We start from the raw sequence: 285,676 nt of genomic DNA, 5'->3' as shown, positions 1-285,676 counted from the left end.
AAAGTACTTCATTTAAGTGTTTTTTTTAACTTTAACCATGTATTATTAAATGCTTTATAGTGATTATCTTATTAAATAACTATATCTTATTCTTGATGATATTCTTCAAGACATTAGAATATGCACCAGTCTTTAAATTATTTTCAGACTTTTGATCTAGATAATTTTAATTGCTCTAATAAGGGTTGGGAAAATTCGTATCCTCACTTGTGCACTGTGAGTTACCTTATTTTGCTTTCTTAATCCATTCTCTTGTGATTCTGTATTATTTTAGTTTAACTTATTTTTAGGACATTATTATATTAATCAAATTCCTTATTTTAAAGTTTAATTAAAAAACGATTGTACGTTTAGAATACTATTAAATTGGTTTACAGAGATCCCTTAAAATAATACTCTTGTTTAAAGATAAAATCAATTAGATTGAAAAGTAATAAACATTAATGTATTTAATAAAATCATGTTCAATAAATTAAACGTCATTTTGTGGAAGAATATGTACAACTAAGCATATACATTTGTGTCTTTGTTTAGAGAATGGGGCATTAAAAAAACAGCTTTTTATATCGGTTAAAAAAAGTTTTTTATGTCAGTTTAGCATTCGATATACATATAGGCGATATAAAAAATTTTGAACTTTTTGCATTAATTATTTATAATAATTGATATAGAAAATATTCTTCTTATTCATGTTTGTCTTCTTAATGACGTCAATATTTATCTTCTTTGACAGTTTCAACGCATTATTAATATATTTTTTCACATATTTAAAATACTGTTTAAATTAAAATCTACAAAACATCAATGTTTATCGTGATTGTCGTGTTCATCGTTATCGTCATTGTTCATATCTGTTTAAATATATAATATAAAGAATATGCAATGTTCATCAAATTGTTTAACAAAAAAAAAATACAAAAAATGAAGCAAGATAAAATCATTAATGTACCTAAAAAATCATTATCATATATAGAAAATTTATACATGGTTCCTAACTAACTGAAATTTCAAAAACTTTAAAAATTAATCTATATTTAAAAATTTTAAATTTGAATTAATTCTATATTACTTTCTAGAAACAACAATTGTATAATATACTTTCTACATCAGTTATTTATTAAACTGGTGTAAGAAGTTCTATATTTTTTAAAAGTTTAAAAGACTATAACTTTTAATACAAAACTTTGATTTTTATAAATTATATATATCTATATATATATTTGAGAAATAATAAAATAAAAAAAGTAAAAAATTAGAAAAAAGAAAAAAAATGTTAAAAATTTGGAGCACTAGTGATCTAAATCCCCTTCTAGAGTTAGACAGATATTCAAAAATTATATAAAATAGATATATATTTATATAAATTAGAATCTTATGCTATAAGTTATGTCTATTCAAAGTTTATAGCTATAAACGTAAAAATTGAATTATAATACTTTCTACATCTGTTATAAAATTAATCGATGGAGAAAAATTTATATAAATTTTAAAAATATTATATAATTTAAAAATTTCATTATATAGTTTATCTACATCAGATATTTTAAAATTGATGTGAACAGAAATCTACATCAATTTTTTTAAATTAATATAAAAAAATTTATATAAATTTTAAAAAATGACGGTTCATCTCTTTCTATACATTCCGTAGAGAATCGATGTAATAATTTTTTATAGAAAGTATTTTTTTGTATTAGTGAAAAAATTAAAAGTGGGTGATGTACAAGACACAGACACGTGGACAGATGAAGATAATTTTTACTTTGCTATGATTCAATTATTAGTGTGGAACGAAAAGCAAATTATTGTTTGCCCCACTCCAAGCATCTTCGTCTTTGATGATTTACAAGTATCGATGGATTTTATTGCAAGAAGAGAAGGATTAGAATCTACCGTAACTGCACTCTGCTATGGTGCCCTAGCTAGGGTCTACATCAATCGCGTACTCGAAAGAGTAACCCCTTTCTTTTTTTAATGAAAAAAGCGTCAATTTCAACCAAAAAGAGAAAAAAAATATTAATGTTGCTTTTATTTGTCTTTTTTTTTTTAAATCACCTTTTTTTTTCTTACCTTTATTTATTCTTTCTATTTCCTTTCTGTGGTACCGCTCACCTTTATTTATAGTTATTAATAATATTTCTCTACCATAATTCACTTTTCTTAAAGTGAAACAAAAAATGATAATGTCGGACTGAATGTAATTATATGAAAAAAATAAACAATTATACCTGATTTTATATTTTTATTACTTCTACTTGTAATAAATTCTGAAAAGAAACTATTTTTAAAAGAACAGTATTGTAAAAAGCATTTTACAATCATGAGATATGTAGGAAGAGAGGAGAAATGATTGTTGGTAAGATAAATGATATGATAAAAAAAATATAGACAAAAATAATATTATGAAAAATTACTGTAGAAAAATATTATATAAATAATAATATCAGTTAATTTCAAATTCTCATTTTATATGAACAATTTCAACTTAAGCATACTTAGACATACAAAAGACATGGATACAAATACTAGTTTATTTTATGTCTCACAATAAGTATCAGGGAAGAATATATTTCATTAACATGCCTCCATAGAAAATATTTTACAACCCAAAAATAAATTAAAAATTTTACTGCATTTGGTTTGGTTTTTAGATTATGATTGGTTTAGGAAAAAATGCAAAGAGAAAAATGATGAGAAAATAATTTTTAAGCGAATATTTATACCCTTAAAAGGCCTGAATTGTTGGAAATAAAAAGAATAAGAAATGGTTTCCTTTAATTTATATAGGTCATAATTTTTTTTTAATTGTTAAAAGTGAAAATATTAAAAAAAGGAAAAAATAATGACAATGATCCCTGCGAAACGTGACAAAAATACTTTTCCTCATTTCCTCACTTTTTTCCATTTCTACTTCTCCTATCTAACTAAAGTGTCTCCGGTGATTCCCACATCGGTGAACTTTTTAGAAACTTGTGAAAGTAAGAATTTCCTAATATATATATATATACATAGTTTTTAGAAATAATAATTAAAAATAATATTTAATATTATAAATCTAAAATTAGAGTATAAAAAGAACTCTAACTTATTATATTTCTAAAAAAATTATTAATCTGATTCATATATAATCAAGTTTTTAAAAGATTTTTCTGCAAAGTACTTTTAAAAATAATATTTAATAAAATAAACATTTCATTAATTTCATAAGTTGAGAACAAAAATTGAAAACTTAAAAGGAGAGTTGAGGTCTAGCCTCAAAAAAAAGGTTTTGGAGGATTTTTCTTAATTCATCTTCAGTTCATTGGAAAATAGTTAGGAAATTATCTTCTCTCTCTTTTATTATTGTTTCTTATTCTTCTGTCGTATGTTTCGATCTAAATCTTAGCTTCATAGCCCTAGATTGGATTGTGATGTAATTGAAGTTTACTCTTTATTCAAGCTTTTATATTGTGAAATAGTTATTAAGTCTTTATCTGATAGTTTTCCCTCTTTGAAAATTTAATATATATTTCAAAAAATATTGATATCAATATTTTCAACAATTTTAATTATTTCTCACCTCAAATGTAATACTGACTCAATTTTAACCAAATATTTGTATCGAGAAGAAGAATTGTGCCTAGAGATTAAAGACTATTAGTGTATGAAAGGGAATTTTGATTTCCTTAGCTTTGTCTTTAATTATCTCTATTATGGATTTGTTCATGAATTTTGGTTTGGTTTTGTATATTTCTATGAACAAGTGTAATAAAATCTATTGATAGGGTGGGTCTTATTGTTATTTTTTTATAAGTCAAAAATATTTTTTTAAGGAAATAATTATGTTTGATTTGGAATCATTCACATTATAGTGTGATTGATATTTTTAACATTTTTTTTATACACAAAATTTAAAGTTGAGCTCTTATTTAAAAAGAATTAAACATGTATTATTTAACTAACTTGGTTGATGAGTAGATCTTGTTATTTGATTAAGGGCATTTTCTACTTTTTAAATTATTTGTGTTTATTTTTTAAAAAATTATCTTATTTTATTGCACTTATTCAGATTAAGACTTAATCAAACTTAGTAATAATTATTTAATAAATGACTAAACTATCATTCTTCTTTTTTAATTGATTATTAAACTGATAAACATCTTGGCTCTTTACATTTTTGTCAACTACTATCTTGCATGTCCTTAAGAATATTTGCTATTTAACTCCATTGATTGCCAATAAACCTAGAATATGTCTAATGCATTTTATTCACAGCACCCGTTAAACCTCGTTGTTATTCACCTTCTGGAGGTACAAGTTGTCGGTGGTGCTGTCGTAGTGAGCAATAAGTAAACTTTGAGTTTGATTGTTATATATATATATATATATATATATATATATAACAAAGTAGGTAGAATAGAACAAGATGACGGTGAAACGTGGTGTATAGATATTTTTGCAATCCATGGAGTAGATATTTGCATATTTGTACATGATTGAAATCAAAATTTTGTGAACAAGAGAATGGGAGTGAAATGGGTTGGATTCCAAATGACCAATTTGTTTTGTTAGGAAAATAAAGAAATCTAGTTTGGTTTCAAAAGATAATTTTTTGAAAATAGTTTTTAATAGCATTTGAGCTATTAAAATTAGATTTTAATAATGTAAATCTATTTTGGTAATATATCACTTTGGTTGATTTGAATATTTTGTCCTCTTTATACAGCAGTGACTGCATGTTCCATCGTATGATGCAATTGTTCTAATATATATATATATACATATAATTATTATTTTAACTATATCTTTTCAAGTTATATTCACGTTGAGTGAGTTTTTATATATAAAAGGAGTTAAATGAGAACGAAAATAACTCTTTAAAATATTTATATTTAAAATAAATAATTAACTTTAATATATAAAAATAGATTATGTTTATATTATATTTATTTATCTTTTTCAGTTATATGAATCGCTGGTGTATTGTTTATTTTCATTTTAAATTATTGATATATATTATTTCTGTGTTTTTTTCTCTTTTTTTTTTTAATCTTCTTTTCACTTTTATTTTTTTTCTTCTTTTTTAACCTTACACACGAAAAATAACGGTGTCACCACTTAAAGAGAAAAACAGTGTTGCCACCAATAATAATGCTTTTGAACCCTTTTACTATCATCAACAACATTTCCTCTTCGTTAAGTAAAAAACTTGTTATCAATTTTTTTTTTAACTCGCCCTTGTTATTTGCCTAACCTCTTTTAGAAAGCTTTTTGAGTAATGTTTCTCAATTACTCCAATTCTTTTCAAGTAATAACTAACCAAATTCACTTGTATATCAATATTTCCTCACTTTCAACGTTGTCAACAAAGTTAAGAAGATATTTGATTTGAAATTGTCAATAAAGTGTCAATGATGTTGTTCTCTTTTTTAAGTAGTATTGATATTTAGAGTTTGGAAAAGAAAAAAAAAAAAAGGATGAAAATGAAAATGTAAAAGAGAATGTAAGTTCAGATATGTAAAGAAGAAGATAAACAATACACACGTAAAAAAAAACTTACAACTAAATATGGAAAAAAATTATAACAAAACTTGGGGTACAAATAATACAATTTTTGGCACAATCCGAAGAACCAAGCAAGTAAAAATGGTCCAAATAGTCTCATTGCACTTCCATGAACAATCCTACAAAGACAGGATTGAGATTTTTTTATAATTGAAATGTCATAAAGGACAAATCAATATTTGTGATACATAAACCAGAAGTCATAATGAGGAAGAAAAAGATATTATAATGTAAGTCAATTATTCCTTGCATAGGTGTTGCTGCATTAAATGCCATGGTTTGTTCCATCACAAACTACAATCATGACAAATAGCTGTTCTTATTTGATTTGCCTTGGTTTCTTTTTGAACTTTCTCCCAACAAGATGAAAGACTTGTTTCTCGTAAATACCCGATTGTTTGAACGAGTTTGCTTGCACTGTCCCAATTTTTAAAATTTTATACTGGAGTTATAAAGTAAATAAAAAGCCTTAACTGTTAATCCAATTTTAAATATATATAATAACTAAAACATTGTAATGGACTCATGTATCACTTAAATGTTAAAATGCTTACATTATTAATGCTAAAACTTTTACCCATTCAACTAATTGAATAACGCTTTAGATATAACTTTTAAAGCAAATATACTAAAAGTCATCAATTTCAAATATATGACAATTGATGATTAATTGATAAGTGCATTTAAATTAAACTTAATATGATTTATGGAAAGAAAATAGTTCCTACAATAAGAATCATATTCGCCCTCAGAAAGCAGTGAAAACAGTTATATATAAGCAGAAGAAGAAGCCCCATGTCAGGCACTCCAGAACACACCAGTTGAAGATATAAGATGACATTCTGCATCTTCAAACAACTTCTTCTGTCAGCATTAATTCTCTGCACTTTCTTACAGCAACCCACCAATGCCCTTAGAAAGGCAAGAAAGCTTTGCTTCTTCACTCCCGTCTCTTCCAAGTTCTAACTTTCAGAGTTTCCAAATTTATATTTTGTTTGTTTATGTACCATGAAACATTTCACCAATTCCTTGATTTGATCCTCTATTTCAGACCTATGTTGTGTACTTGGGAGGACATTCTCATGGGACACACCCTTTGCCTAGTGATCTTGAAACTGCCACAAATTCCCATTATGACTTACTGGGTTCAGTCTTAGGAAGGTATAGCAACTACAAAATTATATATGTTAAATATTATTGGGATGTGTTAACTAAATGTGTATATAATGTTTGATTAATAGTCATGAGAAGGCTAAGGAAGCAATTATGTACTCATATAATAAGCACATAAATGGCTTTGCTGCCTTACTTGAAGAGGAAGAAGCATCAGAGATAGCAAGTGAGCAAAGATTATTACCATGCCCATGATTTTCTACTCATATTGAACCATAAATTGATACAATATATTATGTGTTTTCATTTGTACAGAAAACCCGAATGTAATTTCTGTTTTCTTGAGCAAAGAGTATAAATTGCACACTACCAGATCATGGGATTTTCTTGGACTGGAAAAAAACGGAAGAATTCCAGCAAATTCTGCTTGGAGGAAGGCAAAATATGGTGAAAATATAATCATCGCTAATATTGATACAGGTATGCTAATGCTTGGTTAATGCTTCGTAATCATGTATCTATGAATGAGGACTTCCTAATCACTCAGAGCCAGAGGCATGAAATAAACACGTAGGACGCAAATGAAATGCGCTCGATGGATTTATGGAAAGAGAAATTAATTTTCTAAAATAAATGTATTTAATGTTTGAAAGATAAAAACGAAAAAATTATAAGACAAAGTAAATGACAATGATTGAATGAAAATATTTTAAAAAGGGTGTTCCAAGATATCGTAAAAAACATTACATAAAATATATAACTCATAAAAAAAACTTTATTTAACTATTATCGATTAAATTTTAATAAAGAAACCACTACTTATTTCGAGACTTTTCTCTTTTGATTCAACATCAATCTTTTCATTACTTTCATTTTGAGTCACCAAAATGGCCTATTTAATGGGATGGTTGGAATATACATGCAAAAAAATATGAGAATTTGAGCATTATAATTGAAATTTTGAATAAAATTAAATTTTTTTTACCTAACTTATTTAAGTCTAAATACATGCAACTCGGGATGAACTAGACTGCGGGCTGCCTACATTTTTATTTATTTATATAATTAAATATTTTTTTAGGTAATATTCATTTTAATTTTATTATTTATAAAATTAAAATTATTAATTTATTTTACATTAGAATTTGTTAATATAATTAATACTTTATTCTAAATTATAATAATAAAGACGATGATGAAAAAGAGGCCATTACAATTAAAAATAAAAATCCTTCTTAATGATATGTAAATAATTAAGAGATTATGTAGAATATTGTAAATACTTGAGACTTTTAAAATATTTATTTTAATCTTGTTAAATGAAATGTTTTGATTCTTTCTTTTTTTTTTTTGTTCCAAATTTAGTTGATAAATATTGATGTTTTAAATTTTAATATTTTAAAAAAATATTTTTAATGTAATATTTTATCTTTAATATATGTTAAAATAAACATTTTTGAAAAAAAAATCTTAAAGTAGGTCACTTAGATGAGTTTATTACCAGCAAAGAAATAGGTTTGAACGAATTATTTTGTATTTTTTAAGCTTAACTTGCATTAGTTAACCATCGCTCAGCTCCACTTTCATTTCAATTGGACACGACGACATAATAATTTCTTTACACATTTTTTCAAATAACTTTGGAGATAATTATTGTTTTATTTTTTAATGTATTTTTAAGATATATAAATATAGAAAAAAAAACTAAAAAAGTACATTAATATTATATATATGGTGTTAACTTTTAATTGTTTAAATAATATATTTGTTTTCCTTGAAGACTAGACAATGCCAAGGAAAACTGTCATTTAGAACACTATAATTAATAAATTTTACTTAGATTATTAATATAAAAATTTACACTATTAAATAACTAAAATATTTCATAAATAGAATTTTTAAATAATTGTTATAAATATTAAAAAAATTAATTATTCGATAATTTATAATTAAATAATTTCACACTTTTAATATATTTCAATTAGATTCATAAATTAAAAATTAAAATTCCATCCTATTACATATTTTGTTGTTGTATATATATAATTATATCGATAATTGTTAAGCTTCTTCTTGAACAGGCGTTTGGCCGGAACACCCGAGTTTCAACGACAAAGGATACGGACCAGTCCCCTCCAAGTGGCAGGGGAAAGGTGTTTGCGAGATTGACCAATTTAGCGCTGCAAAGAAACATTTTTGTAACCGGTATTCTTCTTCTTTACTTCAATTCGTAAACTCAGTTAAGCTATTTCTACTTATAACAAATTTCACTGCTTTTAAACGACATTATGCTAATGATGATTGGTTATTTGTTCAAGGAAGCTGATTGGAGCAAGAATCTTCGGCAAAAATCATGAGGCCGAAGTTAGCAAGCTTAAGGCAACGGAGCGCACAGCACGTGACGTTGTGGGTCACGGAACCCACACTTTGTCAACGGCTGGTGGGAATTTCGCTCCTGGTGCAGACGTGTTTGGCAACGGTAACGGCACTGCTAAGGGAGGATCTCCGAGGGCTCGTGTTGTAGCCTACAAGGTGTGTTGGCATAAGATGGATGCAGGTGGTTGCCAAGAAGCAGACATTCTAGAAGCGTTCGATTATGCTATTAATGATGGTGTCGATGTCATCTCTGCCTCTGTTGGTGCTTCCACTCCCTATGTTGAAGCTTTGTTCACTGATGGCATTTCCATTGGGGCCTTCCATGCTATTGCTCGAAACATTGTTGTTGTTTGCTCTGGTGGCAACGAAGGACCTTCCCCAAGAAGTGTCACAAACGTTGCTCCCTGGATTTTCACTGTCGCTGCTAGTACCATGGACAGAGATTTTCTCAGCAACATTTCTCTTGGTAACAAGCAATACCTTAAGGTATCATCTTTCTATTTTTTTTACTTGAAAATAATTATTTCGGATCTCATTTTAATCAGAGTTCATATGTTACTCTTGTGATTTTAAAAAGTGTTTCAATTCATGTTGAAATAATTATAAATCTATATTTACTTTTATATTAACCTAATTGGACTGTATATCAGGGTGCCAGTCTTAATAGAGGCTTGCCATCATCATCACGGAAGTTCTATCCTATGATTACTTCTGTGAACGCTAGACTTCCTAATGCGTCAATTAATGATGCGTAAGCAAAAATTTGATTTTCCAAGCTTGATTCAAATGTTTATACAGTATCTATTAAATATGTGCTTCTTGTCTCATTATATATGTGTGTGTAATTACTACAGTCGTCTTTGCAAGCCTGGAACTCTTGATCCTACTAAAGTAAGGGGAAAAATACTAGTTTGCCGTCGAAGTGATAAAATAACATCAGTTAGTGAAGGACAACAAGGTGCTCTTGCTGGCGCAGTGGCAGTGTTTGTGGAAAATGACAAGCAAAGTGGAAATACCCTTTTAGCTGAGCCTCATATTTTACCCGCTGCAAGTATCAGTGGGACTGGTTATGAAGATCAAGGAGGTTCCCACGGAAACTCCAGCAAGTAATCTTCATATATTATCTTAATTAATTATACCCTTTAAATGTCACATTTAATTAATACTAGTAGCAAGTGAAATATTTATAATTATAATGCATGCAGGCAGATTGTGGCTTATTTGACTTCTGCAAAAACATACATTGGAGTAAAACCCGCTCCAATTATAGCTGGATTCTCGTCTAGGGGACCTAGTGCCGTGCAACCATTGATATTAAAGGTCTATATTTTGTTATACCTACATGCATGACTATATGAATTGTCCTTACAAGTAATTACTAGACTAGAATTGAATTAATATGTCGTTAATTAAGGTACTTTGTTTGTTTTTTCAGCCTGACATAACTGCTCCTGGTGTGAACGTAATTGCTGCTTATACACAAGCCGCGGGTCCATCTAATCTAGCATCGGATAAACGTAGGATTCTTTTCAATGTGCAACAAGGAACATCTATGGCATGCCCACATGTTGCTGGCATTGCTGGGCTTATCAAAACACTTCATCCTAATTGGAGCCCCGCAGCTATCAAATCAGCCATTATGACTACTGGTACATTACATTATGAAAATAATACCTCATATATTCATAATAAGAATACTATAAATAAACGTCACTTGAAAAATTAAATATAAATTCATGTATGTAAAATATAAAATGTTATATTTAGGAAAAGCATTAATTTGTGACTTGTTTAACAACTATGCTCTTGATTTCAGCTACAACATTAGATAACACGAATCGACCAATTCAGGATGCATTTGATAAGGTAGCAACTCCATTCGAATATGGTGCTGGACATATTCAGCCTAACCTTGCAATTGACCCTGGGCTTGTTTATGATTTAAGCACAAACGATTACTCGAACTTCTTATGTGCTTCTGGTTACGACCAAGCTTTACTCAAGTTGTTTGCTAATTTGAAATTATCTTACACTTGTCCTAAGTCTTTCAAAATTGAGGATTTTAATTATCCTTCAATTACTGTGCATCATCCCGGGTCAAACATTGTAAATGTTACTCGAACAGTTACAAATGTTGGGCCTCCAAGCACTTACGTTGTGAATACTCACGGCCCAAAGGGAATTAAGGTTGTTGTTCTCCCAAGTTCGTTGAGTTTTAAGAGAAGTGGAGAGAAGAAGAGGTTTCAAGTTATTCTCCAAGCAACGAGTGTGACTACTCGTGGTTTTCCTCTGTTTGGGAACTTTTCTTGGACAGATGGCAAGCACAGAGTAACCAGTCCTATTGTAGTGCTGTAACCTTAGAAATTACTCTGAACGCTGTTATCATTTGAGTGTGTTTGCATTTGCTGGTTTTTTGGATGTAATATTAACGTGTTACTTACTCTTCTGGTGTTGAACTGTCACAAAAATAAGATATATTTGAGGTGTTGAGGCATTGAACTTTGCTAGGTTGGAGGTATGTTTGTAATAATAAGTTCATTCAGCATCACATGGTGAACTTGTATCTTTGGAAGTCCAATTACAATATATGGTTGAGACCCATTTTTAAGTTTCTTGGAAATTATACGGGTGTTTAAATTAAAAAAAAAAAGTTTAAAGAGAATAATAAATTTTTTTGTATTAAGTCAAACCAAATCAATGAAGTAAAAATTTAAAAATTAAGAAAAAAATATAAAAATAAATTATTAAAATCAAGATGATTGATTTATAATGACATGACTTGTTAAAAATTAAAAACCAAATTTAAATTAAGATTAATTAGGATTATAATTATCTTAGTTTTTCCAAAAGATGAATGTATCTTTAATTTGATATAGTGTGTCAAGATTTTAAATTAAATTAAATTGAAATTGAAATTGAAATTGAAATTGAAATTGAAATTAAATTAAAAAATAATATTTGAAAGAAATAAAAATTAATATTAAAAATAGTTCTAAATGCAGAATAAATGTAATGAAAATGGAAATAGCTTCTAAACTCATTCTTTTTAAAAAATAAATAAATAAAGACTCAAATTTATATTATAAACAGATTAATTTCATGATGTGATCTATTATTATTCATTCATTCAGCCTTGCGTACCATCGATTCCATTTCTTTCTATTTTATCTCAGGTTTGATATGGATTTGAAATGAGTATAGGGATAATAAACATTTGGATTATAATTATGGAAAAAGGTATTATATAAAAAATAAAATATTTGAATTTTAAAAATTAAAATTAAGGAATTATGAAGAAGCTTCCTCTCTTGAGTACAGTAGAGTTTACAATGGAATGAGGGAAAAGAAAGAATGTAGAAAATGTGAATGGTCGTTGGGAAAACATTATGAAAGTCAAGGTTTACATGCTAAGCCTCACAGGTACATCAAATAAAACACATTTTTATAAATGCAACGAGTACAAACATACCTAGTGAGGTACAACATTCACTTTACAATTCTTAGTAATTCAATTACAATGATTCATACTCCCCTTATTCCAATGCACCTCAATAATTTATACATAAATGAACTTAAATTGTCTTAGAAGATGGTAGATTCAACACAAGATAAAACCAAATTCAATTATTTAGGAATTGACCAATTGTGATCATGGGAAAAGGATCAACTACAGGCGATTTTGGCATCACAAATTCCCTATACACCTGTTCCATGGTAGGACGAGAATGTGGAGTTTCACTCAAACAAGCAAATGCTATTTTTGCGACTAAAATCACATCTTGAACAATTCTATTCACTGGGTCACGAAGTCGTTCATCCAACATGTCCTTCAATAACAAATTAGATGCTGATGGCGTTGTAGACGATGAAAACAACAAAGAAATGAGATCTCGTGGGTGCTTTCCCATGATTATTTCCAAAGAAACCACACCAAAGCTAAACACATCACATTTCTCATTCGTTTTCATAGTATAAGCAAGCTCTACAATAAATTAAAACATGAAAATCACATTACTCATCTAGTAGCAAAGTTTCTTGTATCAAGAGTAAGATTTCTTAAGAGCAAAAAGAAGTGCCTAACCTGGAGCAGCATACCCATATGTGCCTGCAAAAGAGGTTAAATTGTGTGAATCAGTATTGAGAATCTTAGCAGTTCCAAAGTCAGAGATGCGAGCTTCATATTCCAAGTCTATAAGAACATTCTTGCTTGATATGTCACGATGAACTATAGGAGGAGAGCAACCGTGATGCATATGATATAGAGCACTTGCAACACCTTTAACTACGTTCACCCTCTTATTCCAATCAAACAATTTTGCTTGTGCATCATCATTTAGTACTTTCTCCAAGCTTCCCCCTTCAAGAAACTCATAAACTAGAAAAGAGAAGCGAGGATGTGAACAAAATCCTTTTAACTTGACAATGTTACGATGTCTGATATCTGTCAAGGCTCTAACCTCACTTGTAAAAGCTTTTAAATTGAGCATTTCTGTATCAACCTCAGCATGAAGTTTTTTCACAGCAACAACCTGACCAGAGGGTAAGGTAGCCTTGTAAACTGCTCCAGACCCTCCTTCTCCAATGAGATATTTATCATCAAACTCCTCTGTGGCTTCAATGATATTTTCATACACTATTTTTCCATCATAACCCCATATGGAAAAATAATCTTGAGTTTTTTGTTCTCTTGTGACCTCCTTTTCTGATTTTCTTTCTCCTTGACAATAAATACATAAAGAAACTCCAACCACAACCAGTACTAGAAATAGAGCACTCAATGTCAAGGATAGTGCCAATATCTTGACACTTCTCTTTTTTCCATGATGTTGGTGACTCAACTCTTTGCAAGGCTCCAAGCACTTGGCATTACCACACAAGCCTTTATTGTTTTTCAATGCTTCAAATGGAGCATTAAGAAAGGCTGGAATATCAGGAATTGGACCCTCTAATTGGTTGTCAGATACATCAACAGTTGTCAAGCTCAAGATATTCTTAAAGTTAGATGGAATGGTGCCAGAGAGATGATTATGGGAGAGGTTCAAGTTTTCCAATCTTTGCAACATTCCAAGTGATTCTGGTATTGTCCCATTTAACAAATTGCCACTAAAATCAAGAATTTGAAGAGACCGCAATTTGTTTAATTCAGAGGGAATGGCATCTGAGAATCTATTATTGCTCAAGTTTAAGTTCCACAATTTGACCAAGTCTCCGAGCTGGCTTGGAATTGGGCCAACTAAATTGTTTGCTGCAAGCTCCAGACGCTCAAGGCCTAGCAAAGATCCAATTTCTTTGGGAATGTACCCAGAAAGTTCATTGTCACTTAAGAGAAGTACATACAATGTCAAGTTACCAAGTTCTTTTGGAATTTTTCCATTTAGATTATTTGAAGAGAGTTGAAGTCGTTGTAATTTGGGTGCTTGCCCTAGCTCTGGGGGTATGCCACCGGATAAATTGTTGTTGGACATTGTAAGGCTTGTGAGACTATGGCACTTCGCCCAATTTGGTGAAAGGTGGCCACAAAAATTATTGCTGCTTAGATCAATGGAATCCAAATGTGGATATACACCCAACTCATCTAATATATTTCCACTCAATTGGTTTTTTGCTAGGTTGAGTCTAAGAAGGGAGGAACAATTCTTTAAGCTTGTTGGAATTGGACCAGTGAAATGGTTATTATTAGCAGAAAAATGTGTAAGTGACCCACCAAGGCAAATGTGCTGTGGCAAATGGCCAGTAAAATCATTGGAACCCAGTTGTAAGCTTACGAGTTCAGTATGGTTATTCATTGCTGGTGGTATAGTACCATTAAGGTTGTTGTCAAGAAGAATTAGGTGGGTGAGCTTTGCCAAATTTCCAAGGGTGGAAGGAATAGGTCCAGAAAGATGGTTTGATCCAAGGTTAAGCTGTTGTAGATTGACCAAGTTTCCTAAGGAAACAGGAATTGATCCGGAAAGTTGGTTCATATGTAGGGCCAATTTGGTGAGTTTTGTTAAGTTTCCAAGGGTGGAAGGAATGGATCCATTAAGTTTATTAGCAAAAAGTATAAGTGATCTCAAATTGGACAGGTCTCCTATGGAAGATGGGATTGGCCCGGACAAATCATTGAGTAACAATTTAAGTACTGTGAGAGAATGGAGTCTTCCAAACTCCTCAGGAATAGGACCAGAGAGAGGGTTGTTAAGTAGGATAAGTACTTCTAAATTTCTCAAGTTCCCAATTGAAGGAATAGCACCAGTGAGATTGTTACTTGATAAATCAAGTTCAACAAGATTTGTGAGCATTCCAATTGTTGTAGGAATGGAGCCAGAAAGTAGATAGTTTACACTCAAATTCAGATGTTTCAAGTTACTCAACTTCCCAATCTCTTGAGGAATATAACCTCTAAGTTGGTTGTCAGATAAATCTAGATATGACAATCTAGATATGACAAGTTGGTCAATTTCGCTATGGAACCAGGAATTGATCCATTTAGCTTACAACTGGCAATGTGAAGGTGGCTTAGACTTCTAAGCGAACCTATTGCTAGGGGAATGGAACCACTGAAATCATTATAACCCATTTTCAATTGAGAAATTCTTGACGAGTGACCAATTTTTGGGGGAATAGGTCCATGGAAAAAGTTGTGACTTACATCCAAGTTAAGCAGCTTAGGAAAGGATGATAAGTTGAGATTGTGAAGAGTACCTTTTAAACCAAAATTTGTAACATTTATAGTGGTCACAGACTGGGACTCATCACAAGCGATTCCTTTCCATGTGCATGGAGTGGTACCTGTTATCCAAGAAGACAAAGAAGTGGCACTTTTGTTTCCAAGATTGGCTTTCCAATCTAAAAGAGCACCTGCTTCGCTGTTGTGAACTTGTGCAGTAGTGACACTTAAGGTAAAGGAAGCAACTGTGAAAATGCCGGCTAATGAGGGGTAAGACAACCTTGAGAAAACACATGACAAAGTGAGAATCAACCCAAATGATTGGAAATGAGAGCACTCCATTGTGATGGTGCAGAGTGTTTGTTTAGACAAGATGGCAAGTGATAATGCCAAGTTATCATTTATCATAACTACTAATTAAGTTATTTCTTCTGGCTTTAATTCAATTTTGTCAGGGAGTAACAAGGTAACCTCTTTCGTCATCATCTTTAATACTGCTGCAATTACAGTTATCCTCCATCCTTATGACCTTATCCATAGCAAGGCCTTTTTCTCGGTTTGAAACAATCCATGTGTGGTTCATATCTTCATTTTCCATAAAAATCAAATTAATCAGAAAAGGCTTTCTTTTGAGTATCTTCAAAATCATCAAAATTTTATTTTCTTTTTTACATTATGATTCTCTTTTAAAAAATTCAACCGACATACTAAATATTACAAAAAGTGATATCTTATGAGGAAATACTAGAACAGGCAACCTCTCAATCCTATCGTATGACTAATCTGTCTTCATCTCTCTATAGTTCCTAGGGTATAGTTGCGTTGTTGATGGTATTGTTTCCCATTTGGGCTACGTATTATGCCTATTAAAATTAAATATAAGTAACTATTTGTCGATATCCCATCGGCTGTTGAGAAAAAACAGTAAGTACACAAAAGTTATATGGAACATGGAAGAAACAAAATAGCAAGCTGTGTGACGTTACATAAGCAGAGGTAGTGTTTCTTTTATCCACCCCTCCAAAAAACTAGCTAAAGGAATACAATGGCGTCTTCCATCTTCAAGATCTATTTGTTGTCCTTAATTTTCTACACTTCCTTGCTGCAACCACTCATGCCCTTAGAAAGGCAAGTTTATTTTCATTTATTTCTCACCCATCCTATACAATTTCTTTTGCTAGTTTGGACATGTTATATAAGTGGTTGCTGAATCATTTTCATTATTAAAATGTTGAGCATTTTCAATATAACATTTTGGTGGCCAAGTTACAACATTTAACAAGTTGTTTGGTTTTGATCATGATCTTTTTAGTCCTACATTGTATACTTGGGAGGACATTCTCACGGACCAGACCCTTCTCCTAGTGATTTGGTAACAGCCACTAATTCCCATTATGATTTGCTCGCTTCTGTCTTGGGAAGGTATAGCAGCTATAATATATAAACTTCCCTCAAATATTCTGGGATTGGGATTCGTAGATATATTTTAATTTGTTCTTTGACAGTTACGAGAAGGCTGAGGAAGCAATTGTTTATTCGTACAATAAGCACATAAATGGTTTTGCAGCGATGCTCGAAGAGGAAGAAGCGTCAGAGATAGCGAGTGAGAAAATGATCAGTGTGAGTTTGTGTCATTTTGAAGGCACAAATTAATAGTGTTTGTTTCTTTTTATCTGCGCAGAAAAGAGAAATGCAGTTTCAGTTTTCTTGAGCGAAGAACATAAATTGCACACAACCAGATCGTGGGAATTTCTTGGACTGGAAAAAGATGGAATAATTCCACCAGACTCTGCTTGGAAGAAGGCAAGATTTGGTGAAAATACAATCATCGCTAATATCGATTCAGGTATGCTTCATTTTATAATCGTTGAGAAGGAAAGTGGAACCAAAGAAATAAAGGAAAAAACAGATTTTATAAAAAAAAAAATACAATAAAATAATGTATTGAATAAATAGATAAAAAGAAAAAAATAAATTTATTTATTTATTTATTATGATGAGTAATAAATAAATAAATAAATAAATAATATTATTTGTATATTAATTATAAATAATTTTAATTTTAAAATTAAAATCTTTTTATCATATCATTTTCTATTAATATAATTTATATTCTTTGAAGAATATTAATAACATATATTATAGTACATATTTATTAAATTTTATTAAATTTAAGAGTAAAACTTGCATAGTTTTTATATTTTTTAATAAATTTTAATTAATAATTAATAGAATGTTAAAAAAATGTGTTGTTAGTATTTTTCTAAAATTTTAGTACTTTGTTTAAAAGATGATATAAAATAAGAAGAAGAAAATAAAAAAATAAAAAAATATTATTCAAAAATTTTAAAATATGAGAAAAATGCACTTATTTATTTATATAAATAAAAAAATTGTTGTTATTATTACTATTAAATTAATATAAAAATTATAACTTTAATATAATACTTTTTAAACCTTTTTTAATTTTTAAATATTTTATATTATTTAAAAAATACAATAAAATAAAAAGAGAAAATTTTCACGTCCCATCTTCTTTTTTCATGTCTTTGGTGGTGTCACATTATTTTATTTTGAAGTCTTGTTCTTCTTTTCTTTTTATCTCCTTCTTTGATTAAAAGAGAAAGCGGTTAAACAAAAGAAAAAGTATACTTTTATTTTTAAAATTGCTCTTCTTAATAGCTTATTTCTCTCACAATCATCACGGTCAAATAGTTCAAAAGGTGTAATCCCATAAAATAATTTTTTATCTTCTTTATATTTATATTCATCTAAATAATTGAAATATGATAAACTTTATTCAATTTTCCATGATTTTTCTTTTTTCTTTTTTATTTCAATAACTCTATTTGTTTTGGAGGAAAGCGGATTAAAAAAAATAGCAACGTATTTTTGTATACATTATTTTTAACACCTTTTTTTTTATTAATAAATAGAAAGATATAATTTACGTTAATTGAATACGTGAAAATCTTAGCATGTAGTTTGCCTTTTATCTTGCCTAATATGACATGACATGTTTTCGATTGATCTGATGAGTGGCCCCTAACCCCTTCTCAATAATGTATTGTGTGACATTTCTGATTTATAAATATAATTTTGAATAAGCTTTGAGCATTTGACCCCACTATATATCATTGTTATATTTATTAAGCATTCCTTTATCATTAACAGTGGCATTTCCTTATCAATAATGCTTTATCTTTTATTGATTAACGATATACACAAGTAAATAATTTAATTAACTAAATATTCAAAAAAATACTTTATCTAAACTTTCTTTAAAGTAAATTTATAAAAAAATAAGTTTTTAATAAAACATTTTAATGAAATTTTCTTTGAAAATTATTAAAAATCGTAATAATCATTTTCTTAAAGTAAATCTTGCACATTATGCGGAATTAAAGTTCCTCACTCTGAATCAAGTAATCGTCAATGCTATAATTAATGCTTACATTTCAGTTAAAAAAAACTTTATTTCACTGATATAATATGCAGTGCTAAAAATTTGACAAAATACAAAAATATAAAGGATTAATCAACAATTATGGGATTGTTTGTTGTTCGATTTAATCTTAATCAACGTGCCTTGTAATTTTTCATACCTTATCACTTAATTTAATTATGCATTATCGGATACCTAAGTAAAACCTTTTCTTTATGAAGTTATATGCACTTTCCCTATGTACTGGGAAATGAATCAACTCGGTTCTACCATCAGCAAAAAGAAATCGAATACCTACTCGGCATACTAGGCCAGTACCCCTAGTCAGGATTAAAAGGTAAATAATTCAAATTAAAGATAATCAAAAATACTATGGGTCTCAAATATAAAAATTGACTCAGGCCCATTAGCCCAAAAGAATGTCTATAAAAAGAAGATAAGAAATACAGGTTAGTGGTTGACTTCAGATCATTAAATAACATTTATTGTTCAGAACCGAATCCTGACTTTATCATCGGAGTACCTTTTGCAGGTATTCTCCCTATCATCAAATCAGCAGCAGGACGCCTGATCGGAGATTAGAAGACAGCTAAGGGAGGAACATTTTGGCGCCCATCGTGGGGCGCGATTAACTTCGTCACTCAGGATTAAGCATGGTAATGACGAGAAGCCAGCAGGAAGGGACCTTTAGGCAACAAATAGAGGGCGTCACGCCAGAGGAACTAGTACCAGAAGTAGTGATACAGGGAGGAACGGAAGAAAGCATCCTAGCTGTACTGAGGCAGCTAAGGGCAGAAATGGAGGAGATGAAGAAGGATCGCGAAAGGGATGTACTGGAACTCTCAGCCCTACGAAGGGAAAATACCGGCCTAAGGGAGGAAATAAGGACACACGTCCCCTCCCTTACTACCCCCGTCGTCCAAGATCAAGGAGAATCATCAACGCTGCAAGAAAAATCAAGACAGGTATATCAATCGGTAACCGAAAATGACCGAGATGAACTTATGAACCGGAGCCCATTCGTTCACTGCATTCTAGAAGCCAAGCTGCCCGACAATTGGAGAGGGTTGGTAATAGACAAATACGATGGCACATCCGACCCCGGAGAACATGTGGACATATTTACAACGCAGGTCGATATGTACACAGAAAGCGACGCCTTATGGTGCAGAATCTTTCCTACTTCGCTCCGAGGACCTGCACTTAGTTGGTTCACCCGACTCTCCCCCCTCTCCGTCGACTCGTCCGCAACTCTCACAAGACGTTTCAACCTGCAGTTCGCCACAAGCCGGCCCCATCCACTAACATCCTTGGCCATAGTCAATATTCGCCAAGAGAAAGGTGAATCACTTAGAGCGTTCATGGAACGCTTCGGCAAAGTGACTCTTTCAATCCATAATTTAGAACCAGCAGTGGCTATGCACCATCTAACAACAGCGTTGAAACCGGGACCCTTCGTTAATAGCCTCTGCAAAAAACCCCCAGTCGACCTAGACGAGTTAAGGAGCCGGGCTGCGAAATATATGCAAATGGAAGAACTATCCGAATACCGGAGTCAGGTACGGATGGAATAAGGACCTAACTCCAAAAATGAAGAAAGAAGGGAGATCTTTAAAACAAGGCGGGGGAACGACAGAGGAAAGGAACTCGAACGACCACCTCGAGGACCGAAGTATCCCTCTTACACGACTCTCAACTCTAATCAGTCCAGAATACTTGACCAAGCGTTGGCCACAGAGATATTGAGAATGCCTAGACGTGCTAACACCCCTCCTCGGGCGGATAAAAGCAAGTCTTGCCGGTATCATCAGAACAGGGGTCACACTACCGAGGAGTGTGCGGCGTTAAGAGACAAAATTGAAGAATTGATCAAAGATGGACACCTGAAAAATTTTGTACAGACAGATCCCGCAAGGCAATACAACAAAGGAAGAAACAGCCACCCCGATTCACCAAAGAGATCCGATGCCAAAAAATTTGAACGGCCCAGGAGCAAGTCCAGGGAGCCCCCACCAAGAAGATATGAACAAGATAAATATCCGAAGAGGGTCATTAACACCATAGCCGGAGGGTTCGCTGGTGGAGGATCTACCCATTCGGCTAGGAAGAGGCATCTTCGGAATGTCCGTTCTGTGAATAATGTTTCATTGGGCAGCAAGATCCGAATCCCGCCTATTATGTTCACTGACGACGACTTTCAAGGAGTCGACCCAGTACAGGATGATCTCATGGTAATTAGTGTAGACATTCTTAACTGCACTGTCCGAAAAACGCTAATAGACCAAGGGAGCTCGGCTGATATCCTATACTGGAATACATTCAAGCAATTAGGCATCTCAGAACAAGAACTCAAGGAATATCAGGAGCCGTTGGTCGGTTTTTCCGGGGAACGAGTAGAGACCAAGGGGTGTATCGACTTGTATACGACATTTGGATCAGAGCACGAGGGCAAACGCATAAGAGTCACTTATCTTGTAGTACATGCGAACACATCTTATAATATACTACTCGGTAGACCGTCCCTGAACAAATTGAAGGCCATAGTTTCCACTCCGCACTTGGCCATGAAATTTCCGTCTGAAAGAGGCCGAATTGTTACCGTCCATGCCGATCAAAAAACAGCTAGGGAATGTTACTTCGCAAGTTTACGTCTTAAACCCTTTCAGGGGAATACCCGGGATGTCAATATTGTATCCCCTCGGTTGGAAGAAGAGTTGGATGTTGAACTCGATCCTAGAGTGGATGAGGAATACCGAGTCGAGCCCAATGAAAACAAACAATCTTTCCAACTAGGAACAAGGCCAGAACAAATTGCGTATTTGGGGATCGGTTTGAACGAGCAAGAGAAAGCCGTTCTCCAAAAGATGCTGGTAGATAATGCCGACTTGTTTGCCTGGACAGCCTCGGATATGCCTGGCATTGATCCAGCATTCCTATGCCACCACTTATCGGTCTATAAAGGGGCCAAACCGGTAGCTCAAAAAAGGAGAAAAATTGGTGGTGATAGAGCAAAGGCGGTAAGAGAAGAAACCAACAAACTAATACAGGCCGGTTTCATCCGAGAGGTCAGGTATTCAACATGGTTAGCCAACATTGTCATGGTCAAAAAAGCCAATGGCAAGTGGCGAATGTGCACGGACTTCACGGACCTCAATAAAGCATGCCCAAAAGACGCATACCCCCTACCAAACATTGACACCTTGGTTGATGGTGCTGCCGGTCACAAAATACTGAGCTTTTTAGATGCTTATTCTGGGTACAATCAAATACGAATGTACCCCCCGATGAGGAAAAAACAGCATTCATCACAAATTCTGCAAATTATTGTTATCGGGTGATGCCGTTCGGGTTGAAGAACGCAGGAGCAACCTACCAGCGACTTATGAACAAAATTTTTGAAAAACAAGTGGGTAAATGCATGGAAGTGTATGTAGACGACATGGTAATTAAATCCCTTGCATTAAAGCAACATCTTGACCACTTAAAGGAGGTATTCAGAGAAGCCAGAAAACATGGTATGAGGTTCAATCCTGAAAAATGTACATTTGGTGTAGCTGGCGGTAAATTCCTGGGCTTCATGTTGTCCGAAAGGGGAATTGAGGCAAATCCCGACAAATGTAAAGCCATCATCGACATGGCCAGCCCTCGCAATATCAAGGACGTGCAACGACTGACCGGGCGGATTGCAGCCCTGGCTAGATTCTTGCCAATAATGGCAGAAAGGTCTCGGCCTTTCATTGAATTGTTGAAGAAATCGTAAAAATTTGCATGGACCAATGAATGTGAGGACGCCTTTGTACAGTACAAGCATATGCTGGCCACACCACCTGCGTTGATTAAACCAATTTCGAATCTGGAAATGATTGTTTATTTGTCCGTGTCCGATCACGCCGTCAGTTCGGTCTTACTTCAAGAAACACCCGAACCGAACCCCGTATATTTCGTTAGCAGGACACTTCAGGGTCCTGAATCTCGGTACCAGTTAGTGGAGAAAGTGGTACTTGCCTTAGTCCACACAGCTCGTAGGTTAAGGTACTACTTCCAGAGCCATCAAATGATAGTCCGTACAGATTGTCCGATGGCCAAAATTTTGAGAAAACCAGAATTGGCTGGTCGGTTGGTGACATGGACAATTGAATTATCCCAATATGACATCCATTTCGAGAACCGACGCCCCCTTAAAGCCCAGCTATTAGCCGACTTCATCAACGAGTTTACGACACAACATAATACCATTTCAGACATGTGGAACCTACACGTTGATGGATCATCAAATCAATCAGGCAGTGGAGCGGGGGTCATTCTTGAAGGACCAAATGCGTTCGCCATTGAACAGTCTATCCGGTTCGGATTTAAGGCATCCAACAATCAAGCCGAATATGAAGCTTTACTCGCCGGTCTCAGACTAGCAAGGGAAATGGGGGTTAAACGCATTACTGCTTGGAGTGATTCAAAAGTTGTAACCGAACAAGTAAATGATACCTATCAGATCAGGGACTCGGTCATGCTTAAATATTACCAGGAGGTTAAGAAAATAAAAACCGAGTTTGAGGAGGTATGCATTCGGTACACACCTCGAAATATGAACGCACGAGCCGACAGGCTAGCTAGGCTGGCTAGCCAACGGAAACCAGGGCAGCTGCAGAGCATGGTTCACCAACAAATCCCCCAACCTAGTATTACCAAGCGAGAATGCATGGACATAGAAAATTCATCCCATAATTGGATGACCCCCCTGGTCCAATACCTCACTGATGGCAGTCTCCCACAGGACGCAGCAGCAGCTAGGAAAATTAAAGCACATGCAGCCAAATACCTTCTTCTCGGTAAAGAATTGTATCGAAGAGGAATTTCCACCCCCATGCTTAAATGCCTAGAAGACGATCAAGCTAAGTACGTGATGAGAGAAATCCATGAAGGTATTTGTGGAACCCATTCGGGCGGACGAACTATGGCAGCCAAAGTGCTCAGGGCCGGATACTACTGGCCAACAATAACTCAAGACTGTCAATTGTTTGTAAAAAGATGCATTCCTTGTCAACAACACGGCCCTCACCTGCGCCAACACGCCGATACCCTTCGGCACATTATCGCTCCTTGGCCCTTCGCTATTTGGGGAATGGACCTCCTCGGCCCATTCCCCTTGGCAAAAGGGCAATGTAAATTCCTTCTCGTCGCCGTGGACTACTTTACCAAATGGATTGAGGCCGAACCCCTAGCATCAATCACGGCCCATAACGTGCAAAAATTCACTTGGAAAAACATCATAACACGGTTCGGTCTCCCTCATGCACTGATTACAGATAATGGGCTTCAGTTTGCAAATCGAAGATTCAACGAGTTCTTGGCTGGCCTGCATATCAAACATAGAGTTACATCTGTTGAACATCCGCAGACGAATGGCCAAGCCGAGGCTGCCAACAAAGTGATCTTGCATGAATTAAAAAGGAGGTTAGGTTCGGCAAAGGGAGAATGGGCAGAGAAGCTACCTGAGATTTTATGGGCCTATCGGTGCACGCCGCAGACCACAACAAAAGAAACCCCCTTTAGGCTTACATATGGTACTGATGCCATGGTACCGGTAGAAATTGGAGAGCCGTCATTCAGGAGAGAGAATTTCAAGGAATCGGCCAATGAAGAGGCTCTGGCCGTTAACCTGGACTTGATAGATGAGGTCCGTGACCACGCTGCCATCATGACTGAGGCTAGTAAAAGAATGATGGCTAGAAAATTCAACTCCAAAATAAGTCCACGACAATTCTACAAAAACGACCTAGTATGGCGAGTAACTGGGGACGCGCGCAAGGATCGACAAGAAGGGAAGTTGGCAGCCAACTGGGAAGGCCCTTTTCGAGTAGCAGCAAGATTAAATAATGGAGCATACAAATTGGAAACCCTGGCAGGAAAATTAATACCAAGAACCTAGAATGTCACTCATTTAAAGCATTATTATAGCTAAAACCTTGTAATACGTGCACAGGTGTACTCTTTTCCTATCCCAGGTTTTATCCTCTTAAAAAAAGTGAAAAGAGGTTTTCCTGAGAAGGTTTTTAACGAGGCACCTAATCAATAAAATTTCTCTTTCTTCACCTATACGGTTTTTTGCGCATTATATATTTTTCAAACACCATTCCCTCCCAAGTTTTCACTTGGCCAAGGTTGAATGGTTTCCCTCCTGAGTACCCCACTCGGTCAAGGATGCAGCAATTATATTCCCCTGCCGAGTACCCTCACTCGGTCAAGGATGAGATAACACCATTCCCTCCCAAGTTTTCACTTGGCCAAGGTTGAATGGTTTCCCTCCCGAGTACCCCACTCGGTCAAGGATGCAGCAATTATATTCCCCTGCCGAGTACCCTCACTCGGTCAAGGATGAGATAACACCATTCCCTCCCAAGTTTTCACTTGGCCAAGGTTGAATGGTTTCCCTCCCGAGTACCCCACTCGGTCAAGGATGCAGCAATTATATTCCCCTGCCGAGTACCCCCATTCGGTCAAGTGTGAATTATTTTTCTTTCAAGCATCTCTACTAAAGGTCAACATATCTCAATCCCGAATACTCTCTCGCTCGTCAAAATTAACAAATTAGGAGGAGTTCTTAGTTACCATTTGGTTAAAGCTAAATTTTTAAAAAACGAGATTATCTCCTCGTCCCCTATTCGGCTAAAAATGAGTATATTAAGGGTAAATCGTATGCAAGTTATTTGGCTAAGTATGATAATATTAAGCATATCGTAAATGTTGTTAGGACAAGTTGCGTGACAAAATACAAAGCATGAGAAAAAATGATAAATTCTATTTCAAACAAAAAACAGGTTACAAAATGTAGGCACTAATGGCCCATGAATACAAAGGGAGAGTAATTTAACTCTCTATTCTCTCTACCGCCTCGGGAGCGGCCACCTCAGGGTTGGCGGTAACCTCAGGGAGACGTCTCGGCACTTCGACGTCGGGTTCTACATCATCCTCAACCTCGGTGTAAGGAATGAACCTCCCGCCGAAAAAGTCCTTTGTAATGTCAAAATGAAAGCCTACCGGTACTTGGCAGAACCCATGACACTGTCGAATAGCGTGGTTAAAACCGGCTTCATGCTCGTAAGATACTTGCTGAGAACACTTCTCAGCAAAGTTTCTCATCTCAGTTTCAGCCTTTTGCCTCTCCAGCGCCAGGGCTTCTTCCATCTCGGCAGATTTGGCCCGTAAAGCCTCTTCCATTTGACAAGACTTTGCCTTTAACACCTTCATCTCCTCCCCCCGGACCCTCGCCACCTCCTCGGCCGCATGTACTCGGTCCTCCATTATTTGAAAGTGCTCTTTGTATTGATTAACCTGACCCTGTAGGGATTGAACGGTCTCGTCCAGGCTAGCTTGAATCTCTCTACTCTCGGCCAAAGCCTCTTCAGAAACCGAATGGGCGGCCTTCAACTTCTTAACTTCGAGAATGAGATCCACAACTAGCCTTCGGAGCATTGCGGTGGACCGTACATGAAGTTCTGCGTAGTAGCGCCACAAAGACTCATAGTCCAAACCGCCGACCAGTTCCTTCCCTGCATCAGATAACAGGTTTGGAGCAGCAAGCCGACCAGCGTGTGTCCCACTTGCCAAGAACCCCTCGGCCAGCATGTCCAAGGGAACTACGGGAGAACTGCTTCCCTCCCCAGCAGCTACCACTCGGGTCTGACTCCGAGCCCCTTGAACGCCGCTAGGCTCACCCGAGTGGGCGTGTCGCCTCTTCCTCTCCCTTTCGGGCTCCTTGCTTTTGCCCTTTTCCTTGCGTTTCTTGGAAGGGCCTTCGGCTGGAACAAAATCTTGGGGAGGAGGGCGAGGTTCCGTCATCTCGGGAAGTTGGTCGATTTGAGGAAGACGGTGCTCCTCAACGGGCGTCCCTTCGGGCATTCTCTGTTTCAAAGTACGCCGGAAGGTCGGCACATCCACACCTCTTTGAGCCATTAAACCTGCATTAACAATAGCAAGTCAAATCAATATAGCTCAATTCCAAATACAAGTCAGAAACGAAATAACACATACCCTCCATATCCCACCGAGGACGCGGAGACTTGAGAACGAGGACTACATGTCGGGCAGGAATGTCCCGGGGAAGGGACTTCAAGAATTGCAAATCCGACAGCTCCCTAGCCGATAACATATCCTCAGGGTATGTGTCGTATCGGCGCGGCACCCGAGTCCAGTGAAAAGGAAATAGGGGATTGCCCTCGCTATCAAAAAAATAATTTTTACCTACAGGGTTCACGGTTACCTTGAAGAAACCGGTTTTGAAACCCTTAAAAGACGACGCGTATGGCTTAAAGAGGGGCAACTCGGGTTGCCTTATTAGAGAAACCCACCTCGCCAGGTCGGATGGACGCGTACAAAAAAAATGAAGAAAAAGACCTACACTAGGCTCTATATAATGGAATTTACAAAGTATTCTAAAGGCTTGAATTGCCGCCCACCCGTTCGGATGTAGTTGTGTTGGCGCTACATTCAATACCCTCAAAACCCCCATTTGGAAATCGTCAAAAGGGAGCCTGATACCTAATTCCCTAAACATGTATTCATACATAAAGAAGGTGTCGGCCATTCCGACACCTCCCAAGAAAACAAAGTCTGGGTTCTCGCCCTCGTCCCCCTGACAGGGATCAAGGTGTATAGGATACGGGTCACAAGCCTCCCATAAAGAAATATCACAATTATTTACAAAAAATTGAAGACTTTTATTTCTTTTGAAACTAGAAAAGTAGGCGGCCACTTCACCGTGTACCCACTCATAACCAGGCACCGTGCAGGGAGGAAACACCTGCCTTTCCCGAGGAGGACTAGTGCTTGGAAGAGGTTCAGAAGCGTCAGTATCACTGGACGATGAGGTCTCGGCTTCGCTACTGCCTTCGCCGACTTGTGCCTCTTCAGCCCTCCGGTTTGAAATAGACGAAACCTCGCCACTCCCCTCGGTTCCATTCATAATATCAACCTCAATGGTACCCGGCCCCGAGACATCCGACAAGGAATCCTCCCACTCAATACGATCAGCCATGATAGAAAAGAAGTTAAGAAAAAAATGAAACGCACCTTGCTAGTAGTCGGTAGAGAAGAAAAGCCTAGGATCTCTGAACACTAGTCGGTTTGGAGCAAAGATATGCAGGGTTCGGCACAGAGCAAAAGAGTAAGAAAGGGATGAGGGACCACCACATATTTATAAGGGACTGATGTCGGGCAAACGAAAAGACGCCCTTTCGTTTTAAACCATCAGATCCCTTCCAGATCAACGGAGGAGATGGAGCACCCCTTCGTTTCACATCCCCTCTGACAAATCCTCAAAACCAACATTCTAGAATATTCCTCAGCAAATTTATAATCTCGGCCTATATCGTATTGTTACTAAACCGACTACTCCTCAGTGTAAATTAATAAATCAAACGTTACCATCAATTGAGACCGGACACCCCCACGATGACCCCCTCAGTACAATAAAAAGCACTCCAACCGGATACCTATATTACCATCTCCATTTTTTAAAGCCCTTGCTTCGCAACTCGTCGGGCTTGAGGGGCTAGTGTACTGGGAAAGGAATCAACTCGGTTCCACCATCAGCAAAAAGAAACCGAATACCTACTCGGCATACTAGGCCGGTACCCCTAGTCAGGATTAAAAGGTAAATAATCCAAATTAAAGATAATCAAAAATACTATGGGCCTCAAATATAAAAATTGACTCAGGCCCATTAGCCCAAAAGAATGTCTATAAAAAGAAGATAAGAAATACAGGTTAGTGGTTGACTTCAGATCATTAAATAACATTTATTGTTCAGAACCGAATCCTGACTTTATCATCGGAGTACCTTTTGCAGGTATTCTCCCTATCATCAAATCAGCAGCAGGACGCCTGATCGGAGATTAGAAGACAGCTAAGGGAGGAACACCTTTCAACATCACCAAAAGCAAGAACTCAAAGTAAGGAGCCAATCATTCAAAAATTAGAATACAACTTAGTCTATACAGCTGAGAATTAATTAAAATACTCTTTTAATTTGAATTAAATTTAAATTTTTTAAAATTTTATAAATATAATTAATAGATAGATTTAGAAACAAATTAAGAATGTATAGAAACAATTTAATGACAAAAATTATAACTAATAACATCAAAATAAACCTAAATTTATAATTTTTAAAAATGATTTTAAATACATTATCATTCATTTATTGGTGTCACTTCGGCATCTTATTGCAAAGCTCTTCAAACTTTTAAAAAGCTTTTACTATTTTGACTAAATAAAAGTTACCAGTGCAACTTTTAAGAAAGTAAAGTCATAATTAAAACATAGATTTATTATAATTTTTGTTATTGTTATTATTATTATTGTTTATAAAATATTTTTGTTATATATATGTGTGTATGTTTTATTAAATAAAAATATATGAAAAGTAATATTGATTGCTGATGGAATAATGAATCAGGAAGCTAATTGGAGCAAGATTCTTCAGCAAAAACTACGAGGCAGAAAATGGGAAACTTGAGGCATTGTTTCGGTCTGCACGTGACTTTGAAGGGCATGGTACCCACACGCTGTCAACAGCTGGTGGAAATTTTGCTTTTGGTGCAAATGTGTTTGGTAATGGGAATGGCACTGCAAAGGGTGGATCCCCAAGAGCAAGAGTCGCAGCCTACAAAACGTGTTGGTCTAAAAATGATGTGCCTCAATGCCATGATGCAGACATAATACAAGCATTTGATCATGCCATACACGACGCTGTTGATGTTATCTCTATCTCTGCGGGTAAGTATCCCTCTGCTGAAGCCTTATTCACTGATGGGATTTCCATAGGGGCATTCCATGCTGTTGCCAGAAACATACTCGTTGTTTGCTCTGCTGACAATGACGGTCCAACACCTTCGAGTGTCGCAAATGTTGCACCCTGGTCCTTCACTGTGGCTGCTGGTACAATCGACAGAGATTTTCTCAGCAACATTTCCGTTGGTAACAAACATTACCTTCAGGTAACGCCATGTTTCTCTTAATAGTCCACAGAAAATATATTGATGTCATGATAACTATAATATAAATGGTGCAAATTATCTTAAGAATTGATACCGATGTTAATAAAACCAATTGGATTGCGTGTATGTTCATCAGGGAGCCAGTCTAAATAGAGGCTTGCCATCAGGGAATTTTTATCCGTTGATTCACGCAATCGATGCTAGACTCCCTAATGCCACAATTCAAGATGCGTTAGCACAAATTTCCCAAAATACTTGCTACAGACATTTACGTTGTTAGAATATTACTAATTGCTTCTTGCATTGTGTTTCATATATATATATATATATATATACTTCAGTCGTCTTTGCAAGGCTAGAACACTTGATCCTAAAAAAGTAAGGGGAAAAATAGTAATATGCGTTCGACGTGAGAAAATAACATCAATTGCTGAGGGCCAAGAAGCTGCTCTTGCCGGCGCAGTGGGAGTGGCTGTGGTGAATGATGAGAAAAGTGGAAAAACGCTCTTGGCTGAGCCTCATCCTTTAACTGCTGTAAACGTGGATCCGAGAGCTGCTAGTCAAGCGTTCAATTATCAAAGTTCCAATAAAAACAATAGCAGGTAATTAATCATATACCATTAATCCGTTCAAATGTAATCCTAAAAATGCTCTCAACAAATGATGAAATTAATTAATAAATATACAATGCAGGGAACTTGCAGCTCACGTTACATCAGCACAAACATATTTAGGAGTAAAGCCAGCTCCAATAATGGCTGGATTCTCATCCAGGGGTCCAAGTGCGGTGCAACCATTGATACTCAAGGTCCATATTTTGTGTTCCACATTTGGGTTTAATGATTCTTTAATTGATTTTGTTGGTTATTTTATATTTCAGCCTGATATAACTGGTCCTGGTGTGAACATACTAGCGGGGTATTCACCAGCTACAGGGCCCTCTAACATAGCATCAGATAAGAGGCGTGTTCTTTTCAATATACAACAGGGAACATCTATGTCCTGCCCTCACGTTGCTGGAGTTGCCGCTCTTCTTAAAACACTTCATCCTAATTGGACCCCTGCAGCTATCAAATCAGCCATTATGACTACTGGTACGTTCCCAACACTATATACTAAACAATTATTACCCTTCTTTTCATCACACACACACACACATATCAAAAGCCTTGTTCAAAAACTTGAATCAAGATAATATGTATAAGACAAATTTTATGTAAATTTCACTCTTAATCAATAATGTGTTAGAATGCATAATAAAAAAATAGATTATCTATTTTTTTTTAAGAAAATGCTAGCATTTATTACTCAAAAAAAGATGAGGAGAAAAAAAATATATAAAATAAGATGAGTATGTAACAGAAAAATATAAAAATAAATGTACCAAAAATTAAAAATAATGTAACTCTTTTCAAAAGTATTTTGTCCTATAGACAACGACACGTAGGTATAGTTTGATTTGTAAATATAATGTTTATACTCTTATCTTATTCATAAGTTCAAAATACGAAAAAGTAACAGCATATTTCATTACTGTTTTAAGAACAGTAAACAGAAAATTATTTTAAAACAGTAATCAAACATCCTCTAAATGATTTAAAAACCAAAATTTTAAAAGATGGAAGATAAACAGGATTAAATTATATATTTACTCTAAACATTATTATGTTCTTTGTGCAGCAACAACATTAGATAACACAAACCGACCAATTCGGGACACATTTGATAAAGTGGCAACTCCATTTGAATATGGGTCTGGACATATTCGACCTAACCATGCAATGGACCCTGGTCTTGTTTATGATCTAAGCACCAGCGATTACTTGATTGTGCTTCTGGTTACACCCAAAATTTATTGAAGTTCTTTAATAATGACCGCACTTACAATTGTCCAAAGTCTTTCAACATTGAAAATCTTAATTATCCATCAATCACAGTAGCTTATGGTGGAATACACACTATAAAGGTTACTCGTACACTTACAAATGTTGGGCCTCCTAGCACTTATGTTGTGAGCACTCACAAACTAGAAGGATTTAAGGTCCTCGTTCGACCAAGTTCGTTGACTTTTAAGAGAATTGCAGAAAAGAAGAAATTTAGTGTTATTCTGAAGGCAAGGGGTGTACCTCGTCATGGTTTTCCAATATTTGGGAACTAGTCTTGGACCGATGGCAAGCACAGAGTAACCAGTCCTATTGTAGTTCTGAAACCTTAATTGGTGATTACTCTTGAGGAATATTGTGTTATCATTACCAATTATGTTTGTGTTTACTATTTTTATTATGTATTAATTATGAGTGCTTTTTACTCTTTGAATGTCCCTAATGAATTTGTTTCAGTGGATCAATGTTTGTGATAAGGCACACTTGGAATTATGTATCGAGTTCTTTAGCCATTGGGAAGGGAATAAAAAACACAATCAATTGAACAATGCTCCTAATCCTAATTCCCAGCTCCTTATTTAGTTTTGTGCTGCTTTTAGAATGTTATCTTGCAAGCCTATTTTTTAAATTTTGTTTTGAACACGCCAAAATGAAAATGGTAACTTATTTTTGTTTTTGCTCCTTTTTACTGTAATTTTTATAAATTTAATTAGAATGCATTGATAGTATAAAAGTGATCCAATCATGTATTGTTATATCAACAGAAGTTATTAATTTTTCGTAACAACAAATTTATAAGTCATCTATTATATATTTTAATTAGTTAACATTGTAAAACTTTTTATATTGATATATCAAAATTAAATTCAATTTTATAACAAATGTGGTCCCCAAACTTTCAAAAGATCGTTTTCTATTTAAATAGTTGAAGTGCAATAGATATTCCAGTATTTTAATTAGCTGGTGGTTCATGTTGCAACGAACTAGCTAAATACTAATTTTGATGAAGCTCGGGAACTAAGTACTCCACCTCCATCAAGCCAACAAAGTTCTCTGAGGAAAGCTCTTTGCCTTTGGTCGTTTGGCAATTGGATATATAAATGCTGGATATTTTACAAATGGAACAAATGTTTTTGAGGAATTTTGGGATATCATACCAGTCAAATGTCACTATCCTGTTATCTTCTCCATCCCACTCAAGATCAACTTTAAGTGACTAAGGCATTAACTCTTGGATGGGGTCATGGAGTATTCAACTGCTTCTTGATCACCACCCACAGCAAGTGGACACTGAATCTGACCCTTACCTTCGATTTTATTCATAAGAAATAAATATTAATATTTTTTTATTTTAAATATAAAAATCAAAGGCTCAATTTTTGTACGTTTGTTTATACTATTGTTTATTGTGTTTTAATGAAGTACTCCTTTTTTATCCATAAAAGTGGATACTATATAACACATTTAACCATTTAACATTATAAATATTTCTAAAATGAAATACAAATTTATGATATAAAACTAATTTTTATTAATTTTAATGAATTACATACATGTGATGGGCCAAAGTTTCCACTCTAGTAGGTGTGCCAAAACTTTAGCCCATTGCTCTGAAGCTCTTGTTAAGACATGTAATGATGGTCTTTGGTATGGGGAGTCAGTCTACGTGGGACTCCCTACAAAATCTTGTCATGTACTAGCTTTTTGTATCCAATTAATTTTAACTTCAAAATTAGAGATAAAAATTAGTACAAAATCAAAGCTCAAGATGTCAATTAACAAAATATAAACTTGAAGGAAATTCAGTACTATTTTCACTCTTGGATTCTATACTTGTCATGACGATCCCACGCATTCTAAACCTCAGAAATCAATTGCACTGCATGCACTTATAATCCACGGTTCTTAAAAGTTGAAGTTTTGTCTTTCTTTTTTATGCTCAACAAGTAGGGTCTATATATATATATATATATATATATATATATATATATACGTATGTATGTAACTTCACCCGTTCATTTTAAAGCCAAACTCATTATTAGAGAAAACATTTGCCCATTGGAAAAACAACTTCACCATAAGCAATTCTTACATATGAAAAATAGACAGCTCTCCCAAGACATTATAGTGAACAAACGATCGAACTATTAACATAAGATTGCACATTTCATTCGAGGTGTTGTAACCAACCAAACTCCTGAAGAGCATGGCAGATTTTTCAAACAAATTCTACTGGGGATATGTCTCACAATTCCCATAATGTATATCCATAGGTTAAATACATCAGATTAACTAATCTACTTATGTATCAAATTTTCACACTATGTTAACAGGGCTCCACCAGTTTGGTGCAACATGGCATCGATCTCATCCCCATCCTCCATTTCTAGCTGAAAGATATATACATAAAACAAGTGGGATTACGATACATGATTACATATACTTTTCAGTATCAAGAAACAGGCAAGGCAAGGGGCAAACCTCATCAGGAGTTTGTTCTGCTCGAAGACGGCGACCATCAAATAAGAAGGCAATTGAATTCAAGTCCACAGATTGTCGATCACAATATGCATTCATCAGCTTCTTCAGTTGAGTGTTTCTTTTGATCCTAAAGAATACTTCATTTCCATCCTACAATCAAATAAGAATCAGTCTTAGACCACTTGGTCATTGGGATACAGTGATACTTAAAAATACAAGTAATCACATACATATGGAAATATAAAGTAGAACGGATCAAATGTCCATCATATTACATGCAAAACATCCCCTCAAAGAAATATAATACGTACGCCAAACACTTAGGTCCTAATTCATTTAACTTACAGTAATTTACATATGTAATAAAAAATGAAAAGGCAAAATACAATACATAGCGTCGAATTTATAAGGTAAAGCCGTAACAAGGTTAGCTTGAAGGAACTTGTAACTCTGAGAATCGGGAAATGTTCTCTTATGGCTTGAGTACAATACATAGCTTGAATGGCTTTAAGCACACAATAAGACGACGATTTGACAAAAAAATATGGAGAGAAAAAAAAAAGTACCAAGTGATATAACAGTTAAATTCAATAACACATGCATTTTTGGGGGATTGGGGTTTAGTGATGACAGCGAAAAACGGTAGGGGACAATAACCTAAAGCAGAAAAAGTTCAATGAATAAAAAATAAAAGACTTCAAATGTAAAACCATGTAGAATAAAGTTGAGGAGAAAGCCTCCCCATAGACATACATCTCACATATCATTCAACATTTCAACCAGATCAGAAACATAAAAAACACTCAAAACAATCATTTTAGAGGGAAAATATCCCCATAAATATAAACGGCAAAACTTTATCTTGCGAAGATAAATAGCCTTGAGTGAGGAAGAGATACCCTATAGAATCCAAGAGCTACTTATCTAGTTGTCCTAGACTCCAAAGGAATAATATCAATGCTTATTTCCAAACAAAATATCTAGGATTGATGTGCGCGAAATTAGAACGCGGAAGGGATAAATGAACTCGAGCAGACACAAAAATGGAAACTTTCAAACGTTAAAAGGAATACCCAGAAATCACAATTTCACAAAAGAACAGAAAATTGTTTCAAAATATAAACTTTTTCCTTTTCTTCTCTACGTATAGAGTACGAAATCGACCCGAGAAATTTGTGAAAACAAACAAACCTGGCCTTTGACCTTCAGACTGATGTGCGCGGCCGTTGATTGATCATTGGGCTTCTTGTCTTCCTCAGCATGGGAGTTGGGCGTAGCCCCAGACATAGTCCTTCGTCTCTGTGTTTCTCTCTGCAAATTAGGGTTTATTTTAATTTGATTTTGACTTTCATCTTTTTCTCTCAGTCAATTTGTATCGTGATTCTGCTGAATTAACGGGCCAAATTGGCATACTGGGCAGCAGCACGGCCCAGTTATTAGCAATGATGGGCTGTCTAAATGGATAATAACTTTTGGTTCAAACACGTGTGGCTGAATCATTTGCGATAAAATCATTTTCCCTTTCTCTAAAGTAAGCGAATAAGAGAATATTAGCTTATAGTATAGCAAAAAAAAATTAGATTTAGTTGAAAAATAATTTTCATATATGATTTGCAGTTAAATAATTAACAGTTAAGAATATGATATAATATAAATACATTTATAATCAGCTTTGAAGTTATTGAGTTCTCAACTATTAATTTTATAATTAACAGTTATGAATATATTTTATCTTTTAAATTTTACTTATTTTTAACCATAGAAGAGTTAAATCTAAAGATTTTATGACGTTCTTGTCTTTGTTGTGTGCCTATATAACATACAATATTTATTAAAACTAAAACTGTATTGAATAGCAGTTGATTCTCTCTTATTCAAATTAACAGCTGGGCTAAAATTGAAATAATCGGTGAACAACTCATAAGAGTGATGCCTATTTTCTTGTTGTTAATCAAGGTTAATTGATTTAAATGATACATAATTTCTCTTATTAAAGTTTTGTTGGTATTTTTGGATTGTCCATATTCCATGCACTTCACAAGGAAAATAAGTGGTGAAGAAGTTTGGGCATTGGTCCCCAAGGACAATGTGCAAGTATTCTAGTATTCGACCCTCCTTCATAATGGCTTGATTTGTTTAATAAGATCGGTGCAAAGGGTTCACACCACATCTATAGGACACTGTTCGAGAGAAGAATTGCCATGCATATCCAAGACGTAAATTTTGATGTGATCATCTTTCAGACAACTTAAGTAAATTAATATGATTTTGTTTTTATCGTTCTTTCATGATAGCAGCTCCAAAACACTATACCCTATGAGGTTTTGAAGTTAATACATTAATGAACAAAAACGTCATGCTCAATTTTTATTCTTATTCTTAAATTGCCCTTATTTTTTTCCGGTGCACACTGGTTTGGCTGTTTCTTTATTAAAAGAAATCACGACAGGGAAAATCTTGATAAAAATACAAGGACATATAACTTTTTTTGTTTTAACGTGAAGTTTTTAATATTATTTTAAATGAAAATGCAAATTACTATACATGTGTGTGAGAGATTCGCCATCTGCATCAAATTTTTTATAATTTGAACGTGTATAAATATATTTGTTGTAGTCCTGTGATGGTCTAAACTCCATAAGTACGCATAATTATTTGATGAAAAATGAATTTAACAATAAAATTAGAGAGCTAGAGATCACGAAAATAATGGTGGGACCAAGGGAACCGAAGAAGGATTCGTCAAGTTATTGTTAAACTCCATTATAGTTGAATGTATCTGCTAGGAAGAGGAGGATGGCATGGATGATACAGAAGGTGGTCCTATAATTACTCGTCCTTTAGTTACTGTCACTTACACCAACTGGATGTGGGACCCATTTACCAATCTTACCCTTCCCAACACCACCACCTCGTTCCCCTCAAACCACAACGCATCCTTCATAAATACATAGTAAAAACAATCCCACCACTCTTTCCCACACGCTCTTCCATCCTCTGTTTCCACCCACAGAAGCAGAGCATGCACCGCTTCACCCTCCCCGCCATTTTCCTCTCTCTCACCCTCAGCACCCTCACAGGTAATGCTCACCTCTACCACCTCCTCTTTCTTCTCTCTCTTTTTATTGTTTTGTTTGCGTAATGCTAAGCATTAACCAAGTTGTATTCTGCATTGTTTTGTTTCAGATGGTGGCTCCATTGGAGTTAACTACGGTCGCGTAGCCAACAACCTACCCTCTGCAGTGAAGGTCGTTCACCTCCTCAAATCTCAGGGCATTAACCGGGTCAAAGTCTACGACACCGACCCGGCAGTGCTCCGGGCACTATCCGGATCCGGTATCAAAGTCACGGTCGATCTACCCAACCAGCAACTCTTCGCAGCCGCCAAAGCACCTTCCTTTGCACTCTCATGGGTTGAAAGAAACGTCGCCGCTTACCACCCGCACACCCAAATCGAAGCCATTGCCGTCGGCAACGAGGTCTTCGCCGATTCACATAACTCCACCAAGTTCCTCGTACCCGCCATGAAAAACATCCACCAAGCACTCCTTAAACACAACCTCGACTCCGACATCAAGGTTTCCTCCCCCATTGCCCTTGCCGCTCTCGGAAACTCTTACCCTTCTTCCGCCGGGTCATTCCGACCCGAACTCGTTGAACCCGTTTTTAAACCCATGCTGGATTTTCTCCGCCAAACCGGGTCCTACCTCATGGTAAACGTGTACCCTTTCTTCGCTTACGAGTCCAACGCTGACGTCATCTCTTTGGACTACGCGCTCTTTCGCGACAACCCGGGTGTCGTGGATCCGGGTAACGGGTTAAGGTATTATAACCTTTTTGACGCCCAAATCGACGCCGTTTTCGCCGCGCTAAATGCTTTGAAATACGACGACGTTAGCATCGTTGTTACGGAAACAGGATGGCCGTCTAAGGGAGATAATAATGAAGTGGGTGCGAGCGTAGAGAATGCCGCTGCCTACAACGGCAATCTCGTCCGTAAGATCTTGACGGGTGGTGGGACCCCCCTCAGGCCCAAAGCTGCTCTCACCGTCTATTTGTTCGCGCTTTTTAATGAGAACCAGAAGCCGGGGCCCACTTCCGAGAGGAACTTCGGGCTTTTTTACCCTGACGAGAGAAAAGTTTACGATATTCCGTTAACGGCAGAGGAGCTCAAGGATTATCACGACCGTCCGTCGCCGGTTAGCGGCGGTGGCCAGCGGCAGAACACTCCGGCGCCCGCTCCCGTCGTTGGGGGCGGCGGTGTTTCGAAGAGTACCACTGGGAACACGTGGTGCGTTGCGAACCCGTATGCGGATAAAGTGAAGCTGCAAGCGGCTCTAGATTTTGCTTGTGGCGAGGGAGGTGCTGATTGCCGTCCGATTCAACCTGGCGCCACGTGTTACAATCCTAACACGGTTGAGGCGCACGCTTCGTTTGCGTTCAACAGTTATTATCAGAAGAAGGCACGCGCGGGTGGTAGCTGCTATTTCGGGGGTACGTCGTACGTGGTCACGCAGGCGCCGAGTGAGTATTCTATAACTACCCTTTTTTCTCGGTTTATTTTTACTAGATTCTGATTGGGCGTAGTTTAGAGCTGGGCTGCTAACGTGAGCGGGGTGAGTGATGGTGCGCGACAGGTCAGTGGATGTAAAAGAGGCACGTGATAGGGTTGGCACCGGGGAATCTTTTATGATAACGACGTGGCGTAGCTTTATTGGGTAGAGTGTACCGCGGGGCCCATTTAATTAGGGTTCCACAGTGTTTACCTTGACCTTTTATTACTACTACTACTACTACTTTGGGTGAACCCCAGTCCATAGGACAAGACAAGGGTACTAGTGGACACTAATTAGATGAAAATTAGTACCCTGTAAAGACGGTCAATAGTCAAATATGGGGTTGTGTGGACACATTGGATTCTACTCGTGCCTTTGAAAAATGTTTTAGTTTGTAGGGTCCTTTATTTTTCTTCTATTTTTTAATGGTGGGATTTTATCTGTTTGAAATTAAAATTTGCATCTGTGAAGGAGTTTATTTTTGTGCAGGGTATGGTAGCTGCGAATTTCCTACTGGATACTGAAAGCTAAGAGGATTGACATATAATGGCATGAGGATATGCATGTGGGTGATTTTGCTTTGTGTAAAGTATGAGAAGGTGGTGGTGGAGCAGTGTTTCAACTAGAAAAGTGGCCAATTTACTTACTCGTTAGTTATTAGTTTAAAGATTTTTTGGGGGTTCTGGATTGTGTTAGTTAAATAATATTTGACTAGTCATCCAGTTGGTGGGAACTGGTAATGGGGTAGTTAAATTAACCTTGAAGAATTGTATCTAAGTTTTCACCTTGCACTTCATCACTCCAGTACTGGTCATTCATCTCTAGTTTATGGAAATATATTTTACTTCCATTGGGTTACGCTTTTTTATATTTTTTTTCACAAGGTTTATATGAAAATTATTAACTTCATCATCGATAATCGCGGCTCTCGAGGAAGAAAATTTAATTGCAATAACACTATCATGTCTTAAGATTTCTTTCTTTTTAATCCCCTCCTTAACTTAAAATGTAACTCAACCGCACTTATGAAGACTATTTTCAGTTTGGGTATCTTTTAATTACTTGCAACTTCAATGTGTTGTATCCACTGATCATTACAGAGCAGTTTCTCAACCATTCAGTAAATTTAGTTCTATGTTATATCGTCCTTCTCTACCTTGAGTTGCATGTAAGTTTAATCTTTCAATTTTTTAAAATTGAATGTTTAATTTTTTGTTGATTTTCTTTTTCAGGAAATTTTTAGTTTTACGTTTTAAAATGAATGTTCTAATTTTTATTTAAAATATTGATGGATTAAATTAATTAAATTTTTATTTAAAATTTGTTAACTACACCATCAAATTTCATTCAAAAGAAAAGTAGACGTAAAAGAATATTAAATACATAAGTAAAAGAGTTTAATAAAAAAAAATCACCATAGAAAAATAAATTAAATTAATTTTTAAAATGTTAGAAATTTTTAAAATTTTAAAAAGATAAATAAATAAAAAAATAGAATAAAGGCTCAACTTTGCTGGGGCGGGGAAATGGTCTGAGTGGGGCTAAGATTGACATCCGTTAGGTGTGGATACACTTTGCAGCCTTTCTCGTCAAAATAAGAGTGAGTAGTGTTTCTGTAAACTAAAAACCGAGTGGTGATCACATGCATTGTCGCTGAAATTTAAGATTCAAAGATGATTTCTACGACGAATATAACACATTCAGATAAAACAAGGGCTTGGTGCTTTTTGCTCTTTCTGTGACTTTGTTCCCATTTTATTCTTGTATTTGGGCTGTTTATGGTTGCCAAGAGGCACAAACTAGAACACCCACATCCCATTTTGTTAAACATGTACAAATGAGAGAAAAATAACATAAATAAATCGCGTACAAACTATATAACAAATCAGAACAATGATATTTAATCGTGAAATAAGATAACACGTTTAAATAATCTCATTTCTTCTTTGTCTATAGCCCGCTCATTTTAGTAATTTTGTTTATCTCTTCCCATTATATTACTCATTTTGTCATACACATTTCTCCATTTTCTTCCATAAAAAAAGGGTACAATATTATTGTACCCGTATAATTCTTATTGAATAATCTGGTTACAGTAAGAACGGCGAGGCAAAAAGTGTGAATGGGAACAAGGGCTCTTAAACTCGCTTAAAAGCCGCAGAAAAAGAAAAGGCTAACTCTCAGCAGATAAGGTAACAGTGAAAGGTGACGCCGAATAATTCCTGCTTGCAGTTTTAATGATTTGGAGAGTTCATTTTCAACTAATGCTGCTAAAAGTTAATATGGATCTCGATTGAATCAATTTCCTTTTTCCTTTATAAAAATGAACATATAAAAAGGCTCATAAGAAAATAAGCATATAGAATATCCTAACCACACTTCATTCGGGAAAATTGTTTTATTAACATTTAAATGGGCACTTCAATATTTTAGACAGTTTAAATTTAATATCCTCTTATTAATTTATGATGAATTAGCACTTGACATATGGAAGAATTTAGTCTGAAAAAAATTTAAAACCCATGATTTAGACAAAGAATTATCCTTGGAAAATTTTGGCCAAACTATAGTTTTAGAATTATCAACCAAAATACTATAGTTATAATAGTCCTGCCAACTAATGTTAAATTAATAATATTAAACTAGTTTATTATACTCTTAAGAAACAATTTTTTTTATTAAGTGAAGGAAGATGAAAACTGAATTCGCATCTTGGGGTGCTACAGTAGCTAATGGCAACAAATTTCAAAGACAAAGACGTCCAAAAGATGGCTATAAATTATACATGACATTCTCCGCATGATACTAGCAATTTGACAACCTAAAAGTGCACCTTCTTTAATTATGTATAATTATATATACACTTTTCCCTTATCCCTGGCCGGGCCCAGAGTGTTGAACACCCATGTGACTAAAGGTTCTTACAGTTATCTTATGACGTTATATACCTTGATATATATGCAAGCAACTGTGTTAGTAATGTTTAAAAGTAGTAACTTTTTATTACAATTTTGTATTTACTATTTAGTGGGAACTGTTACATATTAGGTACATCTTCAGTCTTCACATTCTGGTTTGTAAAAAAGTCTTCATTGGATGATTATCTATGGTTTATTTTTTTATTTATTTGAACAACACTATGCGCAATAAAAATTTATATATAATATTTTTAATTAAAAATTACCCAATTCAATACAATTTAACATATATATTATCCGGTACCATACATAGATGACGTAATCCATTGACAGAATCTTTTATAGTTCTCAAATGCCAGTATCATTTAAAACAAACCATGTAACTCGGCCAACTAGAAAAAGGAGGGCTTTTATCATGTTACTTGATGCCTTTTCTATTTATTGAGTTAAGTTTTTAGTTGGAAAATGATATAAAAAACAAGTTTTTTTCATCCACATGCTACGTGGTTCGCTAGATTTAACAACAATATGATTCACTTAAAACATAAAGGTAATTAGAATGTAACAAAAGGATGAAAAGGCACGTTTCATAGAAAGGGTACAATTGTGGGTGATGCACCACCTGATGTGTCGGGCTATCTTGAAGCTTCAAGCACGAGCTCTGTTGCAGAAGTCAGATTCTCTATTGAACTGCGACCCTAAAATTGTCATTTATCACTTAGTCACATGCTCTATGGTTCTTGGCAGTTATTCCAAACATTCATTTATGGGCATTGTCTTGTGCCACGGTTGCTTGCTGCTGCGAGTCTAATTAGAGTACGTATCGGTGAACATTATCATATTGGGAATTATGCAATGATATCCAGGCTTGCATGATCTTTTTGACAGCAACAACAGATCTTAGATCCCATCTTGTGGTTTCAGATTCTGTCATGTCCTAGTGAGAGATGATTTGGCCATTTATAATTAAAATGTGCAGTTTTTGGATAACATGCGTTTTTGTAACATGATGAGGCCTTTGGGTTTCACTAATTTGGGTTTTAGAGGTTAAGTCCATTATCACTATCATCAGGTCAACCAGAACGGTCAAAATCATGGGTTTGGATCCATAGGATTCATTTCCTCCTAAAGCGGTCTTTTTATCAAATTGGGAATTTTGAACCAAAACAAAATGACAGGTTTGGGATTTCAGCGAAATTATGAACAGTTTAATTGGCTTGTCAAAATTACCAATCAAACTCCAATGGAACGCTTCCACTGTTGACTTTATATTTTCCATATTTTGTCATATAGTTTTTATAACCAAAAAAAAAAATGTAAAATACTGAAAAGTATTGATTAGAAAGAACCAATAATAAGACATCATTAGAAAGAGAAAGAAAATATTGAAAGCCACTAGGACCCGCCCCCAGCCACAGCTCCCTCCCAAGTCCTGCAGAAACAACGCATTCGCTAACGTGTCTCTGTTACACACGTACATGTAATATGCATTATTTAGTGTGTTTGAAAACATGTTAAAAAATAAACATGGAACAACGTAAAACTTAACATTAGTAGCATTAAAGTAAACACGAACCAATGATCAATGACACACCAAACGTGAAATAAAACATGCATTTAGTGGACGTTGTTTAACAAAATTAGTTTGATGGAAGCTTTGATTACATGGTATATTCACAAATGCCAAAGGGTTATGTTGATCGTCGGCAACATTTTTTGGCAAATTTAAGCTAAAGTCACGGTAATATCGAATCGTGATATTTGATCATGGATAAGTAAAATAAGTTATACCTGATTGATAGTACATAATACCGAGTGTTTTGCTCACAGTATAATAAGCAGTGCTTTCTTTGAAAGGTTTTATATAACAAAATAAGCAACATTAACTACAGAATCCGAATGAAACAAAAGTATAAACATGTGGTGTGGGGATATTAGTTACCAAGGGTAGTGTCACTGTAGTTCTGTCCTTTGAAGAAGATGTGTATTTGAAGAAGGTTCTTCCAGCTCCAGCACATGACTGCATCTCTCATCGTCTTCCGTTTCTGTTAATCTTGATATGTGAAGATCATATGAGTGGTTGTGCCAATTTTCAATATCTTCCTTACATATCACACGACACCCACATTTCTTTATTGTAGCCTTGCATGATTCAGAAAGATTTTCCACGTAAAATATCAATTGAAGGTTGTTTTGCTCGCCACTTAGATAATGTTGAATATATACATGATCACCACTCAAGAATATAATATGGATGTAAGGATCATTGAATTCATAAACCAAATGCCCATATTTGGATGCTATAGGAAATTTAGGATCAGGTTCTCTATCAGGAGCTTTGCAGACCCAATAATAAATGCACATTTCCTTATTATGTGTGGAAATTGGCGTCACATAAGATGGAGATGACACCACATTTAAAGGTTCTAATGCTAGGCATACCGCAATGCCCCACCATTCACTTGCCTGATAGTGATTTGGTACATCCACTGTAATTGATGTAAACGAATCAATTGAAAACCACTCTTGATTGTTAAACCATGATGGAATTTCATTCCCTGGTATGACGAACCAAGGATCTGGACCTTCAATCTGTTGCAAGGAAATTTAACCAGTTATTACAAATAAAACAGAACCATTGGAGAGAGAGGGAAAGAGGATGGAGTGTACAACAAACATACCGGATCCATATTTGAATGCGACTCAAATATCTTCCATAGCATTTGTTCATCCAAATTTAAGGGTTTCATTTTAGGGCAATTATTTGTAAATAAGGCTTGTATATTTGGTGGAAGCATAGGCAACGACTCAAGTCTAAGGCAATTAGTGAAGGACAAAGTCTCCAACATAGAAAGATTAGTAATGCACTGAGCAGGTGGGTTAACAAAATAGTTCCCACTTAAATCTAAGCCTTGCAACAATGGTAAAGAACCAAGATCATGAACAATTGAGTTATCAGTAAGGTTGCAGTAACTTAAATCCAAGAATGTTAAGGCAAAAAATCTGGAGAGAGGTGGCAATATCAACTCCGTTGTTTCTTGTTGCCTCTTAAACTTTGTGATCCATAGAAGTAAATTCCCTGAGTTGGGTGCTACTTTCCTTCCACCAAAGGAGAGCTCTTTAAGATTTTCTAAACGAACTTTGGATAAAGTGATTTGTCTTACAGCTGTGCCACTCACATCAAGCTCCTCCAAAGACTCATTTTCATTCATTCCATCAGGAAGCCTAGAAAATTTTGAACAGCCAGATATATAGAGTTTTCTAAGAGATTTCAGATTGCAAATGGAATTTGGTAGGCAAAGAAGATTTTTGCAATTCTCCAAATTAAGCAGCGATAAGCATTTCATGTTCTTTCCAAACTCTGGGAGCTTTTTGACCTTTGAGCACCCTGAAAGACTTAATTCCTCCAAAGAATCCATTTCAAATCTTCTTGGAAAGGTTTGAAGATTTATGCAGCCTTTCAAGTACAACACAACAAGCTTCTTGTGCTGTCCAACAGATTGATGAACCTCAATAAGGTTTATACAGCCTATAAGAAGCAATCTTTCAAGACATGGAGCCCCAGAAACTATTGGAGAGTGAATAAGATCTTTAGAAAAGCTTAGATCAATGAACTTCAGCTTTGCAAAAAACTGACCAATCAGAACAAAAAACATTTACTTTTGAAGATTTTAAATAACTATTAAATCAAATACACATGATCATAATTGAGCTACGTACTTGATTTTCATTCCAAATCTTTCTTATTTTGCTGTTATACAATTTCAACTCTACAAGTTCATCTAGCTGCAATCCAAGGGGCAGAGCTTCCAAAGAATACTCCGTCCACAGAAGATATTTCAATGACCTGCTAAGACATTTTAGGCCACGAGGAAGTCGTATATGAAAATTTATGATAAGTAATTTAAGATTATAAATCCTTGAGAATGCTTCGGGATCCCAAATTGCTTCGTACGGACTCTTGTGTGAGTTCAATACTACACCTTCAATCGATTCATTTGCCTAACAAAGAATAGTGCAGATAAAATTAAGACGTGATATGAAACTAAGATATAATGAACTTAACATTAGAGTAAAAAAAATCTTACCTTATTGTATTTTAATACATGATTAATGTCTTCTAGAGACCACAGTCTACTACGTTTGCTGGCATCTATGTGACATTCTTCTAAAACGATTTCCCTTCCCATTTCTTGAAGCAAATCATGCATCCCCAAACGAAATCCATCATGATTTAGCAATGCCTTTTCGATTAGAAGTTCAATTCCAATTGGTGGATACCGGTCACAAATTTCTAGCGCTTGTGTCGCAAGCTCTTTTACCCAGTCTTTGAAGAAACATGCCATATCAAGAAATAAAGCCTTGTAACGTATTGGCAACCCATTGTAGCTTATTCTAAGTGATTTCATCACAATGTGATTGGCTGGGACTTCATTTATCATACCCACAACTTCTTTCCATTGGGATTCACTTCTTCCACAAAGAAATGAACCCAACAAATTCAAGGCCAAAGGAAGGCCTCCAGCATAGTTAACAACAGCTTTTGACAACTCCAAATAATGCTCTCGAGGTTGATCTCTTTTGAAGGCTTTCTGACTCAAGAGTTGAAGGGATTCTTCTGAATTTAAGAAGTCAATTTCATAACTTTCAACTATTCCATGTGATATTAATACATCTTTTTCTCTTGTTGTTACTATAACTCTGCTCCCAGGGCCAAACCACTTATGCCTCTCAGCTAAATTCTCTAGTTGGCTTATGTCATTAGCATCATCAACCACAAGGAGAACTTTCCTTTTGAATAAAAGGTTTCTGATTGTGTTTTTACCTTCGTCCAAATCTTTAATTTCTAAGCCTTTTATTTCCAAATGAGAAAGAATTTTTCTTTGTAAGCGAAGCATACCATCTGTTTCTCCAGAAATCTCTCTGACATTGTCAAGAAAGCAACTAATCTCAAATTGACTCTGGATTTTCTTAAAGACAACTCTTGCTAATGTTGTCTTTCCAATGCCACCAATCCCCCATATTCCGATAAAGAGAACATCCTCCAATTTTGTCCTTAAAAGTGAATCCAATTTTCTAACTCTTGAGTCAATGCCAACTAGCCCATCATTGAAAGATGGCATTTTAGGACGTAGTTTTGTCCATACCGATTCAACAATATTTTCAATGAGCTCTGTTTGATTCCTATGGATTGGTAAAGTATAATCATGTTATAATTTAGGTATCAATAGAAATTTAAAAGAAACATATTACCAGGTGTCATATGTTTGTTTCACTAAAAACAATATATACACTGATTGGATTATAAGAATCTTACCAACAAAAGTCACCTTCGTGTAGATTCTTTTTTGGAGCACAAGCCTATGAACTTGGTATCAGATTATGCAACCATTTCGATTACGGGTTTCATAAATATCTTTGATTTTTTGGAGCAGCTGTTCATCAACTTATATAATTGAGCCTAGTACCACAAGATTTATAGAAGTTCGAGGGAGTTTTATCTACAAAATATATCAATGTGATTGCGATCGTAATCACCCAATGAATAGAGTGTAGCTTAACCGCATAAGGCTGTTGGTCTTAATTAAGGATAATGGTTTACTACTTTTCATCATGCAAAAGTTGGCTTGTGTTTGGGATGAGGCTTTATAAGTTTGTCTATGCAAAATTGTCTTTTCCTTTGGAAATTGGATTTTCAACTTTGTTGGTGAAAAAGTGGTAATATTATGAGTAGCTTATTATGCGAATTTGCAAGAGATGTAAAGATAGCAGGAAGGCAGTTAGAAAACAGTGGCGATTGCTAGTGTCTCAAAATATTATCTTGTTTTATTTTGTAGTTATATACTCTTTCTCATCGTTAACATAAGTCATAGTTCAACCTCCCTCATTAACTTTTGTTGTGTGTTGTTGAAAAAGGTGAAGAAAGGGTTATTTGTTGTGGTTTTTTTTTTTTTTTTTCTAAGCTTGAGTAGCTAAGGGCGATGAATATTCATAGATTTACTTAACAAAATTTTAAAATACAAAATCTGATTCAAAATTTCCCTAATAGTTGAAAAACCTACAAAATAATTTGACCTAAATTTTTAGTATCATTCCTGGAACAAAAATTATAATTCTTATTAATAAATTAATAACTTAACAGTATCAATATTTATTTAAAATTTCTCATTTTTTGTACTATATCATATCACGTGCTATGTCTATTGCTTTTCTCTCCACTCATTTTACTATATATTTTTTTTTCCAAAAAATATCAATGCAGCAAAACTCACCGATTCTTGAATTTCCTCTCAGAAATGTTGGCAACTTCCTTCAAGGCATCTCTCCATTTTTGCACCTTTCCCTTGTCTTTCTCGTATCTTATTTCATGTTTCTTGAAAGCCTCAGCAAAACTCCTTGTCTGGTGCATAACGTCATAGGGAGTGACATCATAGAAGACTGGAAAAACCTCGCTGTTCAACACTCTTTTTGATTCAATAATTGTTTGGAGCTCATCCAAACACCAAGAAGAAGAAGCATAGTTCTTGGAGAGAATAACAATGGCACCGAGTGACTCCTCGATTGCTCTAAGGAGTTCTTGAGAAATCACATCACCTTTCTCAAGCTGCTTATCGTCTCTAAAAGTTATGATTCCCTTTCTCACCAACGCAGCATATAAATGATCTATGAAATCTAAACGTGTGTCTGCTCCTCTAAAACTCAAGAAAATATGGTATGTCCATCGCCATGGTGCATTACAAGAGTTTGAGGAAGATTCTCCACGTGACATTGAAGCTATGGAGATGACTATAGTTTGATTAATTGTTGTGCAATCATCAAAGTGAAACAACTGAAATATATGTAAAAGAAGACGCCTGCATATGCTTCTTTTGGGAATACATCATACACCAGGCTTTATTCTTCAAATTATTGTATAATTATGTAAGATGCAATTGGACTTTGCTCGTAAAAACACTAGCAAGTTACAGATAATTGATAAGTAACTGAGTAAGGTTTTTTAAATCGATGGTTAGGTCATGATAGGAACAAGTAGCGTAACTCAACCCGTTGATAAGGGTTGAATATTGATGGATGCTTGATATTCTGTATCTGACTTTCTTTTGAATATATGCTGATGTAAGTATAAATGAACAAAGATAAGAATTATAAAAAGTAATTTTTAACTTGTGCTAGTGACATATCAATTGTTTTATTGCATGCATTCTTTATATTTAAAAACTACGCAAAAAAGGGAAACGTATACTAAATTATATTAAATGCAACGACCGACCAAAGAGGTGATTGAAAACGGGAATGGGTAAACAGTGGTTATGCAAGCAAGTTATCAGCTGAAAATTATATTATTTTGAAAGTGACTCTCGAAGCCGGCTTCATTGAAAGTTTCCATGACTTTGACATAAAAAATTACATACCCTTTTGTGTGTGTGTGTGTCTATTTTATATTTTTTCGTTTAGAATGAATTAGAAAAGGAAAAAAATAAGATGAATGAAAGTAAGAGAGAAGTAAAATATTTGTATTGTTTGTTCGAATAAAAATAAAAAAATATGTGAAACTCAGCTTATATAATCTTTCCTTCAAAATAGAGAGAAAGTGAAGAGGGAGAGAAGGAGGGAGCGTGTGGGAACTCGGGGATGGGTGGATTTTTTTTTCTAAATATTTATATTAATTGATATTTTATCTAATACAAAAATTTTAAAATAATTTTTATTAAGAAATATACTATAGCAAAAAAATACAATTTATTTCTTTGTTTTTATTCTTTTTTTTTTCTTATTTAAACAATATTTTATTTTTTATCCATTTAAAAAATACACCTTTTTTACTTTATTTATATTCCATTTCTCTCTTCTTTATTTTTTTTCCTTTCTATTTTTTACTCTCTATTTCACTCTCAATCCAAATAAAACGAAAAGGTATACATAGTCCCAAAAGTCGAACATTATTGCAAAGCATATAAAAAGTGTAAAGCAGTTAATAAAATATGGAAAACATGGTTATTCAGGAAAGTTTTCTCCTAGAAAATATTTTGATTAGTATGTATTAACCGTGTAGGTACGTGTGAAATGCATTGACCGTACGATAAATGAATATCGTGAGGCTTTATTTTTTATTTTTGTCTTCGATGTTTTTAGATTCTGAAAATCTTTTTCGTTGCCTTAAGTGTATGTGTTTGGGCGGATGCTTATAAAATTATTTTTTTAAAAGTGAGTTTACAGTCATCCTTATTTATATTCATTTTTTAAAAGTAATTTTACAACAAAATTTAATATAAATTTTTTAATTTAACACAATTTACTTGTTAATCCAAATATAAGCTTATTTAAATTAAATGCAGCCAAATAACCAAAAGGAAAAAAGTCCTACAAAATTAGGTTACAATAAAATAAATATGATTCTGTAATCTTTCTACGTAAATACAAATACACACTTAATCTATCTTAATCATTTTTCTTGAGTGGTTAGGCATTATTCTTCTGCCTTTATTCCTTGTTTTTTTCGAGGGGAGTGAAGGGGGAACGCACAGTGAAGTATCATATAGGAAGCATTGATACAACTTGTTTGTATGTGGCATCATCATCTAATCGAGAGGGAATGGCCATGACAGGCACCCAAGCTTGTCGAAAACATAAAGGTAGTTTGGGCCAGTAAGTAATTTAGGCTCTTTGAGAGCACTTAAGATTATTTCCCAGCTTCAATTTAACATTTCTAGAAATCAATAATTAGATCGAATAAATATTTTTCCTTACTGTTTTGTTTTTTATGATTCTCTTAAATTTAAATAACATCTTTATATATTTATCTTGCTGAACGTGTAATGTGTTATTTTTTAACTGGAAGCACAGGGAAGGCGATATGAAATAAGGATAGGTAATTTGATTGTATAGAAAACAAGTAAATTTTTATGTGTTTTGTCAATTATTAAGGGAATTTTTCTTTTATAAAGTTATACCTGCAGGGGATAACTGATGCAAAACTGACACAATGTTACATATATAAAATAAACTTACCTCAACTTATCTTCTGAATAATTAATTGTTTTGTGACAAATAATGAAAACTGAACCAAAGACTTGGTGACTGGCAACTAGCAAGTGGTAAGTACAAATGGCTGCAACCAAAAAGAAAAAGTTGGCTGTTTCACTTTCAATTCATTTGTTATGTTAGTCTTGAAAACTTGCACCAATCTTCAGCATCTTCCTTAAATATAACACGACAGCCATACTTCCTTATTGTTGGCTTCCACGTCTTAGAAAGATTCTCCACATAAAATGTCAGTTGAAGTTGGCATTTCTCTTCACAGCATTCAGAAACTAGGTGGCCAAATTTTGGTTCTGGGGGGATACACAAGTCAACAGGTTCACCATCAGGAGCTTTACAGATCCAATAATAAATGCATGTTTCCTCGTTGCCCATGGAAGATGGCCTCACATGTGATGGAGAAGATAGCTGCAGATTTAAAGATTCTAATGCTATGCATATTATAATTCCCCACCATTCACTATAACGACAAGAGTTAGGTACATCCACTACCATTGATGCAACTGAATCAGAACCCAACTTGTTATATGGGTGATGTGATGGATCAATTGGAAAATGTTGTTCATTCCATTTTGGAATTTCTTTCCCTGGAATGATGAACCAAATATGTGGCCTATCTTCCATTTGGGAAACCAAAACTTTATGGAAATAATTAGGGGGTGTAGTAGGGGGCTTAGGATAGAGAGAATGAGGTGTGTATAAAAAATATACATGATTGGTATGTGACTCAAAGATCTTCCATAGCATATATGCATCTGAATTCAAGGGTTTCATTTGGGTACTATTAGCCGTGCATAAGCATTGAACATTTGGTGGAAGCATAGGCAAAGACTCAAGCATTGGGCAATCAGTTAAGGTCAAACTTTGCAGCATAGAAAGATTACTAATGCAATGAGCAGGTGGACTAACAAAATTGTTCCCACTTAGATCTAAGCCCAACAAAGATGATAAGGATCCAAGATCATCTGGAATTGATTCATCATTAAGGTTACAATAACTTAAATCCAAGAACTTCAAGCTGGAAAAATGAGAAAGTGGAGGCAAGATCAACTGCTTCAAAACTGTTTGCTTCCAAAAATTCAAGATCCGTTGACACAAGTTCCGTGATGAATTGGATGGCAGATCTTTCCTTCCACCAAATAAGAGCTCCTTGAGATTTTCGAGACAAACTTTGGATGAAGTAATTTCTCTTATAGCAGTGCCACGGACATCAAGTTCCTCCAAAGACTCATTTTCATTCATATTGCTGGGAAGAGTAGAAAATTTTGAGCAACCACAAATACTGAGTTTTCTAAGAGATTTCAGATTGCAAATAGAATTTGGTAGGCAAATAAGATTTTTGCAACTCTCCAAATTAAGCAATGATAAACATTTCATATCCTTTCCAAAGTCTGGGAGCTTTTTAACTTTTGAGCATCCACAAAGAATCAACTCCTCCAAAGAGTCCATTTCAAATTTTCTTGGAAGGTTTTGAAGATTTATGCATTCTTTCAAGTTCAATAGAACAAGCTTCTTGTGCTGTCCAACAGATTGGTGAACCTCAAAAAGGTTTATGCAATCTTCAAGAAGCAAAATTTCAAGACATGGAACCCCAGAAACGATAGGAGTTTGAATTAGATATTCGGAATGGCTCAAATCAATGAGCTTCAACATTGCAAAAAACTGACCAATCAAAACAAAACTTCAATGAAATAGTATTAAATTAAATGCACAAGATATTAGCTGAGTTACTTACTTGATTTTCACCCCAGATCTTTTTTATTTTGCTGCAAAGCATTCTCAACTCTACAAGTTCATCTAGCTGCACACCAAGCGGAAAAGCTTCCAAAGGATACTTCGTCCACTGAAGAAATTTCAATGAACTGCAAAGACATTTGAGGCCACGTGGAAGTTGTATATTATGACAATTAATGATAAGGAATTTAAGATTATGCATCTTGGAGAAGGCTGTGGGATCCCAGTTTGCTTCATATGGCTGAGTGGATGGCTTCAAAACTATACCTTCAATCAATTCATTTTCCTGGAAAACATAAAATGTTAAGACATGATTACCACTATTGTGGTTAATTTAGACTGAAGGGAGGTTCTTCGCGATTCAACTACAAATTCATTGACCAGTTGCATAAAATAAAATAAACTAAAATCTTACCTTATTTCTTTTCAGTACTTGATCAACGTCTTCAGGTGACCACAATCTACTGCGCTTGCTAGCATCTATTAGACTTTCTTGTTTTTCAACAACAATTTTTCTTCCCATTTCTTGAAGCAAATCATGCATCTCCAAACGTAATCCATCATAAGTTAATAGTGATTTATCAATTAGAACTTCAATTCCAACTGATGGATTACGGCCACAAATTGTTAGAATTTGTCTCACATGCTCTTTTACCCACCCTTTGAAGAAACATGCCATATCAAGAAATAAATTCTGATAACTTGGTGGCAACCCATCATAACTTATTTTAAGGTTCTTCATCACAACATCTTTCTTTGAATATTCTTTCATATCCAAGAATTCTTTCCATTGAGATTCATTTCTCCCACACAAGGATGACCCCAACATCTCAAGGGCCAAAGGAAGGCCACCAGCTTGTTGGACAGCAACTTTTGACAACTGCAATCGATGCTCTTGTGGTTCATCTACTTTAAATGCTTTCTTGTAGAAGAGTTGAAGGGATTCATCAGAATTTAATAGTTCAATTTTATAACTTTTAGTTGTTCCATATGATCTTAGTACTTCCATGTCTCTTGTTGTTATTACAATTCTACTCCCAGGGCCAAACCACTTCTGTTCATTAGCCAGATTCTCTAGTTGTCTTATGTTGTCAACATCATCAAGGACTAGGAGAACTTTCTTGTTGTGCAAGAGCTGGTGTATTGTGCTCTTTCCTTCATCCAAATTTTCGATTTTCAAGCTTTCTATTTTAATGTGAGAAAGAAGTGCTCTTTGTAAGCTAAGCATACCCTCACTCTCCTTGGAAATTTCACCAACATTTTCAAGGAAGCAACTAATATCAAATTGGTCACATATTTTCTTAAATACAGTTCTTGCTAGAGTTGTCTTTCCAATGCCACCCATGCCCCATATTCCTATAATACGAACCTCGTCTTTCAATTCTATTCTTAAAAGTGAATCCATTTTTTCAACTCTTGAATCAATTCCAACTAGCCCGTCATCGTAAGATGGCATTTTAGAACGTAGCTTTGTCCATACCGATTCAATAATATCGTCAATGAGCTCTTCTTTTTTCCTATTAATAGAAAAAGTAAATATAATAAAACAAAAAGCTTACCACTTGTTTGCATAATTTTAGTTCACAAAAATCGGAATACATACGTTTAATAGTTGTTAGTTAAATTTAAGCCCTAATTTTCATACAAATAACCGAGATAAGTTAGTAGAAGTATCTTAACTGGTTTTAAACCAAGAAGTAACTAATATTTAACCTATGAAGTACTATGATTTCAAAATCGGCAGGTCCCAATGTTTTTTATATATGAACTCATATATCAAAGTCTCTGATCAATACCTCCATACTTTTCATTGCACAATCCAATTAAAATTAGTATGATATTAAATTTGAAACTATTTCAACAACAATATTTATAAATCATCTTCAACTCTTCGTGTAGCTTATCATAGTTCAAAAAATAGTTAGCTTATCCTTCCATTTCCCGACTCTTTTATAAAAAGTAGTATTTATAAACTTTTTTAATTTATACAATAAGAAAGAAATAAAAAGAAAGAGAGATAAATGTATGAAATAAATAAATACTATAATGAAAAGAGATATAAAAAAATATTACTGTATAAAGTGCTGTATAATATTGACTCTACTTAATTTTAAATTCATTGTTCAAAACTGAAATAATGAGAATTGATATAGTCAAATTACCATAAGTAAGACATATTCTTAGACTCCCAGCCAGAAAAACCAGCAACTTCTTTCAAGGATTCCCTCCATTTTTGCACTTTCTCTTTGTCCTCCTCACATTCAATCGCATGTTCTTCCAAAGCCTTAGCGAAACTATTTTTCTGGTATCTAACATCAGAAGGATTTACATCATAGAAGACAGGAAGAATTTCTGTCCCCAACACCCTCTTTGATTCAAGAATCTTTTGTAGTTCCTCCAAACACCAAGTGGAAGAAGCATAGTTCTCGGAGAGAAGCACAATGGCAACAAGGGACTCTTCAATTGTTTTATGGAGTTTTTCCAAAATCACATCTCCTTTCTCAAGTTGTTTGTCTTTGTCATATCTGAAAGTTATGATTCCCTTTCGCTGCAACGAAGCCTGCAAGTTGTGAGTAAAATCAAGATGTGTACCTTCTCCTCTAAAACTCAAGAAAACATGGTACTTCCATCGCAATGGTGCATTGGAATAGGAATTTGAGGAAGATTCTCCACATAACATTTTTTAAGCTTTGACATGCACTCACAAATCACAACCTACGTTTATAACAGTTTGCTAACAAGTTTTAGCATAACGAAGTTGCATGCATCTCTTTGGTTGATGTTCATAAGATGTTATTAAGGTTCACGGCGTTGTTGGAATTCTATAGCTCCGCAACGTGGACTTGGTCTTTCAGGAAAACAGACACTAGCAAGTTTCAAACAATTTTCTATCGGTTGGTTAGGTGATCGATAGACACAATTAACTTAATTAACTCAGACCAATATTGATAAAGGGATACATTATTTGAACCATTATTTTAAATATCTGCCCCCTATTTTTATATTGTATTAGATCGATTAGTATTTTATTTTTCTTCATATGTCACGTATCTATCTTTAAAAAAAAATAGGGACAGTCAATGGTGTCTCTCTTGAGTAGCCGGTAGGATGTTTGAAAAACATTTTTGGTTGATAAATGTTCATGGAAGACTCATTCTCTATCAGAGTTTATTGTTAAAATATTTAATACTATTGTTATTTATAGTTTTTAACTATATATACTTGTGACGTGTCTATTTGTGATGTAAGCACATAGATGATGTGCACTATATTTTAGTAAAATGGAGAATATATTGGTAAATAAAGGATATATGTAAGGGAGTTATCAACTGAAAATTCCATTAGTTTGGAATGAATTGAAGACAACCTCTTTTCCTATAAAAAAAATTAGCCTTCCTTGGAAAATTGGCGATTGAAATTGAAATTTATAAGTGGTATAATTTTATATATATATATATATATATATATATATATATATATATTACTGAACTATATTTATTACAAAGTTAAAAATATTAAATTTTGATCTTTATAATAATTTAAAAACCATATCATAAGATATAATTAAGTAATAATATAAGAAATTTATATTAACAATAACTTAAATCAAACTCTTATGATAATTATTGTGTCTATCTTCATTCGAGGTTGTATACACTTCCAAGTGGTGTGAAACACTCGTTTTTCATTATGAACCCCGTCTGTGACTGTCTCGCCCTACATGTACAATGGACTCAAAGGGAAAGAATGTTAAAACAAGCAGCCATAATTTTCGAAATCAAGTATACCATATTTTACCATATGATAAACGCCCTTTCGTTATTAACAGCAGTTTTGAAGCAAAACCTTAGATCACACAAAATCCATTTCCGTTAATGGACAATCCAAACAGATAATATTGAAACAGAGATCGCAATGAGCATTCATCAAACAAAAGAATACAAGCAGCCTGATAGCGATATATCGGAGCAAAGCGCCAAGTTAGTTCTCCAAGTTATATCGGTTAAATATTTTATCCTGAGATTTTAAAAACACCTTTTTAATCTTAATTTTGTAAAAAGTTGTTTATTTTGGTCCTTTTCAATATATAAATTGACAATAACAAAAGAAAAAAAACTAAAATGAATATATTAAGTCAAAATCTAACAGAGGGTTTTTAATCTCAGGTATTCAAATGTCAGATTCTTGCAATCTCGAAGACTAATTTAGCATTTTACCCATTCTATAGATTTGCAGCAAACAAATATTTAGATTATTTATTCACAGTAATCCACCAGCACAATGCACCCTCCGCACACCAGAAGAGTCAAAATTCACACCAGAGAATTGCAAAATTCATTTTCCATTCACCTGAACAGTCATGGGATGTATATATATATATATAGAACTTGTCTCTTTTTTTTACTGTAGTTTTTTTTTTTTTTTTTGCTGATAGAGGGCTCACATACACGAGTAAGCTTGATCAGAAAATCTACGATCTGTTTTGAAACATCATCGGATACAACATAATCGCCAAATTACAAAGTCTGAAAGATACATTGATCAAGATCATAAACCATTGGCAAGAAAAACAATATAAGATTTACAAATATGAAGTATCTGGGTGGAATATTATCAACTCCATGACAGTCTAATTGCGAAGCATCAGAAAAACAAGCTACCCCAAGCTGCTATAAATGCAAATCCACCAAATGGAGCCAAGGTTGAATATTTTCTGTCTTCAAGAAGTGCAACAGTGTAACACCTAAAAATTCAACATTTCCTCCGATATCATATGAATACAATTTAACGATCATTCTAATCTCTTACCAATATTTCCTAACAAAAGCCAGAGCATTCAGCAACACAATATTGTTATAGACTAGTCTAATATATTGGAGAAAGGGTATATTCCAGTGAATTGCTGAATCATCTCATGCATGACACTTAAAATTTGACATAAAACATGAAAAAACCTCAGAATATCATGTTTATGGTTTCCTACAAAAATTCAAGGCATAAACTTTTCTTCTGCTCAAGAATGAGCCAGTTAAAAGCCATCCAACCTGCTTTACCATCAAGCATTCAAGTAACAATGCATGAAAATTAACTGCTTCAAACAATGGGAGTAAATTCTAAAATATTGCCCTCCTTTGTGGAGCAAAGAAGGAGAAACGATTCCATTTTTGGTCTCCAAAATGTTATAGGTAATTCAATTATCTCCCAAGAAGATGTGGAAGATGAGATTACAGATCAATTTACGAGTATTTTCCAAACTTCACTATATAACGAATCCATCAATGTTTGTCACACTGATGTGGGTATTTGTAGGGATGACTGAAAATCACAAATAGTTTGAACTCAAAATAAGGACTTACGTTCCAGAGAAAGCCAAGATGCCAGTTGTTAGAAGGCCACCAAACTGGGAAAAGCAAAACGATGAGTGAAAAAAGTAATTGATTTGATAAATTGTTAGTAAATAGATATCTTACAAGATTGGGGTGTCTAGTAATTGGAGCGGCAAGCAAGGCAGCGGTGTGAACCAAATGGTAAAGCGACGCCGTTTGCCAAACATCTTTGTAAGAAGGGTTTTGGGGTTTGAAGACGTGGGCACCGTAGGTTCCCAATCCAAGTGCTGCCACTCCTGAAATTAAGTTTCAGTTAATACAATTATTAAAATTATTGTTACTAAGGAAAAGGATTTTGATTTATGATGAAATCAAAGAGTGAAGATCGTACCTGAAATCGCAGCCACTTTGTGCCATAGTTGAGGATCCATTTCACTTTCTCTCTCGGCTTTGTCCCCAAGCAACCAACCCACCCTCTCTAGTCACCTATTACTAATCTTTGTATATAAAATATAAATTCCCACATGACACCAAACTAAAATAAAATTGATGAAAACTGTATACAATGAACCCAAACTGATTTCCGTTCTCTGTTTTATTTTTTTTGTAATTATTTTTGGCCAATAACGTCAAATTACATTCATTCGTGCCGATTTAGTCCAAAAACTTTTCCTACTCATCACCATTGCTCATATATATAATACACTTTTAGTTATTCAACTTTAGAAATAAAATAAAATTCATGTTACAGTACTTTTAGGATTTTTTTGCTTTACAAGATTATATATATATATATATTACATTTTATATTATCTTCTCTGTCAAATAAATTTTTAAAATTTTAACTTTGTTTAAATAAACTCTCAAATCGATCATCAAAATTATACGAATCAAACATTTTAATTCTTGTTTATTTTATTTTATATTATCATTTAATATCAAAAGATACATTTAATAAATATAATTTTACAAATTCAATTATTAAGAAAATATATAAAATCTTAAGAATTAAAACTCTCAACTCATATTATCTCAAAAACTAATCAAGAAGTTCACTTTGCTCAGATTATATGCTACAGAAAAAATCCACTTCTAAATAGTAAACTCTTTAACATCTTAATTAACTCCAGATATATGGCTTGACCATAATTTGACTCCCAAATTATTAATTGTGATCAATTTTTTTTTTATTTTATGTTAAAAATATTTTTTCCTCCAAATTCCAGTAACTTAATTCCCAAATTAATTCCTTTCATATTACCTTTTTTACATAAAAAAATTTCTTTCTGCTGCATTTCATCTCTGGACCAATCACTGGTAAAAGTAATATACGAAGCCATTGCTAATTAAATAGTCATATAAGTTTGGCACAGATCACCAATTAATAAAATCCTAAGAATCCTATGATATGGCCAAATACAACAAGTGTACAAAGCAAAATGAAACTAAAAAACATTACGCCCTCGAAAGTTTGAAGGAGGAGAAAGAAACTAAAGACCAAATAAGAAAGAGAAGGACGATAGAGACCATGAACAGAACACTAATGTTTAATGAGCAGAGTGGCTTGTGGATGTTTTCTTAAAATCAATCTTGTCAACCTTAACCTCTCCATCAATAAGTTCGTATACATAAACCACAACACGCAGACCATCGATGTCCATAAGGACAAAACTTGGGTTCACATCATAAGTGATGCTGCTGTAGGCACCTGTGGCAGAACCCGGATTTATAACCACACCACCCTCGTGTTTGTAAGCTGTAAATTGATGGGTGTGCCCCGTGACAAGGATGTCTACATCAAGCTGCCTCTGTAGCATTGCCAGTGAGTCTAGGTCTCCCCATGGAATAACCTTCACAATTATTAAAAACTCTTATCACATACCAATACATATAGCACAGTTTTTAGTTTCTACTAAACAGAAACAGTCAGTTTCCTAAAAATCCAATCACTGGAGGAACATGATTGAGTGGATAAGGTAGCAGCTAGAACAATAAAATAAACCAGATGTAAACTGCACATGTTAAACACCACCAAGCAAAATGGGAAAGAGACAATAAATGAACCAACAAAACGGCAATATAAAGCAGCAGAATGACATAAATAACTCAGCTCAGACTTAAGCTGTAGCAAGGTAATCTACAGGAATGACATACTACTCCAACCCACACTTTTTATAGATGTATAGATCATAGACCTTCGATCATGAAACCTAAAGTGCAGCACCCACCAACTGCGGAAAAAATCCTAAACTGTTGATATTTACATGTGAAATGGGGCAAATGGGTTATTCTAAAGTGAACCCACTACATTTGTGAGCATTGTTACAGCTAGTCCTAGATTTTGATCTGTTATGGTAGGTTTTCCAGTTTGACCCCAATAGTGTTAAATATTACATTTAAATATAATGTTATTTTCTTCCTCCATACCCCATGTGCCCAGCTGGTACCCACTTGGCACTGTATTGTGTTACCGTGGAGGCATGGCTGAAGTTTGGAGGCAGCGCCCTGCTGGAGATGGGTGGCTTTGCAGCAGTAGACATGGAAGAGAATAGCTGAGTGATCAACTGGGCTAGGTGATTTCCGTGTCTAAGTGGGCAACTTCCAGGGCAGAGAAATCAATTTGATTTCTCAAGTGTTGGTCGTTTCCTTAGTTTTTTCAAACAAAGAATATTGTTGTTTCTATGTTGCAATTTTTCTTGATCTCTTAAGTTTCATTGAATTTATTTTCTGTCTAACGAATTTGGAAGCTTGAAATCCTTCTCTACAAACTGGTTGTGGGGGAATGCAGGAAAGTAATTAACTTTGTGTGGGGCCAGTATAGTGTCAATGGTGGCTGCCATTTGCCATGCAGGGCTGTTGGATTGCAGGCTTGTAACAGAAAATTTTGATGGGATATACTATATATAAACTAACCCTTGGGTTATAAATTATAATTGAACATTGTGAAAACATTACAATTCATCCCAAATTAATTCAACCCCATTGATCTTCACCATTCATTTTGCTACTAATATATCATGTGTAATTTCCCCATGCTCCCAATTTTCTTAGGTCATCCATTTAAGAAAAAATGGGACAAATAATATCAAAGTGTCAAAACCAGACCTGATGACCATTACCATTCATCCCAAATTAATTCCACCTCATTGATCTTCACCATTGCTACTAATATATCATGTGTAATTTCCCCATGCTCACAATTTTCTTAGGTCATCCATTTAAGAAAAAATGGGACAAATAATATCAAAGTGTCAAAACCAGACCTGATGACCATGGCATAGTCCCAGCTTAAATTGGCCAATGGTCAGTGTTTTGGTCTCTGGATATCTTGTCTCTTCATCATACTCACCACGAGCTATATGCAAGTCCGGACAAAGAGTCTTTAAGTAGTCATGAATTTCCTGTACATAAATGGCATAAAATTAGCTTATACATTGAGCCATTAAAAACTCATCTAATCCATATCATCCAAATTAATGTGAATAAAATAGCATATAAAAAAACAGAACCATAACCAACGTACTGAATTAATTTTAGTAGATGCCGATAGATAATTGATGCCACACAAAGGGGGTAAATAATACATGAACATAAGTTGTGTTACAAGAAAGAGACAGTACGCATGCTACTGATGCTAGAACAGTGAAACAATATAAATCATGTATTCAACCCCTTTGTTGTCGTCAATAACACAGTATCACTGACCTTAAGGGACTTGGTAACCGGTTTTATACGCATAAAAAAATATTTTTGGTTACGGTTAAAAACAACTACCAAGATTTTGAGGGGAAAAAATATTTCATTTTCCAAAAGATAAAAGGCAATATTAAAAAAAAATTTGGACCTTCACACCCTTGTCTCTTGTTCTTTATAATATAGAAGTTGAGAACTATAAAGTAAAGGCAATTGATCAATTACATTCCAACACAACACAACAACAGTCGAAACTGGATGAGTAATAGTTGTTTGAATGAACATACTTTAATACACAAATTTCCAGTACAAATGATGTGCTGAATTTTGCCAGGAACAAGCATGGATTTGAACTTAGCAGGAAGATCAGGCGCCCTGTGGGGTATGTGCAAATCCCCCAGGGCCAAGACCAGCACCATCCTCAACAATCAAAAACCAAAAATTGACAAAGAGAACCTGCAGAAACAAGGAATTGTCCACGAAGAATCTCCACAATTAGATTTATGAAGAATCTCCACGATCCAAGCTAAAAAAAAATTAATATTAATTAAAGAGTAGAAACATAAGTAATGAGCTGAGATACGGTATCTTAAGCTGAGTATTTAGAACGAAAATTTGATCGGAGGCAGACGCATCAGAATCAGATTCCTAACCAATCCATTTCTGAAACCCGCGCATTGAAAAACATGGGGCAATTAACAATTCGAACCTCAAAACACGAAATTAATAAAATTAAAAAAAAATGTATATATATAGGAGCGAATTTCTCGGAAGATCTGAAGCATTGTTTGTAATTGATAAAAAAAGAAGAGGAAAGAGAGAGAGAGAGAGAGAACCTTGGGGTAAAGGAGTATCGTAACGAGACGCCACCGTGGAGAATGGTGAACGGTGAGATAGAGGGAAAATGAAGACTGCGACTCCGCCCAAGTTGGCTGCTACAATCAAAACGCCCACCCAATGTCCAAACCCCCAATACCGTACCTCCACCAAAATGCATCAATTCCCAAGTTCATTGCATTTATGATTATTAGTATTAATAAATATAATAACAGCGTGTAAAAAAATTACAGTGTCACATAACATATCAGCAAAAATTGTTAATTTTTACAATAATTAATATAAAAATTATATTTACGGTATATTTTAATTAATTAATAATATATAAATTTTTATTAACAATATACTAAAATTAAATAATATTACTATTTAATTTGATATATTAGACACTCAAGTGAATACCTTCTTGGCCTTTTGACCAAGATCATGGTTGGTTAAGGCCATGTTATTTTTCAGTCACAAAAAAATGTAGAAGGAACATTTTATTATTATTATTTTAAAATAATTGTCTGGACTACCCTTTAAATGCCAAGTAGATCACTTTGGAAATTATCATTAAAATAAATTTTTTTTAATATTTGCTAAATCTTTGTAAATAAAAATTTGTTTTTTCAGTAAATATTCACAATTGCCCCTTAAAAAAAGGGAAACACATTGATCCTAAAAAGAAAAATCAACCATTTAGTCACTTAAAATTACAAATATAAAAACTTAAATTCTTTTGAGTGAATATTTTCGGCGACTAATTTGGATTATTAGTAATTTTATCGAATATAAGTTAGTATACGATTCATTTTTGCATAACTAATCATATGCTAAAAATAGAAGAAAAATGATTGAAAAACTAAATTGTTTCAAATTTGTAACTTTGAGAGATAATTGGGTGATTCTTTTTTTTCAAAAGTGAATTGAGTAATTTTTGTCATAGACCAAATTAGGACATTATTTTTATTTTTTCTTATTAATTTTACGTGTAAGCGGTATTTAGTTGCTTGAGTTAAAATTAAAAGTTCTTGATTGGCAAGTATGTCCTTAAGAAATCAGTCACTTGGATCAATTTGTTCCCATTAAAGTGCAACATAGCAAACTGAAAATAATTTGGAATGGAGCAAAGGTAGGAATAAAATTATAAAATTCTTCCACTGAACTTTATGTTTTATATAATTCGTTACATTTACTAGCGCAAGATTCGTTACAAAGAAGGAGTAATCCAGTTATAACAACGGTACGGTAATACAAGATAAAGCTAGAAGTAACTACAAGCCCATTAGACACCTATGAGGCCATCACTACAAGCCCAATTCTTTGATTAGGTCCATGACTACAAGCCCACTTGAGTGCGCCAAGTTTTGATGAAAAGTTGGATGATGGGAAGTTTTATTTATTTACATGATTATCCCTTACGGCTTTTGATAAATACAGTTTATAAAATGTTCCCATTAAAATTTTCCTATTCAAAATAATTTTTTAAAGTTAACATATAATTAAATTCCTAAAAATTATCATTCGAGTTGCTTTTATATTTAAAAGCACCTGCGTCTACAAATTAGTCCAAGTGTTATCCTGCCAACTTGTCAACATATAAATTTTAGAAACCAAAATGAACTTGAGTTGTCACTTTTAGAAATAAAATTATATTTTTTAATCATGTTTTTGAAGTTTTAAACAAGAACAATAGTTACCCAACAGTTTTCTTTGGTGAACACAGGTCAAAGGCTTTGTATTAGTTTTGAAATTTATTTTGGCTGCAGCGCTTTTTTCATTATTGCCCCTCAATTTTGTTCTTTCAAACATTGAAACACATTATTTTCTTAACATTGATGATTGATATTAAAAATGAAGATAAAAATAAAAAAGAAGAAAGAATGAGAAAAAAAATGAAAAAGACTAAAGTCACTCAAAATTTAAAAAAGACGATAAATATAACTTGTATTGACAGAAAATAATTTGTTTAAAATAATTTTACAAGTCAGAATATTTAAATGGATAAAAAAATTAGAGAATAAAAATATTAATTTTACTAAATAAAATATATTAAAAAACTTAAAAGTGTTATTTTATAAAGCATTTGGTAAAAGAAAAAAAAAAAAGAAAAAAAAAAAAAAGGTATGAGCTTCCCATGAACCTATGGCATGGCAGCCTCATAACCTCTACTTCTCCGAAGGTCTGGCGTAAGATAATTTTGAAATTATGATCTTGAAAAGAGACTTAATTTGACTAATGAGCAAAAAGTTTTAACTTAATTCTGCAAAAAAAATATAAGTTTCTCATTAAAAGGTTATTTTGACTGACCGTATTGCTACTTTACTTAAAAACTTGAAATAATATTTTCTACTATTCTTCGATTGATAATTATAATTATTTAATATTTTAAAAATTAAAAAATATTTATATATTTTAAAAATAAATTACTAAATTTTATTATTTATTATACCTATTTAATATAATATTAACAGTAATTATTATTCCAGATTTTTTACCAAAAACATTTTAAAATTTATTATTTAGTTTTTAAAAAAAATACTTTTATATATTGTTTCTATATTAATTTTTGTTTATTTTATTTAATAATTAATAGATATTTATTTTATTTGTAAAAAATAAAAAAAGTTATAATATTAGAAATATTAAATAAAAAAGTTGTAATATTTAAAAATGAAAATAAATAAAATAAAACATACAAGACAAAATAAATGAAACTATAAATAAATTGTATGAAAATAAAAAAAAAACAGCAAATGCTAATGAGTAGACACCAGTGAATGAATTAAAAATAAAAAACAAAGATTATTTTGAATTCTTCTATGATTATCCTTAAGACACTGATTCAAAACCCATAAAAATTACAACCGCAAGACTGATAATTTTAGAAAATGAAGGATTAAACAAAAAATACATAATATTTTAAAGACAGCACTCGTGAATGTAGCATATGGTTGTTTTAATAAAGAGATTGAGCAACTATTGTCAATGTTGGAACTCAACATAAGCTATTAATTTAAACAATTTACAACACAGGTTTGTTGGTCAAGCGGTCAAAAGAAGAGTAGTCCTTTCAATCAATAATGTTAAATTGACTTCTTAACTAAAATACACTTTTAATCCATTTTAGACTCTCTAAATTCAATTCAGACGGCTAACCTCAAACCCTAAAATGTAAACATTGTTACAATATTTCATAATTTAATTTTAAATATTAAATAAAATTAACTATTTTTAATTAACCTAATTAAATTATCTCTTTGACCACTCCTCCTTCGTTCCTTCCCCTTCACTTCCTATCTCCCTACCGTAACACACCATCCTTCTTCGTTATTCTCTTTGTCACTGTTTCCTTTCCCATCTTTGCTTCCAATCTTGGAAAATGTTCAAATGCATATTATTAAGTAACACTTCATCTCCATTTTTCACATGTGCAATTATCATTTTATAGTTGAAACTTTTTTTTTTTCAATACAGAGGCATACGAGCCATATGACCTACTATTTCGTTGCTTTGATAGTTTCATTTGATAGGATTTTAAAAGCATTTATAAATGATTTATATTTTTTAAGACGTAACTAGATTTATTTTTTCAAGTTTGCAAAAAAAAAAGTTCCTTTTTTCTATTCTTTCAAGAATTTAATGAAACATGATTATTTTTCTGTGATGATTTTTCTGAACCTCACTCTGACTTCTAGTTCAATAGAGCAACTGAGAATGGATGCTGAGTCGTGTGCATTTTTTCTGAACCTCACCCTAACTTCTCCTGAGCTTTGCTGAAATCAAAGTTTTGGAATTGTAAACAAAAAAAGCAAACTAGGAAATGTTTCATTCAACCTTTCAGTTTGGTATTACTTTGAATTCAGACACGGGAAATCGTAGTGAAAATGTAATACCAATAAATTTCAACCTTAAATGATCTTAACACTAACCTGATCATTTTTTATTTAATTAGAAGTATTCTATTAAAGAAGATGAACAAGGAAGAAAATTCAAATTTATATTATACTATTGGCCTATCATTCAATTTTTGTTGAATAATTATAGCTTGACACTTATATTTTAGGTATAAAATTAAGTGAACAATTAAAAGAAAAAAACTACCTGATGATATAATAAAAACAAATAAATATAAGAATCAATATTTCTTTATAAAACAACGAAATGTTATAATGTAGAGGTTAGTAAGCTCAGACCTCAAAATATAGACAAGAATAAAATTTCATTAAATAACACAAGGTGTAATAAAACAAAGTTATAAGATAATTAATGTGACAGAACAAAAGGAATATTGTATAAAATGTTATTGACTTTGATTTTCTACGAGAAATATTTATTAGTACTTTTGTCATGATTATAAAAAATAAAAACCTATTATAAATATATTAGTTAATTTTTATATTACTTATGGTAAGATTTAATTTAATGAGATATTCATTCATTATTTATATAAATATTAATTTGTTTAAAATATAAATTATCAATTTAACAATTTAACACTACAAATATTTAAAGAATATAATATAAATCTATGACATATAATTATATTTGATTAGTTTTAATAAATGAATTATTTATCGTTTATAAAAAAGAAAGTAGAGGTAGTGTATAGAACTGTTATATGAATAATGTAATTCAATTGCTAAACTAAAGTTTGCCGCCAATGAAATAAATCACATGGGAAAACTCAAACGGGAAAAGGCTAGGAAGGTTGGGGCAACCTCCAGATAATTCCAATCCACGTCCAACTTGACAATTCAATGACATCAAATTGAGTACGCTTAGCCTTTTAACTATTCCAACACTGTTTATAATATTTATCACTTGTCTACGTTGTATCGTTGTATTGTCCTCTCCCTACACTTTGATTTTCTATAAATACCTACTACCTAGCTTCCCATTTGCATACACAAACAAAGTAAGATTACTTAAGAGAGACAAGAGAAAGAAAAAGTGCGAGATGGAGAACTTCCCCGTTATCAACTTGGAGAATATCAATGTTATTGGTGGGGAGAGGAAAGCTATCCTACATCAAATTGATAATGCTTGCAAGAACTGGGGGTTTTTCGAGGTACCCCGCCCACGAACCTATTTTAATTCACCAAAATTATCTTTTAAGTTATGCACTTTAATTATGTTCATTATGTTGCTTTTGTTACTGTAGTTGGTGAATCATGGAATACCCCTTGAACTTTTGGACACTGTGGAAAGGTTAACAAAGGAGCATTATAGGAAATGCATGGAGCAGAGGTTCAAGGAGGTAGTGGCAAGCAAGGGGTTAGAGGGTGTTCAACCTGAACAAGTAAAGGACATGGATTGGGAGACCACATTTTTCTTGCGCCACCTCCCAAACTCCAACATCTCTGAAATCCCTGATCTCAGCCAAGAGTACAGGTAAGACACAAATTATAAACACAGATATAATTGTGACACATGATATTGTGTACACATGGACCTAGGAGTCTGAACTGAATGAGGTAAAAATGATGCAGGGATGCAATGAAGGAATTTGCGAAGAAGTTAGAGAAACTTGCGGAGGAGTTGCTAGACCTGTTGTGCGAAAATCTTGGGTTAGAGAAAGGGTACCTAAAGAAGGCATTTTATGGATCCAAGGGTCCAAATTTTGGGACAAAGGTGGCAAACTACCCTGAGTGTCCGAAGCCAGAGCTGGTTAAGGGTCTTCGTGCCCATACGGATGCGGGTGGTATTATCCTTCTCTTGCAAGATGATAAGGTCAGTGGCCTTCAGCTTCTCAAGGATGGCCAATGGGTCGATGTCCCTCCAATGCGCCACTCCATTGTTGTTAACCTTGGTGACCAGATTGAGGTATCTTTTCTAATTATATTATATATAAGTTCTTCACTAATGTCCTCAAGTGTTGTTATAATTATTTGGTTCTTAATATCCATCACTTTGTTAAAACAACGCAGGTAATCACGAATGGAAAATACAAGAGTGTGGAGCATCGTGTGATAGCTCAAACTAATGGGACAAGAATGTCTGTAGCATCATTCTATAACCCTGCCAATGATGCTGTTATCTACCCTGCATCATCATTGTTGGAGACAAAAGCAGAGGAAACCGATGAAGTGTACCCAAAATTTGTGTTTGAGGATTACATGAAGCTCTATGCTACGCTCAAGTTCCAGCCTAAGGAGCCTAGATTTCAAGCCATGAAGGCCGTGAACTCATTCTAATTTACTTCCTACTCCAACAACTTAATTGGAGCTATACCTATACGATATATCACTATATGAAATCTTGTTAACATGGGAAGATTGGTTTTCTAATTATTCAATTGCTTTGTACTGCATTAATTCGATTGCTTTCATTAAATAAAGGACGGAATTGTTTTAATAATATTCTTTATTTTTGTTCCATCTCTCATATATTCTGGGTTTAGTAGATTTTCTGTAATTCTTATATCTATTCCATTTTTTTGCAAAATAAAAACTGAGATTGCAAGTTACCGTGACCAAAGACGGTTTGTAGCGATGGTCTAACGAACTAATGGAATGCATAAGAATTTTTATCCCAAGAATATGCAGATTAGTGCATAAACACAAACATAACAGCACTGAAAAGGGCAAAGACAGTTAGGACAGTTATAATTAGAAAATTGGAAAAAATAAAAAGGTTCTGTCAAAGCTTAAAAAATAAATAATACATCAATCCAACAACATCTACCACACGGATAAAAGTAGAGTTAAAAAAGACAAGGTAAAAGCTGCTACAAACCGTTGCCTTTATCCCTTGAGCGTGGCACCTCACGAAAAGTAGCCATTAGAAGATGCAAGTATAATACGAACTGTGCCACGGAATAGAGAATCACAGGCAAGCTAGTGGCTGCATAAATGGGCAATAGGAGCGATTTTAACTTGTGATTAAGCATGAAATTATGGCCAGTGCAGAAAGAACAATCAATGCAATAATGAATACGAACACAGAACTAATTGCATTGAATACGAACACAGAACTAAGTCCAAGAAGAAGTTTGAGTGGCAAATCTCTGCTAAAATGATTGGCTGGTTACGTGGAGTGCAGGTTGGTCTTCAGATGTGGGTAAACCTTCTTGGTTGTTGCCACCAGGGATAGTGCTGGCCGTAGCGAAGGAAGCACCAGCAACAAGTGCAGCCACAGCAGAACACGATTGAGACTTTCACCAGTATGCACTATCTTTTGTCAATTACTTTCTGTTTGGTTCCCTTCTTTGTCTCATTTTTAATTCAAGTTAATTTCCTTTTCACTGTCCCTCTCTCATTCATTTTCTTCTTCTTCTTCGAATAACCATTTAAATCCGTCGCCAGTTTCAATGTCCGGTGCCAGTTCTTTTTCTAATAACAAACATAATAATGTCTTAACAAATAACTTTTCTATTTGAAAAATAAAACTTTTTCACAAAACTCATCCTTTTCAAATACAGTAAAAGAAAATTTCAAGCTCTGTTATTACATTAAAAAGTTCAGATTCCTAACTGTGAAATCAACTGAAAATTACTACTTTTTACTTTAGTTATTTATTTTTAAAAAATAATATAAGAACTAAATTCAATCATTTATTTAAAAGTAGTATATTTTTATTAAAAACTATTTATTATATTAAAAATGTTATAACAGGTGCGTTGTTTAAATCTAGTTTCAAGTACCTAAAATCAAAATTAAAAATTAATGTTAACAAACGCAATGCACAATACAATTTGTTTCTCTATCTTTGAATAAAAATGAGAGATAATATATACTTGAGTTTTTCTGTTAAGAAAAAACACACGTTAAATTTATTAAATATTATAACAATATATATTAAATATTTTTTATAATTTTAAGATAATAAAAAAATTTATTTTTAATAAAAAATATTTTTTAAAATTCTTATATTATAATAAAAAAAAGTGTTTGTTAGTGTCCTCATAAATTTTTAAAAATATCTTATACCTTTTTAAAACTGATGATTGTAATTATTTTAACATTTTAAAAATTAAAAAAATATTTATGCTTTTTTGATAAACAATTAACTCTAATATCTATTATAAATATTTAATATAAAATTAATAATAATAATATTTTTACACATAAAAAAATATATAATATATTAACACGCATACCTGCCAGTCTTTAAAAAAAATAATTTAAATATGCTTTTTTAACGACGAGACGAGGGTACCCCCATCGGGTTCCCGTGTAAGCAGGTAAGGTCTTTCCAACAGTGCGGTGAAGAGTTGACGACTCCATGGGTGCTTCTTCTTCATCTCGTTAACTCTTAAAAGAAGTAGATACATTCAAACAAGAACAATCCCTTTGCAAACAGTTTGTGTAGCGTAACAATTGCATTCAGAAGCTCTTCAACAACACCTTCTTCATCCACATGCAAGGCAGTGCCCATGGAATCGTCCATCATTCAAGTGTGAGTCTCTGGGAATGTATAATACATCTTCACAACCTCTAGCTCTGCCGGTATGTCCATCTCCACACATCTTTCACTCCCAGTTGAAGAATTCGGTTGCGGGTTTGGTTCACTGTTAATGTGTTAGCAGCTATAACAGTTAGATTAATTAATCTTATACTTTTTATGGTAAATATTTAAATTTAATATTTTATGTTAACATCAATCGTTAAAATTAAAGGTAAGAAATTAATAATAGTAAAAAATTATTAAAAAATAAAGTATATATGATATTTTCTGTATAATTTTAATATAATAAATATGAAACATTTTATAAATTTTATTTATTTATAAATACTTAAACCTAACCTTATTAAAACTATATATAATAAAATTATTTTACTTTACAATTCTTTATACACGTTAGATTTTATCAATCAAATTATTTAATGAAATTTTTTTAAAATAAATTAAGTCTAATATAACATAAAAAATTAATTAATGATTTATGGATCAATTTTATTATTATTATTATTGATACCTTTTCTATTTCTAATTTGTTGACGAGGATAGTTTGGTCCAACCGTCTGGTGTTATTTCCTTGTCACCTGATTTATTTCCTCACGTGTCAATAGTGTTAGTACACTGTCCGCATACCCGTGGCAGCCTTCGATTCTTTACGTTAAATGAACATATTCAATTTACGAACTTGGACGTTTTAAAGGCACATAAAAAGAATTTTATACAACTTGGTAGTATGATTCAAATATAAATAAACCTGATCAAAATTATAAAAAATTAATTAATTTTTATTCTTTGAATGGAAATTATTTTATCTTTTTTAATTTCTTTTAAATATAACAAATAATTTAATTTTAATTTTTGTAAATGTTACTTTATTATTTTTATTTTTATGAATATTTATTTAAAAATTTATCTAAACACAATCTTAATTTTTATGCTGAAAAAAAAGTACGATGAAGAGACTCTAATGAGCACGTTTTTCTTTGATTGGTGGCTACGAGAATAAAAACAAAACTAAATTTGTATCAATAATTTTTTTAGGAAAAAAAGAAATTGTTCAGTAATCATGTTCAATTAATGGCGCCCAATTTCTATAAAAGTTAGAAACAATGACTATTGTTATGCTTATAAATTGTAACCTATAAATGTTAACAAATTTTACAGGTATAGGTAAACTTTTGTGGGTATTAAAAATACATGTTTGTTTTACATGGCAAGAATACTCAGTAATTTGAAGTTAATGATCACGAAATATATTTAAATTTAAAGAATTTAATATTAATATTTATTTATAGTTGTGACTGTCACTAATCTAAGAGAATACGTGTGATGGTTGTTTAATTCGGTTTTTTATTTTTATATGATATTTAAAAATAATTAATATATATTAAAATATAGAATTTTCAAAAAAATTAATTATATAAAAATTCATAAAATATCATTAATATTTATTCATTTGTTCTCGTATAAAAAAAGTCACATAAAATAACAAATTATACGAAATTTTACACCCATTAACTCTCCCAGCTCACCTCATTTTAATCCGTCCCAATTGTTTCGTTAATTTAAATTATTTTAATATCTTTTATGAGTTTTTGTTTTAATTTTTTAAAATTATTTGTAGGTTTGATTTATTTCTAAAGGCCTGATAATTAGCTAATAAGAGAAGTCAATGTGACCTAGTTTTTAATAGGCTCTCGAGAGAGAAAGGTAAATTGTCCGGTTTTGTCGGCGCTACCAATTATACCTTGCTAAATCTATCACTACTCTAGTTTATAAACAAGCTTTCATAAAAGATCAACTTCTACGCATAAATGAATATTAATTTTTAAACAAAATTATTTTTAGGAGTTCTATTTAAGGGTTATTCCTTTTAATCATGTTAAGTAATATTTTCTACGTATATTAATTTGAGTTTTGAAAATTTTCATAATTTATTTATTTAATATACATAACATTTATTATTAATAATTTAAATATTTACTTTTAAAATTTATTAATTTATTAATACTCATGCAGTTAACAGAAAAATTACAGATTTTGTTAATAATCATTACAAAAATACTGCTAAATTCTGAAACTTCATTTGCTTGTGCCACCTTCTAGGAAATTAAATGGTGAAACACCATAGAACAAATAAAGGGAAAATACATGGAAGGCTAAGTTGGCCTCCAGATAAGTCCAAAGCTACCAAAGTAGACAATTCAACTACGCAAAATGATTGCGCCATGGATGGGCCTACGGAAGCATGCATTTCACGATTCATGAGGCACACACTACAATTTCACTTGTCGTCTTCTCCTCACTGTACTCTTTGCATTCCTATAAATGCCACACCCCTACCATCCCAATATGCATACACAAACACACTAAGATTTCTCAGAGAAGTAAAAGAGAGGAAAAAGCGTGAGAGATGGAGAACTTTCCCGTTATCAACTTGGAGAATATCAATGGAATTGGTGAGGAGAGGAAGTCTATCCTAGAGCAAATTGATGATGCTTGCAAGAACTGGGGGTTTTTCCAGGTACCCCCACCAACCTGCTCACGAAAATTCTCTTTTTAAGTTGTGCCTTTTAGCCATATTAACTATGTTTGTTTTCATAATTTTAGTTGGTGAATCATGGAATACCCCTTGAACTTTTGGACACTGTGGAAAGGTTAACAAAGGAGCATTATAGGAAATGCATGGAGCAGAGGTTCAAGGAGGTAGTGGCAAGCAAGGGGTTAGAGGGTGTTCAACCTGAACAAGTAAAGGACATGGATTGGGAGACCACATTTTTCTTGCGCCACCTCCCAAACTCCAACATCTCTGAAATCCCTGATCTCAGCCAAGAGTACAGGTAAGACACAAATTATAAACACAGATATAATTGTGACACATGATATTGTGTACACATGGACCTAGGAGTCTGAACTGAATGAGGTAAAAATGATGCAGGGATGCAATGAAGGAATTTGCGAAGAAGTTAGAGAAACTTGCGGAGGAGTTGCTAGACCTGTTGTGCGAAAATCTTGGGTTAGAGAAAGGGTACCTAAAGAAGGCATTTTATGGATCCAAGGGTCCAAATTTTGGGACAAAGGTGGCAAACTACCCTGAGTGTCCGAAGCCAGAGCTGGTTAAGGGTCTTCGTGCCCATACGGATGCGGGTGGTATTATCCTTCTCTTGCAAGATGATAAGGTCAGTGGCCTTCAGCTTCTCAAGGATGGCCAATGGGTCGATGTCCCTCCAATGCGCCACTCCATTGTTGTTAACCTTGGTGACCAGATTGAGGTATCTTTTCTTATTATATTATATATAAGTTCTTCACTAATGTCCTCAAGTGTTGTTATAATTATCTGGTTCTTAATATCTATCAAACAACACAGGTAATCACGAATGGAAAATACAAGAGTGTGGAGCATCGTGTGATAACTCAAACTAATGGAACAAGAATGTCCGTAGCATCATTCTATAACCCTGCCAATGATGCTGTTATCTACCCTGCATCATCATTGTTGGAGACAAAAGCAGAGGATACCGACCAAGTGTACCCAAAATTTGTGTTTGAGGATTACATGAAGCTCTATGCTACGCTCAAGTTCCAGCCTAAGGAGCCTAGATTTCAAGCCATGAAAGTGGTGAACTCATTCTAATTTACTTCCTACTCCAACAACTTGATAGGATCTATACCTAAATAAAAAACAGCAAGATGAAATTTTATCGATAGGGAAAATTGAATAGAAGATATAGGAACGAGACCAGCAAACATTGGTTTTCTAATTATTCCATTGCTTCTTATAGTGGGTAATTTGATTACTTTCATTTCCTAAATGACAAATTACCAAATCCTATGCATTTTTTTCCTTCTCGCTTTATTTTGTTGGATCTAGTAGATTTCTAGTATTTTTATTTATTTATTTCATCTTTTGGTAGAATAAAATCCTCGATTATAAGTTGTCTCTACTATGACCATTGATCAAAGACAGTTTGTAGCCATGGTCTAACGAAAGAATGCAATTTAATGTGAACGTGACACAGAAATTACTACAGCATAGAATTTACTATAAGTTGAAATATTCAAAATTATTCGCGGCGTTACGCCGAGAATGTGCTCAAACAGTTCTCCACCAACACAAAGTTTACAGCACAACCAACACAAAATTTCTACAATTCAAAAGCATTAATTTCAAACCTCATAATGCAAAAAAAGCAACACCGTATTTGTTTGATTTTCACCCCAAGAACATGCTCACACCTCTTCTCAAACACAAACGTAACACAAAAAAGAAAAGTCAAAAATAAAAAAAGATTAACGCATGAATCCAACACCAGACCAAGCTAAGTGCTGCTCCAACAATGATATGGCAGAATCTCCTATAAATTGTCACCTTTATCGCTCGCCAGTGGCACCTTAACTAAAATTGCTGTTAGAAGATCAAAGTATAGTGGAAACTGTGCCACGGCATAGAAAGTCACAGGCAAACTAGTAGCTGCATAAACGGGGTACAACACCATCTTGTACTTGTGACTAAGCAGAAAAAAATGACCAGTGCAAAAAGAAACAAACATTGCAGCAATGGATACAAAGAGAGAACTTAAGCCAAGAAGAAGTTTCAGTGGCAAGTCTTTGCGAAAATCTTTGGCTTCTTTTCGAGAAGTGAGTATCGAAAGGAACATTATGAGACCAGTGACAGAGAACCATAGTCCAACTAATGAAGCAATAGCGAATACATCAAATGCCGGCTTTCCTTCTAAATTAGGCTTACCCTCGTCGTTGGTGCCACCAGGGATAGCACTTGCTGTAGCAAAGGAAACACCAGCAACAAGTGCAGCTACAACAGAACATGATTCAGATGTCTCCTTCAGCCATTCACTACTTTCCCTTACAAGATCTTTATGCGAGTCCTTGAAAATTTCCCCAGCGGTTTTCCCATCTCTGTCACTTCTAAAATAGAAGTGTTGTGGTACGAGGCTTTTGATATACTGCTCCAAGGTTAAATAATAAAAAGGATCAACATTTATATAAGTTGTGTTATGAAAGTACGTAGTTACTTGTTTCTGAAGAATATATATATATAGATGATAGTTTTGTTTTCTTAATGAAATTTTGGGTGAGAAGTTCTTCCTATTTTAATGTTTGGCCATACTTTCATCTACCCTTCTAACAAGGAATCAAAACACCGGTTTCAATTTCATATCACTTTAATATATAAAACACTTCTACATGAAAAAATAAATTATCAATGAATCTTGTCATGATTTTCAACGCAACCCCTTCATTATTTATAACAAAAAAATGTTAACTTTGGTCTCTAGAGTTGAGATGAAAATTAAAAGTACTAAATTATTATTGAAAAAGGGTTTATATTTTTAATAAAAATTACTATTTTTATATGTTTAAACTCTTTTATAAAAATTGAAATTAAAAAAATATTTTTTAATAAAACAATATTAATTTTTTGGGCATTGGTGGGAATTAAAAAAAGAAAAAAGAAAAATATTATAAAAAATTCATAATTTTTAAAAACTTAAAAATATAAACTTAGCAAATTTTGGAAAATTAAAAAAAAAAACTTTTATTTCTTACATTTCAAACAAGAATTACTATTATGTAATTTATTTTTCTTTCTAAAATTAACTTCAAACAAAATCTGAACTCATTTATGTGAGCAGTAATTGGCAAGCAAAGAGCCTTATTATATATATAGGTTTGGGTATATACCTGAAACCACTTTATGTCCCACATCATTTGTAAGGCAGATCCAGCTATCTGCCATGGCTTATCACCACCTGGAGCGTATGCTGCCAAGTGCAACATGGTGTTCTCGTTTTCATCTACTGCCAAAAGTAAGTTATTCCAAACTTCTCGTTTTGACTCCATTCTCATTTTCAAACTCTGAACAACAAGGGGTTGCCTGTTCACCACTGCCACAAGCAACACATTTTCTTTCTTTGAGTTTGTGTTATGGATGACACTTGGTATTCGAGATAGAATCTCATTCACCATTTCAACTATTCCATTTCTTGCTGCAACCAAAAATGGTGTCTCCTTTTTGTCTATTTTCTTCTCATTTTCAAGCTCCATTTCCTTCTTTGTGTCACTTCCACTTGAAGTTTCTGTTTTTCCACCACTCGCTTGTTGTGGTGTTTCTTCATCTTCTTCCAACCATTCCAAGCTGCTAATTTCTCCTGCCAGCGCCAAGTTAACCATCAAAAGCTAATTAAATGTTTTTCCTCTTCTTCTTCTTATATATTGAATACGGATTTGTCTAAATTAACAAATGGAATAAATTATTCCATCTTAGTTGTACTAATAATATTTTATTTATAAAAGGTTAAATAAAAAATTGATATATTTTTTAATATAACATCTTAATTATATCTGTCTACTTAAGATAAAATTCTTATGACTTCAACAATTGAATACTTGAAAGTACATAACCCAAGAAAATATAAGGATTAAGTTTTGCACTCAAAATTGAGGTTATATAAAAGAAGTAAGAAATTTCAAGAACTGAGGGAGAAGTTATATGTTATACATACATACCTTGCTTATATTGGCTATAAACATTATACATATCTGCTTCAACTTTGATATCAGTGGGTACACCTCCACCCCCAGTGTATGCTGCATAAGGTCTTTTCATTAGTGCCTTCAAGAGTTGACCACTCCATTGATGCCTCTTTTTTATCTTCTTTACATCCTTTAACTCTTAAAATGTTGGTGCATTGAAATCGGAGCAAAAATGTTAAACCATCTTATGGAATATCAACAATAAACAAGTAGGCTAGCAATAGATCAAGAAATATGAACACATACCCACTCCTGACAGTCCAAGAATATGCACGTATGCACTCTTGACAAATTGTTGAAAAGTTTCATAGTTTGGTGGCAAAAACCCAACCTCATGAGGAGTTCCGAATCCTATTGTACAGTTCGTCTGTTTATTGTTTGGTGGGTCTTCTGTGTCATGCTTATTCTTTTTCGTAGGTATTTTGCCTGACAAAAAAGAAAGATGGGTACGAAAGATATTTTGCTAAACTAGTCTCCCAATACAACAAAAAAAATGTTCCAACCAACATGTATTACTCTAATTGTTGTCCTCTCTGATATCTTCCCAGAACAATTCGAAATGTATGAAGAATCATAAGAACAAAATACAAACCGAAGAGGATTAGAGTACACACATATTGCAGCTTTTAAGGCCCCCAAGTTTTGTTCAACACTTTTATTATTATTTTTTGCATTTTTAAAAACTTTTTAACAAGATGATCAACCTTCTTTGTCGTTTTTCTTACATATAATTGATCTTCTGCGTGAAGGAAGAAGCATGCATGAGTTAAACGGAACCAAATGACCTGTTTTTATTTCATATGTGCTTACTTCCAATTAAAAAGTGACACATGCTAAAAACAAAATACTAATAAGCAGAAAATGTTACTAGTATGCATGCATTTTATAAGATTATATGCTTACATAATATGAGAAAACTTAGTTTTACACAATTATAAGTCCAAAATATTTTTTAAATCCAGAAACGTACATTTCATATATCTTCTGGGCACCCTTTCCTCTCCCCGTAAAATATTTTATACAAAAAAAGGTTATATATACTGGAGTATATATATACTTTCACAATATGCGGTTACTTAACTTTTAAGGTATCTAAAAACCTTTAAAGGTTAGTATATTTTATAAGATCAGATTCCTTCTTTATGCTCAAGTTAAATTCTTGCCCCTTTTGGAGAACCAATATCCGTATGATGTTGTATCTGTTGAGACATGCAATAAAATATGTTTGAGTAAATATTAAGTACTAATAAAGACGGGTTATCGTAAGAACCCGTTCACATACCAATTAATAGAGAACCAACATTGAACGCTTCAGAGAAGAAGTCATATAGTGTGGCGTAGTTCTTTGGATATTTATCTTTATCAGAATTCGGACGCTTCTCCATCTTTCCCAAATTCGACTTCATTGCTTTTTCAGGATCCAGTGGTTCTGTAAGTATACCTTTTGACAAAAGAAGGAAAAGCACATAGTAGATGGAATTTTTACATGCTGTCACTGTACTTCATGCGGAAAAGTACACTATTCATTTCAATTTTTACATATTGAAAAAGTATGAAATGAATTTAGTTAATTGTCTTGATAAAAAATTTATAGAGAAATTAATAAAATTTCCTGTAATTACTTAAAATTTCAAAATTTTAAAAATTTAATTTTTTTAATCAAACTTAATTACATATTTCATTCATATAGTCAACCCAATTTAGTGCAATAAAATTTAGTTGTTACTATTCTTCTACTTAAAATTAAAAGTTTTTTTTTAAAAGGGTATATATGAATAGTTAAAATTATATTTTGTTTTCACTATTCATAATAAGATTTAAAGATTTATTCTTCGCTCTCTAGTAACAAATATCCTCTTATTTAATATGCCTCCTGTCTAAATATCCTATTCTAACCAAATTAATATATTAAAAAACACGCCCAAGTTAAATCCGAGACTAAAATATATATACCTAGCTGATTTTACAGTATATATGACTTACAGTGGTACAGGATTCGCTTCCACCATGAAAGGTGGCTTGCACTTTTGAAAGCCGATGGCCTAGTGGCTAGGATTTTGAGAGGAGTGAATCCGTCTTTATTCATATGTGTGCTTAGGAAATCATAATAATGCACTATTGTCACTGCTAAATCTGCGCCATATGTAGCAAGAAATTAAGAAATCAGTAAAGCGTACTGTTATTTAACAACAAAAATAAAACACAAAATATCTTCTTTGTCTAATATATACTGTGTGTTAAGTTTAGCTTAAATTATAAAAATAAACGTTTGTTTTAAAAACTGATGAAAAAACTATTACAATTCAATCCAATTAAACGAACAAATCGTTAAAATCTTGAAATTACAATTATTAATGGTTTTCATTCTTGAATTAAAAAAATTATATTTACTGAAATTGATAATCGTATTTAAAATTTATTAAAATAAATCATTTTTTAATAAATTTTATGATTAAATTTATAACATAAATTATATATCATATAAAAATAACTCATTGATAATATGTTTATAGTTTCACATTTCCTTTAATGTTATTATTATAACTTTTATCTTAAATTCACATTTACAAATCTTTTAACATGAATTTAAACATACATCAAAACAAACAGTTAATTAAGTTATATAACCAAATACACCTTAAATCATGAAACTTACCAAAAAAATTGAAGTTAAGATGAATGTGTAGCAGGAAAGAAAGTAACATACCGAAATATTCTCTCCTAATAGCACAGTGAAGAATGGTGTCACCATTGTCACGCACAAGATCAGCCAAAGGAGCACTGTTTCTGGAAATGTGAGAGAGATAAGCAAAGGCTTGTTTCTGCCAGTTAATAGCAGCTTGGAACAGTGGTGTCTCTCCATGTTTGTTCTTCCTACTCGCCAAATATATCCTCTCATTATTTTCCCCTATAATGTATCTACATATTTTAGCAAAGCCCCTTGATGCTGCCACGTGTAGAGGGGTATCCCCTCGCTCGTTCACCGTTTCCAGAGCCTTAATCTTTGCACTTCGTTGACCCTCTTGCCTCGTTATCTCTTGTGACACAACGTTAACGTGATGAGTTATGATTGCGTTGATAAGATCCCTAACAACGCTTTCTTCGTCCAAATCAACGGCCACGTGTAGTGCTGTGCCCACTGATTCGTTGATCATTGCGGTGTGAGCATCGTGGAATTCATAGTACATTTCAACGACCTTGTACCATTTACCTTCTAATGTGTATTCAGCTAGATAGTCATTGACTTCATCTGATGTAATGTAGGGCAATTCTTCGTCTCTATCACTGGGCATCATTTTCAAAGTGGAATAATTTCAATTTGAAATGAGATAATTACTATGAGGGGATGTAAAATGTTATATATACTACATATTAGTTGCATGCATTTTATTCTTATATATTATAAAGAATTTGTTACTTCAATTTCACATGTTATTATCACTTTATCTATGTGACACGGGAAGAATAAATTGAGAGTAATAGTAATGATATATACCTTGTTACCGATGATGTTGATAGAAAGATTACACGTTACTTTGCTTGTTTCAATTCGCCAGCTATCATGTCGCGTAAAACATTCCCCGTTATCTTTTTCCTTTTCTTTGAACTGTTGATTCGTAGTTGTCATGACCTTTTGTTTATCCCTTTCGGTTTTCACTGCAACTGTTCAAAACTGGGAGAAAGAGATAAAGATGGAATATGTTTTCATTGCAGTGTAGGGGACGACATTCCTTGGTGTTAACGTGTTTTTAGACTTTGGATTAGGCTAATTAATTGGTTTGTTAGAAATTAAGCTACCAGCGTTGCATGAACTGTGAGGAATTAAACATGTTATAAGTTCAACGACGACAATTTGTTAAAGCAATAATCTTTCTTCCTTTCTTTTTTTTTCTCTTTTTATTTTATTGATGTTGAAGAAATCCAAAGAAAAGCTGCATAGACTCTAAATGAAGGAAAGAATTAGTTCGTATTTCGTTTTATTTTATGCTAAGGACATAAAATCTTCGGTTTTATAAAACTTGAAAAAATAATTATTTTTCTAAAATTTATCTAAGACAGACATGCGCTGATTGATAATTGCTCCATATTCAGAAATAATTATAGTCATGCGACAAGACACAGATTTTCGACCTTGAATTATTGCACTGTAAAAATTAATATCGGATTTTTAATTTAATTATGTGCATCTTAATTAATATGTATGCTGTTTCTTTTTACTGAACTCTACGACAAGAGATATAGTAAAGTAAATTTTATTTGACTGATACAAGTGGTTTCGAAAAAAAAAAAAAAAAATATATATATATATATATATATATATTTGTATTTTATAACTTTCATCTAATTTATCTGCTGATTTTACTTAAATATGTCCTAATTTTATGAAATTACAAAATATGCTTGTTAACCTAACTAGTGCTGACACTGCCTTTTATAATTCAATATCACTAAAAGGTGAAAGAGAGTATTTTAATATTTTCCTATCATGATTTTACTTGGAATAAACTTCTTAATAAGTATTTATAAAAATTTAAAAAATTAAGTAATAAAATAAATTATACTTCTTTTATAAGTTAAAATCAACTCACACTTTTATATTAGTTTATAAAAAGCTCACTCATTTAACTTCTCTAAAATTTAATAAAATAAGTTATTTTTAATTTATAAAAAATATTTTTTAATCATTTTTCTCCTTTTATAAATTTTTTTCTAAAAAAATATTAAAATTGGAGTCATGTATGAAAGAAGATGAGTTTTAGTGGATAATAGAAAATAAAAAGAAATATTGAATAGCAATCAACCAAATATTTGGCTTGTCTTATTTATGTTCGTATCGAAATAATTATCATGATTTTAAAAAATATCAGCCTTACGTAAATGGAGCGCTAGAAAAAACAAAAGATTAGAAGATAATGGAAAAAATGAATAGTCATTCATGCACCTTTCCTTCTGAGGCAAAAGAAACAAAAACATAAGCCATTCCCGTGAATATTCAATTTATAGTATTCATGTGTTTCACAACTGAAAATCACACCCCAAACTTAATTACGCAATTTCATTTTCATTTAAATCGATAAAAATGCACTGCCTAGCATCTAGTTAGTTAAACCTTAAAGGCCACGAGTGTCACGTTTCTTGAATATGCTGACAATTGATTCACAAAACAAACATTTGGTTTCAAATAAATCATAATTTTATTCCTTAAATGTTTATTAATAATTAAAATTATTCTTATTTATTTCCTAAAGTAACAAATTTCGCTCCAAAAATATTATTATAATAATATTATAAAATACTTTTTTAAATTTTTAACATAGATATTTAATCTACTACGTATCCTTGAAGCCAATAATCACAATTAATAAAGTTTTTTATTTGCATAGTTATCCATAGTCTAACATATTCCAATCAAATGCTTAATATGATGTAAAACAAAGTTTCTACAACCGGATCTCGTGTCATTATCATCTCCCTAACATTTAACTATAAAATATAATTTTAATTATATTTAATATTAAAAATAAATATTATGCATATCGCACGAGTAATTAAACCAGTTACTTATCCTATATTATAAAATAAACTTTAAATGTTAGTGATTTAAAGGAGAGAGATAAAGTAATATTTATAAATAAAAAGAAGGAATAACCCCCCCCCCCCCCAAATACGTTTCTTGTAATATTTTTCCTTTCATGATATCATTAACCATTTTTTAATAATTTTAAATGTATTTACATAATCATTCTCCAAGCTTTTACATAAGTAATTAGATTTAATTTTAGTAAATAAAGATAGCGAATTTTTGATTTGGAAAGAATAAACTTAACGAAGGAAATAAATGCCATTCTATAAACTGAATGAGTGTATGATAGAAAAATAAAATATATTCAATTCATTTGACATTTCAAATTTTACCTTTCTATGATGATTAATAACTCTTTAATATGAGAAAGGAACATAATCATATTTTCTTCTTTCTTTCAAATTTTCCTGCCTAACAAACATAAAAATAATATTATCATATTTCATGTAATATAAGATGGAACGGAGTTGACATTTCACATGCGAATTTGGATAGTTCTTTCTAATAGTGATTGTTCTTTTAATTTGAATATTTTAAAATAAATATTTAATTCTTTATGTATTTTTATCGTATAATAAATGTTTTTAATTAATACTTTTAAATTTTTTGACTTCTTATTATACTTCTTTGGCCGTATCATAAAAAAACTGAAAAAATAAACGTAATTAACAAATAGATCAAAGTTTAACAATTGGACAGTAATTAAAGATGATATAGTTAATCAAACAATATTATCATAGCTAGGGAATGAATCTGCCACTCTATTACACGCCAATGAAACATAATCATTTGCTTTTCCACCAGGAAAAATTATATAAAAAATTATTTAGTGAGTTTATAATTATGAATAATACTGAACAAGTGACAAAGTTGTGCACGTTTTCTCATGGATTTAATTAACGTAGAAGCATAAAACGGAGTAAAACAACTTAATCAAGGAAGTTGGAGAATAAATATTTAATATTCGTTCAAACGCGTATATTAATTTAGACCAGTATGGGGGTTATGTATATATTAAGAAAAAAAATGTAGAGTTGATTTAAATATTTAAAATTCTATTTTTTTAAATTAATATTTATTATATTTAAAATATAATAAATATAACAAATACTTATTCATTTAATAAACATTATAAATTTTTTTAAAATTTGATGTTAACAAAATCAAACCTAGGCAGCAATGTCGAAGACATTAAGAAAGAAAAAGAGAAATCTTAATGGCGGTGCATTTTGCATTTTGAAGCTTTTAATAATTTTATACCTAACAGCTATTAATTTACAAACTTCAATAATTCCATTTTTTGTTTAATTAATTGTATATTAGATCATCACAATCAAAACACAGAAAAGCAATAATTACTAAAAGAATGGAATTAATGAAGTTAACGCAAAAGTCTAAAAGATCAAGTCGATTGACAAAAGCTACAACTTTTTATGAACCCATGGCTGCAAAGTGGTGTTTCATGCTGATAACATGATTTCCATTTTAGAAAAGCATGTCTAGTTGGAGTTCAGTTTCAAATTCTAATCGATTTTGAATGATATTATTTTTTAAGGAATGTATTTGAAAAAATAATAATAATTTGTATTGGAGAATGGTGTTTTAAAAGTAAAAAGATACAAATTAATTTTATTTTATTGATTGAAGTGATGAAGTTGGATAACTCTCATGTTATAAATAGTATAATAATATTATATATTAAAATATTTTTCAAATTTTTAATTGAAAGATAAAAATTATTATAATATTATTAAATCATAATTTGAATTTTTTAAACATCGTATCAACAAAATTAATGCATCTTGATTTAAATAACATATTTTATATATTTTTTATTAAACTTGAAGGACTTGTTTTCAAAAAATTATTTAATATAATTAACATATATTATTAAGAGTAAAAATATACCATTCTATTTAATTGTTTTACTGATAAATTTTACTTAAATTTAAAAAATCATTCAATGAACAACTAATTAATAAGCTATAATTTATGAGTTACATATTTAGAATTAAAACTTTTCTTCTACAAAAGTAAATTTCCTTCTGAAATAATTCTATCTACTACAAAAATATTGGTGTTACGAGAAGACTATAATATATTTATTGCTGATTTCAATCAAAATATTTAATAAATTCAATCAATGAAAAACATGGAATGAAGTAAAATATAAAATTAATAAAAAAATTTGAGTAACTATATTTAATAATTTGTTTGTTTTACAGTTCCGGATTCTTAAAACTCTGTCATCAACATTTATGAGATAATAGAACGTCGTTTCTTTAAAAATAAACAAAAAAAAAAATTGCTTTCTAGCAACGGAGATGACACGCAAAAACAATAATATACTTTAAATGTATATGTTTTAATTTTATATATTTCTTGACTTTTAAAAGGTTAAAATTTTAGATGATTATTTTTCAAAATTAAGAGAAATTATAATATGAAATTATACGTAAAAAAGTATTATTTTATTTTTATATTATAAAAAAACATTTTATTTTATGAGAATTTTATATTCTCATTCTTCTCATCAAAATATTTTTATTTAAAAATATATTTGAAAATATTGAATTTTCTTATATTTTTAAAATATTCATATGAAAATTTAATATTTTATTTAAAATTTTTAAAATCTTAAAAAAAATGATTCTATCAAACATCCCCATAACTAATACATAAATTTGGTGGACGAGAGCTATTAAAATTTAAAAAGTGACTCGATAAAGAGTTATTGAAAATACGTGTAAAAATTTCAGAGGTAGAATTTCCTATCAGAGTGTTGTTTAAGTTTGATTAACTGGTGCGACCCAGTCCAGAGAGTTTTTTTCTTATAATTAAATTTAATTATTATTAAAAAAATAAAAAATGTTAGCATCACTTTTTATATTAATTTTAAGAATTTAAAAATAATAATTGTTTATTAAAAATATATTATACCCTTACTAAAGTAAATACTTTTTAATAATACATGTTTGATAATTTTAATATTGAAAAATGATTTAAAAATTAATGTTAATAAAATGGATAAAAATAGATGTTGTTCTCTTCTCTTATCTTGGATTCTTGGGCAAGCCTCACATTGGGGCTACAGCGATGTGTGGAGCAATGTCAAAAAGACAGATCCCACTCTATGGGAATTGATCATATCCCTTCCATGTCTGACCAAATTTATTTACAAGCTTTTTTATTTCTCCTGCTGTATATTATATATTAACGCTTTTTTTCTTTAAAAAATTTAAAGAAATTTGAATTTTTATAATTAAAATCGTATTTTACCAGATTTATGAATCTAATAATTTACATGAATAGAACAGAATATATATATATGAGATTGCTTGAATAAATATATAAGTATATAATTGGATTAATTGCAAGTGTGTTCTATGTGTTTGATAAAAATAATAAACAATAAATAAGTAAGTTAAAAAATAATTATCTAATTAATTAAAATAAGTGTTTTAGTTAAAAAAAATGTTTGAGAAAACTATTTAAAAGTGAAAGGTTAGAAATTAGTAAGCTAACTAATTAAATTTAGATAATTATTAATATTGATTATTAATTATGTGTTAAGTTAGAACAACCATTTATCAATTGATACATGTTTTTAATATTTCTTAAGATTGAGTTGTAGTAATTAATAGTATTAAAAAATTATTTAAAAATAAAAATTTTATTATATTTTTATAACTTTGACGTAGTCAATATTTTTTAATAAAAAATTATTACTTTTAAATGATTAAATTTAGTATTAAAGATTGAGATTAATATAATTTTTAATTAAAAGTATTTTGATAAAGTTAAATGTTCAAGTAAGTGATAATCATAAAATAACATATAAGAACACAATTAATTGCTTGACTAGAACTTGAAATCTAGTAATTATATATTGTTAATTAATATAAATTCTATATTTTAATTTATTTTAGAAAGTAGGATGATAATTTTTAATTTATTTATAAATATTTGAATTAACTTAAATAAGATAATACAAAAAAAAATTATACTATACATAAAAATAAATTTTTATAATTTTATTGACTTATTTAAAAAAAACTGTCGATCTATTATTTTCAGTAGAAATACTCTAACTATTATTATAACTAGTCTCTCATGCACCATTTAAATATTACATCACATGACTATATTTATATATTTACATTGAAAAAAAACAACTGAAGCCTCTATAAAAGCTGAAACATCCAACGGGCGAGAGGTTGTCAGTTGGGAAAGAATGCTACTAGCAAATAAGACCTAGATCCTCTCCAGGAGTTGTTCAACTTCAGTACAGAGATTTTTGTGGTCATAAAAATTTTAATATTTTATTGTTAGTTAATTTTATATTTCACAGTAGGCAATCTTTTTCTGGAGAGAAAGCATCATGGCTGGCTGCAGAAGATCCACACTGTAAGCTTCAAACAATCGGAAAAGCTCACCTCCCAAAAAAAGAAAAATGACAACCAAAGATACTCTCCACATTAGTGTTAAGTGTAATGTTGGTATGTTTCTAATCATGATTTTATTTTATCTTTTTCATATTTTTTATATTCATTTTCTATTTTTGTATTTTCAAATTGAATAATTTTATATGTGAGAATAGAGTTTCAAGAGTAAAAAAATGAAAATTTTCTTTTATTTTGAATGAAATTTGATGTTGTAGTTGGTGATTTTTCAGTAAAAGATAATTTAACTGATTAAATTTGTAAAGAATTCAAGTAAAAAATGAGAATTTGAAGCTCTTAAATAGAAGAAAATCAATGAGATGCAAGCTACATACTGTTCTATCTCCACATCCATTTTAACTTAATAGAAAACCGTAGGAGGAAATAAATGAAGTTACTTAAAGAGTTCTATGCAAATTTAATAAGATGTTACCAATGACTAAAATTATGGATAGGAATGACACGGAAGCTCTTAACAAGGACCACATTTTATTTTCAAATGTATCGCAAAGACCGAATTTGCTTAATTGTGTAAAATGGATGCAAAATATTTTATTTTTTGTAATTATCCTTTAACTTAGAAATTTCTAATGTAGATGAAATACTAATCGAAGTAAGCAAGCTGACACCTTTAGTAAGTATTCCATTTCACACCTATTTTTGGGAGATGAAACAATTCTTTAGTTGGAAGGAAACATACAAGTAATTAAATGCAGAGGACCAGAAATCCACGTGTCCAAACTTATTTTAAAGTGAGAATGCTATGATTTGGGAAGTGCAGTGGCTATGCTCCTTCCTAGAAACCACCTTCATACCCAAAAATAAAAATCGAGAGAAAAGTAAAATTTGAGAATTGATAGACAGTGGAAGCAGCTTTGTATGGTTCTGGTCAAATTTTCAAGAGGAGAAATCAGACATCAAGTGGGTCCAACCTTCGTCAAAGTGGCAAGGCAATTCAACTACGGAACCAGAAGAAAACGTTTGATGTGTGATTTTGCACTAAAGGCTAAAGCCAAGGTAAAAACAAGCTGCACTAAAAAAACTTACAATACATATGTGCAATTATTAAGCGATATTTTTTTGGGTCCTAATGTAAAGGTCTATAAATACCACCCTAGCAAACTCAAATATGCATAGAGCAAAAGAGAAATAGGCAGATAGGAAGAGAGTGGGTTTTGAGTCATTTAAACTTTAAAAGATGACAAACTTCCCAGTGATCAACTTGGAGAAGCTCAATGGTGAGGGGAGAAAAGACACCATGGAGAAAATAAAGGATGCTTGTGAGAACTGGGGATTCCTTGAGGTACCTCAAGAACCCAACAAAACTTTTCTTATCTCATTCATTTCTACATTGCCCTCCAAATATATGTTCTTGTTAGTTCTTGTGACTCTCTTGGTACTTAATATTTCTTCTTATTGTTTGTTTGTTTTCAAAACTCTTCAGCTGATTAATCATGGCTTACCCCATGACCTAATGGATACCGTGGAGAGATTGACCAAAGAGCATTACAAGATATGCATGGAACAGAGATTTAAAGAACTAGTGGCAAGCAAAGGCCTCGAGGCTGTTCAAAATGAGGTCAAAGATATGGACTGGGAGAGCACCTTCCACTTGCGCCACCTCCCGGAATCAAACATCTCAGAGATCCCTGATCTCACTGATGAGTACAGGTTACACAAAACAAACATCTATGACATTACACATTTGCATGACATATAATGTTTTACAAATGCAAGTTAGCCCAAAATCACAAATAATTGACACAAGTTGCACCGTGGTTTTGACTTTACAAGCAAAAGTCCCATGAACATGTGAGCACAGGTCCCAAACATTTTGTTTCATTAATGTACCTACATATCACCACATAATGACTTCAACAAATATATATGCAAGAAGGACCTGTGTATTTCAGAAGCAAAACTACAGCTGTATATAATAATATATTTCTTCCCCTCGATTCTAACATAATTGAGGCAATGGTGCAGGAAGGTGATGAAGGAATTTGCTTTGAGGATCGAGAAGCTATCAGAGGAGCTGTTGGACTTGTTATGTGAGAATCTTGGCCTAGAGAAAGGATACCTCAAGAAGGCCTTCTATGGATCAAGAGGACCAACTTTTGGCACCAAGGTTGCCAACTACCCTCCATGCCCCAATCCAGAGCTGGTGAAGGGTCTTCGTCCCCACACCGATGCAGGCGGGATCATCCTTCTCTTCCAGGATGACAAGGTCAGTGGCCTACAGCTGCTCAAAGATGGTCAGTGGGTGGATGTGCCCCCTATGCGCCACTCAATTGTTGTCAACATTGGTGACCAACTTGAGGTAAATTTATTTTTACTACAAATATATTAGCCTCATAGACATTTCCACAAACATGTTAGATGTAATAAAATGACCCTTATGGTTAAAAAACAGGTTATCACCAATGGTAAGTACAAGAGTGTGGAGCATCGTGTGATAGCACAAACTGATGGGACCAGAATGTCCATAGCCTCATTCTACAACCCTGGCAGTGATGCTGTCATCTACCCTGCTCCAGAATTGTTGGAGACAGAGGCAGAGGAGAAAAGCCAACTGTACCCAAAATTTGTGTTTGAAGACTACATGCAGCTCTATGCTAGGTTGAAGTTTCAAGCTAAGGAACCAAGATTTGAGGCCATGAAAGCGTCAAATGTTAACATGGGCCCAATTGCAACTGTTTAAACATGTTTTACTATAGCTAGAATGATGTTTGCATTGGGAGAAGTAAAGAAATCAGCGTATGCACGTTCATCAAATGAATATAATAATAACTATTATGTCATATTATATGTGCTATGATCAAATAGTCAACAAAAATGTTATATTATTAAAAATATATTTACTTAAATAGCAGAATATGCATTCCCTCTTGGCTATAGCCTATATGTAATCATTTCAGTTTCCATTTTTCGGCTTCATATGAGTTCCAAATTGCCCACTTGTGTTTTGGACCACCGATGATAGTGTCCTCCTGATATTGAATGCACGACAATGTTAAGGCCACCATTATTCTACGGGAAGACTAACTCTGTCAACACGCTTCAAAATATATGTAGGCCCGCCCAAGGATGTGACATTCAATTCTGAGCAAGTTCATTTAGGATCGATTAGTGAAATTTAAATAAAAACTCTACTCCTAACTTAGTCTACTTTTTGTGCTTTTGTTTTTAAATTTTTAGATTTCAGTAATAAATCCTAAAATTAAATAACAAAAAATTATTTTTTATTTTTGATTTAAACTTGTTTAGTAATAAAGTGATAATATTGACAAGAAAACAGAGAGAGAAAAATACTGAGTAACACTGGCGATAATAAAAAGTAGCGATGTATTAAGCACAAAAAGAATAGCAATTATATTTGTAAAAACAACACCAATTTAATAATTTTAGACAAAACCACATTAGTCACAGTAGTAGTAGAGGGCGATTGTTATAGTTGTCATCAAAACTATTATAATAATAATAATAATTTTATTATGATTACAATAGTAAGAATAATTATAATGATAAAAGGATTGTCATAATAAAATTATTAGCTTCTAACAATGATAATTAATTAGTGACAGTGAGGATAACAATCATGGTAATAATAATAGTTATGTGCCTTTTAATAGAAATAAGAGTTGCATGATTTGTTTAAGCAACTAAAAACTCACCACAACTATTAATTTAATTTAAAAAAATGAAATAAATTTATTTAAAAATATATTTTAACAAAGAATATTTAATTTGAAAGTTTATATTTAAAAACTATAAATTAAAAACTCACAGCTACTCCCCACTTGATCCTGGTATGGTTGTGACGTAGCTATCTAATAATCTTCTAAGGGCTCTCCACCACTTCCTCTACGTACTCCTTTGTTTTATTAAATTCAAATACCCTCTTCAAAAAGTATAATTTTTTATTGTGTTATTGAGCTTTGCACTCTGCATGGAAAAATATAAAAAATATTATCCTTTTAACAGTCATTTCCGAGCAATTGTATTTAACATGCTTTAGATATCTACAAACTCCCAACATTCTCCATTATATATATTCACCTAATCATGAGATATACAAAGACTACCGATTTAAATGAGATTGAATTTAAATCTAATGGTGTTTGTCTGTATTTATTTACTATAGTTTAAGAAAATATTTGATGTGTAATATTTATGTATTAAATAATTACATTCAAAATTAAAGTATAATTATTCATTCTTAAAAATGAACTTAAAAAAAATCAAATTTTATAAAAATGTTTTGGCCATGATAACGAGTGACACCATTTGTACTATTATAGTTTTGCTTTGAAAAATTCCAAATAGCGTAACTGGAGAGCTAAAGAAGAGAGCAGAACCACAAATATAACATCACATCCACATCAAGAAGAAAATTCATCAAATTTGATTCCACAAATATAACATCATGATAATTCCTTACACGTGATTTCTTAAAGACATTGGAGGTTGTCATCCACGTAAGTATTCAACTTTGGAAAGTGAAGAAATTAATGAGAAGCCACCTTTTATAGTATACTTTTAAAAGCCGAAAGCTAGGATTTTGTGGAAAGATGCAGTGGCTTAGTAACAATCCAGTTATTTGCTTGCTTATAATCATAACATTGGCCATGAATTGTTTCAACCAAGACAGACAGAGGAGGAACTCACATACGTGTAAACATGAATATGTAAAATTATGGGTCTCTCTGTGTGATTTCAAAATAATATATTTGATTTAGATTATATAAAAATCACTTTTTATAATAAAATTATAAAAAAATATAATTTTTTATGTAATATTATCTAGTTTTAATTATAAATTTTAAAATGTTGCTTATCTTAAACAATTTTTTTATTTTGTAAAAAAAACAATTACAAATTCTAAACTAATTTTATAGTAAATACTAAATAAGATTAAATAATAGTTTTGAATGATTTTTACATAATTAAAAAAATCTATTTATAGTTTTAAAAAATTCATACTTTTTTATTAAAATGAATTCTACATAAATTTAAACTCAATCAAACACTTCTAATCTCTGTTTTTGAAATGTGCTTCTTTGCTAGTGTGAAGTATCTAAGTGGGAATTTCTCAAAGAAAGAAAAAGTATCCAAGTGCCAAAGCAACCTTTCCGCCGTCTAAAGAGGTGCAGGTTGCCAAAAGGATACCTTCTTTGAATAAGTACACTCTATTATATGAAATTTTTTATGTTATGGAAATATATTAAAATGAGCTTTGAACCCATTTCATTTTTTTAATGGCTTCAATTTTTACAGTTAATTTCAGTTGTTAGACTATCTTTAAGTGCCATATATGTTAATTTCATAAAAAAAAATGATATTAATATTTTCATAATTATTTGTGAACCTTGATTGAATTCATTAAACTTAACCATAAAGCCATAATGTCTGATTGATTAACCTGTGAGTGTTTTATATGTCACGAACGATTCATTAAACTTAAAACACTATTTCTCCATCGTGTAAACGTAATCATAGATGGTTTTTTGGGCCACATAGGCTTCCTAGACATTTACCCAAATACTGTTTGTTGGATCCATTAATGGTGCTTTCTGTACGCAATTCTTTATTTTGTCAGATTTTGGTAGTCGATTTGGACCACTTCTCTTTAGTCAATCAATTTTACATATTAAAAAATATATATATGAATCACTTATTTGTTTGGTAAAGTTATAATTAGGGACCCGATAATATTATTTTTAATTTGAATCTAAAGTATTATCTATTATTGTATTGTTTGACATCATAATACTTACATGTATTTTAATAGTAAAAATACGTGTATATTTTAAAAATATAATATGCATTAAGATAATTATGTGATGAAATATTAAATAATTTTAAAATTATATAATTTTTATACTTAATATATTTTATTAAAACTTTTAATATAATTATAGAAGTGATAAAATATAATATTTATTAAAAAGAAACTAAATATTTTAAAATTTAACATTTAGTGTACTTAATCGTGTGCGTGTGTGGTGAATTTATAATATTTTTCAACTATAATTTAAAAGATCTCTATATATTTTTTAATTCTATTTATTTTACAGTTAATTTTAATTTTTAAATAACATTTTTTCTTAGTTTGTTTGATTGAAAAAAGTATTAGATTAGTATCTATTAAATAAGACAATGAGCACTCAAATTAATACCAAGGTAGCAAAAAAAAATTCTTAAACACAAATATGAAAATGGGATCCCTTATCCATTTCTATATCCTACTCAGACCTTATCCATGTTGATCTCTATGAATTATGATTGCTCCCTGCTAGTGAACTCAATTAAACTACTAACTACCAGTCTGACATCGCTGGCCACCACCATATGATTCATTCATTCATGAAGAATTTCATACTATATTGTTCCTTTTATTACAACATGAAAAGATGATTATATATCAAAATTATCCTGTGAATGTACTGGAGGATGTTCAGACTAATTTGGTTAAGGACATCCTTAATTGGAGAGAGCATTTAATAGTCAAATAAAAGGTGGGTTTCTGGATTTAGAAGCTAAAAGTCAAGCTTCTGAGAAAATCCTAAGTCATGTAGCAAAAGAAAGCAATCAATTGCAAGATTAAAACTCAAACTATAAATGAAAAATCCAGTAGATTATCCATGATGAATTTGCCGCACCAAGTGTGATATGATTAATGTCGGTAAAAAGTTTGTTAATTTCGTATTTATGATAAATGGGCAAGAATTAATGAGAACAAAACCCTAAGTTTTGGACATAAAAACGATGCATGTCGATCAGTAGTAGAATATCAAAGTCTTCAGTCAATATTACAAACCTCATTATCTTTTTCTTCGTATGTTCAACTTACTTATGATCGATTCTCTCTATTTTTACATCAAGTCTAATCACGATTTTCTTAATTATTTGCTCTCACTCTCTTGGTTTCTTCCTACATTTAAAATGTCCCCCAATTAATCATAAGAAAGCAGTGAAATGACAATAAATTTTAATTAAAATTCAGAGAAACAAATGATTAGTTGAACTAATTAAGGAACCCATGAAATTTCATTCATTATTGCTTAATATAGTCCACAAATGTGGCCATATAAATCAACTCCTTTTGCAATTGCTTCTCCTGTTTCTCTTCACTGTCCTTTTCCACTTTGTACGGTTACATTAACCACTATAAGGACATTGTCATCTTCCAACTTAAGTTTTGCCTCAACAATGACCTCTTTACACTTCGCCATTGCTTTGCCATCATCAATCAAAAATATATGTAGAGATATTTACATTGACTTTCATTGATAATATCATTAATTACGTTTATGTTACTCTCAGTTGAAAAAATGTATCACCTCTCTTAAACATTCCTCCATTCCAAAACTATACACTTTTTAAACTTTTTCCATTGTTTCAAAACTACTATTATCGTTTCAGAAATGCAATTATTTTTAATTCAATTATTTTAAACCCACTTAGAATTTTCCAGTGAAATTAATTATTTTAAATTTTATATTAAATACACTAAAAATTGGCAATAAATTAATTTAAAACACCATGTCAATTTATATAAAAATTAAGAAAGTTAACTATAAAGAAAAAAATATTATCAATGATTATATGTAAATTTTGATTTTATTAATAAACGAAAACCAAAAACAAAACAAAACCACTTGAGAAAAGCAAAGAAACAAGTGTTAGTCCAGTAGAAGACGGAAACAAGTCCAGCCCAAATTACAAAGCAAAAGATTAAAACCCATTGACATTTAGACTTAAAACCTTCAAGTTGAAATGATATATGTTATAACAATGCAAAATGGTTGTGTCATTATCGTTTCGAGTAGTAAGTAGAGTTTAACTTTCTATTGACCTTTAATGGAATTATCTTTGACAAGAAAAAATCCTTCAAAACATAATTCTCTGTTGGGAACAAAAATCAAAAGAGTGTTGCAGAAAAATTTTCTGCAGTTGGCTCTAAAGATGGCATGACGACTTAACTCTTGGCTATGGAGTGGGAGCAACTACTGTTTTGTGCAACAATCACATACGCCACGCCATTGTTCAAACTTTTTACTGTTCTGCACAGTGCTTCATTCAGTGCCATACAATGTACACACCACACTTTTGTTGCGCAATAAGGTGAGGTGCAAATTGCAATGGTACTACTAATTATTTAATTTCCTCCATGTTTCGGAAAGATCATTATAGTGTTATTGTCGGCATTGCAACAGTTAATTAAGTAAATTAATTGTTAATATTATTATCATCGTGATTACCATCATAATCAAACTAGCTCAAATGACAAAATGATAAATGATTTATGTAGTTTGAATTTCAAAGTCCGAATTAAATTTAAAATTATAAAGTTAAAACTAATAACTACTCCAAATAAACCTTTAGATTCTTTTCGTATTATTCTCCAATTATTTGAAATTTTATTTCAATAACTTATCTCAACATTTGATATCAAACTTTATTATACTAAAGTGAAATTCTAATTTTTATTAGAGAATAATATTAAAATCAAGCAAAATACAGCACCTAAATTTATCTTAAATTTATAGGCTTTAAAAGAATTAAAATATTTAACATATTTTCAAACATAGTTTATTAGGCCTTTCTAACAAAATTGGGATGGAAATAGGTTATATTAAATTATGTTTTATCTTAAATAAACTTATCCTATTTTTCAATAACTCATATAAACCTTATCTTAAAGTCTGACATTAATTTTAATAAGTTTGAACGAACAGGAATTTTAAAAAAAACTTACTTTATAGTAAAATCTTTTAAATAAGTTAAAAATATATATTTAAATAGATTAATACAAAAATTATTTTATTATTATGTTTTATTAATTTTAACCTTTAAGATTAAGTTTAAGCATTTAAAATTAATAAATTTTTATTTAAAAAATATATTTATAATAAAGTTATAAAAGTATGGTAAACAATTTTTAATAAAAAATTCCTATTTTTACCTTCTTAAAATCATCCATAAAAAATTGAAATTATATAATTAATTAATTATTATTATTATTATTTATTATTTAAAGTCACAAGTTAGGCATAATAGAATTTTATTTAAAAAAAATCTTCTCTATTTCCTTAATAAATAAGGTTGATGAAAATTAAGTCATAAACTTTTGTAGACATTTAACCTATTCTCATCTCTAAATACTAATGAAAAAGACAAAAATGAAGGAATTAGAAGTCAATAATAAAGAAATAAAAAAAATAGGAATGAAAAAAATGTAAGTTTGGCCCATTTAACAAGTGACTAAAGTATGAATTAATAAAACTGTGAGAATTTTCTTTTAACCATTCATATCTAATGTATAATACAAGGGAACTAATCTTATCCCTTAATTTTCAAACTTTTTCAACGCCAAATTTAGGGCATAGAATGCTTATCACTTATATATATTACCTTACACTTATACCTATTAATATTATTTTTGTTTATCATTAAGATGTGATCGTAAAAATAATATAATAAAGAGAATGATAAACTATAGATTTTTATTTTGTTAACCGTTCATTTCAATATGACATGCATAAAAGTCATGCCTTACGTATTTAAACTGGAGAATGTTTTGTCTAGTGAACATGAAAATAGGATAATATATATTTAAAAAAAATATTTTTAATATTCCTATATGAGAAAATATAAATATAAATAATTATACACAATATCGCACTTACTAATTTTCTATCTTCAAATAATGTAACTAACTGAGATTTTCATTACACATGTCGACTGTGCTAAACATCAAAGACGATTTTTAGGAACCACAAACTACAGAAGCAAGAACAGGAAAAATCCAAGGTAGGCACTTCTTGAACCTAATTCCTGCAAAAAAAAAATGCTAATCGACCGACCAATACATTTGCCATTAAGAACATGCCTGAAATCTACATCCAACTGACCTAAACTTTAAGCCCCGGGTAGTGCCATAATGCTTGATTCACACCACTTCTATTGTAATTCTACAGATCTTCAATAATCCATCAACATTCGCCATTGCAAGCACCTCTTAGTTTTAGTCCAATCTGAAAATAAATTATGTACCAAAATAATCACTTCATTTGTCAAATATAAAATTACCATAAAGAACTTTAGAAAAAGAAACGATAAAGCAAAAAAACAAAAGGAAAAAAAAAAAACAGTATTGTTTTAAACTAAATCTGATAATTCTAATTATGCTTTAGCATTCTTATATTGTGTTGTGTTGTTCAAATATAGTGATGTTCAGATAATTCACTTAGCGTTTCTACATTTAAGAAAAGCTTGAAAAAGGCGAAAGAATAGAGGAGATGACGAACTGAGACTAAACAAAAAGAGAATCCACATATATGGAGTAAAATAGATGAAAAAGAAAGTTTGATTTTCTCAGAGTTGAATTTCAATAAAGTGTCAATGTAAAGCCGTCAGTATTTTTCTGAATCATATATTGACATTATACTTCGTAAACTTAATTATACTAATAATATTTCAACTTCGATAAATAATAATAGCGTAATTGATATATCGTTTGATTTAAGTGTAAAATTCTTTACCTTGGAATTACATAAATTTTCCTTTCTTCGACTACCATGTTTGATACCAAGAATTTTCTTATTATTTTCACTATGGATAGACCGTAGGATATCACAACTCAAATACCGAATAATGGTTTAAATTTCAATTATAGGAATAACTCATTATTCTAATAATAGCATGATTATGACTAACTTATAACTAAAAAAAATAGAATTGTAATTATTAATAAAAAAAAACTAGTTAAACATGATAAAGTTGTTAAATTCCAATTCAATGATTTTCTCATGCAACTCGTCGTGAAAACGGAGCCCAAAATGTTCTTCGGTATTGTTACAACTTTGTTTTTGTTAACCAATTGGAGTCTAAAAATAGATATATAGAATATATTTGTTTATAAAATAATGTTAAGTATATGCATGCAAATAATTATGGCCATATGCCGTGGCAAACACTTTTCTACTTCTAAATACATTTTGACAACAAAATTCTATTTCTAGCTAAATCACTTTCTTAGAAAACGTTTTATTCAAAATGTTTTTTTAATCAAGAAAAAAAAAATAACATGACGAGAGTCTAACAGAACTAGTAGCAGAACTTACGGGTTATTTACGAAGTTGATCAAACAAGCACATTTAATAAAAGGTAGTGTGAAACGGGAGAAGAAGATAATTGTAAAGATTAAACAGAGTAATACAAGATGAATGGATATATACAAATTACGGGCTGTAATATCACTTCACCAAACATTAATATGTGTGACATCCACTTTAACTTCTATTTCAAGAGAAAACAACGTTGATCTTGATAAGTTTAGAAATTATTCACTTCCTTTCATCTATTTCCATTTCAATACGTTGATGATAAATTTTCTCATCTTAAAATTCTTCATGATATTCTCATGCCAAAATTGCGTATCTATCTCTCATTATCATTGCCATTTCAAACCGTGTCTCCCTTCTTCCTTACACTTTATTTTGTGAATAAAAAGATATTGCAAGAGATTAAGAACAATTCTTCTTACATTTAAGTGTTGCTTGCTCCTTAGCTTTTAAAAATGATGCATAAAAATTCCACTTACAAGTATATTATATGATTTTCGGGTAGACTCAAAATAAAGGAAAGCAATATGAATTTAGAAAATAAAAATTATAAGTTTCTCTGCTCTACTACCCACCAAGATTTTGGGGTAGACAAACAAGGTTCTTTTCTTGCTTTCTTGAATTTCTCAGAGCCTCGAGAATAAATCAAGATATATCTACACTCATTGTTGATGAATGGGGAGCAGCAAAGAAAACATAAAACAAAGAAAGAAAATAGAACAAAAGGCCAAATAGGGAGAGAAGGGTTTTAACACATACAGATACAGGCAATGCTCTACTACTTCTGGATTTTCTTATCTTATTTTAAAAATGGGAGAAGAAGAATTATTCCTTTGCTGCTTAAATGCATTGAAGGAGTTCATCACCTTTTCCTATTTATTCAAAGGAAGAACAAGGGATTCACTTTCACAAACTAAAGAAAGGAATCCCAACTCACCATAACTTGGTCTGTTACCTCTTCAAACAAGAAAATGATATGGGCAAATGCTTCAGGCTGGAAATATCAAACAACTCTACAAACCTCTGATCTGAAACTCTTGTTTTCGCAGCCGCAAAGCGCTGGTACTCGTCAAAGACAGATGACAAGCACCATTTTTGCAATTTTCTATAGCATCCTACTAAACATCCTGTTCGATGCTGCACACACAAAAACAAAAGAAGAAACTACATACTTCAACAAACAAAATCTCTTATCAGGTAGATATTACAAAAATTTCAAGCAAAAATCTCACCTTTCCTCGCTTACAGTGAATTATGACTGGGTGGTTCCTGACATCTGCATATCAATCATAAAAAGTTATTGCTGGCAAAACAAGTTATTGAAATTTTAGTTAAGAATAAATGAAAAGAGCTGCATCATACCAAGGACAACTTTCAGAGCTTCACGGATTGTGTCCTCTGGGATGTTCACAAAAGGTTCCTGGATGCACACGCTTCATAAGGTTAAATATGATTTCAGATTATCAAAAACTCGCTATGTCAACATAAAATAAAAAGTCTTCATTTTTTATCAACTAAACTTGTTGGCGAGAAAGGAAGGGGGCAGCAGAGGTTGTGGCTAACACAATTTGAAGATGATGTTTGGAAATTTTATCAACTATATTGATTGACGGAACGACTTATGGGATCTAAAAGAAGATATAATTAGGTTGTTAATATCCAGACCTTGATCTTACACAGTATACATGAGATTCTCATTCATCTGACCATCAAGTTTTCCATTGATGGAAACAGATGCGGAATAAACATGAAAATTAACACACAAGAAGGGTCTTCAAATCAAAAAAGAGGTTCCAAAAAATAAAAGATAGGCAAAAAGGCATGACAACAATTCCAAAATTAAGGAAAGAAAGGCTAGATAGATATCATAATCAAGGATGGCTTCAATAATACTACTGTTTATTCTTGTTTTCCTTGACACATAGATTGGTCCATAATTAAATACGCAGAATAATGTCGACAATTCAACAATATTATGAACACACAGTATTCTCTACATTAATTCAACATACCATATGCCCTAATCCACCAATAACACATAAATTCCATATCTAAATGGACTAATGAAATATTCTCTATACTTTGACGATTTGTTCTTCCTTGACTTGTCTTTCATAGGGTTGATCATGATTTTGGTGCTACTTCTGTACAATTGATTCCTTTCGCCTTTCTTTTTACCTTGTACTTGCATTATCAAATGGCAAATTCGTGCTCTTCTTGAACAGAATCGATTTTTGAGATTTCCATAATGGTCCCATTATACAGACAGCAAGTATAATCTATAATCTCTAACCATTAATTATTCTCAAAAAACAAATGATTGTGATAATTTTAGATAACCATGGAAAAGACACACCAGCTCGGATCCCATCATCAACCGTGATTTCCACATTCTAAAGTTGGTATGCTATACTTCCACTGTGCACATACGGATGAAGATTGAAGAGGACTCTCTTACAGAGAAATATGCTCAAGAAATAAAACAATGGATCTAATCGGGATAAATCACGAGACCAAAAATGACACGACAATATAATAATGGTACCCAAAAAGCTGTGATAGTAAAATATAGCAAGCAAGCAAAAGTTTCCAATCAAAGATTTTTTTAAAGCACTCTATAAAGTTAGGACATTTTAAAAAGTTATACTAGAAAAATGAAGCAAGAATAGAAGGAGGAGGAGGAGCAAGAAGAATAGTGAGTAAACAAGTTGCTGAAAAAATAATGACAAAACCAGCTTTACGTCCCTTTTTTTTTCTTCCTTCAAAGCCCTTTCATAGCAACCCATTTGATTAAACAGTACTTCAAGCCAAAGCATTCATATAATGGTCCCAGTTCACCAGGTCACTAATTATCCACACCTACCTCTAGAAAATAAAAACACAGAATATAGTATGGGATGAGAAAGACAGGTCAATTGGATTGGGTATCCATTGATCTTTGTGCAAGCCAATCATTTTTTTTTGGCTGTGAACATAGTGCAAATTATCAAGACAAAGAACAACCACAATCAAGCTGAACTTAAAACAATCAGACCCAACATAGACCAACCCAAAATGAAAAAAAAAAAAAAAAAGAAGGCAAATGAACTCACAATAAAAAAACCAACAAAAAAAGGGGTTGAAGACATAGAAAGATTAGACACCTTGTGACCCTCAATCCCAAAGTGATAAAGCTTGATCCCATTTGACTTGAGGAACTCCATGTTGGCCTCTGGATATGGCTCAGGACACAAATATCTATCAAAAGAACCAATCAAAGAAACAATCAGCAACAGCATGCAAGGAAGAGACTTTACTCACAATTCAGCAATTAGGTACTTGAAACCAAGCACAAAAACATCAATAAACACCGACACAAACACACATGTGCACAAAAAGCAAAGAGATGATTGATGAGTATATTATATACGTACATAATGGAACGGAGGCCAAGGGTTTGAAGGAAGGAGAAGTTAGCAGGTTCAGGGAAGCCAGAGCGGAAAATGCCATTATCAACCATAGCAAAATTGAGGGGTGGAATATAGAGATCCTCGCCGTCGACCTTGTCACCGGCACCGTCGCCGGCGGCGGCGTGAGAGAGGTTGTGATCGGTGATACTGAGTTGGATTTTCCGGCACATCTGGGTGTCTTGGCGCTTGTGGTGATGGGTGTGTTGGAGTTCTGCTGCCACTTGCATATCAAAGTTTGAAACTTTTTTTTTTTTTTTTGCTTTGTTTTGTTTTGAAGAGGAGAGAGAGAGAGAAAGAGGAATAGGAGGTGAGGGAAGGTTTTGAGTGTGTGTGAGTTTATATAATAAATAATAATAATAATAATAATAATAATAATAAATATAAAGAAAGGGTTGGGACTTGGGATCAAAGAGGATATTCCTTAGGGTGGCATTGAACTTTGAAGGCCGAAACTGAATAGCTTTTTTGAGTGGTGAATGGAAAATTGCTTAATGGTTATTTGGCTCCGAGAGAGAGAGAGAGAGAGATATAGTAGAATGAAGAGGTGAAATGAAAGAGGGAGCTGTTACCTATATATACACATTTGGTACGCAGTGTCTCAGCAGTTGCTACCAATTATATATTATTATGTCAGCACAGCACACACTGCTTTCTTTTTTCTTTTGTAAATAGGTAAAAGGAAGGAACCCCTTCAAACAGGAGCTCAGTTACATTTTGCAAATCTATATGCTTCTTTCATTCAATAAGATTGTTAATAATGTATATTTATTTATAATTAAAGTGTATTCTAGTTCATGAAATAATATGAATTTTTCATTTTGTGAATTCTAATTAATTAATAATAATAAATAGTGTATTAGAATACATTGTTAGCATTTTCTATTAACCAATATGTGATTTTGATCTATCAATAATGTTCTGTTTGGATTTAACCCGTCAACCTTTTAACGTTTACCAACGAGCTCTTTAGGTTATTTAATTTCTGCAATTAAGTTTTTCTTTTTATTCTTTTACTTAAATTTTTATTTTTTTCTCAATTTTTTCCTAAACATGTTAAATTATTCTTATTTTCTTCAAATTTTATTATTTTAAATATTATATTATTTTAAAAATTTTCACTTTAAAATCTTAATCTTAATCTTACATTTTGCAATTTTTTTCAAAACTTTTAAATATTTCTTTAATATTTGATCTATCAAAGAATTTAAATCATTTAAATAGGAATTTAATTTTGATAAACTGTCGGTGCAAAAATAATTATACAATCGTTTGTGATTAATGATAATATAAAATATCGTATATTATTAATGTATTTTTATTAAATTTATTGAATAAAAAATACTATGAAAGAAAAAGTGATGAAATGACTTAATTGTAATTATCAAAAAGTTCATGAAATATATTTAAACAAAATTTTATTAAAAGATTAAGATTGAATATTAATCATAATGAAATTATTAAATTTATTATTATTTTTATTTCACAAGTTAATTTTTAGGCGTAAAAAAATACTAACATGAAACACATATTTTTTCTTATAAAGTATTTATCATACATACAACCAATCATTAAATTTTGATCAATATGCTTGATAATTTTTAGCCTTATAAAGAGATATAAATATTTATTATTGTATTATGTGTGAGAAATCAATATTTATTATTGAAAATATATAAAAAAATTTATAAATGAAATTATCCAAGGCCCAACAAAAGTAAAAAATATGACGCATTCACCTGAAATTGTCGTAGTAGAACAGAATACTATTCATAATACGCGTGAACAAAATAATTTTTAACGTGTAAAATTTAAAAGTACTCTACAAATGAAATTAACTAAAAAATTAAAATGTCAAATATATAACCTCATCGTTGCTTGAAATTGTTTGAGTGAAAGAGAATGCTATTCTTACACGTTTTGATAGTTCTAGACAAATTATTTACGTTATAATGATATATTGGAGAGTGAAATTAATTTTGACTCAAGCACTTTTTGTTGTTTCCCGCAAGAACTGTTGTGCATATTAAACAAAATTTTAAGTATTTAAAACGAGTTTAAGTTCGATATATTGTTGATGTAAAAGTTTTTATATTATTAATAATCAGAATATATCTTTAATATAACTTTTAAATTGAATGAAAATATCACATGGATGATTTCGATCACTGTGGCGATCAAAGCTAGAACTGAGCCCAACAGGAAAAGAACATACACAAGAAGAATTATCGAGGAAAGCGTAACGGCACTAATCTTGAGAAAGCTTTTATTCCATTTCAATTAGTATTATTAATTTAATTGGTCGATGATTATAAACAAATGATAGTTTCAATGTACATATTTTATGATCATTTGTAGACTCACCAAGTAATTAAGAGAATAGTAGTTACATCTGAAAGTTCCTCACAATGTTGATGCATTACCATTCATTTTGTGAAGGATTTAAGTTGATTTGTGGGTACCATGCCAGACAAACAATACGTGGAAATATATTTAATTGGTGAATGAGAATGACATATTACCTATTAACCTTTTCACCATGTCCTATTGTTGACACTGATGCTTCTCGTGCTCCCTTAGTTGGCTCTCCTAAGCTCTTACGTTGTCTAGAATTCCTATAATTTGACTACTCATCTCATCATTCTCTTTTAAAAAAGTTATATAATCTAATTTTAGTATCATTATGGTAAGATGGGAAAATGGTTTAACTTCTCCCATTTTAGTTCCTATCTCTTAAGCTCATCAAAAATTAATTATCTCAACTTGTTCCGTTTTATTTTGAGGTTGGTGGGTTGATTTTGTTTTTTTTTTAAAAAAAATTAACACCATGGGTCAACTCATCCCACCTATGTTTACTATGTTTAAAACTATGAATCAAGTGAGTTGATGAATCTAAAATTTTATTTCAGTTTGTCAAATTTAATAGGTTAAATGAACTTGACAAGTTAAATCCTTTCTCATCTCTCGTTTTTTGTGATGAAAAATATTTTACAAGTAAACTGGTAAATAAAATTAACTTTTAGATTGAGAATTCAGTTCTTTCTCAGCACATGCATGTTCAAGACATTATACAATTAGGAGTAATTTTAAATAACTTCGTATTAATTTAAAAATATATTTTTACTAGTTCAAAATTAAATTTTAACATATTTTTATTTTTACTAGTTTAAAATTAATTTTATCTAATTTGAAAATGAACAAACATTAACGGTTAATTAAGAGTATCACATAACTAAAATAGGTTTGGTATAGAATTACAACATATCAGGCTCAAATTTTAATTTGCTAATCTAGTGCTTGATTGATTTTCAATTAGAAATGGCAAAATTGATTCTACAGAAATCGTACTTACCGTTAATTTTAGTTTTTAAAACTCGCACTAAACTAACGTAAAAAGCAAACAGGAGTTTAGAGAAAAATTGCAATTGACTTACTTAATGGAGTATATCACACGACAATGCCAGGAGTACAATTATTAATTACGGCCCCAAACGTTAAACCGTATTAATATCTTCAATTAGTGGTATCAGCACGATTAAGATACTTGAAAATAGGAAAAGTTTAGACTTATCACTTTTGAAATATCCAATCCAATGTTTTATACTTTTTGAAACTGTACAAAACTTAGTTGTATAGTAGAGAAATTGGACTGTCGTACAAAACATATTATAAATTTTATTTAATTTATAAAATTATTTATCTTTTCTTTTTGTAACTCTAATTGTTATTGTTTACGGTTTTGAAAAATTTCTTGGCATTTTATTTTAACTTTGATATCAGTGATAAATAAATAAAGTTATTTTAGCCTTGATATTAATGTTAATGAACTAAAATGAAACATAAATTATGTTTCTATTCTGCTTGCTCGAATCTAAACTTTGATATATGCAAAACGAGTTTAAGTTTTATTGAAGTTCAGAGTGTTGTTGAGTTCATTGCATCTAAGATAATAAGATAGTAGTATATATTTTAGTGGTCCCTTTGGTAGGTTGGAGAATGATTCATTTATAAATAGCCTTTGATCCTGAATCTTATTTGAACAGTTTTATGTTTTGAAGATATTAAATGTATTTATTTTGTTATTTAAAATTAACAAAAGGGTGTTATAAAAAATATAATAATAGTGATTTGACTGTATGCATTTAGAATTAGCATTATGGAATAGATTAATGATTAAAGGTTTGGAAAGATTAAAGGGGGGAAATAGAACATTCGAAGGAATATGCTGGTACTCAGAATCCTTTTTGTACTTTGGCAATTGGAAAACGAAATAAATAAATGGAATAACAATAACAATTATGATGGTCACTTGTGCGAGGGCTCTGCGCCACATACATACTTGCTTTTACTCCTTTTACTTTATTTTGTTTTCTTTCTCATTTTGCCATCTCACGCCAGAAAGTGCAGCCAAAAGTGTACCAAAAAGATTCTCTTCTTTCCTTTACTAAGGACTCCAATTTTGTGCTTTGTTTTGTTAACAGTTGACTATAAAAATAACAAATTTTTAAAATACTCTGTTTAATTAATCCATGGCCAGATTACATTCACATTCAAACCCTCAGAATTCATATATTTATACAATAAATTATGATAATTTATATAATCCAAAATAATGTATAACATTATACTGTAACATCAATTTTAAAAGATGTGTACGATAAAAAGAAAGTGTATTAAATGAAATTTTATTAAATTTTAAGAGGTGCCAAGGTAATTTATTTTTATTAGATTTATTATGACTCAAATTTGAAATCACAAATTAAACTTCAATAAGTTCTACAATTAATTTACGCGGTCAATATTATTTGTTTAAGCAATTTCTCACCCTAACCTCTCACTTAAAAGAAAGAAAATTAAAAAGTTAATTTAAACCTTAAATTTGATATTATCAATTAATATAGTTCAATTAATTATTCATTAAATGAATCAAATTGTTTTACTAAATTAAATTTTTAGAATTTTTTTAATTAATTTCTTCAGAACAGAAATTAATGCTGGAACCTGACGTGAAATAAGGAGGGTTAATAATACTGTGGAATATAATTTTAACATATTTAATTTTTTTTTTCTATTTTTCATCTTTAGGGTTTTTTTACCTATTGTATTGATGTCATTTTTCTTTTTAATCAGCTAGTTTTGAATTTTAACTCTGCAGTATACCAACATTAATGGTTTTATTAGAATGAAAAAATCTAACAGGACCAACATTATATTACATTGTACAACGTTCATTTGGGAAAGTAATTAATTATCAATCTGGCAAAAGATGGTGCTTGTAGGTGCGAGATGAACTGTGTTGTTGAGCTTTTACATACTCCATCTCAAGAAATGTTAGAAAGAATTTATTATAAAGTATAATTTATAATATTTATAGACTATGTTTAAATTTTTCATAAATATATTATAATAAGTTGTTTTTGAATCATCTTAATAAATTATATCATTATAAATATATTTTTTTTTTTTTGCATTCATTATGCATTGTTGGAGTATTTAAATTAATTTTTTTTAAATTAGAATATTTTCATTTGGTTTCTTATTTTCAATTCTTTTACATGATTATTTTTTCATTTAGTTCATGTAGATAAAATATATTATTTTATGCAGTCCCTCATTTTAAGGGAGCTGTGTGAAAAAACTTATGATATATAAGAGGATTAAATAAAATATTTGTAATATTTTAAAAATAAAAAAATATACAAAAAAAATTGATAAAAAAACATATCATGAAAATTTTATGTAAAAAATTGCAATGAAGAATAAAATAAAAAGCAAGCTTTTGAGAAATGAAAAACTGAATCAAAGATAAAATATGTCAATGTCATTGATCAAAATGCTAGCAAAAGAATGGCTGTGTTTTTAAATTCGATATTGACCAAGTGCTTGGTGGTAAGCTATCATATATACTCAATTTCAACGGCTGGTAACCAACAAAGTTAAAGTCTTACACGATTGAAATGGCATTTTAATTATACCCTAACTTTTTTCACACATTTTACAAATAGAATCTTATATTTTAAGTGCGTGTGTTAGAGAGAGAGAGGGAGAAAGAGATGATCACCTAAAAAGTTTCGAGGGTATAATTAATCAAGCTATATTTCTATCCCTTTATATTTGTTATATTTATTTGGAATCTAGTTAATGGGTCTGTATATTATTGCTGCACCAATAATAATAATATTAATCTTTTATTGCCCCCATTATTATTTAATAGAAAAACTTTTATCATATAGGTTGGGCTTTATTATGTTTTCTTTAGGCCTATTGTTAGGATCAAAATCGCTTGCATCAAAAGCTCACATGCTACACCACTGCGCACTAGCTCGTCATACACATGGAATAAAGTTCACAAAAGCGATTAAAGGGTTTTTTTTTCTTTGAAAAAAGAAGACAGAAACGCAGGTTGAGGGTTTGTGAAAAATTATTGTTTTTTTTTTTATTATTGTCTTTTCCCAAAATACTCATAACAAGAAAAGTGGAGTGTGTTTTTCTCCTTTGATTTATTTTCCTCCAGCTGACACAGTAACTAGTCATATTCTTTTGTCCTTGATATCTTTTGTCCCCTATGCTATTTTGATTCGATTTACACAGTAATAGCCACATGGGAAGAATGAATTAGTCACCAACAACATAGAGTAAAAAAACCATTTATTGAAGAATATTAATTTGGCTTTGGCATTTATTTAAACTCTGAGATTGATTATGGTCACTTCTAATTATTAAAGTTCTCACATGATATTTTGAATTTGTTTATCTTTTAATTATTACTTTGTTTAAGGAAATAAAGTGCTCTCAAAACTAAAATACAAGAAAGTAAAATTAATAAGCATGCATAATGGTAAGTAATACTTATATTTTATATTTTGTCAAATTCAAAGAAAATTATTCAACATGATTGCAAACCGATTCGTAATACGACTGCTAAGATTTTTATTTGAAAAGTTATGTAAAAAAACTATTTAAAAAAAAACATTGAACTAATATGTACTTGAATAGATACATATAAATTCAAATGAGAAGATAAAGTATCTTGAATTGACTCAATCATGCAAAAAAAAAGTCGATGAAGTATGACATTGAAAATTACATTTGTTTATGATAAAAGAAACATACACGATGGATGATAAGTCTTCCAATCCCAGCCATACCCTATTTAGAAGTTCAGGCAAAGTGAAAACTATCTGTGTGCATAATTTTCATCGTCCACCAACGTTGTTACACGGAAAAGGATAAAGATTGTTTGACGTGTGCAAATATTATAAATACATATGGAATCGTACGAATGGTTTTCAATGCGTGCAAACAACATCTAGAAGCAAAACTTAATTCATGAGTCAGACATTGTCGAAAACGAGGTTCCCATAATCACAAGTATTCATGTTCCTGCGTAAAACCCTTAATCCAAAGGTTCAAATTCAACTTTATTTTTGCAATTTTTCAATAAAATAAACAAATTACAAGAGTTGCGTTTCTTTAATAATTCTACCAACTCAATTTAAATTAGTCAAAATTTAATATAATTTTTAATTTGTTAAAATTTTAACCGATATTTATTTATTTCCTGTGTTCTTAGGGCTTATATAGTTGCTGGTCCCCTCCTTTTATGGTGCCGCACTGAGCAAATTGCCTGGCTCGTAAAAGTTGGGCGGTTTCCATCTCATTCATTATATGTAGCCATTAGCCAATCAATTAAACTTTGTAAGTGTAGGGAATCCTATTTGCATATTATTATTATTATTATTATTATTATTATTATTATTATTATCAACCTATAAACCAATTTGCTCAAGCAACGGTTTAGAATTAACTTTATGGAATATGACTTGCAGATATAATGGTCCCCTTCAACGGTGTATGTTGATGTGAAAGTCTTAATCATTGCTTATTAGGAGGACGTTACTTTAAAATCTCCAGAGTTACTTTCAAGCATTATCCAAATAAATTAATAATCACTTGTCTAATGTATATTAAAAAGAATACATGTTCAAAATATTAAATATATTATATTAAATATTTTAAATTACTAAAAAAGATATATACAACATGTTTTTATAAATTTAAGATAATTAATATTTTCATTTTTAACTTTATAACTTATACTCTTAAAATATATATATATTTAAAAAAATTGACACGTTCAAGTAAATTAAGGTAAAGTTAAAGGGTCTTTAATTGACTCAAAGCATACCAAACCTCTCCATAATAAGCACCATTGATGTCAGAACCACTAGGGTAACAGAAAGACATGTAACGTTTCGCTTGATAACCAATGAAAGTGCCTTCAATTAAATTACTTTTCTAACACAAATTTGTTCCCATCTTAAAATGGACAATTCTAAACATAAAATGTTGTTATCTTTGTCTTTTTCGTCTTAAAAAGTTTAAATTAAAAAAGACTACCAACCTTAGTGATAATTTATACTATATGGTAAGATCGTATAAATATAAATGAACTCTCTTGAAATCAAACCAAAGTCATCAAAATTATTAATTTTGATTTTAATTTGAAAAGCATTTTAACAATTTACGATGCTTATTGCACTCAGTCGCTTGTCTCGATTTGTGCACCTAAGTAAACAAATTATAGAGATAAATGTTAATCATTAATTCATATTCAACCCTAAAAGTTGTATAATGAATCATATGTACACGTGGTAGGCACTAGACAACAATTTTCAATGCAAACACAAGCTAGCAGAACTAACACTCAAATTCCAACCAAGTTTAGATGACATTTGCAACCTAACAATGACAATTATCTAGTGTTTGTGGATAATATATTGCTTCAAAACATGAGGCAACTAGTATTTTCTTGAACAGACAAGTCGCTATCTTGTTAAAAGTAGACTAGGTATTACATAATTTTGGACCAACCAATTTGTTTGAATTTTTCTTTGAATAAGAAAAAGAAAAATAAATAAAAAGTCAGTATTTTTCAATGTTACATACAACAAATTAATCTCAAGCATGCTTAATCATGACATTATCAATCTTTTTCAAACTAGAAAATCAAAAGTAAAAGATTTGATGCCAATTAATAATGTAGGTTAAGAGTTAGAAAAACTATGACGCAAAGTTTACAATATATTAAATTCTATAAAATCAAACTGTCAATTTGCATATTACATATCTGATTCTTCTTAAATAATTTTTATATTATAAAAATTATAATTAAAAATTATTTTTACTATATGGTAAATATTATTGACTTAAATAAGATAAAAAAATATTTATGATTTCAAAAAAAGAAGATTATATAAGATCGATTAAATAGAATTTTATGGAGTTGAGGTGCATTGTGTACGGAAACCAATAATATGACTGTGAAATATGAATATGCTACAGTTGACCCGCGTGTAGACGCAAAAGTACTTCTCCTTATCCAAATGCCTCAATAATAGAGAAAAAGTTGCACTAGATATTCAATTATTGTATCATTTTTTGGGTTTTTTACATAAATAAAATAAAAAAATTATTATTTTTAAAATATTTTAAAAAAATTACGTAAATGTTCTAAAAGTAAGTCAATTTAAATCGATTTTTGAAAAAAATTAAATTGACTTTCATTCTGCTTTTAAAATTTTTTAACATAAAAGTCGATTTAAATTAATTTTTATTTTATTTTTAATTTTTTATATAAAAATTAATTTAATTCAACTTTTATTATGGTTTCAAATTTTGTTTACACAGGAGTCAATTTAAATTAACTTTCACTCACACATAAATATATTTTAGAAATAAATTAATTATAATTAACTTTATAATGCATAATTAAAGTTGATTAGAAAGAAGTTTATTATAAATAAATAAAAATTTATCATTTGATGATGAGAAAAATTTGAATTAAGTATAGAAATTAGAATGAGATGATAACATTTATTAGTAATCACTTTACACTTCTGTTCTTAAACTGTACAACAAATTTTGATATAATGACACAATGTCCTGCACATAATATGCTGAAAGGATGTGACTAATTCCTTATAACTTTTAGAGCTAATTTGATTGTATGATAATTATACGAGACGTTCAATAAACAATCCCTTAGTTTCTGCTAGAGCACTTACCTTATTCTAACGGATGAGTTGTTCCCTCTCCTGGTTAACTACCCTTTCCTTTTAATTGATAACTTTCGCTAGAGCACTTGCCTTCGTGATGAATCCCTCGAGCTTTTACTATCTTTTTCTTTATTATTGCTAGCTGTCAACTATATAATTTCCTATCTTGCTATTGTCAAGCTCCAGTCCAATCTCTATCATGCAATCCTTATAACTTTTAGAGCTTTTAGAGCTGATAGTGGTAGTTAACCAGAGAGGGAACAACTCATCCATCAGAATAAGCCAAGTGCTCTAGCAGAAGCTAAGGGATTGTTTATTGAACGTCTCATATAGTTATCGTGTAATCAAATTAGCTCACAAGGAATGAGTGACATCCCTTCAGCATATCATGCATATTATGTGTAGCATATTGTGTCATTGTATTAAAATTTATTATAAGGTTTAAGAACAGAAGTGTAAAGCGATTGCTAATAAATGTTATCATCTCACTCTAATTTTCACACTTAATTTCAAAAAAAAATTATCTTTAAATGATAATTTTTTATTTATTTATAGTAGACTTATTTCTAATCAACTTTAATTATGTATTATAAAATTAATTATAATCGACTTATTTCTAAAACATATTCATGTATGAGTGAAAATTAATTTAAATTGATTCATTTGTAAACAAAATTTGAAATTAAAATAAAAGTTAAATTAAATTAATTTTTATATAAAAATTTAAAAATAAATTAAAAGTCAATTTAAATCAACTTCTGTTTAAAAAAATGTTAAAAGCATAATGAAAGTTAATTTAAATCGACTTTTGTATAAAATTTTTAAATAAAAATTAATTTAAATCAACTTCTGTTATATGTATTTTTAAGATATATATGTAATTTTTTTAAAAATATTTAAAGAATAATAAAAAAAATTTATTTGTGTAAAAAAGTCCATTTCTTGCATGTTATGGAACACAGATGCAAAATTATTTTTCTTTCGTTGAAACTGGAAAAATGTTTTGCAAAATATCATAAGCAAGCCGGCTAGTTTGACCTTGTTATGGACGAGCGTGCATTTGGTTTCTTTTGGCAGAAAACGTACTAAGAAAGGCATTGCATATGACTTGAGTTTTAAGTATATATATATATATATATTCCATGTCAAAAATCCAAATTTTCATATACAATTGTTGAAATTTAAGGATTTATGACTGACAGGTACAGTTGCTTAGTCATTCAATTAATACTACAGGTTCCATCTTCCCAATAAAGAGAAATGTCTGTTTGGTATAGTTAGAAGTGAAAAATAACAAGTTAAACAAGAAAAAAATAAAATAAAAGTTTTTTTAAAATCTGTTTATAGTTCTTGGTGGAGGAAGTTTGAAAGGGAAATTGATTAAGATAAGTCCCTTTTGGTCTCTAAATTTGATGTTTATTTTTCTAATTAAAAATGTATCAAGTACAATTGGTACATTTTATCTGTTTGTTGTGACTCATTAATATCGAATGTAATATTTATTTCTTTTCTTGCAATCATTTAACAAGAAGACAATTATTTTTATAAAAAAAATTAAATTTAAATATGAAAAATTAGTTATAATATTTTATTTATTTATGAGTTATATAATTAACATATATTGATTAAAATTATAACATATAATTTTTTTATTTAAAAATATAACACATTTGAATTAAAAATATAAAAAAGTGTATACGTATTTTAACAAATAATATTTTTTTTGCAACATATGTGTTGTAAGCAACAACTATAATTTATTAAATTTAAATAATTTTATTTTTATAATTTATTTATATTTTAAAATATTTGAAAATTATAAAAAATATTAAAATGCTGTTGTTTATTTTTTATTATTTTTTAATTTATTATATAATTTTTAATTTACTTATTAAATAAATTTTCTAATAAATAATTATAATTTTTTTATTATATACATGTGTTTGTTGTTATTATAAAGTTTTGCTGTAACTATTTATTTTTTATTTAAATAATTTTTTATAATTTACTTACATTATAAATATTTAATTTGGTAAAGTTATTTTTAAATAAATTATTATTTTTAATAAAATACTTTTGTGCAATGCATAAATTAAATATATATATATATATATATATATATGCTTTATCTTAATTTTTAATTTATTATTTTATGTGTCAAATAATATTATGCACTAATGTTTAGTTGTTAAAATTTATTTATCAATAAATAAATTATTAATTTTTATGAACACACTGTGATAGAAGAAGGAAAACTACGCTTAAAGGCCTCCGAAAATGTTTGGCGGCCCATAAAACGAATGTGCGAAGAGCCCACGTTTTAGGAATGGCAGACTAGGCCGAATTTTTTGGACGTTTGGTTTTTAACTGTGAAGAGGGATTTGGGATTAAACTGATGCTTTTGAGGTGAACTGAATTAATTATTTTTCTTTAATATTTAAAAATAAAAATACTTAAAATACTTAATTTCAAATATAGTGTGGATTAAAATATAGCTTATAAAATTAAATTATCTAAAGTAAAGTGTATCGTTAGAAAAGAGAACTCTCCCAATTAAACAGAGGGATTTATCCTTGATCCCAAGCGTGCTGTAGCTTATAATATATATACATGCGTACTAATTGATCTATGTCAGACAATAATATACTAAAAATAAAAGATTAGTTGAAGATTAAATTAATTAATTTGAAGCTAATCAAAGGATGTGGATTATGTATGCAGGAAATGTTGATGATTAAGGGAAAGATTAGTTAAAATAGATTCTTGGGTGATGTTATGAGGTGCACCAATTAGGGAACCAAGGGTTGCAGTTTGCGTGTAAACATGCAAAGATGATTTTGAGAAGCTAAAGTGTCTCTATAATTCGTACGCTTCTGACTTGGTACATATAAATTGACGCAGTTATGCAGTAAAATGCCGCATAGTTTGACCTCGTTGAGAAGAGAATCACATGCATTGTTGCCTTTTATTTTCTTCCATAGATCTCTTGTCCCTTGATGGCTTCATTGGGTCCAAATGCCCTTCATATTCTTATTCTTACTACTACCTTCCACTCCATGTGATACCAAAAACTTAGTATAGTCTCCCTATTTTTCTCTCAGAGTAATTTGATGCCACCGCTCTATGCATGTGAGCACATTTTCCTATTTTTCACTGCCTCTTTTCTTTCACAATTCTTTTTTTTAATTTTGAAGACTATTTTTTAGATGTATATATAAAAATACAAAAATAATTATATTAAAAATTTCTTTAAATATATTCTTTTCAGAGCAATTATGGGTTCGATGGTGATGGTGGCAGGATTATTGGTTGAAGTCTCGGCAAGCCAGCAGCACGCAGTGGACCGAACAAGTAACCAATTGAGTTCTAGTATTGAGACTTCACAGTGTAAGCATTTCAACATTTAAAAATTACTATAATATATTTTGTATTATTGTATATTTTATACATGTTTCTTAAAAATTAAAAGTATGTTTAAGTGTACCAAGGGCTTGAGTAAACTTCTAAAAAAAAATGTAAACTATTTTTAACTTATAAAAAAATATTAATTTTTAAAAACTTCTTTATAAAGCCAAAATCATTTTCATTCAGGGAGATTCAACATCACATGGTATATTGACCTAAAAAAACTCCACATCTTATACTTTGGGAAGTGGGGCTCTGATGAAACAGACTTGGTAGGTAACTGCTGATGATATAGTGACACAGGAACATTCATGATTGTTCTAATTGAAAAATTTGGAGAATAATTTTGATGAAATAAAAATCCGAGGATCCAATTAACCAAAATTTAATTTCAATACAGTAGAAGGATAATACAAGCGTGAAGATTGTGTTGGAGTGCGGGTGGCAAAATTTCAACTTTCACCTGCTAATAAGGCTTTATTCATCAAAAGAGTTCAAGTGCCTACTATTTGACCCAAAACAATAGACAAGACGAAATGTTTCATTAGATAAAAAGACTAAATAACTTAATATAACACTACATTGTCAACTAAAACCTTTACATAAGGTATATGAATCTGTTTTCTTAAATTATCTTCATCTAAATCCATTATTAACAAAATAGGAGCTCCAAACCCAATCTTCAATTTCTCATAGCATGTTCAAAAGACATTTAGTTTTAACATTAAATAAAGTATGATTTGAGCTGTCTTAATTCATTCTCATGTTTAACTATTTGGTAATAAACATGTATTCACCTTAATTATTGTTGCGTATAAGATTATAACATAGAAATCATGCAAATTAAATTTTTATATCAAACCTAATTTCAACATAAATTTAATTAATTAACAAATTAGTCCAAATTAAAATTGAAATGATTTGGTTACTATTATTATTATTGTTATATAAAGAAAGACTCATGATAAACTTTACAAGAAACTAGAAAGGAATAAAAAAGGGGACAAAATGTATTATAAAAGATTAAAACATATATTCATATCTGATTTTGAATAGAATGAGAAGGGTGATACGAAGAACTAATTGAGGGTTGACCTAACATCACGTTAAAATTTCATGATGACTTCACGAGGTTGTGGAATCAGGCAGTAAAAGGTGGTCAGTTGGAGCACTCAACTTGGGAATTATAATCTTTCTCACCCCACACTGCCTCAGACAGACACCACACTCCACAAATCCAAAATTGCTCAGTGTTTCAGTAGTACAGCCTTGGTAAACATTTGCTGGTCCCCCAGCCCAAACATATATAATACACTGCTTTTTATTACCTATTCCAAAAAACATTAATTAGGAGAAAATGATAAATATACATGAAATGTAAGATTTTTGTTAATTTCAATGCATAGGATTAAATATAAACTTTTAAAAAAATATTTTTGTTATGTTAAAGTTATTATAAAATTATAACAAATAATTTTCAATAAAATATACCTATTATTTGCTGCTTAAACCCAATTCTGAAAAATGAGCTTAACATTATTCATATATGTAGCACAGATGAACATATATACTACCACCTACATATTAAGTAGGTTTACTTTGCCAGTTTAATAACTCTATTTAACACTTTTACCTAGACCTGCATTTAGTTCCATTTTGGACATGTCTTTGTTATTAGTTGTGTTCAGAAATATTAGCACTTTATTAGTTACAATGTCAAGGGGACATTTAATGAGAAACCCCATCTGAGATTGACCTTTCACTGCATTGCAGACCTCAATTATGAGACTGCAATGTAGAGTTATTACATAAGACGTGAGAATTAGGGCTTTGGGCTTTGCTTTATGTGAATTTGGAAATTGCAGGCAAAGGGACAAAAGCAACATTCAGTAAAGTAGAACTGGTGGGGAAGATCCGTTTGTAGCTAAGTTCATAGGGTTTTGTTTATGTTCTTTCTCTGTCAATCAGAATGGTAGGGAAGCAAAATCAGAACAAGTATATATAAGTTATGGATTTTCCAGTGCTGCAATCTGCAATGTACATGGCAACCCTTTTATTTGGAATGCCCAATTACATTACCTGTTACCCGTTGATAGTAGAAGAAAAAATATACCGTCTGACCCCATTCAATTTCAAAGGATTGAGATTAGTTAGTATATGTTTGGGTGAGCATTTGAAATCTTGAATTTGAATGAATTTAATTTTGTAGAATTTTGTTTAAATATGAATTTAGAGTGACATTATGTTTAAAAATAAGTTTATAGTAAAATTTAATATAATTTTTTTAACTTACTGCGAAAACATGTACTAAAAACTATAAGTTCTTGTACCAAAAATAAAAAGAAAATTTAAGGTAAGGTTAAAATAGGTGAAAATAAAAGCCTGTGATGTCCCAGCAGGGGAAAAAAATCAGCATGGTAGAACATCCCATAAAAAGTGAATGTTTTTTGGATTGATCATCAGAGGTTTGATGAATCAGGAGTGGTTAAAAACCTTGCAGAGGAGTAAATTCAATGGTCAAAAGTCAAAACTATCAGCAAACGGTCTAACATTTAAATAGCTTAAATAATTACCGTTTCTGTCACCAGCTAACAGTCTTGCAGTAGTATGGGTATGAATTCCATTTTGAATATTTGGGCTATTAAATTGTTCATATTATACGTTACCCTACATAATAAGTTAACCTATATTTGGCATTAAAGACACAGAAACCCACATTTGGGTATGTCTAACATGATTTTGAGGGAAAAAATATACTGGGTTGTTTTCAACAAAAATCAAGTTTGCTTCTAAAAAAAAATAATACAACTATTGTTTTAGATTAATAATTTTATATTAAGATTTATCATAAATATAATTTTGAGATAATGCTTTTTCAAATATAAATTACTTTGATTATCAACAAACACTTAAATCAATTGACAGAAACTTAACTAAGAGTATTGAATCGAATCCGTGAAAATTTAGCTATTTTGTATCATTATGTTTTATAAATTAAAGAAAAATGGGAAGTAAAAAGGAAAGAAGTGAGGTGATCAACTAGGTAATATGATGGAGAGAGGCAAAAACTATAAAAGTATTATAAAAATTTGTTATGAAAATATTTTAACTCTAAAAATTCATAGAAATCACTTTGTAACTTACGGTGGTCCTATCTAAGTTTACTTGAATTAGTCACCCACTGTCCTAGATAAATAAATAAAAAATATTAATTATTTTTTAAGTATGTTTTTTGTATGTACATTTTTGTAAATATTTGATTTTAATAATGTTATTGTATTTTACATTGTATTTTCTAAATTTATTATTTTTAATTCTTGATAATGGTTAAATGAGATGACATAATCTACTAAAAGGCTATTTCATGTTAATTTTTCGTGAAATCATGCTACAATGAAAGAGACCAAACAAAATTATTGCAAAAACATATGAACCAAAATTTTAAAAAATAGAGTAATTAAAACAAAAAAATATAAATATAAAAATAAAAATAAAAAATATATTTAAGCCTAAAATACTTTACTCCAAACCCATTCTTCTGAAAATTACTTTTGAAAAATCAAGATCAACCAAAATCAAATTTACAAATACTCATACAAATATATAAATTACTATTTATTTTATTTGTGGTAAAGTAATATTAGTAGTTTGATGCATCATGTAAGCAATATATATACAGATATCTAGCATGATACTATGTTTAGGGTTTAGGGTTTATCTAAAATTATAGATTTCCTTCCTTCTTATGTTTGTCTCCGAACCTATCTACTTCATATTTAATCAAATAAAACAAATTCATATGATACATTCTATAATACTATCTTTTCTTTTTCTTTTTTAGATCATCTGATCGCACGGACTTTTTCTTCTTTTTCCATCTCTCTTTGTTGAATATTTTTTGTTTTATAATTTATTTGTATTCATACAATTTCTCTTTAGTAATTGACCATCAACTCTATACAGTGGAAATGGAAGACAGTAGCATTCACACCTTCCACAATCATGCGCGAATATCAGAAGCTGCAAAAAATTATCATCATGATCAAATAGGTGAAACTTGGAAATAATAAGATTCATAAATAACTGAGCACCTTCCACCAGCTTAAAACTAAACCGATGCCTGCAGTTAACTAATGACTGCAAAGAAATGTATAATAATATTTGGATTCACGTTTAGATAAACAAGATCTACAAATAATACTATATATTGATTATATGTGTTTAAATGCATAAACATTTAGTATACATGTATATGCATACATATTTAATCAAAGGATAGGAATATACCCAAAGATCAAAGTCGTAGCAGCTGCTAGCTAGCTAAGAAGCAAAGCGGAATATGGTACAAGGCAGCGAACCTGATAGTACAAATTAATGACCCAAAGAAACAATTCACGGTTCAAAATGAAACCAAAATATTTTGCAGTTTTGTATCAAGAGAATGTCAGCAGAACCTGACATCATAATTTAAGAGGGAAGAGGGTCCAAGCAGGAACAGTGGGTTCATTTTTTTGAATCCCAAGAAAACAAACTCTCATTATCCTTCCTGTCTCACCCTACCTAGAAAGGGACACATCAACCCTAATTTTACGTGCAGGTAATCATCATTTATATTCACTGCCTCTGTGCTTCATGTCTTTTATTGCATTTTTATTTACATTATTTCCTTCCCTCTCATTTTTTTCATTTCTCGTGGTCGATGCTGACACTGGTGAGGTTTTCATTATATATAGCTCCCTTCCCTCCCACATCTCATGCCACTATTCAAGCTGAGTTGAAATCCGAAACGTCCCTCAGCTCAACTTCCTCAACCATTCTTAGGGTTTTCACCATGTCCTTTTGGCTGCAGGAAAGGACCTCAATACTCTTTGTCATGGCCCCTCAAGATGAAGGTTACAAAATTCAAAAACAAATGAAAGTGTGGTAGATGATATGGCGGTATCTCTCCTGAGCTTATTCTTCTTAGGTTTTTATTTTATTTTTTAAAACTTTATGAATAATGTTCAAGTTTTCTTGACCTTGCAAGTCCAAAAATTTAATAATTTAGGTCAAGATTACTTGTAATTGTTTATAAAGATATAATATTTAATAATTTTATTAGAGTTTTTAGAAATTTAAATATTTTAAGCTATCCCTCCCAGTTGAGCTTCATAATTTATTTATCTTGTGCATGTAAATGTCTTTTAGACAATAAATGTATTTTCTGTTTTAGATCTTGAATCAGTGAAGTTATGTATCTTGTATTAACTTTGACTTATGATCTCCTAATCCGTTATCTTATTTAAGTTTTTCCTCAATTCTATTGGAGAATGTAATGTACGCCAGAAGAGGAATATATTACCACCGTTCATTTAAGTTTTTCCTCAATTCTACTGGGGAATGTAATGTACGCCGGAAGAGGAATATATTACCACCGTTCATCGAACTACCCGATCGGTTCTTGTTAACAGCTACCAATCGTGGGAAAGGAGATTTTGATTAAAATGAAATAAAAAAAATAGCAAAAGAAGGATAATTTCTTCTATTAAAAAAATATTACCTTTTTTTTTCCAAAAAAATATAGTAGCTAAAGGAGAAATTAATAGTCAATCAATTTACAGTTTAATAGTCGCGGGCCTAATTTTAAACCTCTGGTGATACCGATTATTATCTTATATATATAATAAATATATTTTTACAATTTTACTCGCTTACTTTTAGAAAAAAGTCATTCTATAAGAAACTTATTCAAGAATAATAAGTCCAAAATTTTAGCATATGCAAATTGTAAATCAGACAATTACACAGACTTATTCAAAAAAAGCGTGCCCAAGGATAAGAATAGTGAATGTCACACTTAATTTCACTTAACAATTATATATTAATTTCGTTCTTCGAAATCATTTATATTATATGTAAGTTTTAAGTAAAGATTACTAGTGTTAATATAACTAAGAACTAGCTTATTTTTGTTGAATCAGAGATCGATTGTGAAAGAGCCCTTGCAGATCTCAGGTGTCTAGGAATTAGTTGAACAATATCCTTCTAAGAAGAATAAAAATAAAATAAATAGTCCTTGGAGGGAATTGTATAAATGTAAATGATCTCTCCAATTACTTGGTAATGAGCAACGAATCCGTGTAAAATATGAAATCACGACAGTGGTATTTGAACTCATCCATGTAAGATATGAATTTACTGGACCAACATTCGTTGGCTCAGGATAATGTGTGAATGGAAGGAAAATAAAACATCATGAAATAATTAAGAGCCAATCAAATTTATGGAATCATGCAGCAGCGAAAGCATTTTCGAATTGTTGGTCCAGCCAGCCAAACCAAATCCTTTAAATTTTGAACTTCTATGTGATATAAAGACACAAACTCGGTTACTTGAGACAAACAACGCATAATATCGGCCTAAGATAAACCCTAGTGCTTCTATGTTAAAAGCTTCTTTGAGCTTATAAATTGTGACCCAAGAACAAAACTGGTTTATAAATTAAAACTACTTTAAACATTAATAAACTATAATTATTGTTGACTTTAAATTAAACCAATCATAAATATATCTTCAATCAAGAAGGGCCTTGTCAATTCATTTTTTATCTTTTTTTTTTTTGGGTCAATTTATGGCTTATTTTGAACCCCATAAATGGAGTATACAGAATTTTAAATAATGAATAAAAATCAATATAAAAAATTAATAAGACTTTTCTTATAAATTTAAAATGATTCATCTCCTCAAATTATAGAAAAGTTAAAAAAAAAAAAGCTTCTTAAAATTTCTTAAAAAATAAAAAAGCATAAGTTATTTATCCCTCATGAGAAAAATTTTATTATTTTATACTAATTTTTTTTTTATTTACTAACTTTTTTGAAGAGTGTACTTAAACAGAACAAAAGAGTATTTTATACATCATTCTTACTGTAGTCATCATTTCGTACGTGGCCGCTTAGCTACTGACTAGGGCAGATATGATAAGAGAATGTCAAAAGATGGATACCTTCGTGTAACAAATCTGCAGATATAAATGGTGTATGTGTGCTTGTCCTCTACGCATTTGCGTATTTAATTCCAAAAAATGCTTCTTATCCTCATGGGAGAAACATCACTTCACAACTCACATTTGGGAGTATAAATGACAAAATCATTATATAAATAAAATAAAAACTAATATAAAGACCATAATCAGATAATGAAAACTAAGCAATGTAAAATATGAATCGATATGTATCAGCAACTGGAGTATTTATTTCCTTCCAATTAAAGCACTATAATGTGATGGCAATCAAGAAGCAAAAACATCCAACGTGATGAATTACCAAAACAACCAATAATCAAAATTTCACAGAAAAAGAAATCCTTAATAAATAATCAAGTCCAATCACGCACCTATTCCCAACCAGAAGCACAAGGATAAGAAATGGCAACCGAAGGTTGAAATAAAGGAATAACAAGACATGTGACACAACGTGGGCAAATTTTGAAATGTTAACTTGATTAACCTCATACATTGAGTGCTCTCGACGGACATCAACTTTAATGTCATAACCAATTAAGGACTTCAACTTTAAAATTTATTGATTAAGAACCTTATGTTTACTTCGATAATCAATTATGGACCTGAACTTTAACACACGAAAAATAATAATATTTCTAAATTAAAAGAAAATGGTCATATACAGCCTGCATTTTGCTAATGTTATTATTATCACATGCCAACTCTGAAATTTTTGTCTTCGGAGCATTTATTTATTAATACAAATTTTTAATAAATTTGAGGTCCTTAATTGGTAAAAATTAAAGTTCAGTCCCTTAATTGGTTTATCAATAAAAGTTAAGTCCTCAACTAGTCAACTAATATTTTTTTTAAGATCCCTAAAACCTGCCTATACACTTGAAAACTGTACAATTAATAAATACAATCATAGCATGGAAAAAGATAATACCATCAACATTCTATAATTTTTCCTCATGTTCAAGCTGCAAGAACCAGCACTTTGATGGTGCCTTGACTATTTGCAGTTAGTATAGTGGGCCGATCACTCTTCCAGCATACAGCGCTGATGAAGTAAGATCCAGCCTCATCCTCGGCTTCATCCATGTCAGGGGACCCAAATCTATGACACGTCAAAGGCTTTGAGATTTCCTGAAAAGGGTGATTGAATATTCAGTTATACAAAAGGCAAATGGTGAGAAACTGTCGCATAATTAAACACCACAAACCTTGTGGTAGACAAATACTTCATTTGTTTCACTGCCACATGCAATGTATTCGCTGCTTACTGTAAGCCCAACAAAATTTTTCTCATTTGCATGGCCTCTGAAAGTTCGAACCTATACACATGAATGAAAAGAAACAAATATACATAAATATTACATAATACATATTTTATTTTGGAAACTACAAAAATATCCAATTTAAGTATTTTAAAAGGTTTTAGACAGCCTTAGTCCATTTTACATGCTTCAAAAATTTTAACAGTTTCATCCAAAAAATTGAATTCAAAACACAAATACTTATTTGGGGAGATGAGAAAATATAGAATTGGTAATATTTAGATTTTCAGCACAGAAGGCACTAACTTCTAGCAGGCAGACTGGTTAGAGTAAAATTGAGCAACAAAAGTTGACACGAGTTCACAAATTAAATGTAGAATGAAGGATAAATTTGACAATAATCAATCAAAAGCAATAAACCATTTTGCTTAGATTACTCACTGGTAAGTTTTCCTTCACATCCCATAATCGCAGTGTACTGTCCGTTGATGCAGATGCAAGTTCATCATTAGACAAAAATTTTACATATGAAACAGCCTTCCTGTGCCCACTGAAAACATGGACTGGACGGCTAGTATTTCTCAAATCATAATAATGGATGTGATGGTCTGCAGACCCAACCTGCAAAAATATGAAAAAAATATACCAGGTTAGATATATCAAAATTAAAACAGAGGCAGTCACTACTACAGAAAATGATAAAGATAATCACTGTTGATAGATTTGTATACAAGCAAACACCAGTCTAATGTTCCTAAAAGTGAAATTCCGAAATGCACCATTCAGAATACATACATGGCAGACAAGAAACTCAATGGCGGATATCACCACTCATATTAAGTACAATCAACACAAACTATTACAAAAGAACTGTTTCCTGAGAAAATATTATAATTACATAATATAAAGTATGTGCTTTAAAATGCCAAGAAATGTCACAAGTTGGCAGCTGAATAATAAAGATAATATATGGATGTGATCAAATCTAAAGTGAACAAAATCCATATATTCTCTTCTAGGTTCTAACTGAATGAAAGGTACATACTGCAATATAATTGCCAGATCCAGGATTATACTTGACACAACATATGTTTGCTTTCATGTCTATATTTAGGACACTGGCCTCCTGATTCGTGCACCAAACTTTGACCTGCTCAAAGAAAAGACAGATATTAAAGTCAGCTTAATCAACTTTCAATCATACAATTGATAGTAATTTAAAAGAATAGTAAAGATTACTATTTGATTAATTATCCACCATGCAATTTTCATGTGACAGGAAATGTAACATTATCTTTATTATACATAAATATGAATTAATAAAATAATGTATCTGATCAGATCCAGACAAATGAAAAAGTGAATATAAATGGTGTAAACTTAGAAGAAATGAGAAGACAAGGAAAATGATGCCAAGCAGTGGAGAAAGTTAACAGCAAGGGCATTGCATAAATAGTAGAAGAGTAAAAGAAGAATTCAGTTGGATTGTAAGACTTGAGGAACTGAGCAAGTGGCTCAGTTGTAAAAAGGAAAAGCCCTTCATAGAAGGGAAAAACCCTAGCAAGAAGAATTATTCCTAATAAACCATTATAGAAATGTTCTCTCTCTTTCTCTCTTTTCTATCTCTTGGTTCTCTTTCAAAGATCTTAGAACTTCGCCTTGGATCTGTAACAAGTTTGGTCCAACCTCCCAGATTTCACATTGGGGACAACATGGACCTGGGGATAGATGTGGTGGGGAAAAAAATTGGCAGATTTCTGGAGGAAGAGAACCAGCAAAGGTGAAGTACAATTACACTTTTTGGATTCAGATTCTAATGTAGCAGAGATTTGGAAGAATGTGGATGGTATATACTGAATTTGGCAATTATTGGATAAGTGGATCAAGAAAAGAGGCATCAGCCTTGATGTAAAATCAATGAAACGCTCACCCCAAAATGCCAAATTTGTGGCTGAATAAGGACAAATTTGATGCACAACAAAACATCAATTCAGAGCCCTACATTGATGAATCCAAGTCATAGATGAGTAAGACTGAATTTTCCAAAATTTGATGCTGCGATTTGAGGGATTGGATTGCCAATGTGGGGAAATTTTTAAATCTGCCAGCATCTGATCATGATATAAACAGAGATTTTAACTTGATTGAGTTAGCCAAAGTGCATATGATTTAAGAGGTGCATGCATGAAAACCTTGTGAAACATTAAGGTTAACTGGAAATCTCTATGTCCACTGCCAATCAGGGAAAATCTGTTCAAATCATAGGTGACCCAAGTGTGAGTGAGTCTAACCAAGGCAAAGGTATCTCATCTCATAAAGTTCTATAGACGGTTCCTCTTCAGTACTATTTGTTTTCTCAAAATTTGATGCTCAAACCAAACATTAGAAGCTCTTAACACAAACTAAAATGGACATTCAGACCATATCATCACCACAAGGTCACAATTACAGAAGCTGCTCAAATCCAAGACAATGATCACAGAAGAAGTTACATGCAAGGACATGGCCAATATTAGATCTCAGTTTTCCAATCTAATTGTGAGGACAAGGTTGAAGATGTATTGATGGCACCAGCAGTAAGAATGAAAAGAAAACATAGATGGTGTACACTCAGAAGAAGAGGAAGCATGGCAAATGAAGCAAAACAGAGGCAGAAAGATGATAAAACAGTTAGTGATTTTTACTTGTAAATAGCCACAAGCATTTTACAGAACAACTGCACAAAGACAAGCCGGTGAGAAGATCAGAAAACAATTACCACGCCAAAAAATTTTAGTTTGAATAATCAAAATGCAAAATATTAACATCAATAACTATGATTAAGATTATAAAACAAAAGATGTTTACCAAATAAGTCAGAAACATGTCACACATGGTTTTCATTGCAAAAATATCAGAAATTACAGACCATTCCAGGAAAACTGGCATGAAAATTTCCAAATAAATGTTCTGGAGTACCTTACAGTCATCACTACCAGATACAAGCATAGAGGGATCTGTTCTTGAAAAATCAACACTCCATGCACGCTTTTCATGCTCTTCATATTCCATTAAACTCTGCCGAAGAGAAAAAAATGATAGTCATGATTAACATAATCTGAAGAACATTTAAGCAAGCATATAACAATCAAAACAATATTAGTCAATTAAGATACCCAAACAGATGATATAAGAACAAACTGACAATTTGAATTCAACATACCTTCCGAGTGGTCACATCCCAAACAGTCACAATTCCATCATAATCACTACTAGCTATTTGGTTCTTAGCATATTTATTCCAACTCAAACAACTAAGTTTTGAACGTGTAGACATCTCAACTACAGGACAATGAGCATCTGTAGGTTCATTCACAACCTGAAAAGCAATAGCATAGAGAATGGTTATTTTTTTGTATTCATAATCTATTAGTTTAGGCAACATTTCAAGGGAAAACCCTCTAATTTTAACAGCAAATCCTCCAGCAACTGTGCCTTACAACTGTTGTTAAAAATTACAACCCCTAAAGCACTATATTATATATAGTTCTCTGGAGCGGATCTTAAATATTTGTTTTGGAATAGCCATAAAACACAATCAAATGAGCAGGATAAAATTGATGGTAAAAGTAGAAGTTAAAGAAGGTCATCCATCTTACAGCAGAAAAGTCAAAAACTTTGATGCGCCGGGAAACACCAGCAGTAGCAAACAAATCATCATCACGGTCAAACTCTATGCTGCAATATACATGATATACATGGTAAATCCATGCATTCAGAAAATATAGTATCTACAGAAAATTTAAGTGCTAAAATAAAAATATAAAGGTGATAGGACCACTCATTTCATTCATACAATTTAATCTGTATAACTCCTCCATATTAAAACAATATGAGCAAGAGAAAGTATATCAGCTATTCAGATTATAACATAAAAACCTACTTTATATTTCCACATAATCTATCACCAAAATATGAACATATGAAGAGGGAGTTTAATACCAGCAGGGGCAAGTAATTCCATACTCTGCATGGGGAAGAAAACCAAAACAATCCAATCCCAGTGCACCCAAAAAAAAATGTATAACTACTGTTGGCGGGGAAAAAGTTGTGTTATAGTTATAGCATAGATTATCATTCAAATTGAACCAAAAGATGAAATTTCAGTAAAAAAGGGAAGAAAATAAATTGATTCAAATGTTTGATATTAATGTACTTTGAACATTGACCAGTATAGACATGGCACAAGAATTTTTGAAGTCAGGAATGTCTTAAAAGGCAAAAAACTAAAAACTGTCAGCCTGGCTTAATTCTTTTTTCATTTAGATCATGAAGTTAAGAGCAAGAAAGTATCCTACAAACAAAGAGGTGCCTACAAAAAACGAGGCCATTTTCAAATTAGTTGGTAAAGAACAAAAATCCAGGGAAAGAAAAGGAAAACTGGAAGCTCATCCACCAAGCAGCCTCCTACAGTAATTCTAACATGTTCAATAAACCTATTACATATTTCTGTAAATATATGATAGTGTATGAACTCAATAATAACCCGAAAAGGGTTTACTGAATAAAAGATCGGTGATGAAGAAGAACATTGTCTTGAAATTAAATCAATAATTGCGGCAGTGATGATGGAGAACCTTAACTATTCAAGTTAATCACAGCCTTATGTATAAAATATATGCTAAAATCCCTTTGCATCCAAACCTTATCAATACATATTCAACAAAAGAAAATAAAGAAAACATTTCATCCCAACAATTAGAATAAAAATGGTCTTCAATTCTGATTATATACATTATTGTAATATTATGAAGAAAGCACAGATTACAGACTAAATTAAAAAAAGCAACCATCATTGACCCATAGTATGGCTTTATCATGAGCATACCAACCATAATGCAATATCTGACAACAGGTCAGAACAAAATCATTGACTAGTTGATTTGTTTAAGGTCATGGCTACAAAGATTAAACAATAAAAAGCAATAGATGAATATTGAGGTTGTTCGATTTCAGGGGAAAAAAAAATTCATTTTATGTTTTCACTTTTTATTATAAAAATGCCACCTCATTTTCATTTTGTTTCCCATTTTCAAATATTTGTATGGGAAATAGTGAAAACAATAAAATGTTATTTTCACTGTTCTTACATAAATATTTAAAAGTAGGAAACAAAATAAAAACAAGTTGACATTTTTGCAATTAAAAGTAAAAACAAAAAATAAAAACATACAACATTTTTTTCAAACGAAACAGTTCCCAAATGTTCTATCAGCAATTTCAACAAATAACTTACCTTGACACTATGTTGGCAGAATGAAATATATCGCCATGCCTTAGTTCTGCAATAACTCTCAATCGACTGTTTCAAATGAAGCAAAAAGGTTAGACATAACAGAGTATTGCTAACTCAAAACAATAGTAATTGACATTAATACCAGCATCTCTGTTAAGAACTCCAATGGAAATGGAGAAAAGAAAAGAAAGAATAATTTATTGACTAAAATTGAACAGAACAGGGAGAGCTCGCTCGATTCATACAATGGACCACTTGCTCGGTTCATACAAAATACAATTTCCTGAACACCTCCTTTCTACCTTATTTTCCCCTATTCATCTAATTGAACCTATCTAACTGTTCCTAAATAATTTGACTACACCCTTCATTCTTCCAGGAAACTACCCTTTAGCCCTTGTGTTCTAAAAATATTTGAATGGATATTTGACATAACAGAAAAGGACAGGCAACCACCTATAGCGTGTGAAAGTTGTCAAGACTGACTGAAAATCTTCAAGACCAGCACTATAACCTTCTCGAGTTATGAGATTTATATCTCTTTCTTGTTGGCTATGGGGCTTATCTGCTGAATGCCGTCGCTTTTGCAGGTAACATTCTTGTAGGTCATTAAACTGAAGTGAAGAAAGCCAATCAAATGGGGTTCAGATAGAAAAAGTTAAAACCACGTTTATAGATACAAATTCATAAGTTACAAAATGATGATAAAGAATACATTAAAGAAACATTAAAAACAGAACCCAGTTGTAATAAAAGTCTTGCTTTTCATAAGCAAAATGGTGTCTGCTACTCTGTTAAGTTAGGTTTTATTTAAGGCATTTTTGTTTCATGGTTATTTAGTAGTTAAAATTAGAGTGGCAGAAACTAAGCCTACAGGGGTTTTGAACTAGAGACAACAGCCTTAATATATTTAATATACTAGTTATGTAAATGTAATGGTTGACTTTAGGTCAATGAGAATTCATAACACTTTTTGTTTGTTTAAATGTAAGGTCTGTTCACTGCTCACTTGCCAGCTCCATTTTAAAGCATTACTCCTAGATCTTTGACTTTTGTCATCTAATTGTCTTTTCTGATTATCTCTAAACTTCAAAGTATCATGACTATCATCTAAATCTGTTTCCAAGCTGGACTCTACTCCAACTTATACAACTTAAAATTACTTATTTTCATATTTTTCATTGCTACTATTCAAACGATAAAGTTGACATCCAAAGGCATAGTTCATAAGAGCCCAGCATTTGTAATTGCTTACCTTCCTTTTGTATACAAGCCATCCCTAGTCAATACCTTACCCATACAGCTTTGAAATTTGGAAAAACCAAGATCTTCTACCTTTTCTCATGTCCACTAAACTCATTTTAGCCTTCACACATCCTAAATTTGTTGCTGTCTTTCTAAGTTCTGTAAAACCAAACAGTTTGCGAGTTAAGTCTTCTAGGTCTCTCCTAAGATGCACTATAGCCACATCAATCCTGAAGCTAGTGGCAACATAAAATGACCACGAAAAAAGTGTCTTAGCTCTATTAACCAATAATATTTTAGATAGCATTAAGTGAACATTTGAATGGGATTTGTTTACGAAATAGCCCAGAATACTTCTGATGTTATATAGGATTCTTCAAAAAATATAAATAAATTTCAATTTTTAGATAAATTCACAAGTTAAATTTAAAATTTTTCCAAAATTACTATAGTTTTTCCTGTCATGAAAGAGAAGGCTTTTCCAAACAGAAATTAAAATTACAAAAATCAATTCATGTAGAAATAAACTATAAATATAAAATTGCAAGCACAGAAAATTAAACCAAGAAAACCTGTGTATGCACTCTCTTCTTTCTAACTAGAGCAAGACCCGATTGATTTATATATTGTGAATCTGATCCACTAATGGCATCCTTTCTCTGGACACCATGCCCATGAGGGCTGATTTGGGACTTTCCATCATTTTTCTTAGCATGGCTCCCTGAAGATAACCCTCCTCGAAGATTTAGAGGACTAGATAGAAGCCCACTGCTGTTCTTGTCCATTGATGAATGCCATGATTTTCTTCCACCAGAATCATCAAGCATCCGCAATTTTACAGAGTACCTATCACGTGCACGATACAAGTCCATTCTATGTTTCTCTACAGCACTAATGTCTTCTTTTATGAACTGGAGATCAGTTTGCACCTACAAATAAAAGTATGAAACACCAATTGGTTGCAATAAGTAGAAAAATTATGCAATAAGGAAATAAGTACTAAAATCTAAAATAAAGATCAACTAATGCAAACAGAAGAAAGAAAAACAAGGAAACATTAGCTACTAATCAATAATTTAAGGGAGAGAAAAAGAGAGATTGCAGCTAGCATACCTCCTTCAACTCGTCAACTTTTTGCTTGCGTAAGCAATGCAAGAAGTCTAACAATATTTGCATGTTTCGCTCAGCTTCTTCTTGTTCCATTTTTCTTTTCTTCTCCGCAAGAAGTGACAAAAGCGTGTCTAGCTCCTTAATTGTCACCTCACAACCCTGGTCCAAGATTGAAAACCATAAGAAAAGAAAAAGGAATCACAGACTAAATAAGGCAGCAACCAGACCCACAAATTCAAGTGAGACTGAAATATGTAACAATAAAGTGATATTCAGCATAGTAAGTTGTATGAATCCCACAAGAACTAATATACAAGTCAATGCACGAACTAATTACAGCGCTTTCATAAAATATATTAGACAATAAAATGACAATAGTTAAAAACTAATATTTTGGTCCTTGATCTCGTGGCATATACAATAAATATGCAAGAACCATAATATAACATAATGAATGTTAAAAAACCAGCTCCAATTGTCCTCCAATACTCTTCCATCTGTTACTATGTTATTTGACGCTCAAAAAAAGAAATTTATAAACACGCTGTAAACTTTCTCGCAGAATTATATTCATGACGTAATAGAACATAAAAAGCAAGATAAACAACCTATAATTGCAACAAAGACCTCTAACTGTAGCACAATTAGCAAGGTTAGCAATGGATAAATGATAGTCAAGAAAAAGAGCGAGAGCACAACCAACCTTTTGCAATGCCTGCCGGAAATGTTCCATAGGGGAAGCGGTTTTTGATATTTGACGCACTGAAGTCTTCTTTAGTAGCTACAAATGTGGTACAGAAACCGTATAACAATAAGCTGCATTTCGAAGTAGATCGATTCAAGATGAAAATCATGCTCCAATCACACACACGAAAAACTACGACGTTTAAGTCAGCAACATTGCGAGCAGCAACTAGGAATGCAAAAAGAAAGACCTAGAGACTCTAAACAGCATTCGCTAGTCGCATTCCACGAAAACTAAACTCAACAACGCAGAGATTGTTCTCTTAAACGCAATTTCAAAAAAATCGCAAGCGAAAACTAAATTCAAGTATTGCTAACTAGGTATAGCAAGGTGAGAACGAACCTTATCGAGCAATATGTTAGGGAACAAGTTGCTGGTGGTGAGGTAATGGCTGCAGCAAGGGCAATCGCTCTTGTTCCGGAGGTGAGTGGTGATGCACATGTAGCAGAAGCTGTGGCCGCAAGCTGTGAGAAACGCGTCCTTGATGATCTGCATGCAAATCGGACAGAGGAAGTCCTTATCCGGCTCGGACATGGCGGCCGGAAACGTGTCGGCAGAAGTAGTGGCGGCGGTGTCAGTGCCTCCAGCCGTGGTTTTGGAAGGTTCGGGTTTAACGGCGGGGACGAGAGGCCCCGCTGAGAGCTCTTCCATGAGGTTGGTTCGTTTCGGTGTTTTTCTTTCGTTTGGCGTTTGGGATTTGGGAGAGAGAGAGTGTGGGTGTGGTGGCTTCGTTTTGCGATTTGAGGGAGAGAGGGAGAGAGTGGGGCCCACAACTGTAGCGTTGTGAGGGTGAGAGAAGTCCACGTGATGGATACGCTCGCAGCATGATGCTACAAGCCACGTCACACAACGCCAACCTCTTGTGTTAATGTAAAATTATTTATTTTTTAAACAATTGAATATACATATATAACTATTGATTGAAAATACTGATATATAGAGGTTTATGCACGCATATTTATGCTTGTTTATTTTTTATTACGAATAAATTATTTTTTTAATTATTAGCATGAATAGATTATATAATTTTTATTTCTTAAGCATTCTTGAATTATAAATAGGCTTAACCTACCTTTTATTTTCATATTTTAATATATGTGAAATTTTGATCATTGAATTTAAAATTTTTTTTCAAATTAAAACTTCAGATAAAAAATTTATACTATAATAATAATAATTATTATTATTATTATATTAAAAGCATATCATATTATTCATGTATATAACTTAATGCATGGAAAGAATTAAAATTCCCAACTATATACACACGTTTTTTTTTAATAAAAAAGGCAAAAAGTTCAACAAAGGAAACTTAATTTTTATCAAAAGAACTTACGTTAATATCATTATGTAAAGCATCTAGGATAAAAAGAAAAAACTCTCAAAAAATATGCAAACTCTCTATCCTACTTAAACTATGTTTAGCAAGAGCATATTTTTCATTCTTTAAAATATGATTGAACTTTAGTTTTCCTATAATTAAGCAAAGACAATAGTCATGGTTATTTATTGATAAGACTTATAAATCAGTGGCTTTCTTGCGATCAGCCTCAATAGCCACTTGTTTATAATCTAAACTATCTCATCTTATATTATGTTTCTCTAGACAAACATTTAAAAAGTAGAAAAAAATTTAGATGTGTATTTAGTGAAAAAGAAGATAAATATAATAAAATAGTTTTATTTTTTAAAATTATTTATATGTTTATGTTATTTTTAGATAAATTTTATTATGAGATATTTAATTTAAATAATTAAAAAGTCATAAAAACGAGAATGACACATAAAATAAAATTAAGAGACTATAAAAACAACTAAATAATATAAATACGAGTTATATTATAATTTATTTTGATATAAAAAAATTATTTAAAAAATTATGTTCTGGTAATTCTTGATAACATTCACAAAATGATATATATATTTTTTAAATTATATGTCAATCTTAGACTTTATTTTTATTTTTTCAAATTTATAAAATAGAGGGCACTATTTCTAAGATATTTAAAATTAGCTTCCAATAATAATACAAAGAAAGAGAAAATATTATAAGCTTATTCATAATTCTTCACCGTCATTAAAAACATTGTTTATATACAGTAAAACATATTTATCTTTGTTTATTTCTAAAAATAGATATTGTACCCCATTTGGTTTTTTTTTTTTAAATGGGACATAATTTTTAGAATGAAAGTATAATTTAAGTATTTTTAAAGTGAAATTAAAGTAATTTATTTTGTATAAGCATTTTTTGTGAGAAAAAAATAATATAAGACTTTATTAATATTACATGAAAACATTTTCTTAATAAAAGTAAAAATTGTGATTTATGACTTTATACGTTAACCCCTGCAACTAAATTCCATTCCGTCTGTGTAATCTACCTTTTCAAAATTAATACATAAAGGGTGACAAGGAAATGTCATACTCGCCTTAAAATAAATATCTTTCTATCATTTCGGAGTGGGTAGGATGATATGATATTTTGGGGTGGTTTGTTTGAGTCATTAATAAGCCTAATCCAAAGGGCATACCATCGTCCTTGATTCGTGATACTAACAAAAATGGCGCATTTTCTAGTAATTCTTTTTACATTCTGCGATTATATGAATTTAGACTAAAAAATTTAAACCTTAAATTTGATATTTTATCAAATAAATTCAAACTAATCAAGTTAAATAAACTCTATTGACTCTATTTATAATTTATATATAAAAGTAACTTTATTAATAATATATATATATATATATATATATTACTATTTGGTAATATTTGACAATTTTTATTTATATTATTAATATTTTTAAATATAATAAAAATTTGTTTGTGTTATCAACAGTGAAAACTTTGATTTATTAAATAAAAAAATATAAACAAAAGTCTTTCTTAAAATTAAAAGTGAATAAAAATTTTATAAACATTAAAATCATGTACTTTCATTAAATATAAATATTAAAATTATATAAAATTTATAAATATTTTTAGAAAACACTAGTTTATTTAAATTTAACACTTTAATATTTCATATTAATTTTTTTCAAAAAAAATTTATTGTTTACGGTGATTTTATCTACTTTGAATCAAAGTAGTTGAAACTAAAAATAATAATTTCATTTTATAACCCTTTATTAAATTAAAATATTTAAAATTAGAAAACAAATTTTTTAATTATATTATTTTGTTATATATTATTTAATACAGTAAATATTAGATGAATAAAATTAGTATTTAGTAAATATTATATTAATTGTATAAGTAATTAAGTTTCTTTTAACATAGTTTTAATATACTACAGTAATAATTATATAATAATTAATCAATATGAATTTTATGTACACTCTTTTTAAATATTTATCATATTTATATATCTACATTTGAACTTAACTGATTAAGATAATACAATCCTATTAGTTAATTCATGCGAATAATAAATATGTATTAATTTCTTAAAAATAAGATAATTTTAAAAAAAAAATCACATCTATTGGTTGCACCACGTACGATTTTAGAAAAAAAAGTATTTTTATTTTTGAGAAATTAATATAAATATCTAATATTAAATGTACATAAAAATTTAATCTTATTTGTTATTTCTAAAATAAAATAAAGTAAATGCCTGCCATTAAATTATGCAAAATAGATTTTTATTCTTAAAATAAAGAATCAGAATTGTTATAGAAAGATGAATTTAAAATAATAGAATAATTTTTTAGAAATCACATTATATTAATTTTTTCTAAATTTGGTTGTATAAATACTATTTGTTTTTACAATCAACAAATATAATTAATATTTTGTTATTATTAGAAGAATTAAAGAAATATTCATAGATAAATATTTTTATAGGAATTAATATAATTAACATTAATATATTAAAATATTCTTAAAATAAAGATTCAAATTATATATATATATTATGGTGTATTAAAAGTATGCAAAAGAAAATTTGATTGTCACGTAAGTTTTGTATTGATTGAATAGACAATTTATTTTTTCTACAAATTTTATCTCTCTATTTTTTTAAAATATATTATAGTAAAGTAATATTATTAACCTATATATATATATATCCTGAATAGTATAACAAATTTTTGTTAAAGAAAGTTAAATTTCTCGCATAATCAGTATGATATTTACTTAATATTAAATTTATCCAATTAATTTATGTTTTATAAAATAATATATAACTGAAATAATATAAAAACTATTTTAAATTATAAAATATTTCTGTAATATTTAATTTTTCAATACTTATTTTTATAACAAAGTAGAGAGCAAAAGTAATGTGAGACATTAAAGTGTTATTATTATTCTTAGCTATGCATTTATTATATGCATTTACATATATATATATATATATATATATATATATATATATAGGTAAAAAATATTATACTGATTATATAATTAGGTTCATAATATTTAATAATAAGTTTTTCTTTTAATTATTGACGGATTATGATTTATTTTACTGTTGAGGATTATGCGTTGTGATTAAATTACTCTAGATTAACCTGATGTAACTGATAATTATTATCATTTTACGTTCAAGCATCTAGATTATTTATTTATCTTAATTTTAATTTAATAATATTTAGTTATAATTCATCAATGAATCACATAATTTTGTGGTTGATCATAGAAATTATCGAATTAAATTGTTTATTTCATTCATTAATTGACGTAGAATTGTCCTATTTGTCTATACTTCACCAACTTCAACCAACTCAATAATGTGCAATGAGACAATTTTATAACCAACAAATACTCATACCAGTTAATGCAATCACATCTCAGCACTTTACTACTTTAGTACAACATGCTACTTTTGTGTAACATGATAATGAGAGTCATTTTACTCTCATTTAATATCATCAACCAAACCTCGATCACTATCAACATATTTACTCTTTAGATTATCTCAAACTTTATTTATTAAAAACAAATGAAAAAAAAAATTAAATGCTTCGTAGAAACTCTAAAACGTATCTTATAAAAAGGATTATAGCGAGTATAATAAATCAAAAAAGTTAATTAATTAGAGAAAAATTAAAATTAGAATTAATTATAAAAACTATTATATTAATTCATTTTCTTAAATTGTGTAAAATACTTTAAGAAACAAATAAAAAAGAAAGTATGAAGTATTTTTCAGTGGAGCGTAATCCTAACGAAGCAAAGGCAAAAAGGCAATATTCATATAATTTTGCCGAAACTTGAAACATTATTTAATGGCAAAAGTGAAATGTTTTTAGAAGAAAATATAACTAATAAACCTTATCTTGTGATTTCTAACGTAGTTGACCTTTTTTTTTTGGGAAAACTTTTCATTTTTGTTTTTATAATTAATGCTATTAATTAAAATACTCATGACAACACCCTCATTAATTTCTTTGGCCAGGGTGATACTGCCCATAATGTAACTCAATATTGCCGCATTAAATTTCCATATTACCTTAAGGAGTGTGGATAAGGAAAGACCCTGCCAACTTTTTTCTATCCAAAATAGATTAAACCACGAAGTTCACTGCTCACCCTCTTTATCATATCATATTCATAACAAAAGTAAATAAATTTAAATCATATAAAAAAATTATGATCTCTCCATATAAAAACTTGCACTGGATTATGATAGATATGATATTATGATGCATTGTGACTCAAATTAAAGAAATACACGTGTGGCTAGTGCAAACACGTGTTTCACTGGCTTGCATGAAAGCTAAGGCAATGTTCTTCTGTTTATAAATTACCTGATTCCCTTGTGATGGATCATATTTGATGATTGGAAGAGAGCTAGCTGCAACCATGAAATGCCTCTCTGTAATCTCTTTTTATTTCCTTCTCTGCTTTTATGTAATTCAAAGGTATGTCAGCATCATCTTGTCTTGCCTTGGTTTCGATATCATTCATTTGATTGAGTTTTAGTTACATGTTTTCTTGAAGACACAGTAAACCAAAAAGTGCATAAATCATTTGTAGTTTTCCTCTGTCTTCTAAAGATGGGTTGGTTGTAGCCTTCAGCAAAGATTTATCGAAAAGAATAAGCTTTATTTAACTGATTTTTTTTTTATACTAGTTATTCTTTTACGCGCTCTTCTTAACTATGTATTTAAAAACATGTTAAAAATTACGTAAACATAAATGAAACTCAAAATTTATAATTAATAATTTTAAAATAAACATTGAATTCAAACACGTTATAATTATTTTATCTTACCTAAAGATAGGAAAGGAAAGTTGGGCTTCTATCTGAGAAAATATTTTTATTAATAATTATCAAGATATTTTCTTTTTTATTTTAAAAAATTTAAATTTGTACAAAAAATGATAAAAAAAACATTTTCTCAAACTAAGCAAATATTTCTCTCGTTAGCTTCTTTTTTTCTTCATTTATTGTCTGTTTGGCAGTATCTTTTTATTACAATTAAAACTTCTATCTTCAATTTCATCATTATATAAAAGAAGTTTTGAATTTATATCATAATTATGTTACATAAAATATTTTCAATTTAATCTTCGTCGTGTATTGTTGTTGTAACACAATTTATTATGGCTATAACACAATACGGTGTACCAATGATGAAATGAGTGCCATCTCACATGGTATAATAACAACAAATGATGGGATGAAATTGAAGATATTTATACACAGACTTAAAAACTATTTTCGACCTCACTTTGTACACTACCATCCTATTCTGTTGTTTAGTCATTACTCATTAATTATCATGCACAGATACGGGTACGAGTAGAAGGTACAATACCATACAATGTCTAAATATGGTAAAATCTAAAATATTAGGATACGGGTTCAATAACATATATTAAGTAAAATATACCTATATTTATTAATGTCATAATAAATATTTTATGATAATATAGAACAAATCTTAATCAAATAAAAAATTTACAAATAAAAAAATTCTAAAAAATAAAAACATATTCTATAAAAATCTATAAAATATTACAAATATCACACTAATAGTTAAATAATACAATTATCATAAATAATTGTTCCTAACTCAATTTGTCTTTTGTTAAATTAAAAAATAAAATTAAAATGTTTACTTAAAATATATAAATAAAATAAAAAAGAAATTGATTAAATTATTTTTTATTAATAATGTTTTTGAGTCGCCTTAAAATACCTTTTCGCAAAAGTCAAAACCTACAGGTAAGTGCGGTATGTAAGTGCGTCAAACGCATATCGGTATTGGATATGAATAGTGATGATTTTTCAAGTATAGGCACATCATAGCTCATTAATCACGTTTGAAATCAGACAAATACATAAAATATTGACCTACGACAACGCTAAATCTTAGCCTTTGTTGAAGCACAGAGGTTGACTTCGGAAAATCCTTTTTAAAAATTTACAAGTATATATGCAAGCAAATGATTAATTTTTGACTTGATGATTGTTGATGTTATATAGGGTGTCATCTGAAAATGCTCTCACCCCTCCAAGAGGTTGGAACTCCTATGATAGCTTCAGCTGGATAATTTCTGAAGAAGAATACTTAGAGAATGCAAATATAATTTCTCAGCGGTTACTTGTTCATGGATATGAGGTATTGTACTGCAGGCACAACTACTTTTGAATATGTAGTAAATGTATGGATATAAAATATTTCCTTTCAAACCATGCAGTATGCTGTTGTGGATTACCTCTGGTATAGGAGTCTCAAGGGTACAAATAATTCTTTTGGTTTTGATATGATTGATGAATGGGGGAGGATGCTCCCTGATCCTGAAAGGTGGCCTTCTTCAAGAGGAGGGAAAGGGTTCATTGAAGTAGCTAATAAAGTGCATAGCATGGGTTTAAAGTTTGGGATTCATCTTATGGCTGGAATCAGTACACAAGCATTCAATAACAACACACCAATACTAGATACAACAACGGTACTGCTCCTTACTCCTACAACAGAGTTTAGTAAAATCTTGTCATATTCAAAATTGGCATTTAATTATAAGGTAGCTGAATTTAAATTTGATCCTCTATAAACACAAAATTAACATAACAAGCATGTTTGTTGTACATTGCAAGGGTGTTTTCTAATTGAAGTAAAAAAAAAACTATAAATAGTTTGGATTTTTTTTTTTTAAAAAGGAGGAAATTTTCAAGATATATTTAAAAGATTAATTTCAAAATGTTAGTTAAAATTTGACAAAGAAAATTAAATTTTAATATAATAGAAAAATATTAAAGCAATTAAAACTAATACAAAAAATAAATCTTAACATAAAAAGAGAATTAAAAAGTAATTAATAATTTAAAACATTTAAAAATATAAGGGTCAAATAATGATAAAATTATATATCACCAAAAGAAAGAAAATGTAATAAGAGACATCATCACATTAAAGATTGAAGACTATTATAGAATAAAAGTTTATTATATATAAATAAGAAGCAATGAAATGCATATATTTCTGAGGAAATAAAGTCTAAATTTTCCTTGCATTACTTATGCGATATTGATGTAGTAGGTACCCATCAAATTTTATTGAACTTATTTTTCTCTCTTGCATCTTGCTAGGGACAAGCATACATGGAATCTGGTCGAGTGTGGCACGCAAAAGATATAGGCATCCAATCAAGGGCTTGTAAATGGATGACTGATGGTTTCATGGGTATAAATGCAACAACAGGAGCTGGAAAAGCCTTTTTAAGATCGATTTATGAGCTATATGCTTCATGGGGAATTGATTTTGGTACTTAAACTACTAAAATAAAAATATATTCTATCTCTATGACAAAATATGCAATACATATCATGTCCTAGATTACACATAAGACATCAATCATGATGTTTCTCAAAAAACAGTTATACACGTATTTTCCTTGCAATTTTGATTTATATGGATTTTTTGCTTAAATTTCTTGCAGTAAAACTTGACTGTGTGTTTGGTGATGACTTGGATTTGAATGAAATAATATCTGTATCAAAGGTAATATGCAATTTCTTAACCCTTTTTGTCCTCTTAATTTTAAAGCCAAGACATGGAAATTTTTGTTAATTGAGATGCCATCTACACAGATTCTCAATGACTTTAATCACTCCATTGTATTCTCTCTATCTCCTGGGGTCAGTGCAACGCCACAAATGGCTGAGGCAGTGAGTTCACTAGTTAACATGTACCGTGTAACAGGAGATGATTGGGATGAATGGTCAGCAGTTTTGGCTCATTTTAATGTATCAAGGTGATTAATTAAATTATTATGATGTTTGCATTGAGTTCTAAATATGTGGATTGTTATTCCATCTCTGCTCTACTACTCTACCATTGTCTATATATTTGATTCACTTAATTTATCTTTTAGAGACTTTGCTGATTCTAACTTGATCGGAGTAGAAGGTTTAAAGGGAAAATGCTGGCCTGATTTGGACATGCTACCATTTGGATGGCTAACTGACGCAGGTTATAAGGCTAAATGCCCTTGAATTATGAATTACTACTTTTCTTTAATTTATTGAGATCAACTAGTTAAGGCATTCCAAACAGTAAATATCCCAAGGCATAGTAGTTTTCGATGAAAATATTGTATTTTACTACCAAGTACGTACCAATGGGATCGGTTCTGTTTGTAAGGTTCAAAACACTTTGTTGCTTCTAATGTTCAGATTTATGTTTGATTTATATTGCCCTAGCCTTGGAATGGAGCAGCCTCCATTTCCCCTATTTTTCTCACCAAAAAAAGGAAAAAGGTTTTCTGCTTTTCTGAATCATTAGAAAAATGAAATTTGGTTTTCAGTTTCATCCCATGTCACAGTCACACATAAATGTAATGAACTGTTTGAATTAGAGATGTTTAAGAAAATAGATGATAAAACTACCTTATAAGTTTTTTAATTCCCTCTTTTTCTCAATAGCTGTCAATGAAGGACCACACAGGTTTTCTAATCTTAATCAAGATGAGCAAAGAACTCAGGTATATATGCACAAGCGCACAACACAACTAGATTATATTATTAAAGAGACGACATGCATGTAAATTAATAGAATCTAAGTGAACATATTCTTATTTCACAGATGACTTTGTGGTGTATGGCAAAGTCTCCTATTATGTATGGAGGGGATCTACGGAAGATTGATGCATGGACCTATGATCTTATCACAAATCCTGCCTTGTTGGAGATCAACGCTTTTAGCTCAAATAATTTTGAGGCATGTGAAACTTCTCTTCTGATATTTTATTTTGTTAATCATATGTTTATTTAAACCTCGCCTATGGATCCATAGTTGGTCTTAAACTTAAAGTAAAGAAAATAGTTGTGTTAAACTTTTGGTAGGTAACGTAAAATTTGTTGAAACATTTACATTGTCACAACAATATTTTTTAAAATTAAACTTTTTATCAAGTTAAATAAAATTGTGAGTATTGACCTCACCTAATGGGATAAAACTGCATTATTAATATTGTTGTAATCATATGTTTATTAAAATTTAGATTGATATTATTATTTTTCTTTTTAATAGTTTCCTTATATCGCAATATCAAACGGTGCTGAGATTGAAGGGCAAAATTTCACAAAAGTACCGTTTACTCGTTTCCTAGTCACTGGATGCACTGATCCAAAAGCAAGTGGGTGGTATAGTGAAAAATATAACCAAGGTCTTGAAAGAATCTGTTATAAGAAGGATACACAAAAGGATCAAGAGGAACCCTTCTGCTTGCACAAGAGAGAACTTACAAGGGCATCATCGTAATCACGCTTTACCTTTCTTCAATCTATTTGTCTTAATTTGTTCTAGTTATTTGTACTAAATTATTATATTGCTGCTGATGCAGAAATGAAAAAAGTATGTATAGAGGGAAATTACATTTAGCGGATATCAACAATAATGAATTTTGCTTGGATGCTTACCCGAAAAGAACGCTTACTAATAAAGGGGTAAAAAAAGAGAGTTCATTTTCTCCATGCAGATTCAAAGCAAGTCAGGTATACAGATAAGCTTTGTCTGTAACTTTACAAAAAGTACTTTGTTTCATTTTTTGAAGTTTCGAAATTTCTACACGAAAATATAGTATATATTAATCTCTTAATAAAACTACAATTTTTTAGGTTGTACAATTATAATGCATGTACAGTATATGCCAATGTATGTGTATCAAAAGTTGAGATTTATCCAATCTTTTCAGATATGGGAGTTAAAATCTAAGACGCTGGTTAATGGTAATTCCGGCACATGTGCAGCAGTGGAATTTGCCCAAGGTAAACATTAGTAAGAAATACTTATCTCTATGATGAATGATTAATGGTATCTTCAAGCTATATATCTCATTGATTTTTGTTTTACTCTAATAATGCAACTTGACCAATCATACAGTTGAAGCTTTTCCTAATGGGATTCGATCGTGGATTGCATCCGGAAGAAAAGGTACGACACTAGTCCTCCAGTTCAAAGCATGTTTAATTTCATGTTAAAAAATATAGAAATTTACATTTGCTTTAACACAATTAATTATAATTTTATGTTATATTTATATTTATAATTTTTTAACATATTTTCAAACGCATTTTAACTTCATGTAGTCGAATTTTCTAATTTAATATTATTTTCTAGTATCAAATTGAGATGCACTAAAATAATTGACATGGTAAATGATTTCTTAAAGCACTTTATCCTCTAAATGTAGTTGTTGATTTGCTTGCATTCAGGGGAGATCTATGTTGCTTATTTCAATCTAAATGATGAGAACACGGCAATATCTTCAAACATAGTAGACTTGGGTAATGTGCTGCCAGGTAAAAGAACTTTGAAAGGTTGCTCGGGAACCGAAATGTGGAGTGGAAAAACCATACAAACAAATCAGTCGTTATCTGCACAAGTGCCGAGGCATGGTTCTGCATTATTTGTCCTCAATTGCACTTTAATTTGATCTACAATCTTTTTCTAATGTTTATTTATGTAACATTAGGTAATAGTGTTTTTATAAATGGTGTTTTTAAGTAAATTAAAAAACTTAATTTTAATACATTATTAGTATAATAATTTTACACTACGATGATTCGTATATTGCACGTAGCCACGTAACCTTGTGCTGAGTGTTTTTCTTCTTACGGGCAAATTCAGCTCCTTAATGTTAGAGTTTCGTACCTTTTTTTGTTAGTGCAATGTATGGGTTTACGTAAGCCCATAGACTATTGAGAGTAGCCAATCTGGACCCTATTCATGGGCTCATTTTCAAGATCCTTGGACCCTAGTCTAAACAAGTTTGTCCATGTTGACAAAACAAAAAGCTAAGTTTGTCCATTTATTCATACCCATTCCGTGCCTTCTCTCTCTTTTTTTTAATCTCATTTTGTGAACCTTTCTCTTTTCTTTCGCTTTTACCATATAAGAAAAGGACTTCTATATAAAAACACTTTATATGCATTTAAAATTATATTAAATATAATTTATATCTGTAACAAACATACGCTGTTGTCTTTCTTAGATTATTTTGTATGTTCAGCTTATGAAGAGAAAGTGGCATAGATACATTTCAAATCAAACATTAAGATTAGACGATGACATCACGTTTGAGACCTCAGACGTAGTTAGACATTTAATACAACCACGGTTGTAAGTTTTGATGCCTATTTTTTCGAGAAAAACTAATTATATGTGTATTTTTATTTATTTTATAATTCAATATTATTTATACAGAGAGAGTGTTAAACTTGAATACTTAAATTAATTAATAATATTTTATAAAATATAAAATTAATCAATGTAACATTAATTTGAAAGTTTTTATTAAATAGATAAGCGTTATAAAATTTCATACAAAAATAAAATGAATACACATTATATAATTTACTTTATTTTAATGAATAATGTATTTTTAAAATATAAATAAATATTAAATTTTGAATAATATACTTATAAGAAATTAAATTATATAAAATTTGATGTACATAATTATAAAGTTAGTATAAGATGATTTAAAAGTTAAATTTATCAATCTCACATTTTATAAAACATTATTAAATTGTGTAAATGTTCAAGTTTAACATTTAGTGTCAACAAATTCTGATATAATTTTTTAGGTTAAATTGATCTTAATAACTTTAATCATTAAATATCAAATTTGAACATTAAATTTTACTTCTAAATTTTTCTCTTGACATAAATAAGTTAGCAAAATATGATTACAACAAATTATAGTTTTTGACTGAGCTAGCACTTGTAAAATAAATCTGTAAAATTAATTTTGATTAAAAGTGAATTTAAAATAAATTGATGTGTTTAATTTTGTTTTCTCTAAAGAGATGTTAATAAAAAAATTAACTTCAACTTTTATTAGCTGATTTAAAGTAATTAAAAATAGTAACATTTTATTAAGAATTATTTATTACATTAAAAAAGAAGAGTGTAATAAATATTTTATTTCTTAATAAAAAATAGTATTTTTATTAAATGTTTAATAAAAAAAAAAGACTACTATCAAATTAATGTTGTTGGAAGAGAATGAGTGTAGGAGCAACCAATTCTTACTTCTAAGCAAACTTGCGTTTAAATCTTGAATTGAATCACAAAAAAATTGCCAAATAAGATCAAATTTCTTAAGGCCACGTTTGTATTGGACAAACCTATTTCAATACACATTGTTAAGGGTTGGCCATAATTCCGTTGAGATGGTTCATAAATGAGTGCTACCACTTTTCCAAGAACATTGAATGTTTTTCTCTTCCAGAAAGATTGGGCGTGCCCAAGTTGTTGGTTTTGCTTAGCCTTTGGATGTCAACTTTCAGTATATATGTTGTTGGTGCTGTAGGCCAAAGTTTGACCATCAGGGACGCCGCCGGGGACTATATAAATTCCATGACCCCACTGTAGTAACTGTTGTGGCCATCAAAGTCAATGATTTTGACTCATCATGCAGCTAGTCTTATCCAAGCTGGTATGGTTATAGGTTTGTCATTCAAAGTTTCTTCCATACAAGCTACCCTTTTGTCATGGTAAGCATGTTGGCAATGAAATGTTAATGCACAAAAGGAGAATGGGGTCAATTTTGAGTGACGATTGTTCCAAGTGTAATCTTCTTGGCATTGCTTGTTTCCTCCTTTCTAGTATACGGAACACAAGCTGATCTTTCCATGTGGGTTAAATTGATGGGTCTTGTATGAGAAATAAAAAATTATATTTTCTAAAGCATATAGTAATTAGGTTTGATTATTAATTAAGTTAAACATTAATTATAATAATATTGTATGTCGAGTCTTGTATTGCAACGTTGATGTTTTTGTTTTCTAAAGTGAGCAAAGCCAAGAGAGTCGAGTGGATGGACTAGGGAATTTCCTCGAGCATGGAATATATACTTTTCATTGACTATTTGATTTTATCTACCTTTCCTTGATAGCTTCAAAATTCTTGAGTGCAGACTCCCAATTTTATTCCGTGTTTGACCTCATTAACATGTTGTCTAATGGGAGTGAATTAAGTTTCTTTACATAGCTTCTTTCTGGATTCCAATCTCGAAAATTATGAGGATTGCGTGTATTCGGCTTGGGTTTTTTCAAGCATATGTTTCTAACTACTACATTCACGTATTTTGTTGCTAAAAAACACAAGAAAGGGAGAACTGCTTATAGGATAGTGGTGGTAAGAAAGGTGTTTATGTGGAAAACCAAATACAAATGCAAGGCAGCATGAGCATTTACTATGCATGTCAGCGACCCACAATTGATTAAGTGCTCCCCCTTTGATTTGGGTCGGTAGATAGTGTAAACTTCTAAGTAATAACTTCGAAAACTACCTTTTGCTTTTACATCATCTTCCTGCAGCTAATAAATTTGTTATTCATAAAAGTAAACAAAGAGCAAGAGAGCCGTGTCAAGCAAGGCTTGGCAAAAAAGACACCAATAGGTAATTTTATGTCAATTTTTTTTTTTACAGCTGAAACATTTTAGAATATTTTATATATTAGCACCTTTTTAAAACAATAAAAAGTTATTATTATCATATAAATTAGTGCCAAAAATAATATATATACTTATGAATGTGACATATAACTTCCTTCTTGAAAACGCTGCTAATTTTCTTGACCTTAATGTTTCAATAATTTGCATCAACAGGTTCATGGACCTATTGCGAACCACTTCTTTAAAACAAATAAATAAAAAGAACTAACTCTTCTTCTCTGTTGGTCCACAAAGAAAACTAACTATCTTGTTCATCATGTTTGTCGTATATGGCTCTCACCATCTGCTTCTATTTTAGGACAATTAATTAACAAGGGATTGAAGTTATAAAAGTTAATAATTAAACATTTAAATTACATGTATATTTTTAAAAAGATAAATTCTTTCAGCCTTTTCTTATTACGAAACTTATATTTTTTTATTAAAAAAAACTAAATTCCCTATTTAAATTATTAGGTATTAATGGTATGATATTTCTTTTGCCTGTTGAGGTATATTAAACTAATATATTTTTAGTTTGTTAACTAATTATCTTGTAAGTAACGAATTACTTATTTAAATTTGTTTTAAAAACAAAATATTACATAGATAATTAAAAAAAAGTAAATTACATGTCTTTGTTTTAATAGATATGTAAGTTTTATTTATTTTTTATTTAAACAATAAATACCTTTTACAAGAGATAACCTACAAAAAAATTATGTACCGCATAACCCAATCCCTATTAATTTAATAGATATGTTAGTTGTACAAAATTCTCTTTTATTGTATAAAAATCTCTTTCATTAACAGGTTAGCAATTTAGCATGACAAGTTACGGTTTAATTTATTTTCATGCAAAAGAAATTTATACATACTTTGTTTGTTAATGAGTTTGAATTATTTTAAAATAAAATAATTTAAAACCTGAGTTTTTTTTTATTTGTATGTCATGGTTTTAAAATTTATAATAAGAATGTTTGAACAATTTGTTTTATCTTAAATTTTAAAATTAATAATATCATATTCAAAATTAACTATCAATATAATATGAAAGTTTTTTTTTTATATGGGAAGATATTTTTTCTGAAATATTTATTTATATTTTTTTAATAATCATTGTTATTATTTACTTTAAATATCACACTTACCTTTTTAAAAAAGGAGTATTTTTAAATTATAAATTTAGTATACTTTTTTTTCCCCTAAAAACAGAGGCATTTAATTTAATTTAAGAAAACAATAGATGTGATACAAGTTTTTTTTATATTAAACAATACTTCGTAAATCTTAAAATTTTGTTATTATCACTTGTAAGTTTATAATCTCATTTAATATATTTTAGAACCCTCGACATATAAGAAAATAAGTAATTTTCAATGTATTAAAAATACAAGTGAACAGAATAAACGAATATTCCTGTATAGTATTTCAATTTTTGCACGTGCTTCTGCCAAAGACCTTTTTCTTTGGTAGAAACCAAAGACTTCCTTTTAAAAATGCGAGATGCAAACCTTATCAGAGGAAGAAATGTTTGGTTTATATATAAATTAATAATGTTCCTAAGCATAGCGTGTTACAAAATGTGGAGCTATTTTTTTTTATTAATTGTACTTTATTAAAAAGTATTATATTATGAATAAATTACATTAAATAATAAAGATACACATGATTTCATAATTTTTTTTTATAAATTGATTAATAATAATGAATATATTTTAAAAAGTACGTTGAAGGGTTTATTATGAATATTTTTCATCTTTCTAACTACTCTTTCCCAAAAAGAGAGTCTCTGTGTGGCATTAGCTTTTAGAATGAATGTAAACTACACTTCCCTTAAAATAGGTTGAAAGTTTGGCTTGCTTGCTACAATGTCCAGATGGTGGACTTTGTCAGTGTTCTGATGAATTTGGCTACATCAGTCAAGAAATATAATTAATTTTTTATGAGGAGTTAAAATATAAAGATAAAAAAGGATTGTGAATGAAAAAAAGAATAAACAAATTGTATTGTTGGATTAATAGAAAAAAACATTTTTGTTTTTTTAGATGCTTAGAAAAGAATAAGAAAAATAAATGGTAAAATTTAACTTATTAAAATAAAGGAAAAAAAGTCCCCATCCATTTTAAGTCTTGGAGGGAGGCATATTTTTTTTATGTTGAATCTAAATATTGATTGTCATTATTTTTATATTTCCATTTATTTAAATAATAAAAGACTGATATTTTATTATTTCAATTAAAACAAACACACCTTAAAGTTTTCAAGGTTGCATGCAATTCGAGAAGTCAGAAAAGTGTGTAGGGAGATAGTGTCAAATCCAATTTTTATACATGAAAAGGCTCTGGAGTCTAGAGTACATGAAAAATAGAATCTTTAGTGGTCCAATTATAAATGAATCATTGATGGTCCCGTAAACAAACATTCATTAATATAATAATATTTTTTAATTTTTACAATATTACACATGATAATATATATATATATATATATATATATATAATTATTAAAAAAATTTAACAGTAGTAATATATTCAATTGGATTGAATTATATGTAGCATTTTATACGTGTTAAAAAAACTGTAATAACAGAAAAGTTGTATGATAAAACATTATTGGTTTAATTATATTTTTTGTTTTTATAAAAGTAACATTCTTTTAAATAAGTTTATAAAAAAACTGTTAAAATTTATTTTTGATATTTTTAAAATATAAAAATTTAATTTGTACCGTCACCTGGATTAAGTGATTATAATGTTGAATAGATAAAAAAAACTTTTTTTTATAAATATTATATTTTATATAATAAAATATTAAAAAATAATAACATGGTGATAGGTTAGAGTTCTATTATTTAGCTCGTTAAACATTTAAAAATATTATAGATAATATTTTAATATATTTTTTAAAGATTAATTCTAAAGTGTTACTGGCACCTTTTGGAAAAAACAAGAAAAGCTATAGGAGCATGCACCCAACTGACTTTTCTTCCTAATCTTCTGAGTTTTTGGATTCTCCTGCCATCACGATGACTATTCCGTGGCACTAACCATTCCACCCCATTAAAATAGCACAAACTCTCATTTTTCACACGTGTGATTGATCTACCATGGTAAACAAAAGCTACTTGCTAAAACATTATATGGAACAATGTTGATGTATTCAAGTCACAAATCAAATTAAAAAAACCAGAATCAAGAAAAAGCAATCATACAAATGAGTCATGTGGTTTGATTTAATTTGAGAAAAATAGAAAAAACTTGATGGAGGAAATATTCTTTGCTTTGGAAACAAGTTAGATGGGGAATGAATTGGAAAGGGTATAGAGGGTTAATCGTGACAACTGACCACCCCAAACAGAGGGTTGAATTAGTGGCACATGGAACAAGCTAGTCTATATAGGCCATAGCCTCCTAGGGTCATCAAATATGTTGACTTGGCCCAATACTTGCATTCATTTTTCACTGTTGCTCGAGACCACCTGATGCAACTTTTGATTTCCAGGAGTGGGCTGATACGACACGTGTCTCATCACTATTCGTCTCCCCAATTGTTCCGACGCATCTCAGGACCACCAAATCTTACGTTGTCTGTGATGAGAACGAGAGATGCAATGCCTTCGGGCTTCGTGTCTGACTCACTCTGCATCCAACGCTCACTTTTTCTCTCGGATCCCACTTTTAATCATTAACGTCAGATTTCTTTCAACCGTCTAATACTACAATCAACGTCATCGTCCCATTTTCGTCTTTTCTTTTTCTAAATAAAACTTAATTTTCAGTTTTATTTTCAATATATAAATAAATAAGTTATTAAAAATATTAGTTTTAGATCATTAACAACTTGTCTTTCAAATTTAATAATAATATTTTTATCAATTACGTACGGTAAAATAATAATAAATTTTACAATATATTTATATTATAAAATTATAAACTTCGTAAAAAAAAAAAGAGTTTGTAATGATTTTTAATAAATAATTATGAGGCTAGTCTTTTAACATATTGACTTAACACGTAATTTAGTATAGATATTTTTTAATTGTTTTAGAAATAAAATTATCTATAAAATCCATGAATAAAAATGTATTCATCCTCATTTAGGGGTTGAATTAATAATCTAATTTATAAGTCATATATGTTATTGTGTTTTATTGATTAGTTAAAAGGGTATAATATTAGAATGTGGTTTATTTTAAAATGTTTAAATGGTAATATTTAAATAAAAAAATTATTGATTGACTCAAAGAAACACAAATGAAAAAAATTCTTAAATTGAAGCGACAACGATTGCCTATAAATACCATTTATTCTGTGGTGTAGAACTCTAAAATAGATTTGTGGATGTAGAACGTGACTCTACCGGGAAGGACGATGTTAGATATTTTCAGTTGAAATTAGATGACAATTTATACTTTTCACAATAAAATTATATAATCGTTTTATTATTTATCTTATTACATGTTTTTCATTTTTTTCTTTAAATATTTCTCTATTATATACATGTTTTTTAAAGAATATATATTCTCAAATTAAATTTACTTAGTTTTAAAGTAGATTTAAGTAAAAATAAAAGATATGTACTTTCATATCACACTAATTTAAAATTCACTTCACTTTTTTATATTAAAACGCTTTAAAAAATAATTTCGTTTTTATTTAAATTATAATTTATCTTTTGCTAAAGACAATCTGTTTACTAAAAATCAACTGTTGGTAAATTTACTTAATTCTCGCAGTACAAAAAACTTTTTTATATATAATATTTAAACCAATGATTGATTTAAAGATAATTGAATATGTAAAAACTAAACTAAACGTTACTTGATAAATCAATTTTAAGATAAAAAAAGGATTTTAAATATTGATTAGGTTAATTTTAATTAAAATTAATTTTTGCAAATTTGATTGGCTGACCAAAACTCGTACACTTTTGTCAGGTATCTACAACTCGAGATTTTACGAGAAACTCCCGACCTTGAACCGCAAATTCCGTATCAAACAGTAATAATCGTGATATGTTATCATGGATTGTATATGAGAACACTTTTAGAGGTAAGTTTTCAAGTATTTTAGATTTTTTTAATTTAAAATTAAGATTTAATTCAACAATTGATGATAATATTAAATATAAGTATTTATTAAAATAATTATAAAAAATGCCTAAAAAATATTTTTAAAATTTATCGTTCTACATGAAATATTACTTTAGGTCACAGATTATTTATCCAAGAGTCAGAGTTTTGAGCGACGAATCATGTGATCGGTCATGACTACTGACACAATTTTATGGTAAGTCAATAGTTGGCTTGGCTTGGCTTGGCGTGTAAACGGATTTCATAGACAGACTTACCACTTTTTTTTGTACGAAGTAAACAAATTTAATTGTGCTATGACTGTGTTAGCTATCTTATATAAACAATAAAATATAATTACGTCAAAGCATGTGTTAATTAATAGAGTACTTTTTATAAAGTTAATAAAAAAAACATATAAAATTGTATTAATTAACACTTTTTTGTGAGACAAAAAATATATTTAAAAATTGCATACATTTGTGAGCGAAATTCACAACTCTATGTAATTTGCGTCATTTTAAAAAATAAATTTCATTTAAAAACAGTGATTATAAAATATAGTTGAGTCATACAAGTATACAAAAATCCCTAGCCACGATAGTTTTTTTTTCTAACTTCAAATGGATTTTTTTCATTACGCATTCAACTTATTGTTACTGATTACTGAAATTTATCGCTCATACTGTTTTCCATAAAAATGAATTTAATAATGAAAAATCATTAAAACTCAATATTTTGTATAATTTTCAATTAAAAGACACTCTAAACAAATTATGACTAGGATTCTATCATAAAACTTTTAATTTTGTATAAGTGTTAAAAATACTTATTGAAAAAGATAGATTATTATTATTACATCATACGTGCATTGATGATGCAAAAACGCATGCTTGACTTCATTGATTTTAATTAAAATAAATTGCCGACAACAAGAAAGGATGGGCCCACCAATGACTTTTTAATCAATGGCTGAATCATTTCCACGTGCCGTGTATCCAAACTTCCACTATGGTTCACTTTAACGGCGACGATTTTTCACAACACCGATGCTCGAATGTGTCATTTTTCCGAGAAGTTTTCTGGCGCTACTTGAATGACATTTCTGCCCTTGTCGTCCACTAGGAAAATTCACCGTTTACACGTATCCACCGTAACTTGAATCGAACGGTCAAAATCTCCTCTCATTGACGGAAAATTGGAAGTCTTCGTTTGTATTATTCTTTAACGTATTTACTTTTATTTTAAATTTTGGTGAGTTGCAATTGGCAATTATACAAAGTGGTACTACTGCTAACGAATATTTGGGTTTAACCAAACACATTTGTTAAAATTGACCACCAACTGTCAGCAAAATCTAAAAGTCAAAATGCCACTATAAATGGTTTTTTAAGTTGTTAAGTTTTTATGGCAACTGCAGAGTCATCAACTTTAAATTTTGTTTAAATAAGACAAAAGAAAACAAGGATAATAATTTTTTTATTTTTTAAACAAAAAATAAGAGAAAAAAAAAAGAATCTTGATTTCCAAATAATAGAATTTCGTTTTTTTAACCAATTAACTTTTTTTTTATTTAACCAAATATAGTGTTGACGTCTTATCTGACAATTTGTCCTTTCCAGACGATAGTATGGTTTAGATAACAAAAATAGAAAATTTAACCTAAAGAGTATTCTAAAAGGTTTTGTTAACCGATTAAAACTTTGGTTAAGTTAAAAAAAATATAATGAAAATGTATTAAAAATTACAGTAAATGTGTATAATGTCATCTTTCACAAAAACAATTTATTTTTTTAAAAAAATTCTTTTATAGTGCTCTTTAAGGTCATTGATTAACATTATGTTAAGAATGCTGGTATATTTAAAACAAAAATGTTAAGTAATAAATAGTAGTAATTTTTTATTAATAAAATATTGTCACTCTTTTATAATTTTATTGTAATAAATATATATTTTTAATAAAAATTTACTATTTTTGTACGTTTAAGTTAACAATTTTTTATTTTAAATTAAGGAGAAAAAATTGTCACTCATAACTATATTTTGGTGAGGAAGTTTTTCTACTATTATTTACATTTTCATGGTTAAAAATTAGTTTAAATATGTTTCTAAACTTTAAAATTGTATTATTTTTAATTAATCCATCAATTTTTTTTTCAAATTTTAGTACTAAAAGGTATACAGATTTACTTTTATCTCTTAAAATTATTCTAATGAGAGACTAAAAATATATTTCTTTTTATTCAATATAAAGCCTGAAAATAAGAAAGGGACTAACTCCAAAAGAAATTCAAAGGCATAACATATTTAAATTAATTAAAAAATATATTAATATATTTCATTCAACAATAGCTATAATATATATATATACACACACAAATAAAAAGCAAATCATTACACGCATTTTTTGTTTGTTCAAAATTCTAATTACTACTTGAAAGTGCACCAAAAAATCGAAACCTCTATTTATGAAAAGAATTACAAAGGCTAAGTCCGAAGAGCTGAGAATAAAATCAACAGTGAAAATGCCACTACTGACAAAAAAAAAATGCCACTTATTTACCTTACCATCATTTGCATCTACTTTTCAGGCTAATTAAATTTTCTTAACAATCCAAATTGTGGTAGTGACTGCAATGCACGCGCCATAGTGATAGTAATAAATCGTGGTTCACGTAAACATGTTATGGAGGAGCCACGTGGAGGGTAATATGGTACAGAGAATTTATTGTTCGTACACGCGCGCAAGAACCTTACTTTAGTATTACTGTATTAATATTATTATAGTTAACTTGTCGGGTTTCACATTCAAAGATCCAAAATGTTCCGAAGGTTGCTGAGCCACAGCCAGGAAACTCTAATCTAATTTGACGCTAACTTTCATCCAATTGGAATATTATTATATCTCTTTTAAGATATCACATTTGATTCTTCTCAATTTTATCTGTGATTCTCTCCTTGTACCTTTGTTTTTTCTTTTTAATAATATTTGGAAATTTTATTTTATTGCCTTTTATCTTTGGTCAATTTTCACTGTCTCTCCTTGATGATCATTTTACCATCTGGGTGAGTTAATTTGAGAGTGTTGTGCTGATTTCTTCTTAAAAGCTCAAAAGGGTCTTCTGGGTTTGATCGAACAAGCAAAAGTGTCTCTTGTCATTTCAACGCTACCAGATGCCAGAAAACCGGCAGGTTCTGAGGAATGCTGATTCTACTCCTTCTGGTGATAACATTGAAGGTGTTGCAGATTTTTCTGGTGACTGATTTTCCTTTTTGGGGTGGTCATGATTCATGGTTTAAATGGTTCTGATCATCATTTAATGTTGTTCTGCGAGGAAATAGATTTTAGATTATCTTTACTCTACGATCTTGTTTCATTATATGATACGATGCCTTTGTTTTTATGGTACGATGGTTTTGATTTGAAGAATTTTGATAATTCACACAATGTATTGTTAGTCTTATGGGGATTTTTGAAAACATGGCTTAACTTGTGTGAGTGAAAAATGTTAAGAAAATTGTTGTGTTTTCTTCCCTAAACTCAAGTGTTGTGCTTGATCACACATGGGTTTGCATAATTGATGCAACAAAGTATCGCTGGCATGTTTTGATCTTAAATCTTTTAACCACAATAGTGTGCTTTATGAGGTGAAAATCTTAATTTTCTGATCCGATTAGTGGTATTGCTCTCTGACTGCGCCCAATTTGAGTTATTGCTTAAATTTGTTTAAATGCACGTTGAGACTTTGGAAAGACTTTGCCTGATTTCTGTCTTGTCTGTATTGCAGAAGCAATTCGACGTTTGAAAATCAATGACAATCGGGATAGAGATGCTGCAGCTCAATCTACCCAATATCCGGATCGACCCGGTGAACCTGATTGCTTGTATTATTTGAGGACTGGAATGTGTGGTTATGGGAGTAACTGTCGCTACAATCACCCTGCTCATGTTTCCCTTGTACGAAGCTCTTTCTTTTATTTCCTTTTCATTCATTAATCATTATCTTCTAGATATTATGAAAAAACTTTTTTGGTAAAATATTTGATACAAGTGTAGTTTATGTAGTTGTAATCTTTCCGTTTCTCTAATAACTTACTCTCCAATCTGCTTGTTAGTTTTATGTTTTATCATACACAAGCAGATCAATGTTGCTCATACTTTATTAGATTTTCAGGGTACTCATTATGGCGAAGAACTCCCTCAGAGAGTTGGGCAACCTGATTGTGAGGTATGTTTACTTTTGGTGATTGAAATTGTTTTGCAACAAATTTTCTTGTTGAATTTGTTAGGAATGTAATATGAAACCATTCATGCATCTTCGCCTAGTAGCTTAAGCTTTTGGGATATCTAATGCATGACATGGCATTGGAGCCTCTATGACCAAGTGGTCTAGAATTTGATCCTCGGGCTTGTTCATTTTCCATGCCTCCAAAGGGCTCTCATGCAAAGGAGTGTGTTGAAGTTGTGATGCAAAACCATTCATTTGTCTTCACTTAATAACTTAAAGCTTTGGGATAGTTGTTAGTTCATGAAAGAACTATGCTACATGAAACTGAATGTGGTGTGTGTTTTATACAAGAACATTTACAATGAAACACTTTCTTTTTCTTTAACAAACCCAACCTTGGCAGCTTGTTTTGTAATAAAAAATAAAACTTCTCATGTTTGAAGATGACTCCATAAAAAATTCTGAAGATATGCGTTTCATTTATGTCCCTTCTGCAGAAACTTCACTTGTTTTCTGCACTTATGCTTGTCCTTTGTTGTGGTCCCTTTTAATTTAATGATGGTGGTTTGGTCTGTTTGAAATCTTTAGCTTAGTGATTGCTAGTACACCATTAGCAAATCAATAAATGGAGGGGAAGAAAATGAAGTGGGATACCTAATGAAATGGACAAAAAATGTAGTAGTTATGCTGTCAGTGTAGAACATCTGTCATTTTGTTTTCTATTGGTGAATTGTTTATTTTTGTTTTAGTGGACACATTATGGTTTTTTGTCCTGTAGAACTTATTTACTGGATTTCTTTATGATGATGGTGGAAAATTTTTATTTGATGCCAGCTATGGCATACTTGAACTAGAAAAGGAAATAAATACAATAACTTGAGTTTCACATCTATTATACTATAAATATCAAGTTCAGGAACTGAGTTATAATCTGAAGATTTTTGCATACTACACTGTCTTTTTCTCATGAGAGATTCAATTGGTATTCCAGTGCATTGAAACTTTGTGTGTTTTATGACCTATTCAAATTAAGTAACTTGTGATCTTGTTTAAAATATGGATTGCAGTATTTTCTTAAGACAGGGACATGCAAGTATGGATCAACATGTAAATATCATCATCCAAAGGACAGGCGAGGTGCTGCTCCTGTGTTATTCAATACTTTAGGTCTTCCGATGCGTCAGGTTTGCACTTCTCTTCACACCTGTTACTTTATTTTTTCCAAACTGATTACTTTTACTGTGTTGATGGAAGACGTTGGAAACATTGCAATTTTCAACATTTTTTGATTGTTGCTTTTAGGAAGAAAAATCGTGTCCCTATTACATGAGAACTGGATCCTGTAAGTTTGGAGTTGCTTGCAAGTTTCATCATCCACAGCATGCTTCCTTTGGAGCATACCCGTTGGCTGGATCTCCTGCTTCAACGATTATTCCTACATCAGGTTTGCCATATGTTGGTGGGTTTCCTGCATGGTCAGTATCAAGAATGTCGTATTTATCTGGGCAGGGCCTTCAATCTTATGTGCCTCCTTTTCTGTCTTCTTCACAAGGCATGATACCTGCGCCGAGCTGGACCAACTACATGGTTAGTTAAGGATGTTGAATGTCCTGTTTTTATATGCATTTGCTGTATGCTGTGGTCTTTTGTTTTTTCTCTTCCGCACAGTGGTTATCCTGTCATTGAATTTGATGCTGACTGATTTTATCTCATGATGAATGATAGCAAGGGTTATATAGATGGGCTCATTGTTAGGGAAAAAAACAGTTCCAAATTGTGTTTTTCTTCTTCTGCCTTATTACTGAAATTTTACTCCATACATGCAAGTTTTTATTGCTTCATGAAGCATTGGTCAATATTCATTTTCTTGGTAGCACAATCAATTTTGTTGTCTAATATATCTAGATAAATAAATGCATGAAGATTCTAAAATATTGTTGCCATCTCTTACCGCCAAATGTCATGGACATTGCAAGGAAGGAACTTTAGAGGAAGTGGTCTGTGTATGGCAATACTGTTATTCCTGGCATTCATATACTGATTAATTTCTGATGCAGGATGTGCTTTGTTTTTTAGGAAAGTTTCAGAGAATGTTTCGCTTTTAGTGACAATTAATTATGTTGAGTTTCGGTTACTGTATACAGTTAATGGTACCTTTTGCAAATTCAATGAAGATCTTTTGTTTTGACTGTGATTATGTTTCTCAAAATAGGGAAGTATGAACGCTGCAATCCCTACCGGTTTTCTTGGATCTAATCTTGTTTACGATTATATGAATCCGAGCGAGTCACTTTCTGGCGGGCAAGTATTAAATTCAGCTCTCCCAGATAGACCTGATCAACCAGAATGTAGATACTTCATGAGCACTGGGACATGCAAATATGGATCTGATTGCAAGTTTCACCACCCAAAAGAAAGGATAGCTCAATCGTTAATAAATCCACTTGGCCTTCCTGTGAGACCTGTAAGTTCGGTTTCTCCTTGATGCTTAGTTACTCTAATATCTTAAGATTTTGTTCATATTATTCTCCCTAATGTCTTATGAAGGCATTTTCATATTCCATATTGGCTACTAATGCCATGAAGTCTAAGTATTTAGATTCCTGATTCATATCATGATTATCTACAGGGGCAGGCTATATGCTCTTACTACAGAATCAATGGAATATGCAAGTTTGGCCCTACATGCAAATTTGATCATCCAGTTTTGGCTATCCCTCAGAACTATGGCTTGACCTCACCTACTCTAACTGTAATTGATGCATCTCTCATTAGTAATCCAAGAGGGTTATCAACTGTTCAACCATCAGAGACATCTCCATCTAAAGTATCAAGTGACAAGCTTCAGCATTCTGATACAAAAGCTGCTGCAGAAGATTCATCCAAACAAGTTGATACTACATCAAATTCCCTCCCACCATCCTCAGAGTCTTTACATGACTAAACTGCTTCAAGTTTGATCTTTCTTTGGGACATTTTTTCTTTCCATATTTTAAGGAGAAATATATATCATACATACCATCTGTTCCCCCCTTTTCACCTGCAATTCTGTGGAGTTGGATAGTTTGTTCAAAGGTTGTTCTTACAACCACTAGCTTGTGGGGGATGGAAGGCATTTTTTGTGGTGAATAAAATGCAGGTAGAAAGTTTGTGACCTTTCATTTATCTTTTTCTCTCTCTTAGGGTCAGATTGGTACACACTTAAAAGTGCTGGATGAAAAACTCAGGGATGTATGACAAACTTTTCAGTAATTTTTTACATCATTTTTAAGGGCGTGCCTAACTGGCTTTTAATCCTTTATTATTATTATATCTATATATCTATATAGAAAAATATCAATAATATGGAGATTTAATTGCTTTTATTTTGGGATGATGTCCACTTGGAATTTTAAGAATGACAGGATTCTTAGGGATCCATTTAATTAAAAAAAAAAAGAGACTAGGTTGTTCTTTCTTCGATTTAATTGCGGTTGTGAAATAGCTCAAAGATGAACGGAAAACAGAAGAGAATAAGTACATTTTTTTTTTCCTAATATATAAAAGTTGAAGTGTGGGTTATAAAATTGCCACATCAGCTTATCTTGCCTCTCACTTTTACTTTTAGGCCATATCAACAAAATCTAACTTCTTTCTTTTAAATTTAATTTACACTACGGTTCCCTGAACACACATAAAAAATCATTCAGTACTTTTAACTTTATTCATTTAAAAAAAATTATTTTTGTCTTCTAATTTTAGTTACAAATATTATTTTTAACTTTTTGATTGATCTTTCATCTTACTGAAGCCTTTCTGTTTATAGTAACAATAAATAAAATACATGTGAGATTTATTCTTTACAATTAGCTATAAGATTATTAAATCTAAAGAACTCAATGACATGATGAGTTGGTGAAAAAATATTATTGTTGGTATTTTTTATTTATCAATAGGAAAATCTTATCATATATTTTATTAATTTGATATAATATTTATTATATATATATATATATATATATATTTTTTTTTTTTTCAAGCTCAATACCTTTAATATGACATTTCTTTTATGGTTTACTGTCTCATTATCCAAGCGTCATAACGGACACTACAGGGAAAAGTTTATAAAGTTGAAGATCAAGTAAAATTATAATATTTCATGCAAACGTAATCCATAAACTTCACAAGAAAGAAGCTCTCTAGTATGGAATCATTGTTTGAAGTATTTGCAGGAATAATATCAACTCGTCTCTAACCCAAATTTTTAAGTTATGTTTTTCGAATATCTCATACTCATACAGTACACGAACGGAGAATTTTTTTATTTATTATTGTTATTTTCATAACTATAATTACTAATATTCTGGAATTACGAATCTAGATATAGTAATTTGAACTTGAGATCTTATTACTTATCATTTGAACTAAATTATTATTATTATTATTATTAATTTATAATAATAATTATTGTCAACATCATTATTATTAGTGTTTTTACTATTTTTTTTATTTTTCAGAATTAATGATAATTTTTTTTATCTATAATTTGTATTGCTATCCGTTAAATTTTGCCCACTTGAGCCTGAAATGCTTTTTTTGTTGGCTATGGTGGAGTTTGGAAATGCAAAGTGATATGGGGGAGTTCGTAACTAAATTGGGTTCTTAGTTCATAATCTTGTCACGAGTGAAAAGACACGTAGAAAAATTTATTGTAACTCATTTGGGTTCTTAATTTCATCATCTTGTCACGATTGAAAAGACACTTAGGGAAATTTATTATTATTTTGAAGAGTCTATCCAACTTGTTTTTGTCTGTCTTTCCCACGATATACATAAAAGGAGCATGAGAGGATTTAATTCCTCCTGGGTTCACCAGTGCCAATTTGAGTACTGAAACTTAAATAAATAAAGGAAGAAGACAATATACGAATCCACCAGCTTTACGCGTATCTAATTTATTTTAATTTTCTTTTGTTCTTATATATGAAATGTGAATTTATCATATTAGAGAGAAAGATATTTCTTTTTAGATATCTAATATCTTACAACTAGTAATGTGAAGTTATTACATGATAAATTTTGTGCCATTTTTCTTGGACATGATTTAATATTGTTATTAAAGATCAGAAGATGCAAATACCTTTTTTTCCCCCATGTAGTGCTTTGTTAAGCTTGTTGCTTGAATTGAGTTGAAATTTCTTAATGGGCCTAGCTTCAATGAAAGTGACCAAACAATTGACTTCCTTTGAATTTAATAAATTTTCTATACCTCGTCTTCACAGTCTAAATTTTAGAGAAAATTCTATAAGTGGTACATAATCTTTTTGAGAATATTAATTGATAAGGATTGAATATATTGTTTTGCCTACTGATTACGGGTAATATTCTTATATGTGCTAAAACTTTGTTATTCTAAGTTCAATTTAATTGGGGTGTCGGATTTTTTTTTTCCTGTCTAAAATGGGTTCTAATCACATAGAATATTTTGTCTTTTAGACAAAAAAGATTGAAGCTAAAGATGAAAGGAAATGTATAGAAGATAGATGGAACAAAGGAAGGCAATCGAAAGGGTGAAACGAAAATGAAAGTGAATGGATATATACTCTTTGATCCTTGTTAGTAATTATCATAAGAAATTGGATGTATTATACTTTGTAATAAGAGAGTTTATAGTAACTGAAATCTAATAATTCATTTCATCATTGTAATATATATATATTTATAGGGAAAAAAAGGCGACAAAACTGTTAAGATTTTGATAACTAGTTTATGCTAATTACCAAGTGACTCTGTAATAATTTTGACACCTTCTATTATACTTGTTTAAACCAATAACTACAATCAAATAGCTAAATATATCAAACACACCAAGTCTTGAGCATCCAATTAATTGATCAAATCTTCAATCAACACATCTTGATCAACATGATACTTTGATTAGCAATTCTTATATTATCATCAAAACACCAACCTCTTGCAAAACATCAATAGAAGATCTCAAATCTGATACTTGTTTTTGAACTTGATCTTTACTCTTCACTTACATAAAAAATTCAATTTTAATAGTTTCAATTTCCAACACTAATGTGTTTGGTTGCGTGAGAAAAAAAAAGAGAAAAAGAGAAATTTTTAAAATTTGAATCACAGAAAAAATATGAAAAAAAGAATTTAAATTTTTGTTTAAAAAATTAACTTTTCTCCTCTTTTTTTTCTTTTAAAAAAAATCTTTATTTGAGCTTTTTTACTTTGTATTTTCTTTCAATTCATCCAACAGTAGCTATGATGTATGAAATACAAAATAAAGAATATAATGAATGTACTATCCGTTTTGATTTTAAATTTTATTTTCTATTTTAAATAGCGATGTCTCATCTCTTGGATATTGTCCTGTTACTTTATCTTCATTTTCAGAAGTTTCATAAAGGATTCCTTGAGACAAATGATAATCATTGAAGAACCAAAAGCAGCTGAACTTTCAGCCAAACGAAATTCAATCGGATGAAATTTGATCTTTGCCTGCCTTACTGTTAAACACTATTTTTATATTTACAATAGACAGATTTATATCATGTGCTAGGAAAAAATTACAAAAGACAAATGCTTTCAAATCTCCATCTCTAAATCAAATTAAGGTTGAGGAGAAAAAGACAATCAATATTATATACATTCAAATGGTTTGTCCATTCTTAACTCTTTGAGAGCTTCATGAATCTTCTAGTTCTAAATGAAAAAAATTATGCACATTCGAGTGTGTTAGGCTGATAAATTTCATACTTACTAGTTATTAATCATAGTTATTTATTAATCAACTATTATAAAAATTATCATCCATTAATTACATACTAATAATTTATAATTTACAAGGTTAATTCATCTAACTTGGATACATCAAAATCATGGAAGTATTTGTCGTTCCAAATATTCCACAAGAAAATAACATTAGGCTCTTGGCTTCTATGTTCTCATCCTACACTAGCAGGGAATATGAGACTTCTTACATCACTCTATAGCTGCTTGAAGAAAGTGGACCAAATTGGTGTGGGGAATAAAATCCTGATAGCTGCATCTCCTGGACACACATAAAGGACGTAGTTCTTATTCTCCCAATACACCACATATAATATATATATAGAAGCATGTGTTCTCAATGGAAACGTTTATCTTTGATGAATACCCTTGATCTTTCATGGCTCTTATTAACCTTACAATTTCCATGAAACCCTTGTCATAAGCCTTGTTCAAGTCAAGCTGGATACTATCTCCCCCATTCTTATTGTTGAAGTAATGCATCAAATATGACCAAGATGCTAATAGACATTAATGTCCTAGAGTTTAAGGAGACAATTGATGTCCTAGAGTTTAAGGAGACAATTGTATGTTCTTGATATAGATTAAATTAGCCTTCATTTATATTTAATATCATATTTTATTTTTAAAATTTTATTATTAATAAGTTGTAAGTTATAATAACACTCTAAAATGAAACATTTATGTTATTTTGAAAACCTGTGACGTAATTCAAACATGCTTATACGAATATGCTAGCATGACAGTAATGTAGGTTGAAGGAATAAATGTAATTCTCTTCCATATTATTATGGCTCTTCTAGTGTAGAATGCATCGAGAATTATGAACCCCTTTATTCCTTAAAACTTTATTTGAGAGTTAAATTTAAGAAAATAGAATGTTTATTTGATGAAAATTTATATTTAAGAGTTTTTAAATTTGAAAAAAAAAATTATATGCCCCTTAAAGTTGAATTTTTTTTCTTAACCCTCTGTCTCTTTTCCTTCAATGTTAGGATCTACTTGCAAATTATGTGACTTGAGTCCAAGTTAAAAAATATGAGATTCTAATGTAAGATTTATAAGTCATAGACAATAGCTAATTTTTATGTTGTAATTTTCCTATAATTCTCATCATTTAGTATTGGAGTATTCTACCATGTCTTCCCACACTACAAATTTGTAAATTGTGACACTAACATATTAGTGTTGGCCTAAGACTATAATTTTATCTTTAAATTTATGTGCATGACTCTTATTCTTTGAATCTTTTTATTAATTAACTCTTCATCTCACTTCATTTTTTTTCTTCATTATTTGGTACCAAAATTATTTATCCATTTAAATAATAATAATTTCAATTCATGAAACGTAATTGTATATTTTTTTCTTAAAACTTGGTTAATGCCTCTATGTACGTAATGAAATGTAATGCCTTCTGCCTGGTTACCTGAACAAATTCAAGGCTTTTTTTTTTTTAAGGAGCTGAACATATTAATTTTAAATCTTTAAATATGATTGAAATGTTTATTAAAATTGATCATAACGGTATATTTCTTTATTCAAGCGCGCGCACGCACACACTTATATTCTTTCTCGTCTTTTTGTTTCATTTCCATGTATATCTGTACTTTTTTGGGAATATTATATTTAATTTGAGTTAAAGAGTTAGACATAAATATTCTTATGTGCTATTTTAAAATATAAAATTTAGGTATGATTTTTTTAGATGTTTTTGTGTTATTTTTTTCAATTAAAGTTAGAATTTTATCTTGATGACAAAATTTGAATTTATAATTATCGCAAGTTATCAAAGTAAAATTCTAATTTTAACTAAAAATAATTATATAGAAAACATCTTAAAAAATTAGACCCAGATTTTGTCATTTTAAAGTTGTGATGCAAATGCACGAAAATGTAGTTAAAAAAATAGTTTCTTCTAAATTAGCTCAATATGTAGTTAGCTTAATTAAATAGATCTAAGCTACAAACTTCAAGATTCTAATGGTACGTTTTGCTTTGAAGTTTAATAAACGCAAATGAGAATTTTCACAATTTCTAAGATTAGATTAGACTTTTGAACGTACTTGTATAAGACAAATTTCGTCATCTCAAATTTAAGTTCTATTTAATATTAGTTTGTAAAGTATAAACAATTGAATATATTTCAGTTTCTAATCTAACCAGCCACAAGAAAATTAATGTGTATTTTGTTGAGTTTATTTTAAAAAAATCATCAGTTATTTAGATTAATTTATCTTTTAAAGAACAAATGAATGTTTTTTTTGCTAAGTGACAGCAAACATGCACCGATGTGCGAAAAACTAATGATCTATACAATTTATCTTAATGACTAAGCATTTCTTTTCCATCTTCATTTTAATTTATGATTTTAGACTCAAAATCATATTTAAACACTCAATAATGAATTTACTAAACATGCTATTTATAAATAAAGCACAAGACACGTACATGTTATTGATTTTTGTAAGCTTGGTTTATTTGTTTCCAAATAATAGATCATCAAAAGGTTTAAGGTTTATTTTTGTTATATGATTCGTTTAATCACCTGCTTCTTTCTATCTAAAATGCGAGAAAATGAATAATTTGGAAGTAATTTTAACTAAACCTTTAGCCGTGGCATTATTTAGGATGTACGAACAAAGCTTTGACTTGCATTTAAAAAAAAGAGGGCAAGAAAGGTTTGTTTTTATGATGAAAAGAATTAAAGAACGAAACAAAGTTGGGGACGTGGTTAGTTCTATTTATAAAGATTGGTTAGAAAATTGAATGAGATATTGCAAAGGAGACAATAATTACATTTCTTGTAAGAAAATCTAATGGTGACGAGAACACGGTACAAAATTAGACAACTGGCTGAAAACACGTTAATATTTCAGAAAACGTAAATACCATAAACGGTTGCTCCCAAAACAAGAGCCATTCGTGGTTGCTCACTAAGACAATAACATCAATAATTACGACAAGCATATGCCCCAAATGCCTAACATTTCCATGTAAAACCCCATTCCCATGGCCATGAGGCCAATAATCACATCCCACCCATATGACCCCATAAAAATAAAGCAATTAACTCCCCAAATACCATTATTGCCCCTCCCCTTCCCAACCCCCTCACGAAACGACAAAGGGCAATCACGTCATTCTAAACATGCATAATCTATTGAGGCAAGACACATGGGACCCCAAAGCTCTCATCCCTCATAGAAGAGAAAATAAAAATTAAGAAAGAAAAAAAGAGAGAGAGAGAGAAATGGAGAAGAAACAAGATTAAGAATTTCCCTTTGAAAGAGGTGGTGGCTGGTTAAGGGTTTCCTCTTTCCCTATTCTTTTTTCTCTTCAAATCACGCATCCACCACCATCGTCATCGTGATCTATAACCTCCATGCGCCGAGGGAGAGGAACCGCCGTCGTCGTCGCCGCCGCCGCCGCAGATCCAACCCCGGCGGCGGAGCGAGAATCTCCGGCGAAGGAGACGCGGTTCCGCGGTGTAAGAAAGCGGCCATGGGGACGATTCGCGGCGGAGATTAGAGATCCGTGGAAGAAAGCCCGCGTGTGGTTGGGAACCTTCGATTCAGCCGAGGACGCGGCCCGGGCTTATGACGCTGCAGCCCGATCCTTCCGCGGGCCCAAAGCGAAAACAAACTTTCCTTTCCCAAACCCTGAGATGGATCACTCTCATATTCCCCTTTACCAAGACCATGGGTTTTCTAAGTTCGACCCGGTCCAAGTGAACCGGCCCACGACCAGCGGCATGAGCAGCACCGTTGAGTCTTTCAGCGGGCCTAGGGTACCTTCTTCTTCCACTCTCCACCCACGTCGACCACTCAACCCTCTCCCCGTCGACGATTGCCACAGCGACTGCGACTCCTCCTCCTCCGTCGTCGACGACGAAGACTGCGTCCTCACCTCATCCTTCCGGAAACCCCTTCCCTTCGATCTCAACCTCCCTCCTCCCGCCGATGACGACGCCGACGACCTTCGCGCTACCACTTTGTGCCTCTGATGATCGATCCGTCTACGTATCCATCTTTGGTATAATCGCCGCCTCATTTTCTTTTGATTTTTACTTTTTTTTTCCGAGGAACTAAAATTTAAAAAAAGGGAAAAATGTTTCCGACTTGTTAGATTATTATGATGTTGTAGAGTTAAAAAATAGGCATAGCCATCTTTGTTGTGATGTGGTGATGAAATGAAGGTTGGTTTCTTGGAACTTGATGGTTATGTCTTTGTTGTTGTAAGTTATTTGGATCCTATGTCATAGCATTGGACATGATCTGAGAGTAGATCTTCTGCTTTCACTCTGGATCTGCTTCTTACCCCTTAGAACTTACCTTTTTCTTTTTCTGTACAAAAATTATGGCAATCAGATCATAGAATAAATTACATTCTAATTAATTACTCTTTGCTTGTTTGTGTTGTTTGGTCTGCATTGTATTTTGCATTTGCATTTGGGTGGGTAATTTCTGTGTTGGTCTTGTTATTGAGAGAAGGATAAAACCCTTTTGCAACATGAGTTTTTCTTACGAATCTTTGATGTTGTGTGCATATTAGGGTCAAGGGTTTGAACTGTTTTTATCTGAAAGTACACGTTTTCGTTCTGTTGATTAAACCATAATGTGGAGAAACTATATAAAAAATTATGTAGTTTGAACTATAATGTTTCATGCCCGAATACTACAAATATTTAGATGCTCATATCTCAGAAAATCTCGGACCCTTAATTTTCTCTTAATAATTTTGGACCAACATGTTTTTATTAAAAAATGTGTTGGACGAAATTATCTTCGACAATGTAATGGAATATAAATGTATGGTAGTACGGAAAACTATCATCACCAATGATCGTGATCTTTTAAAAATATTTTTACCATTGTTAGGGAAGACGAGTGATGTTTCAGGTCATCGAGTTTATGGCTTCGTTTAAGCTGTATGTTCAGTTGAGACCGTAGAATTTAGTGACATGGTTTGCGTATCAAACCTTTTCCGCATGGTATTTGAGATTGATAACTTCTTGAAAACCTATTGATATGACAAATAGAAGCGCGTTGTTTACGGAGAATTCAATCGCTTTTGATTTGAAGCGAGCTTCTTTCGGAGATGATTGATTTCTAAAGAGAAAAGTGGATACTATGCTATTGCTTAGTGTCCATGTTTAATAGTGTAAAGTTATGCTTTTGCTGCAATTCTAAGAATTAATGGGGCTAATGTTACCGAAAATGAGTGGCGGGGTATCATTCCTTAGGTTTAACATATTTTAAAGTAATTCTGTTTATTATTTTTTATTAAACCTGAAGGAGGCGTGGCTAGTGATTCATTTGTTGCTAAGGAACATTGCGAATATCTGCGTTCCTCCATGTGTGAGAAAAAAAACATTTTTTTAGGGGAAAAAGATACGAATAACTGGGATTTTTCTCTCTATTGTTAGGATGTAGTTATCTTTTTCTTTTATTATAACCTAAAGAATCCAACTCCAATGATTTTATAAACGAATATCCTATTACATCCTCGTTAATAATGTTTGTTTAACAAATACACTTACTATGTATAATGAAAGCAAGAAAGATGGAACATAAATGATCCTTCATGATTAAAAATATTAATAAAATCTGGAAAGAAAAGAAAAAAGCATCCTGTCGTAAAAGTATTGAGGAAAAGAAGCATATTTTCATGAATAATAATATTATATATATATAAATTTTACATATACATTTAGCTTTCACCATTTGATTATAGCTTTCTACTTTTTACCTACTTAATTAGATCAATAGATGTGAGAAGATAGGTTTGGCATTCATGTACGCCAAATTTTATTTTATTTTATTTTATTTCCATATGTTCTAAGAGTAAGAAATTGTTTAAGGGATGCGTTTCATTTCGGATATAACATTAAAAGCAAACACACTCTTAGTAGGAAAATACACTACTAATTTCTCCAATAAAACGGTTCTCAATTACGTCAATGCTTTTAGAGAGCTAATATTTACCATGCCTTTGAGCGGGATTTTATATTTTCTAGTACCATTTTTTGTTACAATATTCTCATGGACAAATACATAATATCACATTCACCAAAGAAAAATGCATCTACCAACCCTACTTATATATGAATTGCATTCTCTGGACGATAAGGTAGATTAAAACTAGGTTAATGTAGCTTTGACTTGCAAGTGTTGTTCCAGTAGTTTTCCTTCACATGCATGCCATACACATACGACTCTTTTTTTTTTTTTTTCTTTTGCATGTTATTTTTACTAGTAGTTAAGGTTCCCCAGTTCAGAAATTTGGAGTTTTATTATATCAATTCTCAATGCTAATGTTAATAGGGTGAATATTCGTGAAGTATGCGGGTGGGTCAAGTGCCATACTCGAATCAGAAGTGCTGTATTGTTCCTAAGTTAACATGACACTGACAGATCAAGAGGTAAAGCAACGTTGTTCTATCAAGAACAGAATCCATGTTAATTTGGTTAAGTGGTGTATATGTGGGCAATCTTGAACAATACAAAAGATTGACACGAGAGATAACGTTGATGACATTGGTCAAACTGGAATCAAAAGCAGATTTTGATATTATCGATAAAAAGGAAATTTGAAATAGAATGCCGCTAGCACAGTATGCATTAGCTTGTTTTTTTTTTTTTTTTTTTTTTTTTTTTTTTCAAAACAAGATTTTAGAGAGAAGTGTGGTCGATAGATCCTCGATATATACCCTATCAAGTGTGCTCTTTATTTATCAAATCAGTTTCCATTGGACTTCTACTGAATATAGAAACTATAATATGATGCACTTATTTGTTTTGTGTTTTTTTTAATAAAAATATGCATTCATATTATTTTATGTACATTGACATTTAAAATTAATTTTATTAAACTTCAAATAAACTAAGCACAAGACCTACTATAACGTGTGCTAACACACATAATTTATTGAGCTTAATAGTAAATTTTGGAAACTGTATTTTTTTTATAAAATACGAATTTAATAAAACTAACCATTTAATTATGATTATCTAAATTATTTTTGTTGCTTTTTTAAAATTAAACAAAAAATAAAAGTATAATTAAATGTTTATTTTAATATTAAATATTTAAATTTTGATATACATTAATAAGAAATAAGATATTCCTCCAAAAAAAATGAAATGAGATAATTTTAAATAATATAAAACTTTCTAAACATAATTTGTATGTATGATATGAACTGATAAGTTTTAACAATAAAATATCTAATAAAAAACTATTAAATTATATAAGAGTAAGTGTAATGCAATATAAATTGATCCATGTTCTCTCACACACATAAATAGACAGAGAGAAAAATTTATCTCTCAAAAGAATTTTAAATAACTCAATTCAAATTAATAAAAATTAAAATAACTTTAAAATATAAAAACCCTCGAATAATAAGTATGGATATTAAAATTGTGACCTATGGAGAGAGTTGAAGGTGTGAGGAGAGTTTTTCCTTAATTAAAGATATCCCTAAAATAGGAATTGATAACGGTGCTTATAAATCGTACGGCACGGGAATGGTGGCCATCAGAATTGAAATGCTGGATTTAATGCCATAGACAAATCAAAATATATATCTCTATGATCATCCTCATCTATCAAGCTACCGTTGATATTATTAACTCTCAACGTAATTAATATTAATACAAGTTTTATTTATTTCTGTTTTTAGTTTGAACATTCATAAATAATTTTTATAAAATATTTATTATATTAAAATTATAAAATATATAATATTTATTATATTAATTATTTATTCTATTCGTGATTAATATTTTCTATTAAGAATATATTAGATAAAATTTTCATCCTTATGTATCAAGCTATCGTTAATATATATATATATATATATATATATATATATGTATTAAATATTTATTTGATAGTTTTTAACTATAAAAACTAGTATTTATAAATATTTTAAAATTCTTATAAATTTATGTTTTTTATTTTTTTTAAATTGAGAGTTTTTTTAATAATTTTTTCAGTCCGATTCTTTATTTATTTTATTTTTAAATTTTTTTAAATAAAGTCTAAAATGTAAGTATATAATAATAAAAAATAAAAATAAATGAGAGATGGATCTAATGTATAGAAACAAGTAGCATTATATTAATATACAAACACAATACAAAAATGTGCATGTAATTAGTTTTAAAAATGTGACATTGACTTGCCTATAATTATACCTTTTAGAAAATACATTTAATTTATGGATTTTTCAGGAAAAAACACAGTATAAATCTCTAGTGTCATTGGAAAAGTATTTAACGATATTATTATATATGTAAGCTTGATTTCAGTGTAAGGAAAAAAAAAAGTCTAATTAGGGCTGAAAATGAACTAAATCAATGAAAATAACTACTTAATTAATAAATTTTATGTGCAGAATAAAGGAAATAAATTTATTATTATTTTTTATTTTTAAAGTTTGGACTTGATTTTGCAATAAAATAATTACACCAAATATTTATTATTTTAATTTTTTTAGATTATAAGCGTCAACTTATTAATATTGGAATTTGAAAAATTATTACTTTCATTTTTAATTTTATAAACTAACATTTATTTAGATATTTCTAATACAAAAAAGTAATAAAAAATAAAGTTAAAAAATAAAAAATTAAAGTAAAAGTTTTATAAATTTAGGAGAAACAGTTATGATTTTAAAAGTGTTCATCACCCTAAAACTAGTAGGAGAGTTGCTTTGCTCTTGCTGTGAGTTTTGTGTTGTGTTGTGTTGTGTTGTGTGACTCCATTTCTTGTTTCTTCTCCGAAAACTCAAGTTTTAATCTTTTGATTGTCGGGGTTCCTAATGCTGTGTTGGGTTTTGTTCCAAATTTCAGAATCGCAATGGAAAACTCAGACCACGACGAACCCGACAGGAAGAGGCCTCATCTCAGCTCTGTTTCTCCTCGGATGCCTCGAAATTCCACCAATTCTCCAACTGTAACCCTTCTCTCTCTCTCTCTCTATTCAATACATGGTTATGTATGCATGTATATGTGTATGCTGCTTTTATCTTTCTCAATGATCTACTGTGTTATGTTGATGTCTTTGTTCTGAATTTTGGTGTTTGCTTTGAATTGGATGTGTAATTGGGTTCTCAGAGCTGTTTGGTGTCGTGGGCACGAAATGAATTGGTTCTTTAGTTCAGGGGGAGTGCAATTGTGGGTAAAATTTTGATCTTTGTGATGAGGGGGTGGCAGTTTGATTGTGCTTAGTGCTAACTCACTACTGACTAGAGCTGTGAAGAGTGGCAATGATGGATTTTGATGTCTTGTGATTGTTACATTAAATTGTGTCTGATTGGATGGTGGAGGATTCGGGTTGAAACTTGTTGTGCTTAATCATTCTGAAAAAGGATGTCTGCATGTCATTGAGAATCCTCATTTGAAAGAAAGATTATATTTTGATAATGAAAATCGGCAAGGGTTTTTTATGAGCTTTGAATTGAGTTGCATGTGTACCATCATAACAAGTATTTCTGTGTGGCATCAAGGTTTTTTCATCGTATGATTTTTTAATCATGTTTCACTTATGTAACGGTGTACTATCATGCTCCCTCCAGGCTGATGCAGGAGTCTTACAGTTCCAGAATCAGCAGCTTGTTCAAAAGATAGACATCCAAAAGCATGCTTTGCATGATCTTGAAGGAAAAATTAGAGAGTTAAAAGAAAGGCAAAATTCTTACGAGGACTTGTTAATTGGATTGAATCAACTCTGGATTCAGGTTATTCTTTGTCATTGTGCTCTGGTTTTTGTCACCGTTGCATTCTGATTTATTATTTTTCTCTTTTGAAAGTAACACTACCATACATACTGCATGCTCTGGTGGCCCTGTGAGGGGTTGGTGGGTGGAAAGCAAGGCATTTTTTGTTACAGTCGTGAAGGATATGCATATTGGTTTTATTTTCTTATTTGCTTTCTAGTTGGTTGATGATATGATTCTTCTGGGTATACGAGCTGGCAGAGGCAAAGACGCATTGCAAAGTTTGACATATATCGATAATCCACAAGGTACTTTCACTACACACACACAAGTAGTTTTTTCACATTCTTTCTTACAGTATAAAGAAAACTCAAGACTGACTTGACTTACTCTCTAGGTTCACTTCCTTTGTGTCCTGCGGATAATGTATTTCTATGTAGATTAATCCAGAAAGATTCCATGGAAGGAATCAGTCAAGATGAGATCATAAATTATGTTCAGGAGGCTCTTACTTTGCGCCAGTCATCTACAAGGGAGTTGTTGAAACTCCTTCAAGATACTATTGATTATCAGATGGAAAGAACAGCCAGTATAGCTCAGGTTTTAGATGGAGACTTATTGTCAGAAGGTAAAAAACATCTGATATGCTATCCAGTTATGGAATTATATACTTTTCACTAATATTTGATTTGTTATTTTCATATTAGATATCATTGATGTAAGAATGTTTGACAGCTTTTTCGTACACGATCTGTTGTCTTGTTCTTGGGTTTGCAGATGCTATAATCCAAATGTCTAGGATTGATGATATGACGAAAGAGGAGGCAAATAATTTACATGAAGTGATTGATACTCTCCATGCAAAATGTAGAGAGTATACTGTTGGTATTCAAAATTATATCAACGAGTGCTTACAAAATCAATCTGACATTAAAGGCTTTACAGGTCTCTAAAATGTTTCCTTTTCTATTGTTTTAACTACAGTTATTATGAAATTTAGAATAAAAATGTGAATTTTAATGACGTTGATTGTTGTATGCTTTGGTTTTTAAATGGTTGAAAAAAAGGAAGGTTTCCTTGTGTGTAATGATCTTTTTCGGTTAATGTGGTAATATTATATGATATATGAATAAATATAAAATTTACTCTTTGAAATTGTAAGAAAGATGATTTTTGATCACCACTTAACATTAATTTGGTCCCAACCCATACCCAATAAACTGTAACTTTTGGGCTGTTTTGATAAATACAAATATCATTCCATAATTGAATTTACGTAATAATTTTCTAGAGACAAATTGACAATTTTGAAAATATTTAGAGGATTGAAATGAGGGCTTACTCTAAAGTTTAGGGATATCTTGTGCTGCTAAAATTGTACATTGAATATCTTTCGCACATTGTTCATTTTTTGTTGCTTTGATGATTGGTTAGCTTGTTATTTCAATATAATGTTCATTTGCCACTTATCATTTTGTAGATGAACTATACTATTTCACATGATTAAAAGATAAAGCTGAAGTGAAATTAGGAGACCTATTGTCTAGTCAATATGGTGCTAAGTAGAAGCAGAAGTAAATGTGCAATACTTCAATTAGATCAGCACTTCATCTTGTGGATGGTCATTTAAAGTTGATGATAAGCTGTGTTGTGTGGCATAAATTGGTTTTGTTTTTAAACATTGAAAATGGAAGAAAATTTGTTTGTGTTTGGAATGAAATATTTTGGGATATTAATATGTTTTATAATTGGAGATTTTTTGAAAGTTATGAAATTGGAATTGATTTGATTTTGAAATCCTTTTGGTTAGGAGTGTTCATTGGTTTGACCCAATGAACCCGACCAACCCAACCCAATTAAAAATTAATGGGTTGATTTGGGTAGATGGGTCAATTCAGGTAAAAATATTAAAACTTAATGAAATATGGGTTGCGTTGCGGATTTGTAATCTTAAAATCTAATCTAACCCAATAGACTTAATAACCCAACGTATATGGACTTTTTGCTATTAACTTTGCACTATTTTGATTCTTTCTTAGCTTGTTTGAAGTGAAAATTTGATGATTGGCGAGTGATTTGATCTTTTAATTTTTAAATGTTATGTATTGCTTTAAGTGTGCTATTAACTTTATAATTTATAAAACGTCCAAGTTTATTTTTTATTTTATAATTTTTTTAACTCCTTATTTTGCATGAATATTATACTATTAATATTATATTATGTTTTAAAATGAATGATTTCTCATTTGGTTTTGATATATTTATTTTTCGAAATGTTGAAATTGGGTCATCAATCATGTACAAGTGAAGAAATTTTTTTTCTCAAAAACCAACCCAACCCATAAAGTTTTGATCAGGTCAAGTTACTTTTTACATCAAAACTCACCCAACTCAACCCATGAATACCCTTACTTTTGATTTTAACATAGTATAAATAGAAATCCGCCCAAATTTGGTTGATTTGAGTGGGTATGATTTAATTTTATCTTTAATTGTTGGAATTGGCATATGGAGAATGGTAACAAGTGCTCTTAGGCACTGATTAACAAATAAAAAAAAGGTTTTTGAGAAACTGTTACCAGCACATCTGTTCATGATTTCCAATGAAGTCCTACTATGATTTTCAATAAAAACTTTCAATTATTGATTTTTTACCTAGTGCCCTTAGTTAGGAATACCTTTAGTAACATATTTATCTTTATTAGTTAAGTCATATAACCTGTTCTAAGTATGGTTAATAAAATAAATTACTTACTGCAACTAGTTCAATTCATCTTTAATGTGTTGCAAATGTGATTTTTTTTTATTTGAATCTCATTTTTTGAGTTTTGAACATGAGAATTAATATATGAATCAAATCAAATTGGTTTGAGTTGTAAATTATTCGAAACACCATCTTAGAATAATCTGAAAAATTAGAGGAATGGGCCATGTTTTGTACAACCTAAATTTCTTTTATTTGATAGAAAGCTTAGGATTTCCTAGCGATGAAATGGTAGTTATAATTAAGGCCATAGCAATTTATACGCACATTTTAAGATTGATGAATATAAATGTCATAACAGCTATGGTAAAAAGGGTGACTTTCATAAGGGGTCTGGGGAGCTGTAAATAGCTTGAATCCTACAAGTAGAGAGCCTTATTCCAGGATTTGAACCTAGGTCACAAGGCAGCAACCATACCATTATGCCAAGGCTTGCCCTGATAGCTATTGCAAAATTAAAAAATAATTTGAAAGTAATAACAGCCTCAGTAGAGGATAAGCGTACTTTGGTCCTTTGCTGAGTAGGGAGAGAATTGTAATTATGCAACTGAAAAATTCCATAATTTAGTAAAATTATCAAGTGGAGTTACAGGAACTAAAATTGGTCTGGTTAGAATTAATTATAAATAGATACAATTAGAAGTAACGCCTTAGATTTATGAAGAGATAATTGTCACCTGTGAATGTCTTCTCATACCAAAGGTGAGCTTGATGAGATCCTGGCTGAACTTGAAGAGAGTAGAAGAAAACTAGTCAATCTGGAAATGCAAAAGGATCAAGCAATAGGGATGAATTCCCCCAACACTGATGCTTTGAATGGAAATCTGTCTCCTGAAAATCCTGCAGAAAGGACCATGAGTTTGCGTGAGTTGAAGGATTCAATTGAGGAAGCAAAGGTTTTCGTCATGTGATTTCCTTTCCCTCTGTGATTCCTTTGTCCCTTTTCTCTATCTAATGAAGATATATCATTGCTTAATGTCATAGATAGTCGATGCTGATCGTCTTTCTGAGCTTCAAGATGCACGGGAAGATAATCGGACCTTGACAAAGCAATTCCAAGATCTTCAGGTTTGTCAATTTTCTATGATTGGTTTGGTCATATTTTCTTGAATTGTTGAGATGCATTCAGTATAGAGTTCCATGGAAAGTTTATTTTCTTGTATGTTTATTTCCAGAATGAACTGAATGATGATAAGTATGTGCGTTCTTCCCGAATATACTCTTTGGCTAATGATCAACTTCAACATTGGATGACTGAATTGGACCGATATAAAATGTTGGTAGAGTCTCTGCAGGTTAGCAATGATTTCCTTTTTTCCCTGTGGTTGTGTGACAGTTTGATTTTAATTTTTTAATTTAACATTTCTCGTTTCCCCTTTTACAATTTTTTCTAAATGAAACTTTAGGCTGGCAATGTTCATGTCACAAAATGGGAGAAGGAACTAAATTTGAAATTGGAGTCTGTTGATAATGCAAGGCATATCCTTGACAATTCTGACCATAGAATTGATGAGCTAGAGCTTCAGTTGCAGAAGTGTATTATTGAAAAGAATGATCTTGAAATTAAGATGGAGGAAGCTATCCAGGACACTGGTCAGCATATTACTTGTTCTGTGTTTAGACTTGTGGTGCACTATGCATATGATTGGATCTCAGTTTCTTTACTTTGTTAAATGTTTCAGGGAGAAAAGATATCAAATCTGAGTTTCATATTATGGCTTCAGCTTTATCTAAAGAAATGGGGATGATGGAAGCTCAATTGAAGCGATGGAAAGATGCAGCTCATGAGGCTGTCTCTTTACGTGAGAAAGCAAATTCACTGAGAGCTGCATTGAGTGCGAAGGTTCTCACAAATGGATCCAATATTCTTTTCCCTTTTTCTTCCCACCTACTTTGTGAAAGGTTTTTCACAAAATTTTATCTAGTTAGTTTGAGTCTGATGTTCTCTACATTGTCAAGAAGTGATTGTTTTGAAAAAGACACAAGTTTTGTTTGAAATATATCTCTATCGCCTCACAAGTAAAAGCCCTTTTGATCTTGTAGACAACGTAAAATGAAATGTTATATTGAATTCAATAAATGCAAAGTTGTTAATTGTTCCTATCGGCATTGAACTCCAAGTATCAATTTCTTTGTTTAGTTAAACTGACATGGTTCTGTGTGCATGCTAAATTATAGAAAGCGTACAATAAGCTTCCTATTTGGTGCCAGTTAACAAAAGCATGTCCACTGCTGTTGTAATAAATCATGGTTATTGGATAAAATGCTATGGTCAGTATGTGATAAATGTGGTTATGGATCAAACAGGAAATATTTTTGTTGACTAACTCCTTGAATTTAATGACATGAGAAGTCATGTTGTTTGGAACATACAGCTAGAGCATGTAGGCTGAATTTCTTTCTGTTGCCTATGCACATTACATAGTTTTAACTTTTAAGGTTTGTTAATTAATTTGTTTTGAAGCAGACAATTGAACATAAGAGCCTTGTCGACAAATGTGCTGAACAGGTTTTGGAAATCAAGTCTTCAAAAATATTGGTATGTCTTGTCTTCCCTTTGTGTTACCTTTGTGTCTCTCTTTATCTATAGGTATTTTCTTCTTCAATGCTTCCGTTGTATAACAGTAGCACTTCTCAGTTTTCTTGTTTGGGATTAAATTTGTTTGGTGCTGCTTGTTGATTACTTTCTGATCTGGAGCATGTGACTGAATCAGATATTGTTGCAAATGTTTTCCTTTGTATTTGATTTACGTCATGCATATGTGTATGCTTTGCTGTCTAAGATTCTCAATAATTATTTTTGTTGTGATTTTAGAGGTCTTCTTGATTGTCTGAACTAATTTTTGAAAAACTGATTAATATGTTTTGGTGCAGATTGAAAAGTTACAGAAGGAGAATCAGGAATTAGAATTTGTTCTGGATATGCACAGCCAGGAGAATTATGATAAAAGGTATGTTGATCTGAGAATGTAAAGTGGTGGCAAGAGGTTCATGTAGTTAAATTTATGGGATAAAATTAATTTGAAGTATATGCTGATATATGTGGTGATTTTTGTACTTATTATTTTTGTGCTGTGAGTTTAAGTGATAACATGAATTTTATGGGGTAATTCATGTCATAGCATAGCTAGTTGGAAAAACCTATTTGGTAAAAGATGATAAAATTACTTCCTTAACAGAATGCATATGATATCATCCTAGTCCCTGCATGTTTTTGGGGTATACTATACCTCCTTTCTTCCTGTGTTTATGTTTGAAGCTGCTGATGGTCCCTGATCTCCCATATTCAAGTTTTAGAGGATTCTGGGTGAGGCAAGTTCCTTTGTTTGTAGTTTCTTGCATTGTCTTTTGTCTTTGGCTTGTGTACCCCTTTCTCATTTTAATGCCATGCAGGGTTCCGTTGTTTCTTTTATATTCATTTTTTCAAAGATCTTTGATTGTAGGAAGCCTCACATTCTGTCCTCAAATGGTTCCTGAACTTTTGTTCACAAATCTTTTTTTTTTTTTCCATGTTCTAATCTATTCTCCTTTGGTGGATGACAAAGGCTTGTTTCAAATATGTTGATTTCTGATATTTACATTTTTTTTTTTGGTGTTGTCTATAACACTTTGGACAAGGAAAGGTGTGGGGACATTTGTTTCCATTCATGGATCAACTTTTAAGGTTTTACTGTTAAAAAATCTGACTAGAATTTATTTTGCATTCGAAAAAAAAATAAAAATCTGTTCTTGTCTGTATACTTGGATGTTTCAATCTTGATATGTTATAAAACTTGGATTTCAGATATTCAGAAGTTAGAGAATCTGAAAGTAAAGCTCACACTCAAGCTGAATTACTGAAAAATGCTTTAGATGAACATAGTCTAGAGTTGAGAGTAAAAGCTGCTAATGAAGCTGAAACTGCTTGTGAACAAAGGCTTTCTACTGCAAAAGCTGAAATAGAGGACTTGAGGGCCAAGCTGGATGCATCTGAGAGGTTGGTGTTTACGTGTACTTCTACATTGGATATGGTTTTGCTTCATTGACAAACTTGTGTAGTGTCTATTGCTTTTTCTTCCCTTTTGAATGGTGTTTGTTTGTTTGGGGGATATGTTTCTGGTGAAGAGTGGAAGATAGAAGGGTAAAGTTTATATGAATGTGTGTGGCTAATTTGCAAATGCCCCATTATCGTTTGTATAATGGAATGAATTTGAGATGTGCATTTTCTGAAGTGAAATGATATTTATTATGTATTTCATAAGTACCATTAGTTTGCCTGGAATATTTGGAAAAATATATGCCCCATGTTATTTGGCAAAAGCCAGAGTTGTAGTTGCGCTGATGCCTTTAAAAATGAGAAAATGTATTGCAGTTGGAATACAAGGAGGATGGAAAATTGTCGAGGACTAAGGCTTTGATTGAGCTAACTGTTAACATAAATTTATGGTGCAATAAATATTTTAAAAATTTTTAGAGAGCAACTCTCAACATAAGTATAAATAACTTACATTATAAACATGGTTGACATTTTCTGTAATCATATATAAATTGCAAAAGCTTTTAGCATTTTGTTGGGGAAAAATCATTAAACATGGACATTGTATACTTCATGAATCAACTATCTGAAAAACTTGATAATGTGGACAATATACGGGTCCACCTTACCTTGGGATGGAATTTATTTTTATTTTAAAAAATGGCGGCTGCAAAGATCAGACTTTGGATCACTTGGACAAGGAGGCTCTGATACCATATCAGAAACCAATTGCCTAAAAGCTTAAGTTGTTAAATGAAGATATGTAAATGGTTTAATACTTTTAGTCTTTTACATCTTTAACATACAGTTTTAATTAAAAAACAGAAATTGCTTCTGAAACATGTATGCAATCTAAATAAAATAAATGTAAAAGAGTTCTTGTTTTTTCGTTTTATCTTTTGTTGATACTGTGATTTCAGTACATTTCACTTATATTACTTTGTCAGATAGTACTGAAATGCCCCCCTCTCCCTTGTTTAGCATCTTTCTTTATATTGATTGTCTTCATGTGATGGACTAGATGATTGTCCAAACTGGCATTGTCTTTTGATCTATTGATATATGCCATCTCCAATGTTTTATCTGTCCGTATTCAGGGATATTTTGGAGCTGACTGAGGCTGTTAAAGTTAAAGATGCTGAGTCAGAGGCATATATATCTGAAATTGAGGCATGCTATCCAAGTTTTTCTTCCCTTTCATATTAGAGGAACAACAATAAGTTGGTGACCAGTATACTCTTAACTCTTTTCTTGTAATATAATTGATTGCCTTCCTGCAGACTATTGGTCAAGCATATGAAGATATGCAGACACAGAATCAACATCTGTTGCAGCAGGTGGCTGAGAGGGATGACTACAATATTAAGGTATGTCTAATATTTATTTTTAGTAAATGCTGCCTTACTTTGATCTTCACCATTTTTTGATGCACTACTCCAGTAATGCTTAGGTTATTTCCCAGGCTTTTTCAAATCTGGTTGATGAAAAATATATGCTTCAACATTGTAGTTGATATATTAAATTTTGAACATATACTTTTAAATGTATGTCATTAATTTGGAGAACTGGTTAGTTATGCATGAATTGATTGTGAACATATTAACATATCTGGTTAATGTATAGAAAAATCATTTTATAGATGTCATTGTTAGAGAGGATTTCTCATTCTATAGATTATACTGAATCCTACTAGAAATTTGTGGAAATTGATTTTAGCAAAAATACCTAGACAAATCAATTTTCTCAGCCACCATGAATTTTTGCTGTAGAATTGATTTTGGCGAGGACAAAATCTCACTATAAATAGGAACTTAATATGCACTGAAAATTGTGCTATTTGCTAAAAATTGGTGTATTTGCTCTTAAATAGTTCCAATTTTGTTTAGCAAGACTCTTTTATAATAATATTGCAATCTTATTGCAGCTTGTATCAGAAAGTGTGAAGACAAAACAGGCACATAACACTTTACTGTCTGAGAAGCAAGCCTTAGCTAAGCAACTTCAACAAATTAATGCTTCGATAGAAAATTCAAAGATGAGGATTGCACACTATGAAGAGCAGGTCCAACTTCCCCTGCTGCATGATCCCTCTCCCCCTGGCTTCCAACTTATTTATTTTCTAATTATTTCAATATTATGCTGAATAAATTTGAAGCAACTTCTGCTTACTGTTGTAACCAATAATTTGAATCCAGCAGATGAAAGCTATTCTATCGGAAGGCATTAAATGTAATCAAGAAGAAAAACACCTTGTAGTCACCCTGGAATTTGCAAAGTGGGAGTTGGCTGATGCTGAGAAGGAGTTGAAGTGGCTCAAGTCAGCTGTTTCCTCTTCAGAGAAAGAATGCGACCAAATTCAGAACGAGACGGAAGCTATTCAAATGGAATTGGATAGTGAAAGGTATTTTTCTTTATAAGGTCACACATCTAGTCTGGATCCAGGATAAACTTTAGACAAAAGTTTTTACCTCAATACTAAGCAACTTGCGGATGCAATTTTAATTCTAATGATGATCCTAGAAACTCAAAATCCCAAGGATTATGAATTATGAAATCAATGATTCAATGAATTAGTAATGTTGTTTAGAGGTTGAATAACAAATTTATCACTGAAGTAGTCTCAGAGTTCAAGAGTCTTGTCATATGGTTTGCTTCTGGGACAGGCTTAGTTTCGTTGGTTATGTTGTTTGCATGAAATTGCACTTAAATATTTTATAGCTCAAAATATATTCCCCCCAAAAAAATAAATAAATAAGTAAAAAAGATCTCCTAAAAGTTTGGCTAAACATGTAGACTTTAAATGGTGTATTTTAGTAAACATGTTATAAAAAAATTCAAAATAATACATCTTTTTGAGAGCAGTTTATCTCTCTCAATTAGGTGAAAAGCAAGTGTGGTTTATGAATGTGCTATCTCTAATGCTGTGTCTGGATTAAAGTTGGCGCAATGTTTGCACTACACAACAAATCTGTGTTAATTTGACGCATTTGATAGATGCTTGGCTTGTTGGGAATGATTATCATCTTGTATGAACAACACACTAAAGTGGTTCAACTCATACTGAACCTTTTATGTCATGCAGGAGCTCGCGGAAGAAGCTTGAGGCAGAACTCAGTGAATTAAACAGCAAAATTGCTGAGATGACTTCTGAAAATGGAGAAACCACAATACAGAAACTCGAAAATGAAATAAGGATTTGCAAGAACATGATCAAGTGTACTGTCTGTACTGATCGTCCAAAGGAGGTAATGACATGTCTACTGATCAATCTACAGTTCTTGCTTTCATTGTAGTTGAATTGACTTGTTTCAAGTATCAAGATTGTTTTAAGAAGGAAAATTTACACAGCTGATTTGTCATATTTTCTTGGACTTGCATTGCATTTCTCTAGAGCCTCAAATAATATATATTGCAACAGCAACACTCCTAAGAGTTTGATATTTGTGTTTGGCAGGTTGTGATTGTCAAGTGCTATCATCTGTTCTGCAATCCATGCATACAAAGGAATCTAGAGCTTCGTCACCGCAAATGTCCTGCGTGTGGAACAGCCTTTGGACAGAGTGATGTTCGCTTTGTTAAAATATGAGACTGATGTTAATATACCTTGTAGTTAGGTATTGGTTTTAATGTATATTTGGTCACCTATTGTTTGTTTGCTACCCTCATAATAGTTTCAAACAAGCATTCATATCCCATGTTATGAGCAATAAACATGTGGATTAGAGAAATCAGCATGTTTTTCAAAATAACTTTCTGCAAAACTAAATCCTTTTTTCTTTGTTAGGGACCAAAAATGTTTACTTATTTTAATACATTGCACCTGTTTTTATTTTAATATGCTCAAGTTTAAACATTTGATTGTTGCTTGAAGAATATTGCAAAATCATCAGACGAAACTACCGTCTTTGCTGTCATTTAAGGTAATGTTTAGCATAATTTTGTTGGGGTTATTTTTATTTAAAATGAAAAAATTTTCGAGTTAGTTCTTATGAAAGGGGTTTGTCAAAAAGTTATTTTTAAGGACATTTCTAAAATTTTATTTAACTCACTTTTTCTTCTCTTTTTTGAACGCTACCTCATTCTGGGTTTCGTGTGTATACAAACAGACTACTCAAATCAATAGTTAATATTTGGACCAAAGAAAACAAAATAAAATAAATAGTTGATATGTTTACAGAATTTTCCTTTTAAGTTATTTCTCACATATCTTACATACTTTCAATATTTTACATATTAATTTTAAGCATTTATGATGTATTAGACGTTTGAAGAAATGTTAAATATTATTTTATTATTAAAATTGATTCATTAGTTATCAACGGAGTAAACTTTGGTTTTATTCTCTCAAAATACGCGTAACATTAATTTGATCATCAAAGTTTGTAAGACAAACTAATTCTTAAAAGAGTAAATTAATGAAATGATTAATTTAATATCACTTTTTTTTTCGCTGAATAATTTAATATCACTTTAAAGTCTTAAAATATTAAACTAACATCAATTGTATATTTGAAGGATTTTAATTCTTGTATAGAAAAGACCCAATATGTGGCATAACAACTAAGTTGAAAAGGGGCCCAAAACACTATTAGATTACAAGAAAAAAAAGAGAGTCAAGAAGTGTATAAGAAGGATTTAGCACGAATTCCATTAAAGCTGAGATTTTTATTTTCATTTGGTGCAGAATCAACAGGGGCTGAAGCCCAAAACTGTACTATTGAATTGAAGTGTTTGCATTGCGCATCTCTCTCTTATTAATGGTTAAAATTGTAATCGTGATTACGATTTGAAGGTTGAATTGGGTGATGAGTAGTTTGGGAAACAAGTAAAAGGCGTTTCCCATCACTAGCGGTAGGGTATGCAGCGACTTAGGAATTCAATCTTAGGTTGTGTTTCTGCGGCGAACCTTAAAAGAAAATCTCTGAAATCATGGCTTGCCATTCAAGACACTTATTTTTCCACGAAGGATACGTTTGAGAGACACCGCGTTGTGTTCACCGTTGGAACCTCCATTGCTTCCGTTGCTACTGCTTTCTTTGGTTCGTTCTCTCTTTCCTTTCTCTGCATAACACTCATCCACTCACTCACTCATTCACACTTCTTTCTCAGGCTATTCCTTGCGTCATTTACATGAATCCAGAGTTGATCAAAGGCTTCAATCCATTGAAAATGCTGTACTTGTCTCTCTTTCCTATTCCCCCCCCCCTCTCTCTCTCTCCTTTTTACTTCTCTCATATTACATGCTCTGTTCTGTTTCCGCAGATGAAAAACCATTCCAATCTCGAGCATTCCGAAATCAAAGACATTGTCGGTTCCGGAGGTTGCAGTGTTCCGGCCTGTGTTGCCACTGCTGGAACCACCCTAATTATCGGGTACTTACCAACCATACAATTGCTCCTTATCTTTTCCATTGCATCTATCTATAATGATTATTATGTTTCAAGATGTTGTATTACTTAGCACTAATATCATTACTACAATCGATAAGTAAAGAGAGAGTGTTGCAGAAATTTGTTTTAAGATATGATATTGTTGTTTTGGAACACTATTAAAAATATGATTTTGATGGTTTAGAAATTTGTTTATTGAGTTGCAGAAACATGAAGGGATTGTAGCTTGCCATGGTTATTACTATTTATAATGAAAGATTGAAGAAATTTTTTTTTATGCATGTTACCAACCCCATAGAGTTGGTTAAAAAAGGCTTTGGTTGTTGTTGTATAATTAAAATGTTTTAGTAATGAACTACAATGCTTAAGCAAAATATTGGATAGAAAAGTTTGTATATAGCTGTAAGTTATTATAGCAGAAAGTCCTACATAACCTGAGTAACCCATTGACAATTGATCTCTTTTTCTGCTCACTGTGAATCTTTTTTTCCTCACATTTTACATCGATTCAATTAGGTTGCTTGATACTTATGGTTACTTAGTTCATAGTTTTCCCAATTAACCAATGAGCTGGTTCAATTTTCTAAGTAGCGCTTTTGAGAAAATTGCAGAAAGTTTAAATAGATAAAATTAGGATGTAGATTCTCTTCTGCTGTTGAGTAACAGGATCTAATCATGTTATAGAGAAAAGGAAATTTTTTATTAAATATAATTAGTGGGTCTTACAATCAATCAGAGTATGTCCTTATTTGATAAAAATTGTGTCTCTCTCCAAAACGACCATATCCTGTGACTCAACCATAGGAGAGGATTCAAATCCATTAAATTATCATGTGAAACTTTGCTTGTTATTAAACTAAATTTTAGACATATAGTAATCACATTTTTAAGCGATCAAATTTACCCTTCTAACAAAACACTAATATAATTCTGCTGGCCCAAAGCCATTTTTAATGTTCAGTTTCTTCTTAGCACCTATAGGTAAATGTATGCCCCCCATATTCAGCTGAAGATGTTTACTGGAAAAATGTTTTGGCTTTTGGTTTAATTTTCAACGAAATTCATGACATCATCCAACAAGTTTTTATAGCTTGCGACTGTCCTTGTCTACATCCCCCTAGCAATTTATGTATTTTGAGATTTTTCGTAGGCTGTTTTTTTATGTAATGGGAAATGTTTTCACACGGGGCATTGATGGTGCAAAGTGGTGGTGTGTGCTAGGTAATACACTGCAAGGAGAAATGTGGGTGACAAAATTAAAAGTGTACACCAACGGTTTTCTTAGTACAATTTTTTTCTCCATATGCTCATGGTTTCCTGAAATTAAATTTGATCCTTCTTATCTTTAAGATCTCAAGTTTCTAAAATTTTGAGGATAGCAAAAATAATCAATAGATGGTGAAGGTTAAGATCAGGTGTAGTTTTGCACATAGAGCTTTGGGAGTGGGAGGAAAATGGCGAGGGGATTATAGGTGTCACTCTGTCCCTTAAACTCTTTAACATTACATTTCTTTTTCTAGTTCCTGTTTTCTCTAATATAGATCATTCCTCAACATTTTTGCATCTGAATTTTACTAGTTAATTGCATATTGGATTTGTGTACGTGTCGATATGAACAAGATGCCTCTGTTAAAAAGCACATAAGATGCATTAATAAGTAGAAGGAGATATTACCATGTTATCTGTGGCATCTGTTCAAACATGCCGACAAGATATTAGAGCTACGAGTATTGCATCAAGGTGTTGATGTATTGTAGACGTTTGACATGAACAAGTTTCCTCTCTTAATGTGTAGGTGCTTCACAAGTTTTGCAGGTTGACTTTTATTATCTTTGGATATTTGCAATCAATAGATTTAAACATTTTAATTTCGTTTTGGTTTTAAGTTTTCACTTCAGCTGATATACAGATATGGCTTAGGATGGAAAGGTGGAAGATGGTATACTACTAAGAAGTTCAGAAAGGAGCAGATGAAAATGCTTGGACAGATTAAACCTAGAAGATGGCAATTACTTGGGAAAATAAAACCTAGAGGGTGGCAATTCCAGTTCCTTAGAAGGCCCCTTGCAAGGTCCAAAGTGCCAGATACTGCAGTCAAAACTTCAGAAACAAGTATAAAGGATGCATCTACCACGCATATTGCTGGAAAATCCCATTAGCATACTACTATAAAATGGTCCTTTTTAGTCATAAACACCAGTATTGATAGAGATGGATGCATATACTGTATTAGGCATTCAATTAGATAAACAAAGTAGCTATGGGGTTATTACCAATTATAGTCAAAATTTGCACACTGATATGTGCCTGTAATTCGTCGCCCTTAGCTTCATAAATTTTCCATGCTTCATGTGAGGAGCACTTCAGAAACTCATGTTTCATTTTGATTAGCTAATTTTTGATGGAGGAGATACACATCCTTCCTTTAGTTGGGGTTTGGCAAATGGATCTCTCAAATTTCAATTTTGTTTAATTGATTCTAAATATTCATTTTAGAATTGTCTGGAGAGTAATTTTGTGTTGCGTGACGAATGAGCAAGTTCTAAAGAGTAATAGGAGGATATTGTCATGATATTTATCTAAACACGCTTTAACATATTTTCTATTATTAATTAATCAATGTTTTACAGTTCAGGGGCGAAGTGTGGAAAGGGAAAGGATTAATCTTGACTATATAATCAAAATGTATGTTAGGAGTTTTGTTTTTTTTGTTTTTTTGTTTTTTTTTGTTTTTTTGGCATAATAGACAGTTAAAATTGTATTAACTTATACATAAAAAGTGACTTATTCGGTCACATTTTTTTTTTCTGATTTGTTACCAAGATAATTAACTTTTTATTTTTGTCTATTTTGTCTCTATTTTTTGTATTTTTCTTACTCCATGCTATTGTGTCTCTATTCTGTATATTTTCCTTTAATCTATTACAAATATTATTTTGAAAATTAGATCAAATTATTCTGTTTGATTGGGAGAATTGAAAACTAGTCAAACATCCAGTTCAAACTTGTCCAAAATTAATTTGAAAAGGGTGATAAAAAATTGGTAGCTGTTAGATTTTCATTTTTAAATCTTTTTATTTAAAATTATCTTTTCAACTAAATAAAATTCAATGACTAGTTATATCGGTCGATATACATGAATTTTTTTTTTTTATCTTTTATCCTTTATTCGAGAAGTTACAGCTAATTTGATGTTAATTTCCAAAACCAAGAATGGATCATCAGGACGATTAACTCGGATGAAATGCTACAAGTTTATGTAAAAATGGGTCAATTTCAATGCTACATTGAAAATCATTCTTTCTCCAAAAATAAACATTCAAGAAAGTTTAGTTTTTCTTGTTTCAAAATAACTTAAATGAAGGTACATATTCTTATTTTATACATTTTGTTGTTTCTTGTCATGTTAGCAAATTTGCTTTTGTAATCCTTAAATTTTTAACTGTACTCTCATTTCTTAAATCTTCATTTCTTTCATTTTGTATAAACACGCACTACTCATGCCTTAATCACATTCTCTGTGACATTTTTAAGTCTTGATTTCTTAATACCTCATTATCTTAAGTGATTATTGCCTCTTAATTTCCCCTAACTCTCATTTAATTATTCCTTTTTCATTCTTAGTTTTAACTGCAAAAAAAATAAAAAATAAAAATAAATTCAAACAAACAAACTCAAAATCTATCTATTTATAATACGTTAAACTTGAACTAAGAGCAGTAAAAAATTCATTTCACCAACTTGAATTGCTAACATCTAGTCATACAGGCAATTCGTCCACAATCTTAGTGTTATGTTCTATAAACTTTCATCTTACTTTCAACTTGATTAACTGTGATGACTAGTGTAAATATACGCAACTTTTTCATTTTTTTTAAATTATTGGTTACTTGGTATTCATTAAACAAATACTACTCAATCCTCATTAGAGAATAAATGGCCCTGCAACCGTTCCTTACCAAAAAAAAAAAGTGATCAAATATATGTAAGAACCCACTTTTTGAGTTACGAGACATTCCTTATACAAGAAATGGTTGCAACAACCTAAGAGTAACTTTTCAGAAATTCAAGATAAACAACTCAACAAGTATGTGTTTTGAAGTTGGCCTTACCCAAAGGAATGAGCAACACCAATTCAATTTTTACTGTCCCATATTAACTTAATACTAATTACAAATTTAAACTTAAATATCAGTATTATATACTTATTTAAATGAATCATTTGTATTTCAATTATAACAAAATATTTTTCTTAAATATTTTAAAATTTTAATATTTAGAGGCAAGGCTTGGTTTGTGGGACAAAACTTAGAGCAACTATTACATAATATTTTCTTCAAGACAAAGGTTTTGGCTTTTTATATGTGCCACATTGGTCTGGTAAGTGGTCACCTCTGCTATGAAAAACAAAAACCATCCACACATTTTCTTGTTAAGTTGAAGAACCGTGGCAACAAAATCCAAAATTCCCTATAATATAATATAGTAGCTCCATGGTAGACCCCACAGATGCTTTGTTTAACCACTAGGTCCAATCTATTGACAAAAAAGGTGGTTTAAAAGCCCTCATGTGAATACCTTACTATTATTATTATTATTATTCCTGTTTACTGCGTGTATAAATAATGTCTGGATTGGGAAGATTGATGTACCAGGAAACAGTAACATGGCCAAGACATCACTCTCAATAGTCCTTGTGATTCTCTTCTGGGGTTTAACTCTTGCTACTGGAAGAAAATTGTTACCATTTATCACTACTCCTGCATGGTCATCAACCACCACAGATGGTATTTGCTCATCAATGGTGAAGACACAAGGCTATACTTGTGAAGAACACTTGGTAGGTACCATGCTTTCATCTCTTTCTGTTCCGATCACAAATCAGCAAGATTTAGAGAAGATACTGACTCTTTTGTTGTATGTATGCAATGATTTTCAGGTGACAACCCAAGATGGTTACATTCTTAACATGCCAAGAATTCTAGTGGATGGATCAAGAGGGCCACCAGTTCTGCTACAGCATGGGCTTTTCATGGTTGCTATTAGTTTCTGAGCGTAAACAAGTGTGTAACATTCTATGGCTTTTGTAGTTGATGTTGGCAATTAATGTAATGTTGTGGTTGCAGGATGGTATAACATGGTTGTTACTACCTTCAAGTCAGTCTCTTGCATTCCTTTTGGCAGATAATGGGTTTGATGTTTGGGTTGCTAACTCACGCGGAACCAAATATAGCCGTCAACATACATCTTTACCTACTAATAGCTCGGTTAGTTTTGTGTGCTAAATGTTGCTGCACTTCTATGGTCAGAAATTTGGTTACATTGCTTATGTTAGTTTCATTGTTTAGGATTATTGGAATTGGTCATGGGATGAACTAGTTGCATATGATCTTCCAGCAACATTCCAATATGTGCATGATCAAACTGGACAGAAACTGCACTATGTTGGTCACTCACAGGTGAATTTTGCTTGCTACACTTCACCTTTTTGTCTTGCAATTCAATGTGATGCCGAATGATGAGTGTTGGATTCTTTGTAGGGAACTTTGATTGCATTGGCTGCTTTTTCTAAAGATCAGTTGCTGAACATGTTGAGATCAGCTGCCTTGCTTAGCCCAATTGCTTATGTTGGTCAGATGACTTCACCACTAGCTAAAAATGCTGCTGAAAACTTCATTGCAGAGGTAATTAGTCACAATTATATATGTTTTTCTTTCACTAACAAAGAATTGTTGGTTAAAATTCAAAAGGATGACACTGAAAATGTGTGTTTCCCCCTAACAGTCGTTGTACAAATTGGGAATCTTTGAATTTAACATGAGCGGGTAAGCAACTCTTCTTATCATTCATTACTTTGCACTATGGCTAAGAAGGGTGCAATGTTACTGCCTCATAGTTCAATATTTTTTATGTTGTATGACAATATTCGACATTTTTCAAAATTCTTGCTGGGTAGAATAAATCAGATCCAGAATCCATCCTGAAATGTGAAGTTTAATTAATATTTGAGAAAACTATCAATTTGTTCCTCCAAGGTTATATGTTTCATTGCATTAGTCTTCCAAAATTTGTTTTTCTCAAAAATTTAATCTGTCATCAAATTAAATTCTCAAAGATTTCTCCTATCGTTACTTTATTCCTTCATAGGTACCAATATGATGATATTTTAAATATTTGAGGGATTAATTTGATAAAAAGATTAAATCGTTGGAGGATTTAGTGACAATCTACCTAATATGATGACTATCTAAACTTCTGAGTGACTAATTTGATGACTAAATTTTTTAAAGGATTAATGTAGTGACACGTATAACTTTGGAGGACAAAAATTGAAGGTTTTGTTTTAATAATTGCATTTCACTTAGTTAGTTTATCTTGTGACACCAATCCTGATGATACCATGATTTGTTTCACTTCATATTTTCTCATGTTTGAATAGGGGCTCTGTTGTGAAGTTTCTTAAGGATGTGTGCAATAACACAGGCATTGACTGCACCAATTTGTTGACCGCTTTCACAGGTTGCATGCATGTTCTTATTCTTCTATTAAACCCCTGATCCCCTCCTTCCAACCACCAAAAAAATCTCTATATTTAAGACCTTTTCCTGTATTAACAACGTTATTATGCTTTCAGGCCCAAATTGCTGCCTTAACCCTTCGATTGTAGATGTTTTCTTGGATCATGAGCCTCAGTCAACAGCAACAAAGAACATGATCCATCTATCTCAGAGTAAGTATCCTATAATGTAATTGTCAATTCTTGCATGTTCTCATTCTTGCACCACGATCATGAACATTTTCCTAATTTAAGTATCATGTACACACCAAATATGACAGTGATCAGAGAAGGAACTACATCAATGTTTGATTACGAGAACCAAGATGAGAATATGAAGCATTATGGACAACCCACTCCTCCAGCATATGACATGACAAGGCTTCCAAATGATCTTCCCATCTTCCTGAGTTATGGAGGGGCTGATGCACTTTCTGATGTTAAAGATGTGCAACGTCTGATAGAGATTCTTAAAGATCATGATAGAGATAAACTTGTAGTACAGTACAGAAATGATTATGCACATGCAGATTATGTTATGGGTGAAAATGCTAAGCGGGATGTATATGAACCTCTTATAGCTTTCTTTAGGCTTCAATGATATCCACTGAAGAATACTTCTAGCAGAAATTTTGAGATTACTTGTATATGATACAGAATTGAATAGCACACACATTAGTTTACCAAAGATAATATAATCCATGGTAATTTGATCCATATTTCATCAAGATTCTACAACATACCATGATACTGGTCTGTCATCATTACACTTAATTGACTCCTCAGAGGAATTCCTTGCTACTGAATATAGCACATGCTTTAACTATCATGCAGTTATGTTCAAGATATACATACTAGCAAAACAACATTGATTTGATGAGCCTGTCTTCTAATGAGCCTTCTCTTGATTAAATATATAGTCTTGTGGAAGTTCACTTTGTTTATGGATTCAATTAGACTTATCCACAGTTTTCTGTCTTGCATGTTAGTTATTCGGATCTACCCTTAAGAGAAGACCTTAGAACTTGATATTGTGAGGGATTTGGTGTTCATGAAGCATGATATCATTTCTGGTTCAAAAGTTTTGTTAACGGGCTTGGAGAAGAGAAAGAGAATTTGATCATAAGAATGACAAATTACTAGAAGAAACTATAAATCTTAATGATGTTCTTATTGAGAAAGAAGTTATTCAATGTTGCAAACACTCTCATAGTAGAAGTAGATAAGGTAAACAATGAGTAACAAAGATTTGATTTGTGTGATAAATAAATGATGATATTTCACGCAATCAGCAAGCCTATCTTTTACAGAAACAATTAATCCATTTTATCTTAGAGTAAAGGGTACACTTTAAAATATAACATACAGCTAATTAAAGATTAAGATTATAATGAAAATCAAGATTGTTAAATTCGAGAATTTATGTAAACTCGTAGAGTGTTCTAAACTCGAATCATAAACTCGTAAGAGTTTATTTTATGTAAAAATAATATTTAAAAACTCATAATAATGAAATAAAGTTTAATAATAAAGTTAAAATCATACTTAAATAGTCAAATCATATAATGATAATGTGATTTTAGTGCCATAATTATAAATGTGATGTTTCACAACTTGCAGAGAGGGAAGAAAAGTGGTGTTGTCATTCCAAATGGTGTTATTTTGGTGAAAAAATCATACTTAAATAGCCAAATTATGTAATGATAATGTGATTTTGGTGCAATAATTATATAATGATAATGGGATGTTTCATAAATTGCGAAGAGGGAAGAAAAGTGGTGCTATTTTGATGAGAAAAAAAAGTGATTTTGCCTTTGTTTAGTTAAACTTGCAAAATCGTACGTAAACTCACGGGTTTGCCCGAGTTTATCCAAAGACGAATTTACATGTAATTTGAGCAGTTTATTATTATTATTTTTTATTATTATCTTAGATCATAAACTCGTATGAATTTACGAGTTAAATTGAGAGTTTAACAATCATGACTAAAATACATCTATATAATAATAATAATAATAACGTCAAAATTGCACTTTATCCTCTAAATTGTACCGTAGTGTTTTCGCACTAACTTGGACTACTCATGCATACGAATATTAAAATTTTAAAATTGCATACTCTGAAAAATGTGAATGAAACATTGAGTATGAAAAATTACAAAGAATTTTTCAACCAACAGGACTTGCCATTGACGAAGAGCTAGATCCATGATATTTAGAAGATATATACATAGAGAAAGCTAACTGACTTGAAGTGTATAGTAAGGGTCCACGTGGCATACAAGACTCCAAAATCTTGAAATTTTAGAGGTTCGTGAACTTATGAGATTAAAATATAATGACTAATGAGATCAACTAGAGCAAATAATTGAAGTTAGGAACATCAAAATCTATTGAATTATTGCTTGGAATCTTGTGACAAGTTAATCTGCTCACCTAGAACATCACCTTGTACAGACAAAGGCTCTAGTACACCTAATGCTACTTCATTGATTAATGCTCTTTTTATTCATACATGATAGTATTTATTTCTATTAAGTTATAAAAAATACTAGCTGTTAAACCCAATGGATTAGTTTAGCAGTCGACAAACATTGAATGTGTAGTGTAGAAACGAGGTCACAAGTTTTATTCTAACAATGTTAGTTACTTAGGATCTGATTGTATGAAACAACCTAGTGAATATTGAGGAGAGTATTGAAGGAACCTGTTGCTAAAGCTGTCTAGTAGAGCTACATATAAGATCTATGGTGATTAATGATTATTCAACCATAGTTTTAGACAATGTAAAGAGGATAGTAAGCTCCTTGACCAGGAGAACTTCTGACGAACAAAGCACATAGTGTGAATTTGAAATGAAAATCCAAAAGTTGATTTAGAAGGAATATGGATTCCTTACCAAAAAAAATTATTCAACTGCATTTCACTTAACACTTCTTTTCAAGCACCCTCCAAACACTATAAAAGTTGGGAAGTCATAAGAAGAAAGTTAAAACTATATATCCATAAGAAACTGGCTTAAATTAAATGGAAGTTTTGAAGCAAAATTCTAAATTTGTTATGTGTTTCAATTTGGTTACGAGGCTAAAGTCTATTATCTTTGCTTCTTTCTTATATCAAAGATTAGGTAGGATGTCATGTATTTATAAAAATAAAGGATGAAGTAAATTATTAAATTATTTCTTAAAAATATAATTGTTTATTGATAATAGTAAAAGAATTAATAAATAATTTTTTATTAAAAATCATGATAGAAATATATTAATATTTTAAAATATGACACTTTTAAACAAGAATATATATTTTTTATTTTAAAATTTATTTTAAGGATAGAACTTTCAGTAAAATCAAATTATACTATTAGTTATTAGTTATTGAAATCAGTAACTACCTTTCTATTATTAGTCATTTTTATTCTCTACATTAGAAAATTAGATCCCCAATTCTAGACACCAAATTAACTTATGATTGTCATATTAAGAGAATAAATTAACAGTGGTTGTCATAAATTTAAATTAATTAATTTAATAAAATTAAAATAATTAATAATAATTTTATTATGAAACTAAAGTCTATTATCTCTACTTCTTTCTTGTATTTAGGATTAGGTAGATATAATTTACTGCCGTATATTTATAGAAAGCAATAATTTTAGAAAAGAAGTAAATTGTTAAATTAATTTTTAAAATTATAATCAATTTGTTAAGCATTACTTGTAAGATAACAATTAAAGAATTAATAAATATTTTTACTAAAAATCATGATAAAAATATAATACTAAAATTAAATATAACATTGTTTAACAAGAAATTTTTTTTAACAATTATGCTTAAAATCAAGTTTTTTTAAATTTAAAAAAAAATAGAAAGAAAAACTATAAGATATGTAAATGATTTAAAGTTAAAATTCTATAGACTAGGGAATGATTTTGAAATTGAAATAAGAAATATTTATAAACCGGGGAGCATGACGTGGAAATTTATGATTGGGTAACACACGTAGCAGCGAGAGTCCTCTACAGAAGTCTCTCTTCCCTGCGTAGATTCAGAGTGCAGAAGAGTGAGTGAAAGAGAATGTCAAAGTCTCAATTTCGAACCCTAATTTTTGTTGCTTTTCCTCTCTTCCTATTCTTCTTCAACCTTCCTCTTTCTTACGCACTCTATGGATCATCTTCACCTGTGCTTCAGCTCAATCCCTCTAACTTCAAGTCCAAGGTGAATTAAGTTTAAATTTTTAACCATTTTCTCATTGTCCCATTTTGTGATATCACTGTTTTTGCTACACTTTGCAAATGGGTCTTGCGTAAAAGCGTCAAACTCTGCATCTTCTTACTTGAAAACCATCTGGGGATTTGCATATTCGTTTGTGTTTCGTTCTTGTGATATGATATTTTGTGATTGTAGTTATGATGGCTTAAATCAACGTGCTTGACAGGTTTTGAATTCGAATGGAGTTGTTCTTGTTGAATTCTTTGCACCATGGTGTGGACACTGTCAGGCTCTAACTCCTATATGGGAGAAAGCAGCTACTGTATTGAAGGGTGTGGTCACTGTGGCAGCACTTGATGCTGATGCACACCAGTCTTTGGCTCAGGTTTTTTGTTGTTCATTTCTTCATTAATGTTGGAATTTTATATTTAATGAAATCCTCTAAATGAAGGCTATGCTTCTTGTGTCGTTTACATCTTGTAATCAGCCTTTCTGAAATATGAAAGATGCATCATTATTTTCTTAGCTTTTATATAAAACGTATTCTGAAAGTTCCTTTTTGGTGGATCAAGCATGATGCAAAACATGACTTTGTTATTTATAATAATCAACTGAACTCTTGGAAATGTTTCAAATAATTAGAATATGATTGATTGGACCTCATAGCTTAAGTCACTCTGGATCGCTTGTTGTTTTATGGCATATCAGCATGCTAGAAATATTGTATTCATAAACTTTTTCATCCCTTTTGTATCTAGCCCCATTATCTCTGTATGTAAAGCAACCGAAGAATATATTACCTAAATGAGATAGAATATCTCTTTGGAGATTTTTTCTTTTCTTATTTCTTCATAAGATCTGTCATATTTGCATGAGATTCATTTACTCTTTGTAGGTTTCTTCAGTTATGACTTATGATTTACTTGTTTGGCTGTTTTCTTCGTTTGTTGTTATAACTTTATATTACAGCTTCAAAAAACATTTAGATTTTTGTATCCATGGTTCTTTCTTAATTTCCTACAGGAATATGGAATTAGAGGATTTCCTACCATAAAAGTGTTTGCACCTGGAAAGGCACCAATTGATTACCAAGGCGCCAGAGATGTCAAATCAATAGCTGAATTTGCACTTCAACAGGTTTGTCATAATCTCTTGTGGGAGTGTTTTAACATTTTTGCCCAAAAAGTTTCATAGTCTAATATGTCTGATGATGTATGAGAAGGGTTATGTCTTATGTCATGTTGGTCTTTGGATAAAGTAGATAAATGTCCACTTTCGTAACAGACAAAACAAAAATTTATTGTTTTCTATGAAAAATTGAATGGCTACAAAGCAGATGAGAATCTGATTAAAAATTTGAACAGGAAATTCTTTTTGTACACCACTTTATAGTGTACAAAATAATCTCAGCAGTGTAAGGATTTGGATGTATAGGGATTAGGGTTTGGGTGTTGAGTGTCTACTCTTAATTTTTAGCATGGTTTTTGTAGTGAGCCTATAGTTCATGGTAGGTCAAGCTATGATAAATTAGGTGTCTTTTCCGTTTGCACACCTATTACTACTTCAATGATGCCATACAGGCACGTATACAAATGTTGTGCATCAAGAAGTTGCAAATAGCGAACCTCAACTTAAAAATTGTTGCTGAGTGATAGATACCTCAAGAATGAAACCCATTTATTCTTTCAGATTTGCTATGATCCTCTCTAAAATTGGTCCAGTAAGCTTGAGCACAAATAGGTATAGTTTAATCTGCAAGAGTTTCTTTTCAATTAATGAAAATGTTGATAATATGTATTTCAGTTGTACAAGTTCTGTATGATATTTTAAGAGGGAGGATAGCGTTCTTCTATCTTTATAAGAATGCCAGGGAAACACCTTTTTCTTTTTGTGAAGGGAAGTAAAATTACTATGACTTTTTTCTTCCCGAAAGGATTTGGTGGTAACTTGGTAATGGGAAAAGGCAGTACTATGCTGACCATAAAAAATATAGATTTATATAAATAAAAAAAATATATCACCCCCTTTCAGTGTTGTATTATAATTCATGGTTTACATGTTTTATTGACTGATGTTTGATGTGCTGTTGCCAGTGAATTTTTTTTGTAATCAAAATAAATAAAATAAAAGTCATAATTGGCAGGCTATCACATGGTAATGCACTAGTTAATTTTTGAGATTTCTTTCTCACTGCTAAGTTCTTTCCTGTGTTTCTAAATATACAGTTGGTTTTTCTTCCCCAATGAATAGTTTACTTCAAGATATTTCCGGCTTATATTTTATTTGCATGTGCAGGTAAAGGCTCTTTTGAAGGACCGATTAAATGGAAAGGCAACAGGTGGATCAAATGAAAAGACTGAAACCAGTGCTTCAGTAGAATTGAACTCTCGCAACTTTGATGAATTGGTTCTCAAAAGCAAAGAACTTTGGATTGTGGAATTTTTTGCGCCTTGGCAAGTGTTGCCTATGCTTCAAAAATAAATTTTGGATATTTTTATGTTACTTGACTGAACCTCAGCTGTTCCTACTTCAGTTGTGAGCTCTAATAACATCTTTTATCCTTTTTATAACTGAAGGTGTGGGCATTGTAAAAAATTAGCTCCTGAATGGAAGAAAGCAGCCAATAATTTGAACGGGAAGGTTAAACTGGGCCACGTTGACTGTGATGCTGAAAAGGTAAGCTTATATGTCTAATAGCTTATCAGACCTAGTCAGACTCAAAACTCCTATGGATGTAGGCAAGACAGGAACTGGGTGTCTTTCTAATTTATTTATTCTTAAAATTCAGTCTCCATTATGTAATTTTTTTGTTATGTTCTTCAGTTTATATTATTCTGAAAGGATATTTGTTACCAGTCTCTAATGAGCAGGTTCAAAGTTCAAGGATTCCCAACAATCTTGGTATTTGGTGCTGATAAAGATAGTCCTATTCCTTATGAGGGCGCTAGAACTGCCTCATCTATTGAATCATTTGCATTAGAGCAGCTGGAAACAAATGTAGCTCCTCCAGAAGTGACAGAGCTACATAGTCCAGTAAGTGTTTGCTCTCCTGCCAACTGTTCTTGGTTGTGCATTAGTTTAAAAGGGAGGATATGAGTTTAAAAGAGAGGATATATGATAATTAACATATGCCTTCTCTGTAGGATATTATGGAAGAGAAATGTGGTTCTGCCGCAATCTGCTTTGTTGCCTTCCTTCCTGACATTTTGGATTCGAAGGCTGAGGGTAGAAACAGATATCTTCAGCAATTATTATCAGTTGTGGAGAAGTTTAAAAGGAGCCCATACAGGCAAGTGGAAAAAAAAAAAAAAACTTTTTAGATTCCATATTTTAATATCACTTTGCAAGTTTACCCCTTGTCTAAAATTGTTTGTTGATTCCATGTATGTTGCAAATGATTTTATATACATATTTAAATTAATCTTTGCTGACAAATTCTACGTTGAATTTTGTGTTTTGGACAGCTATGTCTGGGTAGCTGCAGGAAAACAGCCAGATCTTGAGAAACATGTAGGTGTTGGTGGGTATGGTTATCCAGCTTTAGTGGCACTGAACCTGAAGAAAGCTGTCTATGCTCCTCTCAAGAGCGCTTTTGAACTCGACCATATTATGTAAGTTTGTTCTTCTAATTTTATGCTTGATAGTAAACAGCACAATACTGAAATGAACAAGTACTTGAATATTCATGGTTTGTTTTCTTCAGAGAATTTGTGAAAGAAGCTGGACGTGGAGGCAAAGGGAATTTGCCCCTGCAAGGCGCTCCGGCCATCGTGAAGACAGAACCATGGGATGGGAAAGATGGAGAAATAATTGAGGAGGATGAATTTTCTCTTGAAGAACTAATGGGGGATGATGCTTCAAGCAAGGATCAGATATGATAAAATCAAGAAGGAAGTTATACAAAATTAAAGGTTCAAGTCCCTGCCAATTTTTAAGTTACAGAAGGCAATGTTAATCTACGGTGTCAAAGGAAAACATGTTTCTCATGATGTTGTGCTCAATGTTGTGTTTTTCCATGTTAAAGAACATTCTAGTGATGAGTGATCTTTTGAGGAGCATCGTGGTACATATCTCAGGAAAATGTTAGCATGTTCCAACGTTTCTTTTCCCTATTAATGAAAACATTCAGATGACAGTCGTTCTACACTAAGAACTACGGGACATTGATCCTTCTTCCCGAACTTATTTACTGGGTGATCCATTCAGATCTAGTTCTTTTGGTCGTTTCCTCTTGATATAAATAGTTTTAAATCAAGTTTTTAGTTCATTACTACGTGTTAATTAAGGTGTTCATGAGATGGGATTATTTTTGTCTCCCGGCCTGAAAATTTGATAAGGTCAATTATTTGAACTTAAATTTGACTTGATCAAATTTTGTTATTATACGGATAAGATTAGGTTAATCTACTTTGTTAGCATAATATATTAATTTTAACATCATATATAACTAAATTTATTAATTAAAGAATAAAAAGTTAAAATTAAGATATATTTTAAAATGAATAATCTCAGTGTAAATATATTATGTTATACAAAATATTGTTTATGAAAGATATGATTGAATTTTTTTTAAAAAAAAAAGAGAAATGCATAATTTAAATTTTAAATTAAGAGAATTATATATTATTTAAGATAATAATTATAAATTAATACATTGCTTTTATGTTAATATATCAAATTATACATTTTATATTTTAAAAAATTAAATATATTTATTTAAAGTAAATAAAAATTATTCTTTTTTAAGACTCTTAACAACTTCTCAGTGACGAAATCTTAAAATATAATTATTAAAAATATAAACTTTAAACTAATTAAAGATGTTGGATTATATCAAGAGAATTAAAAGTATAAACGAATGTGTTTAAGATATGTTGAATTTGGTTTTTAAAATAAAAATTTGTTCTTATTTACTTTTAACCAAAGGCATGTCTTAAGTTTAGACGACTTCGCTAGGATATACATCTCTAATAACTCTTCGCTTGTTGCAACACCACGTGAACTGTGATTGGTGTGTTCATATTAATATATAAATAATAGCAAGTTTATAGACGAGTAATTTAGAGACCTCTGGATTAAGTTTAAATTTAAATCTACCAAAAATTATAGGTATGCATTTAAGATCGAAGATTGCAAGAGCAAAAAATAACTCTCAGTTGGGCGGATCCAATGGAAAAATGCTATTTCCAACATTTGAACCACAATTGCTCATCTACATCTAAAAATTGTCTCACTGAAAATCCGCCTTGTAGTAGTAGCATTACATGTATACATCTACCATTAAATTCATATCTCGTGTTTCCTATTAATTTGCAACAGTTTAGAATGCTCTACAATGAAAACTAGACTCAAGTCTGCACAACACTCCCTCCCAAAGTTTTTGCTTTAACGGGAGGAAGACTATAAATTCAAAGTGCTAAGCATGGAATTACGTCAACAAAATCTTACATGGGGAAGGCTCCCCCAATTGGAAAATTTATCAGTGTGAATCCGCGTCAAAGCCGCACTTACTTTCTGCTACTGAAATATTTGGAGCAGCAGCTCAAACTCGCTTTTGCTTTGGAGTAACATCTCTGAATTTCTAATCTCAAACTCCAGTATGTTCTTTGACCCTCGTAGATTTCATAGGAATTTAGATGAATCCTAAAAGCTCGCATTTTGTATCCTCCATAAACAATCTTTTCTTAAAGGTGAGTCTGTAAATATAGCTTTTATGAAATCTTCCACCTGCAAAGAGGTCAACAAAAATAAGTGGTAGAGAACGCACGCCTATAAACCTCATCACATATGGTTCCAGTTTTTTAAATTTTGCATAACATGAAAAATAAGACTGTAAAGGAAGAGATATTAGATCAGGGCATGTAACGTTAAATTTTCATAAAACATAAAATACTGATTAATCATAAGTATTAACCCACACAAACAGTCCTTTTTGCAGTAGCAGTAGCAGTTTGATATACAAAACCTTTTTTCTTTGAAATGAGGAGCATTTAATTTGGAAAGAAAAATTAATAAAAATATATATAATTGAAATAAAAAAAACGAAAGCAATTGGTAGTAGTGGGTCCCCCGTTAAGTACATACAAGTGAAACTCTGGGTGAAACAAAAGGGAAAAGCTAATCTAAAATGAGAATGACTCATGATACACTTAAATCACATAACAGGTGGATATACTCTTCCTTTAAAGATAAGCTCACTTTAGAGAAGCTTTGTTAAAACAAAAGGAAAAGTTTAATTCGGAACCAAAAGCTTCATTTGGCATTCTACATTTTGACATTCTAAGTGTAAAAACAATTGAAACTTTAGTTGGAAATGATTAGGACATTGTAAGAATAGTTGGAAAGAGAAAGTCAGATTGAAGACTTCCTTATAATTAATGTGTTTGTGGAAGAGATGCATAATATATTAACATAAGTCAATGTTGTAAAATCACAATCCAAAGGCAATGTTTTGAGACAATTAACAGAAATCAAGGAAACAAAATATATTGCCCTGAAAAATAAGGTCATCAATAATCAAGAATACCTCAGTTATTGTAAAGCCACAAGAGAGCAATTCTTTATTCTCCCAAGAAGCTGTAATGAATTTTAAAGGCATATCTAACAATTCTGAGGCACATAAAAGAAAGAGAGCAGTTGTCAATGGATGACTAATGATAATCCAACCAACAGTTTCCAAAAAGATAATTAAGAATATGCCACAACATGCCTGATAGTTTGCGGATTTTACGTAAAGATGGGATAAAATCTTCAAGAGTCTCCGGAGAGAACTCAAGTGAATTCTGATCCTCAGCGGCCAAGGACTCAAGTAAAGATGATACGTTTTCTAGCATTAAATGAACAAGTCTTTGTAGCTGGAAATATGAGTGGAATGCATTAGACCAACTTCTGAAAAACAATGGCACAATTACAAGCATTAATTAGTTAAATATGATATAGACTCTACCTGTAAAGTCTCCTCCGCAGCTATGTCATCCAATAGAAGTATATCTCTTGCAATTCTTGAGAAAACTGACTCTAAGACTGTGCACATGCATTTTCTGCAAGTTGTAGGCAGCAAAAGTGGCTCCCATATGATACGCACCTTTTCCAGTATGAAAACAACCTGATCAAGTACACCTAGTTTCATGTCATTGATGAAAATAAAAGGACATTAACCAGTACCAGTAGTAACCTATTGTAACAAATCCTCTCTCCCCCCCCCCCCCCCAAAAAAAAAAAGAAAAAGAAAAAGAAAACACTGTAGCTTGCACACAGCAAATAAGAAACGAGGAAATAAACCATGAGAAAATGAGATAAGAAACGGTAATGTTCAATTGTACACACATTATATTGACAATCAAATTACCTGGTCAATGCTGAATTTAGCTGACTCAAATTGTTGCATCTGATGAGTATTCTGAAATCCATCAGCACCATCTATAACCTACAAAACAAGGACAAATATGGGTAAGGATCAACCATAAAGTGACATATCTCTAGATGCTGCAAGCATTTTAATAAGGACAGTACCTCCTTCAAATTATATATAACAAGGTGAACTTGTCTCTGCAGTATTTCTTCTGCCAAAAGCTGAAACCTTGGAGCCAAATCAACAAACACAGCATGCTCCTTCATGGAACTTGGAAAGTCTGTTCGATACTGAGACGAGTATCCAGACGCATGAGCCCAGAAAATAGAAGCCAGTATATAAAATGATATCATATGAACATTTTTTATAATTTATGTTTTAATTATAATTTAGTACCAAATATTAAATTTTAATTGTACAAAAAGTGAAGAAAATTATTATAATTTAATATCCAAATCATGATATTATATATACATTAAAATAAATAAATAAATATATATATATATTGAAAAGTCAAAAAGTTAAATAAAAATTTATGTTAATTTTTCTTGTTCTATTATTTTTTATTTATAAGAAACATTGAACATGACATAATATAACGTTATCTGCTTCACTATCCTAATATACATTAAACATAAGATAGGATAATAGTTTATTCTTCACTTATCATATATCCTATCTTTATCCAACTCTCATATCATATCAGAGCCTATCATAAATCTAATGTGGTGTTACCATTGACTATTTTTAAAAAAAAAAATCTGACCCTATAGATTTTTCTAATGTAATTTACCTGACCTTGTAATTTTTTTGGTGCAATCTACCTGATCCCATGACTTCTTCAGTACAATATAAAAAAATCAATCTTATAATTTTTATATTCTAGATGTGAAAAGGGTATCAAGATCATACGATGACTACACATACAATCAAAGTAGAACTTATAAAGATTAAGACAATTGTTACCACATAAGCTAATTTTTGGGGTTAAATCAGGTCGTAACCCAAATTCAAGAAAGCACAATAATGTTTTGAGCAAATGCTATGATCTAACATTAAAGCAATCCATGATGAAGATGACACCAGGAATAAAAATAACTGAATTTTTTTTATTAAATATAGTAAATTATTTAAACGTAGTGAATTTTCTTCATCTTTAGTAATTCAAGTATGCATACCTCAAATGAAAACCCAAGTATCTCTTGGGAGAGATAAAGACAGTCATTGTGCATCATAACAGCTACTTGATTGATGCCTTCAAGCTGCCTCTCTAGCTTCACAAGTCAAAAACAGAAGTTATTACTGTAAATTGAAAGCATACACAAGCAACAATAACAAACACTCAAATACAGTGGTAACTGATAGGGATTGTGACCTGTCCTCTAGATGGGGAAAGGTCTACCAAAGTAGATCTAATCCAACACCATTCGGCCTTAATGTGTGAGGGCAGAACTATTTTGTAATAGAATCAAGAGTTAGGGACAGATAGGAAAATTTGTAATAGGTTAGTTAGTGAGAATGGGAAGGAATATGCGCTAATTCTATTATATTGAGTACTGCTTGTATGGAGAGGGATATCTTGGAATCTGAATTAATATTTTGGGGTAGAGAGATTCTCTCTTGCTAGGGGAGCATTGCTCTCAGAATTCCTTCATTTTTTACCCCTTTCTATTCTTTCTTCTTGGTTCCTTCATTAATGTTGGCAATAAACTTGTGTTACTTCATTAAGTTCACCCCCAAAATCAACCCCTGATGAAAGAAATACTAAAGAGTAGCAATAAGGCTTTAATAGTATGCCACTGCCTCACATGGACTAACCTTGACAGGGACAACTACTTCATAAAGAAGTAAAGCATCTCTAGCTGCATAATAAAATTCCAAAGCAACTCTTGTAGATGACAGGCAAACATCCTGCAAAAATTTCATTTATAGAGATCAGTTTCATTATTAATATATATATATATATATATATATATATATATATATATTTTAGGCCAATTCGGTTAACTAGAGATAAGGCTTGGTTGTTGTATTATTGTAGGCCAATTAACAGAAAACATTTAAATAAATCTTAATGAAATTTATAGTATTTACAAATATGGTTCAAGAATCAAACAGTTACCAATACAGTATTTGTGACATGAAAGATGAAAAAAGGAAGAAGTAAAAGACAACACACTTCAACATCACTGCCAAGTTATGAAATAAAATCATTTTAAGCCTAGGCAATGAAACTTCAATAAAATATAAAATTATGAGCTGTACAACAAAGTTGAAGCTATTGAAACAAAAAATTATTATTTTATATATTGTCCCTTCAATTTATTAGCTGTATAACAAAAAGAAGAAATTGTTACGACCATATTGAGAACGTCCTCTATAGAAAATAACATGATCCCGATTGGGGTTGTGAAAACCAGTATAAATCAAGAGATTGAAACAGCAAATGCATATTAATGATATTCCTGAGCTTAAATTTTAAATAAAATAACAGAGTCACTTGAAAAGCATTCATTATTCTGGATAGCATACCTGCAGCGTCTGATGAACTAGCTCCATCAATTGTTTGGCTGCTTTGGATACCAAACACCTCTCTGATAAGAAAAGCAAATCTACCACATGGCTGGATGACTGGACAGAAGTTCTATCATTCTTCCAAACAGAACCATCCCTAGTATACTCCTGCAGCAACATTCCTCATCAATAACTACAGATCATAATAGCAAAAGAACTTTCCCAGTCTGGAAACTCACTTGAGGAATGGAGAAGTCACATTCTAGGAGCAGATTTCTAGCTTTAGCCAAGATCTCGGTCTTTTTCTTAAATGCAAAGTGCACCTCAACATTTTCAGCAAAATTGCTCAGCCTGTTATCCTTGTCATCTGATGCTGAAATGAACATAAGCTCTTTTAAAGCTCTCTCAAATTCAGATGTACATTTGATGATCTTCTGAAAATCAGGAAGTTTTGATGCATCTGTTGGGACAACCTGAAAATCAGACATCTTGAGGCTTGAGTGTCTAAATGTAGACTTTTTAATAATCAAATTCACTCTGGCTTTTAGACACTGCATTCAATCCAATTTCAAGTGAAATCGTTGAAATAGTACTTTTACAAATACATATTCTTAGAACTGTTTAGAACATATGATGCATGGGCATAATCTTCATTTGATCAAGTTTCTGATAGCATAGAGCTTGTAGGCAAACCTTTGACAGAAAGCTAGATATTATTAGTTCTGATATCCTGGGCCATGTCAACCTTCCAAAACATCGGGTCCAAGAACTGTTCTGGAAGCAAATGGTTCTGTAAATAAATTTGATAAACAGAAGAATCCCTGAATAGAGAAACTCCCCATCCAAATATTCAAGCTGCAAATTGAAATCAGATATTCAGGAACAAAATAGCAGTTAAATGACAACACTTCCTACCTTATTCAAGAAAACTAAACAAAAACTGAGAGTGGTGTCTAAGAATCAAATCAATACACAAAAGCAAGGACACCCCCGTAAGACGCAGACACAGAGCACTCACCTTATTATCTGGTGATGGAACTATCCTCAATACAGCTGATTCTGCATTCAATTCCTCTAAAAAAGAAAGAGGTTGTCTGCGATTTACAAAAGGAGTGATGGCATGCTTGATCATCAAATCTGCAACTTTAGCAAGCCCATACTCAAGAATACCAACCTCCTAAAACATGCCATATTTTAAAGAGGAACAAATGCATATAACTGATCTCATCAATTTCAAAATTTACAACATCACAACAGGAATAGAATTGAATGTTTCAGAGTGTAAAAAAGAAATGAGTTAACTTACATCCATTGCCTCAATAACTGTTTGTAACAGAATTCCATTCATAGTATCAACTTTTAAATGATATTTGACTTCAACTTGATTCAAGTCCCCATCAAATCGTACAGCCCTTTCCATAAACTTCACAAGAACTTCTTGAATCTACAAACCCAAATCGAATTCCTCTAAAAACAATCACAAACTCAATATAAATCACAAGCTAGCCAATCATCATTACTATTGCACAAATCGTATGAATTGATTAAGTTGTCAAAGAGTAAATGAAGATATAATTCAATCATCGTCTTTAAAGCAAATAAAGCTTATCATCTAGGGAAATGCATTAAGTGTTCCCAACACAGTTCATCATCATCATCATCTTATTATTATTATTATTGGAAAAATAACCTTGGCTGAATTCAAACCTCATAAAAGATTTCACAGGAACTCCCAGACCAATGGTAAAGAGTAAGTTCAGCAATACCAATACCTATCTATAAGGATACTAAGCATTTTGTTTTCTCCATTCATGCTTAGTTGCGTCAATGCACTTCAATTCAAGTTATCACCTACCAATACCTATTTCATTTTCCACATTCTTAAAGGCTTCAATTCAATTGGCACATAAATATAAACTTAACGCATCAAACCACAAACAACAGCAACAAAGCAAAGTAATACCTCTTCAAAGCAATGAGACCACTCTTTCCTCAACAAGCCATACACCAAAGGCTCCCTATCATCCTCATCACCGACCCTCAACACCGCCTTCAACTCCTTCAACCCTTGAGCAGCGAATTGGAACCTTCCACTGCTCAACGCTTCCCTCACGCTCTCCAACCTCTGGTTCAGTGCTACAACGGTCCCAACCAACCCTAACAGCTCCCTCTTCACCTTCAATTCCTCCTTCTTCGCCTTCATCTCCTCCACCACCTCGCGTACTTCCACGTCGATCGGACGGTCGGAAAGAAGGCGCAGAATGCCGGAAACATCATCGGAGACGTGGCGCGTCTGCGAAACGGCGTCGTTGCAGAGGGAGAAGAGGCTTGCAAAGTCGTTGCGGTGCGATACGAGGTAGGACTGCACCTGCGACCGGATCTGAAGGGAATGAGACTCGAGGCGCTGGATCAGGAGCCGAAGATCCGGCGCCGAGAGAGGGGAATTCGGGTCGGAGAGATCTTGGGCCGAGAGAAGGTCTCGAACATTGATCGTGTCGAACAGAGACTCCATTAACGTTAATCACACGGTGGGTTAGACGGCGGAGATTGCTAATGTGCGCTAGTGTTAGTTTGTTGAGAGAGATCAGATGTAAGCTTTTGGACTCGATGGACTTTTTAGTTTTCACTGTGGATGACTCGTTGTGACCCGAACCGGCCCAGTTTAGGAAATGGAGCGGAGTTTCATGAAAAGCACAAATTTATTCTTTTATTACCCGGAAATTACTTTTCCCACCACTTGTTTTTAACCGCACTACATTTTTTTATCATTTAAAAATTTTAATTTCAGAATATATAAAATCATTTTTCAAAAATTTAATCTTAGAATCATTTTAGCTAATGGATTTGCTTTCTTACTTCAGCGTTCATGTTAATTGATTATTGTATACATCAAATTATGTCATCTTATCACCTTTAAATATGATCGACTTATTCTCTCATTTTCGATTTCTTACTTATAAACATTCTTATTAACTTAAATATGACAGTGTTTCTTGTGAATATATGTCTTTTATATGATAGTTTTAGAGAATCAAAATCATTAAAAGGATGTATATTCTTAAATATTCGAGTAACAGTAAAAACATTTGAAGAGACGTTAAAAAATGGTTTGAAAAAAGTGAGTTTGTGGAAGGAAATTCCCTGATGACATTTACAGGGCACCGCCTTCTTAGTGGACTTCTAAAATATCGCTGTTTTTTGCAACTCTGAACTTCTTCTCCCAAATGATTTCGCAGCTGAATCTAAATGGCTTCTTCATTTCCCACCCTTCAACGCTTCAAAAACCCCTTCCACCCCAAACCCCATCTTTTTTCTCTCTCAAAGTTCGATGCTTTCGCGTTTGCCATCCTACACCTGTTCCTTCTTTTTCTCCTCTCAGTTCTGTTCCCTCGTCACGTTCCGCCACACGTGTCTCTCGCCTCATGCGAACTCAAGTGCAGCATGTTCTAACCGATTACCTCCATTTAACTCGGGGCTACAGCTTCTTAGACGCCGAGTTCATCAGCAAAAACTCGCCACGTTTTGTTGAATCATTGTTGTCAAAAATTGATGTCAAAGATGATGTTGCTCGATCGTTGAGGAAGTTCCTAAGGTATAACCCCATTAACGAGTTTGAACCCTTTTTTGAGAGTTTGGGGATTAGCCTCTCTGAGTTGCATTTGGTTCTTCCTCATGGTATGATTTTTTTGGCTGATGATTCTGTGTTGCTTGAAAATTTTCATGCTTTGTGTAATTATGGGATTCCAAGAAATAGAATGGGGAAAATTTATAAGGAAGCAAAAGAGGTTTTTGGGTATGCTAGTGGGTTGTTGTCATCGAAATTACAAGCTTATGAGAATTTGGGTTTGAGTAGATCAAGTGTTATTAAGCTTGTTGTTTGTTGCCCTTTGCTTTTGGTTGGTGATGTGAGTTGTGAATTTGTTGGTTTGCTTGATTGGTTGAAAAGAATTGGGATTGAAAGTGATTGGATGGTGAATTACTTGTCTTGTTCTAGAACATATAGTTGGAAAAGAATGCTTGATGCCTTGGATTTTCTTCATAAAGTGGGATATTCTGAGGAACAAATGCGTAATTTGTTTAAGGCAAATCCAAATTTGTTATTGGAAGGTTTTGGGAGGAAGGTGTACTTGTTTTTGGGTCGATCACTTAAATTGGGTGTTGAGATGAATGTGATTTATTCTCATTTTGTGGAGTATCCCTCTATCATGTCACATAAGTGTGCCAAAAATCTGTTGAAAGTGATTGGTTTTTTGTGTGTTATTGGAATGGGAAACCATGATGTTGCGTACATTTTGTCTAACTACATGCATCTCCTGAGCATGCATTCCTTGAAAGGTCATAAGACTGTTTGTAAGGAGTTAAAAGTTGGAAAAGCTGATTTGTGCCAAATCATTAAGGATGATCCATTGAAGCTTATTAGTTTGGCTTCAAAACAGGAACAGAAGAGCATCGACCAGGTATACTGTCATGACCCACGAAATTATTTGGAAAAAACAACTTTCTTGCTGAGACTGGGATATACTGAGAACTCTGAGGAGATGGCGAAAGCATTAAAAATGTTCCGAGGGAGAGGTGATGAATTACAAGAGAGGTTTGATTGCCTGGTAGAAGCTGGTTTGGACTACAACAGTGTGATCAAAATGATAAAACAGGCTCCTATGATTCTAAACCAGAGTAGGTCTGTCATTAAAAAGAAGATTGATTTCTTAAGAAACGTTTTAGGTTATCCAGTAGAATGTCTTGTGGGATTCCCATCATACTTTTGCCATGATTTGGAAAAAATTATGCGAAGATTTTCGATGTATGCATGGCTGAAAGAGAGGAATGCAGTTAAACCTACGTTAACCTTGAGTACCATAGTTTCATCCAATGATAAACGGTTTGTAAAATACTTTGTGAATGTGCATCCTCAAGGTCCAGCCGTCTGGAAAGGTCTAAAAAAGTTATCAAATAAAGATAAGAACTAACAGCTCCTTATATTGTATGCACTTTTATGCTGATAGATGGAGCTGGGCTTGGAGGCTTGAAAATTTCCGGAAAAATTTTAACGCCTTATCTGGTGGGTTTTTTCATGGAGCTCTACCAATAAATGACCAATTTTTTGACATATGGGGTCTTGCCACGTCTGCATCATGACCAAGATGCCATTACTCTTCTGAAACATTCCGTTGCTTGCAGGACTGACCTTGAACATTGGAAATTTGGGTACAGTTGGGATTTAACTAGAACAGCGCTGCAGGATACTCTGGATAACTTGACCAGTTTGGAGTGGATAATTTGCCTTTCTGCTGTTGGCCTTTCAAGGACAGACTACTCAGTTGGCCTCTGGCCCTCTGCAATTTGGTTGATTTTGAGAGCTGGAAACTTCGAAGTCTTTAACAATGAGAATCATAACGAGGAGATGGTGATTAGAATGTAGAAGCTTCATTCAAATAGCAGAAACTTGTGTAAAAGTTCTCTCTAGTGAGTCAACTCTAGACCATGCCCATGCTCCTTGTCTAGTTAGATAAGTGATGCCTCAGCTGGAATGAATTAAGATAAATGTTGAAGTTAGCTCCTTGGTGAACCTGGGCCAATCTGGTTTCGGCATTTTACACATGCATGAGTATGGGCTATGGCTTATATGCTTGGCTGGCTCAAGTGATTAACATGCCGTTTTCCGGCTAAGTTGGTAGCAATCAGTGGCAAGGTCTCAAGCTGGCTTGGATAATGGAATCATAAAAATGGAATTGAAGTCCGAGTCTATGGATCCTATTAGGCTGATACCTGAACAAGACTATTACTTTCACCACTTAAGAAATATGATTTCACGCTTTCAGCTTTTGTGGGCTTAGAACTGGTAGCTCTCTTTCTTACATTATGTATGAAGCTAATGATGTACTGACTCGCTGATTTTTTTAAAAATTAATACTTATTTTGGGTATTAATATAAGTCCCAATTATACTTATTTACCTAATATAAAAGTAATTATATTTAGTTGAAAAGTTAATACTTATAGTAGGTATTAATACAAGTACCAAATATACTTATTTAGCTAATATAAACAATCTTTAACAAAATATACATTTCATAACCGGAAAGCTTTTCCATAGTTAATAAAATAAAACAAACCTTTGGGATGTTTATATTGATGATTTTTTTCATTTAATAAATTAGGGTTAACATGTAATTTTGCACTATATTTATGAAATCAATATATTATTATGTTTCAAATGATAACGAATATGTAAATTAAGTTAATACAGGAAAATGTTTGATTTTGTTAAATACTGTTTTTGGTAGTGCTAGTGGTTGGACTATTGAAAAGACTGACTGTGTGTGAATTGAATTGATGATCATTTAATATGTATAATTTATAATAGGTTAGAGTGTTTTTTATTTTATAAATATATTCTTAATAAAATGTTGATACTTAAAAAAAAAAAAAAGTTAATACATTATGTATATGAGTAAGATTTACAAAATTTTTAATCATGACATGAATATATTCAAACAATTATTTATTTATGGTTAGCTGTTAAATTAAATAGAAAAGACAGATTAATAATAAAGAATTTATCAAATTAATTCACTATTAAAGTTTGAATAAATCATACTTTTTATACTATAAGAGCGACTTAAATTATATTATTTTTTATTTTATTTTTAAAAAAGTGTAATTTTTTCTTGAACTAGAAAAGACAATTTTTTTTTATTTAAATGTAAATTAATTGTTTAATGGTTGTTGTGAGATTATAAATGAAAAGAAATTTTACTCTTCCTAATGTTCTCCACATTACTTATTATTAACTGTGAATACTTTTATTTCTCACTTAGGATTTTAAAAAATTTGAAATGAAATTTTAAATTCTTCTGTAATAAAATTTTGAAGTTTTACTCAAGATATTCATTTAATTTTCTAAACTCTTAAAACAAGGGTGTCAGAAGATCTATTAATATCTATTTATCATTGATAAAAAGAATTCATTAACATTTAAATAAACTAAAATATAAAAATACAACTATAACTTTTTAAAATATAAACACAACGCGTCTTTATTTTTAAAAATATATAATTAAAAAATAAAATAAATTTAATTTAAACATTTCTCTAAAAGGAAAACTGGTTGCCATTAAAATACTTGCATTATGTAAAGTAAAACGAATATCAAGTCGCAGCAAATATAGTTAATGACTCTGAAGAACCCAATTGATTTCCAGCCCTGCCCTTTCTTTTCTTCTCCACTTCCATAGTCATGGAAGCCACACTAACTTCTTATTTAAAATTTACCATCTTGCGTTGAAATGCTTCAAACAAAAGCCCTTTGTTGTGCCATTATCCCTCAATCCTTTTTTTTCAAAAGGGTATTCTTCAAAAGCCCCAAATGATTTCCCAGCTCTGTCGAAACCACAATTTTCTTTTCTTCCCTTGTATACATGAAAAACCCTTTGCAACCCAACACCCATTTTCTGTCTCCCTCAAAGCTCCAAGCTTTTGCGGTTCTAAGGTTACCCATGTTCCTCGAGTTTCAAGGGTGCATTCTATTCAGTCATACTATTCTGTGAAACGGGTATCTCGGTATGTAACGGCCAAAGTGCAGGATGTGCTCTTAGATTACTTGCATTCAAGTAGGGGATATAGCTTCATTGATGCTGAGTTCATTAGCAAAAATTCACCTTTTTTTGTTCAAGGTTTGGTGTCTGAGTTCCATGCACAGGATGATGATGTTGCCAGGTGTTTGAGGAAATTCCTGAGATACAATCCCATTAATGAGTTTGAACCATTTTTTGAGAGTTTGGGAATTAGCCCTCATGAGTTGCATTTGTTTCTCCCACGCGGCATGATGTTTTTGTCTGATGATCATGTTTTGCTTGAAAATTTTCATGCTTTGAGTAATTATGGAATTCCACGAAATAGAATAGGGAAAATTTATAAGGAGACAAAAGAGGTTTTTGGGTATCCTAGTGAACTGTTGTTGTCAAAAATTCGAGCTTACGAGAATTTGTGTTTGAGTAGATCCGTGGTCATCAAGCTTGCTGTTTGTTGCCCTTCACTTTTGGTTGGTGAAACAAGCCGTGAATTGGTCATGATTCTTGATTGGTTGAAGAAAATTGGTATTGAACATGATTGGATTGGGAAATATTTGTCTTGTTCAAAAAGTTATGACTTGAAAAGAATGCTTGATGCTATGCAATTTCTTCATAAAGTGGGCTATTCTGAGAAACAGATGCACAATTTGTTCAAGGAAAACCCTGTATTATTGATGGAAGGTATTGGGAAGAAGCTGTATGCATTTTTGGGTCTATCATTAAAGTTAGGTCTCAGTAAGAATGTGATTTATTCTTCTTTTATAGAATATCCCTATATCATGTCAAATAAATGTGCCAAAAATCTCTTGAGAGTGATTGGTTTTTTGTGTTATGTTGGAATGGAAACAAAAGACATTTCACACATTTTGGCTAAACACATGCATCTCCTGAGCTTGCATCCCTTGAAAGGTCCTAAAGCTGTTTGTTGGCAGTTAAAAATTGGAAAAGCTGATTTATGCCAAATCATAAAGGATGATCCACGGAAGCTTATTAGTTTGGCTTCAAAACTGAAACAGAATAGTGCTGTACAGCTATCGTGTGATGACCCAAGCAAGCATTTAGAGAAAACAACGTTCTTGCTGAAACTGGGATATGCAGAGAACTCTGAGGAGATGGCAAAAGCAGTAAAAAGGTTCCGAGGGAGAGGTGATCAATTACAGGAGAGGTTTGATTGCCTGGTTCAAGCTGGTTTGGACTATAACATTGCAATCAAAATGATAAAACAGGCTCCTATGATTCTAAACCAGAACAAAGTTGTAATTCAAAAGAAGATTGATTTCTTAAGAAACATTTTAGGTTACCCATTAGAATCTGTTGTGGCATTTCCAGTATACTTATGCTATGATTTGGGGAGAATTACGCTCAGACTTTCAATGTATGCATGGGTGAAGGAAAGGAAAGCAGCAAAACCAATGATGACCTTGAGCACTATTCTTGCATCCTCTGAGGAAAAGTTTGTAAAATACTTTGTGAATGTGCATCCTGAAGGTTCAACAGTCTGGGAAGGTCTAAAGAGATTATCGCAAAAGGATTAGAGCTAACTCTTCCCTTAAGTTTTGTCTGGATGTCTATTTATCTTAAAATATGCCTTGCTAACTCATTTTACCCAAAATACAATTTTTATTTTTTATTTTTGGCGATAGGAAGTTCCTTCGTAAATGAATAGGCTTTTTTCTTTTTTTTAAAAGAAAATGCACATTAAAAAAATCTATTTAATTGTTGATTCATCCTTTAGTTTCTCTTTACTTTTTTTTCTCATTCTTGATGTCTGATTAGACTGAGGTCATTGAAGTGTTACTAAGGTGTGTATTATTATTATTTATATGATTTGGTTTTAACTATTTTCTTTTATTCTGAACAATTGATTATCATTAAACAAATCCCAATGAAGACCAACTGTCTTCAGTTGAAGATGTTTGATAAATGTAATCAGGAAAAGCGAAACTGCGTTTTTAATTGTATTGCTTCATGGTAATTAAGGTGATTACCTTCAAAGACGGCTTCTTTGCCATATCTTTTGTGTATCAATCAAGTATATATCCATAACCAGATTCTCGCTCTGGGATAAGCTGTTAATGCTAATCAATGGAAACCAAACAAGCTTCATGTATGATGAAATCAACAACCAAAAGAAGAAACAGCATCGGAATCGTGACAGAGGATAGGCTATAATATCTTTAGTGGAGGGATATTTTGGAACTGAAATGTATATTGAAAATTTCTTCTTAAGATAAAGCAACCTTTTAGTTTATTTATATATGGATCTATGGATATTCACAGTTGGGTTTATTTAAAGAATCTTAAACCCTGTTTCTTGCTCTGTGTACACTACACATGACATGATTTCTTCTGACAAAAGCATTTCCTTTGGTCTAAAGTGTGATGCAATGCAGTAAGTTAATATAACCCAGCAACTTTTCTTCTTGTTCCTGAGCTATAATCAAAAGTATATCCCACAAGCCATCAAAATGCTTTTAGTCTTTTACTTCTTGAAGTATATGCTGCTTAAAATTTACACGATTGCACTGATTTTTTCACTAGGACTTTGTTAGATACTCCATAACACACACACATACACACACACACACACACACAGAGAGAGAGAGAGAGAGTGGTTGATCCAATCTAAAACCCAACATGATCTTCGACTTCGCATTAAATAGGACATAAATATGGGAAGGAAAGCATACATGGAAGATACCTGCCTGAATGTCTATTCCAGTAAGCTAAACTGCCTGACAAGTATAATCGATGATACTATATACTACTCAACAAAACGATTTATTTTTAATTATCAGCACATTTTATAGTTAACGTGCTGTACTAGCATTTTTATATATGTACACATCGACATGCAGTCATTCATTGGAAGGCCCAAAAGGCATTTTATGGTGAATGTACAAACATGACGAGATTACAGTACATAAATAAAATTCCACAAGTAGTTATTTATTGTAAAAATTTATGTAAAACACGCAGCATCAAGTACTTTACAACGATACTATTAGTCTTCTCAGTTGGATGGAAAGAGTCCCAAAACACATATTTGGAAGCATCTGAACAACTGAACATGCCACCCCTGCTGCATGCATAACCCATCTCGTACATTCCAGTGCCACAACACGCCACTGAAGTTGATTCAAACCCTTAAAAAAAAAAAAGAATTGATGTGGATCATGATTATTTTATATATATAAAAAATAAGTCTTGCTAACTTTTAACCTCAGAACATTGGTTGAGGAATCAATAAAGAACAAAATTTACGTATTGTTTTTTATGTTTACTTATCCAAATTTGAGTTTTATCTCATTAATTTGCAATAACATTAAATAAAAATATTTTTATCAAAATGAAACACATATTTTAATCGTCAAACAACATCAATAACACCTAAAGAACAATGTGTAAGTTTTATCCATTAATAGATAATAAGTTTTTGTTAAAAATTGTGTAAGAATACATTAAAACATGAGAGTGAGTGATTTTTCAGTTTTCTAACAAAATATTCTATTTTTAATTCTTTAATCAGTGTCTTAAGAGCATTAGTTAACATTTTTCAAAAGAAGCAGCAGAAGAATATATGCATGGTTTGTAACAACATACCATAAACTTCAGGTTTTCTTATTATATGCAACATAACGTAATACGGATTTGAGAACACCAAATTGAGTCCAGGGAGCTCTTGGTTGAGCTTAGTGGTCAAATTCTTGAGCTTATCATTGAACTCCAAAGCAACATCATTGTACCTAGAAACACAGTCATTCCCACCAACAATATTTGTGGTTCTCTCCAATGGCAGGCACCCCATAGGAGGTAACCCTCCTAAGGATATCTTCCTAGCACCAAGACCATAGAGGTTCCTGATGAAGTTCTCAGCTATGCCAGCCAGAAAAGTTTGGTACTGTTGGGGTGTGTATTGAGATGCTCTACCAGGCATTGTATAGTAGTTCTCAAGAAAGTCGTTTGTTCCAAGACTCATCATGTGTAATGCTTCGGCTATGGTCTCGTTTGCCTTGCTTTCACCAAGATAAGCACTTAACTTCTTTTGGTATCCTTTGTAGTACTCTAATTGCCTCCATAATGGTATCACAGACTGCATCCAAGATTACAATTTCCATAATATATTATGTGTTAGCCTCATAATTTTTTTTTATTTCAGATTTAAAAATTAATTTCAAAATAATGAAAAATAAAAAAGGGATTGTTTTTATTTTTCCTATGTATTTGACAGAGAGCAGCAAAGAGAAACAGGGGAGAGGCAAAGAGAAGTGGCAGTAGAGGGGAGGGTTGGAAATGTGGGTAAAAGAGTACGTGTAACCTAACCCAACCTTGTATATCAAATTACATCAAATATTTTTTTTTAAATATTCTTAACTTGCTTTTTTTTTTTGGTCAAATTTTAAATATTTTAAATCATTTATAAACATCTTTGAATTTTTTTATTTGATATTATTTATTTTAAAATTTACCCAAGTTAATTATAAAAAATTTTACAATTTTTAATATTTTTATTTATATTTTAATAGCATTACATAAATTTAAAAATACTTATGTTATATATATATATATATATATATATATATAAACTTATTTTTACAACTTATAAGAGATTTTTTAAAAAAAAATATTTATCTAAAATTAAGTTAAACTAAAAGGATATATAAATAAATAGGTAAAATATATTTTTTATCTTTGTAAATGTACTAAATTTAGTTTTAGTTTTTTTATTAAATTCAACCCTTATTAATTTTTTAAAAAACAATTATTATTATCACTCGTTGATAACATGACATACATTTAGATATGTCATGCTATATGCTACCTCAAAATAATCATGAACGTGACACACTTAAATGTATATCATGTCATCACTAAGTGATGAAAAGAATTATTTAAAAAAAAAGTATAATATCAAAATTAATAATATTATTTTTAAAAATTTAAAATTAAATTTATTTATAAAATTTTAAAATGGGTTTATACTTAAATTAATTTAAGCAAACATGTTAGCTGGCCAATAAGATGGAAAAAAGGGATTTAATTCCTCCAAAATAACAGATAATTATAAACGCAGATTAAAACATTTTATAATTTGGCGTGCATGACGTACATGTATTTAATCGTAATTTTAACTACTAAATTTTAGTTAATAATTGATTATATTTTATCTTTTAAAATACCCTTTGGAAGAGTTAAAGAAGTATAATAGGATTAAAGCCAAATCTTGAACTCAAAATGGGGGGATAAATAAGAAAGGTAATTTGAATTAACCATACATGTCTACACATATTATAAAAAATAAAATAAAATATTTCAAAAAGAGAATGAGATCTATCACTCTAGAGATGGATCATGTGAGGAAATTCCATCATATAAAACAAAACGACAAAGATAACAACAACATCAATTAAAGAATATTGTAAGTTCCTAGAAAAAGAAAACAAAGAAAAGAGGTGGGTTGTTAAAAGAGTACGTAAACCACTTCCATTATATACATGGTATAGTCTGAAAAAGACGTGAGTTATATTATATAATTACCAGAACAGCTGAAGTAGCGTTATCGTAACCCGTTGCTGCAGAAGCAAAAGTGACCCCAGTGGCAAAATCTGAAATATTATAGCTAGGATCCAAATATGGAGGCACATTTTGTTTGAGCCCAAAAGACTCAGATATAAAATCAGTGGGTATTCTCCCATTGCAGAATCTCCCAGTTGCTTCTCCACCTTCAAAGTCACGCCCATATGGTTGGAAATTGCTCCGTGCAATCGTTGGTATGTAATTGTTGTTACCCGCATCCACCGAAGAGTCACCGAAGACGATGAGTGCAGGAACCTTTGCATTAGTTTTGGCCACAAGGGTGATGAGTAATTGAAGCACAATGTGGGAGCATAGTGATAGTGTTTTTCCATGCATTTTTTCCATTGTTAGTTTGTGTGTATGCTTGTTGTTTGGGGTTACTTTGGAGTGGACTAAAGGAGTGAGCTTGTGGTATAATAAATATTGGTTAGGACTATTAATGGAACTTTGATCTTTTGATGTTTGGGTGAAGAAGTTGTTGGAAACTATAATTGCTAAGACAACATCACAGCTCTACGGATGGGACTCGCATTCAAACCATCTTTATTTTGGGGTACATTAGATTACCTTTCTTCGTTATTACTTTTTATTTGTGAATAAGTCTAAAAATATCACTTTATTTTTATTTTTTTATTTCAATAACTTATTCAAGAAATTGCAAAAAATAATTTTTTTTATCTTCATTGTTTCTTTAGTTACTGCTAAAAGAAATAAAAAAAAATACCAGTGATATATTTTTTTATAATTATTGATAAAATATATTTTAAAATTTTAAAAATAAATTAAATAGAAACCAACCACATCCTAGATATGACGAGTGTCTTGTGAATGAGCCAGGTGATAGTTTAGCTGAAAATAGAAATTAAAAGAATGTGAAAACGTCTCCACAATAAATCTTATAACAGATTTATTATTTTGAACATTAAAAAATTGACATCAAATCACGTGTAATATTATGTATAATTTTTCTATTTCACTTTTTAAATTTTTCAAAAAATAAACCTTCAAAATCAAGAGGGATAACGTTTTATTGTCCCGTTCTAGTGTTCACAGAAGAAAAAACACTTGTCATCTTAATATATATATATATATATATATATATATATATATATATGATATTTTGCATGTTAATAAATTCACGTGAAAAAGAAAAAAATACAAGCATCTTAAATAAGATCTTTGAAATTTCGATTTGATCCTACCTATTTAATGTATTTATATCTAATTCTCTTTTCACCCCATACGAAAGACTTACGTAATGTTCCACTCTCACGAAAATGTCTTAAATCGAAGAAAATAGAACATATATTTATTTTTGGTTTGTGTTAAAAAAAAAGTTTCCATTTTACAGTTTTAAATTTATATCTTATTTTTCTTTTGTGTAAAAAAAATTAAATTTTCCTAGTTCCCGTGATAGAGCGTACATAGGTGTGATTGGCTAGTTTGTTTGTGTCGATTTGAGTAGTATTGCATTCATGATAATAAAGACACTTCATGCCTTCCAACAAGTGTTTGAACTCTTCTCATACAACTTAGAGTGCTTCTCAGTAATTACACTCTGCCCTTCTTAATTATACTGTGTTTGGAATTCGCAATTAAGTGTCGATTTCTTTTGTCCAAAAACTTAAGCAATACTCTATTTTAAATATATTTTTATTTAATTTTTTAAAATAATTTTAGGTAATTAATTTATAAGATAATAAATATTTTGTCTTTTAAGAACATAGACTAATCCCACTGAGTATGTTAAAGAAAGTATTTAAAAGGTTGTGTTGTTATAATTGTTCTTGTTCTAGAAATTGGCACAATTGATTTTAAAAGATGAAAAATTATTTAGATATGAAATAGTTTTGATATACTATTGCAGAAAGATTTTTACACTATTAATAATTAAAATAACTCAAAATATGACTTCTAAAGTACTATGTAATTATTTTTGTTTATCTATTTGGAGAGAATGTTTTTATATTTATTTGTCTATATAGAATTTATAGACAATATTAATTATTGTTATTCTTTTGTTAATGCTCATTGTTCTTAGAATATTTTAAATCCTCCTACTTACTACATGAGAAAAGAGTTAAATACATTTTATGTTTTGCAGATATTAAATACATTTGTATTCTTATTTAGTACTATTTATTAAAGTATTCGGAAGATTAAAAGAATATTATTACTCTCTGCTCATATAAGAGATTCGTTAACAGGGGATAAATTAGTAAATATAGTTATTAATTATAATAAAATTATCAAATTTCTTAGTCTGTGTACTTTTTTCACTGAAAGATAAATAAAAATAAATGTAATATTATTATAAAAGATATTTCTGATCATATATCTATGTATGATTAAATAATGATAATACAAAAAAATATTATAAATGGAGTGTTAAGTGGGATACAAATTGGAGCGTCCGAAAATAGCGTAAGTGTAAGGAAAGGATCAGATGTGGTCCTTCTAAATGGATTAAGTTGTGAACCCAGCAAATGGAGTGTTTGGTTCTGCATCAATGTTTCAAATTTATTGAAATGTAGATCCATTTTAACCTTATAATTATAACTTTTACGTTAATTTTACATAATTTTATTAGATTTTCAAACATGCATAACAAGAAATACCACTCATTGCATTCATGTAGCATACGCCTTTTAATGTACTGATAAAAATAAAGAGCATACGTAAATAGGTGGATAATGATCCTTTCGTTATGTATAGTCATATATTAATCATATGATACTTTCTATCAATATTTAACTGAAAAGTCAACAGAAGCCTCGTTTCATTTACTTCGAAAATCCTAAGAATTTATATGTACCTTTCTAAAGATTGAAATTTAAATTGTTCATAACTTAAATTTCGAGGTACTAATTTAAACTTCTCCAAAGACTATTTAATTTGATGATGCAATATTGGGTGTGTCGCATTATTCGGTACCTAATGCATTAAGTTCAAGTTATATTTTTAAAAAATAAATTTTTATAATGAGTATAATACACATAATATGATCTAAGCATTAAATATATTTATACTATAAATATATTTTAGAGAGCTGATCTTGTCTAAATCAAGAATATTCATAATATATTAGTGTGAATTTTTTAAATGATTTTTTATGCATAATATTGAACCTAAAACATTGTACATTTAGTAAAATATAACTTCGTCCAAATTAAGAAATAGTACGTAACAGTTGATATCTTAAAAATGGGACAATAAAAGGAATAAAAAAGATAAACCGAAATATGCTCTTAGTTATTTATAACATAATTAGAAAATTTGAAATGAAAACTGAATAACTTCTCACATATCAAATCATATATATATTGGCCATCGATCGTTCTATATTTTTGACCTAATTAAAAAGAGGTAGAAGCTTCTTGTAAAGGTGAGTCATTCTCAGTTGTTGCAAAGTTATGAGGATGACTCACCGTGCAAAACCATAAATAAGTTCGTGAGCTTAAGTTTCCCCCACTTCCATTGCATGAACCGATCTTGTGGATTGGTGAATTATATTCAACCAAATCCGTACATTAATAAATTGGAACCAGGCATGATCTACCAAAATCTAGTAAAAAGTACTTCTTTTCGGAAGTCTGAACCACATTCTCCATATCTGGTAGAGATAGCTGCACAATACCCCATTTTTTATGGCATATAAAAGTTTAATGTGAATGTGAGGAGGGCTTTTCTTGTTATTTTCAAGGACAAGATATATCACAAATTTCGACGACTATTAGTAATTTTCTTTTTATTAACGAGATTAATAGTTGGCCCCATCAAACAAATCCTAAATTCAAACTTGAAATATAACAGTTAAGAGTGGTTAAAAAGAGTGTATTAAAGAATATTTTTGTTAGTATTCCTCAACATACGTTTGTTACATATAAGAGAAAATGTTATAGTTAATGAAGAGTGTGACGTTTGTTTTAAATTTTAGTAATCAAAAACTTACTGGCAAACATAATGCTAATTTTGTTTATGTAATTAAGTTACTTGTATTACAAACTATATGAGCATGGTGCGCATACAAAATGTTGCCCAATAGATCGATGAAACTCAAATTCAAAAAATTTAAATGCAGACGTTTGATCGAAGCAGCTAGCCAAGTGATGTCACTTAGAGACATGTTATGCCCATTAATGTTGAAATTCCATAGAAACTGGAGTTCAACTAAAACATTGGTATTTAGAAATTTTACACAGGATCAACTATTATTAAAGTGTTTTTTTGTGGGCTTCATATTAAATTAGATGAGACTAAAATTTAGCCCACGCGTTCGCGAATGAATTCATAATTTAACCCATATTATATATATTTTTTCTTCTAAATGCTACAATTTAGAAGGAAAAAAAAATAATATGGGTTAAATTAAAAGAAAAACAATATCAAGATGTCATATTTTTTTTAGTAATTCTTGTTTTATTGTATTGACAGGCGTAGGCTTCTTTAATGCATACAAGAAAAGAAAGGTTTCCAATCCGAGAGTTCATATTATGAATCATGCATGCATGTTTGACTTGGTTTGCAACACCAACTACCACCGAAAGAGGTAGAAGGCTTACGCTGATGCAAAGAGTGATGCGCGCGGCAGCATAATTAATTAGCCAGTCGTGTAGTTGCAACCGCCCAAGGAACAAGATCCTCAGTTCTTGGCCTAAGCCATTAATTGATCAATGCTACCCAACAAGAAAGGAGGTGATGTGATTTATGTGTATATTACTTAATAAATGATGAGTTTTGCTTTCTGTTGTCACTAACTAGTAAGTGGATTTCTATCCTCGATCGCTCACCATTCTCCATGAGTGTGTGTTGTGTGTGAAACTTTTCCATTCGTGGCCATACCATAGTTGAATAAATTCATGAAGATTACGTTTACAAAGAGTAAGGATTTCCATCAAATGACACTTGTTTTTTTGTGGTACACAAAAATACTTAGAATAACAAATACATAAAATAAAAATGATAGTTAAAGTGTAAAGACCTCGAGTCTCTTTTCATATTGATTGACTTATTGCTACTGTATCATTTAGAAATCTTATAACAAGGAAAAAAAAAAGGAAAGGAGAAGAAGTCATATATTATATATGGTGATAATTATGATCAAAATATCTCATGAAGAAACTAAGGTTGAACTTTTATATTTTAACTGAAAATTATAAAAGTTAAGAACTAATTCAATTTACATTAGTTAATCTTTATTTTTATTATTATTTTGGGTTAAAACGTAATATTTTAATTACTGATTTATTATGTTTTAAGTTGATAGAATAAACTACATCATTAATTAAGTCTTTTTTAAGTTTTATACTTTATTATATTATATTTAGTAAGCTTGTTTATTAAAATCTTTTAAAGTTTTTATTTAAATTATCAGTTATTGGAATTGGTCATTATTAAAACTTTGTAAGGTTTCACTTTTTATTTCAAATACTTATCTAGAAAAGAAATTTTAGTTTTGAATGAGAACTAATGATAAAGAGTTTGTGTTTTTTAAAGTTCTTAGAAAGAACATTGCTTGAATTTTATTAAAGATCTCACACTCTTAACAATTTTACATCAAACTTATTATTCTTTAATTTTTGTTGAATTGAATTTGTGGTGTTTTATTCTCTCTTTTTTTCTTTCTATTTTTTTAATTTTTTATTTATTATATTTAAATCGTAATTTTTGTTCAGATTATCTTGTAATCATATCTTACTATTTACTGATCCTTTTTTGTATTTTTTTTTTATAGCATCTTGTATTTTATAAGGTCTTTTTTATCTTTGTTTTGATGATTTTTAATTTGATTTAAGTAACTCAACGATAGATCTGTTAATTTTATTTCAAAGTCATATTCCTAAAATCTAAGACCTAATCTCATTCAGAGTTTCAAATGTTTGAAAGGAGTGATAACAAATAAAAAAATAAACACAATGCTAAATAAATCTTACAAACTTGTAAGAATTTGAAAGGAGTAACAATTAAAAAAAAAACGTGTCTTCTCAACATAAGATGTAAAAGATATAAGTTATTTAACTAAGATAAAATTCAATATGATCAAATAAAGATATAAAAGAAAAATTAATTAAGCATGCAAAATAGTACTAACAATCACTTAAATATCAAAAGAATAAAATGTATAAATAAGAATAAAGAAGATTTAAAAAATTCTAGAAATAGAGATAATGTGTGAAACTAATGTTTTATGATATCCAATCATTGAAAATGAAAAATCACATCTATTCAACAATAAAAAAAAAATTAGTTATTATGTCTACTTTAAATATATACAAAAAATAGTTTTCTCTTTTTACTCGTCAGTTTTTTGTCTCTCTTGATAAAATAATTCTTTTTTCTTTATCTCTATATTTAGTGAGACATAAAATAGACTTTTCATGTTTGAGTTTTTTTTTTTTTTTTTTTCTATTTTCCATGTAGAAAAAGAATTTAATGTCAAAAGAAAATGATATTATTGGCCTCATAGAACACTTATGGAAACTCAAATTGCTACCATGTGAGATGTAGAACTATGTATTACATCTGCATTTAAGTGTTATATAACTAACAACAAAATACGTGGTATGTAATTTATTCTCTGATGTTTGGTAAAAACATTGATAACTATGCATTTTCTGAATTGTTTAAGTTTTTGCTACTGGAATCACAGAATTTTTTTTTATCAAACCACTAGATATTGTGGAAATTTTCAAATCAAAGCTCGCTTAAAGCTGTTTTGAAGAAAATGGTCCAATGATGTGTTGGTAACTTTAAAGAATGATTGGCTGTTGTTTCAGCCCATTGTCTATTTCAAATGGCTTCATGTAAAATAATATATTTCTTGTTTTCAAAGCTTTGCATTCCTAACCGAGTAATTAATTCTTAGGGGCCCTACTGCATATATGGGGTACCATAGTATTAGAAATTAAATGAGATATTCGACCTGAAAAAAAAAAGGAAAAATAAATTAGTGAGAACATTACAATATTCTAATGTTTTTGTTCTAACAGTACGGACCTGATTAGAAAGTTTTAAAATTATAAAAACTTAATTACAAACTTTTAAAATCTTCATATTTAAGTCAGAATTGTGAAATAGGTGAATAAGCAGTGATTCAAATGCATGAAAAATGTCAACAATTCCATGTATCTGCACATGGATTTCAAGACAACATTTATATATATAGGAACCTATCGCTATTCACGTAATTCAGACATCATATAATGGTCCGATTCTTTTTAGGAAATATTTTGTTTTTGGAGAAACATAAATTGAATTATTAGACGAATCAGGAAATTATTTGAACAGCGGGGCCAATAAGCAAACTGGTACAACAACTCAGGTAAGGTGATGAATAACTTCTATCTATGCTATTAAATTCATCTATTGTTTCTTATTTTGCTCAAGGGCAAACTCAGGAATCAGGATCGACTTGCTCATAAGTCATAACACATGCATGTCAGTGAAGCTACAGCTTTTTAATGAAAAAAAAATTGAAAGAAATTACCATGAACAGATTAAAACTAGTACTTTTAAATTTTTTATCGTCTGAAATGGTTGGTATTTAAAAATTCTATTAAACTTTAACCAATTTGAGTTGAATTAAGTGAATCTTTTTGATAGGATAACTCTTCCATCCATTTTTTTTTTCATTCGCAGGATTTTTTTATTGTCCCTATTTAATAAATCTCATACTTTTACTTAGTGAAAATCAAAATTCTTATTATTTAGAGTAAGTGTTGGTAGCATTTTAGAGTATTTATAACTTAATCTCATAATTTTGTTTAGAATGATTGTAACGTTTTTTTTTTTTTAATTACTAACACCATTTTATTCAAATTAGTGTAACTAATACCTCTCCAGTTAAATTTTGAACGACGTTTGTGACTTGTGTAAGAATGTTGTATCCCTTTAAATCCTACCTATGCAAATGTTATACTTTTCATACTGAGGTAAGCAAGATAAAGTTTATTACAAAGGTTCTTACACTAGAAATTAAACTTATAAGCTTTTTATAAGAGAAATATAAAGGAAAGAGAAAGAAATGTGAGATAAGATGAGTAATATCATAGAAGAAAATTATATACCATTTTTTTAGTATTGTTTGTGCTATTTACTGATTAAAATTAAAGTTTTATATCAATAAAATTTTATATTTATTTTTTATTACTAAAATAAAAACATAAATCTTAATTTAAAAAGTAATTTTAAAAATACTTATAATACTCTCCTTAAGTTTTATATAATATGTTATTTATCACCATGTTCTTGTTTCGGTCAACTGTGTATAAAATTCGGTAAGAATCGTTTATAAGCTGCTCTGTTTTACTTTTTTGGGTGTTCTTGCAAAGATGTACAAGTAAAAGAGATAGTCTTTTCCATTGTGTTCTACTGTATTTGGGCCACACTCCAAGAACGCGAGTTGCACCCTGTTTTGGGCTTTGGAGCCTGCGATACATTAAATTGGGCTCTGTTTGAGCTGCGCAGCTCTGTGTGTGTGTTCTCTACCCTATAATTATAATTATGTTTACAAAAAATTAAATTATAATAATTTTTATAGTTATTGCTTGCTTAATTAGTCCTAATTTAGTATAATATATGGTAATTCTTTTATGTGTAATCATCGACGTTTTTAAATTAATTAAAATATAAAAATATAATTTTAATAATATTATTGTTAAATAATCATTTACATGTCTCAAGAAAAAAAATAGAATATGTTTTTATTGTTGATAGGAAGAATTTTATTGTTTTTAATAAAAATTAATAAAAAATAAAGATAAAAACTAAAATTAACTAAATTTAAGAATTAATATTCAAGAGGAATACAAATATTAAAAAAATACAATACAATATACTTGATGTGGCAAATATCACATAACTTATTGGGAAAAAAAGTATATTTTAAAGGTCCTCTTGTTTAATAAAGAGATTTATTTTTTTTATTTTTCTTGATTAAATTTAGTATAACTAGAATAGTGCACCCATGCCAATGCACAAGTAGAAAATTTTGAGCAGAATTATAAACGAAGAGGAAGGAAACGTGTTTAAGTAGAACTCATTTTTCGTAACAGTAACAGATGAGGTTGATAATTCTAAATTATTCTACAGCATTTTGTTTATTAATCTTCTTACTTACTAAATAAAAAAATTATTATAACTCAAATACTTTAAAAACATCTAATTAAAAAATATTTGTCTATTTATTAGAACCCTATAACTTAGGTATATAATCTAAACAAAATTCATAAGAAACGCATTAAAAGACCCCAATATGAAAAGTTGGTCTCAAAACTTAGGTAAAAAACCAAAGCCTAAAGTCATCGAAGAATCAGTGAAAGCAAAAACCCGAGCACAGTAACATGTGAAGGTATACATAGGTCTAATTAATATGTCGTCTACATCAGTGCATGGTTCAGAACTGCTAATTTAGTTGTAATAACAGCTGAACAAAGGAAACATATACATATATAGCATGGAAATCCAATACTAAATTAAATCTCGCTATATGTATATATCTTGGCAAGACTATATTTATAAAATTAAGAAAACTAATGGATCATCTAAAATTTGCTAGATACTTTGGAATCAAATAATTTGAGACAATGCGGTTTGTCTTCTCAGTAGGATGAAAGGCATCCCAAAACACATATTTGTTGGCGTCTTTGCATGTGAGTGGATTGTGGTCACTGCATAAGTAGCTCATCTCAAATGTTCCAGTGGAGCAACACGCCTTCTCTACAACCTCAAATCCTGAAATCCATGGTACTAAAAGTGTAAGTCCATGTCAAAACATTCTCAAAATAGTTAGAGGTTGAAGTAATTATAATCTCTCTTAATAGTGTTTTTCTTATACACATTAATTATGGGACCAAACCCAAAACCATGTGCTTGAGGATCCTAAACTCCTTCTATTTGGACCAACATATGATGGTACATATTGAACATTTTGATAAGGCTTTTACCCATTTTTGGATTTCAGTCTAGTAGGAATATACTGTGGTAGAAAAAGTTTGTGTCTATGATTTTTTTAGGTAATAGGTAGGTTATTGAAAAAAATAGATAGAAAGATACAATTATTCAATATTTTTTTTTCATTAATTTTAAGTATATAAAACTATTTTTTAAAATATTTATTACATTTTTATATTATTGATATAATTTTTTTAAAATATTACTTTTAGTTGCTTAAAAGAGTTAATATTTTCTTGTACACTTTTTACTTGCAATATATTAAATATATCTTTTCCTTTTAAATTTAATAATTCTTCATGAATTTAAATGATTTAAAAATATTGAATACAAAGAATTTAAAACATTACATTAAACATTTCGATTATTGAAACAAAAGTATTAAATATCTTTTAAGTTTGAAATATAATGAATTATGTACTTTCCCTTTATTCTTTTTCATTTTTCATCATTTCTTTCACTAATGTTTCTAAATATTCTGTTTATAAATTTCTTCAAAAAGGGTTTCTTTTGTTTTAATTATAGCAGAACTGTTAACATGGGTTATTTGAAATGTGGATGCAAAATTGTGTACCCTAAGAATTGGCCTTTCATGTTGATACATATGCCACACTCTACCATGTGTGTTGAAGGTAGCCTCCATAAATTGGTATTAATGATAAGAAATAAAAGCAAACCTAAAAGCTGAGTACACTAAAGGTCCCTCGATGCCCTTGCCCACTGTTCTATTTGAACTTCCGCCGGCAACTTTAAAGCACAAAAATATGTACTAGACGAGCTTCGGTAGCCATAAAATTTCAGAATTGAATAATATATAAAAAAATAAAAAAAAACTCATTACATTTAAAACCCAAAAGCATGCTAACTACTATCTTGGATTAAAGTTTAGAAAATAAAAATTAGCGTTGTTTTAGTAAATTACTGCATAAAATATAAAATTAATTTAATTTTCTAAAATAAACAAAAATATTTGATAAAATATTCTTAAAACTTTTAACTAGTTTAACTATTATTCTTAAAATACACCTTTGTAAGATCCTTAAATAAACATCTAATTTAAATTTTTTATAATATTATTCAATCATATCATTTATCATATTTTGTAATAATAATAATAATTTTTATCTCTTCTTTTATTGTAGAAGAAAGTGTGATGAAAATTTTAAGTGGGATTTAATAATAAAAAAAAGTCAAATCGGAATTTGAAGAAAGAGAAAATCTGCAACAAAAATAGGGGTCTTGTTTCAATCAGAAGCCCCAGCGCCCCTGTTAGGTGCAGTGCATTAAATATTAATTATGGAATTTACTAAAGTACTTTACGCTATTCCCACATGTTAGATACAGAAATTAAAGCATATCACCAATGTGAGGTATGGGATTTTTTATTTTTTTTTATTAATTGCAAAATGTGAGGTATGAGATACGATCTCATCTGACATAATGCCTAAATTTTATATTTATATTTTTTATTAAATTTTCTAAAATTATATTTATTCCATAGTTATAAAAAATAGATATATAATTTATATATAATTTTTTATGAAAATTTTTTACAGGAAAGAATATATTTCTGTAAAATATAGTTAAAAACATTTGAAGTAGTTATTATTGTAAAAATATATATTAGTTGTTTACATCAATTTGGATTTTGTATGATTTTAGTTGTTTAAATCATCATTTTTATTAAAAACTAATAAATTAAGCTGGTTAATCCTTTTTTCAAAAGTTTCAATTAAAACACGAATTTTACATACATTAAAAATATTAAAAAGATATTGTAAAATATAATAAAATAAATTATTTTTAAATATACTAATTACTAAATTATTTTTATAATTTTATTTATTGTAAAATTTTTGTTAACAAGATACTTACTTTTTATTCATATAAGTAAACGCATTCATTCAATTAATATATAAAATATCAATTAATACTATATGTATGTTTTAAATAAAATATAAATTTATGACATATAATAAATTAGGTTTTGTTTTTATAAATAAGATCAGACATAATTTTATAAAACAAGAAAAATGTGCATGTTTAAATGTTATCTTTAAATTAGACAGAGGAAAAATGAAAATATAATTTAAATCATTGTTGTCAAAGATTAAAAAGAATTTATGCAATAATGATAATGATAAAGAACTGAGATGCTAATAGATTTTAGATTATAAATTTTTTAGTATTTATATTTATATTAATTTTTATAATATATATTTAACTAACGTATGTTAAGAAGTTCAAAATAGAATATTTGTATTAAAAATAAAATATTTATTATTTAAAATCATAAAAAATATACAATATATATCCTTTAATAGTTTAAAATATTTAACAAAGTGTATTTAATATTTTTTTAATGTGTGGTTAGACACGTGTTATACAAACAATTTATATTTTCTTGGCTTTGAAATCCAAACCATGGTTTTGGATTTGACCTAATAACTTGAACCATTGATGAAATATTTGAGCAGAAGTCTTGTGTTCGATGTGACAAAAAATGTTTGAAACATTGATGGGAGAAACAAAATAATATTAAAGGATATGGATGTGTCGATAAATGTCGGAAGAAAGAAAGAAATTGGCATACCATGTGAAGAAGAAAGAAACGGGCAGGAGAAAACAGCATATAATCATACACAGAAGTGAAAAACGAAATAGAAAAGGTTAGAGCAAATATAATAGAAAACATACCATATGCGGAAGGTCTTTTAATGATATCATTGACGATGCCATATGCATTTCCCGACACCACTTTCATGTGTGGGAGCTCCTTATTTAGCTTCGAAATCACATTATCCAATTTCTTGTTGAAGCTCAAAGCCACACTGTTGTATTCCTCATTGCAACCATGATACCCTAAAATATTTGTAGCCCTCTCTAAGGGGAGACACCCAATGGGAACAAGACCAGTTATGGCTAATTTTCGGGCTCCAAGTGCGTACAATTCCTTAACAAAATTCTCCCCAATGCCCAAGAGCAAATCCTCATATTGTGACACCGTGAAATGGGCTCGTCGGGTTGGGAACAAATAATAATTTTCAAGGAAATCATTGGTTCCTAAGCTCAGAAGGTACAACGCTTCACTTATGATTTCATTGGCTTTTTCTACACCAACATGTGCTCTCAATTTGGTTTGATACTCCTTGTACATCTCTATTTCCTTCCACAACGGTATCACATTCTGTAAGATATACAACGACCCATGTTAATTACTTCACACACACACAAAAAATAGTTTACTCACTCAATATAATACTCCCAAAATTTAAAACCTCTATTGTAGGCAAATTATATTTTGATTTGCCTTAACTTTTTTTTATAGGTATTTTTCATAGAAATCAATTTTATTCGACACAGTTAAATATTAAATATATTAAATGACCCTTATTCAAATCACATTAAATAATTTCTGATAATAGTAAGACATATCACAATAATTATATACCTTTATCATTACTTTGTTTAGTATGTACTTACTTTAAATGATTCGTCTAAGTTATATTATACCAAAACTATTACCCTTTATAGAATTGCATTAACTTACTTAAAATAAAGTTATTCACCCTTTATTTGAAGATGAAAAATATTTAAGGTTAAAGGTAAAGGTAAAGGTGAAAGGGAAAAGGCACTTACTAATACAGCAGCAGTTGCATTGTCGTACCCAGTTCCAGCAGAGGCAAAGCAAACGCCAGTGGCAAAATCTTGAATTGTATAAGAAGGATCCAAGTATGCGGGTATTGTGCTTTTAACGCCAAAAGCCTCAGCAATGAAGTCTGGGGGGACACGACCATTGGAGAACCGTCCCGTGGATCGACCACCTTCGAAGTCACGGCCATAAGGCTTAAAGTTGCTCTTTAGAACCGTAGCTATCAAATTGTTATTACCAGAATCAACTGAGGAGTCTCCAAAAACAATCACGGCTGGGACATTCTTAGCCTCCGAAGCCACCATCAGAATAAGGGTTAAAAATAGGCATGCTACTCTTTTAATATGTCCCATGCCACCCTTTGATTGTGTTTCTCTTGTGTGTGGAGAAGCGTGGATGCAGCGGAATCTTTATACTAGTGCTAAATTAGATCAACGTGATTAATGGCTGGGAAAGTTTGGTTGAGGTTTTAATTAATGACCGGTTTGCATGGACATGTTTTCACGTTGGTTGTTTTACACTCCTTTTTATTTTTTCAACAATTGTCTTCCTAATTCCTCACTAAAATATTGTGTCCATTTCTAAAATTTTATGAGGACAATTAAAGACACGTCATCCATGCATTTTTATTTTTTAATATTTTTAACATTAATAATATCTAAATTAAATTTTGAAGATAATATTTTTTAAGAATTTGAGTTTGGCATATTTATTAAAAATATTTTATGCCATTATCCAGTGATATCTTATCACCTTATTTAACGAATTTAGTAATAAATGAATTTAACAAATAATATATTGCTATTTTTTTAAAAACAATGTGAGAACATATCATCAAAATTTGCACTCACTGACTCACAGTGCATATTATTCATTTCATTTAAGAAATGTTTACCATGTAAAAAATTTATGTTCATGTGTAAATAATAAATATAGACCGTACATAAAAATGTTTAGTTCAATTTTAATACATAGGAAGATTAAAAAAAAAAATCTATATATATACATTCATTTATTTCATGATTTTAATTTTTAATAAATCTAAACTAGACAAATTTAGATCCCCTGATACTATTAACATGACAATATTATGTTAAAAACATACAAATAAGTATAATTTCTCTTACATAAAATCATGATATTAGAAAGTTCAATAAGTTTGCTTATATGTTTCTTTATAATATAACATTATCAGAATTAGTGGTATTAAGAGATCATTCAAATCCAAAATTGGATTCGTAAGTTTCTTTATGTGTGTGAGGGGTGCAATTTGTTTTATTAAAACGCAAGCTAAAAAAATTGTTTGTGTTTCGCCTAGGTTTTATCGATCTTGACATCGCCATTTTAATGTATATTAAAAGTTTATTTGTAAATTATTTTATTGTAGTACATTGTATAAGGGATACGATACAAATTTGATTACAACTTAAAAAGGCAGCAAAAGTCGATGCTCAATTTCAAATTTGATTGCAATTTGCAAGTGTTAGTCTAGACGTGCATGATGCATGCCCCTGGTGCTTGAAAGAATTTTCTTCCATAATTCAAACTTCCAAGACAATTCACCGGCAAAATTAACAATTGTTGTGCCAATGGTCGTTAAATTATTCATATGATAATGGCGTGACGTGTGATATGCACCAATCACTATCATATTTATTATGTTAATTGTAGTTAAATGAGTAGTATTTGTTCGGTTGCAATTAAAAAGGAGGCGTGGGCATATAAAATTGGACTTAAAATTAGAGATCAGAATTGACATGTGTCACTGACTTCTGGATTAAATACTTTGTGTACATCACTTATATTAGATATTGCAACCACAAAATCATAATACCATACCTGAAAATGAAAAATAATAAAAGCAACCGTCTACATTGCAAATTTTCTATTATATGACAAATTTAAAAGTTTTACCTAAATACTTGAATATTTTTCCTTTTCTGTCCAAGCTTTTATTTTAATATTGGTGTCCCAATTAATGATCTCATCGTGATGATATAGTTTTTTTAATTCATTTAAAATGACAAGAAGAAACTTTACAAGAGCGATAATAATTTTAAGGTTAAAAAACGGGCAGTTAGATTAGATGAAACTAGGTATTAAATTCATATTTTGATATCTCTTAATAATTTTTTATAAAATAAAAATTGACAAAATTTATTATTAAATTATTTTATATCATTTATATATATATATATATAAACACTAAAAGTAAAAAAAAGAAAAAGCTTTACTTAGTTAAGGATTCGAGAGAGGTAAAAAAAAAAACAAATAAATGAAAGTATTACTGAATAGCAAATAATACTAATGACTAAAGAAAAAATTAAGATTCAGTTAAAAAGTAAATTATTTTATGCTTTGCTAAATGACGAATTCTAGTAGTTATATAAACCTTCCGTTTAGTAACGTATTAGTTCAAAGTTTAATAATAATGAAAGGATTACTTTTGATTAACATTAAGATGGTATTAGAATTCTATGTTTGGAGTAGAAAGAGAAGCATTCTCTTTTGCTTACCGTTATGAATTTTTAACATAACTATTTAATTTTTATATTTATAGTATTTTTTTAAATTTTTTAATGTGACACTCATGAATAGTCTAACATTTCATTTCTTCGTCTAAAATCTCACATCTCTTTCACTTTGCTAACAACTTGAGCATGCTTGGATGAATCTAAACAGTGTTGATCATACAGTCAATTCACTGTCAATTAACCACCTCCTTCGTAGTAATTCTTATTGTTTTTAAACACCATTGCTTCCCGTTCTCCATGAGGTAAATTTAATGAACAACGTTGCTTAATCCTTCATAGTAATTCTTATGTCATTGTACAGAACACTAAAAAGAAGATATATAACAATCAGTTTGGATGAATTGTTTGTGAATCGGTGATAGATATATCTTCCACGAGTCAAATTAACATATTTATATTCACAAAACGCTTCTACCAATAATTAAAAAAAAAAACTTCACTTTAGCGTCTTTGATAATTAATTAGGCCATGCATCAAACTCCAGTTTAATACTTCTTTCTCGATTCCCTTTCATTTTTTTTAAACAATGATTCCCAACTGTGACATATGTGATTAATTTTACTACGCAAAGGAAATTGCCACGTTAGAGCAGTAATGCATGCTCAAATAAAGTGTTTGATCTGTTACAAGTTGATATATTAGGACCCTATACTCCATACATTTTCTGAAATAATAATAACAACACAATGCCCTCCACTGCCACAATATTGTCAGAGTTTTTATCTATTCGTACCCCATTTTATATCAATCAGAAACAATAAATATCATGAACCTGACATAAAGAAAAAGTTCCGGAAAAGAAATAATGGACCATTGTGCATGGCGTGGGGATAGTGAATATATAGATCATCAAAAAGTTGCTAATTTCTTTTGACTATAATAATCTTTAGAATTTGCAATTTGTTTTATCCCTAGGATATATTCCGGCTTCCCAAAACACGTATTTTGCACATCATTGCATTCACGTAAATGATTTTTTTGTTACTGCATAGGTGGAATCTTGCATTGTAAACTTTTTGAGGCTGCATCAAGAAACTGCAGAATTCTCGTCATCAGAATAAAGACAGAGCATGACAAATAAATAAATAAATAAAGATAGAGATATATACACTAAATTTTCTTATGATGATAACGTCACATATGAGAGAGTGGATATATTGATTCTAAAATTCGCACGTTTACATTACTTAATTAATTACTTTTTTATATAATATAAAATTAATGATTTTAACCCTTGAATTATTTTATATTATTTTTTTAATTTTATATATTAAATTTAATATATTTTAAATATTTGTAAATATATTACTTAAAATTTAATATTTACTCATGTCATATTATTTGTCAAAATAAAGTAATATAATTAAATATTTATTAATTTTATTTTATATAGAATTTTATAAAGTTAATTTATTTAATAAAAACTTTCAATTTAACAGTGCATTGAATGAGAAGTTATTAAGTGATATAAGTGTTAAAATTTATTTTTATATTAGTTTATTAAATAAATATATATATTTTATTTTAAAAATATAAAATATGTTTAATACTTCTCAAAGACTGACCTATTATCTTGCTTTTGGGGCGCTACTTTGCAAATGGAGTTCATTAATGGTAAATGTTGTGTAAGTGTAAAACAACATATGTTAGACTGGGAATTACAGTGATATTGAATTCCAACTGCCAACAAAATGATGAGGTTGATGGAAGACCCCAGCCAGCTGGGTGTGGCCACCATGGCATCAACTATCAGGTACCACTACCATCTGCCTCCTACAGCTCGCACAGGCCATGCATATGATAAATACTCCCCTATTGCTTTCACCTACTAACTTACCCTCTCATTTCTTCTAAAATTAGTACTAATATTATTCCTCCAACAACTTTTCATAAGCTACAATAAGAAATGAGAAAAAAGAGACAAGAGTAATATCAGTGATGAAATAAAAGAGAGAAAAAGTGTTGTAAAAAGTATTAATACAACGCATATAAGTGTCAAATCCACCAAAAGTTGATATTTAAGTTTTTAGTGAATCAGTAATAAAATGAAAAAACAAAACTCATAAAAATATAAGGAAAAATATTCAATAATCTTGTAATTTAATGTTGACATTAGTTAAGGTTATTAATTTGTTGCCTTAATTTTGCATAAATTTATAAACAAATTCAACTATTATGATTATTCGTGCACATTTTCGTAATGAAGAAAGAGTTACTTCGTGCATACCAACGCTTTATCTTCTATCGTACCTTTAATTAATTAACGTGTAATAATAACAAATAGATAAATGAGATGGAATTGAGGGACCCAATTCGTTTCAATTGCTATAGATATAGCCAGTGAGCTGCTATGTTTATGGAAGGAGTTCAAATCAAATGGGACAAAACGTTTATTGACTATGGAACATAGATGGGTAGTGGGTAGGTAATGCTCACCTTTTCTAAGTTTGCAATGGGACATAGAGTTTATTAGAATTAAATTAGTTGGAGCTCATTAATTCTTTAATATATATTGTTTTTTTTTATACATCTAATTTAATCCAAATTTAATATGAGTCATAAACAGTAAATTTATCTTACTGAAGATTTTGTGTATACAAATATTTAAATTTAAGATTTTATTTAAATAATTAGTGAAATATTATGTATACGTAAGAATTCAAACTAAAAATTTTATTGAAACGATATTGACTTGTTTGTAACTCGAATTAACCTTATTTGATATTTATTTCTCCTTTTATATATAAATCAAATAATATAATTAATATTTTAATAAATTTGTATTTTACTATAAAAAAATTTAATTATTTTTTTAAAAAACTGAAATATTTAATATTTCTCAACTAAATAATCTTTAAAACTATATTTTGTATATAAATTATATTTTTTTATTTTTCTCATTCATCTAAATAAATAATGTAAAGTTTTTCACATGTTTTCTTTTATTTTTATTTATCCAAACGCAACCCATCTTTTTCATCTCATATCTCATATATTTTTTGCCATATTTTTTTTACTTGTTTTTTAGGCTCATTTATTATTATACAAAAAATAATACCAATTGATTTATTTGGGTTGAATATCAAATCAACGAATTTCAACTTTTTAAAACTTTCTTATTTTTATGGATTCTTTAAATGAATGCTTTTGAAAATATGTTTCACACGACTTAATGACCCGACCTGAATCAATTTGAATTTGGTTTAGTATGATTCACGAATATATTGAAATTTCCAAACATACCGAGCTAAACCAAACCAATTCCACTTATAGACCAATTGAGAAAGGCAAATGGTGACTATTCTTAATGCATATAAGCACAGTAACACACAGATAATGCAAGACGTATTCATTATGGGTGATTTTTCTCATCTTTTTATACGGTGTGAAATGTGTGGAATGAAGAAAGGCAAGTTATAACAGATGAATGAATAATGATATTTTTCATATCTTAGGAGTGTCAAATGGATATGTGAGAGAGATAAAGTACATAAAAAAGGAAGGAAAAAGAGAGGAAATATTTAATAAACAATGTGATAAGGAAACAAAAAAAGATAAAAAGAAAATTATATATATAAAGCATCGCTATGATACATTGATAAATGGAGGCTCCATTTTGGTGCCCTCTGTATATAACTAAACAAATTAATATCTATTTTATCATTATTTTTGCTTTTAAGTTATTGCATTGTCTTCCATTAACAACTGTCCAAAATATTGGCCATGAATTTCGAGCAACTCAGCACATGTCTCTCACGAACCCGCAAACAGTAGGGTTAAAGACCAGAGTAAATAATACATACCAAATAAAAGAACTAGTTTACAATAATCAAAATCTCATTTACAAGGATGAAAATATATTTTAAAAAAATTAATTTATGAAGAAAATATTTAATTACTTGACTTGACTTTATCAAGACACAAATTATTAATCTATTGGATTGCGTATCAAGAATATTAAAGCCTTTCAATTTTACACAGCAGGTACAAGAGAAATTCCCTAGAAAAAGTGAGTATAAAAAAATTAAAGCTTAAATAAATAAATTATTCTTAAAAATATATATTCTTTTAAAATTAGTCTTTATAAAACAAAAATTGTTATATTTCGTCTTACAACTTTTTTTTAAATAGTCCTTAACTAAGAGTATTCAAGTGATAACTAAATAATTAGTTTTCTATGTTATATTTACGGTCACATAAAGTTTTAAGTGTAACAAAATTTAAATAAGTAATTAATCTATAAAAATATATTTTTTTTAAATTAGTTTTTATTAAATTTTTGTTTTAGTTTATTTTTATAAAATTTTAACTTTTTAAAAATCAACTTTATTATTATTTCTTAATTCAACGTTCTTGATTTAAGTAGTATTTTATATTTTTTTAAATACTTGATGAGTCAGTAATATATGAAATTAAAATATTATTTTTAAAAAAAATTAAAATAATTAAAAGAAGTTGAATTGTGTGGATAGAAAAACTTACTTTATTGTATTTCTCATTACCTATGTTTCTATTTTTCATCCATTAAAATAACGTAAATATTCTCGTTATATATGAAATAAAAAGACTTACTCTAATTATATCTAATTTTACCTTAAATAATATGAATATATAATGTTTTTTTTATAATAATAAAAGCAAAATTAAGAAACTTCAAATAGTTGCATGTTATTTTTCAAAAATTAAAATTTTATAAAACTAAAACTAAAATAAAAATTTAATTAGGACTAATTCTAAAAAATATATTTTTAGAGTAATTATTTATTTTTATTTTTATTTTTGTTAAGCTCAAAGCTAACATCTCACGATGTAGAACACTCATTACTTCAAGACTCTTAGGACTATTAATTTTAAAATAAAATTACAAGATTAAATTCAACAATAAAAAAAATTATAAAAACTAATTTCAAAAGAAAATATATTTTTAAGGAATATTTCCTTGTTTAAGTAAAAAATCAAAATACATGTAATATAGTATCCGGACATAAGGGATCACTCACTAGCAAGAAGCATATTATGCATGCTAAAGTAATTTGCTGGGAGCGCATTGTGGAAGTTAGCCAAATTAAGAGCTTCATCTTCTCAAGAGCAACGACCTTCCACACCCACCACTATAAGACTTTTCCTCATTCCATTATCGTTATGCATGTTTTCAAGAGCCGTTTATAGCCTCCAACAAATACTTATACGTGCATTCACACCCTTCCAAACCCAACAATCCACCTAATTTTCAATACGTGGAACGCGAGAATTTCCAAATCCGGTCTTGAGCATGATTGAAAATGTGTCGTCGGTTTTTCAAGATTCCAAAACCTGTTCACCTAAAGGTCTTCATATACTAGTATAAAGCTGAGTCAAACATGCATGTGTACAATATCTATCAAGTTACATAGAGGCTCTACCCAGCTAGTCTTCATGCCAAATGGTAACATTTACAAGGACATTGACCAAGCAAAATTGTGGAGGGGCTTAAAGGAGCAGTCATTGATGATATCATTATTCCAATGAAAGTATTTATGTTTGAAGGCCTACACCAATAATTAGTCCTATGCACGGATCAATATCTACACACTAACTTCTCTAGGAGGGCAATATTCAATGCTCTAGCTAGTATCCCTGTCATAACTAGCATCCCCTATTTGTCAAGGATACTTGACAACCTCCCAATTAAGTGTACTACGAGTGGCTCCATGCTTGGCCCATATTAGGTTCCTTGTTAAACGATCCACTTTGCTACAAACATCCATAGAAAGGCAAGTTGTTTGTATTGTATAGATTGGAGTAAGATGATATTACTGATTTTGCGCGGCAATCTACCTGCTCCACCAAAAAGCTTCGCCTTCCATGATGCTAAACGTGTTTGAATTTTCTCAAAGATTGAATTAAACAAAGACTTCTTAATACTCCCCTGTAAGAAAAGCAAGCCTAAGTTAGTCCCAGGATCTTAATTTAAGGAGATGTGGGAATTTTACTTTCTTCTCTAGATGCACTTTGGGAGCACATGGCTCTAGACTTGTCAAAATTGACTTTCAATTGTAAAGCCTTCCAAAGTCCATTCAAGGTGGATGTGATAAGTCTAATTTCAGAATTATAAGTCGCGAGGAAAATAATTAGCACGTCTTTTCACAACAACAATAATACTGGACCATTCTTATGTATTTATTATTACTCTTATTTGACTAATTTTTATCTAAATTTTTTTTTTAATTTATTTTTAGCTGATCAACTTAATAATAAGAGCATTTTAGAGAAAAAAGGCATTTATTTATGAGTAATAATCAACATAGCCTTTTTAAAAAAATAGACAGCTAAATTTATCATTAACTCTTTGAAGAAAGAATAGGCCCTACTTATCCAAAACTTTCTATCTAAGCGTAAGCCCCCATTGATTTACAGAAATTGTCTATCTTTGCATTATTCTATAAGATAGATGGAATGTCCTTACAGTGATGACTCAACGAGGAAAGTTATTAAGACATATGCATCATATATAGACAAAGTTCGTATTCTGTCTCTAACAAATTCTTGCATCCCCCCCCCCCCTCTGAATCTCCAGTCCTCTTTAAAGTTTACATAAAGATATATAGACTAAAGAATGTCAAGCACCACATTATAAGTTGCATTATTCAATCACGGAAAGCGACAGTTTATGGTGATTAACTCGAGATACTTCCAGTTATCTCAAGCATAAGCTTTTTCATAGTCTATTTTGTATATCGCCACCCCTTTTCAACTTTTTTCCGAGCATGATTAAAGAATGTCAGGCACCACATTATAAGCTGCATTATTCAATCACAGAAAGCCAAAGTTTTCGATGATTAACTCTAGATAATCCTAGTTAACTCGAGAATAAGCTTTTTCATAGTCTATTTTGTATGCCACCTCCCTTTTCAACTTTGTTTCAAGCATGATTGCCTAATTTTTATATCTTCGCTTCGTTTGTAAGTCGTTTCACGAAAATGCATTTCTATTATTTATATATTTTTTCTAACAAAATTACTACGCCCGGCCACTACTTAGTTGCAAATTTTTATTTGGTCATCCTATTTATTTGCAAATTGAAGTGCATTATATATGTATTAAAAACATGTCAATATACAGTCCCAGTTCTCAAATTATGAAAAAAACAATTATGTTGTCATTATTTTCAACAATTTAATTTGTTAATCCAATAAGACGGATAAAAAATTTTCAATAACAAAAGGAAAAAGTCTGCTGTTCTCTATTAGAGGAGCACCAAGTATTAGGAGGATGGATATCATTGGCGCCCCTCGGATTGTTTAACATGAAAATATTGTGCTTTCATATGCGTGGTGCAAGGAAATAGTGCCCATTACTGTTTTAATTTAGTTTATTTTTAAAATTAAAAATTATTAAAAAAATAATTGAAAAAATAAACAATTATTTCATAAGAAACAATTAATCACTCTCGAGTGCAATCGAGTGATATGACTTGTACACATTTTAGTTAGATACACTTCTACAAAACTTACGCGTCCTAAAAATAGCTGATAGTCACTTCTCATTTCCCATTCAGATTCCCACGTTTGTAGTGACAACTTTATACGCATGGCATAACACGTTTCATGTTTCTAATTTCAAGTGGATCTACCTTAAGACCAGTTCCAATACTGTTAACAAAACAAGCACATCCCTGACCTATACCGACGTTAATTCCTCCAATAATAGCACACAACACTGGCTTTAAATTCCCAACACACACTTTTCAAACATGCTTCCTGCATCACTCTCGAAAAGCAAATTAACTAAGCTGGTATACTAATAGCAATGGCCAAATATTCAAGAGTAATGCTGGTGTTTGGTCTTGGAATACTAGTGGTTAGCTTGTGGTGCATGAAGAGCACTGAGGCGAGTAATGATGATGATGACTCGGGGCCATCCATTCATGCATTCAAGCGAGAAGAGGGTCAAGGTTGTCAATCCAAAGGTTCGGATGGAGTGGAAGAATGCACAGGTGAAGATGACCATCTTGGACTCTATGCTGATGTTGATGACACTTTCAAGGCCGCGAAGCACCACGTCGTTTCTCATTTCCAAGAAGGGTCTCGTGATTATGAGGATTCTCCTGATATTGCACACAACAATGTGAATGTGTTGGGGCATTGATATCGCATGAAGAAAAAGAATAAGAGATTTTTATGCGTGTTTAGGCTAATCTATTTGTTGTTTTCAGGTTGCCAAGTCTAGAGTCCAGTTTTTGTTTTCTTTTTTGGTCCTATTCATGAGATTTGCAGAATTCATTTTGGATTAAATAGCTTATTTTCGTTCTTTTTTAAGGAGTAGTCATGGTTGAGTAATGTAGGATCCAGAAAATAATTAGTGGGACTTCATGTAATAAAAATGCTTTTAAATTTTGGAAATGTTACTCTGTTTTTCTTCGGTTGGCATGAGTTTAGGTTAACAATTATTGTACCTTGCTTAAAATATTGCTCTAACTACGCACTTAACGGATTTCCGAAATATTGGTAGCTATCGTTAAACTAGGGGAAATACTTTATGAGATGAGTGAAGTCTCAAAAAATGGCCAAATGACTACAATGCATGTCAAAAGTTTGCAATCCTATTGTTATATACCGCAATGGTGTATTTATAATACCGCAATGGTAGGATTTCTGTGATGCGTCTTTGTTTTTTAACATATTACATTAAAGTTATATAGCTCATTTACATATAGTTACAGTTCTGTATCCTTTATACTATTTACATATAGTTCATTTAGCATGGGAGAAAGCAATTGTGTGTTGCATTGTTGAATTCAAATAGCAGCAACCAATTGAAGATTGTGTGTGTGGGTAACCTTTTGTCGAGATGAAAGCCTCATGGATTATCAAGGATTTTTTATTTAAAAAATATTTTTGAAACGTATATATAAAAAAATAGAGATAATTATTTATAACATTACATACGATGTTAATTATATCTGTTAGTTGATCCGTGCAGTTCATCTCCAATTTAAATAAAAAAGTAGCTTGTGGTGGTATTCTTGGTAATCCTGCTGGATCTTTCATTGCTGTATTTTAGGGCAACCTAGGAACATGTTTAATTATAAACGCTGAGCTAGATTATATTTGATCCAAGGATCCTCCAAATTCATCATTGAATCAGAATCTTGGAATGCAATCAGACTTTTGGAAGTGGGGTTCCCTTAACCCATCCTTGCCATCATTTGAAATCTCTAATCAAGAATCTTCTAAACAAATTTAATTACATCTATAAATACTATCATGTGCTGCGCGAGGAAAATGCTGTGGCAGACTCTAATGCAAAGCATGGTCACCATTTGGACTGTCAAGTGAAACTTTCTTATTCCTTTGTTTCTATTTCTTTCTTTTTGGACAACTTTGGTGCTGGTGTATTCCTAGGATGCTAAGAACACACTTTTTCAAATATACTTTTCAACTTACCTCTTTTAATTGGTCAGTTTTTTAAAAGCATTGCAATAATTTTTAAAAAATATATATCGATTTAGGATGTAAGTATTTTAAATTAAAAAAAAAAATCAATCATGTAAATTATGTGTGATAGAAGTGTATTATTAACATTTCTTTTCTCTCAGTTCTCTAGCCTCTTCTCTCAGGGAAAAAAATACAATGTTAATTATTTAATCTTTAAATGACAGAACTGTTTTATTAATTCTCCCTCTTTCTTTTGTCATATTTAATCATAAAAGGTTTACGAGGTTGAACCCCCTTCATAAATGTTTTCTGGTGAGCTCTAAATTGAAAGGGTTGTGCCTTGTACAGAGGTAAAAGTAAGTGCAAGAAAATGCTTGTAGAGAATGACAAACTAGGTAAGAATTTATGACAACGAAAATTTTATTTTAATGAACTTAGTTAATAATAAGAAGTCTTAATATGATGTAACCTTCGTGATCCATTAGTGGAGGAGTTAATCTTTTGTTTGACTTTTGCACCTGTTTAGGAAATGTGTACTGTCCTGAATTATAAAGTTTTTTATTTTAAAAATAGTCTATAAAAAGGACGAGAGCAAATAATTTTTCAGACAACTAATCTTTTTATCAATAGCCATAAAAAAAGGCTATCCAAAATAAAATTTTACATAAACTTGTCTCAAAAATAGAAATGATAAAACCTTGAAAGAAACATAAAGAGAAAAGCACAAGGCTCTCATCAAGTAGCGTTTAGGATAAGAAAATAGATGTACACAATCTTATTCGAGTAACTATTTCCAAGATTTATACAAACCCATATCCTTTAAATAACAAGGTGACAATCTTATTATTACCTTAAGGTTCGGCCCGTCCTCTCAAAAGAAATCAGCGCGAGGAAACTCCAATCTTGGAGGAGAAAGCAAAACGTAGTCCATTTCGACTAATTTGAATGCTATGAAAATATTTGAAGGCGAAAGGACAATAAACATAAATCAAAACATATACTTGTTCAAGCCTGAGACACGAGGGGTAAACCATGAAAGAATGGTGGTTACCTTGTAGAGTTGCAAATGATTTGACTAGGCTTTTGCATAAAGCTCACAATCATACTCAAAATTATCTGAATTTTACCATTATATATAAATAGTTAAGATTAAAAGTTTTAAATGTCATAATCATTTAAAAAAATCATAACTAATTAAAATTATCACATGACTTTTATATTTTAATTTCAATCATTCATAAGAGAAAAAAACTCATTGGTGGAGAATGATGGAGCACGTCCTAATGTTAAGCGGAATGTAATAGTGCAGAAAATAAATATCGAAAAATCACATTCAGCCACCAAATATTATGCATTTTATGGTTACTTTAGAATGGTGAAAAATTCACAATAAATTTTAAAAACTTGTCTATGAATTTTGTATATTTCAGAACAGCGGTTCCACAAGAAGATTGTTTAATGTTGTATACTCAACAGATAAAATTTTCCTTGTAATATTGAAAAGTGGATAGTGTCTAGCGAAGATCTACTGAGGCAGAGGCACGAGGCCAAAAGATGATATTACTCAATACTACAGCCAAAGATAACTATGAGAAGATTTTAAAAAAAAAACATGAGAAAAAGAACTTCGTATAGAATTGACAAGTCACTTATGGTTGTTGCACCTTGACTTAAACCTGTAACCTTACCACAAGCCAATTCGTCAAGCAGCTTAATCACACATGGTGGTGAGAATCAAGAACCATCCATTTGGATATCAGTACCATTTGGATTAGGTGGATTTGCATTGAAGGGGCTTCCAGTCACACTCTTTTGTGTCTGACTTGCTCCAAACGTAAACTCAGTGGGAGCAACGTCATGGGGTGCTCGGGCGAAAATTGAAGGAGTTCCGGCAGTGCTAAAGGAAGGAAGCTGAGTTGGATCATTGACCTTTGGGAAACCGAAGCTGATTGAAGGAGGTGTGATAGGAGAGAAATTGGGTAGTAGAGAGCTGCCACTGTCGATTGGTCCATAGATCTTTTGCTCATACTCCTGCAGTTGCTGGTAGACACCTACATTAAAAGATGAAGTATGCATGTTAGAAAGGTGATAATTATTAATTACCCTCATGAAGAGAAACCAAACCCAGAAATAATTCACCCTCATCATCATAACTGATGAAGAAAAACGTACATCAACATCAATTCCAACAGGATTTGCATTGTGTAACTTATGTTACTACCAAAAACCTTTTTTTCTATTGCTGTAACAAAATACTCAAGATGGTTGCTTCATTTGGAATAACCAGGGATGGGGAAATATACCTCCTTGATAATAGGCTTATAAAAGTTTAAAACAATGACACAAATAAACTCCAACTCTTCATGAACTCCAAAAATACTATTAATTAGAAAATTAGGCCTAATTCACTCTCAAAAACTAGCTCATTAGAAGAAAATTGTCTAAATCTTACAAGAAATATTATGTCTATATTCCTATTCCTAACTGATGTAAAACATCATAATAAGCTTAGGACTAGACATCTAGTATGTGAAATTTACAGAACTAAATATCTGCAGATGACCCAACAGTCAATTGTAATACTATATTAAAAGGTCAGGCCTGCCTCACTTTCAAATGTTAACTTATAGGAGAAAGATAAGGAGCACTCTACCTATATTTATAACCTAAATGTGACATCATAACAACTATAGAGGGATAACTAATCATAGGATGACCATTATACCAAACCAAAGATTTTGAATATAGGTTAAATAATTTATACTGCACCTTTAATAAAGCTCAATTTACTTTTGAAAAGATATCAAAATTAGAGAATATGCAACATTAATAATCAAAAGTGACATAGTCCACATACACCATCTATCTAATTCTTAAGTGTAAATATAATAAAATGACAAAAGTCAAGAAGCACATGGGAACCAAGGGGAAGACACAGAGGAATGAAGTATTAAAAAAGAAGAGAGAAAATTAAGGTAATGGAATAAATAGAAAAACAAAACATAACAACAACAACTCATGCGTCAATTTTGGTGGGCAGATGACCAGTGAAGTAAAGTAATGCATGGCAAAATAAAGAATAAATAGAAACAGAGACAGAGACATGCGTGAATCAGGCCTATGACAGAGGTAGGCACAGAGGTACAGAGAACAGGTTTTGTTGGAATTGAAACCAACCCAATGAATAGCAATTAGTGGGTTGCAAGAAAAACTGTGGCTTAATGCAGGAAAAAAACTAGCATGCAGATGGCCAAACAAGTGAACTGCTGCAAGTCCAAAGGTAACCTGCTTTAAGTTCAAGATAAGATTGAAGGAACATTACAGGAAGAGGGGAGGGGAGGGGGGGAGGGGGGGTGTGTGTCTTTCATATCAATAGTGGCCACCAAAGGCATAAACAAAAAAATATTTCTTGGGGCAGCCAAATTATAAGATCAATGAAAGTTCAAAAGAATACAGATATAATACTGTTAAAAAGGTCTTAATTTGTCAATGTATCACATTTACAATAATTTTGGGGGTAGCCAAGCATATTATCTTATTCTTATCTACCTCAAAATTGGAAAACCTTTGGGGTAGCCCCCAAGTCATAATGTGGCTTTATCTGTTGTGGTCATGATGGCCTATGTGTCAAAATGGGCTGCATGATGCATTGCACTGGCACAATAGTGCTACGAAATGATGAAATACAAAGATTAAATTCTCTAATGTGAGGACAATATCTGCTATGGTACATAAAACATACTGCTTTCAAAGGATAAAATAACACTGAACTTAGAATGAAAATAGCAAGTATTCAGATGATTAGTGAAGCCATCCTCCTATACACCCTTCTCAAAGACAAAGAACCCAACCTAGTTTCTAAGTCAGAGATGAAAGAACAGGGAGAATTCTCAATTTAAAAGTAGATCCACGATTCCATGTTGATATTTTCAACCCGATGAGGGGCTGTCCCAAGCAAGTCCAAAGTAATTTCTAAGGCACATATCAAACTTACGTCACAATCACCCACCCATATTACATGATCTTTTAATAATTCATCACTATCTCCAGCTGAAATCACTAGTTTTTTTTTACAATCAATCTAGCATCTCTTGTGCTGTAAATTTTTTAGACCACTATCAAGTATTAAATCATAGTTGATTATAATTTGAATAAGTTTCCACAACCGTCTTCAAATAAATAACTTGCCAGATAAAAGTCTTCAATTGACTAACACTGAAATCTGGCGATTTTACTTGAGATTGCAAGAAAAACTGGAAACAGTAGACATACCTTGAGTTAATTCAACAGAAGGTCTCCGTTCCTTTACCCACTGATAACTCTGCGCAAGTCTCCATCCTTTGGACTTCATCAAGTATGCAATTACAATAGCTGGAGACCTGTCATAGGATACATGGGATTCAGAGAAAACTATTACATTTATATATATTTCACCCTCATTTGCAAGCCTGCAGAATAACCTCTATAAAAATTCCCTTTCATTTTGTTTGGGTCATCACTAACTAATTCAAACTAATAAGTGCCAAATGTCATGACCATGTTTACAGCACATTGCAGCAATAACTTACCTACTCTTTCCTGACATGCAATGAACCAAAACACGCTCCTTATCATTCTCACATTGTTCTGCAAAGCAAGCACACAGAATTGTTTTCAATATAAAGGGTAAAAATTAAGAAATACAGGGGGGAAAATAGTAATGTTAACAGTAAAACAATGAATCAATTGATTATTTAGTTTTAGTACCCATTTAGTTTACAGTTAAAAAATCAATTTTCACACTTTCTAATGAAAAAACAAGTTCCAATAAAAATCTATGGCTAAGAATTATTTTGGCAAATATCACAATCACATTCAACAGTTCAAAATCAGTTCTACTTAGTTTTAAAACAAATAGAACCTACAACATCCAAATCAAACGTCATAACTCAATACAAGATGTAATAATGTAGGAAGTGTTACTTATATTTAATATAGTGTTAATGTTGTCAACATTTTAGGTTGCTTATATTCTGGAAGACAAATATTAGTAAAATAGAATATAGAACTCAACTCAAACAGGGATTGTCATAATGGGTAATGGCCGTTCATACTTATTGAGATCCCTTATCAATTATATATAGTCAAAGCAGAGCTTATAAATATTTAAACAGTCCTCTCATCTTAAGCTAATTTTTAGAATTGAGTTAGGCCTAACCCCAATTAAATTAAAATGGTACCAGAGTCTGTCATAAAACTAATATTGGGTTACCGTCAACAATCAAAAAATGAACTTAGACCCACAGATTTTTCAATGCAATCAACATAGTCCTGTGACTTTTCCAATGTATTATATAAATGTATAAGAAAAAAGATTAGTCATACAATTTCCACACTCCAAATATTCAGTCCTAGGTGTAAGGGGTGTGTACTGATCCCATGTCAATTATAGATATGGCTAAATTAAAACTTATAAATGCTTGGATAATCTTTGTTTCATGAGCTAACTTTAGGAGTCGAGTTAGATGTAGCCCAAATTAGAAAACTAAATCAAATGAGAGAGGAATTCAGAGGGATAGCAAGTTCAAATAAAGCCTTGTAAAAGAGGGACTGTAGGTAAGGATTAATCATTCAATGATGTACATACATTCAAAAGTTTCCATAAGACCCCACAATCTGAAGTTGTAAACATGTCTCCCCATCCACTATTAACAATAATGAAGAAAAGTTGGGGCAGTTTGGTGGGCACCAGGTAAAAAGCACAGTTAGGGGCTTTGGTGAAAAAAATGAAATATTCTCAATGTTGTTGCAGACTTGTCAAGGTATCGACATCAATGACAAATTAGGATAGAACAACTGTCCTCGATAGGTGCTATCCCCCTATCTTCTCTCTAATTCATCCGTTCCTACTGCAGTCTTGTATGTCCAGTCGTCCACTCGTCCAGTACAACATTCTCATGTTTGCCTGACTGTGTTTACACACTTGTGGGCTCTTTACCACCCAACATTCATTACAAATTATTAAAAAACAAACTCATTAAGGAAAAGATAAGATAATTACAGAATTTGGAATACATGAATGTGATTTTTGGTTCTTTTTACCTAATATTGCATTAACCTTGCTGATATCAAAGTAATTTACAATAAAACTACATCTGCATTGTCTGATTAAATTATATATTAATTTTATTCAAGATTTAAGTTTCTCCCACCATGGTATTTATCTCATTACATCAATCAGTATGGTGCTCACTGATAAGAAAACATAATAAAAGTACTTTATTGCAACTTGATTATGAGCACTATTCTGAAAGTTTTAGACTCTTCAAAGAATCCTAAAAGTATCAAAGAGACTAGAAGTCAGAGATAAATAAGGATGCCTGTGATGAGAAACATTATAAGAAACCACTGTGAGTCTGATAGACTGACAGATAGTGAGGATTCTCTCAAATAATCAAATTGCTGAAGGAGCTTCCTTCAAGATTGACTTTATGCGGGTCACTTTGAGAGAGAACACTAGTAGAAATAAAAAGATAGGAAAAGGTGGATGGAAAGGGAAATAGTAATTAAAGGGTATGTTTGGAAGAGTAGAGTGGTCGATAATAAAGTGTAGCAGATTGGTTCATGATAGAAAGGAGGATAGTGGTTCATAAAGATACCTGATGGCATGGAAAGTACTAAGCAAAATCATTCAAGAACCTTAATGTTTTCCGATCAAAGTGGTCAAAATCGATATCTTAACTAAGTCAAGAAAGAGATGAAAGATTGTAAATTGGGAGATCATAACACAGGTCATAAAATCCTACCTAATAGAAAAATGTCTTAACATAAAAATATGATAATATAATTACCAAACAGATCAGAAAGAAGCCTCGGACAGACCAAAGAACTTCAGATCAAATATCCAATCAAAGATGTGACTTCAAAACAACAGATAACGAATGGGCAAGATAAGTCAAACAAGATCAAAAGGTTGGAAGAATTGGGTTTGAATGGTGTTGCATGAGAGGTGGGTTTCAAGGTTTTCCTTCCACAAATTGGGTCACGAAACCTGATCCAGAATCCCAATCATATCAGCTTTGTTCAACTTGCAGAAAATTGCAGATCTCATGATCTTGCAAGGAAGGTCAGTGATCCTAGTCAGATCCCACCAAGTTTCGTATCTTACCTCCAACCCAACATAGAAATGCCTGCTAAAACTGTGAAATCATGCAACCTCATAATAGATTGCAATTTTGACAACACTATGTGCTATTGCAGCATAAATGAAAATGATTTCAGAAGTGCAAGATTTTTGCAGCATAGGGGATAAGAAAGTTTTTGAGATGCAGAAGAATAAATATCCCAAGTCTAATGCGATTTCATGTTTGGTAGGTATTTATAAAAATTGCAAACCAACAAGTTAAAGAGCACCAGAAAATGAAAATGATAAGACATAAACTTTAAATAGAACATACCTAAAAACTGAATTGCTTCATCAAATGGCAAAGTTTTGTCATCTGGGAGGCAGTGATAGGTAAATGAGTTCTTGTAAAGATTTTGACATGACGGGACAGTCTGCAAAGGCAGAAAATTCAAAAGGCAGCATAAGAAAATAAACACTCAACAGGTTTGGACAAGCAGATTTCAAGTGCAACCTCTGAACAAAAAAGGAATGAGATATCATCCATTTGCCCTCAGTACTACCATTTTGAGCTCCTAAGACTTGAAGCCATTATTATTCTTACTGACTGCAGAGCATATTACATGAAACTACATTGTTTATTATTCAACTTCTGCATTCAACTTATAGTAACCTCCTATATGTCCAATTAGAACTAATTCCTTTCTATCAAGCAATCAGTATAGGCATCAAATTAATTCCGAGTTCATTTTCATGAGTTTCCACACACACACACACACCCCAAATCAGCCATGCATTGACCAGTTATTAATTTGACAATTTACTCTAATCAAAATCTGCTATCTATCAACAATTAAATGTTTAACTTGGCATCACCCCCATGCACTGGCCACTTAAAAACAACATGGGTGTTGAGCAAACCCGTAACTGAAACCACCCCACCTACAATTACTCAATTATTACTGAAATCTCAAACAACACATAAAAATCCAAATAAACATATCCCCTCGACATTTAACCAATCAAGACACTCATAATTTCACTCTAAACATCAACACGTGCATGCAAAAAGCATTCATTGAAACACTCAAGTTGCAACAATACCATATTCAATCAAGGATTTATAAATCAATAAGCCCCATCTTACATTGAGGATGTGAGAAATCCCCTGAGTCTTGAGAAGCTCCGAGCGTGAAGCGTTATCATAGCTACCTAGGTAAAGAAATTCCGGCAAAATCATCGAAGGAAAAGCACTAACTTGTATCGAAGATTTCTCCGATCCAACCGGAATCCGGTGGCCACATATCGAACACACTTCCCCTTCTTCGTATTTGTGATAGTGGCCACACACCCCACAAGGATTCTCCCTCTCTCTTTTCCTCATAATTGAACAATAGCAGCGATTCCCTTCAGACCCAGATCACGAAATCGCACAACAAGGTCGTTCACCAAGAAACAGGGCGAAAAATCAGATCTTTTCCACAGCTGAGAAAGACCCAGAACGGTAAAATGATTCGAAGCACGATAAAGGAAACACCCAGATCAAAGAAAACAGGAAAAAAAGGTGAAATTATGAACGATTGGAAAGGAAAAATCAGAGCTTCGGCAAAGCGAGGAAAGAGGGTGTGGTGCGGAGAGAAGAAAGGGGTGCAAGAGAGAAAGAGGAAAGAAGAAACAGAGAGAGAGGTTATATAAGGAAATTTCGTGAGGAACGTGATAATGATGTTATCAAGTTAGAAGTAGAAGCCGTAATAGTAGTGACTGAACTGGATTTTGATGAAGGCATTAGTCCTTTGTAATTATAGAGAGGGATTTGAATGGATGATCATGAATGAAAAAGCGGTGAAATTTGAGTTTATGTGTATTGGTTGGGTGGATTTTGGGGGCTTCGAGATTCTGGGTTGGCACGTGAACAATCCAGGTTTCATATTCTCCTAGATCTCGTACAACTACTTGCCTAACACTCAACCTTTGTCATAGTTTTGGGTAAATAATCATTATTTGTTTCATAATAACTCAACCCTTCTCTCGTGTCTCCCTTTGTTTTTAAAGTATATTTTATTGTTCGGATAAAAATTATTTTACCTATATACATATATCGTAAATAAATATATTTTTATATTAATTAATTATTTATTATTATTATTAATTAATTAAAATATAGAAATATAATATATACTTCAAAAATGTTATAATTATTATTTATAATATATTTTGCTTAATTTCTTTATGTTTTGCTTAAATTATTTATAATATATTTATTAAGTTGGTAACTTTTTATATAATCAAAATTTATTAAAAATTGTAATATATGTGTAAAATCAATTACACTTTGCAATATGTTATGCAGAAAGAACATAATATGTACTTCAGTGACACTATAATTATTATTTATAATATATTTATTAAAGATGTAAATTTTTGTAACTAGTCATCTAAGTCGATCTTACGAGTAAAATTGATTACATTTTGCTATTAAGTGTTATATTTAATAATTATAATATATACTTTAATATTGTTGTAATTATTATTTATAATATTTTTATTATGTAGGAGACTTTTTGTATTATTAAAATTCTTAAAAAATTGTTATTAAATATGTATATTTATTATCATTGTGTGCATGCGTACACGTGTTTATTTATCTATCTATTTTTATTAAAAATATTAATCAAATATTTTTACTATTATTAAAATTTATTAAAAATAAAAATTATGTAAGTTTTATTCTTATCAATTGTATTTTTATAATTTTTAATAAATTTTAACTAATAATTAATAGTATATTAAAAAAAATATTTCTAACACTCATCTATCTTTGATATATGAAGAAATGATTAATTAAGCTAGAAAAAAATACTTATATTAGAGTCATTGAATTTTCAAAAAGTAATCTCTACTTTAATTTGACCAATTATTTTAAATTATTTAACCTAATTCAAATATGATTTGTTATAGGTCAATTCAATACTATCTAATTTTAGTGGGTCTTCTTTATTTTTACAAGATTCTAGATGATAAAAAATTATATATAGTAATTTTTTTATGAAAATGTATATCATTTTGTATATTTTAATACATTAATATTTTAAAATATTATCATTTTAAAAAACCTTTCTTTTTTATTCAACTACTGTTTTCATAAGTCTGGATTAACAATTCTAAATAAAACAACGCTCCTAAAAAAAAATAGATAGCAAAGACAGAAAGAGAAAAAGAATTTCTCCAATTGTTTTAAAGTTTTGTCTGTACTTTTTTTTTCCTTAAGTAAACATACTCTCATTTTGAACATTCTAATAAAACTAAGCTAAGTTTGAATCTTCAAATTTAATTAAGATTTGTATTTTTAAATATGCTTAATTTTAAGAACCCCCCCTCCAAAAAAAAAAAAAAAAACCCTTTAACAAAATTAAGCTAACTTTAAGCTTCTAATTTTGTAAATTTTAGTTTGAGCATAGATTTAGAAACTGATTTAAAGTAGAGAATAATATTTTTAATAGTTCTGTAAAAGAAATTAAACAAATTAATCCAAACACTTGGTAAATCAATTTATTTTTAAGGTAAAAAAGCTTCTTCTTTTTTTTTAATCACGCGTGAACTCATTTTGCTTCATATTGTAGCTTATATTTTAAAAATATTTTTGGCTATTAATTAAGTTAAACAGTTAAGTTATGCTTGGTAGGGAAAGCAAATTAATACCCCAAAAGATGTTTGTGAAAAGAAAAAAAAAACTTTACATATTATGTTAATTAGAATTTCAAACCCTAAAGTCGTAATTCTAAAAGTTATATTTGTGGGTACACTATTAAAAAAAAATAATATATATATACTCATACACACACTAAGATTTTAATAAAAAAATATATATATTTTCCCCCTTTTAGTCGACATCCTAATACAATAATAGAATGCAGGTGGGATATCAGTAACATAGTCACATCCAACTGTTTATTTTAATTCAATTCCATATTAATTTTTCATATAATCTATATCAGTTAAAGAAATAAAAAAAAGTGTTATAAATTAATTTTATTATAATTTTTAATAAAAATAATCTATAAAATTCTTATTAACATTCTAAGGACATTTGTTTATAATTTTTTTTAAAATAAATTTATGAAACTACTTCTTAAGCTCTAGTTTCCTTAGAGAGAGGATGGGATTTTTTTTTTTTTCATAACAGATTTCTTTATTTGATAATTGAATATGTATATTTAATATGTATACATTATTAAATTAATTTGTTTAAAATAATTCTATATATATAATAAAAAATAAACTTAAATAATATATTTACAAATTTTAACTATTTATCAATTATGTCAAACTTTTTCAGAAATGTTTATCCATTTGTTGACTGTTGTTTTCTTGCATTGTATAGTCAAATTTATGATAATTCTCAGTTCATTGATCAGTCAAGTGTGCCATTGGCCCACATATATGAGTCCTTAAATATGGATGTCGACACAAGTTTGGCGCAGCTTATGTAGAAAATGCTGCCAAATTAACTTAAGAATATAATAGTGCAACTAGCTTGCTCAATTATTATGAATTCCTTTAATTTAAAATATAGAAATTTATATTTTACACATAGTTAAACAAGCATTTGAATTAGTTTATTTTAAGATTAATTAATTTTTACTGTTTCATTATTTTTTAAAAACAATTATGTTTTACAAAAATAAAAAATAAAAACTAGTCGAATATGCACGAGATCATGCAGTGGACCAAAAGCAGCCAGACATTTCTAAATTTTGGCCATTAATATTAAACTTAATTCAAAACTATGCTATTAAGTTTACGTATGCTCTATTCATATTTGCATTTTTTGTTTTTGAAAGCACTTACATTAGGTGAATTAATATCTTTTCCTTACATTCATAAACTTATAAAATAATTTTATTACTTGCCATTTTTACACAGATAAAATTGTAAATCTTTTTTAATTCACAGCTACTTAAATATGAAGTACATTTAAAGGACTATATGTTACTGCAATGAGAAAATTCATATTAAATTTTTATATTTGTAAAGATTTTTAAGTCTTTCTTATTTGTTCTCTTGCATAAAATACATTATCACACATCTATTTATGTTTACACAGTTTATGGGATGAGTGAGGCACGTGTTTCTTGTATATTCGCAGGAAGAAAAGGTCCTCTCAAGTTGGACAATTAATTTAGCTCATGGACTGAGTTAGGTCTGGTTTAACCAGATGAGGAATTAATTGTCCAAGATTTAAATAAAATATATAAATTCAATCACTATTCATAGTCAAGTCATAATTTTTGCAAGAAATTAAAACTAATAAATATTTTACAATATATATTTCTAAACAATTTGTATAATTATATGAACATTATCATATTAATTAAGTAAAAAAGCACTATTCCATGCCTAATTTTCAAAAAGGAAGAAAAAAACTTAAAACATGATGAAAAATTAGGTTCGATTGAGTTAACTTGAAAAGGAACCCAATTTCAACCTAAAAATATATTGGGAACCAATTGAGCCACACGAGTAAGAAATCTTATAATGAAGAAGTAAAGTACAAGCTATCTTTAATAATTAGGGTGTATCTCTTTGTATGGAGCAATATGAGTGCTGAAATATTTCCTAAGATGATTGAAAAGTAATGAAAATGTCATAATAACTTTCCTTTTCTTTAAGGGAAGAGATCATTATAACTTTTTACATACACTTCATTGCATAAACTGTGTTTGGATTTTGGCACAATAAGAAAGAAAATAATTTGAAATGATTTTCCATGAAAAATAAACAATGCATAATGAATATTCACCAATAAAAAAAAGAACACTCAATTCAATCCTTGAAAAGAGCCAATCAACCCAATTTAATCCCTAAAAATAAAAGCCACCAAATAATTCTCCAAAATTATAGATATAAGCAAGATAGTTCAGATGTTCCATTAATTTATGTTAATTTTTTTAGAACCAATTTGTGTGACTGAAGTAATGATTTTGTCAAGGACTAAATTAATACACACTCACTCTTTTAGGGACAGACTATATATTGAAAATGAAAAGAAAATAATTGAAGAACTATAGTGTCTTTCATTTTGTTACCAAAAAAAATAGTGTCTTTCATTTGAAATCTCGAAAGATTATTTGGTACATTGATTTTTTCTCTCTTTAAGGATCAAATTAGATCAATTGTTTTCATAATCTGAATTGGGTATTTACTCTTAAAGTAAACATTAGATACCCAAATCAAAAACTATGACAGCTGTTAGACCAAAAACATCTCTATCAACCAATGTTGCATAGCATATACATATGAAACAGACATAATGTTGGGCGAAACATCTTTAACACTGTACTAACCGTGAGTTACAGAAGGGTAGCGAGTAGTGACTACTCGATTTCATAGGAATAAATAGAGAACTTACAGATTAAGAAAAAACCAAAAACAAATATACCACTCTAATTTACAAAAAACTATGAAACGGAATTACAACTGATGACACTTTTTTTTTCTCTGTACTAGTTGATATACTGATAATGGTAAAGAGAGAAATGATTTTGAACACTCAAGTGTACAATGATTTGAATCCTTCTGTAAGAGGAACCACTTTAGCAGATAGCTTGGACTGCAATTTTGATGCTGCTTGACGAATATCCTGGGGATGAAAAAAAAAAAAGCCTATTTTATTCACTGACTAATTAAAGAGTGACACAATTCCTTATAAAATGCTTATTTAATGCGGTGCAAGAGGATATGCCCATCCAAGAGGAAGGTCCAGAGAACTCACAAATCTTGAAGTTTTGCATCGAATTAGTAACCATGCAGTTATGAGCACTTGGGGTATGCAACTTGCAGTCCATAGAACTATAAAAGGATATAACATTACCTCTAAAGTATATCTTGATGAAAAGTGAGTCAATAGAACTGCTTTATTTCGAATCCACTGAGCATTTTCCATGATCTACATAATTAACACGATTACTAATCAGGAACTCCTCATATAATATGCATTAGAGTCATCTTTTTGAGAATCAGTCAATTACAAGGATAAGCAGTGTGAAACTAGGATTTTATCTTGAAATGGCACGAGATTGAGTCATAATGCAACATGGTATATGATCAGCTATGTAGTTCTGATTGAACTATTCTGTAAAAACTGTATTCAGCCATGAATAAAGTTCTGATTAAAAAGAGATTATGATAAATATGGCTATGAATTAAACATGAACATTACCCTAGTCATACAAGATATAGCAACATAAAAGAGGAAAGCTAAGCATTAGGGCTCCACTTTGTTCGCCTCAATTTTGTCAAGCAAACAATATAATAGTCATGAAAGAAAGAAACATCACATACCTCAAACAAATGTGTGTGACCATGTTGCCGAGCATGATCTATGTTGATTGATGCATCTAGGAAAGTTGCCTATTAATAGAGTTTCAACAATCAAAACAATTAAACAAATAAAATTAAGATAAAATAAAGAAGTCAGCGCACACTGCAAAGATAGCTACAGCATTCTTGAAAAGTTCAATTCCTTTTTCTTCCAAGTAAACCAAGACCCAGAGTCTCTAACATTACTGACAATATCAACTTATGTGGCTCTAACAATTCCATGACAACTACACAACAAAGAAGACAAACCATTGGAATACAAAGCATTTCATTAAAAGATTGTACCCATTTCGTTAAAAGATGGTACAGTACCTCAGTTATAAGAATTTTAGCTCTCAATGCATCAGCATTACATGGGTCAAGCATAAAATCTGACGTTGTATCCCCGGTAAAGGCCACTTCAGGAGATAATATAATGTCTGTAATCTAGAAAGGAGAGTTCATTAAAGAAAAAGATCATAGAAGGTTTAAATCAGAACTGAGTTCCAGATATTACAAACCTCTACACCTTGCTTCTTCAACTTCTCAATTTGTTTCCCATTCAGGTGAGCATACTGTTTCCTCAGCTTTTTCCTGATTGAGTAGACTACATAACCCTGCATAATATTACAAGGTAAGCATTTTTTCTTACTCTAAGAGATCTAACAACTAACAAGCATCCTTGCACAGTTCCAAGTTACACTACCTAAATCCCAATTATTGCCGTGGGGAAAAAAAATCAGGCACTTCAAGCCCACTCACTCACTCTCATTGTTCTTTTTTCTTAATTTAATATAGATTTTAAAGAATATGATTCATGATTAATATGTTATCCCCGTCAGAATAGAAAATACAACAGAGATGTCCAAACTACAGAAAAAAATTATCATAAACACAAAAATAAAAACAAGTACATAGCTTCACAAGACAAACCATGGGGATGGCAATTCTTAACAAAATTTCAGACTGAAAATATCTAGCATCAGAATTCGCTTCAGAAGACCACACAATTATGGTGAGCCAAAATGGATTAATTTTTGGCCTTTGGGCCAAGTTCTTTGTTCAAAAGTTTTTGTACAAGGAGTGAGGTATGGTCTAACACTGATATACTCATAATAAGTTAAAAGACAAGGGCTACAGCCTGTTAGGTTGAAAGATACCTGGCTGGGGATAACATGTTGCGTTCTGAATGGTCGGACAACAAGGTTATTCCGTATCTCATATGTCTCCCCTGAAATGAAACCTCACACATCATATTTCCTTGAAGATAACCCCTGATCATTAAAGAAACGCAAATGACACATACCCACATCCAAGGCAACCACTTCAGCGTTCAATTCAACTTGGCCCATTGTCCTGTGAATATCAAGCAGCTTCTCAACATCCTCTTTGATGCAAGGAGGCACAAACACAGTGGGAGGTTTCAGATTGTATAAACCTCGGCTAGCCACATACATTGGCAACCCTCCCTAAATCATTCAAAATCATCATGAGCCTATGCCAAACATACACTCAACATCGAAAGCACAAGAAACACAGCAAGCATAATAAAACTTACAAACAAAGCACTAGAATGCCATAGCACATTCACAATTCACAATAAGTAAGACACACTGTGATTAGTGAAATCCCAAAAGAAAGGCCAGCATTAGATTAGCTAAATTGTTCTTACAATGTTAAACCTTGCAAAGATAAATAGGCCTAAGTTCTAACAAAAACAAAAAACAATTTTTTTTGGTTTTTCTACCAAGATAACATGGGCCATGTGTAATTTTCATTTTCATTTTCATTTTCATTTTCCCTTTCCACTAATCCATAAGCAAAAAGAAAAAGAAACAACACCACTTAAACTTGAGTGGCAACAAAATTGGAGGAGCTTACAATGTGATCAAGATGAGCATGAGTAATAAAAAGGAAATTTTGATGAATAGCTCTGGAGGGGCACCTCCCAATATCAAAAGCACACTTGAACTCAGGGATTATGATACATGTCTCTTGGCCTCCAATTGAGACGCCCTCAATGGAATAACCTTCCAAGTCCAAAACTTTCCGGTTAACCTGTGACCGGGCTATACGGTACTGTTCTTCGTGATCAATTGCTTTGCTGATTTCTGACAAATACCCTGACCCTCTAAGCAAATTGACTTGGGTTTGCAACGAAACTTGGTGGTTCGGTGGCTTTGGAGGGAATATGGGTTGGTGAATTGGAAATAGTTGAGGGGTTTTGAAAGCTAAATTGCTAAGAGAAATTTGCATTATTGCCTGAGAATTGAAACAGAGAAAGAGGAATAGAGAGGAGGGTTTAATCTGGGTTTTAGAAACGTTGGTGTCTGTTTGAACCACCAGTTTTTGCTTTTGTGGGGGTCTGGTGGAGGATAAGGTTAACTTGCTTAACGCAGTCGTTTTGACCTTTGTAAAACATTTTTTGTTTTTTGTTTTTAATAATTCATTTTCCAATTTTGAGAAAAATGATTATGTTTACACTTAGAGAAATATAAGAACAGAAATAAAAAAAAATTATAAATATGACCGATGATGCAATGTAATAAAAAAAAAAGGATGTTAAATAAGTAATATTATTCATTTGTTTTATAAATCAAACTTGTTACTTATCTAAATAGAATAACACGTTAATGTCAGTAAGATTAAATATTTCTCTAATGTACAAGAGTTACATTTTAGTATCTAATGTGGGAATCCTACGTTGATCCGATTTTAAATTTTAATAATGTCTATTATACCATTTTAAAAAAAATAATTTTATGATATAACTTTTATTAAAGTATTTTTAAGTTTTATTTTAATTATGAAATATCAAAACAGTTTTTTTAGACTTGATACCACTAAATACGTCAATTAATTTCAAATGAAGTTATCTTTCTTAACTTTGTCGTACCCAATCACCCCATCCAACTCAAAAGAGTATGTATGAACATGTAAATTGGGTATCAAATTGAACTGGCAGCCATCAATTTTCTTAACAAGGTAAGCACCTTCAACGAGGCTCAGGGCAATGAAGCCTTCCCATCTTTATTTGCTTAACAAAAAGAATATAAAAAATTGGTTCATCTAATCATTTCAGCTCTGTTAAAAGTCAAGATTTGAGTTCAATTTTAGCACACCCAATTTCACTACAAATTCTCGGGAAATTAAATTTGACAATATCTATTCGACCAAAGCAAGATAAATACTTTTAATAAGTGTGATATCATACCACCCAAAAATTAAATTTTAAAAGTGATTTCTAAAATTTAATTTTTGAAAATAACTAATACTTTCTAAAATTTTATTTTGAAAGGCACCAAAAACGGGAGTGTAAAACGCTCAAACAACCAGGCCCAAAGTTGTTGATTCTCCATTAAAACTATTTATTCATAGTATTGATCCGTAAGAATTTATTGAAATTGAGATATTTAGGTTACACAGTATGTCCTTTTTCATGAGAAAACATCTATTTACATGATAACTTATGATGCAACTATTCGTATCAAAGTTTGAATAGATGGTTGACCCATCACGTAAACAAGTACAAATGAAATGTTACACAGGTTGATTTATAATCTTAGTTTCTCACTTGAAATATTTACAATCCATTTACAAAACACTTTTTTTTATCTAATCATTGAAATATCGAAGAAACGCTTGTTTGATTCTGCTGCAAATGCTAGATCACTGCAAACTGCAACTCTTGAAGTTGACAATATTATCTCCCCATTTTGTAAGGTGAAACCATGAATGATGGGCAAAGGTAACCCTTTACTGAGATGTGCATTTGCATATGGCAAGAACACAGTTTCAATAAGCGTCCACACAACTGGCTGCGGAAGGAAAGAATTACACACCCTTTATCAATAAGAGACATTTTAAAATTACATTTTTATGCACTATATACAGCATAAAGTCACCTGAATCAGGTACATCCGCAGATTGCCAATATTGCTCCATCTCAATGACATGTTAAAGTCATTCAATTTAACAGCACCAACGAGGTTGTTTCCATTGATTTTGACCAGACCCGTGCCTTGAATTACCTGTGTAAACAGGATGTAATATAGCAATTAGTGGTCTTTCATTGTAAAAGAACAATATTAGTCACAAACAAATTATTGTGAGTCGTACACAGATAGGAAGAAAGACAAGATCTGATATGAATTTTTGGAACCAGAAGTTGTATAAGTGACAGGATTAGGTCATGGAGGGTGGCATTACTCCAATGTCATGTTTAAATTATGGGGTTAAGATGCATGGAAAAGGAGAGAAGAGACTCTGAATACTTGGTATCTGATGATGATACGGTGTCTCGTGTGATGCAAAGTGCAAACCACTGATAACTATTTATACTTGAAAATTCATAGTACACCTAGTATAAGCAACTCCCAATAAAACTACTGACATCATAAGATTGCTAACATAGTTTACCATTCAATCTCAGCTTTAGTTTTTTTTAAGCTGCCTATACTTTAATTATATGCCCCTTATGCAAGCCGCCAGTGAGATATATACACATTGTATCTGGAGAAAATATATTTCACACACACAAATATAAAATTAACACTTTATTAACACTAATAAACCTACATAACTAAGATAAGATAGCAAGTCTTTTGAATATAAATTAACTCCAATATGAAAAAATAAATTAAACTGCAAATGATTGGATCTTCAAAATCAGCCTTTCTTGATGCTACTTATGCATGCATCACCAATGTATGGGAATCCAATTTTTTTTTCTTTTTTTTCCTTGTAATTCCTGAAACTGATAATTATTAACGAGTTAGATATTCAGGGCAAACACAAATAGTCTTCAATCTTCATAACTAAAACATCCTAAGACCATGGACAAGTCAGTCCAGCAGAGTGAAAGATTGATTAACTAGGCTTTTAGATGAATGACAGTATTAACCAAACAGATATGGATTAGCTTCCTTTTATATAAAAAGAAGAGTATAAAAGAAGGCTGCACAAATTTGTACAGTTAAGCTTTTAGAATAGAAAAATTATTCATTCTATAGCTTCCAATATGCAGAGCCCCATTTACATCCCACCAAATCATTAAATAAACTTAAGTATAGTAAGAACCAAGTAATATCATAATGGTGATGAAAAATGAATACACATAAATAAATTATGACAATAGAGGTGATTAATTTAGATATTAATGACCCTACCAATGAGATGCACGCCACTGGTATTACTTCGTCTTCTTCTAGAACATCAATTGTTAAGTCTGCAAATACATTGGCACCAACATTCTGATTTGAAATCTCCACAACTGGAGGAGAAGATAAAGATATATTCAAGTTCATGTCATGATTTGGGTATTTCTTGTACAGCTGGGGAACAATAAATCTCCATCCTGCAGTGTTCAGTAGAGATTGATCCGGTATTTGGTCCACAATCCAGTGCATAAACTTCGCCTGAACACAGAAAGCAATTTCAGTGACACCAATCCAGTGATACAAAAATAATATTTTAAAAAAGTACATCCTTTAAGATCATAACCAAAAACCCAAACTTACATCATAATACAAGGATGATGCCGAATTAAAAACAGCCTCATCTAAAGAGATTCCAAGCATTTTTGATGAATTTGTGCAGAGAATTGGAAGTTTTGAGTTCTTGTCATAGAGGTCAGGAATAGGTAGGGAAACACTTCTTTCTATAAATAAACCATTGGTTTCAAATCCAACTGATGAATCACTAAATAAAACATCATTGACAAAGGTTACATTCAATGAAGTGTGATCATCGACTGGAAACTCCTTTGGAAGACTTCTCAAGTATGAGTCAAGTCTTGAAATCCTTTCAGTAAGTTTCTTATTGATAGCATTTTCCACTGTTGATCCAATCAGCCCTTCAAAAGCATCTACTATCCTGTTAGATATGAAGCAAAACTAAAAGTCAAAGAACCATAGAATCATTTTATGCCAGATAAGGGTCTCAAGGGAATGTGTGAATAAATGATGGTAAAATTTAAATATGCCGGAAACCTCCAAATACTTTTACTTACAAAATTTCAGAGTACATTAACTATAAGAACATATATCTAATGATATATTTTCATCCCATTTTAAATAATACAATATTAGAACATGATGGTGATGATAGGGAATTAGGGATAATGTTTCTAGGCTAGAAATAAGTGACCAGTCTGAAGTAGTTGATTGCAAAGGGAAGATTCTTTTAACATCACATAATTTGAAATTGTGGATATGGTACAATAATTATCACATTCAGTATATATGCTTTCCACAATTTGAAGTCAAGCCTATTTCAAGTTAATGTACTCTTGAATAAATGTCTCATCACTTTGTTCTATGCTCTTGAGACTTATTTTCTGTTGAAGGGAGACTATTAAGAAAACAAGAGATTCAACTGGATAAGAATGAAAGACAATTCTAGACTAAGATGAACAAGCTAGCAAATGAAATTTCTCCAGATGTCATGCAGTGCTAGTCTAGTGGACTTTATTTGTGAAACTGAGTAACATGTTGATAGAATATGCATACGAACTAAATAGACAATTAAAAGATAAGGTGGACTCTTAATTTTAGGATACATGGTTAGGCCATGCGCCACCTTGATTCAGTATGCCTAGAATGCGGCATATATAATTGAGCAACAAATATCCAAGTATGAGATACTATGGGTTTGCCATTTGGCCATGAGGTTCGCTCTATGCCTAATGATGTTTTTTCCCAGTTGGACTGCTTGGCATTTAGGACTGTGTACTAAAATATAACCTCAGAACTAAATGGTTGCACATGGCTTATTCTGGTGAACTAATAACGCATTAGTATTAACATTGCATATGGCACTTAAGCATTTGAGAATATATCATTAAGAAGGAAAAATAAGCCATCTACACTTAAAAGTGGTGGCCAACACAGTAATATGGTGCAACAAAAGATAAAGGAAGTATGAAACCTATAATCATTAATGAGCTAGAATCTAGTATGGATATTTCCATACCCTTGATAAAGCCAAGATGCACCTCCATCTAATTTTATTGAAATATCTTTAACATGAGATCCACAGTCCTTCAGTTTCAGCTTCAAAGACCCTTCCTGGTTCTCCAAACCCAATGCAAGTCCAACTTCCATGCCTTCAACCTTTCCAGCAGTAGCAATTATCAAAATCCTTCTGATTACAGCCATGAATAAGATGAACAGAGAAAAACAGAAAAAAAATAGTAGCGAGAAATAGGTATCATTTTGAGCCCAAGCAAACAAGAACAACCAAGATATTGGATAACTTAACAACATAAGAAAGTTAACTTGCTATAAAATAAAATAAGTAAAACAAGAATACCACATATAAATTCCATCCTAAGTGCCATAGTGCAATTTATAATTAAATAAGTTAACACAATTAGATATCAAACCCACAACTGAAAATGACACAGTATCCTTCAAATCACAATTCATACCAGAAAACTAGTTACAAACCATCCATTTACAACAGCACCACTTAAAATTCCGATGAAACGACAAACAAGAAGTGAACCAAACAAACTAACCTTCCTCCTTCATAAGGCTATGTTTCAAATAACAACACAATTTTGCTACTTAACAAAAAGCATAATTCTCTAAATACATATTAAAAAACAAAAACAAAACAAAGGATGAATTTCATACCTGAACTTCTGCTCTACCTTTGTCAGAAATCTCAACAGGCACAAGCCAAGTATTATAAGAGTAATACCAATTCATGCTCAAATTACAAGTAACCCCAGAAGCTATAATGGAAATCCCAGTCTCCCCAGGCTTGACATGCGATGAAGGAACATCGATTTGATAAATAGTGATGTTGGAAAGAACCATGTACACATTACCCACAACTGGGATCTTCGAAGTCTTTTCAATATTGGGCAATCGGAGTGAAACTAATGAGGAAATTGCCTTGTTTACCAGCAAGTCCTTCACAAAATCAAGGCCATTTTGGGTAATCGACAAGGATATAAAAGCTTCGTTTTTGGGTTGAAATTGAGCATACCCATGGATCAAGGAAGAGGCTAATAGAAGCAGAACAAAGAAAGGTGACATTTTGTGTGCCATGGGGTTGTGAAAATTGGAGTTGATCATCTGTTGCAAGGCAAAGCTTCCATAGGGAAAGACGTACAAGGGACAAACTCTTTCCAATGACTCAAAAACACTTGCAGAGGACGTGAAAAGTCTAAATCACCCTCACACTTGTCTCTGCCTTCATTGGGGGTGTTTGGTTCTATGAACAGAGAATCGTTACTTTACCAACAGATTCTCTGATATATTTTTTAAATATTTTTTCACTGTTAGATAAAAAGTTCTTAAAAATTATGTTAATTATAATCTTAATTTAATAATTTTTATTTATATTTATTATTTTTATAAATATTAATCAATAATAAAATAAAATTATGTTTAAAAGTATTATTCTTAAAGAAGAATAGTATAGTCCCGTAATTGGGGGTTCTTAAGCAATTTATAACTACGGCAATTTTCAAATGTATTCTGCTAGGGAGGGCAGCGAGAAACTGTTTCTGAGATATTAATCAGATAGTGCATGTCCAAAATATAAGGTGGGAAGCTTATTCCTCAATCAAAATGAAAACGGTCTTTTTGTTTTGTTGTTATGTTATACATTAAAAAAATATAACCCAGAATATTAAGGGATACGTTTAGCTGGGTCTTCCTTGAGATGTTCAAAAAATATTTTTGTTTTTTATATTATTCAAATCTGATTTCAACACACTTTTGTTTGGTATGATGTAATATGCATAGTTGGATTTTAATATTAACCATTCTCATTTCAACCTGCGTGTCTCATCAATTTGCAACTAATTGTTATTATATTGATTTTACAACTTAATCATGGATAAATTAAGCAACTCGTCATAACAGCCATCTCAATCCTGCATACTCTATGTACAGTGTACAATCAGATTATGAAATCAAGAATCTACAAGAAAATCCAACCATTACATCTCAATACTAGACACATGATTTGACTTTTTATTGTTAGGAGTTACACATGAGAAGCTTTGGAGGTGCTAAATGTAATTTCTGTCCTGCTTCCTACTTGCTTTTGTTTTTCCTTAACATCCTTGCTAGAATTGCTTGAACTCTCTCTCTTGCATATCTGTAAAAGCATAAAAACTATATTTAGAACCTGGCATTGATGGACATGCACAAGCAACATACTCATGCACACTAATCATATCTTTCGTGATCATGACCATGACCATATATCTATTTAAAAATCATTGAGGAAGGAAATATCATAATAATGAATTTGTAATGCTTGGCTTTTATGGCATGTGAGTTTATGAAGAGATTCTGACCTTTGGCTGCTCTTCATGGCATTGATAACTTGGCACTGTTTTCCTCCTTGACACAGTTCTCCTAGCTTTAAAGTTGGTCTTTGATGTTGGTGATTTGAAGCTAACTTTTTCTTGTGAATTTATAGAATAGTTATCAAAATGAAGGGGCACTTCATTGGATCCACAGCTCTCTTTTTCTTCACCAGCAGCATCTAAAAATCTTGTCTTGACAGTGACTTTGTGATTACTGTTAAAAGGGTCATACACATTGCTTTCAACTGATGAGGTCTCTGGAAGGCGTGTTGCCATCCACCGCTCAAGCCAGCTCCAACTCATATTTGGTTCCATGCTATTGTGTTTTGTCAATTTCCTCTTTGAACAGATTCTTAACTGTAACAAATAGGATCAGTACTCTGATTCTACCTTATATCCTTTTCCTAAGTGATATAGTATTTAAATTCAATTTGAATAAACTTCTTAATTAATACTTGCCAGAGAATAAATAAATAAACATTTTCACATATGTTATCAATCTTTTTAGATATTTGTCATCTAAATGTTTTACAAACTGATGTGCATAAATTGATTTGATAAATGAAAGAAGTTCAATTTAATTTTACTTTTTGGAAACATTTATTTAAAATGAGCCTCAATGTTTACCTGTTGTGAGAAAGCATAAGCAAGTGCCCTTTCCCTCCTGGTTGTTGCCTCCATCCTGTTTTGCATCCTCATTTTTGAAACATAACTACTTACCGTGCTATCATCCCAGTCTTCCTGAAAAAGTCTATATTATTAGGCAGCTTAACAAAATTTTGAATAATATTAAATTATAGCCAATTTAATGGGGCTTAGTTAAAGTTCAGACTCATATAAATGCTTCAATAATGCGCAATATGTAGTAATTACCCTATGGATCCATGCTCCAACCTTGGATCTTTGCTGTAATTATACAACCTACCCTGTTCATAAATAATCCTTGCATGCTTTAAATTTCATATTTAAAAAAGTGTACCATGGTGCCTGAAGCGAACTGCTTGTTGAGTTACCAATTAAGGTATATCTAGGTATCTTTGACTTTTGGTTAGGTTGGAGATGCAACGAATAAATAGAAAAAAATGGTCAAGTGGAAGATAAAAGGAACGTTTGGAACATAGTTTAATTAAATATTTATTTTAAAAAATTTATTCTATGGAAACTTATATCATAAATTTAATAATTTTTTTAAATAGGTTCAAAAAAATTATTCTAATAAACTATACAGAAAAACTTATTTAAAAAATTATTAAATTTATAAGCTATTTTCATAAAATTTTTCAAATACTTATAAAATTTACAACATTAACATCACATACAAGTCTTAAAAGTCTTAATGTGTTTTTGGTTTAACTTAATTTTAAATATTTACTACTTATTTTGTATAATTTTTATTGAAAAACATTTTGAGGAACAAGTGATTATTTTTTCAACTTAAATCCTTACCAAACATGATATTGGAATGTAGAATAAATTAATCTAAAGGATCATTAATCAAGTTAACATGTTGACCTTCTTTACCTAGTTTTTATCACTATTTTTTATTTTGCTTTTTTAAAAGAAAATTTTAATACAATATTAACCACACTTTTAGTTAATCATCTTAAGTTTAATATATCTTGAGGAAGATATCTTAAACGGTAATTCTCTCTAATTTCTTTGTCCAGTTCTTATGAACTTATTCGGTTCAGCATATTTCAACTTATCTTTTTCTTCTTTAACCAATATCACGTGTTAGTTAACAAAACATCATTTTCTTATGTTATACCTTCTGCTTTATTACTTGAGTTCTGGTTCTGCGCTGAATACGGTGGCAAATGCTCATTTTTTCTCCTTCAACTGACAAAACATCCGTGGATTGCCCAGTTTGGACTTCAATTGATGTGCTCATGGATTTTCTGTCTGGACTTTCTGTTGCTAAATTGAACTCTTTACCAGTTTTCGATCTCAATTCTTCATTTTGTCGCCTCAACTGTAATGTGCAACATACTAATGAGGTTAATAAGCAAAAAATATTCCTTATGCAAGTGTCAAATACATTAATCATGTAAATATTGAATGAAAAATGCTAATAACACGTTTTTAATTATGTTCTTTTTAATTTTATTAATAGCTAAATTTTATTAAAATTTACAAAATTAAAATTATACAAGAGACTTATTAAATAAAAATAAATTTTAAATGATTTTATTTTTTAGTCTTGTTAAATTTTGGTTAATAATAAAAAAGTTATGTTACAGGGTTGTATATATTTCTCTTATTAAATATATCATTATATCCTATAGTTCTAACTAGCAGCTGGTGGCATTTTTGCATTAAATATTCAAAATGGTTGAGGATGGAAATGGGATAAAAAAAAAGGGAGGGCTGGAAAATTGACTTTGTTGCATAAGTAAAACCAAATTGATGCAATTAAAGTTTGGTGAGCTAACCAGAAAGCTTCTATATGCTGACTGAATAAGAATAGCTGCTTCCTCCTCATTCAATGATGAATTTGTCCTTTCTTGTGTTACATTCTCTACAGTTTCTTCACTCTTGGTGTCTCCTTTATCAGTCAAGTCCTCCTCTATGGACTGTGTAACCGTGACTTCAGAGCTCTTAACTGAAGCTGAATCTTCCTCAGCAACCACTGAATTGAATTCATCACCACACAAGTATGATCTAACAGATACCCATCTTCTATTTTCAGCTCCATTGCGTTTCACCTGTTAGCATGGCATAATTCAAAGCTGGTTTATTCAGATTCCACGGTGAAATCAATGAGTAAGAACAGCACTAACTGGAACTAGAAAATTGAGCTAATAAAACTGTTTTGTGCTTCTTCACTAGTATTTCACAATCAAATGCAACATAAAGAGAAGAAAGAAAGAAAAAGAGAGAGAGAAGCTATGGAACTTAAGAGACTCACTTTGATTTCATGAGATCCAACAGAACGATTTTTGGAGAAGACACTTCTTACTAACACCCCAGTGAAACCCATCTCAATTACCAACTTGAGAAGAAAGAAAGCTTTGACAAATTCCCAGTGAGATTGTCCTAAACTATATTAATATATATGCCAATGCACATATGGTGGGGGATGCCACATTATTAGGATTGGATAAAGTATAATAAGGAAAGTAACATTCTTGCTTGATCCCACAATATTAGACATTAAATAAAGTTGTATTTATAGGTTAGACGAAATTGATAACTTTATATCTAGAGGGAGACCACATGTTAACTAGAAATAAATTTGATCATGATGATCTATGTGCAGGGGATTGCAGAGCTGGAATGGTACCTTAAAATAAAAAATAATAGAAGCTGGAAAGTTAAAGAAAGATAAAAGGGGATGGACATGAGTGCATGTTTTTGTTGCTTTTGCATATACTTTTAGCACATGGCTTGCAGCTGATAGGCTTTCATAAAGTTTACTTGTTACTGGGTTTATGTCTATTATTCCTTTTTGGTTACTGCTTCCTTTGTCTTTGGGATGCCTTTTTTTTATTACTTTAGTTTGATGCCAGTGGCTTTAGGGACAGGCTTGGAAGCCATAAAAATTTTCCAAGGATTCTTCACTATCAATTTTCAAATGCTTTTGCAGGTGTGGTGTGTTTATTTTGGATGAACTCATAAAATGGCAAAGGTATACTATGTGTGAAATGCTAATAAGTCATAATTCACAGGTGATGTTTTCTTTCATGCGGTGTGCCTTTATGAGGAAGTTGATGGAAAGCCTAAGACCTCGTGCATGGTTGGAAAATGTTTTTGTGATCATCAAAATGGATAAGGTTTTTTCTTTTTCTTCAAAGTATATTTTTAAAATACACCTACATACACACGTATATAAAAGAAAATTAAAAATAAAAAGAATTATATATAATATTTCTTACAATGTTATATAAAATAAAATAAAAAATGCCATGACTCTCTTTAGTTATTAAATCCAGGAAATTAAATGGTACCATCAGATTTACATAGCAATTAGAGAATCAGGGTTCAGGTTGCTCACTTAACCTTTGTGTGTTTGACCTGAAATGGGATAGATTGAAAATTGAGGGAGAATGACTTTTTATTTAAACCCACTTTTATAGTTTGGTTAAACCAAATATGTTGTCTGAAATTGGCTAATTTCAATCTGACTAATTTGTATTTCTTTTTAACATTGTCATGAAATGGGAAGATTATTTTATGGTGCTAAGATCATTGTTTATTTTTTGTTCTGATTAATTATCACATAATACATGATTACTTTTTAATAACTTTGGCACATTAACAACAAAATATGGCTATGTATTGTGTAATAATTGGTCAAGCTCATAAACTCGTACTGCACAATAATTTCTTCATAAAACAAAGTATGAACAGGAGCCATTATTACTGTTTCACTTTTGCCATTGTTAAAAACATCTCACCCCTTATAACAAATTTAGAGGGATATGTCCAGAAAATTTGTTTTCCAAATTTCCCTTTTATTAAATTATGGTAAAATAATATAACCATTTGTTTATAGCATAATTTGTTACATAGTTGAATTGCAACGTGAAAGCCAGCATTATTTTTTTTATTGACTCTGTGATATGATCACCACTTTAAATGATGGTTATTAATGTTTTTTCTTTTTTTTATCATAAAAAATGAAAAGTGGATATGATTCTTTTAGGACTTGTTTGTAAACGCATGGCAAATCTTCGATAGATGAAAGTGGATTTATTATTATTATTAAAGAAATGTCAATTTAGGTGCATCAGAAATCTCGAAAAAGAAATTAGAACTTGTATATAAGCAAACAGTTAGTAATGTTTTTAAAGCGAAAAATAGATTCCTTCTTAATTGTCAGATTACATTATATGCATAATTTCTCCACTAATCAATTTTAAATTATAAATAAGGATATTGAGCAATACATTAAATTATTTTAAAAAAACTGACCAGTACTTCTAAAAATTAGTTAAAAATTAAAAATATTAATTAAAAAAGGTAAAACTCCTTACACTTGTAATTTTAATATAATATATTAAATAATTTTTAAAAAATACCATTTATCTATTTCTTAAATGGTATCGTCAAAATGCCGATTAATAACATATTTTTAGAGTTGTATTATTGGGATAAAAAGAAAAAAGCAAGTGCATGTTTTGTGTAATAAATAATTTTTATTTTATTGAAACATGTTATGTGAAATGATTGTTTATGAACGCAATGCATGTGGGCAACGCATTGTTGAAATTCCATTTAATGGGTGGAGCTGATGTTAATATGAATATATTAAAATGTGGAATATAATATTGAGCATGTGCAGCACACTAAAGGAAAGAGCTAGCTAGCGTCAACTCCTCATCGACGTATATATATATATATATAATATTATTTGAATTAAGAAATCTTTTAAAAAAAATTGAGAAAAGTTCTTCTCCTCAAAATGTTTTTTTATCTACTTCAAAAATAAATTATAGGTATTTACGGATAATCTCTGCTTCCAAATAACTTTTAAAACCGTTACAAATTGATTAGATAATAAATGTTTAAGTTAAAAGATTCTTGAGAGAAAAGATGTGTTTTTTTTTTCCAAGTGTGTCACACTTTTTTATATAAGATGTAGAATACATAACTTATAATTTGGTCTCCTAAATATATGTTTTATCTTTAATAAATATATAATTTTCTGTTATTAGAAATTTAAATTTAAAATTAAAATTTTTAAATAGTTATATCAAATCGTACATACTCTTTAGCAAGGTAATGTATAGTCACGAAACATTTCTAAATTATTATTAAGTAAGGTTATGTTTTTTTACGTGTATAGTCTTACTTTTTATTAAAAAAATTAATTGTGATTAAAATAATTCTTTAATTTATTAATAAATGATTTGTGATGGTTTATAATAAATAAAACATTTATTAAATAAAAATTAAACATATAAAAATATGTAATAAAAATACTCTAAAATATATATTTATTATCGAAGAACAAATATTAGGAAGGAAAAAGAATCTAAATCTCTTAATGGGCTTTCAAATACAACAAGTGGAAAGCTATACTAGTCCCATTAAAAAGGAAAAAGGAGTATCCAAAATAGACCCAAGTGACAAAAGGCCTGCAATGATGATTGTAGTGCTTATAAGTGAGTTAATTATATGTAATATGACTTTATTTTTTTATTAGTTTTGCCTTCAAATATATCGACTCACTAGCTTTTTTGGATTGGTGTTGGCGGTAGTAAAAAAGAAATGATGTGCTTATTAATTATTTGGGTAGGTATAGTGTGATTACATATAAATAGAATTTTATTTTTCATTGGTGTTTTGGATGAGAGAGAAGTTCTAGGTTCTATTATTCTGAGGTCCTGAAAATGGCTATCAATTGTTAGTAAGGGAGAAGCTATTTTGTTAGCTGATTGATATTTGAACCCACAAAATTACATCCGTCTTAACTTTGTATAAGTATATTTTTACTTTTTATTTCTTTGAGTTAGTAATTTTTTTTCTGTGTATATGGGTTTTGAGTTCCTTTTGAACTCTCTCTAATAATATATGTTTTGTCTATAAAAAAAAATATGACTTTATTTTCTAGGTGCATTTATCTTTATTTTCATTCTCTTTGAGAGGCACTAAGCCTTAATCTCAAACTAATTATACAAAGTGAAAACGTTTATATATTCCTAAAAATAACATTTCTTTCATAAACAATTAATAAGGATCAAAGTTTCCATGCTGCTGAGATCTGATAATATGTAAACATTTACAAGATGGTCAATATAAATTTAAATAACAAATTCAAAAACAATATTGTCTATTATGATCTTCAATAGATTTTTCATGATTTAAAATTTCACTAAAAATTTATATTGTCCAAAATTAAGAATTATATGCATAGGAACAAAATGCTCCACAAAAATAACAATTGCTAGAATAAATTCTCATAGACAATTTAGAAGCGTTCCTTTATGCAAATGAATTCATCAATACATAATAAGAATTTTATTTAAACATAATTATTTTTAAGTGAAAAAGATAAACAAATTCGCCAATAAGCATTGTTCATGGTAAAATGCAATCTCTGCATGATGCAATGCAATAAGGGGATGATTAAATTTATCCTAAGGAAATATTTTCTAAACATCTCAAAGTTAAAACAAACAAACAGACATGTACAAAGGTTTGGATAGGTAGAACATTCTAATAGAACGAAGGAGAATACTATATTGCAATAAGGAACAATAGATTAAAACAAAAGTGTCAAAACAATCTATATTTAAAAAGATAAATTTTATTCTTTTGAAGTCTGATTGATGTTGATGTTAAAAAAGTTTTTTTTTTAATACTTAAAATTTTAAGCAATCTTTACTACCAAGTATTTTTCAAAAAAATGGAAATATTTTTTATGGATATAATTTTTTAAAAGAACATATATATATTTTCTTTGAATGTTTTTATACATGAGAATTTTTTAAAGCAAAATGTAAGAAGATGATGTCGTTATAATTTATGAAATTTAATGAAAATGATATTTATTAAAATGATTTTGTAGTCTGTGTTGATTGATATGTGAATAACATTTTTAATAAAGTATCAATGATTTATTTATTCTTAGACTAATTTTTTATTAATTTATAATTGGCTGTCACATTTAAATATAATTAAATCAAAATTAATTTGAATATATTAGAACAAAATATATAAATTTTAACAATATACATATTTTAAATTAATTAAATCAATTTATATAAAAAAAGTAGCATATTACTATCAAAAAAATTTTCTTTAAAGTCTTTAGCTGGTTTGTAAATATACCCTCTTGTATATTATAAACACTATTGTTTAATTTTTTTATAAAATATTTTAATTTAATTTATATATTTATACTTATTTTTTATTTGATAATTATCAATAGTGCAATAAAATATAAAATTAAATTAGAGATTTGTGCTTCTAAAATAAGAATAAAAAACTATAATTTGTTTTATTTTATTTATTTTCAAATAATATAATATGAAAAATAAAAAAAGTAACTTTTTTTTCATCCCATTACAACACATCCACGTAATAAAATAAAATATTTACTCTATTATTCCATTCTACTCTATTTTTTTTTTTTATTTGATTCATTAGGTCTCCATCCATGGATCCACACGCAACATAAAGCTAGCAAAGGTAAAGGAAAGGGAAATTGAACTCCACTAGTTTATATAGTAAGTCAATAGGTGGTAGTCCACTCAGAACGTCTAGTCGCAGCTTGGTCAGTGATGGTGGCTATGTAAAAGGTTTTATTTTTAAAAAATAGAATCATTAACATGTTTCTTAAAACTTATGTAAAAAATAAAAATATTTTCATTTTAAAATAAAAAATATTTTTTTTTAAATTTTACAGACATAAATTTATATAATTGAAAATTTTAATACAATAAATAATTTTATAATTAAATTATTCAATAAAATGTTATTAATAATATATATATATATATATATATATAAAGAGGAAGAGTCAAAATTAGTTTGTTTACATCAGGTTTCAAATTTAAATATTTATATTTTTAATAAATTCTTTTTATATAATACAAATTTAATTATTAAATCATGAATATTAAATTTCATGTAATTTAAATTTTTGTAATTACGTTGTCAAAACTTTGATATTTACTTGTATTATTTACTTATATTCTACATATATATTATTTATTAAAATAAAATAATGCAACAAAATAATTAATAAATTAATTTTTTATAAAATTTTATAAAATTGATATATTTAATAAAAAAATTTAAATTAACCTTTAGATCGGTTAATATAGCATATGTTAACTCACACATATGTGTGTTATTATTGGTCAGTATTTTGAAAGAAAAAAAAAAAGAAGCTCTATATTTAGTTATTTCTATGAAGGAAGCTAGAAGACTAACATACGGGACATTGACGAATAAAGACTTGCTTTTTCCATGATGTTATGGCAGTGACCAACTGAGGAATAAGACACCCAAATATGTGACTACGTGTATATGTAAGTTTTTAGTGTGTAAATTAAAATATTTTTTATTAAAAATAAATATATATTGTATGATTATTGATAATTTAGAAAAAATATTTATTAAATTAAAGAGATTAAATATTTAAAATTAAGAAAATTAAATAATAATTTTAAATGTTAAAAAGGAATAAAATTTAATATTTAATTTTGATATATTATTAGTGTAAATATATGTATATATATAATAAGAAATTGGGATATAATTTAAATTTTTACCCTTTTTATTTCATTTTTTATATATGTAAATATTTAAGAAAATTTAATATATAAATTTTTCCATGACCCAACCTAATTTAAATTTATTTGGACTGGTTTCCAATTTATTTGATTTTTTTTAATGTTAAACTTAATTTTACTTAATTTATTAAATTTAATCAATTTATATTCCTTTCTGGTAAACTCCATCCGACTTGATGTATACATTTCTACATGCATCACTACTTCTGCTCTACACTTTTTGGCGTGATAATCATAATATATTTGATTTTGGAAAAACAAGATACACCTTGTTATGCACAAATTATAATCTCTCAAAACCTTTGCAATTTGATGATTGCATATAACGGTAAAGCTTAAAGTGTGATCCCATAATAGTTTAAACTTTTATGAAAGTTGGTGGATAACATATATAATACGTATTGCACCCTTGTCTTTTAATAAAAAGCTAAATATCGGCATATAGGTAAATCCTTACATTTTTTACGCTGAGTCCACAAACCTTTATGTTAGATGTGTGTGTTAGAGTTGCAAGCATGAAACCATTCACTTGCCTACCTAATCAAACACTGTATTAGCGAAATTAAAAGCTAACTTTTGGAGATGGGATACTGATTTTTAGCCACAGTTAAAGGTCTGAAACAACTTCAAAATAGTTAAAATAAGAGTCTAGTTAATCAGAAATTTGAAGCTAGCTTGTGATTGCTTGAATCCTAAACCAAGCATAACGCTTTGATTGATGGATGGTTTCATCCTTATTTTAGATATACAAATGCGAGAAGATGAAATGAGAGGTAACTCAGAGGATGGAGCAATTATTGGGGTATGAATCATAAAATAGATGGGGGTACATGACATAGGGTTGAAAGTAGGTTCCACATATTGGACAAGGTGGACGACATTGCCCCTGTTCATGAGTCACGGGTGTCATGTTTTCATCTTCGTGTTGGTCACCCTCATCATCGCCACCTTCGTTCGATTCATTCACATCTTCAACACTTACTAGTTTAACACAACGGAACTTCTTTCTCATCTTATTGGCCAAGTGAACAGCATCAACTCCTCCTCTTATTACCACTACTTGATCATTGGGTTCGCCTTCAAATGATATTGATTGCACACCTGAATATATGTTTGATTATTTAATTTGACCATGGTCACAACGAAGCACTTATTTAAAATTTTGCACATACAGTGGCAACATGACTTTGGCTATTATTAATCAATATTTACTTGCATACCAATATCAAGCATATGGCTCAAGTGTTAATTTTTAAGCAATAGGTATTTCGAAAAGATTAGAAAATTGGCTGTTTTAATTAAATATAATATATATAGAAAGATATTTATGTTACTAAAGGAATGCAAATATTTATCATAGCATGCACCTGACATAGCTGCAATTTTGAATGCCCTTGTTCTGCATTTTTCACTCTCCACGTTCACCTTTAAGACTATTTTCTGCTGCATGACAATATTTATAGAGCTCTTATTATTCTTTAAATAAATTGAATAGCTTGTAAGTACCTATTAATTGCAAGTGAGATCACCTTCATATTTGATAAAATGGAAGAAGGCTGCTTTAGCTTTATGATGTTGGAGAAAGCTTGATTCGCAGGTGATCAACGCGTTTTCATGTTTCTATGCTTTGTGATTGATCGGCAATGCGAATACACCAATATATATATAATGCTTGAATATGAAAATCATAGTTTTTATATTTTTTTGTTTTAATTCCTTATTGGTGTATTTCATTAAGTCATATGCTAATTTTTTTATTAATTTATGTAAAAGTAATAAGAATTAATAAAAAATCTCAAAAAATAAAGATTAATTTTATATTTATTTCTGTTCTTATTATAAATATATTGATCTTCTGGATATTCCTTTGTTATAGAATAAGGTAACGTTCTTATAAGTATTGTTGATTTTTTTCTATTTGACGTGAGAGGAGTATACTTGCAAAAAGTAATCTAATAATAAAATTAAATGTTAATTTAGGTAATAAATACTATTAAATATTTAAAAGTTAATTTTTTATTCATATTTTTTATTTTTTTTTTATAGACAATGTTATAGACTAATAGACTTTATGAATTACCTTTAACTTTATTTTTTAATTAAATAAATAATAATTTAATTATTTATTAGAATTAGTTTAATTATTTTTTAATTTATTTTTAATCTAATTAAAAAGATACTTATCTTATTTAAGATGAGAGATATTAAGATTTTTTCTTATATTGTTATCACTGAATAGTATTTAAACCGCGGCAATGCCAATTTTAATAATTGAACGGTTGAGTCACATCTTGCCCATCGTTCACGTCGTGGAAAATTAGTACAGTAGATAATTTAATCTCAAGGTTTACGTTCTTCCTTCCTTTTTGCTGGATTTCGTTCGATGTTAATCATGGAAGCATGATAATATGTTGATTTATGGTAGGAGAAGCTACTTTAGATTTTAATTAATTGATTTAATTCAATTAAATTTATATATATTATATAATTTTTAAATATTTTTATTTTTATTTTTAGTAAAGAGTCGAATACATAAAATTTTATTTAAAAGAGGAAAAAATCTTGACACTTAAATTAAAATGAATAATTTTTTTAATATTCATTAAATATAATATATAACATTCAGTAAAGTTTAATAACTCCTCATGAATATTACCTTTTTCAAAAAAAAAAACAAAAACAAGAAACAAAGTGAATGATCTCTTATTTTACACTCAGTGGAGAATTAGGTTTCGTTTTCAAGTCCATAACCTAGCCACATTATAAAAACATTTAACAAGCATATTATCCGTCCTGCTGGTTTCCATGAAATTTGTAACATTATATGCAATCATGATACTAAAAATAAATCATTAGGTCAAAAGATATTTGAGTACTTGAAATACATATCTCGACGTAGAACGTCTTAACCTTCAAAATGAAAGCATTTAACGTAAGCAACATTTGACAAAATTAATTTAGAGATTTTACAATAAGGTGCATGCTGAGATGCGATAGATTAACTCTAAATCTATGTCCAACCTTACTTTCATGGATTAACGTACGTTCACCTGCTCCTTAAATAGCCCAGGAGCCAGCAGCAGAACAGGTAAGCATCCACAGGTGGATCGAAACTACAAAGCCTGTTATATAATTTGTTAATACTGATATAATCATAAAAGAAAAAACTAGTAATGAACAATAATTTTAAGGACCACAAACTTTAAATACTTATATATATGTGTGTGTGTCAAATAATATTTATTTTAATTATATCTATAGTTCACGTATTAGTATTATTATTACAATAATGATGTATTTATTGGTATATTTAAAAAAAATTTCACTGCCTACGTCAATACTCAAACTATTTAGTCTATTTAATTAAAAAAAAGTTTTGCTTTTGTTATTTTTTTAAAATAATTTTTAAAAATTTAAATATCTCCAAATAAGTAATTGAAGGTAAAATTTGTTCTACTATTTAAATATCTTATTAAAATATAATTTTTTAAAATATACTTTCAGATTAGGTTAGACTTTTAATAAAGTTATGGTTTTTTAAATGTTATATAAAATACATGATAATAAAAAATTAGCCTAAAGTGGTTCTTCCCAAAAACTGTAAAGGTCATTTTCTTTGACAAGTAAAGGGTTAATCTCAACAAGAAAGCTAAATAAGCATAATTTTTTATATGGTTTGTTATTTGGTCTATGTATATATATTATTGACTATTTAGAAATGGTGTTGTTTAACTCTTTAAAAAACTGTGAATTGTATGATCGAGTTTATCAAAATGGGAGATTGGTCATGCAACAAATTTGAACAAAATGATTTTTTATTATTGAGTTGATTTATCTTAAATCTTTAATTTGATTTTATAGTATTCATCTGTGACCATGTACAAAGATTGGGGTATTCATTGTGTTTCATTATGAAAAATATTTTTTTTTTCTATTATAAAAAAATACTCAAACCATTAACTTATTTTTCTCCATCTTTCATTTTCATTTTTACTTATTTAAATAAATAGATATTTTTTTACTTTTATCTCTCTTATTTCTACTCATCTAAATAACATATATTTTTTTTCTCAAATTCTTTTTTATATATATTTTTTCCTCTACATTTCACTAATTAATTAATTCAAACAAAACGCTATAATGTCTATGGGTACGGTGGAACCGAGGAATAACACTTTCATCCACCTCTTAATTGGCTTCAAGTAGCCCTATGATTCATGTTAGTGACATCCCCAGAGATCACAGTAATTTTAGCCCTCCACAATCCCTGATCTGATCTTTTGGCCTTGACTTTCGCTGTTTTACATGTTCACTAAATAGTTCATAAACGATAATAAATTAAAAAAAAAATTAGTGTAGTCTAATGCATTATTTTTAACACAACAATCACTCTTTGTTAACATTTACTGTTTTATAAATCGCGGGAGTTCTAATCTGTTTATTGAGTTTAACTCATGATTTTACTCATCTTAATGAATTTCAGTTAATAATTTTAAATATATTTGTACAACATAAATATATATATATATATATATATATATTATTTCCATATTTTAATAAAATTTTAATCTTAAAATTGTTGTTGATCTTTGTAGCAGGGATAGGTGCATGAAATTTTGTTTTGAGTAACTCTTATCAGCTTAACCAAAAGGAAATTTTTTTTTAATATGAGACAAGAAAAATTATATTTTTAAGGATAATTTTAACATAAATGTATATAAAAAGTGTAAATAGAAATAATTATATATAATATTATATAGTTATATATTAGTATTTTATAAGTGAATAATAGAACCGTAGTAAAGAATACACATAGACATCGCCACCTTACTTCTCATTCACACAGAGAGAGAGAGAGAGTATCCAAATGTTATAATATTATTATTGGTAGACGTCCAAATTCCAAAGAGTAAAGCTTTGACGGCCGAGAAGCAACTCAGAGGATGGAGCAACTATTGGGGTAGGGATCATAAATTACGTAATATGGTGGACAAGATGGGGGAAAATTATTCGCATAAGTATAAGTTACTGCTGAATTTTCCATAGGATCTCCTTGTTCCTCTCTATAATGGCCACCCTCGTCACTATAAGCGTTTTCATCTATGACGCTTATAAGGGTAGCATAGTTGAACTTCTTTCTCATTTTATTAGTCAACCTAACAGAATCGATTCCATCTCCAGTCACCACCACTTGATCCCTGCTTTCTCCTTCTAATGACACTGAACGCACACCTGCACGTATGTGTGATTTGGCCATAAAAAAGAATTAAGCATCATATAATTAAATCAATCATGAGCATAGATCACTAGACAAACATAATTCAATGAGGATATATAATTATATATGCAATGGGTTAATTAGTTTCACTTTAATCTTTATGTTATGATGAACATCGGCTATTTAGATTTAAATTTGGTATTTGAAGTTACTAATGAATGGACAATGCATGCAAGTGATGAAACGTGACATGCACCTTGAGAGGCTGCTGCAATTTTCAGTGCCTTGCTTCTGCATTTGTCATTCTCCATGTGCACCTGGATAACTATTATCTGCGCGCGGAAGCAGTGGAAAGAGCTTGTTGTCGACCCAAATTGAATAAGACCATGTAATTTAACTATAAACCATTAGTGAATAGTGATCTCACCTTCATGTTTGATAATTTGAAACAAAGAGAGAGCTTTAGCGATGTGTTCGGGAAGAAGCTTTATTAGCCAGTGTATATTTTGTTGTATGATTCGATGCTTTGTGGTCGGGTTGCAACTAATCACACTGCTTATATATCCGTATATAGAAGTGACTTTTTGCTTAAAGATATTATGATTATATGTTTTTTAACATATTTTTTTACCATTAGATATTAGAATTCTTAAGTGCAAAATGAAACTCTCTAAACAGAGCATTTAAAACCAACAATTTTAAGTAAGTTTTATATAAAATTTATTATTTTCTTCAAAAAAGTTATAAATTGTATTTAATAATAAAATCATAAAAGAAATTATTAAAAATAGTATATTTTTAATATATTTGATTCGGCAAAACTTAAATAGGCCTCAGAATGCAGTTTTAGATTTCGTATAGGACTCATTTAGCACAATGGACAGTTGTTAATTTCAAGAGGATTAACCTCAAGTTTTGGACCTTGTTAAACTAACATAAAACAATTTTTTTTTGTTTTTTGTTAACATGAATTTTTAATATTAGTTTTAAATAATTATAAATAAAATATATTTTGTAGAAAAACATAATATTTATCATATCAAAATTTGATAAAATAAAAATATAATAATATTTTTTACCAAAAAAAAACATTTTAATTTAATCATTTGAAATTAATTTGAAGTGCATATGTTAAAAAAAGTCTTTTGTATATTACTTTGTTGACTCAAAGTAAACACCCACTAAACACGACATGGAAACTAGTTGAGATTTGTATATTTCGAGATTGAACTTTCTACCATTTTACACTTGTGATGGAAAATTAGGTGTCGTTTACAGTAAAAATATTGTATTTGGTTGGAAATAGAAAAAGGAAAATTTAAAGGCAACGAAAGACCAGAGGAAAAGTAACCGACGAAACGCGGAGTCTCTTTAAAAGACTTGGCCTCGTGCATGCTTCCTTCTTCCAAGTCCTATTTTTAATTTCATTCAATTTTCCTAAAAGTGTGCAAAGACGACAAATTTCTAGTAGTTAAATGGAATGTACTGAATTCTTTTAAAAAAAATGGCTATATAACAATGAGGTATTAAGAATCAAATTAAATATACGAGTTTTTGAAACTGTCTTCAATTTTTTTTCTTGACAAAAGAGTATATAATTTCTTTGAACTTTAAACTTTACAAATTGAATTTTTTGTACAATGTGTTTATAAACATATAACAACTTAACAGTGAAAATTTTAATATACCAAAAAGCTTCACTTTTAAAAACTATCCACTACTCATATTAATCCATAAAATTAATTTAAAATTTATTTTTTAATATAAATTTTTTAACCTGTAATGTATGAATAATATTTTTATTAAAAATTATAATATTTAATAATATCAATTCATTAAATTGTATTAAATTTTCTAATTTTAATATAAATTTTTATCGCAATAAAAAATCGTTTTTATATATCATGTTTCTGTGCTATATTACTAAACTACAAGAAAGAACATTTGTCTAAACCTTAATAGGTTCAACAATCTCTTCAAAAAGATTTTGTCTCCCTACTACTTATTCCCTCAAATCAAAATAACACGCCATTCCTTTTATAGGATTATTTTTTTATACATAGCATTTTAAAATAATATATATTAAAATATAATTTTTAGAAAATTTATGAAAATTTAAAATTCAAAAAATTACTAATTAGTGTAAGTACAGAGATGGAACATCAAAAATTTATAAAGTATAAAAAATTAATAATAATTTATAAAAAATAAATTTTGTTAATGAAAATTTTTAAAAAAATAAAAAATGTCAATGAAAATTTTTAGAAAATAATAATTTTTAAATACTAAAAGCTGTAATTAGGGTTTTTTAAAAATTTTCCATATTTTTATAATTTTATCCAAAACATCTTATTTTATTAATTTTTTTCATTAAAAAAAGGCCCTTTTATATCCTCAACGATTTTTAACAACTTTGTTTCCATCGCGTTGACACTTGCTTAATAGTCCGAATAATTTAAACCCTGTCTTATTATAACGAGCAAATTAGTTTATACTAATTCCGCCAATACTTACTCTTTTTAACAGTAAATACATCTAATTTGACAATTTTAAAAGATTTTATATAAATTAAATTAAGATAAAAACTATTTAAAAAAACCATTTTTTCATCAATCTTGAGAAAGAAAGAGAGAATCCTATGTGCACATTATTAGAAACTATTAGACGCTTAAAAGAAAACTTAAAGCAGAAGTCAGCAAAAGAATATGTTTTCCAAAAGTATATACTGTCTCTCCTTTTAATATATGATGTTGTTCTAATAACGTGTATTTATAATTCACCTTATTAATTATTAGTGGATTATATTCACGGTTAAATATTTACTGCATATAATTCAAGCATCTAATTTTTTAACAAAATACAACTAAATACTGATTTTTTTATTACCCCTATTTTACATTATGTTTGATCTTAGAGAAAATAGTGAAATGTTGACTCATATATATTTGTCCTACATTTTACCCGTATAAAACAAAGTATAAT

General features: G+C 30.8%; 31 protein-coding genes and 1 pseudogene across 50 annotated transcripts; 16 read left to right on the top strand and 16 right to left on the bottom strand.

The window, feature by feature from the left end:
* The first annotated feature begins 6,348 nt into the window (after window positions 1–6,348).
* Window positions 6,349–11,632, top strand: LOC113845959 (subtilisin-like protease Glyma18g48580). The gene is made up of 11 exons (XM_027473713.1): window positions 6,349–6,465; window positions 6,596–6,705; window positions 6,786–6,883; window positions 6,973–7,137; window positions 8,739–8,862; window positions 8,976–9,519; window positions 9,684–9,784; window positions 9,888–10,139; window positions 10,239–10,353; window positions 10,469–10,682; window positions 10,850–11,632. The coding sequence occupies exons 1-11, from the start codon at window positions 6,379–6,381 to the stop codon at window positions 11,386–11,388; spliced, it is 2,349 nt and encodes a 782-aa protein (XP_027329514.1). The 5' UTR covers window positions 6,349–6,378; the 3' UTR covers window positions 11,389–11,632.
* A 995-nt stretch (window positions 11,633–12,627) lies between these two features.
* On the bottom strand, window positions 12,628–15,611 carry LOC113845958 (MDIS1-interacting receptor like kinase 2-like). Its single transcript, XM_027473712.1, has 2 exons — window positions 13,115–15,611; window positions 12,628–13,015 (listed from the first exon to the last, which is right to left on the bottom strand). Exons 1-2 carry the CDS (start codon window positions 15,312–15,314, stop codon window positions 12,654–12,656), a joined length of 2,562 nt encoding a protein of 853 aa, XP_027329513.1. The 5' UTR covers window positions 15,315–15,611; the 3' UTR covers window positions 12,628–12,653.
* Window positions 15,612–16,055: 444 nt separating this feature from the next.
* LOC113874514 (subtilisin-like protease Glyma18g48580) lies at window positions 16,056–19,709 on the top strand. Its single transcript, XM_027512737.1, has 6 exons — window positions 16,056–16,062; window positions 16,138–16,238; window positions 16,995–17,104; window positions 17,188–17,285; window positions 17,364–17,528; window positions 19,660–19,709. The coding sequence occupies exons 1-6, from the start codon at window positions 16,056–16,058 to the stop codon at window positions 19,707–19,709; spliced, it is 531 nt and encodes a 176-aa protein (XP_027368538.1).
* An 8,621-nt stretch (window positions 19,710–28,330) lies between these two features.
* Window positions 28,331–32,279, top strand: LOC113874513 (subtilisin-like protease Glyma18g48580). Its single transcript, XM_027512735.1, has 8 exons — window positions 28,331–28,359; window positions 29,581–30,121; window positions 30,258–30,352; window positions 30,463–30,723; window positions 30,815–30,929; window positions 31,002–31,215; window positions 31,802–31,959; window positions 32,019–32,279. The coding sequence occupies exons 1-8, from the start codon at window positions 28,331–28,333 to the stop codon at window positions 32,277–32,279; spliced, it is 1,674 nt and encodes a 557-aa protein (XP_027368536.1).
* Window positions 32,280–34,134: 1,855 nt separating this feature from the next.
* On the bottom strand, window positions 34,135–35,815 carry LOC113847116 (small ubiquitin-related modifier 1-like). Its single transcript, XM_027475997.1, has 3 exons — window positions 35,677–35,815; window positions 34,486–34,635; window positions 34,135–34,394 (listed from the first exon to the last, which is right to left on the bottom strand). Exons 1-3 carry the CDS (start codon window positions 35,770–35,772, stop codon window positions 34,326–34,328), a joined length of 315 nt encoding a protein of 104 aa, XP_027331798.1. The 5' UTR covers window positions 35,773–35,815; the 3' UTR covers window positions 34,135–34,325.
* A 1,583-nt stretch (window positions 35,816–37,398) lies between these two features.
* LOC113846264 (glucan endo-1,3-beta-glucosidase 12-like) lies at window positions 37,399–39,891 on the top strand. The gene is made up of 3 exons (XM_027474326.1): window positions 37,399–37,565; window positions 37,672–39,009; window positions 39,531–39,891. Exons 1-3 carry the CDS (start codon window positions 37,508–37,510, stop codon window positions 39,563–39,565), a joined length of 1,431 nt encoding a protein of 476 aa, XP_027330127.1. The 5' UTR covers window positions 37,399–37,507; the 3' UTR covers window positions 39,566–39,891.
* Window positions 39,892–43,912: 4,021 nt separating this feature from the next.
* On the bottom strand, window positions 43,913–48,728 carry LOC113874512 (TMV resistance protein N-like). Its single transcript, XM_027512734.1, has 5 exons — window positions 48,232–48,728; window positions 46,048–47,143; window positions 45,680–45,961; window positions 44,641–45,591; window positions 43,913–44,551 (listed from the first exon to the last, which is right to left on the bottom strand). The coding sequence occupies exons 1-5, from the start codon at window positions 48,726–48,728 to the stop codon at window positions 43,913–43,915; spliced, it is 3,465 nt and encodes a 1,154-aa protein (XP_027368535.1).
* A 2,387-nt stretch (window positions 48,729–51,115) lies between these two features.
* LOC113874511 (TMV resistance protein N-like) lies at window positions 51,116–55,412 on the bottom strand. Its single transcript, XM_027512733.1, has 4 exons — window positions 54,895–55,412; window positions 53,148–54,249; window positions 52,734–53,018; window positions 51,116–52,660 (listed from the first exon to the last, which is right to left on the bottom strand). Exons 1-4 carry the CDS (start codon window positions 55,410–55,412, stop codon window positions 51,116–51,118), a joined length of 3,450 nt encoding a protein of 1,149 aa, XP_027368534.1.
* Window positions 55,413–57,063: 1,651 nt separating this feature from the next.
* Window positions 57,064–58,593, bottom strand: LOC113848011 (transmembrane protein 256 homolog). Its single transcript, XM_027477359.1, has 4 exons — window positions 58,451–58,593; window positions 58,204–58,355; window positions 58,090–58,133; window positions 57,064–57,476 (listed from the first exon to the last, which is right to left on the bottom strand). The coding sequence occupies exons 1-4, from the start codon at window positions 58,488–58,490 to the stop codon at window positions 57,377–57,379; spliced, it is 336 nt and encodes a 111-aa protein (XP_027333160.1). The 5' UTR covers window positions 58,491–58,593; the 3' UTR covers window positions 57,064–57,376.
* Window positions 58,594–59,328: 735 nt separating this feature from the next.
* On the bottom strand, window positions 59,329–62,766 carry LOC113847046 (vacuolar protein sorting-associated protein 29). Of its 3 annotated transcripts, XM_027475890.1 has the most exons (5): window positions 62,589–62,662; window positions 62,336–62,415; window positions 62,040–62,208; window positions 61,323–61,460; window positions 59,381–59,909 (listed from the first exon to the last, which is right to left on the bottom strand). In XM_027475890.1, exons 3-5 carry the CDS (start codon window positions 62,169–62,171, stop codon window positions 59,607–59,609), a joined length of 573 nt encoding a protein of 190 aa, XP_027331691.1. In that variant the 5' UTR covers window positions 62,172–62,208; window positions 62,336–62,415; window positions 62,589–62,662; the 3' UTR covers window positions 59,381–59,606. The 3 variants fall into 3 exon arrangements, with proteins under 3 accessions (XP_027331689.1, XP_027331690.1, XP_027331691.1); XM_027475888.1 differs by lacking the exon at window positions 62,336–62,415 and having other exon boundaries at window positions 59,329–59,909; window positions 62,589–62,765; XM_027475889.1 differs by having other exon boundaries at window positions 59,366–59,909; window positions 62,040–62,415; window positions 62,589–62,766.
* Window positions 62,767–67,531: 4,765 nt separating this feature from the next.
* Window positions 67,532–68,768, top strand: LOC113848132 (1-aminocyclopropane-1-carboxylate oxidase-like). The gene is made up of 4 exons (XM_027477521.1): window positions 67,532–67,642; window positions 67,736–67,965; window positions 68,064–68,397; window positions 68,502–68,768. The coding sequence occupies exons 1-4, from the start codon at window positions 67,532–67,534 to the stop codon at window positions 68,766–68,768; spliced, it is 942 nt and encodes a 313-aa protein (XP_027333322.1).
* A 4,619-nt stretch (window positions 68,769–73,387) lies between these two features.
* LOC113848101 (1-aminocyclopropane-1-carboxylate oxidase-like) lies at window positions 73,388–74,608 on the top strand. Its single transcript, XM_027477486.1, has 4 exons — window positions 73,388–73,498; window positions 73,585–73,814; window positions 73,913–74,246; window positions 74,342–74,608. The coding sequence occupies exons 1-4, from the start codon at window positions 73,388–73,390 to the stop codon at window positions 74,606–74,608; spliced, it is 942 nt and encodes a 313-aa protein (XP_027333287.1).
* A 721-nt stretch (window positions 74,609–75,329) lies between these two features.
* LOC113874510 lies at window positions 75,330–80,822 on the bottom strand. The gene is made up of 8 exons (XM_027512732.1): window positions 80,580–80,822; window positions 80,237–80,531; window positions 79,513–79,662; window positions 78,812–78,970; window positions 77,776–77,955; window positions 77,503–77,667; window positions 76,678–77,144; window positions 75,330–75,938 (listed from the first exon to the last, which is right to left on the bottom strand). Exons 1-8 carry the CDS (start codon window positions 80,820–80,822, stop codon window positions 75,330–75,332), a joined length of 2,268 nt encoding a protein of 755 aa, XP_027368533.1.
* Window positions 80,823–88,686: 7,864 nt separating this feature from the next.
* LOC113848032 (1-aminocyclopropane-1-carboxylate oxidase) lies at window positions 88,687–90,900 on the top strand. 3 transcript variants are annotated; one of them, XM_027477390.1, is made up of 4 exons: window positions 88,687–88,858; window positions 89,000–89,226; window positions 89,542–89,875; window positions 89,969–90,900. In XM_027477390.1, the coding sequence occupies exons 1-4, from the start codon at window positions 88,754–88,756 to the stop codon at window positions 90,254–90,256; spliced, it is 954 nt and encodes a 317-aa protein (XP_027333191.1). In that variant the 5' UTR covers window positions 88,687–88,753; the 3' UTR covers window positions 90,257–90,900. The 3 variants fall into 3 exon arrangements, with proteins under 3 accessions (XP_027333191.1, XP_027333190.1, XP_027333192.1); XM_027477391.1 differs by having other exon boundaries at window positions 88,689–88,835; window positions 89,969–90,792; XM_027477389.1 differs by having other exon boundaries at window positions 88,687–89,226; window positions 89,969–90,792.
* A 6,555-nt stretch (window positions 90,901–97,455) lies between these two features.
* On the bottom strand, window positions 97,456–102,558 carry LOC113847161 (probable tyrosine-protein phosphatase DSP4). Of its 4 annotated transcripts, none has more exons than XR_003501761.1 (6): window positions 102,098–102,558; window positions 101,828–101,921; window positions 100,047–100,104; window positions 99,917–99,960; window positions 99,551–99,821; window positions 97,456–97,595 (listed from the first exon to the last, which is right to left on the bottom strand). XR_003501761.1 is itself a non-coding variant. In XM_027476073.1 (6 exons), the coding sequence occupies exons 1-6, from the start codon at window positions 102,358–102,360 to the stop codon at window positions 97,586–97,588; spliced, it is 651 nt and encodes a 216-aa protein (XP_027331874.1). In that variant the 5' UTR covers window positions 102,361–102,558; the 3' UTR covers window positions 97,460–97,585. The 4 variants fall into 4 exon arrangements, 3 of the variants coding, with proteins under 3 accessions (XP_027331874.1, XP_027331876.1, XP_027331875.1); XM_027476073.1 differs by having other exon boundaries at window positions 97,460–97,595; window positions 99,640–99,821; XM_027476075.1 differs by having other exon boundaries at window positions 97,469–97,595; window positions 99,706–99,821.
* Window positions 102,559–119,482: 16,924 nt separating this feature from the next.
* On the bottom strand, window positions 119,483–132,945 carry LOC113845882 (E3 ubiquitin-protein ligase COP1). 5 transcript variants are annotated; one of them, XR_003501589.1, is made up of 15 exons: window positions 132,573–132,937; window positions 132,189–132,266; window positions 131,489–131,644; window positions 130,948–131,304; window positions 129,587–129,744; window positions 129,131–129,196; window positions 127,494–127,572; window positions 127,058–127,213; window positions 126,814–126,912; window positions 124,901–125,005; window positions 124,297–124,476; window positions 123,802–123,912; window positions 123,525–123,724; window positions 122,579–122,686; window positions 119,483–119,613 (listed from the first exon to the last, which is right to left on the bottom strand). XR_003501589.1 is itself a non-coding variant. In XM_027473554.1 (13 exons), the coding sequence occupies exons 2-13, from the start codon at window positions 132,216–132,218 to the stop codon at window positions 123,554–123,556; spliced, it is 1,668 nt and encodes a 555-aa protein (XP_027329355.1). In that variant the 5' UTR covers window positions 132,219–132,301; window positions 132,573–132,945; the 3' UTR covers window positions 122,196–123,553. The 5 variants fall into 5 exon arrangements, 4 of the variants coding, with proteins under 4 accessions (XP_027329355.1, XP_027329352.1, XP_027329353.1 ...); XM_027473554.1 differs by lacking the exon at window positions 119,483–119,613 and having other exon boundaries at window positions 122,196–123,724; window positions 132,189–132,301; window positions 132,573–132,945; XM_027473551.1 differs by lacking the exon at window positions 119,483–119,613 and having other exon boundaries at window positions 122,196–123,724; window positions 132,573–132,939.
* A 5,093-nt stretch (window positions 132,946–138,038) lies between these two features.
* On the top strand, window positions 138,039–144,119 carry LOC113874509. The gene is made up of 14 exons (XM_027512731.1): window positions 138,039–138,097; window positions 139,669–139,804; window positions 139,884–140,135; window positions 140,773–140,947; window positions 141,123–141,184; window positions 141,274–141,437; window positions 141,558–141,655; window positions 142,108–142,166; window positions 142,268–142,402; window positions 142,715–142,941; window positions 143,028–143,178; window positions 143,379–143,451; window positions 143,567–143,617; window positions 143,899–144,119. The coding sequence occupies exons 1-14, from the start codon at window positions 138,039–138,041 to the stop codon at window positions 144,117–144,119; spliced, it is 1,863 nt and encodes a 620-aa protein (XP_027368532.1).
* A 10,886-nt stretch (window positions 144,120–155,005) lies between these two features.
* Window positions 155,006–159,697, top strand: LOC113847241 (zinc finger CCCH domain-containing protein 3). Of its 3 annotated transcripts, none has more exons than XM_027476221.1 (7): window positions 155,006–155,456; window positions 155,989–156,158; window positions 156,376–156,429; window positions 157,497–157,613; window positions 157,732–158,016; window positions 158,642–158,893; window positions 159,059–159,697. In XM_027476221.1, exons 1-7 carry the CDS (start codon window positions 155,375–155,377, stop codon window positions 159,371–159,373), a joined length of 1,275 nt encoding a protein of 424 aa, XP_027332022.1. In that variant the 5' UTR covers window positions 155,006–155,374; the 3' UTR covers window positions 159,374–159,697. The 3 variants fall into 3 exon arrangements, with proteins under 3 accessions (XP_027332022.1, XP_027332023.1, XP_027332024.1); XM_027476222.1 differs by having other exon boundaries at window positions 155,006–155,438; window positions 159,059–159,696; XM_027476223.1 differs by having other exon boundaries at window positions 155,006–155,848; window positions 159,059–159,696.
* A 6,720-nt stretch (window positions 159,698–166,417) lies between these two features.
* LOC113847009 (ethylene-responsive transcription factor 3-like) lies at window positions 166,418–167,718 on the top strand. The gene has a single exon (XM_027475827.1). The coding sequence runs from the start codon at window positions 166,601–166,603 to the stop codon at window positions 167,219–167,221; it is 621 nt and encodes a 206-aa protein (XP_027331628.1). The 5' UTR covers window positions 166,418–166,600; the 3' UTR covers window positions 167,222–167,718.
* A 4,213-nt stretch (window positions 167,719–171,931) lies between these two features.
* Window positions 171,932–183,361, top strand: LOC113848544 (E3 ubiquitin-protein ligase BRE1-like 2). 4 transcript variants are annotated; one of them, XM_027478140.1, is made up of 20 exons: window positions 171,932–171,948; window positions 172,077–172,179; window positions 172,802–172,963; window positions 173,163–173,250; window positions 173,340–173,570; window positions 173,720–173,887; window positions 176,409–176,602; window positions 176,691–176,774; window positions 176,882–177,001; window positions 177,113–177,299; window positions 177,389–177,549; window positions 178,174–178,245; window positions 178,581–178,657; window positions 179,491–179,682; window positions 180,819–180,891; window positions 181,002–181,088; window positions 181,646–181,783; window positions 181,920–182,122; window positions 182,804–182,966; window positions 183,176–183,361. In XM_027478140.1, the coding sequence occupies exons 2-20, from the start codon at window positions 172,084–172,086 to the stop codon at window positions 183,305–183,307; spliced, it is 2,628 nt and encodes an 875-aa protein (XP_027333941.1). In that variant the 5' UTR covers window positions 171,932–171,948; window positions 172,077–172,083; the 3' UTR covers window positions 183,308–183,361. The 4 variants fall into 4 exon arrangements, with proteins under 4 accessions (XP_027333941.1, XP_027333943.1, XP_027333940.1 ...); XM_027478142.1 differs by lacking the exon at window positions 171,932–171,948 and having other exon boundaries at window positions 171,950–172,179; window positions 173,036–173,250; XM_027478139.1 differs by lacking the exon at window positions 171,932–171,948 and having other exon boundaries at window positions 171,972–172,179; window positions 181,917–182,122.
* Window positions 183,362–184,373: 1,012 nt separating this feature from the next.
* Window positions 184,374–187,550, top strand: LOC113848547. 2 transcript variants are annotated; one of them, XM_027478143.1, is made up of 4 exons: window positions 184,374–184,760; window positions 184,831–184,895; window positions 184,984–185,093; window positions 187,021–187,550. In XM_027478143.1, exons 1-4 carry the CDS (start codon window positions 184,580–184,582, stop codon window positions 187,268–187,270), a joined length of 606 nt encoding a protein of 201 aa, XP_027333944.1. In that variant the 5' UTR covers window positions 184,374–184,579; the 3' UTR covers window positions 187,271–187,550. The 2 variants fall into 2 exon arrangements, with proteins under 2 accessions (XP_027333944.1, XP_027333946.1); XM_027478145.1 differs by having other exon boundaries at window positions 184,516–184,760; window positions 184,831–185,093; window positions 187,032–187,164.
* A 2,227-nt stretch (window positions 187,551–189,777) lies between these two features.
* On the top strand, window positions 189,778–192,268 carry LOC113848546 (annotated as a pseudogene).
* A 3,406-nt stretch (window positions 192,269–195,674) lies between these two features.
* Window positions 195,675–200,082, top strand: LOC113847200 (protein disulfide isomerase-like 2-3). Its single transcript, XM_027476151.1, has 9 exons — window positions 195,675–195,880; window positions 196,101–196,259; window positions 196,898–197,011; window positions 198,170–198,327; window positions 198,451–198,550; window positions 198,731–198,907; window positions 199,018–199,163; window positions 199,339–199,485; window positions 199,578–200,082. The coding sequence occupies exons 1-9, from the start codon at window positions 195,740–195,742 to the stop codon at window positions 199,750–199,752; spliced, it is 1,317 nt and encodes a 438-aa protein (XP_027331952.1). The 5' UTR covers window positions 195,675–195,739; the 3' UTR covers window positions 199,753–200,082.
* A 953-nt stretch (window positions 200,083–201,035) lies between these two features.
* LOC113847060 (centromere/kinetochore protein zw10 homolog) lies at window positions 201,036–208,398 on the bottom strand. 2 transcript variants are annotated; one of them, XM_027475907.1, is made up of 14 exons: window positions 207,703–208,398; window positions 207,046–207,183; window positions 206,758–206,916; window positions 206,433–206,594; window positions 205,979–206,212; window positions 205,758–205,907; window positions 205,044–205,136; window positions 204,404–204,499; window positions 203,387–203,515; window positions 203,223–203,300; window positions 202,821–202,979; window positions 202,584–202,728; window positions 202,401–202,483; window positions 201,036–201,601 (listed from the first exon to the last, which is right to left on the bottom strand). In XM_027475907.1, the coding sequence occupies exons 1-14, from the start codon at window positions 208,249–208,251 to the stop codon at window positions 201,518–201,520; spliced, it is 2,259 nt and encodes a 752-aa protein (XP_027331708.1). In that variant the 5' UTR covers window positions 208,252–208,398; the 3' UTR covers window positions 201,036–201,517. The 2 variants fall into 2 exon arrangements, with proteins under 2 accessions (XP_027331708.1, XP_027331709.1); XM_027475908.1 differs by lacking the exon at window positions 206,758–206,916 and having other exon boundaries at window positions 207,703–208,313.
* Window positions 208,399–208,871: 473 nt separating this feature from the next.
* Window positions 208,872–212,146, top strand: LOC113847061 (transcription termination factor MTEF18, mitochondrial-like). The gene has a single exon (XM_027475909.1). It carries the CDS (start codon window positions 208,964–208,966, stop codon window positions 210,704–210,706), a length of 1,743 nt encoding a protein of 580 aa, XP_027331710.1. The 5' UTR covers window positions 208,872–208,963; the 3' UTR covers window positions 210,707–212,146.
* Window positions 212,147–212,874: 728 nt separating this feature from the next.
* Window positions 212,875–215,739, top strand: LOC113846643 (transcription termination factor MTEF18, mitochondrial-like). Its single transcript, XM_027475133.1, has one exon. The coding sequence runs from the start codon at window positions 213,105–213,107 to the stop codon at window positions 214,842–214,844; it is 1,740 nt and encodes a 579-aa protein (XP_027330934.1). The 5' UTR covers window positions 212,875–213,104; the 3' UTR covers window positions 214,845–215,739.
* LOC113846645 (GDSL esterase/lipase At2g04570-like) lies at window positions 213,684–219,281 on the bottom strand. The gene is made up of 3 exons (XM_027475134.1): window positions 218,848–219,281; window positions 216,913–217,402; window positions 213,684–216,455 (listed from the first exon to the last, which is right to left on the bottom strand). Exons 1-3 carry the CDS (start codon window positions 219,229–219,231, stop codon window positions 216,259–216,261), a joined length of 1,071 nt encoding a protein of 356 aa, XP_027330935.1. The 5' UTR covers window positions 219,232–219,281; the 3' UTR covers window positions 213,684–216,258.
* A 9,023-nt stretch (window positions 219,282–228,304) lies between these two features.
* LOC113847489 (GDSL esterase/lipase At2g42990-like) lies at window positions 228,305–232,864 on the bottom strand. Its single transcript, XM_027476634.1, has 3 exons — window positions 232,477–232,864; window positions 231,535–232,024; window positions 228,305–228,618 (listed from the first exon to the last, which is right to left on the bottom strand). Exons 1-3 carry the CDS (start codon window positions 232,840–232,842, stop codon window positions 228,425–228,427), a joined length of 1,050 nt encoding a protein of 349 aa, XP_027332435.1. The 5' UTR covers window positions 232,843–232,864; the 3' UTR covers window positions 228,305–228,424.
* An 11,516-nt stretch (window positions 232,865–244,380) lies between these two features.
* LOC113847095 (protein-tyrosine-phosphatase IBR5) lies at window positions 244,381–253,519 on the bottom strand. 2 transcript variants are annotated; one of them, XR_003501756.1, is made up of 6 exons: window positions 252,689–253,470; window positions 251,876–251,975; window positions 249,008–249,065; window positions 248,712–248,818; window positions 247,989–248,076; window positions 246,377–246,490 (listed from the first exon to the last, which is right to left on the bottom strand). XR_003501756.1 is itself a non-coding variant. In XM_027475962.1 (5 exons), the coding sequence occupies exons 1-5, from the start codon at window positions 252,923–252,925 to the stop codon at window positions 246,174–246,176; spliced, it is 819 nt and encodes a 272-aa protein (XP_027331763.1). In that variant the 5' UTR covers window positions 252,926–253,519; the 3' UTR covers window positions 244,381–246,173. The 2 variants fall into 2 exon arrangements, 1 of the variants encoding a protein (XP_027331763.1); XM_027475962.1 differs by lacking the exon at window positions 247,989–248,076 and having other exon boundaries at window positions 244,381–246,490; window positions 252,689–253,519.
* A 4,517-nt stretch (window positions 253,520–258,036) lies between these two features.
* Window positions 258,037–261,224, bottom strand: LOC113847053 (tRNase Z TRZ2, chloroplastic). The gene is made up of 8 exons (XM_027475899.1): window positions 260,782–261,224; window positions 260,207–260,369; window positions 260,061–260,131; window positions 259,422–259,517; window positions 259,234–259,347; window positions 258,883–258,951; window positions 258,413–258,487; window positions 258,037–258,181 (listed from the first exon to the last, which is right to left on the bottom strand). The coding sequence occupies exons 1-8, from the start codon at window positions 261,154–261,156 to the stop codon at window positions 258,092–258,094; spliced, it is 1,053 nt and encodes a 350-aa protein (XP_027331700.1). The 5' UTR covers window positions 261,157–261,224; the 3' UTR covers window positions 258,037–258,091.
* Window positions 261,225–262,250: 1,026 nt separating this feature from the next.
* On the bottom strand, window positions 262,251–267,070 carry LOC113846842 (putative BPI/LBP family protein At1g04970). Its single transcript, XM_027475532.1, has 6 exons — window positions 266,538–267,070; window positions 265,873–266,012; window positions 264,420–264,774; window positions 264,069–264,317; window positions 262,806–262,931; window positions 262,251–262,718 (listed from the first exon to the last, which is right to left on the bottom strand). The coding sequence occupies exons 1-6, from the start codon at window positions 266,982–266,984 to the stop codon at window positions 262,512–262,514; spliced, it is 1,524 nt and encodes a 507-aa protein (XP_027331333.1). The 5' UTR covers window positions 266,985–267,070; the 3' UTR covers window positions 262,251–262,511.
* Window positions 267,071–267,903: 833 nt separating this feature from the next.
* On the bottom strand, window positions 267,904–271,211 carry LOC113874508 (protein IQ-DOMAIN 1). The gene is made up of 6 exons (XM_027512730.1): window positions 271,140–271,211; window positions 270,664–270,936; window positions 270,000–270,203; window positions 268,859–268,972; window positions 268,220–268,588; window positions 267,904–268,017 (listed from the first exon to the last, which is right to left on the bottom strand). Exons 1-6 carry the CDS (start codon window positions 271,209–271,211, stop codon window positions 267,904–267,906), a joined length of 1,146 nt encoding a protein of 381 aa, XP_027368531.1.
* Window positions 271,212–285,676: the final 14,465 nt, after the last annotated feature.

This window comes from Abrus precatorius, unplaced genomic scaffold (assembly GCF_003935025.1).
Source record: "Abrus precatorius isolate BTA unplaced genomic scaffold, Abrus_2018 Scaffold8, whole genome shotgun sequence".
Taxonomy (NCBI): Eukaryota; Viridiplantae; Streptophyta; class Magnoliopsida; order Fabales; family Fabaceae; genus Abrus; species Abrus precatorius.
This window is presented reverse-complemented; position numbering and strand designations above follow the sequence as displayed.

Coding starts and splice junctions, on each gene's coding strand:
- LOC113847095 (XM_027475962.1), bottom strand. CDS start 252,925: ATGAGGAAAAGAGAGAGGGAGAATCCTTGTGGGGTGTGTGGCCACTAT. Junction 251,976..252,688: donor GGATTTCTCACATCCTCAAT/GTAAGATGGGGC, acceptor CTGCCTTTGCAG/ACTGTCCCGTCATGTCAAAA. Junction 246,491..248,711: donor TTCTGTTGAATTAACTCAAG/GTATGTCTACTG, acceptor CTTTTAATGTAG/GTGTCTACCAGCAACTGCAG.
- LOC113847053 (XM_027475899.1), bottom strand. CDS start 261,156: ATGCAAATTTCTCTTAGCAATTTAGCTTTCAAAACCCCTCAACTATTT. Junction 260,370..260,781: donor ATGCTCATCTTGATCACATT/GTAAGCTCCTCC, acceptor TGAATGATTTAG/GGAGGGTTGCCAATGTATGT. Junction 259,348..259,421: donor TGAAGAAGCAAGGTGTAGAG/GTTTGTAATATC, acceptor TCTCCTTTCTAG/ATTACAGACATTATATTATC.
- LOC113845959 (XM_027473713.1), top strand. CDS start 6,379: ATGACATTCTGCATCTTCAAACAACTTCTTCTGTCAGCATTAATTCTC. Junction 6,706..6,785: donor CTGGGTTCAGTCTTAGGAAG/GTATAGCAACTA, acceptor TTTGATTAATAG/TCATGAGAAGGCTAAGGAAG. Junction 6,884..6,972: donor AGAAGCATCAGAGATAGCAA/GTGAGCAAAGAT, acceptor TCATTTGTACAG/AAAACCCGAATGTAATTTCT.
- LOC113848032 (XM_027477389.1), top strand. CDS start 88,754: ATGACAAACTTCCCAGTGATCAACTTGGAGAAGCTCAATGGTGAGGGG. Junction 89,227..89,541: donor GATCTCACTGATGAGTACAG/GTTACACAAAAC, acceptor GCAATGGTGCAG/GAAGGTGATGAAGGAATTTG. Junction 89,876..89,968: donor ACATTGGTGACCAACTTGAG/GTAAATTTATTT, acceptor GTTAAAAAACAG/GTTATCACCAATGGTAAGTA.
- LOC113845882 (XM_027473552.1), bottom strand. CDS start 132,881: ATGGAAGAGCTCTCAGCGGGGCCTCTCGTCCCCGCCGTTAAACCCGAA. Junction 131,305..131,488: donor AAGTTGACGAGTTGAAGGAG/GTATGCTAGCTG, acceptor TTTTATTTGTAG/GTGCAAACTGATCTCCAGTT. Junction 127,214..127,493: donor AAGTTTTTGACTTTTCTGCT/GTAAGATGGATG, acceptor ATTGCTTTTCAG/GTTGTGAATGAACCTACAGA.
- LOC113874511 (XM_027512733.1), bottom strand. CDS start 55,412: ATGTTATGTGGAGAATCTTCCTCAAATTCCTATTCCAATGCACCATTG. Junction 54,250..54,894: donor AAGAATATGTCTTACTTATG/GTAATTTGACTA, acceptor TTCTATTAATAG/GAAAAAAGAAGAGCTCATTG. Junction 52,661..52,733: donor AGATCTGGGGTGAAAATCAA/GTAAGTAACTCA, acceptor TTGATTGGTCAG/TTTTTTGCAATGTTGAAGCT.
- LOC113848544 (XM_027478139.1), top strand. CDS start 172,084: ATGGAAAACTCAGACCACGACGAACCCGACAGGAAGAGGCCTCATCTC. Junction 181,784..181,916: donor TTGCACACTATGAAGAGCAG/GTCCAACTTCCC, acceptor ATTTGAATCCAG/CAGATGAAAGCTATTCTATC. Junction 182,123..182,803: donor ATGGAATTGGATAGTGAAAG/GTATTTTTCTTT, acceptor TATGTCATGCAG/GAGCTCGCGGAAGAAGCTTG.
- LOC113874512 (XM_027512734.1), bottom strand. CDS start 48,728: ATGTCACGTGGAGAATCTTCCTCAAACTCTTGTAATGCACCATGGCGA. Junction 45,962..46,047: donor ATGTATTAAAATACAATAAG/GTAAGATTTTTT, acceptor ATTCTTTGTTAG/GCAAATGAATCGATTGAAGG. Junction 44,552..44,640: donor CGCATTCAAATATGGATCCG/GTATGTTTGTTG, acceptor TCCTTGCAACAG/ATTGAAGGTCCAGATCCTTG.
- LOC113848547 (XM_027478143.1), top strand. CDS start 184,580: ATGCAGCGACTTAGGAATTCAATCTTAGGTTGTGTTTCTGCGGCGAAC. Junction 184,896..184,983: donor TTCAATCCATTGAAAATGCT/GTACTTGTCTCT, acceptor CTGTTTCCGCAG/ATGAAAAACCATTCCAATCT. Junction 185,094..187,020: donor GGAACCACCCTAATTATCGG/GTACTTACCAAC, acceptor GCTGATATACAG/ATATGGCTTAGGATGGAAAG.
- LOC113847009 (XM_027475827.1), top strand. CDS start 166,601: ATGCGCCGAGGGAGAGGAACCGCCGTCGTCGTCGCCGCCGCCGCCGCA.
- LOC113848011 (XM_027477359.1), bottom strand. CDS start 58,490: ATGGATCCTCAACTATGGCACAAAGTGGCTGCGATTTCAG. Junction 58,134..58,203: donor TTACTAGACACCCCAATCTT/GTAAGATATCTA, acceptor TGCTTTTCCCAG/TTTGGTGGCCTTCTAACAAC. Junction 57,477..58,089: donor ATCTTGGCTTTCTCTGGAAC/GTAAGTCCTTAT, acceptor TTGAATTTTTAG/GTGTTACACTGTTGCACTTC.
- LOC113874510 (XM_027512732.1), bottom strand. CDS start 80,822: ATGCCCAGTGATAGAGACGAAGAATTGCCCTACATTACATCAGATGAA. Junction 79,663..80,236: donor TATTAGGAGAGAATATTTCG/GTATGTTACTTT, acceptor CATATGGCGCAG/ATTTAGCAGTGACAATAGTG. Junction 77,145..77,502: donor TTATAGCCAATATAAGCAAG/GTATGTATGTAT, acceptor TGGCGCTGGCAG/GAGAAATTAGCAGCTTGGAA.
- LOC113846842 (XM_027475532.1), bottom strand. CDS start 266,984: ATGATCAACTCCAATTTTCACAACCCCATGGCACACAAAATGTCACCT. Junction 266,013..266,537: donor AAGGTAGAGCAGAAGTTCAG/GTATGAAATTCA, acceptor ACTGCTGGAAAG/GTTGAAGGCATGGAAGTTGG. Junction 262,719..262,805: donor TGCGGATGTACCTGATTCAG/GTGACTTTATGC, acceptor TTCCTTCCGCAG/CCAGTTGTGTGGACGCTTAT.
- LOC113847061 (XM_027475909.1), top strand. CDS start 208,964: ATGATTTCGCAGCTGAATCTAAATGGCTTCTTCATTTCCCACCCTTCA.
- LOC113848132 (XM_027477521.1), top strand. CDS start 67,532: ATGGAGAACTTCCCCGTTATCAACTTGGAGAATATCAATGTTATTGGT. Junction 67,643..67,735: donor AGAACTGGGGGTTTTTCGAG/GTACCCCGCCCA, acceptor TTGTTACTGTAG/TTGGTGAATCATGGAATACC. Junction 68,398..68,501: donor ACCTTGGTGACCAGATTGAG/GTATCTTTTCTA, acceptor AAAACAACGCAG/GTAATCACGAATGGAAAATA.
- LOC113847161 (XM_027476073.1), bottom strand. CDS start 102,360: ATGCAAGTGGCAGCAGAACTCCAACACACCCATCACCACAAGCGCCAA. Junction 101,922..102,097: donor CTTGGCCTCCGTTCCATTAT/GTACGTATATAA, acceptor TTCTTTTGATAG/ATATTTGTGTCCTGAGCCAT. Junction 99,822..99,916: donor TTCACTGTAAGCGAGGAAAG/GTGAGATTTTTG, acceptor TTGTGTGTGCAG/CATCGAACAGGATGTTTAGT.
- LOC113847060 (XM_027475907.1), bottom strand. CDS start 208,251: ATGGAGTCTCTGTTCGACACGATCAATGTTCGAGACCTTCTCTCGGCC. Junction 203,301..203,386: donor TTATATATAATTTGAAGGAG/GTACTGTCCTTA, acceptor CTTGTTTTGTAG/GTTATAGATGGTGCTGATGG. Junction 202,729..202,820: donor CTGCGGAGGAGACTTTACAG/GTAGAGTCTATA, acceptor TCATATTTCCAG/CTACAAAGACTTGTTCATTT.
- LOC113847046 (XM_027475889.1), bottom strand. CDS start 62,171: ATGGTGCTGGTCTTGGCCCTGGGGGATTTGCACATACCCCACAGGGCG. Junction 61,461..62,039: donor CTGGAAATTTGTGTATTAAA/GTATGTTCATTC, acceptor ATTTATGTACAG/GAAATTCATGACTACTTAAA. Junction 59,910..61,322: donor GACTATGCCATGGTCATCAG/GTCTGGTTTTGA, acceptor ATAATTGTGAAG/GTTATTCCATGGGGAGACCT.
- LOC113874508 (XM_027512730.1), bottom strand. CDS start 271,211: ATGGGTTTCACTGGGGTGTTAGTAAGAAGTGTCTTCTCCAAAAATCGT. Junction 268,973..269,999: donor CTCAAGTAATAAAGCAGAAG/GTATAACATAAG, acceptor AGACTTTTTCAG/GAAGACTGGGATGATAGCAC. Junction 268,589..268,858: donor CTTATGCTTTCTCACAACAG/GTAAACATTGAG, acceptor TATTTGTTACAG/TTAAGAATCTGTTCAAAGAG.
- LOC113874513 (XM_027512735.1), top strand. CDS start 28,331: ATGTCGGGCAAACGAAAAGACGCCCTTTC. Junction 30,724..30,814: donor TCCAATAAAAACAATAGCAG/GTAATTAATCAT, acceptor TATACAATGCAG/GGAACTTGCAGCTCACGTTA. Junction 30,930..31,001: donor TGCAACCATTGATACTCAAG/GTCCATATTTTG, acceptor TTTATATTTCAG/CCTGATATAACTGGTCCTGG.
- LOC113846645 (XM_027475134.1), bottom strand. CDS start 219,231: ATGGAAAAAATGCATGGAAAAACACTATCACTATGCTCCCACATTGTG. Junction 217,403..218,847: donor ACGCTACTTCAGCTGTTCTG/GTAATTATATAA, acceptor TCTTGGATGCAG/TCTGTGATACCATTATGGAG. Junction 216,456..216,912: donor AAGAAAACCTGAAGTTTATG/GTATGTTGTTAC, acceptor TTTTTTTTTAAG/GGTTTGAATCAACTTCAGTG.
- LOC113848101 (XM_027477486.1), top strand. CDS start 73,388: ATGGAGAACTTTCCCGTTATCAACTTGGAGAATATCAATGGAATTGGT. Junction 73,815..73,912: donor GATCTCAGCCAAGAGTACAG/GTAAGACACAAA, acceptor AAAATGATGCAG/GGATGCAATGAAGGAATTTG. Junction 74,247..74,341: donor ACCTTGGTGACCAGATTGAG/GTATCTTTTCTT, acceptor CAAACAACACAG/GTAATCACGAATGGAAAATA.
- LOC113847200 (XM_027476151.1), top strand. CDS start 195,740: ATGTCAAAGTCTCAATTTCGAACCCTAATTTTTGTTGCTTTTCCTCTC. Junction 196,260..196,897: donor CACACCAGTCTTTGGCTCAG/GTTTTTTGTTGT, acceptor AATTTCCTACAG/GAATATGGAATTAGAGGATT. Junction 199,164..199,338: donor TTTAAAAGGAGCCCATACAG/GCAAGTGGAAAA, acceptor TGTTTTGGACAG/CTATGTCTGGGTAGCTGCAG.
- LOC113847241 (XM_027476221.1), top strand. CDS start 155,375: ATGCCAGAAAACCGGCAGGTTCTGAGGAATGCTGATTCTACTCCTTCT. Junction 156,430..157,496: donor TTGGGCAACCTGATTGTGAG/GTATGTTTACTT, acceptor TATGGATTGCAG/TATTTTCTTAAGACAGGGAC. Junction 158,017..158,641: donor CGAGCTGGACCAACTACATG/GTTAGTTAAGGA, acceptor TTCTCAAAATAG/GGAAGTATGAACGCTGCAAT.
- LOC113846643 (XM_027475133.1), top strand. CDS start 213,105: ATGATTTCCCAGCTCTGTCGAAACCACAATTTTCTTTTCTTCCCTTGT.
- LOC113847489 (XM_027476634.1), bottom strand. CDS start 232,842: ATGGGACATATTAAAAGAGTAGCATGCCTATTTTTAACCCTTATTCTG. Junction 232,025..232,476: donor ATGCAACTGCTGCTGTATTA/GTAAGTGCCTTT, acceptor TATATCTTACAG/AATGTGATACCGTTGTGGAA. Junction 228,619..231,534: donor TAAAAGACCTTCCGCATATG/GTATGTTTTCTA, acceptor CATGGATTTCAG/GATTTGAGGTTGTAGAGAAG.
- LOC113845958 (XM_027473712.1), bottom strand. CDS start 15,314: ATGCTCACAAATCTTGTTGAACTTGATTTATCAAGTAACAATCTCACT. Junction 13,016..13,114: donor ATATGGGTATGCTGCTCCAG/GTTAGGCACTTC, acceptor AATTTATTGTAG/AGCTTGCTTATACTATGAAA.
- LOC113874514 (XM_027512737.1), top strand. Junction 17,105..17,187: donor CTCGCTTCTGTCTTGGGAAG/GTATAGCAGCTA, acceptor GTTCTTTGACAG/TTACGAGAAGGCTGAGGAAG. Junction 17,529..19,659: donor CATCGCTAATATCGATTCAG/GTATGCTTCATT, acceptor TACCTTTTGCAG/GTATTCTCCCTATCATCAAA.
- LOC113846264 (XM_027474326.1), top strand. CDS start 37,508: ATGCACCGCTTCACCCTCCCCGCCATTTTCCTCTCTCTCACCCTCAGC. Junction 37,566..37,671: donor CACCCTCAGCACCCTCACAG/GTAATGCTCACC, acceptor GTTTTGTTTCAG/ATGGTGGCTCCATTGGAGTT. Junction 39,010..39,530: donor CGTGGTCACGCAGGCGCCGA/GTGAGTATTCTA, acceptor ATTTTTGTGCAG/GGTATGGTAGCTGCGAATTT.
- LOC113847116 (XM_027475997.1), bottom strand. CDS start 35,772: ATGTCTGGGGCTACGCCCAACTCCCATGCTGAGGAAGACAAGAAGCCC. Junction 34,636..35,676: donor GTCTGAAGGTCAAAGGCCAG/GTTTGTTTGTTT, acceptor ATTTGATTGTAG/GATGGAAATGAAGTATTCTT. Junction 34,395..34,485: donor CAGAACAAACTCCTGATGAG/GTTTGCCCCTTG, acceptor TATATCTTTCAG/CTAGAAATGGAGGATGGGGA.
- LOC113874509 (XM_027512731.1), top strand. CDS start 138,039: ATGAAATGCCTCTCTGTAATCTCTTTTTATTTCCTTCTCTGCTTTTAT. Junction 139,805..139,883: donor TACTTGTTCATGGATATGAG/GTATTGTACTGC, acceptor CAAACCATGCAG/TATGCTGTTGTGGATTACCT. Junction 142,403..142,714: donor TTAGCTCAAATAATTTTGAG/GCATGTGAAACT, acceptor TCTTTTTAATAG/TTTCCTTATATCGCAATATC.